The 205224-nt window shown below is 44.2% G+C and overlaps 1 protein-coding gene and 1 long non-coding RNA gene across 2 annotated transcripts; one reads left to right on the top strand and one right to left on the bottom strand.

Moving 5' to 3' along the window:
* Positions 1–56315: 56315 nt before the first annotated feature.
* On the bottom strand, positions 56316–175765 carry LOC143808511 (saxiphilin-like). Its single transcript, XM_077291260.1, has 20 exons — positions 175583–175765; positions 169467–169630; positions 166375–166480; positions 164383–164598; positions 160419–160625; positions 154763–154978; positions 151102–151293; positions 140235–140370; positions 136618–136673; positions 135637–135800; positions 128626–128773; positions 127991–128139; positions 127793–127889; positions 109844–109885; positions 100506–100670; positions 91325–91475; positions 88460–88524; positions 61303–61487; positions 56854–57055; positions 56316–56469 (listed from the first exon to the last, which is right to left on the bottom strand). Exons 1-20 carry the CDS (start codon positions 175623–175625, stop codon positions 56438–56440), a joined length of 2736 nt encoding a protein of 911 aa, XP_077147375.1. The 5' UTR covers positions 175626–175765; the 3' UTR covers positions 56316–56437.
* An 8357-nt stretch (positions 175766–184122) lies between these two features.
* LOC143810123 (uncharacterized) lies at positions 184123–185869 on the top strand. Its single transcript, XR_013222661.1, has 2 exons — positions 184123–184485; positions 185152–185869. It is a non-coding gene; the product is annotated as an uncharacterized LOC143810123 (long non-coding RNA).
* Positions 185870–205224: the final 19355 nt, after the last annotated feature.

Raw genomic sequence — 205224 nt, 5'->3', positions numbered from 1 at the left:
TGGTGGTAGAAATGGTGGATCGGAGGGGGGGGATCTCAAAGGTCCTGGACTCCCCCTTGGGTGTATAAAATTGGAATGGAACAAAAAGATCACATGGAGGTGATAACTGGGATCCGTGGGTAATTTTGAAGGAAATTGGCCGGGTGAGTCTATGGGCGTCTCTGAGCTGGAGCGTAGCGGCTAGAGGCAAGACGCGACCTGGAGGCCAAGTTTTACGGATATGGAGGCCAAGTTTTATGGTCTGGAGGCCAAGTTTATTACAGTTTGGGGCTTCGAGGACCGCCCTCCCCGTGGTTAATGTTTAATAAATAAACTGTTTTGTTATGTGTTAATAAAATGGCTGCTGTGGCCAACTTATCCAAATAACAATGTGGTAAGTCTTTATTTCAGATAAGGTAGTTGGGCCGATAGGATGAATGAGATAAAGAGGATTCGATAAAAGGTTGGTAGAGAAATTCATGGGGATTCACGTATACCCAACTGTCATGTAAATCTGAATTGCAAATGCTTCCTCCTATCATACTTCCCTGTAGAAGTAAATACAAACCTCCCAAACCCCTTTTTGGGGATTAAGCTCTTCACTAAGGGACACCAAAAAAATGATCCAGAAACTCCCACCATCAATGAGAATTTGCATGAGCACTACCCAATATGAGTCCAACAAAAAATTGGACATCTGAGAGGATATGTGTATATAGTAGCCAAAATGATCCCTGGGGTTTTTATTTAGTTTGGTAACATTTACTAAAGACAGTGGGCTTAACACCTAGTACCATATGTTACACTGGGATTTAGTTATACTAGTCTGTTTGAGACCCTGAACATTATCAATAGGGAGTTATGGGAAGATCTGCAGATCATCACTGAGTTATATAATAACGAAAGGCCTGTTAATGTCACGTTGTGAAGATCTTCGGTAAGTGAGAGGGGCCTAACTATCTGTGTCTTGGGGGTACTCTTGAGGGTAAAGAGGCCCGAGTCTCCATCCTTGCTATGCTCCTGTTAAACCCTAATCTGTCCCCTCCCCCACCTCATTAGGCATGGGACAGAAATGTAAGGTAAACAAGACACAAAAACAAAACAGGGATAGCAGAAAACCTCTATAATACAAAAGCACTAACCAACAATAGGGAGAAGGATAGGGACAGGGAGGAATAAACTAAATGGGTGTAGGGACCAGGAGATAAACACACAAGTATTACAGCAAATAACAGATAACTACTACAACCACTCCACTCCAAGCACTTAGCTTTAGCACTCAGCACAGGAAGACAAATCTTTCCCTGGCAGGGACTAAATGTCCACAGCCAGTATATATAGATGGAGAAAATGATAAGAAGTTACAGCTGAGAACAACCAGGCTGCATGTCTCAGCCAGCATGGAAAGAGTCTTTAACACTCTAAGCACCAATGAAAAGGCATCCATTTAAAATAAGACACGAATCACACAATTTTTTAAAGAAGAGTACGATTCATCATTACCCAATGTGACAGTCTAACTCCAGGTCTCCCAGGGGGATGTGACACCCTTGTGACAGTTACACAGGGTGATTACAGTCGCTCCTACACTTATATATCTGCGTAATATACAGCAGATAGGAGCTGCCCCATAGAGAATCATTGGGCCATGTGCAATGCGTATTTTCTGGACGTATTTTCTGAGCTCATACGTCCGTAAAACTCGCTAGTGTGACACCGGCCTTATAGTTTTCCTCTAATTGTTCCACTCCTGGTTTTGGCGTACAAATACTGATGTAAAATACTGACCCAATACTGCTAGTGTGAAGGCAGCCTTACACCTCAATGATTAAAAGACAGAACAGAGAGGCTGGTATCTGACACCTCAATGACAGAAGGACAGAACAGAGAGGCTAACATCTTACACCTCAATGATTGAAAGACAGAACAGAGAGGCTGACATCTGACACCTCACTGACTAAAGGACAGTACAGAAAGACTGAAACTTGACACCTCCGTTACTTAAAGACACCAGAGAGAGGTTGACATCTGACAGCGGCTCCATTCTTTATTATCTGCACCATTCTGTGTGTTCTTTATAACATTATGACTAGGGTTGAGCGAAACGGGTTGACCATTTTCAGAAGTCGCCGACTTTTGGCAAAGTCGGGTTTCATGAAACCCGACCCGACCCCTGTGTGGGGTAGGCCATGAGGTCGGCGATCTTCTGAATCTGGTATCGGAATTCCGATACCGAGTTCCGATATGTTTGCGATATCGGAACTTGGTATCGGAATCCACATTTAAGTGTAAAATAAAGAATTAAAATAAAAAATATTGATATACTCACCTCTCCGACGCAGCCTGGACATCGCCGCTGGTAACCGGCATCTTCCGTTCCTAAGAATGCCGCTTGAAAGACCTTTCGATGATGTCACGGCTTGTGATTGGTCGCGGCGGCCCACGTGACCGCTCAGCGACCAATCACAAGCCGTGACGTAATTCTCTCAGGTCCTAAATTCCTCATTCTAGGAATTTAGGCCATGAGAATTACGTCACGGCTTGTGATTGGTCGCTGAGCGGTCACGTGGGCCGCCGCGACCAATCACAAGCCGTGACGTCATCGAAAGGTCCTTCACGCGCTCATTCTTAAGAAGGAAGGCTGCCGGAAAGAAGCCGAGGGTGAGTATATTCCTATTAGGTATATACTCACCCTCGGGCGCGCTCTGCTTCTTTCCGGCAGCCTTCCTTCTTAAGAATGAGCGCGTGAAGGACCTTTCGATGACGTCACGGCTTGTGATTGGTCGCGGCGGCCCACGTGACCGCTCAGCGACCAATCACAAGCCGTGACGTAATTTGTTATGATCCTAGTGGTAGAGGATCTCTGGTACTCCGGCAAGGTAAACCAAATAATAAGAACTGCTCTAGGGAGGTGGAAACTGGGCTGACCGCATACCTGATCCTAACACACAACTAGAAGTAGCCGGTGAACGTACCTACGTTGGTTCTAGACGTCTCGAGCCAGCCGGAGAACTGACTACCCCTAGAGGGAAAAACAAGACCTCACTTGCCTCCAGAGAAATTGAACCCCAAAGATATAGAATGCCCCCAACAAATAATAACGGTGAGGCAAGAGGAAAACACAAACGTAGAAATGAACTAGATTCAGCAAAGCGAGGCCCACTTGTCTAGATAGGCAGAAAATAGATAGAGAACTATGCGGTCAGCAGAAAACCCTGCAAAAACATCCACGCTGAATATTCAAGAACCCCCACACCGACTGACGGTGTGGAGGGAGAATATCAGCACCCTAGAGCTTCCAGCGAGCCAGAAAATCACATATTAGACAAGCTGGACAAAAACACTGAAAATGCAAATGATCCAAAAAATGCAAAACGGACTTAGCTTTTCTTGCATGAGACAGACGGAAAGGAATCAGGAGGAGACCATATAGGACTGAATACAACGATGCCAGGCAAGAGACTAAGTCCAAAGGAGACCTAAATAGGGAACACCCGCTGCATAATGAAAACAGCTGAAGCCCAGGCCTGCAGAAAGACATGACTCACACAATACCGTTAGTGTCCACCAGAGGGAGCCCAGAAACACAGTTCACAACAGTACCCCCTTTTGAGGAGGGGTCACCGAACCCTCACCAAGACCCCCAGGGCGATCAGGATGAGCAGCGTGAAAGGCATGAACCAAATCAGCCGCATGAACATCAGAGGCGACAACCCAGGAATTATCCTCCTGACCATAGCCCTTCCACTTAACTAAGTACTGAAGTCTCCGTCTAGAGATACGAGAATCCAAGATCTTCACCACGTACTCCAACTCGCCCTCAACCAAAACCGGGGAAGGAGGCTCAACAGCAGGAACCACAGGCACCACGTACCGCCGCAACAAGGACCTATGGAACACATTATGAATAGCAAATGACGCTGGAAGGTCCAAGCGAAAAGACACCGGGTTAAGAATTTCCAAAATCTTATACGGACCGATAAAGCGAGGCTTGAACTTAGGAGAGGAGACCTTCAAAGGAACGTGCCGAGAAGACAACCAAACCAAATCCCCAACACGAAGTCGGGGACCCACACCGCGGCGGCGGTTGGCAAAACGCTGGGCCTTCTCTTGTGACAATTTCAAATTGTCCACCACATGGTTCCAAATCCGCTGCAACCTATCCACCACAGAGTCAACCCCAGGACAGTCAGAAGGTTCAACCTGGCCCGAGGAGAAACGAGGATGAAAACCAGAATTGCAGAAAAAGGGCGAAACCAACGTGGCAGAACTAGCCCGATTATTAAGGGCAAACTCGGCCAGTGGCAAAAAGGTAACCCAATCGTCCTGATCAGCAGAAACAAAACATCTTAAATAAGTCTCCAACGTCTGATTAGTTCGTTCGGTTTGGCCATTAGTCTGAGGATGAAAAGCCGACGGAAAAGACAAATCAATACCCATCTTAGCACAAAAGGATCGCCAGAATCTGGACACAAACTGGGATCCTCTGTCAGACACAATATTCTCAGGGATGCCATGCAAACGAACCACATTCTGAAAGAACATAGGAACCAAATCAGAGGAGGAAGGCAACTTAGGCAAGGGCACCAAATGGACCATTTTAGAAAAATGATCGCACACCACCCAGATGACAGACATCTTCCGAGATACCAGGAGATCCGAAATGAAATCCATGGAAATGTGCGTCCAAGGCCTCTTCGGGATAGGCAAGGGCAAAAGCAACCCGCTGGCACGAGAACAGCAAGGCTTAGCCCGAGCACAAATCCCACAGGACTGCACAAAAGAACGCACATCCCGCGACAAAGAAGGCCACCAAAAGGACCTAGCCACCAAATCTCTGGTACCGAAAATCCCAGGATGCCCCGCCAACACCGAAGAATGAACCTCAGAAATAACTCTGCTGGTCCATCTGTCAGGGACAAACAGTCTCTCTGGTGGGCAATGATCAGGCCTATCAGTCTGAAATTTCTGCAGCACACGTCGCAAATCTGGGGAAATGGCAGACAAAATCACTCCCTCTCTGAGAATACCAGCCGGCTCCGAGACTCCCGGAGAGTCAGGCACAAAACTCCTAGAAAGTGCATCAGCCTTCAAGTTCTTCGAACCAGGCAGGTACGAGACCACAAAGTCAAAACGGGAGAAAAACAACGACCAACGAGCCTGTCTAGGATTCAGGCGCTTGGCAGACTCGAGATAAATCAGATTTTTATGATCAGTCAAGACCACCACACGATGTTTAGCTCCCTCGAGCCAATGTCGCCACTCCTCAAATGCCCACTTCATAGCCAACAACTCCCGATTACCAACATCATAGTTCTGCTCAGCAGGCGAAAATTTTCTTGAAAAGAAGGCGCATGGCTTCATCACGGAGCCATCAGAGCTTCTTTGCGACAAAACGGCCCCCGCACCAATCTCAGAAGCATCAACTTCAACCTGGAAGGGAAGAGAGACATCCGGCTGGCACAAGACTGGCGCCGAAGTAAACCGACGCTTCAGCTCCCGAAAGGCCTCCACGGCTGCAGGAGACCAATCAGCAACATCAGAACCCTTCTTGGCCATATCCGTCAAAGGTTTAACCACGCTAGAAAAATTAGCGATAAAACGACGGTAAAAATTAGCAAAGCCCAAGAACTTCTGCAGGCTCTTAACAGACGTGGGCTGAGTCCAGTCATGAATGGCACGGACCTTGACTGGGTCCATCTCCACAGTAGAAGGGGAAAAAATGAAACCCAAAAAAGAAACCTTCTGTACTCCAAAGAGACATTTTGAGCCCTTCACAAATAAAGCATTATCACGCAGAACCTGAAACACCATCCTGACCTGGTTCACATGGGACTCCCAATCATCAGAAAAAACCAAAATATCATCCAGATAAATAATCATAAATTTATCCAGATATTTCCGGAAGATGTCAAGCATGAAGGACTGAAACACAGAAGGAGCATTAGAGAGTCCAAAAGGCATCACCAAGTACTCAAAATGACCCTCGGGCGTATTAAATGCTGTTTTCCATTCATCTCCCTGCTTTATGCACACAAGGTTATACGCACCACGAAGATCTATCTTGGTGAACCAACTGGCACCCTTAATCCGAGCAAACAAATCAGACAACAATGGCAAAGGATACTGAAATGTAACCGTGATCTTATTCAGAAGACGATAATCTATACAAGGTCTCAAAGACCCGTCCTTCTTGGCCACAAAAAAGAATCCTGTGCCAAGAGGGGAAGAGGATGGGCGAATATGTCCCTTCTCCAAAGACTCCTTTATATAACTCCGCATCGCGGCATGCTCTGGCACAGATAAATTAAAGAGTCGTCCCTTAGGAAATTTACTACCAGGAATCAAATCTATAGCACAATCACAGTCCCTATGAGGAGGAAGGGCACTGGACCTGGGTTCATTAAATACATCCTGATAGTCTGACAAAAACTCAGGGATCTCAGAAGGAGTAGAAGAAGCAATAGACACCAATGGAGAATCGCCATGAATCCCCTGACAACCCCAACTTGACACAGTCATAGCTTTCCAATCTAAAACTGGATTATGGGCCTGTAACCATGGCAGACCCAAAACAACAACATCATGCATTTTATGCAGCACAAGAAAACGAATCACCTCCTGATGTACAGGAGTCATGCACATGGTCACTTGCGTCCAATACTGAGGTTTATTCTCTGCCAATGGCTTAGCATCAATTCCTCTAAGAGGAATAGGAATTTCCAAAGGCTCCAGGACAAAACCACAGCGCTTGGCAAACGACAAATCCATCAGACTCAGAGCAGCACCAGAATCCACAAAAGCCATAACTGAGTAAGAAGATAATGAACAAATTAAGGTCACAGACAAAATAAACTTAGGCTGAAAAGTACTAATGGCGACAGGATTAACAATTTTTTTTAAGCGTTTAGAGCATGCTGAGATAACATGTGTTGAGTCACCACAGTAAAAACACAACCCATTTTGACGTCTATGATTTTGCCGCTCGGCTCTGGTCAGAATTCTGTCACATTGCATAGAATCAGGTGACGATTCAGACAGCACCGCCAAAGGATTAGCAGATTTGCGCTCCCGCAAACGCCGATCAATTTGAATGGCCAGAGCCATAGAATCATTCAGACCTGTAGAGATAGGAAACCCCACCATCACATTCTTAATGGCTTCGGAAAGACCATTTCTGATATTTGCGGCCAGGGCACACTCATTCCATTGAGTAAGCACGGACCATTTCCGAAATTTCTGACAATACACCTCAGCTTCATCCTGACCTTGAGAGATAGCCAGCAATGTCTTTTCAGCCTGATTTTCAAGATTAGGCTCCTCATAAAGGAAACCAAACGCATCAACATTCACCAATGCAGGATCTCCTGGCGCCAGAGAGAAAGCCCAATCTTAAGGGTCGCCGCGCAAGAATGAGATAACAATTTTAACTTGCTGAGCGGAATCACCAGAGGAACGAGGTTTCAGAGACAGAAACAATTTGCAATTATTCCTAAAATTCAGGAACTTAAATCTATCACCAAAAAACGGCTCAGGAATAGGTATTTTTGGTTCAGACATAGGGCTATGGATAACAAAATCCTGAATGCCTTGCACCCTAGCAGCAAGCTGATCCACACTAGCAGTCAGAGTCTGAACATTCATATCTGCAGCAGAGCTCCAGCCACTCAGAGTAAAAGGGGATGGAAGAAGCTAGACAAACTGCAGAAAAAAAAAAAAAAAAAACTCACTTGCCTCCAGAGAAATTGAACCCCAAAGATATAGAAAGCCCCCAACAAATAATAACGGTGAGGCAAGAGGAAAACACAAATGTAGAAATGAACTAGATTCAGCAAAGCGAGGCCCACTTGTCTAGATAGGCAGAAAATAGATAGAGAACTATGCGGTCAGCAGAAAACCCTGCAAAAACATCCACGCTGAATATTCTAGAACCCCCACACCGACTGACGGTGTGGAGGGAGAATATCAGCACCCTAGAGCTTCCAGCGAGCCAGAAAATCACATATTAGACAAGCTGGACAAAAACACTGAAAATGCAAATGATCCAAAAAATGCAAAACGGACTTAGCTTTTCTTGCATGAGACAGACGGAAAGGAATCAGGAGGAGACCATATAGGACTGAATACAACGATGCCAGGCAAGAGACTAAGTCCAAAGGAGACCTAAATAGGGAACACCCGCTGCTTAATGAAAACAGCTGAAGCCCAGGCCTGCAGAAAGACATGACTCACACAATACCGTTAGTGTCCACCAGAGGGAGCCCAGAAACACAGTTCACAACAGTAATTCTCATGGCCTAAATTCCTAGAATGAGGAATTTAGGACCTGAGAGAATTACGTCACGGCTTGTGATTGGTCGCTGAGCGGTCACGTGGGCCGCCACGACCAATCACAAGCCGTGACGTCATCGAAAGGTCTTTCAAGCGCCATTCTTAGGAACGGAAGATGCCGATTACTACCAGGGCGCGTCAGAGGGTGAGTATATCAATATTTTTTATTTTAATTCTTTATTTTACACTTAAATATGGATCCCAGGGCCTGAAGGAGAGTTTCCTCTCCTTCAGACCCTGGGAACCATAGTATCCCATTGCACTGCATTGGGTTTCGCGTTTCGGCCGACCCCGACCCCGACTTTTTTATAGGATCGGACGATTTTACTCGACCCGACTTTTGAGAAAGTCGGGTTTCGTGAAACCCGACCCGATCCTATAAAAATAAAAGTCGCTCAACCCTAATTATGACATCAATGTTTCTGCTCTATCTGATTTTAAGACCTAATAATTAGAGATGAGCGAGCACTAAAATACTCGTATGCTCGTTACTCGAACCGAGCAATTCCTAATAGATTGAGGTCTGGGGGAACAGTGAAAATGTTGAAATGGAATGAAAAAATGCTGAATGGAAGGAGAGCATCATGGGGAAGACCCCTGGAAGCATCTCTGACTCCCAGATGTCTGCTGAGGGCAATGGTGTCACATTGTTACTCCACTTTAATGAATAACAATAAAGCATTCAAAATCGCTGAGAAAATGGACTTTACAGAAAAATAATGTTAATATACATCATTTCCTGTATAATGACTTCTATATAAAGCAAAATTTAAAAAGGATTAAAAATATGATAATAATTTAAGTACCGTATATACTCGAGTAGCCAAGATTTTCAGCCCATTTTTTTAAGCTAAAAGTGTCCCTCTCGGCTTATATTCAAGTCATTGTTCCAGGGGGTCGGCGGGGGAGGGGGAGTGGCAGGAGTGGCAGCTGTCACATCATACTCACCTGCTCCCGGCACGGTCTCTGCACATCCCTGCTTCTCAGATGGTCTCTGGCGCCTACAGCTCTTCCTGTGTTCAGCGGTCAGGTGGTACCGCTCAGTAAAGTAATGAATATGGACGCGACTCCACTCCCATAGGCGTGGAGCGCATATTCATTACTTTAATGGGCGGTACCATGTGACCCATGAACACAGGAACAAGCTGCCGGTGCCAGAGACCATCGGAGAAGCAGGTTCTGGGATGGGGTGAGTAGGACTGGGGGAGGGTGAACCATGCCATATTCACCTGTCCATATTCCACCACCGGGCTCTGTCTTTCGCATCCTCTGGCTGTGGCGTTCAGGTCAGAGGGCGCAATGACGTGGTTAGTGAGTGCCCTCTGCCTGAACAGTCACTGCAGAGACCTGGAAGATACAGCAGCGCATGGCGGTGAAACGGGGATAGGTGAATGTCGCAAGTGCCGGTGTCCTGAGCCAGCGGCGACTCCGGCACCTGGCCCACATAGCACGCCGGTGTCTCCGCTTGCTCAGGACACCGGCACCAGACCCCCAGTGACGATTTTTTTTTTTAATCGCAACATCAGCATGTAGGGCATATTATTCTATGGAGCATCTTATGGGGCCATCAACCTTTGTGCAGCATTATATGGGGCATAATATTCTATGGAGCATCTTATGGGGCCTCATTAACCTTTTTTGCAGCATTATATGGGGCATATTTTAATATGGAGCATCTTATGGGGCCATCAACCTTTGTGCAGCATTATATGGGGCATAATATTCTATGGAACATCTTATGGGGCCATCATTAACCTTTTATGTAGCATTATATGGGGCATATTTTAATATTGAGCACCTTATGGGTCCATCATGAACTTTATGGAGCATTACATGGGGCATATTTTGTATGGAGCATCTTATTGAGCCCATCATGAACTGTATGGAGCATTATATGGGGCTCCTCATTCAATATGGATATTCAAAAACACTAAACCTACTGATGTCTCAATCAATTTTACTTTTATTGGTATCTATTTTTATTTTTTAAATTTAACAGTAGCTGCTGCATTTCCCACCCTAGGCTTATACTCGAGTCAATAAGTTTTCCCAGTTTTTTGTGGCAAAATTAGGGGTCTCGGCTTATATCCGGGTTGGCTTATACTCGAATATATACAGTAAACCAAAATTGCCATTAAAAGATATCAACCACTGAGGACTCTCAATTCTAAACATTTTGTTAAAACATTGGAAATTTTAGTGTGATTTATGAAGGAAGCAAGAACTGCCAAAATATGATGGAAGAGGGACTCAGATACGCCCTGTATAAGAGATAAAGGAGGGCCTCATATACTTTCAGTTCAAATTGTCATGTAGTGGTACTCCTAGACACATAAAGGCTATGCACTAAGGGTACCGTCACACTCCGCAACTTTCCAACGATCACGACCAGCGATACGACCTTGCCGTGATCATTGGAAAGGCGTTGTGTGGTCGCTGGAGAGCTGTCACACAGACAGCTCTCCAGTGACCAACGATGCCGAAAGCCCCGGGTAACCAGGGTAAACATCGGGTTACTAAGCGCAGGGCCACGCTTAGTAACCCGATGTTTACCCTGGTTACCAGCGTAAAAGTAAAAAAAAAAACCAGTATATACTCACATTCCGGTGTCCGTCAGGTCCCTCGCAGTCTGCTTCCCGCTCTGACTGAGTGCCGCCATAAAGTGAAAGCAGAGCACAGCGGTGACGTCACCGCTGTGCTCTGCCTTCACTTTACGGCCGGCAGTCAGTCAGTGCGGGAAGCAGACGGCAAGGGACCTGACGGACACCGGAATGTGAGTATGTACTGTTTTTTTTTTTTACTTTTACGATGGTAACCAGGGTAAACATCGGGTTACTAAGCGTGGCCCTGCGCTTAGTAACCCGATGTTTACCCTGGGTACAAGCGAACGCATCGCTGGATCGCTGTCACACACACCGATCCAGCGATGACAGCGGGAGATCCAGCGACGAAATAAAGTTTCAAACGATCTGCTATGACGTACGATTCTCAGCAGGGTCCCTGATCGCTGCTGCGTGTCAGACACAGCGATATCGTATGGATATCGCTGGAACGTCACGGATCGTGCCCTCGTAGCGATCAAAGTGCCACTGTGAGACGGTACCCTAAGTGCTAAAAATCACAATCAGGGTCATCTATACACCTTTGAAGGCACCAACTGGAGTGCCTCATAAAAAACTAAAAAAGTGTAGTTGTGGAATTTCCACACTCATAGAGGCTTTGCACACTGTGCAAAGTCAGAAAAAAAATTATAAGGAGGTGTGAAAAAGTGGTGTGAAAAAGTTGGGGATAATCCAAGCTTCTTTAATAAGAATGAGCCTTTCAGCACTTTCTGTTGACAGGTGAAAACACCTGTCTGTTTAGACCCTCCAGCTGGCACTAAAAACTCGCTCAGACAAGACGCTAGCGGCAGGGCAGCACAATACCTCCAAGGAATAGGGGGACAGCTTGTTCCAGGTGTTTAGCTTTGAGATCCAATAGCTGAAAGTCACAGCAGAATTAGGGAGTATGCTGGTTTTGTCGGCCAGGTATTTCTTGTCTATCTTTAAAAACTTTCTCCTCCTTGTCAAAAATACCCGGTCATCAGGGCATGGAAGCTGGGAGAGTGTTATGAAATTGGCCCAGGCCTTTGACAGCGCACCTTGACTCTGCTGTACCTGGTGTGTGTCTCATTCACCTCTCCTCCTTGGTTGGGCAAAGAAGCTTGCCCACTGCCACTGGCATTGTCAGATGGGAACTTTTTCAACATATTTTCCACAATGGCCTTCTGCTATAGCACTATTTTAGTAGACCTCTATACCTCAGGAAGGAGAGATGCAAGGTTCTCCGTGCATCGTAGGTCTAGTAGGGTGAACAACCAGTACTATTTTTGACCAAAGGTGAATGTAATGTGTGGGTCACGGGAAAAGCAGCTGTACATAAAGTCTGCCTTGTGTGCCAAAGTCCCTACAGTCAACACTTCCCTGTCTCTACCGTGATGACTATTCTTTATCTCCTCCATCTCTTGCTCCTCATTCCCCTAATCAGCCAATCCACGTGGAAGAGATGGGACAAAGCTTGTGTGCGTACTAGCCACTGTTGCGTTATCAGCCAGCTCCTGTTCCATTTCCTCCTCCTCAGCCTCCACCTCCTCATTGTTACGCTATCTGCGGTGAGCAGATGAGATGAGGCTTGGCTGGGTAGTATCTCCCTGTCTTATGTCTTCAACCATCTCCATCTAGTCCACATACAAAGCTTCATGTTTAATTCTCAGCAGCAACTGTTTAAGTAGGCACAGAAGTAGGATCGAGTAGCAGATTATGGCGTCATCGCCGCTCACCATCTTTGTGCAGTCCTCAAAGTCTTGGAGAACTGCACAAATGTTAGACATCATTGCTCACTCTTCAGTTATGTGCATAGGCTGACCAGAATACCGAAGGGTGTATTGGAGCCTTGCCAATATTCGCAGTGTGGATTCCAACGCGTTGTGATGTTGCACAACAGTCGGTAAGCTGGCAATTGCATTAGCAGCTGGAGCACTGCAAGAGTGGCGGCATTTGCTATCCAACCGACCATCTGTTCGCACTGCTCTGGCTTCAGAGGTGGTGTACCGTGCCTCTCTGCAAAGTAGGACAGGAAACTATGTATAGAGGTTTGACATGTTTCTTGTTCTCCAGAAACAATCATAATCGCACCTACCCTGCGAGTGCACCATCATCAGCACTTCCACTTCCCTTTCTGCACGCCTTACACATTTTGGAATTGCTATGTCTCTTGAAACCAAATTTATTTTAAATAAAAAAAATTGGTTACCTGCAGCAGTCAAAGCATTTTTCTGAGTTTAATACCATTGGTATGTACCACAAATCATGTCATACTCTATGGCTGACTAATTGAATCCAGAAAATGTTTTCAATGCTAATTTGGAGTGTTATATATCACACAAACTTACCACAAGGCATGTAATACTCTATGGGTGGGTAGTTGAATCCAGAAGCATTTTTCAATGCTTTTTTGTGTGTCATATACCACCGAAATGCACCACAGAACATGTAATACTCTATGGTTGAGTAATTCAATCCAGAAAAAAATTCTGTGCTTTTTTTGGAGAGCTACATACCACCAAAATGTACCAAAAAGCACATAATACTGTATAGATGAGTAATTGAATCCAGAATTATTTTTCAATGTTTTTTTGAGTGTTTTATATCACAGAAGTAAACCACAAAGCACGTAATACTCTATTAGTGAGCAACTGAATCCAGAATTTTTTTCGACGCTTTTTTGGATTGTTATATAGCAACTAAATGTACCATAAATAACGTAATACTGTGTGGATGAGTATTTGAATCCAGACGCATTTTTAAATACTTTTTTGGAGTATTATATATCACAAAGCACGTAATACTCTATGGATGACAATATAGTCAATTTTTTTTCACCAAAAAAAGCCCTAAGCCCTGCCTAGAGACTTTATTTTGCCACTCTCTCTGCTCCTGCAACTGTCCCTCTTTATGCTAAATGCAGAATGTATCGGATGCAAAGAGCAAAGCAGAGATTTAGCACTCAAAAGGGCTGTTAGTATGATGGTTTAGAATCAGCACCAGTATCAACGCTAGAGCTCTCTGATGCATTCAACTGTGCACACACAGCCCTGGACAAGCACTCTATCCCTCCAATAAGAATTGTCATTGAGCTATGCATAGGCGTTAGTGTGCCAAGCGTGGTGGTACCTTTCTTTTTATAACCCCTGATGATCTCATATAGCCAGCCAATCACAGTAATGCCACTACTAAGATGGCTATGGCATTACAGTGACTCATAGGTAATCCCTGCATGCTAATTGGCTGTGTAAAAGGCACCAAACATGCAGAGTGGGGATTCGAGTTTCAGTCAAGTCAAGTCAAGCACCGACTAATGCTCTCTGAGTGCCAAGCACATTTGAGCACCCAGATACGCGAGTCATATCCGAGTACCACTGAGCACATTCGCACATCTCTAATAATAGTGTAGAGAGCCTGCTAGGGCAGTGGGGTACTCGGGCCGGGTCCAGCAGTACTTAAAGGGGTAGTCACAGTGGCAGTGACCTGGTCCGTGTCCCTGGGTGTACAGTAAAAGGAGATGAGTGGAAGTAGAGAATTAGTCTATAAAGGATAATTTGTGATGCCACCTGAGGTATTCTGCCAGGGGTGGCCAATGCTGCTTAAAGAGGTCCTCTGGGGCTGATGGTTCTGAAGCTTAGTTGGTATAGCTCCCCACAGGTAGAGCTTGGTCCCCAGGGCTCCCGGTGTAGCTAGTAAGAGTGATGGTTGAAGGTGGGGTGCAGGACTGAGGGTGCAGGAAATAATTGCAGGACACAGGGATAACAGTTTCCTTTACCTTCTACTGGTAGAATTCAGGTACAGTCCAGGGTGCAGGTAACAGGTGATGGTGGGGTCTGGGCAGCCTGGAAACAGCTTGGGATCCACTTAGCCAGGTGGGTTCAGAGGCCTTCCCTCTGCGCCGTATATCTGACACTTGCTGCCTGAAGTTCTGCACAAGTCCTCTCAGTGTCTGTATTCTCAACCTCTATGGCTGACAGCTTGAACCTTTCATGGGCACTGTCCTTTCTCTGGCAGCCCCAGGCTCCTCACTTGCTTTGATACCTGCAGGTGTTGGATGGGACAGGTGACTTGCAATCCCCTGCCCTCTGGGTTCAGTGGCTGGGTCTGCAACTCCCACACCATCACGGACCCCGGTGTCCAGTCTCTTGGCATTTTCCTCTGGGGTGAGCCTACTCGTAGCTCCAGACCACAGGCTCCTCTCCATTTGCCTCCTCTCCTCTCACTGTCCCTAGTAGACTCTCTCCTAACTCCTCCTCCAGCCAGAATATATAGGGAACCTACCCTGAAGCCGGGTTTAGAGCTCCCCTTTCTGGCCTTGAGTCAGAACGGTGTTGCATGTCAGTATTACCTGATTAAGGGATCCCTCCTTGTTTCCAGGCATGATATCACCTCCCCAGTGAGGAAGGCAAAACCTTTGTAGTATCCGAATGACTGGGGTGCCACAAGTTTATAACAAAGATCATCAGAAGAAGGAGAATACTGAGGTGGAAATATGTTATGTTCTTATATTACTTACATGTTTCTTATCCATTTCCTGAACCAGCCTTTCGGTCTTCTAGTTCAGAAAGAAGAAAACAAGATATTGTATGATTAGACCCCAATAATTGTAACTAGTCCATTATATTATAATGCCCTATGTACGTATGTGAGGTCTCTGCTGCATGTCTGATGTTTCCTCATGCTCCTCCTTTTGGTATATTCACACTTAATTTTTCTTTCCCATTTTTTGAAAGGAGTCTGTCAACTCCAAAATTAAAATTAAGCTTCTTAAACATTTATATAGAGGAGCTAGTCCTTAAAAATAAAGTAAAAATCATATCAGTAATATACATTTCACTAAGGTAGTTGCAGAAAAATTCACATTTAAACCATATGCAATTAAGGGCTCTCTGGCGCACCCCTGGCTCACTGCACGTACCAGCACAGTCCTTGAGCTTGGTCTACAATGCTCGTATTCTCTCGCATTCTCACAGAGAGCACGTCCTAAACGGAGATCCCTGTTCATGTGCATGAGCACTGATACTGGAGGAGCCCAGCGTTGCGCTCACATGATGGAGCGCTCTTGCTTTCTGTGTTCTTGCGGACGCTCTCTGATTTCCGGTTCCTTTTGGAAGCTGGTCACTCACTACAATTACATCTAGTCCCCTACATAATATTTTTAACTAGCGGAATTTGCACTTTCGGGGTGACAGACTTTCTTTAGCAGAGCAGCACACTGGACATAGCGACACACAGCCGCCACTTCCCATATCATTCTCTATGATCAGCAATGGAGAAGAAGACAGGAGAAGCAATCATTGATCATTTCTCCTGTCCGGTAGAAACGAGAAATGATTTCATCCCTTCTATCAGGACAGATGTAACATCCTTGGACCATGCTGCGAGGTCAGGACTATATCACTGACTCCAGTACACATGTAAGTCATTAAGTTGGGGGTCTTTCCACTTACACAATCGCTTTCTTGCTCGTTTCTCCTCATTTCCTCCCTTTTCTTGCTGTTCTTCATTTTCCTCTCTATTAGAAATATAACATCATATAATAAATACATCAATGTGTCTCCTGACAGTAAATTCCTCGACCATCAGATCTTCTGTGGTAATTAAAGTGAGGATACTATGGACATAATATTATTCATTAGAAACAAAGCATATGGCAGAGTGATATGTAATGGTGTCACAGAGTCATAATTTCGTAGGCTGGTTAAATTCATGATCTGTCTATAGACTAAGATATCTGGACCGGCCTAGGGTCCCCTGATCTAAACTCAAAAGCCTTATAAGCATATATGATGCTCTTAAGTTTGGGCGAGGGGACCCGTGTCTGGCCAGGGCCTTGTGGTCCAAATACCGTCCGAGAAACACAGACGTCTGAATTCAAAATTATAGGGGAAATTATTGGCTCTATGTAACAGAGAAGGTTATCTCTATATATTGCGGTCACATTACACCACCGTTATGCTCTGATAACTAATAAAAAAAATGCCCCCTCATATCCATAAGCCCACATACTCCTTTAGAAATTATGTACAGTTCAGTATGCATCATGACCAAATATATGTGAGGCCATGTTGTATATCCCTCATTTAATATATAATGTCAATACATTATCCATACATCTCCACTTATATAACATTTCCATCCTCCTCCTCAACCTTTTCTTAATCTTCTCCACTAATAGAGATAACAGACATATAAACATTTAACTTGGCATATATAGAATTATTTAGAAATTTCTCCTGTCAATGAATTTATCCACAATCAGATCTTTATTGTGATCACTACTGGAGATGTCACATGTAAAACTGTTATTAATAACCTCATTGTGATTAATGTTGTCACCTGCGGCCTGTAATGGCGGAATCCTATCTATACACTCAGAACTATTGTTTTCCTTTCAGGACTCTATTACCCATTAGGCTCTGTCCTGTAGGCAGTGTGGTGGAAGAAGTTGCTCCTCAGAGGACAGGACAGGACACATATTATTTATCATATTATATTACATTCTTTCTGGTTTAACTTCCATCTCCTGTTCAATCGGGACACTGTGGAACAAACCAGGAAAAGCAGAGTTTCAGGATGGAGTGCACGGTCAGGTGACTTTGATGACACAATTCCCTGGTATAAGAGGCCAGCACATCAAGACAAGAGGAGATTTGGCGCCAACAAGGGGGATGAGCTAGACGTGTGCCGAGGCAGACAGAAAGTTTGAGCTAGCGGGTTGTGGCACATCTAGACCCAGAGTCTAGATGATGCCAGTCAAAGTTCAGGAACCAGGTCAATACAGAGCAATATCTGGGAAACAGACCTGTGCCAGGCAAGTTCCAAAATCCAGACACACTGGTCAAGGCCAAAGATCAGACCTGTGTTGGTCAAGATCCGGAGCCCAGATAACACCAGTCAAAAGCTGAGGCTCAGCCTTCATCCCACTAGGTACGACTGACACACATCGCCGATTAAGCACCAAAGGTTTGTTGGGAATCTTTGCTCGGGGAGGGATGTCTGCAAGGGTGAACAAGAGGCACGAGTGAGCCGGGCCATTGCTTCTAGCACTGACGTACAGTACAGGGGTTCATCTGTCATCTGGGGTAGTGCAGCATACTGGATGGGATCGGTTGATGTGAGAGAGGCCCAGTGGGCTCTGTCAGCCTTTGTCAGGAGGACTTGTGGCTTATTGGGAAGAACCGGAGACCCCCGTTAGAGCCTGTGCCAGAGGAAGAGACAGTACAGTGACTCTCTTAGTACCGAGACTACTACCCCTGTTTGGCAGTTGTAAAGTTATATAACGACAGAGTACCATAAAAGTTACAGTTAACCTGAGAATTCATTGTGTATTTGATATTGTATATTTCATGCTGTAAATATCAGGCTTTACATCATTCACAGTGGCCAGTTACCCCTTTTTCCCGCCATTCTCAAGAAATAAATAGTTTAGTTGGTTACCTTGTCCATGTCTGCATGTTGCATCTGATCACCTGCTTTATATTTGGCATGGTCCACAGGATGCAACCTCCTGAAGTTTACAGGAAGTAATTTATTGTAGTGGGACTGGGTGGAACGACTGAGGAGCCTGCTACACCTGTATCCCATGACCCCCGTCACACAGGTGTAATTGGCTCTATTTGTCTAGACAAAGAGGCATGATAGACGGTCCTGTACTGACAGCCAAAAGACTGTGACATCGTAGATAAAGTAATCAGAATTTTAGAGGACATGCACAGTGACAGCACAGACCTAGGCAACTTACACATATGCATATTCTGCTGGGTCCAAGGGGAGAGTGAGACTGTGACCCAGTATATAAATGCTCTGCAAGAAGTGATGGTTCACATCACCAAGAAGACCCAGGATAGATACAGAGGGCTAGGCCACTAGATGAGGTGCTGCTGGATCAACTGGTTGTTGGCCTGAGAGACCCCTATGCAGACTCGGACTGGGGCACCGGGACACCGGAGAATCCTCCGGTGGGCCCCCAGCCCCTGCCTCCTTCATTTGTCCCTGCCCTGCATGCGGTGCACAGTTTATTTATTCTATAGCCGGCGGCTGGGCCCCGGCGCACAAGCTGTACGGAAGAATGTGAAGTGCTGCTGTGCAAGCAGCCGCGCGGCAGCTGCTCGCTCCTTCACATGATGATCATCTCGCACTGCTGCCGACGGCGACGCCCAATCTGTGCTCTTGATAAGAGCGGCCCGTGCGCAGCGTGGTGCAAGTGCCGACCTCACTGACTTCAGCCAGCACACAGCACAGTCCGAGGAAACAGCTGACTGACTGTGTGAGTCAGAGAGGAGAAGACAGGGACGCACACACGCACTGCACTGAGTCTGCAGCACGGGTTATCACCGACCTGTTTCTTGTTACTTTGCCCGCCCTCGACTCCACCTCTTCATCATTAAAACTCTGTTGTCTGACTCTGCCACTCTGGAGTCTGGACTAAGAGTGTTCTAATGCTGATTGGCTGACAGATGCAGGCAGGAGCAGCCAATCAGCATTAGTTTTCTTTGTGTGACCTCACAGTCACACAGGTCACAGCACACCTCAATGAGCTGTGCTGTGATTCGTCGTCTGTCCTCCTGCCCAAGCAGCACAGGCACACAGGCGCGCACTGTCTGCACTACTATGATTGGAGGCTGAGGAGCTGAGGGACGTCACATTTTTGTTGATGATTGCAGCCAGTCAGTAAGGACCTTACTGCCCCAATGGGGCAGATTGCTGGACACACTGGGGCAGATTGCTGGACACACTGGGGGCAGATTGCTGGACACACTGGGGCAATGCTGGACACACTGGGGGCAGATTGCTGGACACACTGGGGCAGTGCTGGACATACTGGGGCAGATTGCTGGACACACTGGGGCAATGCTGGACACACTGGGGCAGATTGCTGGACACACTGGGGGCAGATTGCTGGACACACTGGGGGCAGTGCTGGACATACTGGGGCAGATTGCTGGACACACTGGGGCAATGCTGGAGACCCTGGGGCAGATTGCTGGACACACTGGGGCACTGCTGGACACTGGGGCAGATTGCTGGACACACTGGGGGCAATATGCTGGACACACTGGGGCAATGCTGGACATACTGTGGGAGATTGCTGGACACACTGGGGCAGATTGCTGGACACACTGGGGCAATGCTGAACATACTGGGGCAGATTGCTGGACACACTGAGGCAGATTGCTGGACACACTGGGGCAATGCTGGACATACTGGGGCAGATTGCTGGACACACTGGGGCAGATTGCTGGACACACTGGGTCAATATGCTGGACATACTGGGGCAGATTGCTGGACACACTGGGGCAATGCTGGACACTGGGGCAGATTGCTGGACACACTGGGGCAATGCTACACACTGGGGGCAATGCTGGACATACTGGGGCAGATTGCTGGACACACTGTCTGGGGGCAATGCTGGACTTACTGGGGCAGATTGCTGGACACACTGGGGGCAATATGCTTGACATACTGGGGAAAATTGCTGGACACACTGTCTGGGGACAATGCTGGACATACTGGGGCAGATTGCTGGACACACTGGGGGTAACATGCTGGACACACTGGGGCAGATTGCTGGACACACTGGGGGCAATGCTGGACACACTGGGGCAATATGCTGGACATACTGGGGCAGATTGCTGGACACACTGTCTGGGGGAAATGCTGGACACACTGGGGCAATATGCTTGACATACTGGGGAAGATTGCTGGACACACTGTTTGGGGGCAATGCTGGACATACTGGGGCAGATTGCTGGACACACTGGGGGTAATATGCTGGACACACTGGGGGTAATATGCTGGACACACTGGGGGCAGGACTGGAGGCATGGGCAGAATGTAGATACAGGGCATGATTGGAGACACGGGGCAGAATGAAAGACATGGGGCAGGATTGGATCATGGGGCAAGAGGATACGATGGAGACAGATGGGGCAGGATGGGGAGATCATATGGGGTAGAATGGATACTCATGAGGGCAGGATGCGAGAACATATGGCTGGAGCCAGGAATGAGATAAACGGGGCCAGGATGGGGGATATTATTACCATAGGAGCTAATTAAGGGATATTATTACTGCAGTGTTTTAAATGCGGGGGCGGTCCTGTTACTGTGCAGAGTGACACTATATCACCTTTTTTTCTCCATGTGGTGTAATGTAGAAGTTGTGAAAAATTAAGTTATGTGTTCTGCAAGCGGAGCTCGAGATAACTGTGTTATTTCCTGCAGAGATGAGTCCTGGCTGGAAGAAGTGATGGCGGTCTGTGCTGGATGAAAGTTGAAGGACTTCACCTAGAGACGTCACTGGTGTGTCAGTGTTGCCTATACACTGACACTATACACTGTATGCTATATACAGAGGTCCTGTGTACAATGTCACCAGTGATCACTGTATTACCTATACATTATATACAGAGCTCCTGTGTATAATACCACCAGTGATCTCTGTATTACCTCTACACAGACACTGCATACTAAGTACAGATCTCCTGTGAATACTGGCACTTATGGTGATAGTATTGTGGGGGGTTTTTTATTACTGATCAGTAGCGTTGAGCGAAACGGATCGTTCATTTTCATAAGTCGCCGACTTTTGGCTAAGTCGGCGTCTCATGAAACCTGATCCGATCCCTGTGTGGGGTCGGCCATGCGGTACGCGACTTTCGCACCAAAGTCGCGTTTCAATGACGCTAAAAGCGCCATTTCTCAGCCAATGAAGGTGGACGCAGAGTGTGGGCAGCGTGATGACATAGATCTCAGTACCTCACCATCTTAGAGAAGGGCATTGCAGTGATTGGCTTGCTATCTGCGGCGTCACAGGGGCTATAAAGGGGCGTTCCCGCCGACCGCCATCTTACTGCTGCTGATCTGAGCGTAGGGAGAGGTTGCTGCCGCTTCTTCAGAAGCAGGGATAGTGATAGGCAGGGTACATAAAGCTACAAACCGCTTGTGCTGTAGCGATTTCCACAGTCCAACACCACCTTTTGTTTGCAGGGACAGTGAAAGCTACATTTTTTTTTCCTCAGCGCTGTCGCTCATTGGGCTGCCCTAGAAGGCTCCCTGATCCTGATAGCTGCGTTGCTGTGTGTGTACGACGCTGTGCAAACCAACTGCTTTTTTCAAAGCACAAATCCTGTTTTTCCTTCCTTTATGCACAGCTATCTTGTGTGTTTGTCCACACTTTTGTGTGCAGCAGTCCTTTTTATAGCTGCCTGCCATACTTTTCTGAGATTACTGCAGGGAGATAAATATTGGCAAGTCTGCCTCTGTGCCATTGCTGTGGGTGGCATCTCTCTCTCATTGTGTGGCACCGAAAACCACTGTGTGATACTTAGCCATTTTTTTTTTTTGGCTAAATTCTCCCTTTTCAGAAAAAAAAATTAGTGGGAGATAAATATTGGCAAGTCTGCCTCCGTGCCATTGCTGTGGGTGGCATCTCTGTCTCATTGTGTGCCACCGAAAACCACTGTGTGATACTTGGCCATTTTTTTTTTTTGGCTAAATTCTCCCTTTTAAAAAAAAAAAAAATTAGTGGGAGATAAATATTGGCAAGTCTGCCTCCGTGCCAGTCCTGTGTGTGGCATCTGTCTCTCATTGTGTGCCACCGAAAACCACTGTGTGATACTTGGCCATTTTTTTTGGGGGGGGTACATTCTCCCTTTTACAAAAAAAAAATTATTAGTGGGAGATAAATATTGGCAAGTCTGCCTCCGTGCCAGTCCTGTGTGTGGCATCTGTCTCTCATTGTGTGCCACCGAAAACCACTGTGTAATACTTGGCCTTTTTTTTTTTTAATAAATTCTCCCTTTTAAAAAAAAAATAATTAGTGAGAGATAAATATTGGCAAGTCTGCCTCCGTGCCAGTCCTGTGTGAGGCATCTCTCTCTCATTGTGTGCCACCGAAAACCAGTGTGTGATACTTGGCCATTTTTTTTTGGGGGGGTACATTCTCCCTTTTCAAAAAAAAATAATTAGTGGGAGATAAATATTGGCAAGTCTGCCTCCGTGCCAGTCCTGTGTGTGGCATCTGTCTCTCATTGTGTGCCACCGAAAACCACTGTGTGATACTTGGCCATTTTTTTGGGGGGGTACATTCTCCCTTTTCAAAAAAAAATAATTAGTGGGAGATAAATATTGGCAAGTCTGCCTCCGTGCCAGTCCTGTGTGTGGCATCTCTCTCTCATTGTGTGCCACCGAAAACCAGTGTGTGATACTTGGCCATTTTTTTGGGGGGGGTACATTCTCCCTTTTCAAAAAAAAATAATTAGTGGGAGATAAATATTGGCAAGTCTGCCTCCGTGCCAGTCCTGTGTGTGGCATCTGTCTCATTGTGTGCCACCGAAAACCAGTGTGTGATGCTTGGCCATTTTTTTTTTTTCATAAATTCTCCCTTTTCTAAAAAAAATAATTAGTGGGAGATAAATATTGGCAAGTCTGCCTCCGTGCCAGTCCTGTGTGTGGCATCTGTCTCTCATTGTGTGCCACCGAAAACCAGTGTGTGATACTTGGCCTTTTTTTTTTTTTGGGGTACATTCTCCCTTTTCAAAAAAAAAAAATTAGTGGGAGATAAATATTGGCAAGTCTGCCTCCGTGCCAGTCCTGTGTGTGGCATCTGTCTCTCATTGTGTGCCACCGAAAACCACTGTGTGATACTTGGCCATTTTTTTTTTTTCATAAATTCTCCCTTTTCTAAAAAAAATAATTAGTGGGAGATAAATATTGGCAAGTCTGCCTCCGTGCCAGTCCTGTGTGTGGCATCTGTCTCTCATTCTGTGCCACCGAAAACCAGTGTGTGATACTTGGCCTTTTTTTTGGGGGGGGGGTACATTCTCCCTTTTCAAAAAAAAAAAAATTAGTGGGAGATAAATATTGGCAAGTCTGCCTCCGTGCCAGTCCTGTGTGTGACATCTGTCTCTCATTGTGTGCCACCGAAAACCACTGTGTGATACTTGTCCTTTTTTTTGTTTTTGGGTACATTCTCTGTTGTGAACTCTGTTTTCAGGCTCCCTCTTGTGGTCACAGGTGGTATGGTGTGACCACAAGATATGTATGGTGCTTTGGGCTCCCCCTGGTGGCCTTATTTGTTATCCTGCTGGTCAGCTGTCTCATTATCCTCTGGGAGGTGCCTATATAGCTCTGTTTTACTTTCACTTGTTGCCGACTGTCAATGTAATCAGTGCTACTCAGATTCCTTCTGACTACCTTGCTCCCAGTCCATCCAAGTCAAGCTAAGTTTTGTTTGCTCATTTTTTGATCAGCAGTGTTTATCATGTTTTCTTGTCCAGCTTGCTAAAATGTGATTTCCTCGCTTGCGGGTTGCTCTAGTGGACTGAGTTTCTCCCCACACACCGTTAGTTGGTGCGTGGGTTCTTGAAATCTCAGGATGGATATTTTGTAAGGGTTTTTTATTGATCGCACAGACCCCTGCTCTATTTTCTGCTTTCTAGTACTAGTGGGCCTCTTTTGCTGAATCTGATTTCATCCCTATGTGTGTGCCTTCCTCTTACTTCACCGTTAATATTTGTTGGGGGCTTCTATATCTTTGGGGATTATTTCTCTGGAGGCAAGCAAGGTCTTTCTTTCTCTTTAGGGGTAGCTAGTTCCTCAGGCTGGCTCGAGACGTCTAGGAATTTTTTAGGCACGTTCACCGGCTACCTCTAGTTGTGTTGGATTGGTTCAGGTTTGCGATCAGTCCAGTTACCATCTCCCTAGAGCTTGTCCTAAGTTTAATCACTTGCTGGTCTATTTGTGATCCTCTGCCACTAAAGGATCATAGCAGTACAGCCGGCCAACAAAGTGTTAATTGCATGGCAGAAGCAGGAGAAAAGAAGCCTTGAGAAATATTTTTTTTTTTTTTTTTTGCCGTGTGTCTAGCTGCTGTGGCTAGCTTCTCTCCTCCTCTTAATCTTGGTGTGGCTCTGAGTTCAGCTGTTGGCATGGATGTCCAGAGCTTGGCTTCCAGTCTGGATCATCTTGCTGCTAGGGTTCAAAGTATTCAGGATTTTGTTGTTCACAGTCCTATGTCTGAGCCTAGAATACCTATTCCGGAGTTGTTTTCTGGAGATAGATCTAGGTTCCTGAATTTTAAGAACAATTGTAAATTGTTTCTTTCTTTGAAACCTCGTTCCTCTGGTGATTCCGTTCAGCAAGTTAAAATTATCATTTCTTTTTTGCGTGGTGACCCTCAAGATTGGGCCTTCGCATTGGCGCCAGGGGATCCTGCTTTGCTTAGTGTGGATGCGTTTTTTCTGGCCCTTGGATTGCTCTATTGGGAACCTAATCTTGAGAACCAGGCTGAAAAAGCATTATTGGCCCTCTCGCAGGGGCAAGATGAAGCAGAGGTGTACTGCCAGAAATTTCGGAAATGGTCGGTGCTTACTCAGTGGAATGAGTGTGCCCTGGCTGCAAACTTCAGAGAAGGTCTTTCTGAAGCCATTAAGAATGTCATGGTGGGGTTCCCTACGCTTGCAGGTCTGAATGAGTCAATGACTCTGGCCATTCAGATTGATCGGCGTTTGCGGGAGCCCAAACCTGTGCACCATTTGGCGGTGTCTTCTGAACAGACACCTGAATCTATGCAATGTGATAGAATTCTGACCAGAAGTGAACGGCAAGATTATAGACGGCAAAATGGGTTGTGCTTTTACTGTGGTGACTCAGCTCATGTTATCTCAGCATGCTCTAAGCGTAAAAAAAAGGTTGATAAATCTGTCACCATCGGTACTTTACAGCCTAAGTTCATTTTGTCTGTTACCCTGATTTGTTCCCTGTCATCTTACCCGGTTAATGTATTTGTAGATTCAGGTGCTGCCCTGAGTCTGATGGATTGGTCATTTGCCAGGCGCTGTGGTTTTGATTTGGAGCCTTTAAAATTCCCTATTCCACTGAGGGGAATTGATGCTACACCATTGGCTACGAATAAACCTCAGTACTGGACACAGGTGACCATGTGCATGACTCCTGTTCATCAGGAGGTGATTCGCTTTCTTGTACTGCATAATTTGCATGATGTTGTCGTGTTGGGTTTACCATGGTTGCAGACTCATAATCCAGTCCTGGATTGGAAAGCAATGTCTGTGTCAAGTTGGGGTTGTCAGGGAATTCATGGTGACGCTCCTGTGGTGTCAATTGCTTCGTCCACTCCTTCTGAAGTCCCTACGTTTTTGTCAGACTACCAGGATGTATTTGAGGAGCCCAAACTCAATTCTCTACCTCCTCATAGGGATTGTGATTGTGCTATAAATTTGATTCCTGGTAGTAAGTTTCCTAAGGGACGACTTTTCAATTTATCTGTGCCGGAGCATGCTGCCATGCGGAGTTATATAAAGGAGTCTTTGGAGAAGGGACATATTCGCCCGTCCTCATCCCCTCTTGGTGCAGGATTCTTTTTTGTGGCTAAGAAGGATGGTTCCCTGAGACCTTGTATTGATTATCGCCTTTTGAATAAAATCACGGTCAAATTCCAGTATCCTTTGCCATTGTTAACTGATTTGTTTGCTCGCATTAGGGGGTCTAGTTGGTTCACCAGGATAGATCTTCATGGTGCGTATAACCTGGTGCGTATAAAACAGGGTGATGAATGGAAAACTGCATTTAATACGCCTGAAGGCCATTTTGAGTACTTGGTGATGCCTTTTGGACTTTCTAATGCTCCTTCAGTCTTTCAGTCCTTTATGCATGACATCTTCCGTGAATATCTGGATAAGTTTATGGTTGTGTATCTGGATGATATTCTGGTTTCTTCGGATAATTGGGAAGCAGGTCAGGATGGTATTTCAGATCCTTCGTGCTAATGCACTGTTTGTGAAGGGGTCTAAGTGCCTTTTTGGAGTTCAGAAGGTTTCTTTTTTGGGTTTCATTTTTTCGCACTCGGCTATTGAATCCATTTCCTGTTAAGGTCCAGGCCTGTTAAGGTCCATTTCCTGTTAAGGTCCAGGCCATTCATGATTGGACTCAACCCACATCTGTGAAGAGCCTTCAGAAATTTTTGGGCTTTGCTAATTTTTATCGCCGCTTTAGTGCTAATTTTTCTTCTGTGGTTAAACCTCTGACCGATTTGACAAAGAAAGGTGCTAATGTGGTGAATTGGTCCTCTGCGGCTGTGGAGGCCTTTCAGGAGCTTAAGCGTCGTTTTACTTCTGCCCCTGTGTTGCGTCAGCCAGATGTTTCTCTCCCTTTTCAGGTTGAGGTTGACGCTTCTGAGATTGGGGCAGGAGCCGTTTTGTCTCAGAGAAGTTCTGATGGCTCTTTGATGAAACCGTGTGCTTTCTTCTCCAGGAAGTTTTCGCCTGCTGAGCGTAATTATGATGTCGGCAATCGGGAGTTGTTGGCTATGAAGTGGGCATTTGAGGAGTGGCGACATTGGCTTGAGGGAGCTAAGCATCGCGTTGTGGTCTTGACCGATCATAAGAATCTGATTTACCTCGAGTCTGCCAAGCGGTTGAATCCTAGACTGGCTCGATGGTCTTTGTTTTTCTCCCGTTTTGATTTTGTGGTCTCGTATCTTCCAGGATCTAAGAATGTGAAGGCGGATGCCCTTTCTAGGAGTTTTTTGCCTGATTCTCCATGAGTCCTTGAGCCAGCTGGTATTCTCAAGGAGGGGGTGATTCTTTCTGCCATCCCCCCTGATTTGCGGCAGGTGCTTCAGGAATTTCAGGCTGATAGACCTGATCGCTGTCCTGTGGGGAAACTGTTTGTTCCTGATAGAAGGACTAGTAAGGTAATTTCTGAGGTTCATTGTTCTGTATTGGCTGGTCATCCTGGGATTTTTGGTACCAGAGATTTGGTTGCCAGGTCCTTTTGGTGGCCTTCCTTGTCACGGGATGTGCGTTCTTTTGTGCAGTCCTGTGGGACCTGTGCCCGGGCCAAGCCCTGCTGTTCCCGTGCTAGTGGGTTGCTTTTGCCTTTGCCGGTCCCTGGGAGGCCCTGGACGCATATTTCCATGGATTTTATTTCTGATCTTCCTGTCTCTCAGAAGATGTCTGTCATCTGGGTGGTTTGTGACCGGTTTTCTAAGATGATCCATTTGGTACCTTTGCCTAAGTTGCCTTCCTCCTCTGATTTGGTTCCATTATTTTTTCAGCATGTGGTTCGTTTGCATGGCATTCCGGAGAATATTGTGTCTGACAGAGGTTCCCAGTTTGTTTCTAGGTTTTGGCAGTCCTTTTGTGCTAGAATGGGCATTGATTTCTCTTTTTCTTCAGCATTTCATCCTCAGACAAATGGCCAAACGGAGCGAACCAATCAGACCATGGAAACCTATTTGAGATGCTTTGTGTCTGCTGATCAGGATGATTGGGTGGCCTTCTTGCCGTTGGCCGAGTTTGCCCTTAATAATCGGGCTAGTTCGGCTACCTTGGTTTCGCCTTTGTTTTGTAACTTCGGTTTTCATCCTCGTTTTTCTTCGGGGCAGGTTTAGCCTTCGGACTGTCCTCGTGTGGATTCTGTGGTGGACAGGTTGCAGCGGATTTGGACTCAAGTGGTGGACAATTTAACGTTGTCTCAGGAAAGGGCTCAACGTTTTGCTAACCGCCGTCGGTGCGTTCGTCCCCGGCTTCGTGTTGGGGATTTGGTCTGGTTATCTTCTCGTCATGTTCCTATGAACGTTTTTTCCCCTAAGTTCAAGCCTCGCTTTATTGGTCCTTATAAGATTTCTGAAATTATTAATCCGGTGTCTTTTCGTTTGGCCCTTCCAGCTTCTTTTTCCATTCATAATGTGTTCCATAGATCTTTGTTGCGGAGATATGTGGTGCCCATGGTCCCCTCCGTTGACCCTCCTGCTCCGGTGTTGGTTGACGGGGAGTTGGAATATGTGGTGGAGAAGATTTTGGATTCTCATCTTTCGAGGCAGAAACTTCAGTATCTGGTCAAGTGGAAGGGTTATGGCCAGGAGGATAATTCTTGGGTTTTTGCCTGCGATGTCCATGCTGCCGATTTGGTTCGTGCTTTTCATCTGGCTCATCCTGATCGGCCTGGGGGCTCTGGTGAGGGTTCGGTGACCCCTCCTCAAGGGGGGGGTACTGTTGTGAATTCCGTTCTTGGGCTCCCTCCTGTGGTTATGAATGCTACTTTTGGGAGTTCTGCCCTTGGGCTCCCTCTGGTGGTTTCGAGTGGAACTGCTCCTTGAGTTTGGCCATGGCAGCTGCTTTCACTAATCGGCTCCCCTGGCCTTGCTATTTAACTGGGCTCTGGTCTGTAATTCATGCCAGCTGTCAATGTTTTCTGGGTTAGACTCAGTCCTCTCCTTGGATTTCTCTGATGGCCTGTCCATTTCAGCATAAGATAAGTTCTTGCTAGTTCTTGTACTTACTGTTTAGTTTAAAGTTATGTCTCTTTTTGTCCAGCTTGTCATTATGAAATATTCAGGCTAGCTGGAAGCTCTAGGGAAGCAGATTTGCCCCTCCACACCGTGAGTCGGTGTGGAGACTATTTTTTGTAAACTCTGCGTGGATTTTTAGTTTTTAATACTGACCGCACAGTATCCTTTTCTATTTCTGTCTATTTAGTTTAGAATTGGCCTCCTTTGATAAAATCTGTTTTCATTTCTGTGTGTGTCATTTTCCTCTCCACTCACAGTCAATATTTGTGGGGGGCTATCTTTCCTTTTGTGAATTTCTTTGAGGCGAGATAGTTTTCTATTTCCATCTTTAGGGGTAGTTAGTTCTTAGGCTGTAACGAGGCGTCTAGGGAGTGACAGGAATGTCCCATGGCTATTTCTAGTGTTGGTGTTAGGATTAGGAATTGCGGTCAGTGAAGCTACCACCTCCTCAGAGCTTGTCCCATGATTTATTTTACCCACCAGGTCATATCAGTGCTGCTCCGTTACCACCAGGTCATAACACCTATCTATCCAATTAAATGAAGGCATCAACCTAGGAAAGGATTCACATTAGGATAGGTTCCCAGAAAAGAGAATCATCTTATCGATTCTACTGGGTATACACAATTTGGCCAATTTATGCACTAAGAATTCTTAATTTTTCCTATTTTCTAGAGCACTAGTGCAGCGCCCCAGAGTCCTGGTCGTTGCAGTACTGTCGCTCCGCCACTAAGGGGAGTGATGGTACATCTGATGGCACTAAAGGAGTTCACCTGACCAGGTATCACAGACACACATGACACTTCACACTCCGGCTACCAGGGGGAGTGGTTCTATTTATTAGGCCACTCCTCACACTCTGGTAAAACTGGGGGTTGGATAGGAAGTTAGAAAGAAAGCAGCTCGGGAGAGTACGGGAGATGACCTGTCAGGGGTGGGATCCTGACAGCGGCCTAGGAAAAAGGACAGATCGTTATGGAGCCGTGCCTGTGCCTTATAGCGGCAGACTCCAAAGAAAGGACACGAAGCGAAGTATATTGTGGAGAAGTGAGAAACGGGATCACAGCACAAAAGCGATAGAACCAGAGGGAGTCATGCCCCAAGATCAGCAACATCCTTCTGAGGCGCGTAGCCGGTGGCCGGAGCACCGAGAAAGTAACAGACTCTACGCATTACTTGAATTACGGCAGGTCAGTTATCTTTAGGTGGGCTGTCTCACCTTTTACACCTAACGAAGACAACGGAGGCAATTGTGGGAGAGGGGCGTCTCTAGGGTCCCAGAATAACTCCAGGCCTACCCCGTCATACGGGTGCGTCCTATCCATATCATCTGGGGGACGGAGAGAAAGAACAGAAACACACGACAGTTGTGAGGACTATCCCGTGGTGCTCAGCAGGGAAGTACTACAACACCCAGGTGCTAGTAGGTAAGCACTGATTTCCACCTGCAAAGGGAACTCTGGATGTGCCTTCGGACCGGCCGGTCTCAGCCAGCCCTGTTAGCAGTGCTCTGGATTGCGGATGCCGAAGCCTTCAGTAAAGAGGTAAAGAGACTGCAACCGTGTCCTCGTTATCTACTGTGACCTACACCTTTTATTGGGCGCCCCTTAGCAGGACCACGGACCGGGTCAGGCCACCGTGACATCCTCAGAACCGATAGACCCGGTACCGAGTATCCCCGCCGTCCTGCGTTTGGGGGCCATTCCAACTTGGCATCACGAACAGGATCTACTTAAGCCTGAAGAATCAGGTCATGTGTGCCTTGGAATTGTGACTGAATTGTGCTTGAACAGTGATTTATTGCAAAGACTGTACATTGCTATTTGCCGCCAAAAATCCGCCATCGACGCGCCGTGTGGAGCACGAGGGGAGGAGCCATAGCTTCGTGGGCGGAGCCAGCCAAAAAGAGCGCGGAGCGAGAAGACGCGGTGAGGTGCCGATTCCGGAAGAGGAACCCCGACTTCCACCAGGTTAGCAGGGGGGAGGAACGGCCATGTCTGGTCCAGTAGGAGCGGAGGCGGCGGTCGCAGCCGCAGACTCAGGGGCACCTCCGGGCCCCGCAGTAGACACAGCCACGGGCCTTGTAACACCACCGGGTGCCTCAGAGCTTGCCGCCCCCATCAGCCAGCCGGATACGGCCGTGGCTACAGCAGCCATAATGCCCTTCTCCATGCAGTACCGGCCTGGAGCAGCTTGGCTCCCACAATATTCTGGAGAATCACATACATTAACTGACTTTAAAGAGGGGATCTGCAGCCTGCTTGAGTTTTATCCCTTGACAGAGCCTCAGAAAGTTCATATGATAACGGGCCAACTCTTTGGAGTGGCTTTGAGGGAAGTGAAGTCCTGGCCCGCTGCAGATAAGAGAACTGCGCAGCAGGTTTTTGCAAAGCTTAAAGCTACCTTTGACACCCGCACCACTACAGAAATTAAATTGACATTCTATGGGTGCAAGCAGAGGCCGCAGGATAGCTTACGGGACTATGCCCTGAATCTCCAGGAGGCACTGTGGGCCATCAAGCAGAGTGACCCAAACAGCATGCAAGATGATGATAAACTCCTCAAAGAGCAGTTCATCGAGGGGCTCCTGTGCAGTCATCAAAGGGCCCAACTACACTTCCTGGCCATGCAGAATCCAGACATGACTTTTGCGCAATTCAAAGATAAAGCCATCCAGGTGCTACAGGAGCTACAGTCCAGCTGTGCAGTACATCCCAGGCATCAAGCTCTCACGTACCACCAGGAGGTGGCGCCAGATGCACCCGTTTCCGCTGAGGCCGATGCCCAGATCCTGGAAGACGACTCCCCTGCAGGACTGCGCCTCCAGATGCAGGAGCTGACCAAGAGCGTTGCTGCCCTAGCTCGGACCGTCCAGTCTCTACAGGAGGCCCCCAAGGAGAAGATCCAGCTGGCTTCCAGACCGGAAGATGTTCCCTGGCAGCGACCGAGGAGGGTTCCGTCGACCAGAGGCAGAGACGACGATCGCTTTCATCGGGACGGACGACCTATCTACCGCCGCTGCCACCAGGTGGGCCATCTTGCAAGGTACTGTCATTTAAACAAGCAACCCCTGGGGCAGAGGGCCCTCAAAATTGGAGAGCCAAATACATCGGAGGGCGACCAGTTCTCCCCATCGTGATCGACTGTATCCCCATGAACGCTTTGCTGGACACTGGTTCCCAGGTGTCGACTATGCCTTACATCCTTTATAAACGTTATTGGGAGGACACTGACATTACCCGTGGCCCCGATGATGATTTCACCATAATAGCCAGTAATGGTCGGCCGTTGCCACAAGTGGGGTATAAAGAGGTCACCATTAAGGTGGGGTGGGTAGAATTGGAGGCCCAAGGAATTGTCATTGTTGATATTGACCGACGTGAATGTAACCCCATGATGACCATTGGTACTCATGTCATAGAAAATTGTCTTGCAGAGGTTATTGTCTTGTTGCAGCAGGTAGCAGAAACAGTTGGTTACAGTGAACAACGTGCCTTGCAGAAAGAAATCAGAGCTCTGATGCAGAGACAGCAGGTGGAGCTGACTGGTGGTGAAATTGGCCGTGTCACAGTGAGTGATTCAAACCCCATTGCAATACCCCCCAGGAGTGAAATGTTAATATAGTGTCGGGCAGCCATAGGCCTCAGGGGTATAGACTACCAGGCCCTGGTAGAACCTGTATATTCAGATAATAGACCTACCCTCCTGACAGCCAGAGGGGTGGTTGACGTCCGCAAGGGGAGGGTGCCAGTGCGTGTCCTTAACTGTGGGGAGGAAGAAGTCCACCTAACCAAATATGCCACACTTGCGAAACTGTTGACTGTTAATAATAGTGTGATACAGGCACCCGGGCCCTTGGTCCCGTCCAAATCGGCGGAGAACAACGGCTCTGCAGGGCAACCAAAAGATTGGTGTCGGGAATTACATGTGGGCACTGACTCTACCCTATCTCACCAGAAACAGGGGGCCTACAAGATGGTTCATGAGTATGAGCGAGTATTCAGCAAGCACCCCCTAGTTTTCAGGCAGGTGAAAGGGATTAAACATCATATCCCCACAGGAGATCATCCATCCACCCATAAAAAAGAGATACCGTCCTGTACCCCCAGCTCATTATCAGTGTGCCAAAGACATGTTGCGAGAGATGAAGGAGGCTGGGGTAGTGAGAGACAGTTGTAGCCCCTGGGCAGCTCCATTAGTCCTCATTAGGAAGAAAGATGGCACCATGAGGATGTGTGTTGATTATAGGCAACTAAATCGCATTACACATAAGGATGCATACCCACTGCCCAGGATAGAGGAGTCCTTGGCTGCTTTAAAATCTGCTAACTACTTCTCTACCTTGGATCTCACCAGTGGGTACTGGCAGGTTCCTGTGGCAGAGGCGGACAAGGAAAAGACGGCCTTCACGACACCAATGGGTCTCTGCGAGTTCAACTACATGTCCTTCGGATTGTGTAACGCCCCGGGAACGTTCCAGAGGATGATGGAGTGTTGTCTGGGACACAAGAACTTTGAAACCGTGCGGCTATATCTGGACGATGTCATTGTCTTTTCTAAGACCTATGAAGACCATTTGAAGCACCTGGCCGAGGTGTTTGAAGCCCTGTCCAACTTTGGCTTAAAGGTGAAACTGTCCAAATGCCATCTGCTGAAACCCAAAGTGCAGTACCTGGGCCATGTGGTGAGTGCTGAAGAAGTGGCCCCAGACCCCGACAAGGTCAAGGTGATCAAGGACTGGCCGGGCCGAAGCCCGGTAACCTCCATGAAGTCTGGCAGTTCCTCGGGTTGGTAGGCTACTACAGGAGGTTTATCAAGGACTTCACCAAAAAGGCCACGCCATTGCAAGACCTGTTGGTGGGCCAATCCAAGAAAACCAAAGGCAAGAGTACCCCATTTGATTGGAACGATGGACTGGAAGGATCGTTCACTTGCTTAAAGTTGGCGCTGACGGGAGAAGAGGTACTGGCCTACCCTGAATATGACCAACCGTTTGTGCTGTATACGGATGCCAGCAACGTGGGACTGGGAGCTGTGCTGTCCCAGGTCCAGAAAGGCAAGGAGAGAGTAATTGCTTACGCCAGCCGGAAACTTCGTCCCACTGAAAGGAACCCTGACAACTACAGTTCCTTTAAGCTGGAATTCCTCACCATCGTCTGGGCAGTGACGGAGAGGTTCAAGCACTACCTGGACTCAGCAAAATTCACCGTCTTCACGGACAATAATCCACTAATGCACTTGGACACAGCAAAACTCGGTGCCTTGGAGCAGCAGTGGATGGCCCGGTTGTCTAATTACGACTTTACCGTCAAGTACCGGGCAGGGCACAAGAATGCGAATGCCGATGCATTGTCCCGGATGCCCAACTTGCCAGAAATGGGGGAAGACCCGGAGGCACTTGAGGAGGTAGAGCTGCCCGCTTTCCATCACCCCAAGGTCACCCAGTGTTCCCATCAGGTGGAGAACAGGCGCAAGAATAACCAGGGTGCCACGCTGAATCCCCTGCCCCATAACGGGTGGGCAGAGACCCAGGATGGTGATCCTGAAACTAAAGAGAAAGGGTGCACTCCAGCTGTAAACTCGTCATGAGTAGGGGTGCAGAGCCAAGTCCAATAATATATGTATAACCAAAGCAAGAAGAAAAAAGGATTGGACTGAAGACAGGCCCGCACAACCATATAAAGTGCAAAATTGTAACACGTTTATTAGAACACCACAACAAATGACATAAAACCAATTAAAAATGTACATATGAGTACATGACACCCCAGTAGAAATAAATATACACAATCAGAATATATATGCAAAATACATCAGTGTATAGCAGCTGAAACAGTGTATACATACCAGCATGATAATCAAACCCCAAAAGGAGATAACCCAATAATGGGAAAGGTTACAACAATATATATGGTAAATCTCTATGCTCCATAATCCCGAGGGGAAGGGGAAAAAAAGCAGTGTGTCAAATGGACAGAATAACACTGCTGAGTGTGTAGAGAAAAGGCACCCTGCCGTATGTACTCTACCTGACACAAGGATGAGTCAGAGCCCCAAAAGTATAAGGCTCAAGGAATCACCTAGAGCCCACATGCCGGGACGGGTCAGCTGAAAACAAGACTGGGGTGTGGAGAGACTGGCCCCACGCGTATCGCCGCCGCAGCGGCTTCGTCAGGGGAAGTAAGTTTGAGCGGTGAACCATCCACGTTATATACTGAGGCATAATTACCCCAAATGCCAGCCACTGGGTTACCGAGGAAAGGGAGGGCATGGTACACGCAGCAGACGCCGACCGGAAGTGCAAGGAGGGACTGGGCGGAAGTCAAGGGAATCTCCATGGAGAGGGATTTGCGCATGCGCACCCACGGCTCAGGTACTGAGCCCTGTTGCGCAAGTGCCGGGCAGAAGCGACACAACAAAGGAAAAAGTATGTACAATAGTGACCGCAGAGGGTGACGCCGCAAAGGATGACGCCGCAGAGTGGAAAATAAAAAATGGAAAGGCAAAAGGGCACCTATTGAGCACAAGGGTGGAATGCATGGTTAGTACAATGGTATAAGCAAACATACATGCAGATCAATTAGCAATATATAAACAAATAAAAGAAAAACACAAACGTAGAAGAGATAATATGAAAAGCATGTAGTCCATCATATGATTACATTATTTCCCCCTTTAATTTCAAGTGTCAAGCTCCAAGGAGAGGGGGATAAGTCCTACTGATGATAAGATGTCCCAATGAATCCAGAGGCTGTACATAACCATATCCTTAGGGACAAAGTCCACAGATCCATTGTTCCCAGAGTAAATAAATGTCTCCAGTCTTGACTCCGTGGTTTGTATCAGAGGGGTGATCCAAAAAAAAAGGGGGACGTAGCCCCAAATTATATCCTTCCAGATATCCATTCATGAAATAGCGAAAAATCCCAAATCGCTGTAAATAATCAGAGAACCATAGTATCCATGGGTCATGTACAGGAGAGCATGTGATCGTCAGAGGATAGAAACGTAGATCCAGGTGGGCAAATATATACATAGAGGAAGCTGATGAAAAAGAAAACGGGAGAGAAAGGTATAAGGCATTGATATAAACCAATAAAACAATAAATGTTATCTTGGAGATTCAGTTGCCCAAAAACCCAGTGAAGAGAAGTTCTTCATTGAGGCCCAAGGGGGCCACTGAACGTAACTCAAAAATCCATCTGGATTCCATTTGTAGGAGGAGTTTACGGCTGTCCCCTCCCCTCTCATTGGGGGAAAGTTTTTGTAGGCCCACCATCCTAAGGTTGGTGGAGGAACTCTGATGTAAATTTAAAAAATGTTCAGCCACCGGGGTGAGTGTTCTGCCCTTCCTAAGATCTGAGGTAGCTAGATGTATCGTGGAAATATGTTTCTGTGTACGTTTCCTCAGTTCCTGTGAGGTTTGCCCCACGTACACCATTTTACACGAGCATATAAGAGCATAGATTACATCCTTAGATCTACAGTTGATATAAGTTTTCAGGGGATGTCTACTTAAAATTGTAGGGTGGACAAAAACATCACGAGTAGGAGCCATATGAGGACAAACATTGCATCCTCCACAAGGGAAGGAGCCTCTCAAAATAATGCCTCTATTCAGCCTCACCGTAGTTCTTTTAAAGTGGCTTCTTGTTAATATATCCCTCAAATTTGGCGCCCGTCTTGCTGTCATAAAAGGTCTTTCGCTTGTGACTTCCATTGTTTGAAGATCAGCTCGCAAGATCGGCCAATGTCTGCATAGAATGTCACTAACCTGCTTCCAACTATTGTTGAAATCCGTAATGAACCTGGTCTGCGTGTCCTGGCGTCGTTTTCCAGATGATAAGAGGGACTTCTGGTCCTGTCCTCTCACTCTTTGGTAGGCTGTAGAAATAATGCGTCCAGGGTAACCCCTTTGTTTAAAACGGGAGGACACGTCTCGTGCCTGGGTTGAAAAATCAGTATCCCGGGTACAATTGCATCTTACACGCAAAAACTGACCAGTAGGTACACCCACCTTGGTGTGCCAGGGATGGAAGCTAGAAAATTCCAGAAGTGCATTGGTCGCTGTAGGCTTGCGAAACAAGTCTGTCGCCAGGTGATTTTCATGTGGAAAGATCTTCAGATCCAAAAAGGTAATTTCTCTAGCGGAGATAGAATGGGTAAGGAAGATATTGTAGGGGTTAGAATTTAAAACCTGAAAAAACTCTGTACATTCCCCCTCCGTACCTCTCCAGAGGATAAAGATATCGTCAATAAAGCGAAACCAGGCGTGTACGTGGGCTGCGAAGGAGGGGAGGGGGTAAACAACCTCCTCCTCCCACCAGCCCAAAAAGGTGTTGGCATAGGCTGGTGCACACTTCGCGCCCATCGCCACGCCTGATCGCTGCAGATAGTAAGTTCGATCAAAAAGGAAAAAATTATGGTGGAGGACAAATGTCAAAAGATCAAGTAAAAATGAGTCGTGTCCCCTATCTGTGGAGCTGTTCTTGTCTAAGAAATAGGCTACCGCCTCCGTGCCCTCTTTGTGGCCAATATTCGAGTACAAAGACTCCACATCACATGTTATCAATAGAAAGTCCTCAGGGAGTTCAATCCGATCACATAGTTCAATAAAGTGTGAGGAATCCCGAACATGTGAGGGGAGAGAAGAGGCAATGGGCTGGAGAAAAAAAATCCAAATACTCACCCGCCCTTTCACACATGCTGCCGACACTAGAGACGATTGGTCTACCAGGGGGTCTTGTTCTGTCTTTGTGGATCTTGGGTAGCATGTAGAAAGTCTTTGTGGATCTTGGGTAGCATGTAGAATGTCTTTGTGGATCTTGGGTAGCATGTAGAAAGGATGGTGATCCTGCGGTCCGTCGGATGAAAGAGCTTCTGACGCAGGCAGGTTTGCATCCCGGCCCGGATGATCCACAAGAAACACAACAGCAGTGGAAGGGGAGAGGCAAACTGTTTATTCACGATGGTGAGCTGTGCCAGAGAAGTATCGACCCGCGCACTCATGAATTGGTATGGCAGATTGTGGTCCCCAGACAAGATGTGCCAATGGTTCTGGGAGTGTACCACGATGGGGCAGGACACTTCGGATGGAGGAAGCTGAAGAGGCTACTCCGCGGGAGGTTCTACTGGATTGGCATGAAGAAAGCCATCGAGAAGTGGTGTTGAGAGTGTGGCCCATGTAGTCTACGCAGGAAGGACCGTGACAGCCAACGGGCTCCCTTGCAGCCCATCATCACCAAACTGCCGCTTGAACTGGTCGTGCTAGATCACGTGAAGCTAACACCTAGCTGGTCAGGCTATATCTACGCTCTCACCATCGTGGATCACTACTCCAGATTCCTGGTAGTTGTGCCTGTTAAAGATCTAATGGCCAGGACGGCCGCCAAAACCTTCCAGCAGTACTTCTGTAGACCCTATGGGTACCCGGAGAAGGTACTGACCGATCAGGGGCCAGCATTTGAAGCGGAAGTGTTCCTGAAGTTCTGCAACCTTTACAGGTGTAAGAAGATCAGAACCACACCGTACCATCCACAAACCAACGGGATGTGTGAAAAGATGAACCAGGTGGTGATTGACTTACTGAAGACCTTACCTGTGGAGGAACGGAACTTGTGGCCCACAAAGTTGCCGGACTTGGTAGATATGTACAACCACATCCCAGTGAATTCCACCAACTGCACTCCAGCGTACCTGATGCGAGGAATATCTAGCAAGTTACCTGTTGATCTGGACATGGGGGTCCTGACCCCCAAAGATACCTCGCCAGATGCGGATTGGGATACAGAAAGGCAGCAAAGGTACCGCAAAATACAGGAATGCGTGGAAAGAAGTCTCGCCCAAGCCAGACAAAAACAAGAAAGGGACTACAACCAGCATGCTCCCGCGATTCCCTTGTCACCCGGTGAGCAAGTACTCAAATGGAAGAGGAGACTACACAAGCTTGACGACCAATGGGAAGCGGAACCGTATACCATCCTGCCATCCGATTTCGACAATACGAAGGTCTGTCTCATCAGAAAAGATGGAGGGGAAACCTCAACGGCTATATCCAGAGACCACCTTAAAATATGCCCTGATAAGTTGAGAGAAAGGGGAACAGATCCAGGGACCTCTCCACCTGTAGAAGAGGAGAAGATGATACACACTGTTCTTGGCGATTTTCCCCAGTCTTGGACACGAATAAATCAGGCCATCGTGGTACCTGTCTTAACGTTTCGTCAAATGGAACCGCCAGAACTAGATGTGGTGCCAGATCATCCGGACCTGCAATCACAGCCGGCCCCGCCAGAGGATGCCATGCCAACAGTTGAACCGGCAAGTCCTCCCTCTGCTACCGGTGAATCTGCCATACCCACCATTAGTAGCAGCAGCCCTGAGAGCTCCAGCCTGCCAGTGCTACCCAGACTCACTAAAAGTCTAGCTAGAAGACCGTGCACTACACAAGTGATAGCGAGCGCAGTGGTCCCTGTTAGGCCAATAGCGACCCCTGCACTGCGAAGTTCTACACGTAACACCAAGAATCAAACTCCACTTCGCTACAAAACTTGGAGATATTAACGATATTTGCTATTTGGTTGAAAATGTTTGGGTAAATATCTTTGTTACAGGTTTAAAAATGGACAATGGAAAAATGGACAGTGAATTGCTCCAAAACTTTCAAAAGGGACCCCTTTGTTTACCCGGGGTCCCTGCTGTTCCAAGGTTGCACCCACTGAACTGGGAGTCATGCACTGTGCATGACCAAAACTTTCGCAATGTTCAAGTGTCCTCACCTCCCATAAAGGGAAGCACTGTTATATTTACTTGTTCATAAGTGTTTACTTGTTTATTGCATTTCGAAATTTTGTATGTCTTTTGCTAACATGTATTGTTGTTCTTCTTTCCCAGTCCGGGAGTACTGGATTTAACCGGGGGGAGTGCAGCGCCCCAGAGTCCTGGTGGTTGCAGTACTGTCACTCCGCCACTAAGGGGAGTGATGGTACGTCTGATGGCACTAAAGGAGTTCACCTGACCAGGTATCACAGACACACATGACACTTCACACTCCGGCCACAAGGGGGAGTGGTTCTATTTATTAGGCCACTCCTCACACTCTGGTAAAACTGGGGGTTAGATAGGAAGTTAGGAAGAAAGCAGCTCGGGAGAGTATGGGAGAGGACCTGTCAGGGGTGGGATCCTGACAGCGGCCTAGGAAAAAGGACAGATCATTACGGAACTGTGCCTGTGCCTTATAGCGGCAGACTCCAAAGAAAGGACATGAAGCAAAGTATATTGTGGAGAAGTGAGAAACGGGATCACAGCACAAAAGTGATAGAACTAGAAGGAGTCGTGCCCCAAGATCAGCAACATCCTTCTGAGGCGCGTAGCCGGTGGCCGGAGCACCGAGAAAGTAACAGACTCTACGCATTATTTGAACTACGGCAGTGCAGTTAACTTTAGGTTGGCTGTCTCACCTTTTACACCTAACGAAGACAACGGAGGCAATTGTGGGAGAGGGGCATCTCTAGGGTCCCAGAATAACTCCAGGCCTACCCCGTCATACGGGTGCGTCCTATCCATATCATCTGGGGGACGGAGAGAAAGAACAGAAACACACACGACAGTTGTGAGGACTATCCCGTGGTGCTCAGCAGGGAAGTACTACAACACCCAGGCGCTAGTAGGTAGGCACTGATTTCCACCTGCAAAGGGAACTCTGGATGTGCCTTCGGACCGGCCGGTCTCAGCCAGCCCTGTTAGCAGTGCTCTGGATTGCGGATGCCGAAGCCTTCAGTAAAGAGGTAAAGAGATTGCAACCCTGTGTCCTCGATATTTACTGCGACCTACACCAGCTCCTACACCTTTTATTGGGCGCCCCTTAGCAGGACAACGGACTGGGTCAGGCCACCGTGACATCCTCAGAACCGATAGACCCGGTACCGAGTATCCCCGCCGTCCTGCGTTTGGGGGGGGCTCCACTAATACAATTCAGATTTCCTATTGTTTCATGTTTTCATGCTAAAGCGCCACAAAGTACAACTTTATTTGTTAGGTATACAAGAAATGGCTTGCTCGGAGCAACAAATATGGTGACTGACTGGACCCAGGGGCTACGCCAAGAGATCTGGGATATCAGAGGCAAATTGCACAGTATTAAGGTAACTCCCCTGCTAACATCACCGTGCCTAGACCTGCGGTCAGATATGAAGAGAGGTCGGAGAGGAAATGCAACCTCCCTTGTACCCCACCGCCTCGCTCCCATCAGCCATTTGTAGAACATGTAGTGGCATGCTGGAGTTGCAGCAGAAGCAGACACATCTTACAGTACTGTCCAAACCAGAAAAGAAGGAGAAGAGGGAATTGTTAAACTAATATGCTCCACAGTAGAGGAGCACACCAGAGGGTTCTGCACCCCAGAGGGTGAGGATGAAGACTCTGAGGATATTATTTCCAAGAGACCCAATACCTTGATTGAGTTTAATGGATAATGCATCTGTTGTTTGATGGATACGAAGTCCCAGTTGACCACTATGCCTGAAAAGTACTTCTGAACTCACTTCCCAATTGTTGTCTCTTCCAAAAAGGAACCAACCATTTTACTGGTGGCTGCCACCCAGTTGCCAAACCCGTTGCCTGAAGCAGGATGCATGTTTGTCCGAGTATGCAGTAAAAAGCTGAGTAGGAAATGGATAGTGTTGATAAAAGGCCCGGAGGATGAATGTCTTGAAAGAAGTAGGACAATTCCTCTCCGATGGACAGCGAAGGAACAATTGTACCCGAGCAGTTCACTTGTCATGATCCAGACCAGGTTTTGTGTCCTGTGTTCCCTTTTCCCAGTCTGATCATGTCAGGGGTTAACTTTTCTCAGCCCCAGTCTGGTCTCAGGTTGCTATTTATCTCCGTTGCATCCTGCAGGCGGTGTCAGTCACAGCTTCTGTTTACAGAGTGAGTAGCTGACTCTGGTTATATCCTGATTTGTTCTGCTGCAATTCCTGACTGTTCCCATGTCTGTTCATTCCCCTTCCCTATTTCGACTGTGTTTTCTCTTTGTGTTTGGACTCTCTGGTACTTGACACGGCTTTGTCTCCGCTCCTGGTACTTCTGCTTTTGTCTGGTATTGACCCTCTGGAGCGTTTCTGACTCTGAGTTGATTTTCCCCTTTGTACTACGTTACTCTCCTGGTTTTCATGCAGCTTATTTGACTACCCTGTTGACACCTGGTGGTGGCCTTGCCGCAGCGCTGCAGGTCTGCTCTGGCAAGTATTGCAGTCTTCCCTCCACTCTACTGCCATCTAGTGGAGCATGCATCTACCTGCATAGCTGCAGCATGATATCACTATGATGCAAGTAAAAGAGGATTCAAGCAGCTCATATGGGTCAGTCAGATTCAGAAGTTACCGGTCGCCTCCCAGCACCTCGGCAAGATGGTGGTACTCCTAGAGGCTACAGTGACCTTACCAGCAGGGCAGACCATACTCACTATGCCAGTGCGGGCCCATGTGGCATTAGAAGGAGTAGATGTTCAGATTGAACCAACAGAAGGGGACAAAACAACCCCAGGACTGTTGGTTGCCTGCACTCTAGCCACTGTACGTCAAGGATGTGCTGTATAAATTTAAGTGGGGTAAGTATTCTGTTAACTCTGCGAAAGGCAATAGCTCAAGTATAGTTAATGCTGCAAGACTTCACGAGGTGGACTGATGCGATAGAATTGATGCTTGTGAAGGGGGACCTGATGACTTTGTCAATGTCCCTTAACGCAAAGGAAAATAGGGGTGAGGTCCAAGGCAGCATTTGCCTAGAGCAAATGTAAGCAAATCTAAAGGAGTTCTTCCTGGGACAAATGTGGCAGATTTATCCCTCAGTCTGTTCAGTAGCTACTGGCAGGTTCCCGTGGCTGCAATGGATAGGCCGAAGACTGCTCTCATTCTCCCTGTGGGGCTATTTCAATTTTACAGGATGCCTTTCGGGTTGACAAATGCACCACGCAAAAAATAAGCCCTCACCTGACCCCCAGATCATGAAAATTGGAGATGCTACGGGTATTGGAAAATGGCACAATTTATTTTTTTTTAGCAAAGTTTGGAATTTTTTTTCACCACTTAGATAAAAGAGAACCTAGACATGTTTGGTGTCTATGAACTCGTAATGACCTGGAGAATCATAATGGCAGATCAGTTTTAGCATTTAGTGAACCTAGTGAAAAAGCCAATCAAAAAACAATTGTTGGATTGCACTTTTTTGCAATTTCACCGCACTTGGAATTTTTTTTCTGTTTTCTAGTACACGACATGCTAAAACCAATGATTCCAAAGTACAACTTGTTTTGCAAAAAATAAGCCCTCACGTGGCCATATTGACGGAAAAATAAAAAAGTTATGGCTCTGGGAAGAAGGGGAGCAAAAAACGAACACGGAAAAACGGAAAATCCCAAGGTCATGAAGGGGTTAAAACTTGATTGAGGCTGCTTATCCACCATCCAGACTATCCTGCCTTGCAACCTTTCAACATTTTTCCCTGCTGTCCATGTCCAGGAAGATTAGCTACAGTTCCATAGGTTGTAAAATTCTTGATTATGTTCTACACTGTGGACAAAGGAACATAAAGGTTTCTTGAGATGGACTGGTAACCTTGAGATTGTTGATATTCAGCAATTTTGTTTCTCGAGTCCCCAGACAGTCTCGTCTCTTTTCTGTTCTCCATGCTTAGTGTGGCATGCACAGCACACAATGCAAATATTGAGTGAACTTATTTCCTTTTTATCTGGTTTCAGGTGATATGCTTGTGACAACGATTTTTACCAACAATTTTGGAAAGGTGCAAACAATTTTGTTCTGCCCATTTTGGGGGTCCTGTGTGAAATTATGTTCAATTTGCTTCTTTTATTCATTTTTTGTGTTGTTCCAGTGAACACAAAGGAAATAAACATGTGTACAACAAAAGATGTGTAATTGCAATAATCTGCTAGGTGAAATATTTCGTTTTCTGGAACAATTTCAAGTGTGTTTGCCCCCTTCCTGATTTCCTATTATTTTGCATGTTTGTCACACAAGTAAACACAAAATGCAGTGATTAAATGAAGGTCTTTATTATTAAGGGAAAAATAAATCCAAACCTACAGAGTCCTATGTGAAAAAATGAGTGCCCTCTAAACCTAATAACTGGTTGGGCCACCCTTAGCAGCAACAACTACAATCAAGTGTTTGCGACAACTGGCAATTAGTCTTTTACAATGCTCTGAAGGAATTTTGAAACACTCGTCTTTGCAGAATTGTTGTAATTCAGCCACATTGGAGGGTTTTTGAGCATGAATTAAGTTCATGCAACAACACCTCAATCGTATTAAGGTCGGGACTCTGACTAGGCCACTCCAAAGTGTTAATTTTGTTTTTCTTAAGCCATTCAGAGGTAGACTTGCAGGTGTGTTTTGGTTCACTAACCTGCTGCATAACCCAAGTGCGCTTCAGCTTGAGGTCACGAACAGATGGCCGGACATTCTCCTGCAGTATTTTTGATAGACAGCAGAATTCATGGTTCCATTTACAACAGTAAGTTTTCCAGCTCCTGAAGTAACAAAACAGCCCAAGACCATCACGCTACCACCACCATATTTTAATGTTGATATGATGTTCTTTTTAAAAAATGTACTGGGACATACATCTTCCAAAAAGTTCAACTTTTGTCTCGTCAGTCCACAAAGTATTCTCCCAAAAGTTTTGGGGATCATCAAAATGTTTTCTGCAGTACTGATACAGGCCTTTATTTTTTATTGCTCAGCTGTGGTTTTCATCTTGGAACTCTGCCATGCATGCCATTATTGCCCAGTCTATTTCTTATGGTAAATGTTACCACTATACTCACCTCTGTCAGTCCCGGGGCTGTCTCTGCTGGCACCGTGCTCGCTGCTCCTTCTTCCTCCTCAGTCGTTGCTCCCGCGCCGCTTCTTCCTGGTCTGGTTCCCGGCGCATGTCTCTTCGGGCTCGTCGGCGCGCCTCCCCTCTGCAGCCTGTCACGTGCCCTGTCTCGTCCCGTCCTCTCCTTAGAGATCGGGCACACGCACACTCCTCCTTATCCTGCGCTGCGACCTGACCCAGCAGTGTTTTTGGCCAATGGGGGGCCATCTAGTATTTCAGGCCGCCCTCTCCTTGTGGAGGCGCCTGACTGTTGAGTTTAGCTCTCAGTTCCTGCTCTGGTTTTGCTAATCTTTCCAGGCCCATCCTGCTGTCTCTGGTCAGACTTCTGATCGCAGTCTCTTTACCTTTTCCCCAGCTCCTTGTTCCATTCACTCCTTTTCCTCTGCGTCTTCTGGTTTCTCTGTTCACCGCTTCCTTGGTCACCTCTCCCATACATCCTCTACTCCATTCCTTGTCTAGTTCACCTTTCCTGTCCTCGTTCTCTCCTTTCCTGAGCCGATCCCTGGTCCTGGTATCCGTGGTACTTGAGGCCTCCGAGTTTGCTTCCTAACTGTCCCTGTATAGGGGTTGTCTGTACTGGTTCGCTCACTTGGAGGAGGTTCGGTATCACGGTCCAGTGGGTCCACTCTTGTCTACCACCACTTCTGGCATAACAGTCCACCCCTGGTATAACAGTAAAGTCATGAACACTGACCTTAACTGAGGCAACTGAGGCCTGCAATTCTTTGGCTGTTGTTGTGGGGTCTTTTGTGACCTTTTGGATGAGTCGTTGCTGCGCTCTTGGGGTAATTTTTTCTCATTTGTTACAGAATTTTTTGGCTCACGGCATGATGTCTACCTTTTGAGGATCTTTTGGTCTGTTTCACTTTGTCAGGCCGGTTTCACACGTCAGTGTCTCCGGTACGTGTAGTGACAATTTTCTCATGTCCCGGAGACACTGACACACGTAGACCCATTCAAATGAATGGGTCTATGCACATGCCTGTGTGTTTTCACAGACCGTGTGTCCATGTGCAAAACACGGAGACATGTCCATTTTTCTCTGGCAGCACGGTGGAGCCGCATATTCATCACTGTAATGAGCGGTACCACGTGACCGCTCACACAGGACAAACTTCTGGCGCTGAGAGGAGGCATCGCGGGAGCTGGGTGAGTATTTCTCTGCTAGCGGGTGGGTGCGCGGGGGGTGGGACGCGGGAGGTGGCCCCAAACTTTATTTTTAACAAAAAAAACTTGATATTTCATCCCTTCTTTCATCCGCTGCTTTCAGCCGAGCAGCACAGAAGGGATGAATGCCGCCTTCAGCACCACACGCTGGGGACAGCGCTTACTGTAGCACTGTCTCTCCTGCACGGTCCGTGTGGTCCTCAGGCGGCACACGGCTGCCGCACGTGTGCCACACTGCTGTGCCACATGAGCACACGGACACACGGACGCAGATAACTCCGGTACCGTTTTCTCCGGTACCGGAATTATCTGGACGTGTGAGACCGGCCTCAGGCAGGTCTTATTTAAGTGATTTCTTGATTGAGGACAGGTGTGGCAGGAATCAGGACTGCATGTGGAATTTGAACTCAGCATCCCAAAGATGTGGTAGATTAAAGTTAATTGATGTTTTAACCCCTTAGTGACAGAGCCAATTTGGTACTTAATGACCGAGCCAATTTTTACAATTCTGACCACTGTCACTGTATGAGGTTATAACTCTGGAACGCTTTAACGGATCCCACTGATTCTGAGACTGTTTTTTCGTGACATATTGTACTTCATGTTAATGGTAACATTTCTGTGACATTACTTGTGATTATTTATGAAAAAAATAGAAATATGGCAAAAAAAATTAAAATTTTGCAATTTTCAAACTTTGTATTTTTATGCCCTTAAATCAGAGAGATATGTCACACAAAATAGTTAATAAATAACATTTCCCACATATCTACTTTACATCAGCACAATTTTGGAAACAAATTTTTTTTTGTTAGGGAGTTATAAGGGTTAAAAGTTGCAATTTCTCATTTTTACAACACGATTTTTTTTAGAGACCACATCACATTTGAAGTCATTTTGAGGGGTCTATATTGATAGAAAATAACCAAGTGTGACAACATTCTAAAAGCTGCACCCCTCAAGGTGCTCAAAACCACACTCAAGAAGTTTATTAACCCTTTACGTGCTTCACAGGAACTGAAACAATGTGGAAGGAAAAAATGAACATTTAACTTTTTTTGCAAACATTTTAATTCAGAACCATATTTTTTTATTTTCACAAGTGTAAAAACAGAAGTTTAACCATACATTTTGTTGTGCAATTTCTCCTGAATACGCTGATACCCCACATGTGGGGGTAAACCACTGTTTGGGCACACCGCAGAGCTTGGAAGAGAAGGAGCGCCGTTTGACTTTTTCAATGCAGAATTGGCTGGAATTGAGATTGGATGCCATGTCATGTTTAGAGAGCCCCTGATGTGCCTAAACAGTGGAAACCACCCACAAGTGACACCATTTTGGAAACTAGACCACATCAGGAACTTAACTAGATATGTGGTGAACTCTTTAAACCCCAAGGTGCTTCACAGAAGTTTATAACGTAGAGCCGTGAAAATAAAAAATCGCTTTTTTTCTAGAAAAATGATATTTTTGCCCCAAAATTTTTATTTTCACAAGGGTAACAGGAGAAATTAGACCACAAAAGTTGTTGAGCAATTTCTCCTGAGTACGTCGATACCCCATATGTGGGGGTAAACCTCTGTTTGGGTGCACTGCAGAGCTTGGAAGAGAAGGAGTGCAGTTTTACTTTTTCAATGTAGAATTGGCTGGAATTGAGATCGGACGCCATGTCGCGTTTGGAGAGCCCCTGATGTGCCTAAACAGTAGAAACCCCCCACAAGTGACACCATTTTGGAAACTAGACCCCTTAAGGAACTTATCTAGATGTGTTGTGAGCACTTTAAACCCCCAAGTGCTTCACAGAAATTTATAAAGTAGAGCCATGAAAATAAGAAATCCTTTTTTTCCCTCAAAAATATTTTTTTAGCCTGCAATTTTTTATTTTCTCAAGGGTAACAGGAGACATTGGACCCCAAAATCTGTTGTCCAATTTGTCCTGAGTACGCTGATACCCCATATGTGGGGGGGGGCACTGTTTGGGCACCTATCAGGGCTCGGAAGGGAAGGAGCGCCGCTTGGAATGCAGACTTTGATGGGATGGTCTGCGGCTGTCATGTTGCATTTGCAGAGCTCCTGATGTACCTAAACAGTAGAAACCCCCCACAATTGACCCCATTTTGGAAACTAGACCCCCCCAAAGAGCTTATCTAGATGTGTGGTGAGCACTATGAACCCCCAACTGCTTCACAGAAGTTTATAATGTAGAGCCATGAAAGTAAAAAAAATAATATTTTTTCCACAAAAATGATTTTTTCACCCCCAAATTTTTACTTTCACAAGGGTAACAAGAGAAATTGAACCCCAAAAGTTGTTGTACAATTTGTCCTGAGTACACTGATACCCCATGTGTGGGGGGACCATTGTTTGGGCGCATGGCTGAGTTCGGAAAGGAAGGAGTGCCGTTTTGGAATGCAGACTTTGATAGAATGGTCTGCGGGCATTACGTTGCATTTGCAGAGCCCCTGATGTGCCTAAACAGTAGAAACCCCCCACAAGTGACCCCATTTTGGAAACTAGACCCCCCAAGGAACTTATCTAGATGTGTGGTGAGCACTTTGAATGCCCAAGTGCTTCACAGAAGTTTATAATGCAGAGTCGTGAAAATAAAAAAATATATTTTTTCCACAAAAAAGATTATTTTAGCCCCCAAATTTTTATTTTTACAAGGGTAACAAGAGAAATTGAACCCCAAAAGTTGTTGTACAATTTGTCCTGAGTACACTGATACCCCATGTGTGGGGGGACCATTGTTTGGGCGCATGGCTGAGTTCGGAAGGGAAGGAGTGCCGTTTTGGAATGCAGACTTTGATAGAATGGTCTGCGGGCATTACGTTGCATTTGCAGAGCCCCTGATGTACCTAAACAGTAGAAACCCCCCACAAGTGACCCCATTTTGGAAACTAGACCCCCCTAGGAACTTATCTAGATGTGTGGTGAGCACTTTGAATGCCCAAGTGCTTCACAGAAGTTTATAATGCAGAGTCGTGAAAATATTTAAAAAAAAATTTCCACAAAAAATATTTTTTAGCCCCCAAGTTTTTATTTTCTCAAGGGTAACAGGAGAAATTGGACCCCAAAAGTTGTTGTCCAATTTATCCCAAGTACGCTGATGCCCCATATGTGGGGGTAAACCACTGTTTGGGTGCACGGCAGAGCTCAGAAGGGAGGGAGCACCATTTGACTTTTTGAGCGCAAAATTGGCTGTGCGTTTAGAGACCCCCTGATGTACCTAAACAGTGGAAACCCCCAATCATAACTCCAACCCTAACCCCAACACACCCCTAACCCTAATCCCAACCCCATCCATAATCCTAATCACAACCCTAACCCCCAAAACACCCCTAACCCTAATCCCAAAGCTAACCATAACCCTAATCAAAACCCTAAACCCAACACACCCCTAATCCTAATCTCAACCCTAACCTCAAAGCCTAACCCTAATCCCAATACACCCCTATCCCTAATCCCAAACCTAACCCTAATCCCAAATGTAACCCTAATGCCAACCCTAATCCAAACCCTAATCCCAACTCTAACCCTAACTTTAGCCCCAACCCTAGCCCTAACCCTAACTTTAGCCCAAACCCTAACTTTAGCCCTAAACCTAGCCCCAACCCTAACCCTAACTTTAGCCCCAACCCTAACTTTAGCCCCAACCCTAACCCTAGCTCTAACCCTAATCCTAGCTCTAACCCTAACCCTAAGGCTATGTGCAGCTGTGGATCCGCAGCGTTTCCGCAGCTGTGGGTCCGCAGCAGTTTCCCATGAGTTTACAGTACAATGTAAACCTATGGGAAACATAAAACGCTGTGCCCCTAACCCTAACCCTAATTGGAAAATAGAAATTCATACATTTTTTTAATTTTATTATTTTTTCCTTACTAAAGGGGTGATAAAGGGGGGGGTTATTTACTATTTTTTTTATTTTGATCACTGTGATAGGATCTCACAGTGACCAAAATAAAACAAGTGGAAGAATCTTCCTCTGCCGGCCGGCAGATCATGGCGGGCGCACTGCGCATGCGCCCGCCATTTTCTTACTGGAGCAAGAATCCGGGGGCCAGCAAAAGAAGCAGGAGGACCCAGGGACACCGGTAAGTATAACTATATATAATCGCTTTTTTTTTGTTGTTGCGGTAGCCGGTAAACAGTTAATTACCGGCGATCACAAAACAGGGGTCGGTAAAACCCGACCCCGATCATGTTCTTTGGGGTCTCGGCTACCCCCAGCAGCTGAGACCCCAGAGATCTTCCGGGTGCCGGGCGGCGGGCGCACCGCCATTTTTTTCCCGGAAAAAGATGGCGGCGCCCATCGGGAGCCACGAGGAGCACCGGGGGAGATAGGTGAGTATCGGAGGACAGAGAAATGAAATGGCAAATCGCGTTTTTTTTGTTGCGACCGCCAGTAAACGGTTAATTACCGGCGATCGCAACTCAGGGATCAATAAAACCCCCCTGAATCATGTTCTCTGGGGTCTCGGCTACCCCCGGCAACCGAGATCCCAGAGAAAATCTGACTCTGGGGGGCGCTATTAACTTTTTCCACAGCGCTGTTAATTAACGGCGCTGTGGTTTAAGTACCCTTAACTGCCGCCATTAAAAGGCGTATCGGTGGTCGTTAAGGGGTTAAGGGTGGTGGGGGCAATCACTTTTTCACACAGGGCCCTGTAGGTTTTGATTTTTTTCCCTTAATAATAAAGACCTTCATTTAAAAACTGCATTTTGTGTTTAGTTGTGTTATCTTTGTTTAAGATTTAAATCTGTTTGGTGATCTGAAACATTTAAGTGCAACAAACATGCAAACGAATAGAAAATAAGGAAGCAGGAAATCACTTTTTCACACAACTGTGTATATGTATATATATATATATTTACACTGCGTGCGGAAAGTATTCAGACCCCTTTTAAATTTTTCACTCTTTGTTTCGTTGCAGCCATTTAGTAAATTCAAAAAAGTTCATTTTTTCACATTAATGTACACTCTGCACCACATCTTAACTGAAAAAACAGAAATGTAGAAATTTTTGCAAATTTAATGAAAAAGAAAAACTGAAATATCACATGGTGGTCATAAGTGTTCAGACTAGTGATGAGCGAGTATACTCGTTGCTCGGGTTTTCCCGAGCACGCTCGGGTGATCTCTGAGTATTTGTAAGTGCTCAGAGATTTAGTTTTCGTCACCTCAGCTGAATGATTTACAGCTACTACACAGCTTGAATACATGTGGGGATTCCCTAGCAACCAGGCATTCCTCACATGTATTCAACCTGTCTAGCAGCCGTAAATCATGCAGCTGAGGCAACAAAAACTAAATCTCCGAGCACTTACAAATACTTGGAGATCACCCGAGCGTGGTCGGGAAAACCTACAATAGTGATGAGTGAACGTGCTCGCCACTTCTCGGTACTTGCCCGAGTATCACTGTGCTCGGTGTACTCAGCAAGCACCGAGGATTTCCGGGATTATTCGGCGGGAGCTTGGGTCTCCTCCTTTTAATTTTGGTGCTTTTTAGGGTGCCAATCAACATGCAGGGATTGTCTGCCATGCACTGTATTACCACAGCCATCTTTGTTGTGGTATTACAGTGATTGGCTGGCCACACAGAGACATGTCGCCGCCCTGCTCGGCGCATTCTGCTCCGGCTCACTTAGGTAGTGAAAGGAGAGCTGCTGCTGAGATAATGTCAGATTCTTACTTTTATTAGTTAGTGTGGGTCTACTAGTGTTCAATCCACAAATCCTGATAACCAACATTCCTTTTTAGGGCTAATTCGGGGTACATAGATTGCAGCACTAGGTAGGCAGGGGAGTTTATGTATCCGCCCCCAGAAAAAGCTAACTGTGAAACGGCACTCGTCGGGCAAGGGGAAGCATTACCAGCATCCACTGTCTTGTGCACAGCCTCACAGCACTTGCTCCCATTTCAGCATAACCAACTTAACAGGTATTCATATTAGATCTCCTTTCTATTCTCTTGAATTTTTTGCCCTCTCTTTCCCCCTCTTGATGGTTATATTCCTGTGTAAATAGTGAAATTCTCACTGCTCAACACGGTAAGCAAAGCAATTGCCCCAGTTGATTTTGCACCGCACTTTAGCATTTAATATCTCAAACCTTCGTGGTTAAGAAAATTAGGACATTGAAATTCTAGTAGATTGGAGTATAATATGTGCACTTTACTGATTTATTTTATTAACAATAGACTGTTTGATCTATCATTATTGTTACATATGATGCTGGTTATCCTCCCCCCTTTTTTTGCGGTCACATACCCCTGTCTGTTTTATTGTTGAATTTAAAATATTTTATCTTGCATAAATAAAAATGATCTTTTATATTGAATTTTTTTTTTGCTCTACTTCACTTCTTGTCTTTTGTCTTTTGTGGTACTCTATTTCCACAACAGACCATGTTTATTAGGGGAGCCTATGTGCAGCTATGCCAACTGTTTATAAACAATTTTTTGGCAGACAGCCCACTTTATTATTTGGGCCTACTAACTGTGTCTGCCACTCATTACAGTTGTCCTCCACTGAAAAAAGCAATGCCGTCTGTTTAGTCCTGTTACCAGTTTTGAACTGCATTTAGCCCACTTTATTATTTGGGCCTACTAACTGTGTCTGCCACTCATTACAGTTGTCCTCCACTGAACAAAGCAATGCCGCCTGTTTAGTCCTGTTACCAATTTTGAACTGCATTTAGCCTACTTTATTATTTGGGCCTACTAACTGTGTCTGCCACTCATTACAGTTGTCCTCCACTGAACAAAGCAATGCCGCCTGTTTAGTCCTGTTACCAATTTTGAACTGCATTTAGCCTACTTTATTATTTGGGCCTACTAACTGTGTCTGCCACTCATTACAATTGTCCTCCACTGAACAAAGCAATGCCGTAGGTTTAGTCCTGTTACCAATTTTGAACTGCATTTAGCCTACTTTATTATTTGGGCCTACTAACTGTGTCTGCCACTCATTACAGTTGTCCTCCACTGAACAAAGCAATGCCGCCTGTTTAGTCCTGTTACCAATTTTGAACTGCATTTAGGCTACTTTATTATGTGGGCCTACTAACTGTGTCTGCCACTCATTACAGTTGTCCTCCACTGAACAAATCAATGCCGCCTGTTTAGTCCTGTTACCAATTTTGAACTGCATTTAGGCTACTTTATTATTTCGGCCTACTAACGGTGTCAGCCACTCATTACAGTTGTCCTCCACTGAACAAAGCAATGCCGCATGTTTAGTCCTGTTACCAATTTTGAACTGCATTTAGCCTACTTTATTATTTGGGCCTACTAACTGTGTCTGCCACTCATTACAGTTGTCCTCCACTGAACAAAGCAATGCCGCCTGTTTAGTCCTGTTACCAATTTTGAACTGCATTTAGCCTACTTTATTATTTGGACCTACTAACTCTGTCTGCCACTCATTACAGTTGTCCTCCACTGAATAAAGCAATGCCGCCTGTTTAGTCCTGTTACCACATTTGAACTGCATTTAGCCCACTTTATTATTTGGGCCTTTATCTGTGTTTTCTCCTCATCCTGCCCATTGCCCAGCCACTGCCAGATGAGTCTGCTGGTACATTGACCCAGACCACAACATTCCCCTTGTACTCTACACAGCCAGTATCTGACCCTGCTGAAAGTCAGGTTCCCCTTCCCGCATACTATACCACCTTACACGGGGACAAAGAGGAAGGTGCAGATGAAAGTGCAGGTTCCTTCATCAGGTGGGGGGCATACTCGTTGGTGACGTCACTGGCACAGGGCCCCTCATAGTACGCAAAAGTGTCTCTGCCGGTGGGAGGCGCCACCCGCCGTCAAACACACCGCCGTACTATGAGGGGCCCTGTGCCAGTGCCAATGCCAACAAGTGGGCCCCCCTGCTTGCTCAGGATCACAGCACTTGCAAAGTTGAAATAATTACCTCTCCCTGCTCCACCACCGTGACGTATTCCACGTTTCCTGTGCCCACGAAAATCTTGAGCCAGCCCTACCCCCCACAACTTTAGCCAAATGACCCCCAGTTTTCAATGCCTAACTATTATTATAAAGTAAATTAAGATTGACAAGCTTCAGTAATAAGAATTGATGTTTTGGCATTGAAATGGGCACTGTAGGTGTTTTCCTGTCCTCCACTCACTGCCGACTTTGATTCCCCATTGATTTGCATTGGGTTTCGTGTTTCAGTCGGCCCCCGACTTTTCGCAATAATTGGCCGATTTCACCCGGGTTTCGCGAAACCCGACTCGATCCAAAAAAAGTAAAAGTCGCTCAACTCTACTTGTGACTATGCATCTTCCTCTTGATTACATTCCAGAGGCTTTAATTGGGGTTCAGGTCTGGAGATTGTGCTGCCCATGACAGGGTTTTGATGTGGTGGTCTCTTAATTTTTGCCAGAGCTGTATAATATAAAAAATGTGTGTGTGTGCTTTTAGTGCATTTCTGCAGTGGAAATATAACAAAGGTGCATGTAATCCACAAATTCCTTTTTTTATGAAGTTATGTCATAGCTAAATAAAATGATTTATTCAAAACAAAGTAGTTTTATTTAAAGCATGACATACTGTACATGTGGTAACGCTTAGGCAGGCAAAGCAGACTGCCAGTCCGAGGATTGGTATGTGAGAGAGGGCAATGGCCATAGTCGTGGCTGAGAGTATCTGCTTATCCGCACCCTGGCCACATGAAAACAGCATCCCTTTTTAGTGTAACTTCAGCTACATTATCTGCACCGTCAAGGTGAAGTTCTGCTGCTGGCGTTGTTGCACAAATAGAGACTCAGATAACAGATAACTTTACTGGTTTCTTCTCTCAGCACATCCATATCCTTTGCAGCCTCAATATTAGGGTCTACACAGTATATTTCCTTCTCTTTCCCTGTTCTTTTCCCTACGTCTTTCAGGGTGTTCTCAGGATGTCTTGTCCCGCACAGTATCGCAGCATCCTCCCTGCTTGATTACCTTTAGGATTCCCTTGTCCGTTTCACCCCAGACATGAGGGCATCTTCCCAAGTAGTAAGCTGCCACATTTTCGGAGCGACCTGTGCACTGTCCTGCAGTGACTCCTGCGATAGCTCCTGCTCTCACTACCGCTGTCACTGCTACTTTTCACTGCTGCTGTCTCTGCTGCACTTGTGATCCACTGACCCTGGACGGCTGGGCTTCTATCTTGCAATGTTGCAGGGTCCACTATGTTGTCTCAGGCTCTAAGGCCCTACGGGACTGCCTGGGCTCTCTGGTCCTCCTGGCCTGTCTCAGCTCCCAGGCTCTACTGACTAGAAAAACTGGAAATTCCCTTTCTTACCCACAGCAGGCCCCTCCTAGATTAACTATATACTCTACCCTGTATACTAACGTGTCCCCATCTAGTGGACTATTTTAGGTACTGCACTTTCCCTACCTGTACAATAGAAAATATATAAATGTAGCAGCATACTGGAACATGACAATACATACATTACGTTAACTAGAAAAAAGGGGAGGGGTAAAAGACAGTCCTGGTGCACCCCTTACAGCTATGTGAGTAATACAGCAGTCTGACTGCATCCATCAGTGATGCCGGCCGGGGGAAGGGGTGAATATTCATTTCACATTTACATGTGCGACGGCAAGTCAAGCGTATGTAAATGCAAAATATTCACCCCTACACCCACCCATAATATATAAATTGTTATGTACATTGCAGGGCATTAATAAAAACTGTCTTATTCATATACCATTTTTAAAACAAAATAACCCTGGAGGATGCAGTACTACATTTATAAGGATGCACAGGACTCTTAGTTTGGCGTATCTTTACCTGTTTGTACAGCAGAAATTGGAATACCAAGAAACTAACACCAAGAAAACAGCAACAAAGAGGGCATGCTAAAAAACATTCTACTCTTCTTATTGCATGAATGTGGTATAAGGCTCTTGATAAATTCCCCCATCTTTTTTCCAGATAGCAAATGGAATGGATTCAAAATAATTAAATATTGTTTTGCAGCAAAGCCCCTTGGTTTATCTCTCATCCTCTTATGAATAAAATAAAACATGTTTGGTATCTTGAATCTATTTATTAGAAATATTGAAATTAGTCAAATGTAGCAATAGAAACAAATAAATGGAGAAGAATGGTGCAAGATTGATGACCAGGTGTCCATTTTTAAGTCTTCTCATCAGTGATGGAATAAGCAGGCAGTGGCCAATGCTGTCGATAAAAACAAGAGGAAAACTGATTATATGATATAAAACCAGTCATAGTAAAAGTATAAAAGACGACCGCCCCTTATGTTAATTTTCAGGGCTGCTGATTTAAGTATTTTAATAGATCTTACTAATGGTCCTCACCATTGTTCTTGCAGAATCTATTGGATATTCCATAGATATCTGCTTAGTGTGAGTCCAACACTGACCAAAATATATGTAACCAGCCCAGTGAGGTCCTCAGCTGTTTCCATTTTTTACTCACTATGATGGAAAGTGGCTGCTTCTTTACTGGGAAGTGTAAATTCATTATGTCTCATACATGATAGTTAAGACCTTATAATATTTGAATATAAGAGGACGTGAACCAATAAATCAGAAAACGTACCTGATTTGGGTAAGCATTTGTTATCTTGGAATACAATTTTATGAAAGGGTTTGCCGAAAAAATCATCCACAATATCTCTATCCAGCATCCGGTCAAACTCAACCAAGCATTGTGTGCCATCCCTGAAGAGGAGGTTTTTACCGTGACTTGACGAAAACAACTGAAATATGTCCTTCTGGGATCCTGTCCGTCCATAGAGAGACTAAACGGAAGCAAATATTGGGATTAAATTCCAGAATTCTAAGATAAAATAATCAATGTGGGCCCTGCCCAAATAGGATGATTCACACTAAGATCCTGGAATCTGAGATTGGAAAAATCACTGTGAATAAATTAAACAAAAACCCCAGGCCTATAAAAGAAAACCAATAAAGAAGAACTTCCATTGACATTTTTATGGGCTAAACCTGTGTGAATGTACAGCATATGTTGTGTAGTGTAGGTGTATTAATATACTCACTGATTGTCATCTGCCCTGGTTTCCATCGCTGGTTCACTCCTCGTCATTTGCTGGCTATTCTAAATTGTTGGCACACACTGAGGTTTATTTGAGAGCCAGAAATTGCTACCCTACATATAGCTGAAACCAAAAGTTTTCATACACTATATAATTTTTTTTTTTTCAATATCTGACATGAAATCAGAATAACCCTTTCCCAATTTAGGTCTATTAGGATTACCATAAATAATAATATTTGCCAAATGCCAGAAAAATGAGAGAGAGAGAGAGAGAGAGAGAGAGAGAATGTTTTAAGTCAAAAGTTTACATAAATTTCATTAGTATTTCATACCATTCCCCTTAAACAGAATGACTTGGGTCAAATGTTTGGGATATCCTTCCACAAGCTTCTCACAATAGTTAGTTGGAACTTGGGACCATTCCTCCTGACAAAACTGGTGTAAAATGATCCAGGTCTGTAGGTCACCTTGCTTGCACCGGCCTCTTCAGCTTTGTCCATAAATTTTCAATAGGATTGAGATCAAGGCTTTGTGATGGCCACTCCAAAACATTGACTTTATCCTGAATCCACTTTATTACCATTTTGGCAGCATGCTTTGGGTCATTGTCCATTTGGAAGACCAATTTCTGCCCAAGCTTTAACTTCCTGGCTGATGTCTTGAGATGTTGCTTCAGTATTACCACATAATCTTCTTTTCTCGTGATACCATCTATTTTGTGAAGTGCACCTGTCACTCCTGAAGGAAAACAACCTCACAACATGATGCTGCCACCCCCTATGTTTCACAGTTGGAATGGTGTTCTTAGGCTTCCAAGCTTCTCCCTTTTTCATCCAAACAGTAAAATTTTCACATGTCTCCAAAACTTAAGGTCTTTGTTCCTGTGTGCATTAATCTGGCTTTTTTATGTTTCTTTTGGAGTAATGTCTTCTTCCTGGCAGAGTAGTCTTTTAGCCCATGTTGATACAGTACTAATTTCACTGTGGATATTGACACAATCTTTCCAGCTTCCGCCATCATCTTCACAAGGTCTTTTGCCTTTGTTTTTTGGGGTGATATGCACATGTCGGACCAAAGCATGTTCATCTCTGGGACACAGAACCCGTCTCCTTCCTGAGCCGTTTGATGGCTGGACATTCCCATCTTGTTTGTACTTGCGTATAATTGTTTGTACAGATGAACAAAGCACCTTCGGGTATCTTGAAATTGTACCCAAGGATGAGCCAGACTTGTGCAAGTCCACAATTCTCTTTCTGATATTTTGGCTGATTTCTTTAGACTTTTCCATGATGCTACACAAAGAAGCAGTGTGTTTCAGGTGTGCATTAAAATATATCCACAGGTGTGTCTCTAATTTACTCAGATGTTGCAAAAAAATCTATCAGAAGCTTCCAAATACATGACATCATCATATGGACAGTCCAGAATTGTTTAAAGGCATAGGAATCTTAGTATATGTAAACTTTTTACTTTGCAGTATGTAATAAAAATTCCTTAATACATTCTCTCTGTCTCTTATTATTCTGGCATTTGGCAAATATTAATAATTATGGTAATCCTATTTGATCTAAAATGGGAAAGGTTTATTCTGATTTCATGTCAGATATTGAGAAAAACATGCATATGTGTCTTTATATAGTGTATGTAAACTTCTGGTTTCAACTGTATACATTCTTAAAAATGTAAAAAATATAAACATAAGAAAAAGAAAATTATGTGATAATCAAACTAAAAAAAGTAAATTAGAAAACCCAACAAAAGGGAGGTCCTGGTAGTGTGAGTTAATATGACTCCATGGGACAGATCCCAACAGGTATTGAACCATACAAGCGATTTTGTCAAATAGTCATATGTACGAGGAAATTATATCAGAGAAATTTTCATCTTGTCACGCCAAAAATAATCGATTATACAGCTCCACTGAGAAAAAAATTATAAATCTTAGATTAAAATTGTACTGATCCACAGAATAAAGATAGTGCTTTTTGTGTCTAGCTTTGAATAGATAATAAAAAGATTAATCTGAGAACATGAGGAATCGGAGTAAATTTTAATTTATTCAAAAAAGCAACCAGTCATACAGGATATCTGTATGTGTACAGGATACACAAATTGATACAGATATTCATAGACATATCAATAATGTACACTGGTTGTATTGTATACAGAAAACATCCAACCCAAACAATATTAATCATAAAGAGGATGTGAACATAGAATAAGGATGTCACCTATAGGCATGGGAAACAAAAACAACAAACATCACAATCATAATCCAGTATATAACCTGCTGGAAACGGGGTGCCAAAACAGTAAACAGAACAATAGACACTGAATCCACCAGTGTACATTATTGATATGTCTATGAATATCTGTATCAATTTGTGTTATATCATATTATTTTTCTAGATAGTTGCCTTGATAAAGGCCTGTGGCCGAAACGTTGGCAGATATCCTGTATGACTGGTTGCTTTTTTGAATAAATTAAAATTTACTCCGATTCCTCATGTTCTCAGATGAATCTTTTTATTACCTCGCTTTTTTCTGAGGACAGTATTAGACTTGGACTGAGATGCCCTTGATCACTAGCTTTGAATAGAGTCAAATTTAAAAAACAATAGAATTGCTGATTTTTTTATTTTTCCTGATAAAAATTTAATAAAAATTAAGATTTGTTTGCTACATACCCCAAAATGGTGCCACCAACAAGTAACTAAGTTCCTTAAAAAATAAGCCTAGCTCAGATGCTGTTGTTAGTAGTGTACCTACCTAGCATATCTTATTTGTCATTTTTAGGAAGGGTGTTGAGTTTAGTTGAGTTAGTTTTGCACACCAATTTTAGTACTTCAATTTGACAACCTTACATGCCATACCTACACTGTGACCTGCTGCAAAAGTTTACTTTCTGTAACTACCTATCTAGCATTTCTTAATTCATCTTTTTTTGGAAGGATTGATTATTTGAGGTTGTACGTTTTGTCAAAAGTTAGATACAGTGTTGCACAAAATGTATGGTAAAAGAAAAAGGGACAATGGCAATAGATGCTATAGTGTTAAAAAAATCCTTACAACAGCTAAGAATGTAGTAGCCACTAGCAGCAGCCGAAACAGCAACATCACAACTGGCACCAGATGTTAGGGTGGTAGTACAAGCAAACAAAGGCCACAATCAGAATTTTTTGCCTCCGACAAGAGTATTAGTGGGAAGGTAGCGGAGAGCATTATAACATATATGCCACATCATTCATCTCAGTCACTGCACCATGATGTTACCTCTAACAGCGACACTGACAGTTTGAGACTATATTCTGCACAGAACAGTCTGCGTGTTCACACATAACTAAGAAGGATACATTTTGGACCTTTTTTAATTTTATAAAACATGGAATATCTGTCAGCGAACTGTGTTAATAAATATGCTTTTGGTTTTTACTGGGTTACTATTTCTATGGTGAGGTCACTTTGACATTATTAAGGCTGTGTTTGGATTAAAGATGAAAGTTTTTTGGAAAAAATTGCCAAGTCTGGCAAATTTAAATTGAAAAGATTCTAACATCCCTAATTATACAATGCGTGTTATTATCTTTATTATATAAACTCTTTCATGTGGAGAACAAAACACAAAATACATAACTTTTTACTATGATTATTTTCATTTCTGCCTTATGCTCCTTTCACATTGCTTTGTTGCCGACATTCAGTGGTCCCATCGGGGCTTGTATCGAATCCCTCCTGAAAACAGGATTTGGGCGTATGTGCCAATGGGGCCGTAGACTATAATGGTGCCGACAGAGTCAAAGTGTGCTATGCTATAACGTGCATCATTTTCATGGCTTATATGCCTACTGGAGGCAGATACTTAGATGTAGTAGACTGTGCCTGAGTGTCTTCCTCCAGTAGCTCGATGGCACCACTGAACGTGGGCAAAAAGGCAATGTGAAAGCATCCTTACTGGGTCAGAAACTTTTAAAGTCATATTTAGACACTTACTTGCTGATTAAGTGAAATTCTTACAACATCACTGACACTCTCTGGTCTGGAAACCATAATCTGTTTGTAGTCTGCAAAAAGTTTACATTTTCTGTAGTCGCTGACAGGGGCACGAGATCCGTCAAGACATAATAACTCAAAATCTGTGGATTTTAAATCCTTTGCCCAAGGTGCCGGATTTTTTCCTGAAGGACAAATAACACAAATTGTATACATTATCCAGAAATAATCAGTGAGAATCACACGCTTTAGTAAGACTCTGATTTGCACATAAGCTTGTCAAATGTACCGCGCATCCTTTGAGCACTCCATTGATGTAAGTGTGCTTTCTCTAACATTCTTTTCCAATGTGAATTACCCTATGCACTTTAGCTATTAATGTGTTACTTCAGGGGACCAGTATGAAAAAATTGAGGTTCCTTTACTGTTTTTATTTTCATGAAAACTGTTGTATGATGGATGTCGCATTTTGTAAATACAATGGCATGTAAAAGTTTGCGCACCCCTTATTAAAATTACTGTTATTGTGAACAATTAAGCAATTTTTAGATGAAATGATTTCTAAAAGGCCTAAAGCTAAAGGAGACACATTTGCTTTGTATTTTAGGCAAAAACAATTGTCACTTTTTTACATTTGATCAAAGTTTCAGACCTTTATTAGCCTATTAATCCCTTCAAGGGTGGTTTGCATGTTAAAGTGGTTTGCCTTGCGCTGGCGTGTACTCCGGAGGACAGAGAATGAACTTCAATTCAATATTGCGGCCAGCATGCAGCCAGCGGGTAAGGAAAGGGTGAATCAAACACCCAAAAACTCCACCCATATGACCCAAAACCGGTCCCGCTAAATTCAGGTGACAGGTTCCCTTTAATGACCAGGCCAATTTTTTACAATTCTGACCACTGTCCCTTTATGAGGTTATAACTCTGGAAAGCTTCAATGGATCCCAGAGATTCTGACATTATTTTTTCATGACATATTGTGCTTCATTATAGTGGTAAAATTTCTTTGATATGACTTGCATTTATTTGTGAAAAAACTGAAATTTGAAGAAAATTTTGAAAATTTCGCAATTTTCCAACTTTGAATTTTCATGCCCTTAAATCACACTGATATGTCGCACAAAATACTTAATAAGTAACATTTCCCACATGTCTACTTTACATTAGAACAATTTTGGAACCAAGATTTTTTTTTTTTCTGTTAGGGAGTTATAAGGGTTAAAAGTTGACCAGCGATTTCTCATTTTTACAACACCATATTTTTAGGGACCACATCATACCACAAGTCATTTTGAAGGGTCTATATGATAGAAAATACCAAAAAGTGACACCATTCTAAAAACTGCACCGCTCAAGGTGCACAAAACCACATTTAAGAAGTTTATTAACCCTTCTGGTGCTTCACAGGAATTTTTGGAATATTAAAAAATAAAATGAACATTTAACTTTTTTTCACAAAGAAATTACTTCAGATCCAAATTTTCTTATTTTCCCAGGGATAACAGGAGAAATTAGACCACAAAAGATATTGTGCAATTTTTCCTGAGTACGCTGATACCCCATGTGTGGGGGAGAACTATTGTTTGGGTGCACGGCAGAGCTTGGAAGGGAAGGAGCACCGTTTGACTTTTTCAACCAAAATTGGCTGGAATTGTGATTGGATGCCATGTCGCATTCAGAGAGCCCCTGATGTGCCTAAAGAGTGGAAATCCCCCACAAATGACACCATTTTGGAAACTAGACCCCCCAAGGAACTTATCTAGATGTGTGCTGAGAATTCTGAACCCCCAAGGGCTTCACAGAAGTTTATAACGTAGAGCCGTAAAATTAAAAAATCATATTTTTCCACAAAAATGATCTTTTCACCCCCAACTTTAATTTTTCTAAGGGCAACAGGACTCCAAAAGATATTGTGCAATTTGTCTTGAGTACGCTGATTCCCCACGTGTGGGGGAGAACCATTGTTTGGGCGCATGGCAGAGCTTGGAAGGGAAGTAGCGTCGTTTGACTTTTTCAAAGCAAAATTGGCTGGAATTGAGATCAGATGCCATGCCGCGTTTGGAGAGCTCCTGATCTGCCTAAATAGTGGAAACTCCCCACAAATGACACCATTCTGGAAACTAGACCCCCAAGGAACCTATCTAGATGTGTGGTGAGAACTTTGAACCCCCAGGTGTTTCACTAAAGTTTATAGTGCCCGGGCGTGAAAATAAGAAAATCTTATTTATGCCACAAACATGATCTTTTAGTCCCCGATTTTTTTCAAGGGTAACAGGCGAAATTGAACCCCAAAAGTTGTTGTCCAATTTGTCCCGAGTACGCTGATACCCCATATGTGGGAGAAAACTACTGTATGGGCACAGGTCGGGGCTCGGAAGGGAAGTTGTGACGTTTTGGAATGTAGACTTTGATGGAATGGTCTGCGGGCATCATGTCGCGTTTGGAGAGCCCCTGATGTGTCTAAACAGTGGAAAGTGACCAGTGACCCCATTTTTGAAACTAAACCCCCCAGGGATCTTATCTAGATGAGTGGTGAGAACTTTGAACCCACAGGTGTTTTACTAAAGTTTATAGCGCCCAGGTGTGAAAATAAAAAAATTATATTCTTTCCACAAACATGATCTTTTAGTCCCCAATGTTTTTTATTTTCCCACGGGTAACCGGATAAATTGGACACCAAAACTTGTTGTGCAATTTGTCCTGAGTACGCTGATACTGCATATGTGAGGGTAAACCACTGTTTGGGCGCATGGCAGAGCTCGGAAACGAAGGAGCGCCATTTGACTCTTTCAATGCAGAATTGGCGGGAAATGAGATCAGACGCCATGTCGCATTTTGAGAGCCCCTGATGTGCCTAAACAGTGGAAACCCCCAATTCTAACTCCAACCCTAACCCCAACATACCCCTAACCCAAACCGCAAACCACAAACCAAAGCCTAACACACCCCTAACCCTAATCTCAACCCTAACCCTAAGCCCAACTGTAACCATAATCCTAACTTTAGCCCCAACCCAAACCTGAATGGGAAAATTGAAATAAATACATCTTTTTTATTTTATTATTTTTCCCTAACTATTGGGCTGATAAAGGGGGTTTGGATTTACTATTTATAGTGGATTTTTATGTTTGGCAGCTGTTATACACTAAAAGATGCCTTTTATTGCAAAAAATTGTTTTTGCATCACCACATTTTGAGAGCTATAATTTTTACATATTTTGGCCCACAGAGTCATGTGAGATCTTGTTTTTTGTGGGACAAGTTGGCGTTTTTATTGGTATCATTATTGGGCACATGACATTTTTTGATCGCTTTTTATTCTGATTTTTGTGAGGCAGAATGAACAAAAAACAGCAATTCATGAATTTCTTTTGAGTGGGGGGGGGTGTTTATAGCGTTCCTCACGTGGCAAAATTGATAAAGCAGTTTTGTTCTTCGGCTCAATACGATTACAGCGATACCTCATTTATATCATTTTTCCTGTTTTGGCGCTTTTATACAATAAAAACTATTTTATATAAAACAATAATTATTTTTGCATCGCTTTATTCTGAGCGCTATAACTTTTTAATTTTTCCGGTGATGGAGCTATATGGCAGCTTTTTTTTGCAGGACAAGAGGACGTTTTCAGCGGTACCACGTTTATTTATATCCGTCTTTTTGATCGCGTGTTATTCCACTTTTTGTTCGGAGGTATGATGATAGAGGTTTTTTTGGCCTTTTTTTAATGGTGTTCACTAAAGGGATTAACTAGTGTAACTGGTTTATGGGTCAGGTCGTTATGGACGCGGCGTTACCAAATATGTGTACTTTTATTATTTAGTTTTCTTTTTTATTCAAATATTTATTTATTGATGGAATAAATATTCATTTATTATTATTATTATTTTTTAATATTTTTACAATTATTTTAATCTTTTTTTAATTCATTCTTATTTTTACACTGTGTCCCACTATGGGACACTCATTTTTTGCAGGCTGATTGCTTCTATAGCATGCAGATCTGCATGCTACAGAAGCTGTCAGCGCAGCAGCTTCTGTGCACTAACCTTAGAGACTTCCTGGTCATCACTGCACATGACAGGAAGTATCTCAGGTATGGAGACCCGGATGTCATCATGACGACATCGAGTCTCCATGCCAGCGATCAGGACCCCGTGTCATGTGGCGGTGTCTCTGATCCAAGGGCAGAGGGGCTGTCATGTTTGATCGCAGTGTTCTAGGATCACCACCGTGATCGTGGCCGATCGCTTAGACGTACTGTTCCGTCCATGGGAATTAGGGCCAAGGTCACATGGACGGAATAGTACATCTGATGGCAGAAAGGGGTTAAGGTTATGAAATGGCAGTTAACAGGAACAGTTGAGATCAAGATAAGTTCTGGAAGACCAAGCAAAATTTTAATGAGAGCTGCTCGTAGGATTGCTAAAGAGGCAAATCAGAACCCCCGCTCAACTGCAAAAAGCCTCCAGAAAGATTTAGCAGACTCTGGAGTTGTGATATATTGCTCTACTGTTCAGAGACACTTGGACAAATATAGCCTTCTTGGAAAAGTCATCAGAAAAAACCTCTCCGGCGTCCTCACTATAAAGTTCAGAGTCAGAAGTATGTATGCGAAAGCACATTGAAACAAGCCTGATGCATTTTGAAAACAAGTCCTGTGGACCCATAAGGTTAAAATAAAACTCTTTGGACACAATGATTAAAAGTATGTGTGGAGAAAGGGCACAGAATTTCAGGAAATGAACATCTTGCCAACCATTAAGCATGGGGGTGGATCAAACATGCTTTGGGGTTGTGTTGCAACCAATGAGATGGGGAACATTTTACTGGTAAAGGGAAGAATGGATTCAATGAAATTTCAACAAATTCCTGATGCAAACATAACACCATCTGTAAAAATAGTAGGTTGAAAAGAGGAGGCTTCTACAAATGGATAATGATCCTAAACATGTCAAAATCCACAATAGACTAACTCAAAAGCCGCAAACTGAAGGTTTTACAATGGCGAATGTCCCCTGATCTAAACATCATTGAAAATCTGTGGCTAGACTTCGTCGCCATATCTTGTTATTCTTGGGAATACAACCTGCTATTTCACATTGTATTAAACAACATTTCTGAATCCATAACTTCAGTGTTTCTTCCTCCAATATCATCAAAACTCTTAGAAAGATGTTTATTTAGGCCTATTCTTACATTGTATTTCTGTCATTTCAGGTATATTTTCCTTAGAAGATATGAAGTGTGTACATGAGGCTTAACACTATCTATGCTCATTATTTGGCATATATCCTGCATTTTTCACTAGTTTTTTCATCAGCTGATGATCTCTAGTTTTCAGTTCTCTCTGATGCTGTTTATGGAGCAAGCTGCTAAACTGTCTCCCTTTAGAAAAGTACACAGACACAGAGGTATTCCTTCTCTTCTTTTTCTGTTTAGCACATGTTCCTTAGAAGAAGCAGTATGGAGAAGATTATACAGCAGTACTGAGCTGTGTGGCTATGAATCCATCTCTAGGATAAGCTAAATCACTAATTTCAGCACAATCTTTCAGTGTTTTCATCTGCTTGTTTTTTTCCCTCTGTGGTCCTCAACTCTCCTCCAACCACCAAACTTCTTAGAAGAAAATAGGAGATGTGACCTATCTGAGCTAGCAATCAGTCTTGACAAACAAGAATGTGAGCTGCTTTTTTAAAGGGGTAGTCTGTGGAGATTAAAAAAATATTTCTTCCTATAAGGGTGGAGGAAAATGAAGAGCAGCTCCAGTATCACACGGAATTACAAGTACTCAGAAGGTTACAAAAAGCACTATTCATGTTATCTTTATTGTGTATGAGGGCTGGGTTATTAGAATTTTTTTTATCTCCCCAGAGGACCCCTTTAATGTGGATGGTGAGTTCAGGAAGCAGGGTGGAGGGGAAGAGATTGCTCATAAGTGTAGAAAAATGTCAAATGATAAGATATATTAAAACATTTCTTATTGTTATTTGTACTGTTGTTTTATGCTAAGCTTGTTGACTCCACAGTGGCCATTTAATTCTTACATTAACCACGTAGTCATGAGGCTAAATTCTTTTAAATCTGACCAGTATCAATTTAGGTGGTAATAACTCTAGAATGCTTCAACATATCCCTATGATTTTGAGATTGTTTTTTCGTGACACATTATATTTTATGATAATGATAAATGTAGGTCAATAAGTTTTGAGTTTATTTATAAAAATATCAGAAATTTGACAGAAACTTTTAAAAAATTCAAACGTTGAATGATTATCCCTTTAATCCAGATAGTCAGACCACACAGAAAACATTAATAAAGAACATTTCCCTCATGCCTGTTGCCTGTTTTACATCTGCAGCATCTGCAAAATGTTTTTTGTTTTGTTCGAATTTTAAGTTTAAAAAGGTAGCAGTAATTTTTCTTTTTTTTTTTTTCAAGGAAATGTATCAAATTAATTTTTTTAGGGATCTATTCAGTTTCTAAGTGACTTTGGGGGCAAAAACCCAAGAATTGTCCTCCTGGCCGTAACCCTTCCATTTGACAAGGTACTGAAGTTTCCGTCTCGAAAAACGAGAATCCAAAATCTTCTCCACCACATACTCCAACTCCCCATCAACCAACACAGGAGCCGGAGGATCAACAGAGGGGAGAACGGGCGTCACATATTTCCGCAATAAAGATCTATGGAAAACATTATGGATGGCAAAAGATGCTGGAAGGGCCAAACGAAAAGAAACTGGATTGATAATCTCAGAAATCCTATAAGGACCAATAAACCGAGGCTTAAACTTAGGGGAAGAAACCTTCATAGGAACATGACGGGAAGACAACCAAACCAAATCCCCAACCAGAAGCCGGGAACCAACACACCGACGACGATTAGCAAAACGTTGCGCCTCCTCCTGAGACAACACCAAATTGTCCACCACATGAGCCCAAATCTGCCGCAACCCGTCAACCACAGAATCCACACCAGGACCATCAGAAGGCTCAACCTGCCCTGAAGAAAAACGAGGATGAAAACCAAATTTACAAAAGAAGGGCGAAACCAAGGTAGCCGAACTAGCCCGATTATTAAGGGCAAACTCGGCCAATGGCAAGAAAGCCACCCAATCATGCTGATCAGCAGACACGAAGCATCTCAAATAAGTTTCCAAAGTCTGATTAGTTCGCTCGGTTTGGCCATTTGTCTGAGGATGAAATGCGGAAGAAAAAGACAAATCAATGCCCAGCCTAGTACAAAAGGCACGCCAAAACCTAGAAACAAACTGGGAACCTCTGTCAGACACAATATTCTCCGGAATACCATGCAAGCGAACCACATGCTGAAAAAACAAAGGAACCAAATCAGAAGAGGAAGGCAACTTAGGCAAAGGCACCAAATGAACCATCTTAGAAAACCGGTCACAAACCACCCAGATAACCGACATCTTCTGGGAAACCGGAAGGCCTGAAATGAAATCCATAGAAATATGCGTCCAAGGCCTCTCAGGGACCGGCAAAGGCAAAAGCAACCCACTAGCGCGGGAACAACAAGGCTTAGCCCGTGCACAAGTCCCACAGGACTGCACAAAAGAACGCACATCCCGCGACAAAGAAGGCCACCAAAAAGACCTACCAACCAAATCTCTGGTACCAAAGATACCAGGATGGCCAGCCAACACAGAACAGTGAACCTCCGAAATCACTCTACTAGTCCATTTATCAGGAACGAACAGTTTCCCCACAGGACAGCGGTCAGGTTTGTCAGCCTGAAATTCCTGAAGAACCCGTCGCAAATCAGGGGAGATGGCAGAAAGGATCACCCCTTACTTTAGAATGCTGACCGGTTCAAGAACCTCCGGAGAATCAGAGCAAAAAGCTCCTAGAGAGGGCATCAGCCTTAATATTCTTAGAACCCGGAAGATACGAGACCACAGAATCAAAACGAGAGAAAAACAAAGACCATCGAGCCTGTCTAGGATTCAGCCGCTTGGCAGACTCGAGGTAAATCAGATTTTTATGATCGGTCAAGACCACAATACGGTGCTTAGCTCCCTCAAGCCAATGTCGCCATTCCTCGAACGCCCACTTCATAGCCAACAATTCCCGATTGCCGATATCATAATTACGTTCAGCAGGCGAAAATTTTCGGGAAAAGAAGGCACATGGCCTCATCAAGGAACCATCAGAATTCCTCTGAGACAAAACGGCCCCTGCCCCAATCTCAGAAGCGTCAACCTCAACCTGAAATGGAAGAGAAACATCTGGCTGACACAACACCGGGGCCGAAGTAAATCGGCGTTTAAGCTCCTGAAAGGCAGAGACAGCCGCAGAGGACCAATTCGTCACATCAGCGCCCTTTTTCGTCAAATCGGTCAGGGGTTTAACCACACAGGAGAAGTTAGCAATGAAACGGCGATAAAAATTAGCAAAGCCCAAAAATTTCTGAAGACTCTTCATGGACGTGGGCTGAATCCAATCATGAATGGCCTGAACCTTAACCGGATCCATCTCTATAGATGAGGGAGAAAAAATAAAGCCCAAAAAAGAAACCTTCTGCACCCCAAAGAGACACTTCACAAATAAAGCATTATCACGAAGGATCTGAAACACCATCCTGACCTGTTTCAAACGAGACTCCCAATCATCGGAAAAAATCAAAATATCATCCAAATATACAATCATGAATTTGTCAAGATAATTCCGGAAGATATCATGCATGAAGGACTGAAAAACAGATGGAGCATTAGAAAGCCCGAAAGGCATCACAAGGTATTCAAAATGGCCCTCAGGCGTATTAAACGCAGTTTTCCATTCGTCACCCGACTTAATACGAATAAGATTATATGCCCCTCGAAGGTCAATCTTAGTAAACCAACTAGCCCCCTTAATCCTAGCAAACAAATCGGAAAGCAAAGGCAAAGGGTATTGAAATTTGACCGTAATCTTATTCAAGAGGCGATAATCAATACAGGGTCTCAAGGAGCCATCCTTCTTGGCAACAACAAAAAATCCCGCTCCCAATGGTGAAGAAGATGGCCGAATATGGCCTTTCTCCAAAGACTCCTTAATATAACTCCGCATGGCGGTATGTTCAGGTACAGACAGGTTGAAAAGTCGACCCTTAGGAAACTTACAACCTGGAATCAAGTCAATGGCACAATCACAGTCCCTGTGCGGTGGAAGAGAACTGGACTTGGGTTCATCGAACACATCCTGAAAATCAGACAAGAACTCTGGAATTTCAGAAGAGGGGGGTGAGGAGATTGACATCAAAGGAACGTCACCATGAACTCCCTGACAACCCCAACTAGTCACAGACATAGATTTCCAATCCAATGCTGGATTATGTACCTGCAACCATGGAAAACCCAGCACAATAGCATCATGCCAATTATGCAACACCAGAAAGCGACAATCCTCCCGATGGGCTGGCGCCATACACATGGTCACCTGTGTCCAAAACTGGGGTTTATTGTTAGCCAAAGGTGTAGCATCAATGACCCTTAAAGTAATAGGGTTCTCCAAAGACTGCAAGGGGAAACCACAACGTCTAGCAAATTCAAAGTCCATTAAGTTTGAAGCGGCGCCAGAATCCACAAACGCCATGACAGAAAATGACGACAATGAGCAGATCAATGTCACAGATAACAGAAATTTAGGTTGTACGGTACCAATGGTAACTGAGCTAGCAATCCTCTTAGTAGGCTTAGGGCAGACTGAAATGACATGAGAAGCATCGCCACAATAAAAACACAACCCATTCCGATGTCTGAATCCCCGTTGTTCCGCTCCAGACAGAATCCTATCGCACTGCATAGGCTCAGGTGTCTGCTCTGAGGACAACGCCACAGCGCGCACAACTCTGCGCTCACGCAGGCGCCGATCAATCTGAATGGCCAGAGACATAGAATCGCTCAGACCAATAGGTGTTGTGAATTCCGTCTGGGCTCCCTCTGGTGGCCTTTAGCGATACTGCGGGTCTGTAGCAGGGCTCAGCTGCCTCATTTCCTGCTATGCTGGTCCCTATTTAACTCCACCTGGACCTTCACTTGTTGCCTGCTGTCGTTGTATTCAGTACTGGTTCTGACCTCTCCTGGATTTCCCTTGTGACCTGTCTCCTGCTGGAGAAGCTAAGTCTTGCTAGTTCTTTTGCTCATTGTTTCCTTGAAAATGTTTCTCAGTATATGATGAGTTCAGTCCAGCTTGCTTATATGTGATTTTTCGCTTGCTGGTAGGTCTGGGGTGCAGAGTGCGCCCCTCACATCGTGAGTCGGTGTGGGGGTTCTTGTACTTTCTGCGTGGATAGTTTTTGATAGTTTTTGTACCGACCGCACAGATTCCTTGCTATCTTCTGTCTATCTAGCGTTAGCGGGCCTCATTTGCTTAAACCTGTTTTTCATTCCTACGTTTGTATTTTCCCCTTAACTCACCGTTATTATTTGTGGGGGGCTGTCTAAACTTGGGGGTTATTTCTCTGAGGCAAGTGAGGCTTTGCTTTCTCTCTAGGGGTAGCTAGTTTCTCAGGCTGTGAAGAGGCGTCTAGGTTTTTAGGTAACGCTCCACGGCTGCCTTTAGTGTGTGTGGATAGGATCAGGATTGCGGTCGGTATAGTTTCCACATCCCCGGAGCTTGTCCTAATATTCAGGTTTACCTATCAGGTCAGTTTGGTGATCCTACCACCGGATCATAACAGTACAGCAGGCCCGCAAAGAGTTAATGCATCGCAAAAGAGGGATAAGAGAAATCCTGAGTTCATTTTTTTTTTTTTCCTCTGCAGTGTGTCTAACCTCTCTCCTCCCCTTAATCTCTGGGTGGTTCAGAATTCAGCTGCAGCTATGGACATTCGGAGTCTGACTTCTAGTGTGGATCATCTCACTGCAAGGGTACAAGGCATTCAGGATTATGTAATCAACAGTCCTATGTCAGAGCCTAAGATACCTATTCCAGAGCTGTTCTCCGGAGACAGATCTAGGTTTTTGAACTTTAACCCCTTTCTGACATCGGACGTACTATCCCGTCGAGGTGGGGTGGGCCCGTATGACCACCGACGGGATAGTACGTCTAGCGCGATCGGCGGCGCTCACGGGGGGAGCGCGGCCGATCGCGGCCGGGTGTCAGCTGCCTATCGCAGCTGACATCCGTCACTATGTGCCAGGAGCGGTCACGGACCGCTCCCGGCACATTAACCCCCAGCACACCGCGATCAAACATGATCGCGATGTGCCGGCGGTGCAGGGAAGCATCGCGCAGGGAGGGGGCTCCCTGCGAGCTTCCCTGAGCCCCCCGCAGCAACGCGATGTGATCGCGTTGCTGCGAGGGTCTTACCTCCCTCCCTGCCTGCTCCAGACCTGGATCCAAGATGGCCGCGGATCCGGGTCCTGCAGGGAGGGTGGTGGCTTCACAGAAGCCTGCTCAGAGCAGGCACTGTGAAGCAGCCTGCACTTCTCTCAGATCGGTGATCTGTCAGAGTGCTATGCAAACTGGCAGATCACCGATCTGTATTGTCCCCCCCTGGGGCAAAGTAAAAAAGTAAAAAAAAAAATTTCCAAATGTGTAAAAAAAAAATAAAAAAAAATATTCCAAAATAATGAAAAAAAAAAAATATTATTCCCATAAATACATTTCTTTATCTAAATAAAAAAACCAAAACAATAAAAGTACACATATTTAGTATCGCCGCGTCCGTAACGACCCGACCTATAAAACTGGCCCACTAGTTAACCCCTTCAGTAAACACCGTAAGAAAAAAAAAAAAAAACGAGGCAAAAAACAACGCTTTATTATCATACCGCCGAACAAAAAGTGGAATAACACGCGATCAAAAAGACAGATATAAATAACCATGGTACCGCTGAAAGCGACATCTTGTCCCGCAAATATCGAGCCGCCATACAGCATGATCAGCAAAAAAATAAAAAAGTTATAGTCCTGAGAATAAAGCGATGCAAAAATAATTATTTTTTCCATAAAATAGTTTTTATCGTATAAAAGCGCCAAAACATAAAAAAATAATATAAATGAGGTATCGCTGTAATCGTACTGACCCGAAGAATAAAAGTGCTTTATCAATTTTACCAAACGCGGAACAGTATAAACGCCTCTCCCAAAAGAAATTCATGAATAGCTGGTTTTTGGTCATTCTGCCTCACAAAAATCGGAATAAAAAGCGATCAAAAAATGTGACGTGCCCAAAAAGTTACCAATAAAAACGTCAACTCGTCCCGCAAAAAACAAGACCTCACATGACTCTGTGGACCAAAATATGGAAAATTTATAGCTCTCAAAATGTGGTAACGCAAAAAATATTTTTTGCAATAAAAAGCGTCTTTCAGTGTGTGACGGCTGCCAATCATAAAAATCCGCTAAAAAACTCGCTATAAAAGTAAATCAAACCCCCCTTCATCACCCCCTTAGTTAGGGAAAAATAAAAAAAATGTATTTATTTCCATTTTCCCATTAGGGTTAGGGTTAGGGCTAGGGTTGGGGCTAGGGTTAAGGCTACAGTTAGGGTTGGGGCTAAAGTTAGGGTTAGGGTTGGGGCTAAAGTTACGGTTAGGGTTTAGATTACATTTACGGTTGGGAATAGGGTTGGGATTAGGGTTAGGGGTGTGTCAGGGTTAGAGGTGTGGTTAGGGTTACTGTTGGGATTAGGGTTAGGGGTGTGTTTGGATTAGGGTTTCAGTTATAATTGGGGGGTTTCCACTGTTTCGGCACATCAGGGGCTCTCCAAACGCGACATGGCGTCCGATCTCAATTCCAGCCAATTCTGCGTTGAAAAAGTAAAACAGTGCTCCTTCCCTTCCGAGCTCTCCCGTGTGCCCAAACAGGAGTTTACCCCAACATATGGGGTATCAGCGTACTCAGGACAAATAGGACAACAACCTTTGGGGTCCAATTTCTCCTGTTACCCCTGGGAAAATACAAAACTGGGGGCTAAAAAATAATATTTGTGGGAAAAAAAAGGATTTTTTATTTTCACGGCTCTGCGTTATAAACTGTACTGAAACACTTGGGGGTTCAAAGTTCTTACAACACATCTAGATAAGTTCCTTGGGGGGTCTAGTTTCCAAAATGGGGTCACTTGTGCGGGGCTTCTACTGTTTAGGTACATTAGGGGCTCTGCAAACGCAATGTGACGCCTGCAGACCATTCCATCTAAGTCTGCATTCCAAATGGCGCTCCTTCACTTCCGAGCCCTTCCATGCGTCCAAACGGTGGTTCCCCCCCACATATGGGGTATCAGCGCACTCAGGACAAATTGGACAACAAATTTTCAGGTCCAATTTCTCCTGCTACCCTCGGGAAAATACAAAACTGGGGGCTAAAAAAATAATTTTTGTGGGAAAAAATTTTTGTTTTATTTTTACGGCTCTGCATTATTAACTTCTGTGAAGCCCTTGGTGGGTCAAAGCGCTCAAAACACATCTAGATAAGTTCCTTAGGGGGTCTACTTTCCAAAATGGTGTCACTTGTGGGGGGTTTCAATGTTTAGGCACATCAGTGGCTCTCCAAACGCAACATGGCGTCCCATCTCAATTCCTGTCAATTTTGCATTGAAAAGTCAAACGGTGCTACTTCCCTTCCGAGCTCTCCCATGCGCCCAAACAGTGGTTTACCCCCACATATGGGGTATCAGCGTACTCAGGACAAATTGTACAACAACTTTTGGGGTCCAATTTCTTCTCTTACCCTTGGGAAAATATAAAATTGGGGGTGAAAAGATAATTTTTGTGAAAAAATATGATTTTTTATTTTTACGGTTCTGCATTATAAACTTCTGTGAAGCACTTGGTGGGTCAAAGTGCTCACCACACCTCTAGATAAGTTCCTTAGGGGGTCTACTTTCCAAAATGGTGTCACTTGTGGGGGGTTTCAATGTTTAGGCACATCAGGGGCTCCCCAAACGCAACATGGCGTCCCATCTCAATTCCAGTCAATTTTGCATTGAAAAGTCAAATGGCGCTCCTTCGCTTCCGAGCTCTGTCATGCGCCCAAACAGTGGTTTACCCTTACATATGGGGTATCGGCGTACTCAGGACAAATTGTACAACAACTTTTGGGGTCCATTTTCTCCTGTTACCCTTGGTAAAATAAAACAAATTGGAGCTGAAGTAAATTTTTTGTGAAAAAAAGTTAAATGTTCATTTTTATTTAAACATTCCAAAAATTCCTGTGAAGCACCAGAAGGGTTAATAAACTTCTTGAATATGGTTTTGAGCACCTTGAGGGGTGCAGTTTTTAGAATGGTGTCACACTTGGGTATTTTCTATCATATAGACCCCTCAAAATGACTTCAAATGAAATGTGGTCCCTAAAAAAAAATGGTGTTGTAAAAATGAGAAATTGCTGGTCAACTTTTAACCCTTATAACTCCCTAACAAAAAAAAATTTTGGTTCCAAAATTGTGCTGATGTAAAGTAGACATGTGGGAAATGTTACTTATTAAGTATTTTGTGTGACATATCTCTGTGATTTAAGGGCATAAAAATTCAAAGTTGGAAAATTGCAAAATTTTCAAAATTTTCGCCAAATTTCCATTTTTTTTGCAAATAAACGCAGGAAATGGAAGAAATTTTATCACTATCATGAAGTACAATATGTCACGAGAAAACAGTGTCAGAATCGCCAAGATCCGTTGAAGCGTTCCAGAGTTATAACCTCATAAAGGGACAGTGGTCAGAATTGTAAAAATTGGCCCGGTCATTAACGTGCAAACCACCCTTGGGGGTGAAGGGTTAAAAATAATTGCAAATTATTCCTTTCTCTGAGACCTCGTTCCTCTGGTGATCCTGTCCAGCAAGTTAAAATTATTATTTCTTTGTTGCGTGGTGACCCTCAAGATTGGGCATTCTCTCTGGCGCCAGGAGATCCTGCATTGCTAAATGTGGATGCGTTTTTTCTGGCGCTTGGAGTGCTTTATGAGGAACCAAATCAGGTAGACCAAGCAGAAAAGGTTTTGCTGGCTCTCTCCCAGGGTCAGGATGAAGCAGAGGTTTACTGTCAGAAGTTTAGGAAATGCTCAGTGCTCACTCAATGGAATGAGTGTGCCCTGGCAGCGATTTTCAGAAAGGGTCTTTCTGAAGCCCTTAAGGATGTTATGGTGGGGTTCCCCACGCCTGCGGGTCTGAATGAGTCAATGTCTTTGGCCATTCAGATTGATCGGCGTTTGCGGGAGCGCAACCTGTGCACCATCTGGCGGTATTTTCTGAGCAGAAGCCTGAGTCTATGCAATGTGACAGGATTCTGACCAGAATTGAATGGCAAAATCACAGACGTCGGAATGGGTTGTGCTTTTACTGTGGTGATTCTGCTCATGTTATCTCAGATTGTTCTAAGCGCACAAAAAACTTTGCTAAGTCTGTCGCCATTGGTACTGTACAGCCTAAATTCATTTTGTCTGTTACTTTGATTTGCTCTCTGTCATCACACTCAGTTATGGCTTTTGTGGATTCAGGTGCTGCCCTGAATTTGATGGATTTGTCCTTTGCCAGGCGCTGTGGTTTTATCTTGGAGCCTTTGCAATTCCCTATTCCACTAAAGGGAATTGATGCCACGCCATTGGCCAAGAATAAACCGCAGTACTGGGCTCAAGTGACCATGTGCATGACTCCTGCACATCAGGAGGTGATTCGCTTTCTAGTGTTACATAATTTGCATGATGTTGTCGTGTTGGGTCTGCCATGGCTGCAGGCTCATAATCCAGTCCTGGATTGGAAAGCAATGTCTGTGTCAAGTTGGGGTTGCCAGGGGATTCATGGCGATGCTCCTTTGGTGTCAATTGCTTCTTCTACTCCTTCTGAAGTCCCTGAATTTTTGTCGGACTACCAGGATGTATTTGATGAGCCCAAATACAGTGCCCTACCTCCTCATAGGGATTGTGATTGTGCTATAAATTTGATTCCTGGTAGTAAGTTCTCTAAGGGACGACTTTTTAATTTATCTGTACCAGAACATGCCGCTATGCGGAGTTATGTTAAGGAGTCTCTGGAGAAGGGGCATATTTGCCCGTCCTTGTCCCCTTTGGGTGCGGGGTTCTTTTTTGTGGCCAAGAAGGATGGTTCTCTGAGACCCTGTATAGATTATCGCCTTCTAAATAACATCACGGTCAAATTTCAGTATCCTTTGCCCCTGTTGTCCGATCTGTTTGCTCGGATTAGGGGGGCCAGTTGGTTCACCAAGATAGATCTTCGTGGAGCGTATAATCTTGTGCGTATAAAGCAGGGCGATGAATGGAAAACAGCATTTAATACGCCCGAAGGCCATTTTGAGTACTTGGTGATGCCTTTTGGGCTTTCTAATGCCCCTTCTGTGTTCCAGTCCTTCATGCACGACATCTTCCGAGAGTATCTGGATAGATTTATGATTGTGTACCTGGATGATATTTTGGTCTTTTCTGATGATTGGGAATCTCATGTGAAGCAGGTCAGGATGGTATTTCAGGTCCTGCGAGCCAATGCCTTGTTTGTGAAGGGCTCTAAATGTCTCTTCGGAGTCCAGAGGGTTTCCTGTTGTGAATTTGCTTTTTGCTCCCTCTAGTGGTTACTAGTTTTTTTACTCTGGTTTTTCTGTCTTTCCTTTTATCCGCACCTGGGTCGTTAGTTAGGGGTGTTGCTATATAAGCTCCCTGGACCTTCAGTTCAATGCCTGGCAACGTAGTTATCAGAGCTAGTCTGCTGTGCTCTTGTCTACTGATCCTGGTTCCAGTTATATCAGCTAAGTCTGCCTTTTGCTTTTTGCTATTTGTTTTGGTTTTGTATTTTTGTCCAGCTTGTTCCAAATCTATATCCTGACCTTTGCTGGAAGCTCTAGGGGGCTGGTGTTCTCCCCCCGGACCGTTAGACGGTTCGGGGGTTCTTGAATTTCCAGTGTGGATTTTGATAGGGTTTTTGTTGACCATATAAGTTACCTTTCTTTATTCTGCTATCAGTAAGCGGGCCTCTCTGTGCTAACCTGGTTCATTTCTGTGTTTGTCATTTCCTCTTACCTCACCGTCATTATTTGTGGGGGGCTTCTATCCAGCTTTGGGGTCCCCTTCTCTGGAGGCAAGAAAGGTCTTTGTTTTCCTCTACTAGGGGTAGCTAGATTCTCCGGCTGGAGCGTGTCATCTAGAATCAACGTAGGAATGATCCCCGGCTACTTCTAGTGTTGGCGTTAGGAGTAGATATATGGTCAACCCAGTTACCACTGCCCTATGAGCTGGATTTTTGTATTCTGCAGACTTCCACGTTCCTCTGAGACCCTCGCCATTGGGGTCATAACAGTTTGCCAGGCCAGTATTAAATGTTTAATGCATTGCAGAAGAGGGATTATAAGAAAGAAGATTCTGAGTTTTTTTTTTCTCCTTCCCCTTTACCTCAGAGTGGCTATGCTTGCTGCAGACATGAATGTCCAGACCTTGATTACAAGTGTGGACCAGCTGGCTACTCGTGTGCAGGGCATACAAGACTATGTTATCAGAAATCCTAGGTCAGAACCTAAAATACCGATTCCTGAACTGTTTTCCGGAGACAGGTTTAAGTTTAGGAATTTCGTGAATAATTGTAAATTGTTTTTGTCCCTGAGACCCTGTTCATCAGGAGATTCTGCTCAGCAAGTAAAGATTGTTATTTCGTTCTTACGGGGCGACCCTCAGGATTGGGCTTTTTCGCTGGCGCCAGGAGATCCGGCATTGGCTGATCTTGATGCGTTTTTTCTGGCGCTCGGTTTACTTTATGAGGAACCCAATCTTGAGATTCAGGCAGAAAAGGCCTTGCTGTCTATGTCTCAGGGGCAGGACGAGGCTGAAGTGTATTGCCAAAAATTTCGGAAATGGTCCGTGCTGACACATTGGAACGAGTGTGCACTGGCCGCTAATTTTAGAAATGGCCTTTCTGAAGCCATTAAGAATGTTATGGTGGGTTTTCCCATTCCCACAGGTCTGAATGATACTATGGCACTGGCTATTCAAATTGACCGGCGGTTGCGGGAGCGCAAAACCGCAAATTCCCTCATGGTGTTGTCTGAACAGACACCTAATTCGGTGCAATGTGATAGAAAAACCGCAAATTCCCTCATGGTGTTGTCTGAACAGACACCTGATTTAATGCAATGTGATAGAATCCTGACTAGAAATGAGCGGAAAATTCATAGACGCCGGAATGGCTTGTGCTACTACTGTGGTGATTCTACACATGTTATCTCAGCATGCTCTAAACGTATAGCTAAGGTTGTTAGTCCTGTCACCGTTGGTAATTTGCAACCTAAATTTATTCTGTCTGTAACTTTGATTTGCTCACTGTCATCTTATCCTGTCATGGCGTTTGTAGATTCAGGTGCTGCCCTGAGTCTTATGGATCTCTCATTTGCTAAGCGCTGTGGATTTACTCTTGAACCATTAGAAAATCCTATTCCTCTTAGGGGTATTGATGCTACACCATTGGCAGCAAATAAACCGCAGTATTGGACACAGGTTACCATGTGCATGACTCCTGAACACCGCGAGGTGATACGTTTCCTGGTTTTACATAAAATGCATGATTTGGTCGTTTTAGGGCTGCCATGGTTACAGACCCATAATCCAGTCCTGGACTGGAAGGCTATGTCAGTCTCAAGTTGGGGCTGTCGTGGTATTCATGAGGATTCCCTGCCTGTGTCTATTGCTTCTTCTACGCCTTCGGAAGTTCCGGAGTATTTGTCTGATTATCAGGATGTCTTCAGTGAGTCTGAGTCCAGTGCACTGCCTCCTCATAGGGACTGTGACTGTGCTATAGATTTGATCCCAGGCAGTAAATTTCCTAAGGGAAGACTGTTTAATCTGTCGGTACCTGAACATACCGCTATGCGTTCATATATCAAGGACTCTCTGGAAAAAGGACATATTCGTCCGTCTTCTTCCCCTCTTGGTGCGGGATTCTTTTTTGTGGCAAAAAAGGACGGATCTTTGAGACCTTGTATTGATTATCGGCTTTTAAATAAGATCACTGTCAAATTTCAGTATCCTTTACCGCTGTTGTCTGACTTGTTTGCCCGGATTAAGGGTGCCAAGTGGTTCACCAAGATAGACCTTCGTGGTGCGTACAACCTTGTGCGCATTAAGCAAGGTGATGAATGGAAAACCGCATTCAATACGCCCGAAGGTCATTTTGAGTACTTGGTGATGCCTTTTGGGCTCTCCAATGCGCCTTCAGTTTTTCAGTCCTTTATGCATGACATTTTCCGGAAGTATCTGGATAAATTTTTGATTGTTTATCTGGATGATATTTTGGTTTTTTCTGATAATTGGGATTCGCATGTGGAGCAGGTCAGGTTGGTCTTTAAAATTTTGCGTGAAAATTCTTTGTTTGTCAAGGGCTCAAAGTGTCTCTTTGGTGTACAGAAGGTTCCCTTTTTGGGGTTCATTTTTTCCCCTTCTGCTGTGGAGATGGACCCAGTCAAGGTCCGAGCTATTCTTGATTGGACTCAGCCCTCGTCAGTTAAGAGTCTTCAGAAGTTCTTGGGCTTCGCTAACTTCTACCGTCGTTTTATCGCTAATTTTTCTAGCATTGTGAAACCTTTGACGGATATGACCAAGAAGGGCTCCGATGTAGCTAACTGGGCTCCTGCTGCCGTGGAGGCTTTCCAGGAGTTGAAACGCCGGTTTACTTCGGCGCCTGTTTTGTGCCAGCCTGACGTCTCACTTCCCTTTCAGGTTGAGGTGGATGCTTCGGAGATTGGGGCAGGGGCCGTTTTGTCGCAGAGAGGCCCTGGTTGCTCTGTTATGAAACCTTGTGCCTTTTTCTCTAGGAAGTTTTCGCCTGCCGAGCGAAATTATGATGTGGGCAATCGGGAGTTGTTGGCCATGAAATGGGCATTTGAGGAGTGGCGTCATTGGCTCGAGGGTGCTAAGCATCGTGTGGTGGTCTTGACTGATCACAAAAATCTGATGTATCTCGAGTCTGCTAAACGCCTTAATCCGAGACAGGCCCGCTGGTCATTGTTTTTCTCCCGCTTTGATTTTGTTGTCTCGTATTTACCAGGTTCAAAGAATGTGAAGGCCGATGCTCTTTCTAGGAGCTTTGTGCCTGATGCTCCTGGAGTCGCTGATCCTGTTGGTATTCTTAAAGATGGAGTTATCTTGTCAGCTATTTCTCCGGATCTGCGACGTGTGTTGCAGAGATTTCAGGCTGATAGGCCTGAGTCTTGTCCACCTGACAGACTGTTTGTCCCGGATAAGTGGACCAGCAGAGTCATTTCCGAGGTTCATTCCTCGGTGTTGGCAGGTCACCCGGGAATTTTTGGCACCAGAGATCTGGTGGCCAGGTCCTTTCGGTGGCCTTCCTTGTCAAGAGATGTGCGGTCATTTGTGCAGTCCTGTGGGACTTGTGCTCGAGCTAAGCCTTGCTGTTCTCGTGCCAGCGGTTTGCTCTTGCCCTTGCCTGTCCCGAAGAGACCTTGGACACATATCTCCATGGATTTCATTTCTGATCTTCCGCTATCTCAGGGCATGTCCGTTATCTGGGTGATATGTGATCGCTTCTCCAAGATGGTCCATTTGGTTCCTTTGCCTAAGCTGCCTTCCTCTTCCGATCTGGTTCCTGTGTTTTTCCAGAACGTGGTTCGTTTGCACGGCATCCCTGAGAATATTGTGTCAGACAGAGGATCCCAGTTCGTTTCCAGGTTCTGGCGATCCTTTTGTAGTAGGATGGGCATTGATTTGTCGTTTTCGTCTGCTTTCCATCCTCAGACTAATGGACAGACGGAGCGAACAAATCAGACTTTGGAGGCTTATTTGAGGTGTTTTGTCTCTGCTGATCAGGACGATTGGGTGACATTCTTGCCGTTGGCTGAGTTTGCCCTTAATAATCGGGCTAGTTCCGCCACCTTGGTTTCGCCTTTTTTCTGCAACTCTGGTTTCCATCCTCGCTTTTCTTCGGGTCATGTGGAGCCTTCTGACTGTCCTGGGGTGGATTCTGTGGTGGATAGGTTGCAGCAGATCTGGAATCATGTGGTGGACAACTTGAAGTTGTCACAGGAGAAGGCTCAGCGCTTTGCCAACCGCCGCCGCGGTGTGGGTCCCCGACTACGCGTTGGGGATTTGGTGTGGCTTTCTTCCCGCTTTGTTCCTATGAAGGTCTCCTCTCCCAAATTTAAACCTCGTTTTATTGGGCCTTACAAGATATTGGAAATCCTTAATCCTGTATCTTTTCGTCTGGATCTTCCTGTGTCGTTTGCTATTCACAATGTATTTCATAGGTCCTTGTTGCGGCGGTACATTGTGCCTGTAGTTCCTTCTGCTGAGCCTCCTGCTCCGGTGTTGGTTGAGGGCGAGTTGGAGTACGTGGTGGAGAAGATCTTGGATTCTCGCCTCTCCAGGCGGAGGCTTCAGTACCTGGTCAAGTGGAAGGGCTATGGTCAGGAGGATAATTCCTGGGTGGTCGCCTCTGATGTTCATGCGGCCGATTTAGTTCGTGCCTTTCATGCCGCTCATCCTGATCGCCCTGGTGGTCGTGGTGAGGGTTCGGTGACCCCTCACTAAGGGGGGGGTACTGTTGTGAATTTGCTTTTTGCTCCCTCTAGTGGTTACTAGTTTTTTTACTCTGGTTTTTCTGTCTTTCCTTTTATCCGCACCTGGGTCGTTAGTTAGGGGTGTTGCTATATAAGCTCCCTGGACCTTCAGTTCAATGCCTGGCAACGTAGTTATCAGAGCTAGTCTGCTGTGCTCTTGTCTACTGATCCTGGTTCCAGTTATATCAGCTAAGTCTGCCTTTTGCTTTTTGCTATTTGTTTTGGTTTTGTATTTTTGTCCAGCTTGTTCCAAATCTATATCCTGACCTTTGCTGGAAGCTCTAGGGGGCTGGTGTTCTCCCCCCGGACCGTTAGACGGTTCGGGGGTTCTTGAATTTCCAGTGTGGATTTTGATAGGGTTTTTGTTGACCATATAAGTTACCTTTCTTTATTCTGCTATCAGTAAGCGGGCCTCTCTGTGCTAACCTGGTTCATTTCTGTGTTTGTCATTTCCTCTTACCTCACCGTCATTATTTGTGGGGGGCTTCTATCCAGCTTTGGGGTCCCCTTCTCTGGAGGCAAGAAAGGTCTTTGTTTTCCTCTACTAGGGGTAGCTAGATTCTCCGGCTGGAGCGTGTCATCTAGAATCAACGTAGGAATGATCCCCGGCTACTTCTAGTGTTGGCGTTAGGAGTAGATATATGGTCAACCCAGTTACCACTGCCCTATGAGCTGGATTTTTGTATTCTGCAGACTTCCACGTTCCTCTGAGACCCTCGCCATTGGGGTCATAACAGTTTCCTTTTTGGGCTTTATTTTTTCTCCTTCTACCATTGAGATGGATCCTGCCAAGGTCCAGGCTATTTATGACTGGACTCAGCCTACATCGGTAAAGAGTCTTCAGAAGTTCTTGGGTTTTGCTAACTTTTACCGTCGCTTCATCACTAATTTTTCCAGTGTGGTTAAGCCTTTGACGGATTTGACCAAGAAGGGTTCTGATGTGACTAATTGGTCTCCTGCGGCCGTGGAGGCCTTTCAGGAGCTGAAACGTCGGTTTTCTTCGGCTCCTGTCTTGCGTCAGCCAGATGTCTCTCTGCCCTTCCAGGTCGAGGTTGATGCTTCTCAGATTGGAGCAGGGGCTGTCTTGTCACAGAGAAGCTCTGATGGCTCTGTGATGAGGCCATGTGCTTTCTTTTCAAGAAAGTTTTCGCCTGCAGAGCGGAATTATGATGTTGGTAATCGGGAGTTGTTGGCAATGAAGTGGGCATTTGAGGAGTGGCGACATTGGCTTGAGGGAGCCAAGCATCGTGTGGTGGTCTTGACAGATCACAAGAATTTGACTTATCTCGAGTCTGCTAAACGGATAAATCCTAGACAGGCTCGATGGTCGCTGTTTTTCTCCCATTTCGATTTCGTGGTTTCATACCTTCCGGGGTCGAAAAACGTGAAGGCTGATGCCCTTTCTAGGAGCTTTGTGCCTGACTCTCCGGGAGTTTCTGAACCGGCTGGTATCCTCAGAGAGGGGGTGATTTTGTCTGCCATCTCCCCTGATTTGCGACGAGTGCTGCAGGAATTTCAGGCCAATAGACCTGACCGCTGTCCACTGGAGAGACTGTTTGTCCCGGATAGATGGACCAGTAGAGTCATTTCCGAGGTTCATTCTTCGGTGTTGGCGGGTCATCCTGGGATTTTTGGTACCAGGGATTTGGTGGCTAGGTCCTTCTGGTGGCCTTCCTTGTCGCGGGATGTGCGTTCCTTTGTGCAGTCCTGTGGGATTTGTGCTCGGGCTAAGCCTTGCTGTTCTCGTGCCAGTGGATTGCTTTTGCCTTTGCCTGTCCCGAAGAGGCCCTGGACGCATATTTCCATGGATTTTATTTCGGACCTTCCAGTCTCTCAGAGGATGTCTGTTATCTGGGTGGTTTGTGATCGTTTTTCTAAAATGGTCCATTTGGTGCACTTGCCTAAGCTGCCTTCCTCCTCCGATTTGGTTCCACTGTTTTTTCAGAATGTGGTTCGTTTGCATGGCATTCCTGAGAACATTGTGTCTGACAGAGGATCCCAGTTTGTGTCCAGATTTTGGCGGTCCTTTTGTGCTAAGATGGGCATTGAACTATCTTTTTCATCGGCCTTCCATCCTCAGACGAATGGCCAAACCGAACGAACTAATCAGACCTTGGAGACTTATCTGAGATGTTTTGTTTCTGCTGATCAGGATGATTGGGTGACTTTTTTGCCATTGGCTGAGTTCGCCCTCAATAATCGGGCTAGTTCTGCTACTTTGGTTTCGCCTTTTTTTTGCAATTCTGGTTTTCATCCTCGTTTCTCCTCAGGTCAGGTTGAGCCTTCTGACTGTCCTGGGGTGAATTCTGTGGTGGATAGGTTGCAGCAGATTTGGAACCACGTGGTGGACAATTTGACGTTTTCACAAGAGAAGGCTCAGCGCTTTGCTAACTGCCGTCGCTGTGTGGGTCCCCAACTTCGTGTAGGGGATCTGGTATGGTTGTCTTCTCGGTATGTTCCGATGAAGGTTTCCTCTCCTAAGTTCAAACCTCGTTTCATTGGTCCTTATAAGATTTTGGAAATCCTCAACCCTGTGTCATTTCGTTTGGACCTCCCAGCATCGTTTGCCATTCACAATGTCTTCCATAGGTCATTGTTGCGGAGATATGTGGTGCCTGTGGTTCCTTCTGTTGATCCTCCTGCTCCGGTCTTGGTCGAGGGAGAATTGGAGTATGTGGTGGAGAAGATCTTGGATTCTCGTATTTCGAGACGGAAGCTTCAGTACTTGGTTAAGTGGAAGGGCTATGGTCAGGAGGATAATTCCTGGGTTGTCGCCTCTGATGTCCATGCGGCCGATTTGGTTCGTGCCTTTCATTCGGCTCGTCCTGATCGGCCTGGGGGCTCTGGTGAGGGTTCGGTGACCCCTCCTCAAGGGGGGGGTTACTGTTGTGAATTCCGTCTGGGCTCCCTCTGGTGGCCTTTAGCGATACTGCGGGTCTGTAGCAGGGCTCAACTGCCTCATTTCCTGCTATGCTTGTCCCTATTTAACTCCACCTGGACCTTCACTTGTTGCCTGCTGTCGTTGTATTCAGTACTGGTTCTGACCTCTCCTGGATTTCCCTTGTGACCTGTCTCCTGCTGGAGAAGCTAAGTCTTGCTAGTTCTTTTGCTCATTGTTTCCTTGAAAATGTTTCTCAGTATATGATGAGTTCAGTCCAGCTTGCTTATATGTGATTTTTCGCTTGCTGGTAGCTCTGGGGTGCAGAGTGCACCCCTCACATCGTGAGTCGGTGTGGGGGTTCTTGTACTTTCTGCGTGGATAGTTTTTGATAGTTTTTGTACCGACCGCACAGATTCCTTGCTATCTTCTGTCTATCTAGCGTTAGCGGGCCTCATTTGCTTAAACCTGTTTTTCATTCCTACGTTTGTATTTTCCCCTTAACTCACCGTTATTATTTGTGGGGGGCTGTCTAAACTTGGGGGTTATTTCTCTGAGGCAAGTGAGGCTTTGCTTTCTCTCTAGGGGTAGCTAGTTTCTCAGGCTGTGAAGAGGCATCTAGGTTTTTAGGTAACGCTCCACGGCTGCCTTTAGTGTGTGTGGATAGGATCAGGATTACGGTCGGTATAGTTTCCACATCCCCGGAGCTTGTCCTAATATTCAGGTTTACCTATCAGGTCAGTTTGGTGATCCTACCACCGGATCATAACAAATAGGTGTGGGAAACCCCACCATAACATCTTTAACAGATTCAGAAAGATCCTTTCTGAAAATTGCCTCCAAAGCATCCTCATTCCACTTAGTCAGCACAGACCATTTTCTAAATTTCTGACAATACGATTCTGCCACTTCTTGACCCTGAAACAGGGCCAACAAGGTCTTCTCAGCAAGATACACAGAATTTGGTTCATCACACAATAACCCTAGAGCCTGAAAGAAAGCTTCTACATTAAGCAAGGCAGGATTCCCAGATTCCAGGGAAAATGCCCAATCCTGAGGATCGCCACGCAGCAGAGAGATGACAATTTTTGCCTGCTGTATGGGATCACCAGAAGAACGAGGTTTCAGAGCAAAAAACAGTTTACAGTTATTTTTAAAACTCAAAAATTTTGACCTGTCCCCAAAAAATAAATCAGGAGTTGGAATCCTAGGCTCTAAAACCAGAGTCTGAACAATATAATCGGAAATACCCTGTACCCTAACAGCCAGCTGGTCCACACGAGAAGCCAATCCTTGAACATCCATGCCAATACGCAGCTCCTCAGTCACCCAGAGGTAAAGAGGGAAGGAAAGACAAAACAGACTACAGAAAAAAAATGGCTCAGCACTTTTCTCCCCTTCTTCTGAGATGCATTTAACTCATTGTTGGCCAGTTGTACTGTTATGATCCGGTGACCCTGGAGCCGCATGTGACTATCTCTGGAGTTGGGATGTACATCGTGGGATGTACCTAACGTGGCCTAGACACCTCGACACAGCCGGAGGACTAAATACCCCTAAAGATGGAAATGGGAAATACTTTCTTGCCTCAGAGCAGAGCCCCCAAAGGATAGGCAGCCCCCCACAAATATTGACTGTGAATTTAAGAGGAAATACGTACACAGGCAGAAAAGACAGAGTTTAGCAAAAGAGGCACTACTAGCTAAAATAGAAAAGGATAGGACAGAATACTAAGTGGTCAGTATTAAAACTCTAGAAAAATCCACAGCAGAATCTACTGTCTACTACATCTTACTAAAGACATAGGATGTATATCTGCATCTCCAAAGAATCCAGCAAGACAGAAAAATCCAAACAAGTCGAGCTGGACAAAAACACATTAGATGCACTGCACATAAAAGCACACTGCATGCCTGCTACAGAAAACAAAACCAAACACTTATCTTTAGCAGAAATGACTGCAGGGCAAGTGGAGCCAGATAGAGATGCAATCCCTCCCAGATACAATGGACAACTGGCAAGGATTGAAGGATCCTACAAACCTAAATACCTAATAGAACTGCAATAAGCAGAAACACCTGCCCAGATTACAATCCAGAGACCACTGCACTACCACTAGCAACCACCGGAGGGAGCCCAAGAGCAGAATTCACAACAGGGTCCTATATATTGGGAAACCTCCAAAACTGATACCATTTTAAAAATCGCACCCCTCGACTTATTCAAAACTGCTGTCAGGTAGTTTATTAACCCTTCAGGTTTATTTTATTAATTGTTACTAAGTGGCATGACATGAAAGAAAAAAATTATTTTTACCACCTAAATGTTGCTAACTTCTGAACAGGTCACTATAGTCGGCAGACTCTAAAGCGGTTATTTGGCAGTGAATTGCCGTGGCAAACATCAGGACCACACGATCAAGATCTCAGAGTGCCAACGGGGATAAAGAGGAAGCCCCCACACTCTGTTAACCATTTATATGATGTAGTCACTATTAAAAGCAGCATCTAAGGGGTTAAACAGATATGATCGTGTCTGATACAGCAGGTTGTCAGCTATAGTGTACAGCGGACAGCTGCTGGATTGTCTCCTGTATGGGGATGCTCTTCCCTTATGTCTCCGGTCAATAAAAAGATGTATTGGTGATCACTATGGGGTTAAAAAAAGATAAACTATCCAAAAATGAAAAAAAAAAACATCGAAAGACCTAAAAGACTCATTAATGCAGATCTATAATGTTACCATGATTCAGATACTTGCTCTCTTACCATCTGTATTTTCAAATATAGCAGCACTCATTACAAACGCCACATCTCCCTTCTCCACCAGACACCTAAAATCAAAGGAATAACTGTAACTGAGCAGAAGTTAAATAGTTAACCCATTATCTACCAATGTCCTTTTTTTTTACGCCTAATCTTTAGCTTCTAGCAGCTATGATTTTATCATTTTTATAATTAGGTCCAATTTTTTGTGTTGTGTTTGTAAAATGAATGTTTTCAAAATAGGATATCATGTCATTGTCATTTTTAATTGAATATCAGGATGCCCTTTTCTGAAAAATCCGTACTTGTAAAAATTTTGCAAATTATGATTCTGATTCATTAGGACCCAAATTATTAAAAATCTGTCATTGAAAAAAAAAAGAAAATTGCTAATTTGGCAAGTAATGGGTTAAATAGATGTAAGTTACATGGTGGTCTGTGAACAATAGAACACTTTCCCTTCTGTGGTTTGCACAGTAAAGTGGATAATCACAGAATGAAGCACTTACCCATTTCAGGAGTTTCTGACAGCAGTTATACAGTGTTGGGCTAAATTCTAAATTTGTTGTTTTAGTTTGGGGGCGGTCTGTGGATTCCCTTTTTGTAAACCAAATAAACCATATAAAGTACGCCTGCGCAGCAGCCAGGACAGGAAGCAAGGAAGAGGACATCAACGGATGAAGATGGGAGGTGCCGGACGCGGACCGCGACACCCATCAGACTGGACCGCACCGGACAGTCCCCCCAGGTGAGTATAATCTAACTTGTTTTTCTTATCTTTCAGGATACATCGGGGGCTTATCTACAGCATTACAGAATGCTGTAGATAAGCCCCTAATGGTGGTGGCCGCAGCTTTTATACGAAAAAGTAGGTGACAGATTCCCTTTAAGGGTGCAAATTAAATAATAAATAAGGTGGAAATCTAAAAAAGATATTATTAGAACCATTTTTACTCAAAAAAAGTGGCAAAGGCTATAAAAAAATCGAGACCAAAAAGTTTTTACAAAACTTATCATGCTCAAATAACTCTCTATCTTTCGGTGTATTTGTATTCAATATCTGGAGTGACCCCAAAATAGAGTATACAGCCAATTGTAAGATTATGTAACTTGCATTAAAAGTCTCTTACATCACATTGGGCCAGATTTATCATTTCCAATTTTTTTTTAATGTGTTTTAACGTGTGTTCCACTCCATCATGCCTTCCTTATATTGAGGGAGAATTAAAATGACGCCTTCAGTGTGGTGTGCATCCCACCGAAAATGCCATGTCGTTTCTTTATTGGGGACCCCATTTTAATAGCCAGTAAAGGCTAAGTATACAGTAGTGAGCTGATATTAATTGTCTGGGAAGCGCCATAGGTATTACCCCCTTTCCAGGTAATAAACATCAGCCCTCAGCAATCAGCTTTCCCTCTGCTGGTTAAGAAAATTACGAGGGAGCCCAAGTCATTTTTTTTCAGAAAAAAAAACCTTTTATTAATTAAATACATGTACAGTTAGATGCACACACACTGCACTAATTGTATATGTCACTGACATCTGTATTTCTATTTATTCTATATGTATATACTGTATGTTATCCATCTATTCTATGCTGTTGGCTCCTGCTTTACACTACACGGCTGCTGAATTGCCGGATTTTCTTCAATCTATCTATGTAATATATATATATACATATATATATATATATATATATATATATATATATATATGTATATATATATATATATATATATATATATATATATATATATATGTGTGTGTGTGTGTGTGTGTGTGTGTGTCACTGTCATCTACATATCTATGTATTCTATGTGTATACAGATCTGGCAAAAATTAAGAGAACACCACATCAAAACCCTGTCATGGGCAGCCCAATCTCCAGACCTGAACCCCATTGAAAGCCTCTGGAATGTAATCAAGAGGATGATGGTCACAAGCCATTAAACAAAGAAGAACTGCTTACATTTTTGCACCAAAAGCAGTGTGAAAGACTGGTGGAAAGCATGCCAAAACGCATGAAAGCTGTGATTAAAAATCATGGTTATTCCACAAAATATTGATTTCTGAACTCTTCCTAAGTTAAAACATTAGTATTGTTGTTTCTAAATGATTATGAACTTGTTTTCTTTGCATTATTAGAGGTCTGAAAGCACTGGTTATTTTTTTTAATTTTGACCATTTCTCCTTTTCTGGAAAAAAAAATACAAAATTTATTGCTTGGAAATTCGGAGACATGTTGTCAGACGTTTATAGAATAAAAGAACAATTTACAGTTTATTCAAAAATATACCTATAAAAAGAAAAATCAGACAAACTAAAAAATTTTGCAGTGGTCTCTTAATTTTTGCCGGAGTTGTATATCTATTCTAACCTGTCAGTGTGATTTTGCTGTATGCAGCAGATGAATTGCCACCTTTTCATATGACATTGGTGCATAAAAATCAGACAGCACTTGCATGGCCCGAGTGCTGTGCGATTTTTTTTCACGCACCCATAGGCTTGCATTGGTGAGTCTCAGCCGAGTCTTGGTGCCAATTTACACGCAAGTCGAATATGTGTGAGAAAAGACACGCTGATGTGAGCTGCCCCATAGATTAACACTGGGCCGAGTGCTATGTGATGTTTTCTCACATAGCACTCGGCCGTATTCAACAGTAGTGTGACTCCAGCCTTATAGTGTGAGTCAAACGTTTTGGAAGATGTACTAATGAATTGTGCAAACAGAATATAGAAATTAATAATTTCGAAAAAAAAAAATAATAATGATACCACCATCTGACGCAAACCCAACTATCAGACTTCAGGAGACGTAAAACGACAAGAGCAGGATGGCTAGGAATTATCTTACTAGACTATTTTACCTGATGGCTCCTTCATGGCCATAATACGCCTCTTTGTCGCTTAGAGAACATGTTGTATTTGCCTCAGGGTTTTGTGGATCACCAATACACAGTTTGCAGAGATTGGAATCAATGGGGGATCCCGGAGCGCAGCTCTGACTGAAGTAGGACCCTATTGGGGACAGAGACATATCAGCATGGTCATTTATTTACTCAGCAGGATCAGCTGCTTAATTAAGTATGTCAGTGTAGAGGGATCATCCTGATTCTCATTTGCACATGGAAACACGAGAACCAATGGAATGAAACTGAAAGGGAGAAGATACAGATTAGATATTGGAAAAAACTTTTTGACAGTGAGGGTGACTGAAATTGTGAGTGTACCCTCAAGCTATATATATTTTTCAATCTTTTGCACTAGACCCAATTCCCATCTATTATAATAAAAGCTATTACAGAATTTTTGGTGCCATAGGTCGTATTGTCAGATATCATAGACATTTCAGAAGTTGTGATTCAGGGGCCTCAAGCCATCTATGAATTCATTCTATGAAGGAAAACCAAGCAGAACCCATCAGAAACAAATGGGCTGGGAGCTTCTACCCTTCGGTTTATCATCTGATGGGAATCTCAACTATTATATCCCATCGATTAAAACTTCTAATATATAAATATGACATATTAAAAACTGTTTAAAATAAAAGGTAGACTTTAACCCTCCTGCCTCCAGGCCTTCCCTGCACCAATAGTGATGCTCTAATGGTCAAAAATGAACATTTTTACCCTCTAAGAGCAATATTACCTGACCGCTGCAAACAATCACTTGCCTCATGGGTAAGGCCAGTTTAATGCAAGAAGTTCAGTATCTGCAGGACATGACATCTTTATTGGAGCCCTGACATGTAAAACATACCGTGACTCACCCTGCTCAGAAGGCACAAAGTGCATGTTTTGAAGATGCTGGTGAACTTATTGGTTATTAATAATGATAATTGACCTAGACCACAAACTGGACAGTATGAGCGCTGCATGTGAACGCAAGAAGTTTCCACTCACTGTCTTAACCTTTTGATTTTTCATTACGGTAGCGACCAATGATTTAACAGTTGAGAACTGTTTTTCTTTTAAATACCATCACACTTGCGATTGCCAGTAGAGATGAGCGAACTTATTTGGAAAATGTTCAACAATCTCAAATTCGGCATGAGCGTAGTACATTCGGATTCGTGTATTTTTACCTCCTAGTTGGCAAAAATTAGTCACCATCGGTAAATTATCGCATTTCCCCTAATGCTTTTGCTATGACTTTGGCTAGGATGGTGGTTGTGTATGGTGAGCGGGGAGGATGTGTTTTATGAGTGGAGGGAGTGTGTATAGGTCGGACAAGCAGCGGAGTGTAAATTTTTTTGTAATAACTTAATGTGTGTACGTTCCGGAAGCCAGTCAGGGAGGAGAAACAATCCACAACGTCATGACACAAGGGCTTCTGTCATTGACCACCAAAGTCACATGTCCCTCTCCAAATAAAAAGCAGACATGCTGTTTTGCTGGCACCATTTTCTCAGTGTAACAGTGCAGAGAGGCTGCTCCTGCTGCTGCAAGTTATATAGTTAGATAGGATCCTGTCCTGCTTGAAATCGACCTTCCAGTATCTAACTTGTTTATACTAATAGTGTTGTGCAGGTAAGAGTCTATATTTCCTGCTCGTTTGGGCTAAAACTGTGTAGCAGTCAGAACTCAAGAGTCCCCATTTCTAACTGAAATCGTTAGGCCTAATAATGGGGTTTAGCCAGGAGGCCCCATTTGCTAATCAAAATCGTTAGGGCTAATAGTGTTGTGCAGGCCGGAGTCCACATTTCCTACTCAAAATCGTTTGAACTAGTACTGTGTTGCAGTCAGGACTCAAGAGGCCCACATTTGCTAATCAAATTCATTAGTGTTGTGAAATCCGTAGACCACATTTCTTACTCAAAATCGTTTGGGCTAATACTGTGTTGCAGACAGGACTCCCCATTTGCTAATTAAAATTGTTACGACTAATATTGGGGTTCAGCAGGAGTCCCCATTTGCTAACCAAAATCGTTAGGGCTAATAATATTGTGCAGACCAGAGTCTAAATTTCCTACTCAAAATCATTTGAGCTAGTGCTGTGTTGCAGTCAGGACTCTGGAGGCTCCATTTGCTAATCAAAATCGTTAGGGCTAATATTGTTGTTCAGGAATACTATCTCAGAAAATAAATACTGAGTGTTCATTTAGCAACAGGTGACTGACAGGTCTGGGCTTAAGCTTGCGAAAGAGCTGGTTAAAAGAGGGGAAGGCTACATACAACATGAGTGGGAAAAAGCGAGGTCATGGTGGAAGTGGGAATGGGTTTTGTGTTCGACGTGTACGTGGGTTAGGTGTTAATATTAATGAAAGCTCAACTGAACAAACACCGTCTCATCCTATCTAAAAACAGCTGACAACATATGTTACTGGACGGACTATTTGACTCTCTTTCTTTGGCAGAGGTCCAGCGGTACACCTTGTAGATGAAGGGCAGAAAGAGCATGTGCACTAATGGATGGCAAGCGCTGTATCAAGTGGCCTCTCCTTTTCTTTCACCTAAACATCACACACAGTACTACACTCAGAGGTGGCACCCCAATCATCCTTGTTTTCCCCACATCACAACTTTCCAACTGCCTAAATGAATGTGGGGAACCACAGATGAGCCAGTCTGCAGAGCTGTTCACACATTCTATTCTATGAGCATCAGAGGTCTGCTCCAAAGATTCACAGAATCCAGAGGAGGAAAGCATCTGCAACGATGCCCAAGATTTTTTCCTTTTGGATCCGGGGTTGGATGAAGTAGGGTCTGAGCAGAATCCAGACCCTCGTCACCTGACATTAACCACCAAGGGTGGAGTTAATACTAATAAGTCTCAGATAAGACTCAGATTCCTGAGCCGCACGCTGTCAGGGCAGGAAGAGGAGGAGGGTGGCTCTCAGGGCGAGAAGTGGGATAACAAAGAGGATGATGATGAGGTTGTAGATCTTACTTGGTGTGAATTGAGACAGCAAAGGATGACCCAACTCATGTCACCTGCCAACTTTGCAAAAAATTACTCGGTAAAGGCAATAATTTGACTGCTACATACATAAACCGGCATATCCGTGTTCATTATACTGTTTTTACTTTGTGGAAATTGATGCCACTTTGTTGGTGTGTGGCAATAATTTTTTGAAATGTTTGCACTCTAAGTTGGGTCTCCTTCATGTGTATTGCCTGTAGCAGTAGGGCTCCCTGACTGGCAGGCCTGCCCTTACTTTCACTCAGTACCTGTATTACTATCCTTACTGTTTTCTAACATTAGTGCTTTACCAAGCTGATATTTGTGCCACCTGAGTGTGGCTGGAAAAAAAGACAGTTTGAGCTGTTGCATGAGGTATCAGGACACCCAGGATAGAAGGCTTATCCTGCTCCCTCACCCACCTCATCTTAATTGAAACATCAATTCCAAGCTGTAAATGCTGGCCCAGACCCTGATACCTCATGCATGGCCCATGGCTGACTGCTGCTGTGCCATTATAAAATGATCTACTGAGGGTCAATTGATTCCACTTTTCCTGGTGTCTGTCCCTAATTTTTGAAATGTTTGTACTCTAAGTAGACCTCTCAGAGCATCAGGCCTACACCTGTCACTCATCTACCTGTTACTGATCAATGTTTGAGCTGGTCCAAGTCCTGTCCCATGTATCCATGCTGTGCACTTATACTATTTGTACTCTGTGTCAATTGAAGCCATTTTTCCTGGTGTCACCTCTTAAGGTGTTGTCTATCTTTGGTTGTGCCTCTCATTGAATTCAATAGGGTTTGGGTATGTTTGACAAACTGTTTAGGGAACATGTTCGGCGAACAGTGGGAAGTTCCTTGACTTGTTCGCTCATCTCTAATTGCCAGTTTTATTTATTTTTTCCCTTTATATTATCCCTTTAATGATTGTTATTCAGATATCAGATCTTTTTTACTGGACCAGTAGTGATTTATCCAAAAAACTAAAGGTGATTATAAACAATGTTTGCATATTTTTAGAAAGTTGGAAAAATATAAAACATTATATTTTTTTCCTTTTTTATGGTAATGTTCGCCTTAAATATTGATGGAATTCTAGAACACATTTATTCTGTACATATGAAGATGTCCTTCAACTACAAGAGCAAATCAGGTTCCTTTGGATAAAACATTTGCCTTATTTCATAGCCATTGAATTGTTATGAAGATTCTGCAAGTATACAGGGTACACAGCCGATACAGATATACAGATATACAGTATGTACAGCTGATACAGATGTACAGTGCAGACCAAAAGTTTGGAAACACCTTCCCATTTAAAAATGTTTCTGTATTTTCATGACTATGAAAATTGTAAATTCACACTGAAGGCATCAAAACTATGAATTAACACATGTGGAATTATATACTTAACAAAAAAGTGTGAAACAACTGAAGTTATGTCTTATATTCTAGGTTCTTCAAAGTAGCCACCTTTTGCTTTGATGACTGCTTTGCACACTCTTGGCATTCTCTTGATGGGCTTCAAGAGGTAGTCACCGGGAATGGTTTTCACTTCACAGGTGTGCCCTGTCAGGTTTAATAAGTGGGATTTCTTGCCTTATAAATGAGGTTGGGACCATCAGTTGTGTTGTGCAGAAGTCTGGTGGATACTCAGCTGATAGTCCTACTGAACAGACTGTTAGAATTTGTATTATGGCAAGAAAAAAGCAGCTAAGTAAAGAAAAACGAGTGGCCATCATTACTTCAAGAAGTAAAGGTCAGTGATTCCGAAAAATTGGGAAACTTTGAAAGTGTCCCCAAGTGCAGTTGCAAAAACCATCAAGCGCTACAAAGAAACTGGCTCACATGAGGACCGCCCCAGGAAAGGAAGACCAAGAGTCACCTCTGCTTCTGTGGATAAGTTTATCCGAGTCACCAGCCTCAGAAATCGCAGGTTAACAGCAGCTCAGATTAGAGACCAGGTCAATGCCACACAGAGTTCTAGCAGCAGACACAGCTCTACAACAACTGTTAAGAGGAGACTTTGTGCAGCAGGCCTTCATGGTAAAATAGCTGCTAGGAAACCACTGCTATGGACAGGCAACAAGCAGAAGAGACTTGTTTGGGCTAAATAACACAAGGAATGGACATTGGACCAGTGGAAATCTGTGCTTTGGTCTGATGAGTCCAAATCTGAGATCTTTGGTTCCAACCACTGTGTCTTTGTGTGACGCAGAAAAGGTCAACGGATGGACTCTACATGCCTGGTTCCCACCGTGAAGCATGGAGGAGATGGTGTGATGGTGTGGGGGTGCTTTGCTGGTGACACTGTTGGGGATTTATTCAAAATTGAAGGCATACAAAACCAGCATGGCTACCACAGCATCTTGCAGAGGCATGCTATTCCATCTGGTTTGCATTTAGTTGGACTAATTTTTCAACAGGACAATGACCCCAAACACACCTCCAGGCTGTGTAAGGGCTATTTGACCAAGAAAGAGAGTGATGGGGTGCTACGCCAGATGACCTGGCCTCACAGTCACCAGACCTGAACCCAATCGAGATGGTTTGGGGTGAGCTGGACCGCAGAGTGAAGGCAAAATGGCCAACAAGTGCTAAGCATCTCTGGGAACTCCTTCAAGATTGTTGGAAGACCATTTCCGGTGACTACTTCTTGAAGCTCATCAAGAGAATGCCAAGAGTGTGCAAAGCAGTCATCAAAGCAAAAGGTGGCTACTTTGAAGAACCTAGAACATAAGACATATTTTCAGTTGTTTCACACTTTTTTGTTAAGTATATAATTCCACATTTGTTAATTCATAGTTTTGATGCCTTCAGTGTGAATGTACAATTTTCATAGTCATGAAAATACAGAAAAATCTTTAAATGAGAAGGTGTGTCCAAACTTTTGGTCTGTACTGTACACTATATACAGCTGATACAGATGTACTACATTTACAGATGGACAGTATATACAGATGTATGGTATATACAGCTGATACAGATGTACAGTATATACAGCTGATACAAATGTACAGAACCACCATCAGGGTACTGGCGTATGGGGCCCTCTGTCTTCTGCTCATCAGGCCCCAGAGGCAGGATCCTGCTGCTTCAGTAACTGATTGTGCGCTCTCTTCACATCATTGTCATACGCAGCAACAGTGGTGGGTGCCTCAGCTGAATCGAGCAGAGGGCACCGCTGGACCTCGGCCAGGAAAGGAGAACCTGTAAGGCTGCACTGTGGGGCTCCAATGTACTGTTTTGGGGTGCATTATTCTACTATGGGGTTGCATTATACTGCCATGGGGCTGCATTATACTGCCATAGGGCTGCATTGTACTGGTATGGGGCTGCATTATACTGCTGTAAATGACTATGGGGTGCATTATACTATTATGGATGACTATGGGGGCAATATAGAGAGACATGAGGCAGAATGGGAGGACACGTGGGCTCCAGAGTGTGGGATATTATTACTGAAGGGTCTAATTACACTGTGTTCCAAATTATTATGCAAATTGGATTTAAGTGTCATAAAGATTTAATTGTTTTGTTTTTCAAATAAACTTGTTGATGGTATTGTGTCTCAGGGCTCAATGGATCACTGAAATCAATCTTAAACACATGTGATAATTGGTTTTCCAGGTGATTCTAATTAAAGGAAAACTACTTAAAAATGATGTTCCACATTATTAGGAAGGTCACAGTTTTCAAGTAACATGGGAAAGAAAAAGGATCTCTCTGCTGCTGAAAAGCATCAAATAGTGCAATGCCTTGGTGAAGGGATGAAAACATTAGAAATTTTCCAAAAACATAAGCGTGATCATCGTACTGTTAAGAGATTTGTGGCTGTATCTGAGCACAAATGTGTTTGTGCTGATAAAGGCATAATGAGGAAGATTTCTGCCAGGCAAGTTCATCGGATTAAGAGAGCAGCTGCTAAAAAGCCATTACAAAGCAGCAAACAGATATTTGAAGCTGCTGGTGCCTCTGGAGTCCCTCGAACCTCAAGGTGTAGGCTCCTTCAAAGGCTTGCTGTGGTGCATAAACCTACTATTCGGCCACCCTTAAACAGTGTTCACAAGCAGAAATGGTTGTATTGGGCCCACACATACATAAAGACTAATTTCCAAACAGTCTTGTTTACTGATAAGTGTTGAGCAACCCTGGATGGTCCAGATGGATGGAGTAGTGGATGGTTGGTGGATGGCCACCATGTCCCAACAAGGCTGCAACGTCAGCGAGGAGGTGGAGGAGTCATGTTTTGGGCCAGAATCATGGGAAACAGCTGGTAAGGCCCTTTAAGGTTCCTGAAGGTGTGAAAATGACCTCTGCAAAGTATATAGAGTTTCTGACTGACAACTTTCTTCTATGGTCTAAAAAGAAGAAATGTGCCTTCAGGAGCAAAATCATCTTCATGCTGACAATTCACCATCTCATGCTGCAAAGAATACCTCTGAGTCATTGGCTGCTATGGGCATAAAAGGAGATAAACTCATGGTGTGGCCACCATCTTCCCCTGACCTCAACCCTATAGAGAACCTTTGGAGGATCATCAAGCAAAAGATCTATGAGGGTGGGAGGCAGTTCACATCCAAACAGCAGCTCTGGGAGGCTATTCCAACTTCATGCAAAGAAATACAAGCAGAAACTCTCCAAAAACTCACAAGTTCAATGGATGCAAGAATTGTGAAGGTGACATCAAAGAAGGGTCCTATGTTAACATGTAACTTGGGCTGTTGGGATGTTTTAGCTTTAAATAGCTTTTTTGTTCAGTGAATGTGACCTCCTAATGCTGCAAATTCCACAAATGAGCATTTTCAGTTCTTTAAAACATATCAAATGTTTAGAAATTCTACTGTGCATAATAATTTGGAACAGTGCATTTTGAGTTTTTATTCATCTTGGAGATTATACTGTTATCATTGGGAGGTTTCTACAATAAAATTCGATGTATAATCTAATGGGTGATGACTTTTATTAGACTGACTGTCATTTGCACCGACCATTTAGGAAAATCTGATAAAAATGTAATTTGCATAATAATTTGGAACATAGTGTAAAGGATATTATTTTTGAGGATACTGTCACTGTGAAGGGTGACATGGTCACTTTTTTTCTTCATCTGGCATAGTATAGATGTTGGGGAATGTGCTCTCGATAACTGTATTATTTTCTGCAGAGATCACTGCATTATCTGTGCAGTGACACTATATACAGAGCTCCTGTGTATAATGGCACTGGTAATCCCTGTATTACCTGTACACCAACACTATATACAGAGCTCCTCTGAATAATGTCACAAGTGATCACCGTATAACCTGTACACTGACATTATATAAAGAGCTCCTGTGTATAATGTCACTGGTGATCACTGTATTACCTGTACACTGACACTATATACAGAGCTCATTTCTATAATGTCTCCGGTGATCATTGTCTTACCTGTACACTGACACTATATACAGAGCTCCTGTGTATAATGGCACTTATGGTAAGATTAGTATTTTTTTTTTATTAATGATCAGCATTGCAGTATTCGGGCACTATGTGTTCCGGCCATGGTGTATATGGTTTATTCAGTCACTAAGATGTGGTAATATGTGGTCTGGTCACTGTGTGACAGTATTTGTCCCTTGTATGAGGTATTATTGATCATTTTAAAAATTGTATGTGACACATTCCCTTAAAGAAACATTAAGAAAAATATACCTAAAAAGAGTATTGAATATTTTAACAAATATTTAATAGGTTAGAGTAGAGCAGGGCCCTGGCAAAAGAGTCTACCTAGTCGTGGTGGCATTTTAAAAATAATCTTTTAGCCTAAACAAAAGCTGCTGGTTATGTATGTGATCTGGTGTTAGATGGGAACTGATAATGTGTGATTGGTGATGATGTGGTGCACATGTGGAGTTTTTCTATGAGTGGGAGGTAGGGCTGTGGAAGGTTCGAGGGTTTGTAGGCGGAGCTGAGGTGAAGCCTGAGCGGAGTCTCAAGGGGGCCCGAAAATATAGCCAGTATGGGGCCCCAAAATTCCTGGTGGCAGCCCTGCAGATGTACAGCATATACAGCTGATGCATATATACAGTTGATACAGAAGTACACTATTTACAGCTGATATAGATATAAACTATTTACAGTATATACAGCTGATACTCACCAATGTCACAATTTTTGGATTCCTTATAAATTAAGGCGTGTGGTATTTTCCATCCAGCGTTGTCAGTAACACTGGGGTGACAGGACTTTTTGCCTTGAAGATTGTTCCATGTGATATCTTTATCCGTCTTCTTTACTAAGGCTACAATTCTGTTTGAGCCAAACTCTGCATTACAAATATATTGTGAAGTAAATATAGGGAATTTGTAAAGTACCTCAATCATCTGTATTATTTCATATGGAGTGAATATAGTGGCAAATAGGCAGCATAATCCATACAGTATGTATGCAAATATTATTGCAGATTTCCCTTATGCAATGTAAAAAATGACATTTTTGGCTTGGAATATTTCAACATGTTCTCTACTGCATTCAATGGTTGGACAAATTGGACTTGAAGAGATGTGCCGGAGTGAGATGATTTTGGCCCCCTGGACATAATAAGGTGATGTTACATTTGCATAAAATAATTTCTCCGCAAATCAAATTTCCCCAGAAAAAAAAGCGTGAACAGCTAAATTCAAATTTTGCCTATTCCACTCATCTCTAGTTACTGGGGTATGATAGCAGCTGATAGGACCCTCAGCGAATGTCGGACCTGCTGTTGATGATCTATCCAAAGTATAAGCAGGGCTAGCATTAGGGGCAGGCAGACTAGGCAGCTGCCTAGGGCCCCCGCTTCCCCAGGGGCTACCAGCCAGTGGTGTGTGGCGAATAGCGGCACACCACACGGCCGCTATGGGGCCTGTGATTCAAGGGGCCTCATAATGATACAGTTGAAAGCGATTTGGAGGAGAGAGCATCAGATGATGCTCCCTCCCAATCATTTGCCTGAGTCTCGGACACTGCGAGCGCGCGATGATGTCACTTCATTGTGCACTATGCTGTGTGCTGGGCAATGGAGCTGCTGAGATGCTCTGCAGACCCTGGAGCAGCGGGGGAACAAGGAGGAGAGGTGAGTATTCTATATATTTTTCTTATATATCAGTGAGCATGTAGTGGCCATAGCACTGTAGGACGCATTGGATTCTATGAGGGGGCGTACATTATATTCTATGAAGTGGGCTGCATTATATTCTATGGGGGTTGCATTATACTTTATGGGGGTCTGCATTATACTCTATGAGGGGGCTGCATTATACCCTATGAGGGGGCTGCATTATACCCTATGGGGGCTGCATTATATTCTATGGGGGGCTGCATTATACCCTATGAGGGGGCTGCATTGTATTCTATGGGGGGCTTCATTATACTATATGGGGGCCACATATTCTTTAGGGGTGCTGAATTATGCTCTATGGGGGTGTATTATACTCTGAGGAGGTGGTTGCATTATACTCTATGGTGGGCTGCATTATACTCTATGACGGGGCTACATTATATTCTATGATGGCATCTGCATTATATTCTATGGGGGAGCTGCATTATATTCTATGGGGGGCTGCATTATACTATTTTTTTATATCAGTATTCATTATGCAAAGTAGGGGGCAGGTCACTGAGGGAGCAGTGACCTGTCAGCAGTGTGCATTATGAATATATAATCAGAGCACCACATACACCAACCCCGCCTTAGGACACGAGCAAATCATTAACACAAAACTAAAAATAAAGATTAGGTAGGTTACTATACACAATCTTGCTGACAGGTTCCCTTTAACAATACTGATATAAAATATTGACCACATACTGAATGTGTGAATGTGGTCATCACAGGTGTACACAGAGAGGAACCAGAAGACAACACTGTCTGATTTCTCCTACTCCTGCACTTATTAGAATTACTTCACCCTCATATTAAACAGTGCAGGTTTCTTTTAGCACTGCAGGGGTTAATCTGTTTCAGTTGAGAGCTCCTGGAAGCTTTCTTGGCTGATGCTCTTAGCTGTTCAATATTGGCCACTCCCCTCTCCTATTTAAAGGGAACATGTCGCCAAATTTGGTCGATATGAGATACGGGCACCACCTTTCAGGCCTGATATAAATCATTCTATAATGCTGTATATAAGCACCCAATGCGACCAGTAAGAGAAGAAAAATAATTTTTTATATACTCACTAGTGATGAGCGAGTATACTCATTGCTCAGGTTGTCCCCGAGCATGCTCGGGTGGTCTCTGAACATTTGTTAGTGCTCAGAGATTTAGTTTTTGTCAATGCAGCTGCATGATTTACAACTGCAAGACAGCTTGAATACATTTGGGGATTCCCTAGCAACCAGGCAACTGTTATGGTTCTCAATGGCAAGAGAACATAGCCCAGCATACATAAGAACTAGCTCTTGGAAGGATGGAAACTTAAACTGACCATGAACTAAACCTGCCGCACAACTAACAGTAGCCGGGTAGCGTGCCTGCGTTTTATCCCTAGACGCTCAGCGCCAGCCGGAGGACTAACTAATCCTGGCAGAGGAAAATACAGTCCTGGCTCACCTCTAGAGAAATTTCCCCGAAAGGCAGACAGAGGCCCCCACATATATTGGCGGTGATTTTAGATGAAAATGACAAACGTAGTATGAAAATAGGTTTAGCAAAATCGAGGTCCGCTTACTAGATAGCAGGAAGACAGAAAGGGTACTTTCATGGTCAGCTGAAAACCCTATCAAAACACCATCCTGAAATTACTTTAAGACTCTAGTATTAACTCATAACATCAGAGTGGCAATTTCAGATCACAAGAGCTTTCCAGACACAGAAACGAAACTGCAGCTGTGAACTGGAACAAAATGCAAAAAAACAAACAAGGACAAAAGTCCGACTTAGCTGGAAGTTGTCTGGAAGCAGGAACATGCACAGAAAGGCTTCTGATTACAATGTTGACCGGCATGGAAGTGACAGAGGAGCAAGGTTAAATAGCGACTCCCACATCCTGATGGGAACAGGTGAACAGAGGGGATGATGCACACAAGTTCAATTCCACCAGTGGCCACCGGGGGAGCCCAAAATCCAATTTCACAACAGTACCCCCCCCTCAAGGAGGGGGCACCGAACCCTCACCAGAACCACCAGGGCGATCAGGATGAGCCCTATGAAAGGCACGGACCAGATCGGAGGCATGAACATCAGAGGCAGTCACCCAAGAATTATCCTCCTGACCGTATCCCTTCCATTTGACCAGATACTGGAGTTTCCGTCTGGAAACACGGGAGTCCAAGATTTTTTCCACAACGTACTCCAACTCGCCCTCAACCAACACCGGAGCAGGAGGCTCAACGGAAGGCACAACCGGTACCTCATACCTGCGCAACAATGACCGATGAAAAACATTATGAATAGAAAAAGATGCAGGGAGGTCCAAACGGAAGGACACAGGGTTAAGAATCTCCAATATCTTGTACGGGCCGATGAACCGAGGCTTAAACTTAGGAGAAGAAACCCTCATAGGGACAAAACGAGAAGACAACCACACCAAGTCCCCGACACAAAGCCGAGGACCAACCCGACGCCGGCGGTTGGCAAAAAGCTGAGTCTTCTCCTGGGACAACTTCAAATTGTCCACCACCTGCCCCCAAATCTGATGCAACCTCTCCACCACAGCATCCACTCCAGGACAATCCGAAGATTCCACCTGACCGGAGGAAAATCGAGGATGAAACCCCGAATTACAGAAAAAAGGAGACACCAAGGTGGCAGAGCTGGCCCGATTATTGAGGGCAAACTCCGCTAAAGGCAAAAAAGCAACCCAATCATCCTGATCTGCAGACACAAAACACCTCAAATATGTCTCCAAAGTCTGATTCGTCCGCTCGGTCTGGCCATTAGTCTGAGGATGGAAAGCAGACGAGAAAGACAAATCTATGCCCATCCTAGCACAGAATGCCCGCCAAAATCTAGACACGAATTGGGTTCCTCTGTCAGAAACGATATTCTCCGGAATACCATGCAAACGAACCACATTTTGAAAAAACAGAGGAACCAACTCGGAAGAAGAAGGCAACTTAGGCAGGGGAACCAAATGGACCATCTTAGAGAAACGGTCACACACCACCCAGATGACAGACATCTTCTGAGAAACAGGAAGATCCGAAATAAAATCCATCGAGATGTGCGTCCAAGGCCTCTTCGGGATAGGCAAGGGCAACAACAATCCCCTAGCCCGAGAACAACAAGGCTTGGCCCGAGCACAAACGTCACAAGACTGCACAAAGCCTCGTACATCTCGTGACAGGGAAGGCCACCAGAAGGACCTTGCCACCAAATCCCTGGTACCAAAGATTCCAGGATGACCTGCCAACGCAGAAGAATGAACCTCAGAAATGACTTTACTGGTCCAATCATCAGGAACAAACAGTCTACCAGGTGGGCAACGATCAGGTCTATCCGCCTGAAACTCCTGCAAGGCCCGCCGCAGGTCTGGAGAAACGGCAGACAATATCACTCCATCCTTAAGGATACCTGTAGGTTCAGAATTACCAGGGGAGTCAGGCTCAAAACTCCTAGAAAGGGCATCCGCCTTAACATTCTTAGAACCCGGTAGGTATGACACCACAAAATTAAACCGAGAGAAAAACAACGACCAGCGCGCCTGTCTAGGATTCAGGCGTCTGGCGGACTCAAGATAAATTAAATTTTTGTGGTCGGTCAATACCACCACCTGATGTCTAGCCCCCTCAAGCCAATGACGCCACTCCTCAAAAGCCCACTTCATGGCCAAAAGCTCCCGATTCCCAATATCATAATTCCGCTCGGCGGGCGAAAATTTACGAGAAAAAAAAGCACAAGGTTTCATCACGGAGCAGTCGGAACTTCTTTGCGACAAAACCGCCCCAGCTCCGATTTCAGAAGCGTCGACCTCAACCTGAAAAGGAAGAGCAACATCAGGCTGACGCAACACAGGGGCGGAAGAAAAGCGGCGCTTAAGCTCCCGAAAGGCCTCCACAGCAGCAGGGGACCAATCAGCAACATCAGCACCCTTCTTAGTCAAATCAGTCAATGGTTTAACAACATCAGAAAAACCAGCAATAAATCGACGATAAAAGTTAGCAAAGCCCAAAAATTTCTGAAGACTCTTAAGAGAAGAGGGTTGCGTCCAATCACAAATAGCCTGAACCTTGACAGGATCCATCTCGATGGAAGAGGGGGAAAAAATGTATCCCAAAAAGGAAATCTTTTGAACCCCAAAAACGCACTTAGAACCCTTCACACACAAGGAATTAGACCGCAAAACCTGAAAAACCCTCCTGACCTGCTGGACATGAGAGTCCCAGTCATCCGAAAAAATCAGAATATCATCCAGATACACGATCATAAATTTATCCAAATAATCACGGAAAATGTCATGCATAAAGGACTGAAAGACTGAAGGGGCATTTGAAAGGCCAAAAGGCATCACCAAATACTCAAAGTGGCCCTCGGGCGTATTAAATGCGGTTTTCCACTCATCCCCCTGCTTAATTCGCACCAAATTATACGCCCCACGGAGATCTATCTTAGAGAACCACTTGGCCCCCTTTATGCGAGCAAACAAATCAGTCAGCAGTGGCAACGGATATTGATATTTAACCGTGATTTTATTCAAAAGCCGATAATCAATACACGGCCTCAAAGAGCCATCTTTCTTAGACACAAAGAAAAAACCGGCTCCTAAGGGAGATGACGAAGGACGAATATGTCCCTTTTCCAAGGACTCCTTTATATATTCTCGCATAGCAGCATGTTCAGGCACAGACAGATTAAATAAACGACCCTTAGGGTATTTACTACCCGGAATCAAATCTATGGCACAATCGCACTCCCGGTGCGGAGGTAATGAACCAAGCTTAGGTTCTTCAAAAACGTCACGATAGTCAGACAAGAATTCAGGAATCTCAGAGGGAATAGATGACGAAATGGAAACCAAAGGTACGTCCCCATGCATCCCCTTACATCCCCAGCTTAACACAGACATAGCTTTCCAGTCGAGGACTGGGTTATGAGATTGCAGCCATGGCAATCCAAGCACCAACACATCATGTAGATTATACAGCACAAGAAAGCGAATAATCTCCTGATGATCCGGATTAATTCGCATAATTACTTGTGTCCAGTATTGTGGTTTATTACTAGCCAATGGGGTGGAGTCAATCCCCTTCAGAGGTATAGGAGTTTCAAGAGGCTCTAAATCATACCCACAGCGTTTGGCAAAGGACCAATCCATAAGACTCAAAGCGGCGCCAGAGTCGACATAGGCATCCGCGGTAATAGATGATAAAGAACAAATCAGGGTCACAGATAGAATAAACTTAGACTGAAAAGTGCCAATTGAAACTGACTTATCAAGCTTCTTAGTACGCTTAGAGCACGCTGATATAACATGAGTTGAATCACCACAATAAAAGCACAACCCATTTTTTCGTCTAAAATTCTGCCGTTCGCTTCTGGACAGAATTCTATCACATTGCATATTCTCTGGCGTCTTCTCAGTAGACACCGCCAAATGGTGCACAGGTTTGCGCTCCCGCAGACGTCTATCGATCTGGATAGCCATTGTCATGGACTCATTCAGACCCGCAGGCACAGGGAACCCCACCATAACATCCTTAATGGCATCAGAGAGACCCTCTCTGAAATTCGCCGCCAGGGCGCACTCATTCCACTGAGTAAGCACAGACCATTTACGGAATTTTTGGCAGCATATTTCAACTTCATCTTGCCCCTGAGATAGGGACATCAAGGCTTTTTCCGCCTGAAGCTCTAAATGAGGTTTCTCATAAAGCAACCCCAAGGCCAGAAAAAACGCATCCACATTGAGCAACGCAGGATCCCCTGGAGCCAATGCAAAAGCCCAATCTTGAGGGTCGCCCCGGAGCAAGGAAATCACAATCCTGACCTGCTGTGCAGGATCTCCAGCAGAGCGTGATTTCAGGGACAAAAACAACTTGCAGTTATTTTTGAAATTTTGAAAGCAAGATCTATTCCCCGAGAAAAATTCAGGCAAAGGAATTCTAGGTTCAGATATAGGAACATGAACAACAAAATCTTGTAAATTTTGAACTTTCGTGGTGAGATTATTCAAACCTGCAGCTAAACTCTGAATATCCATTTTAAACAGGTGAACACAGAGCCATTCCAGGATTAGAAGGAGAGAGAGAGAGGAAGGCTGCAATATAGGCAGACTTGCAAGTGATTCAATTGAAAGCACACTCAGAACTGAAGGAAAAAAAAAAAAAAAAAATTTTCAGCAGACTTCTTTTTTCTCTCCTTTCTCTGCCAATTAATTTAACCCTTTGTGGGCCGGTCAAACTGTTATGGTTCTCAATGGCAAGAGAACATAGCCCAACATACATAAGAACTAGCTCTTGGAAGGATGGAAACTTAAACTGACCATGAACTAAACCTGCCGCACAACTAACAGTAGCCGGGTAGCGTGCCTGCGTTTTATCCCTAGACGCTCAGCGCCAGCCGGAGGACTAACTAATCCTGGCAGAGGAAAATACAGTCCTGGCTCACCTCTAGAGAAATTTCCCCGAAAGGCAGACAGAGGCCCCCACATATATTGGCGGTGATTTTAGATGAAAATGACAAACGTAGTATGAAAATAGGTTTAGCAAAATCGAGGTCCGCTTACTAGATAGCAGGAAGACAGAAAGGGTACTTTCATGGTCAGCTGAAAACCCTATCAAAACACCATCCTGAAATTACTTTAAGACTCTAGTATTAACTCATAACATCAGAGTGGCAATTTCAGATCACAAGAGCTTTCCAGACACAGAAACGAAACTGCAGCTGTGAACTGGAACAAAATGCAAAAAAACAAACAAGGACAAAAGTCCGACTTAGCTGGAAGTTGTCTGGAAGCAGGAACATGCACAGAAAGGCTTCTGATTACAATGTTGACCGGCATGGAAGTGACAGAGGAGCAAGGTTAAATAGCGACTCCCACATCCTGATGGGAACAGGTGAACAGAGGGGATGATGCACACAAGTTCAATTCCACCAGTGGCCACCGGGGGAGCCCAAAATCCAATTTCACAACAGGCAACCCTCACATGTATTCAGGCTGGCTACTAGCTGTAAATCATGCAGCTGCTTAGACAAAAACTAAATCTCCAAGCACTAACAAATACTCGGAGACCACCCGAGTGTGCTCGGGGAAAACCTGTGCAATGAGTATACTCGCTCATCACTAATACTCACATGTACGGCGGTCCGATCCAAGGGGTGTTGCTCTTCTTGGTCCGGCACCTCCAATCTTCTTATGATCGCCGTCCTCCTCCTTGTTTTGTGTGGATCACGTGTCCCTGCGTCATCCACAGAAGTCTCCTTAGTTTTGTGCTGCTGCGCAGGCGTATATCTCTATTCTGTTGAGGGCAGAGCAAAGTACTGCAGTGCCCAGTCAGAGAGTCCCGACGCCGAACCAACAAGAGCGACAGCTCTTGGACCAGACCGCCACACAGGTGAGTATACTATATGCAGCATTATACAATGCGGTATATCAGCCCTGAAAGCTGGTGGCCGTAACTCATATCGGTCAAACCTGGTGACAGGTTCACTTAAACAGGCCTCTGGCAATCAGGAAATGCTAGAGATAGCTTACATGCTGCACCGTTCAGGAGCTTGGAGGAGATTGGTTGAGGAGCAGTTTGGTGGATTTATCTGGTGACTGCTGCTTGGTCTGGTTGTGCACAAATCCATTTCTTCTACTTCTTTGAATTTTCTCTTCCTTCACTCCCCGATGTATCCCTCTGTTCTTTGTGTGAGGTTATTTCTAGGATGGGTATTTTCCTTAATTCCTGTAGGTATTACCTTGTTAGTCTGGTTGATGTATTTCCATACATTACTACTCCCCACTTCCCTGGGTGAAGGAGGAGAACAGACTTATGGTGAACCCCTGGAGCTCAGCCAGGAGCATGGCCCCGGCGTCTTCACCATTAGAAGTAATCCATGGAGCAGTGATAGATAGGGTGCCCTTTAGTGCTAAGGACAGATAGGTGCCCCTGGTGCTGGGATACCTGACAACAGAGTTGTGACAGTGACCTGTATCCTTTATAATCATAATGTGTTATTATGGTTTTCCACTGTGTCCTTAAAAAATATGATTTTTTTGATAAGCTGTCCAGAAAAAATAAAAAGTCAGGTTGGCCACTCTGGAACTATTAGATATTTTTTCATCAGATGCGGTCTGTCTAGTTCATTTTTTTAAATTCTCTTTTTTAGTGGGCGATACAATACAGACATAACTAACAACCTTATATAACTCTGTAATTCAGAACAACTGTGATGTGTTCAGCGCAGACTGTTAAATCTGGGAGTGATGTTCTGGTGTAAAGTGTAAGGTTTTATGTCAGTGATATCAGCAGATCTATAACTACAGTATTCACTAGAGCCGGTACTGTACCTATATTATGTACACTGCATGTTACCTGTATATTCTGCCCCAGGTATCTGGCACGGGATCAAGTCATCTACCGAAAAAAAGAAAAAACAGAGGTAATTTTTATAAATATCTATATAAAAACTAGCTGTATAGTATGTTTTAACATGTACAAAGATTTGTAGGCATACTCCCCAAAACATAAATAAAACATAATAAAAATACATTTATGGTATTTATCAAAATATAAAATTAATTAACCTGACCAGTAAATGTACACACTATAAAGAGAATAAAGTTGAAACCCCAGAATTGTGGTTTTTAGGACTATACAACTGCACAAAAATGTAATAAGGAACCATCAAAACTTCGTATCTAAGATTAACAATAAAGTAGTTATGTGGGAATTTGGATTTTAGTTTGCCTTATGATTAAATTGAAATTAATCTTCTATATTAACCCTCCACACACTGGGCCACTTTATTGGTATTCACTGCACAGATAAATAGCGTTGGAGAGAGTGACAGAGTATGAGTGACCAGGAGCTTATTAAAGGGACTTGCACATTGCCATGCACATGTATAACAGCCAGGTAAAAGGATAAAATGTTTTACAGTTTATTATTTCATTACAATTGGTTGTTAACGACCAAAGCAGTAAGGATCTCCAGGGATATAGGATACTATCGCATATCCATCATGAATAATATATATATATATATATATATATATATATATATATATATATATATATATATATATATATATATATATATATACTTGCTTCTTCTTCATCTTCTAATGTACATTGTGCAGTCAGGTCCGATGGGCGTCGCGGGTCGGGGTCTGGTGTCTGCTCTCTTTCTGCGATGCCATCCTCCTTCTTCTTTGTGTTGATGATGCATCATACGTCGTCCACCCAGTCTTCCCCGGCATCATGCTCCTGGGCAGGCGTACTTTTGTGCACTGACCAATGTACTGCAGTGCGCATGTGCCGAAAAAGGTCATAGAGCCCTGGCACATGCGCACTGCAGTACTTTATTCTGCCCTGGTCAGAGCAGAGAAGTACGCCTGTGCAGAAGTGCGATTCCGGGGACACTGTTCGGATGACTAGGAAACCAGAAGGAGGACGGCATCGGTTCTGTGTGAATTTATGTCCAATTTTACTTTTTTTTCTTTTTGTTTTGCGTTTTTCCAATATACACAATAGAAATAAACGTGGATAAAAAACAAGTGTAATTGCAGTAATGTTCTGGGAGAAAAACATCATGTTCTGGAACAATTTCAAGGGTGCCAACATTTTCAGTCACGATTGTATTTGTATGTAAAGTAAGCTGCGGAGACACCATCACGTGTTTCTCAACGCAAGCAATGAATAGCCAGGCCTTTCTCCGGGAAGGAACAACCACGGGAAGGGCAGCATCCAATAAAGGAGAATATCCAATAAAGGAAGACCACCTATGCCAAGCATGGTATCCATCCACAAACAACTGTTTCGGGGTTTTTGCCCCTCATCAGTGTGGAGTAGGAAACTGGCTATTAGGAGCAGTGCCTAGTGAAAGGCTATGAAGGAACAGATGAATGACCTCGGGGAGACCAAAACATCCAACACTGCGGAGACACCATCACGTGTTTCTCAACGCAGTGATCCAGAACACTGCCCCCATCCCTTATGGGAAATATGCAAACGCATGTAAAGTAAGCTGCGGAGACACCATCACGTGTTTCTCAACGCAAGCAATGAATAGCCAGGCCTTTTTCCGGGAAGGAACGACCACGGGAAGGGCAGCATCCAATAAAGGAGAATATCCAATAAAGGAAGACCACCTATGCCAAGCATGGTATTCATCCACAAACAGCTGTTTCAGGGTTTTTGCCCCTCATCAGTGTGGAGTAGGAAACTGGCTATTAGGAGCAGTGCCTGGTGAAAGGCTATGAAGGAACAGATGAATGACCTCGGGGATACGATTGTATTTGTGTCTGGAATTGGCTAATGAAAGATTGGAGGAATTAGACATACCACCAAAAGAAGAACTAGGGTGCAAGGGAATTTATCCACAAATCTCTAGCGTTCTCTGCACACTGACTTTAGATACAACAATTTCAGTACAACAATTACAGTCAAATTATTTTTCGTAAAGGTGATAAATCCTGTAATTCTAGATACTGAACAGTATATAAAGAAATATGCTTGAGTAATCTCAAGGATGTGAGCTTGTTACAGTAAGTGTTTTGCCCTCTGAATATAGGGCAATATGTTTGTATTTATGTGCTGGTCAGTTGGTTATAGCACCATCTAGTGGTAAGAAAGTCCTCTCCAGAAGAAGACAAACCTCAGGATCTTAGCAAACACTGCCCCCTACACAAGAAACCACATCCTCTGCTAAAATGCTGAGCCTTCAGGCAGAAGTCTCTAGAAGACCACAAAGGTTTCCTCAAAGAAAACAAGATATGTTTCAGATGCTGTGCAATGACCTCGCACTTCGCCGAGAACTGTGAAACCAGTGTGAAATGCGAAGAATGTGGTAGCGTGGAGCACAACACAGCTTTACACCCTGGACCACCTTCAGGGGTATCGTCGCAACTAGAAGAGTGTGGTGAAAGGCCAATGGCCTCAATGTAGACACCCCAGTAGTCACTTCTCAGTGTACAGAGATCTGCAAGGAACTTGTAGCAGGAAGATCCTGCTCGAAGATCTGCTTTGTCAGAGTCTACCCAGCGAGCCACCGGGATAAAGCAATCAAGGTATATGCAATCTTGGATGATCAGAGCAAAAGGTTTTTAGCCAAGTCCTTTCTCTTCGACACCTTCAACATTGCTGGCCTCGGTTCTCCTTACCCCCTTGAAGACATGTGTGGGTACTGTCGAGATGGCGGGGAGAAAAGCAACTGGATTAAAGGTAGAGTCTATAGATGGTCAAACCTGCACAGCCTTGCCATTAATACAGGAGCGCAACCAGACTCCTGACAATAGGTCCGAGATACCTACACCAGAGGTAGCAGCTCACCATTCCCATCTGAAGCGTATAGCCCATCTGATACCGGAAGAAGCTCCGATTGTCTTACTCCTCAGAAGAGACATACTACGAGTCCATAAAGCTAGAGGACAGATTAACGGCCTAGAGAACGCCCCACATGCACAGATACTTGACCTGGGATGGGTGATTGTAAGAGACGTCTGTTTAGGTAGAGCACACAAGCTGACCTCAGTCAGCAGTATGCTCACCAATACTCTTGAAAATGGACATCCGTTTCTCTTCCAGCTATGTGAGAGTAGCTTCCTGATAAAAGAGTTGCTACACAATGCTCCTCAACCTTGTCTGCTAGCTGATCCTTCCTAGGAAGACCACGCATGTGATGGTGAGCAAGATCATATAGGGCGCACAGTTTTCCACAGAACAAGAGAAGACAACAAGGTAGCAATGTCCACAGAAGACAGACTGTTTTTGGACATCATGGATAGAGAGATAGTAAGAGATGAGTCAAAGAGTTGGATAGATCCTCTACCATTTAAACCCCAGAGGCAACGCTTACCCAACAACAGTGAACTTGTATACGGTCGATTTGTCTCCCTCAAATGCAAACTGCAGAAGGCACCAGAAATGAGAGAGCACTTCTTTGCCTTCATGGAGAGAATATTTTAGAATGGCCATGCAGAAATTGCACCTGCGCTTCAAGATCCGAGGAATGTTGGTATTTACCCATTTTTGGTGTGTATCATCCTAATAAACCTGGTCAGATAAGAGTAGTATTTGACTCAAGCACCAGATATGAAGATGTCTCACTAATCGATGTCTTTCTGTCTTGCCCTGACCTCAATAACAGACTTCTAGGAGTACTTCTTCACTTCCGCAGAGAAGCAGTGGCATTTATGGATGACATACAAGAGATGTTTCACTGCTTCCTTGTCAAAAAATATCATAGAAACTATTTGAGATTCTTCTGGTACCGTGATAATGACCCCTACAAAGATATCATGGAGTATCGGATGAAAGTGCACATCTTTTGGAATGGCCCTTCTCCTGCTGTCGCCATCTATGGCCTTAGACATTCAGCCAGAGAGGACAAAGAAAAGTACGGGTCGGATATTAGAGCGTTTGTGGAGAAGGATTTCTACATGGATGACTGCTTGAAATCCATACACAAGGATGAATTGGCAGTTAGTCTCCTAAAAAGGGCACAAGAAATGCTCACTTTGTCCAATTTGAGGCTGCAAAAAAATCGCTTCCAACAGTTGAAAAATGATGGCAGCTTTTCCCTCTCAAGATTACTCAACTGATCTAAAAGTCTTGGATTTAAACACAGACTCCCTTCCCATGCAACGGAGCCTTTGTTTGCTCTGGGATTTGAAGAGAGATGCAATTACCTTTCGAATCAATGAAGGAGAGAAACCATTCATGCGTAGAGGCATTCTGTCTGTGATAAACAGCTTGTACGGTCCTCTAGGATTTGTAACCCTTATAACTATCCAAGGTAAAATGATGTTGAGAGACTTCACCCAAGAGATGCCTGAATGGAATGATCCGCTTCCCATGGATAAGAGAGATTTGTGGGCAAGATGGAAGAAATCCTTAGAAGTCTTGTCAAATCTTTACGTGGCACGTCCATATGCTTCTGTACCATCAACAGAAGTCAGGACGCAAAGGCTCTGTATCTTCTGCGATGCCTCAACCAAAGCGATTGCAGCAGTAGCATATCTGAAAACTACTGACATTAAAGAACAATGTCATGTAAGGCTTGTTATGAGCTGGACAAAACTGGTCCCAGTCCAAGAGCACACAGTAGAGTTAGCTGAACTTATCTCAACAAAAATTGATCTGGAAATCAAGGATGTTGAGTTCTACTCAGACAGCAAAGTAGTTTATGGGTACATTTTCAATGAAACTCGAAGCCTTTATGTTTATGTCAGCAATCGGGTGCTAAGGATCAGGAGATCCACTTGCCCTAAACAGTGTCGCTATGTGTCCACACACCACAATCCTGTGGACCACGCAACTAGATCTATTGAATCAAGACACCTTAAGGACATAACCTGGTTTACGGGCCCTGCATTCTTATACCGTTCGACGCCTTACAGTGATGAGTCAGACACCTTTGAACTGGTAGATCCAGATGCAGATGAGGAAATCCGCCCTCAGGTATCCGTTCTACATACAATGACTTCAGACAATTACCTCAAATCCCACCATTTCAGCAGGTTCTCCACCTGGAACTCACTTGTTCATGCCATCACTTGTTTAATTCATGTGGCTCAGTCTTACAAGTCAAAATCACCTGCCAGTCAGAAGCATTGCAAAGGCTGGCACCACTGCAAGCATGCCTTTACCATTCCAAACCTAGAAAATGCCAGACCCTTGACTGCACTTTCTAGTGATGCTGAAGATCCAACCATTCTCACTCCCGCCATGTTACTCACTCAGAAAACCAATACTCTCAGCGCTCCACTGGGAGAATTCAGCAACAAGGACCTTTACATACGTCAATTGAGACAAGTTCAAAGTCTCTCCAATATCTTCTGGGATAGATAGAGAAAGCAGTATCTCTCCACCTTACAGCCTAGGAAGAAGTGGCAGATCAACAAGCCGAACATCAAACTCTGTGATGTTGTACTTATGAAAGACAGCCAGTCACACGGAAATGAGTCGCCACTGGGAATCATCACCAAAGTATTCCCAAGCAAGGACATGAAGGTGCGCAAGGTCAAGGTCAAAGTGTGGAAGGCTGGGGAGAGTAAACTATTCCTCAGACCAGTTGCAGAACTAGTTTTATTGTTTTTGCCAAAAGAGCCAGTAAGTGGCATCAGTTCATGCCAAGCAGGGAGTGTTCTGCCCTCTGAATATAGGGCAATATGTTTGTATTTATGTGCTGGTTAGTTGGTTATAGCACCATCTAGTGGTGGCTAAATGTGTAGCCTGTGTCCTGCTCCAACTTCAGTTTGCTATCCTGAGTAAAGCATATCTGGTAAGATTAGTATATCTGTTCTTGCAATGCAGTATTGTACAGAAATATGATTAACTGTATAACAGTCAGTATATAGGAGATGTGATTATACAGCTATGTATTTCCATGTTAAAGTTTGCATCATACTGTGTACTTTCCTGTTAATTGTAAGTGTTAGCTGTGTGATTGTAAGGAGGTGAAGCACAAGAAGAGTCCGGGGGTGGTTACCTTCTCGGCTCCATGCCTGGAACCATTGAGCTGTGCTACAGGTTCTCCAGGGGGCAGACTTAGAGACTGGAACAGGAAGGAAGCTGGGCAGAAAGCAGGAAAGGTATGCGCGCAAGGGTCATAGCAGCGTGAGCAGCGGTCAGAGCAGGGCACAGCTGCGCTCTGGGAGAGAGCGAGAGCTCCCTGTCAGAGGACAAATACAGGGAGATTGCCCAGAAAGACTGCATCTTGTGAGTACATGAAAGCGGACTCTGCTGTGACTGGAGAGGGGTGCCTTGAGACCCGTGCAGAGACATTGGCCCATGCAGAGACTGTGACCCCCTGGTACCCACGGTATCAGTGCAGAGACTGTGACCCCTGGTACCCACGGTATCAGTGCAGAGCCCTTGATTCCCTTAACCCCTTCCCGACCTTTGACGCCACGTAGGCGTCATGAAAGTCGGTGCCAATCCGACCTGTGACGCCTATGTGGCGTCATGGAAAGATCGCGTCCCTGCAGATCGGGTGAAAGGGTTAACTCCATTTTCACCCGATCTGCAGAGACAGGGGGAGTGGTACTTCAGCCCAGGGGGGGTGGCTTCACCCCCCCGTGGCTACGATCGCTCTGATTGGCTGTTGAAAGTGAAACAGCCAATCAGAGTGATTTGTAATATTTCACCTATGAAAATGGTGAAATATTACAATCCAGCCATGGCCGATGCTGCAATAGCATCTGCCATGGCTGGAGACCCCGATCTGCCCCCCCCACCACCACCGATCGCCCCCCCAGTCGTCCTTTCTGCCCCGATCTCCTGTCCGCTCCCCTCCTCCCTCCTGTCCGCTCCCCCGGTCCTCTTGTCCGCTCCCCCGGTCCTCCGATCCCCCCCGTGTTCCGATCCCACCCCCCCCATACTTACCTAGCTTCGATGTCCCTCCCGGTGTCCGGCCGTCTTCTCCATGGGCGCCGCCATCTTGTAAAATGGGGGGCGCATGCGCAGTGCGCCCGCCGAATCTGCTAGCCGGCAGATTCATTACAAGTACATTTTGATCGCTGTGGTAGGTTCTATCGCAGCGATCAAAATATAAAAATTATAAATAAACCCTCCCTCTTTATCACCCCCATAGGTAGGGACAATAATAAAATAAAGAAAATATTTTTTTTTCTTTTTCCACTAGGGTTAGGGTTAGAACTAGGGGTAGGGTTAGGGTTAGGGGTAGGGTTAGGGTTACGGGTAGGGTTAGGGGTAGGGTTATGGCATGTGCACACAGTGCGGATTGGCCGCTGATCCGCAGCGGATTGGCCGCGGATCCGCAGCGGATTGGCAGCGGATCCGCAGCGGATTGGCCGCGGATCCGCAGCGGATTGGCTGCGGATCCGCAGCGGATTGGCAGCGGATCCGCAGCGGATTGGCCGCGGATCCGCAGCGGATTGGCCGCGGATCCGCAGCGGATTGGTCGCGGATCCTCAGCGGATTGGCCGCGGATCCGCAGCGGATTGGCTGCGGATCCGCAGCGGATTGGCCGCGGATCCGCAGCGGATTGGCCGCGGATCCGCAGCGGATGGGCCGCGGATCCGCAGCGGATCGGCCGCGGATCCGCAGCGGATCGGCCGCGGATCCGCAGCGGATTGGCCGCTGCGAATTCGAAGCAGTTTTCCATCAGGTTTACAGTACCATGTACACCTATGGAAAACCAAATCCGCTGTGCCCATGGTGCGGAAAATTCCGTGCAGAAACGCTGCGTTGTATTTTCCGCAGCATGTCAATTCTTTGTGTGGATTCCGCAGCGTTTTACACCTGTTCCTCAATAGGAATCCGCAGGTGAAATCCGCACAAAAAAACACTGGAAATCTGCTGTAAATCCGCAGGTAAAACGCAGTGCCTTTTACCCGCAGATTTTTCAAAAATCGTGCGGAAAAATCTCACACGAATCCGCAACGTGGGCATATAGCCTTAGGGTTAGGGTTGGAATTAGGGCTAGGGTTTGAAATAGGGTTAAGATTAGGCTTGTGGTTAGGGTTACGGATAGGGTTAGGGGTGTGTTGGGGTTACAGTTGTGGTTAGGGTTGGGATTAGGGTTACGGTTGGGATTAGGGTTAGGATTAGGGTTAGGGTTGGAATTAGGGTTACGGGTGTGTTGCGGTTAGGGTTGTGGTTAGGGGTGTGTTGGGGTTAGGGTTGTGATTAGGGTTATGGCTACAGTTGGGATTAGGATTAGGGGTGTGTTGGGGTTAGTGTTGAAGTTAGAATTGAGGGGTTTCCACTGTTTAGGCACATCAGGGGTCTCCAAACGCAACATGGCGCCACCATTGATTCCAGCCAATCTTGCGTTCAAAAAGTCAAATGGTGCTCCCTCCCTTCCAAGCCCCGACGTGCGCCCAAACAGTGGTTTACCCCCACATTTGGGGTACCAGCGTACTCAGGACAAACTGGGCAACAACTGTTGGGGTCCAATTTCTCCTGTTACCCTTGCAAAAATAAAAAATTACTTGCTAAAACATAATTTTTGAGGAAAGAACAATTATTTTTTATTTTCACGGCTCTGCGTTAAAAACTTCTGTGAAGCACTTGGGGGTTGAAAGTGCTCACCACACATCTAGATAAGTTCCTTCGGGGGTCTAGTTTCCAAAGTAGGGTCACTTGTGGGGTGTTTCTACTGTTTAGGCACATCAGGGGCTCTGCAAATGCAATGTGACGCCCGCAGACCATTCCATCAAAGTCTGCATTTCAAATGTCACTACTTCCCTTCCGAGCCCTGACGTGTGCCCAAACAGTGGTTTACCCCCACATATGGGGTATCAGCGTACTCACAACAAACTGGGCAACAAATATTGGGGTCCAATTTCTCCTGTTACCCTTGTGAAAATAAAAAATTGCTTGCTAAAACATCTTTTTTGAGGAAAGAAAAATGATTTTTTATTTTCACGGCTCTGCGTTGTAAACTTCTGTGAAGCACTTGGGGGTTGAACGTGCTCACCACACATCTAGATAAGTTCCTTGGGGGGTCTAGTTTCCAAAATGGGGTCACTTGTGGGGGGTTTCTACTGTTTAGGCATATCAGGGGCTCTGCAAACGTAACATGATGCCCGCAGACCATTCCATCAAAGTCTGCATTCCAAAACGTCACTACTTCCCTTCCGAGCCCCGGCATGTGCCCAAACAGTGGTTTACCCCCACATATGGGGTATCAGCGTACTCAGGAGAAACTGGAAAACAACTTTTGGGGTCCAATTTCTCCTGTTACTCTTGCAAAAATAAAAAATTCTGGGCTAAAAAAATATTTTTGAGGAAAGGAAACACATTTATTATTTTCACGGCTCTGCGTTATAAACTTCTGTGAAGCACTTGGGGGTTCAAAGTGCTCACCACACATCTAGATAAGTTCCCTTGGGGGTCTAGTTTCCAAAATGGAGTCACTTGTGGGGAGTTCCTACTGTTTAGGCACATCAGGGGCTCTGCAAACGCAACCTGACGCACGCAGAGCATTCCATCAATGTCTGCATTTCAAAACGTCACTACTTCCCTTCCGAACCCCGACGTGTGCCAAAACAGTGGTTTACCCCCACATATGGGGTATCAGCGTACTCAGGACAAACTGGACAACAACATTTGGGGTCCAATTTCTCCTATTACCCTTGGGAAAATAAAAAATTCTGGGCTAAAAATCATTTTTGAGGAAAGAAAAATTATTTTTTATTTTCAGGGCTCTGCGTTATAAACTTCTGTGAAGCACCTGGGGGTTATAAGTGCTCACTATGCATCTAGATAAGTTCCTTGGGGGGTCTAGTTTCCAAAATGGGGTCACTTGTAGGGGAGCTCCAATGTTTAGGCACACAGGGGCTCTCCAAACGCGACATGGTGTCCGCTAACGATTGGAGCTAATTTTCCATTCAAAAAGTCAAATGGCATGCCTCCCCTTCCGAGCCTTGCCGTGCACCCAAACAGTGGTTTACCCCCACATATGAGGTATCGGCGTACTCAGGAGAAATTGCCCAACAAATTTTAGGATCCATTTTATCCTGTTGCCCATGTGAAAATGAAAGAATTGAGGCTAAAAGAAATTTTGTGTGAAAAAAAAGTACTTTTTCATTTTTGCGGATCAATTTGTGAAGCACCTGGGGGTTTAAAGTGCTCACTATGCCTCTAGATGAGTTCCTTGGGGGGTCTAGTTTCCAAAATGGGGTCACTTGTGGAGGAGCTCCAATGTTTAGGCACACAGGGGCTTTCCAAACGCGACATGGTGTCCGCTAACGATGGAGATAATTTTTCATTCAAAAAGTCAAATGGCGCTCCTTCCCTTCCAAGCCTTACCATGTGCCCAAACAGTGGTTTACCCCCACATGTGAGGTATTGGTGTACTCAGGAGAAATTGCCCAACAAAATTTAGGATCCATTTTATCCTGTTGCCCATGTGAAAATGAAAAAATTGAGGCTAAAATAATTTTTTTGTGAAAAAAAAGTACTTTTTCATTTTTACGGATCAATTTGTGAAGCACCTGGGGGTTTAAAGTGCTCACTATGCTTCTAGATAAGTTCCTTGGGGGGGTCTAGTTTCCAAAATGGGGTCACTTGTGGGGGAGCTCCAATGTTTAGGCACACGGGGGCTCTCCAAACGCGACATGGTGTCCGCTAAAGATTGGAGCCAATTTTTCATTCAAAAAGTCAAATGGCGCTCCTTCCCTTCCGAGCCCTGCCGTGCGCCCAAACAGTGGTTTACCCCCACATATGAGGTATCAGCGTACTCAGGACAAATTGTACAACAACGTCCGTGGTCCAGTTTCTCCTTTTACCCTTGGGAAAATAAAAAAATTGTTGCTAAAAGATCATTTTTGTGACTAAAAAGTTAAATGTTCATTTTTTACTTCCATGTTGCTTCTGCTGCTGTGAAACACCTGAAGGGTTAATAAACTTCTTCAATGTGGTTTTGAGCACCTTGAGGGGTGCAGTTTTTAGAATGGTGTCACTTTTGGGTATTTTCAGCCATATAGAACCCTCAAAATGACTTCAAATGTGAGGTGGTCCCTAAAAAAAATGGTTTTGTAAATTTTGTTGTAAAAATGAGAAATCACTGGTCAAATTTTAACCCTTATAACTTCCTAGCAAAAAAAAAAATTGTTTCCAAAATTGTGCTGATGTAAAGTAGACATGTGGGAAACGTTATTTATTAACTATTTTGTGTCACATAACTCTCTGGTTTAACAGAATAAAAATTAAAAATGTGAAAATTGCGAAATTTTCAAAATTTTTGCCAAATTTCCGTTTTTTTCACAAATAAACTCAGAAATTATCGACCTAAATTTACCACTAACATGAAGCCCAATATGTCACGAAAAAACAATCTCAGAATCGCTAGGATCCGTTGAAGCGTTCCTGAGTTATTACCTCATAAAGGGACACTGGTCAGAATTGCAAAAAACGGCAAGGTCATTAAGGCCAAAATAGGCTGGGTCATGAAGGGGTTAATAATAGACTGACCATCATTTTCCCTGGATAGGCCGTGCTGTAAAAGCTAAAGACTCAGAGCTTGTGCATCTCACATTAACTCCCGAAACCCCAGGCAGCGGGCTCCTATAGACTACTCAGCCCATGGACAACAGAGGGACGACAAGTGCCACTGTTTCTCGGCACCTACGTTGGAGAAGACGACCCTTCAAGCAAGTCCTCATCAGACTGATAAGTGTTCTTTTCTCAAGAAATCCTGCTTTCTTCTGTTACACTGTTTGACTCCCATATTTTTGCGCTGTTTTATTGTTAGTTATATTCTACTGCTTCCTCCCTGCAAGGAGAACCTGATTCCTGTTAATAAACCCCTCAACTGTTGGTCTGTCTGTTCCGTGGTGACACGCTCAGTACCTGCATACTATTACATGATGATTTGCCCAATACTTACCTATGTTGTTTGTATGCTTATAGTTTTACCGCATATTCTATACCTGTTCACCAATAAACAAGTTAGACTACAGAGAACAGTCTTCTTATTTGTAAGACAGAAAGTGGTTTATGCTGTATGTCAGATTGCACACCGTGTCAACGTTTATAAAGGCAGAACAGTAAGGAAGCGGTTAATATCTCCAGGCCTGCCAAATTTCGCAGGGTGTGATAGTCCTCATGAGAACTCACTGAAAAAATAAAGATTTGTTGAGGGCTGTGACTAAGCTGGGTGGATGCAGTGAGTAGCATAACTTTTTATGCAGTAATTGGTATTCAACCTGGATGGTGTCAAGATTCGACCATTAGAGATGAGCGAATATATTAATATTCGGCTCAGATTACGATCGCCATATTTGCAATATTCACCGAACGCCATTGGAGTCAGTGGGAGTACAGATGATATATTCAGAAACGATCGTTGAACATAAAATAGGCACAAATATGGCACGAATATGGCCAATTCGGATTTGGTGATCGTTTTCCTAACATATTTGATCATCTCTAGCGACCATCCAGGCTTAAAACCCCGGTAGAATGAGCTGCTGTGAGTGCAGGGTCAGTGACTAGCTGTGATGGCAGGTCACTGAGGCAGTCTTCCCAGCTCACTTTAGTGTCAGTTGGGCTGATGAACTGCAGTGACCTCAGTGAGAAATCGTGAGAAAAAGTACCTCTTTGCAGCGCTGAGCTCGCTGAGTCCACCGCAGTTTAGCATGAAAAATTTCTCACCCCTTCTGAATGGGGTGCAGGTTACCCAAACTGAACCTTTTTTAAATGTTCAGCCGAACTCGCTGTACCCGAACATCCAGGGATTCACTTATCACTATTCCCTATCAGTATGTCTTTGGACTTTGGGGAAAGCTAGAAAACCCAGAGGAAACCCACGCAAACATGGGGAGGACAAACAAACTCCTTGCCGATGTACTTGGTGGGATATGAACACAGGACCACATTGCTGAAAAGCAATGGTGCTAATCACTGGGCCTACATGCTGCCATCTATCTAAAGAACAGAGTCCTGTGACGTCACTGAGGAGGTGGATGGAATTCCCATAGAAATTAATAGGAATTCCGACCACATCTATGCTGAAAAAGGCTCATATCGCAGCTGCTATTAGGGCAGCCCTATTGTTGTAGAGTGAAGCAGATCCTATTTCTAGGACCACACTTACCATACATTTATGCTCTATCCTGTGGATACGCCAAATATGTATAAAATGGGAATGCCCCTTTAGGCTTCCTGATTAGGACATGCTATGGATGAGAATATGCAAAATACAAAACTTCTAATAAGAATAACACTTCAGAGTTGACTCTAATATTAAATATAATACTGTTTACTAAGAGGTTGCATCTAAATCTAGCTTGCATGATACTGCCTGCTGATTTGTTGTAGCTAAGTCTATCGTGTGTGTGTACTGCCTGCTGAAACCCTGGATGAAAGCATATATGCTCTACGCTATGTGTAACATGCATTATTGATTATAATGCCCATAACAGTTACCACCCGCATTCTACATACAATGAACGTGAAATAATTCTAGACTACCTACATTGGGATCACCATCCTGTAAGCCCGTCCTCTCCCCTCTGTATCAGTCTGTAATTGTTAGTTGGTTTCCGTAAGTGATATCTGTAATTTGTATGTAACCCCTTCTCGTGTACATCATGTACAGCACCATGGAATCAATGGTGCTATATAAATAAATAATAATAATAATTGGGATCAGTTCACACGTCTGTTATACACATAGGGTACGAACTCATTGCATTCTTTGGGGCTGTTCACACAGGAGCAGACTAGTGATGAGCGAGTATACTCGTTGCTCAGGTTTTCCCAAGCACGCTCGGGTGAGCTCCGAGTATTTGTGACTGCTCGGAGATTTAGTTTTCCTTGCCGCAGCTGCATGATTTGCAACTGTTATACAGCTTGATTACATGTGGGGATTCCCTAGCAACCAGGCAACCCCCACATGCACTCAGCCCGTCTAGCAGCCATAAATCATGCAGCTGCATCAACAAAAACTAAATCTCTCAGCAGTCACAAATACTCGGAGACCACCCGAGCGTGCTCGGGAAAATCTGCTCATTACTAGAGCAGACATATCATTTGTGCAACCTTTGCAGCCACACAGGAGCCCAAGGGATAAACGGACCCATTTCTACCTCCAAAACAAATGGAATTATGCATTATGACGAGTTCCTGAGCTGCAAAGGGCCCATGTATTATTTTTGCACAGGGGCCCCTCTTCTGCCATTGTCCACCAGTGTGTTCACATATCCATTTTTTCATCCAATTTGCGAAACAAGCTTACTGGGTCATTTTAAAAACGGATAACCCACGGAAATCATCCATGTGCCATCCTAGTACAGCATGTTTGGTTTTTTTGTTGTCTAATGGGTTGGAGAAGCTTGGGAATGCATATATTGTTTATTTCTAATGAGAAAAAAAGAATGCAGCAGCTGATAAGACAACGGCCATTTTTTTCTCATATGTACCAAAAAAGTAGACTTCTAAATAAGGCCTTAGCTATCTAATATTTATGGGAGGTTTAAAAGGGTTTTCTGTTTTCAGGAAAGTCCCAGGTGCAGTTTGTTGTAACAAAAACAAAATGTGCCTTTGGGATCATTCACACATCAGTTTGTTTTCTTGAACAATAGATTTTATTAAAGAATTATCCAATTAATAAACATGTACATTGTAATGATAAAACAATAAAACAAACATTTTGTTGGGTGGAGTTCAAGGGGAGAGGCTAACGTAACTGACGGGAAGGAGCAAAGGGTAAAAGGAAAGGAAAAAGGAGCCCGAGGGGGGGGGTTAGCGGAGTCTAAATTCAATATAAATAATTAGGACAAATCTGAGAAGTCAGGACCATGTAGACGAAGTGAAGGTGTGGCGAAGGGAGAGTAGTTGGCGTATTTGGAGCGGCCCCCAGACACAGGACGACGGGGTACTCGGATCCGGGTCTCTTGGTTCTGAGGATGTCACGGTGGCCTGACCCGGTCCGTGGTCCTGCTAAGGGGCGCCCAATAAAAGGTGTAGGTGGTGGTGTAGGTCGCAGTAAATAACGAGGACACAGGGTTGCAGTCTCTTTACCTCTTTACTGAAGGCTTCGGCATCCGCAATCCAGAGCACTGTTAACTGGGCTGGCTGAGACCGGCCGGTCCGAAGGCACATCCAGAGTTCCCTTTGCAGGTGGAAATCAGTGCCTACCTACTAGCGCCTGGGTGTTGTAGTACTTCCCTGCTGAGCACCACGGGATAGTCCTCACAACTGTCGTGTATGTTTCTGTTCTCTCTCTCTCCGTCCCCCAGATGGTTTGGATAGGACGCACCCGTATGACGGGGTAGGCCTGGAGTTATTTTATAGGGACCCTAGAGACGCCCCTCTCCCACAATTGCCTCCGTTGTCTTCATTAGGTGGTTAAGGTGAGGCAGCCAACCTAAAATTAACTGCCCTGCCGTTGGTTTGAAGTAATGCGTAGAGCCCAATACTTCCTCGGCATTCCGGCCACCGGATACGGGCCTCAGTAGGATGTTGCCGATCTCGGGGCACGACTCCTACTGGTTCTTTCGCCTTTGTGCTGTGATCTCGTTTCTCACTTCCCCACAATAAACCTCGCTTCTTGTCCTTTCTTAAGATACCGCCGCAATGAAGTGCAGGCACGGCTCCGTAACGATCTGTCCTTTCGCTAGGCCTCTGTCAGGATCCCACCCCTGACAGGGACCCCCCTGAATCTTTCCAAGTAACGCTCTTCTCTCACTAGATGTTACCTGGGCAAAACCCAATCAGCTTCTCTCTAACTTCCTATCCAGCCCCCAGTTTTACCAGAGTGTGAGGAGTGACCTAATACATAGAACCCTTTGCTCTCCCTGGTGGCCGGAGTGTGAAGCGTAATGTGTGACTGTGATACCTGGTTAGGTGAACTTCTTTAGTGCCATCAGACGTACCATCACTCCCCTTAGTAGCGGAGCGACAGTACTGCAACGACCAGGACTCTGGGGCGCTGCATATTCCACCCAGGGAAGCCAACATTTTCTCAACTCTACGGACTTTATCCATACGTATGGGAGATAATTTTTCATTGATCATATACCAAGTAAGGGGTCTCTTGACTTCTGATAAATCTAAATCTGATATTTTCCAGGCCAATGCTATAGTTTGCTTGGTCGCTAGGAATATAAATGAGTTGAGAATTTGTGTTTAGGAATAATATGGATACGTTTGTTAAGTAAATCTTCCCAAGGTTTTTTTTTAAGGTTAGTGTTTGTCACTGAAAGAATGAGGTGATATACTCTAGTCTAAAATCTGCGCACCACGTCCACCAAGTATGGTACATATCCCCCGTCAGAATCACAACCTCCAAAACACTTGGGCGATTAGCCTGGAACTGCCTTTGCAACTCTAGCTGGGGTTAAGTACCATCTAGTTAACACGTCATAGTTTGTCTCTAGCATTAAGGTGTTTAGAATTCCGCGTATGAGTGCTATCTGTGTTTTTCATGAATAGCACTTGTACCTATGACTGTCTGCAGACAACCAGAGTTCTGAAGCCGAACTCTATGGTTGTCATAGCCAGATTGCTATGAGCGCCGCCTGGTAATTGGCGCTCATAGCAAGTGAGTATTTCAGAGGCAATCAAAGTATTGCAATTTCTAGTCTCCCATGGACAATATTGAAACATGCAAAAAGTAAAAAAAAAGTTTTAAAAAATATTAAAAAAATAAAAGGTCAAATCACCCCCAATCACCCCACACAGCGGGGCAGTACTTCTATATGGTGCTGTATAACTGTAAGGGGGTACAGGAGAGTATTATTACTATGAGGAGCTACAGAGGGTAGATAATTACTGTATAGGGGCACAGAGGGGGCTCTGTTATTGCGTGGGGCACAAAAGGTGGATATTATTATAGAAGGGGAATTATTACTGTCTAGGGCACTGTTAATAGCACTATATGGTTTGTGTAGAGAGAGTTGAAGATGAGAAGGGGCTGGAAAAGAAGTAAGCCAAATATGTCTCTGTGTTACATTTTGCAAGGATAAGTTATGGAAGGAAGAAGAGGTCATGGCAGTATGGGCCAAATGAAAAATAAAAGGGAAATTGAATGAAAACAATCAACAAGAACGTCACTGGTGAGAACCTGCACAGCATAGACATATACAGCCTGTAGAGCACTGGCTAAGGACTGATATTACCATTATATGGTCCCGGGACAGAGGTTTTAGTTCAAGAAGCACTCTCATCTATATATATATTTTTTTATTAAATATGTGTATGGTGTGTAGGGAGTGTACAGTATTAATATATTAATGTACTCATCTACCGCCACTTTCTCTGGCATCCAGCTCGTTTCTGCTTCCGCTTCGCAGTTACGCTACCTCAGTTCTGACTAGCCGGGTCTCCAGAAGTGGCTTTAACAATGCAAGCCAATGGAGTGCCACTTACAGGTCATGCATAGAGTGAGCTAATCGGAAGTGCGGTAACGTCACTGAGAAGCCGAGCAGAATAGTGATGGATCCCAGAGAAGGTGACAGTATTCGTGTATATTAATACAGTCACACTATACTACATACATAGATATGCACATTTAATAAAAAAAACATAGATGGGAGTGCGCCTTTAATAGCCAGCATGAGGCTTAATCACTATTTTATAGGCTATTATTTGTCTGTTGTATTGGAATATTATTAAATCTTATATAGCAGTGTTATTGGAAATATAGGTAGGATTCCATGCAAGGCGGGTAATTAAAGTAATAGAGACCCCAAGTTGGGGAAGAGAATTGAGTTGGCATGGCCCTGTTTACTTTTAAATGCCAGGGCTGAATTTTAGTCCCTGCCTGTCCCTGGTCCTAAAGCACCCTTTTCCCCAGGAGCTAAACTACTGAATTAACCTTAATAACGAATTGGGTCTAACTGATTACCCTCATTATGGTATTCTTCAATTGGTATGGTCAGTCCACATTTCAGTGCCGTGTATGCACTTTCCATATCGAGGTTTACTATTTCAGCTTCACCTTTCTGCAAATTGCAAAGGAAAGTCATGTCACTGATGTCCATAGTCCTCACCTCCTCTGTTCGCCATCTCATGGTGCTTCTTTCTGCTAGTAAAGATCACTTACCAGAATCTTTTCGACGCACTCCAGTGCAGACGATGGCTCTGTGCATTTAATGGCTCCACCACTAACTGAGGACCAGTCATCACATTTTTTCTTATGATTCTTAGTCAGTGGACACCAGCGGATTTCCTTGCTGGATGGAGGACGAGCTCCTAATAAAAAGTGAAATTGTTACTACAAGGGCTCGCTCACACATGTAACATAGCTGAGTGCTTTCCGATGTTTTCGGCACCTGGTCTAATGTTATACTATGGGGCAGTGCAGATCAGCAATTTTTTTATTTTTTTCTCATACCGATTCAGCATGAGAAAACAATTACACCATGCTGAGAATGCATCCAATGATTATCGGATCGCACTCACCCATTCAAGTCTATGGGTATGTGTGAAACATGAATGAGCACAGGGTCAATAGAGAAAATGGAGATATTCATTTCTTTGTCTGCTCCATGCTAGTGCTGAGATTGTCTCATGATTTTTTGACGGAATTTGATCTGAGTGACATTAGCCTAACCGGCCTGATTCTCCAGCATGACAAAAACTACGCCAGTGTGAGCGCACCCTAAGAATAATTCAACAAATACCTTAGAGCTTGTTAAACTTATACAATACCAGAACTACACCTCATATGTCTAGTACCATCAAGTCTTTTCATGTCATCAAACAATTCTCGTCCCAAAAAGAGAAACGTGTCCATTGCTGACGGAAGAACAATCAGACTAGTGGTGGTGTCTTCAAACAGCAAATTCTTCCCATGAGTGGAGCTGAATAGTTTGCATTCTTTTTTCTGAAAATGAATAAAAGTGACAACAAAAACACAAAGTATAATGAGCTACAATTCATACAGTAACTACAAAACGCTATAAGAAAGTAGACGCACACAAAAGCCTTGTCTTGCAACTATTACCACTGTCAATGTCAATCTCTGACAGCAGTATTTAGGGAGTGCAGTTCCAAGGGTGCACTCTTCTAGATGCCATGCTCCTCCCCACAATGCATCCACATGGTTGGGGTGCTGATGTCTTGCAATGACAGGGGCCTGCGGAAGACTTCATAGGAGTTTACTTGTTTTGCAAAAAAAGCTATTAAAATTCTGAATTCCATTCAAGAGCACATTGTTTACTGAATGGTAACTTGGTAAGGGCTATTTACAAGGGACAGAGGGTACAAAGTCTTATTGACGTTTCCTTTGGAGTATAAAGCATTTTAACTACACAGTATCCTTTCTCTGTAGTCTACTCAAGGGCTTGTGAAGCACACTGTTTCGCCCTACTTCATCACAACCCAGCTTTAATGCCACAGCCATGCTCAGCAAGTCTCTCTACTTACTGAGAGGTTCTACATCCTATTTCTTCCACTACTGGTGCTCTGGATCTACTGCTCAAGGCTCCCACTAGTCCCACAAACTCAGTTCTGTTTTTTCCCATTACCTTCACCTTTTGCAAGCTCAAGGTTTCTCGTGACTCGTCATCCTATTCAAGGACCCTTTTCTGAAAGGCCACTCTGTCTCATCTGTTACTTCAGGATCTCGCTATCCTTCTCCACAAGTCTCTTTTCCTTTCATGGATCACCTCAACAGCAGCACTGCTCTCTTCATTTTCCAAACACTATCTAACTACAGGAAACAGTCTCTCTCCCAGCGTCCTACCAATCAGACCATAAGTCTGAAAAAAGCGAGAATCCATCAGATTGACCCCAGCTCCACTATCCACAAGAACCAGTACCGTCTCAGTCTCCCCACCAACCACCACTTCAGCAGAAATGGAAAACTGAGACATGAAGGTGGAGGAAATGTACACACCCTGGTCATCTCCCTCCATATGACCAGGGGAAAGCAGCTTTGGTGATGAAGTACCAACTTTGTTGTGCGATGGGCAGACATTAATGTAATGATCCATAAGACCACAGTAGACACGTGCCCCCATCCCACGGTGAACCACAGGCAACCCAGTTTGAGAAGAGACTCCTCCCAGCTACATGGGTTCGTCCGTCTGCACCAGTGTGTCCTCCTCCCTATAAAGAACAATAGGGGGTAGATTCAATGTATGTCTCTCCCTGAGGCATCTATCCACCTGGATAGCAAGGGCCATGGTGGCCTCCAACAACCCAGGAGTAGCATAGTGCACCAGAGTATCCTGCAGCCTAGCTGATAGACAGTGACAAAAATGGCTCCTAAGAGCAGGGTCATTCCATTGAGTGTCAGTGGCCCATCTCTGAAACTATGAGCAGTACTCCTCAGCTTGCCGGCCCCCCTGCTTGATACTTGATATTATGGAGTCGAGACTCAGCCAGGGAAACGCCATCAGGATCCCCATACACCAACATCAATGCCGCAAAAAACTCATCCACCGACCTCAAAGATGGTGAATCGGTCAGCAGGGAGAAGGCACAGGATTGGGGATCACCCTTGAGAAGGGAGATAATAATTCCCACACTCTGTTCCTAACTCCCTGAAGAACGAGGGCGAAGCCTGAAATAAATTTATTTTATTTAAAAAAGCCTGTAAATTCTATCTCTCCCTCCAGAGAACCTGTCAGGGAGAGATATTTTGAGTTCCAGTTGAGCAAGGACATGAGCTGAGACCAAGAACCCAGACACCTGCTGAAACTGCTGCACCACCTGAGACTGCAGCTCCGTCAACTCATCCGTGAGGGTCTGGATCAGGCAAACAATAGCCTCCGCTTGCACCATAGATACACAGGAAGAATAGTATGGTTGGTGATAATGTCCTGACCCAACAGGGGTCAGTCCAATGGACGGCACAACACACACATATCGGAATGGAAAAAGGGAGAGGAAGGCCCTAACAATAGGGAGCGAGGTATGGGGCAACTCCTAACACAGCCTGTGCCTATCTCTAAGCTTCCCTAATACCCTATGAGGGTCCTTCCCCCTGCACCCGTCAAGTGCCTAGTCCCTAGCTGTCACCTCGCTATACCCTGGCTAGTGCACTGCTCAGTAAGGATGCTAGTCTCACCACTGCAGATAGTGTAAAAACAGGGGGTAGTGACAGACAAGGAGAGAAATAACAAAAACTTAGCTTGAGCTGCGGCTGGAAGCACCACACAGGAGAGGATACAGAACCAGGACCTCAAGCAGCTGATACCCTTCTGGCACCAGAGAGCTCCTTACTCCAAGGCTGGTCATTAAAGACAAACTCTATCACCAACAGTCAGTTGATGCGCCAGGTGACTATTTAAAGGATGGCAGGAATGGTCACCATCCACATCAGCTGACCAGCAGACAAGCAGCTGCCAGCTAGGAAACTGACATTAACCCTTGCTGGCCCAAAAGGAAAACCCACATTTAAAATAAAGCAGAACCAGAGCTGTCACAACTTCCACAAAATGAGTCATGACACATATTTGCTATCACTTTCGTTCGGAGGCTCTGAAGCTTACTGCTCGCTCTAAGGAAAGAAACTATCCTCAGAGGAGTGTATCATTGGCATTTCAGAGGGCTAGTGCCCATACGCAGGAGTCCTTACTGAGTACTCAGCACAAGATTGGGGATTCTGGCCCTAAATTTATAACTAGCTATAATACCCACTTGTCTCAGATGAGAAATATTCTGCAAAAACATTGGGGCATCCTCACTATGGATCTAAACACGTCAAAAATTGTTGGTGAACGTCCCCTTCTTGTGGCCAGGAGAGCTCCTAATTTGAGGGACCTCCTGGTTGATAGCCATTATAGAAGACAGACATTTAGGCTCACTCGGGGTATGGTGTTTAAAGGATCATTTGCCTGTGGGGACTGCAATATTTGCCCCCACATGTGCCCAACCAGGGATTTCTTTGATAATCCCATTGATGGCAGATGACATAGATTGAAGGGGTATATCAATTGTAAGACTAAATGTGTAATTTATGCCCTAATCTGTCCATGCCAGATGGTTTATGTGGGTCAGACGTCCCAGGAATTGAGACACAGGGTTCAGAAGCACTTCTCAACAATAAATCTAGCATCTAGTGATCTTCAAAAGGGGAGACCCTTGACTCCAGTGGCGACACACTTTCTTACATACCACTCGGGTAGTGTTTCGAACACACGGGTGGTTGGGTTGGAAAGGATTTTGACTTCGGACAGGGGTGGTTCCCCCAAAAAACGTTTGCTGCAGCATGAGTCACGATGGATTTTTAATTTGGGATGTGTTGCTCCTGCAGGACTAAACGAGGAGTGGCTCTTTACTGGGTTCTTGGCCTGAGTCCGGACTGCTTTTAGGATTTGGAATGACAAACTGGAATTGGCATACTCCATCTATGGATGTCACTTATATTGGCCTAAGCACACCAGCAATTGGTCTTGGAGCTTTATTACTACGAAGAATCTTTGTCCTCTTAGATATGGAAACATGGAACCAGATTACTTCTGAGGGTTTATTTGATGATCGGGGTTTATATGGGGAGTTTTTGTATTGCTACTGTGGCTTACCTTCAGGGTCCTTGTTTTGGCTCATGGGGTTAGGTTCTTGGTGGGGTGGCTAGGTTACTGGCTCATGGGGTTGGTGTTATGGATCTGGGTCCATGTACTTTGGACGGGTGGACCATTTATGTGATGTGGGCCAGTTTTGTCTGTCACTAAACAAGTGGCATAACTTTGCATGGGTAAATTATTTATCGACATACTCCAGGTTTCTTTTGGCCGGTTTGGTCTGTTATTTAATGTTGCTCTTTGACCTTGGAGTTTTATATATTTTAGGAACCCGTGGTTTCCATGTTTGGAGACTTAAGGACCTAGGCTACATCTGGGTCTGGAATTTATATATGGAGGAAAAGGGTTGCCCTTTCATATGTCAAGGGTTCTTTTATCTCATTCCTTTCATTGACTCACAATAAAGCTGCTACAATAAGGATTATTATTATTATTACTAGATGGTGGCCGGATTCTAACGCATCAGGTACTCTAGAATATGTATGTCCACGTAGTATACAGCACAGAGCCACGTAGTATATTGCCCAGCCACGTAGTATATTGCCCAGCCACGTAGTATATTGCCCAGCCACGTAGTATATTGCCCAGCCACGTAGTATATTGCCCAGCCACGTAGTATATTGCCCAGCCACGTAGTATATTGCCCAGCGACGTAGTATATTGCCCAGCGATGTAGTATATTGCCCAGTGACGTAGTATATTGCCCAGTGACGTAGTATATTTCCCAGTGACGTAGTATATTGCCCAGCTACGTAGTATATTGCCCAGTGACGTAGTATGTTGCCAAGTGACGTAGTATACAGCACAGAGCCACGTAGTATATTGCACAGTGACGTAGTATACAGCACAGAGTCACGTAGTATATTGCCCAGTGATGTAGTATATTGCCCAGCCACGTATGTCACAGGTTAAAAAAATTAAAAATAAGCATATACTCACCTTCCGCAGGCGCGTTGTAGTCCTGTCGCCTGTGTGGGGTGCAGGCGGCAGCTTCGTGTCCCAGGGTGGGTTGACGTCGCGGTCACGTGACCGTGACGTCATGGCAGGTCCTTCTAGCGCAGGCACGCAGGACCTGTGATGACATCGCGGTCACATGACCGTGTCGCAGTCACATGACGGTGACATCACGGCAGGTCCTTCTCGCGCAGGACTTGTGATGACGTCGCGGTCACATGACCGTGACGTCATGGCAGGTCCTTCTCCCAGACCATCCTTGCCACCGGAACATGCCGCTTGCATGGACCGGCCGGAGCCGCGGCGGAAAGTGAGTATATAATGATTTTTTATTTTTTTTATTATTTTTAACGTTAGATGTTTTTACTATTGACGCTGCATAGGCTGCGTCAATAGTAAAAACTTGGTCACACAGGGTTAATAGCGGCGGTAACGGAGTGCGTTACCAGCGGCATAACGCGGTCCGTTACGCCGGCATTAACCCTGTGTGAGCGGTGACCGGAGGGGTGTATGCGGGCGCTGGGCACTGAGTGCGGGGAGTAAGGAGCAGCCATTTTCTTCTGAACTGTGCGCGTCGTTGATTGGTCGTGGGCGTTTTGCCATAACCAATCAGCGACTTGGATTCCATGACAGACAGAGGCCGCGACCAATGAATATCTGTGACAGACAGAAGGACAGACAGACAGAAAAACGGAAGTGACCCTTAGACAATTATATAGTAGATTCGTGATTCTATATGTTATTTATTGATGTTGGAGTGGGATGGTCTGTTTGGGTATGTGTGGTCCCCGGAGATAGTGTGCAGGTATGGGTGTGCTGTATGAGTGTGATTGGTATGGGTTACATTTCCCCTAATCCATATGTACATTTTGGCGATGCCCCAATTCATGCTCGTGTTCTATTGTTCCCCTTTTTTCCTCCTTTTTTCTTTAATGTGCGGAGTCTTTTGTGCTTATACTGGTTTTGATAGTATCTCCCTTTATGTTGTATGATACACAATTTGGGAGTAACGCTTTACCAGGATCTTTGTATTTACTGTATATCCGCTGTGTTTAATTTTCCCTGCCATCTATTCTGTGCCACAAATGACAATGTATTTTCCTCCTCTTTTTTACTGCGCTTGCGCGGTTGTGGTCTATATCGTGCATGCGTGGGTACCAAGCTTGCGGCTCAGCCGGCAGCTGCGCACCCTTTCTCGTTGCGTTCCATTGTGCGCATTGTTCGCAGCAACATTACAAGGGCGGCGGTTACTACTTCCGCCTTGAGATGGATCACAGCGTTGGTGGCTTGTGCTACTTCCGCCTTGGATGGAGCACGGCGTCCACACCAGTAGGCCATTAGGCATTATAATCTGGTATATATATCCATGTTTGGATGGTTTTCCTTCACTTCCCCTGACGAAGCCTCATCTTTCATTTTGTTTTTATTTCAAGTTTTGTCTGTTTAGTGGCCAGTGTGAACATGCACCTACACGCTGCATGCATGCCAACTTAAATTACAGTTCATTTTTTTCGTTTTTTTATTTAGTTTTTTTGCACTCTGTGCAAAAAAGAGTGGGGTCTCCCTTTTCTTTGAGCTGGATATTGCATTGGCTGGGTGTCCAATAGTGGGGGCCTTAGTCCTGCTCGGCCCTTATTCACATTTACATCATTTGACATAAGGTAAGTTTTTAATACTAGAGGTTAGGACCATCCTGAGTAGGGTCACCTTGACGTGGTGGGATGGCTTTTATGGTTTTTTTATCAAAACAAAATGAACTAAGCACCCTATGTTATTTGAATGCACCTTTGATATTTATTTATTTACTTACTGCAGGGTATTTGCTTATTTTGCTTTTATGTCAGGTTTTGTATGCTAGTATCTGCATAAGCTTGCTGACATCATACTGTCAGGTCAATTTTACCATATAGTGAATATGGTAAATAAAAAAAAACAATTGTCGAATTGCACTTTTTTGCAATTTCAATGCAGTTGGAATTTTTTCCCGCTTTATGGTTATTTTTGGGTTAATTCAGTAAATAATGCTTAGGCTATTAAAGAACATAGGAGATCAGCAGTGCTGTCTAGAGTAACATTATTACCATAGTGAAAAAAACAGTAATAAGTATCTACATTATGCTGAAATTTTGGAGAACTTGAATTTTTGATATTTAACATTATTTCTGTACTTGACACTGTAGTTCTTCGGAGAAGTATGTATGCAACTTGACCACCTGCCTATCCATTAAACATAGTTAATTTCAGATGATGCCTATAATTTTACCTGAGCTTCAAGAAGATACTCAGTGATATCCTTCATCTTGTCTCCGGTGCTTCTGGTCACCACAGCATTTCTGGGGATTCTTCCAAAGTTACATATTTTGTATTGGCTTAGTGGTCTTCTAGTATTGTCTGGACACAACAGCTCAAAATTGTCCGAGTATTGCCCTGAAGAACAATACATGGAATTTAGATGGGAAGAAGATATACAGTATATTAAATCTGTAACTGAAATGTGATATATCGTGAAATAAATGTGCAAGTGTTTGATCATATCAGAGCTGCCATCTTTATAGAAGCCTGAGATGTTAAGCAAATGACATATGATCCATAATAAGAGTGTACATACAATGTACAGTAAGTGTAAAAAAGAACTATTAAAAATATATATAATCTAATGTAATGTTTTAAGGGTTTCTCCAAAAAACATTTATCACTTATCCACAGAATGTATGGGACACAGCACTTAGCCAGCTTTTTCAATCCCATAGTCATTATTGAGGACCTGACGCCTCTTGATTTATTTCTATTTTAGTAACTTTCCTACGTAATGCCAATTCTGATTACTGATGCATCCTTGTTATTACTACTACTAATTCATGAGTCATTGACATTAGGTGTTGCCTCCTGGGGGCATGTCCATAAATTGTCTGGTCACTGTCCAAACATGGGTGACAGTATTAAATTGTTGGACCACACCCCTTGGACAAGGAATATGTTAACATCTGATTGTCAATATATTCATTAATAGTTAAAATAGAGTTACTCGCACAATGCTAGCGCTATCATAAAATATGACACGTCAGAATTGATCCCAGGACCACTTTAAGTACCATGGTTGTTCACTGCTCCATCTAAATTGCTGCTTAAAGGTGTCTCCAATGGTGGTGACCCCCAGCCATCATACATTTATCATCTCTGGATAGTTTGTTTTGGATAGTCTAGCTTAATGGGATGAATAGTTTAGATCTCTTAAAATTGTTACCTGATAATACTGTGTTTTCCACAAAAGCCACATCACCTTTATCATCTCTCAAACATCTGATCAAGGAAAAAAAAATGTAGTCATTATTGCCATTAGTCTATATAGTAGCATTACAAAGGTTCAATAAAAGTTTCCATAAAAAATGCATGAAATCGCGAATGCTCTCGCCAGATTCGCCCTGAGACACACCATACTAGGTACTTAAGTGCCTTAAGGCGGGTCCAGTAGAAGTGCATTTGCTAATGGAAGAATTTTCGTAAATTGAACATAGTAATTTAGTTGAAGAATTCAAGATAACTCAATTTATAATACAGTGGTCATCAAACTTTACATATGTAGTTCAAGTAAGGGTTCATTCACACAGCGGAGTGGTACCTGATGTTTTATCGTATAACACTCGGACCAATGTTATACTATGGGGCAGTGCAGATCGGCTTTTTTCACAGCTTGATGTGAGTGGATGCACTAATCAGATGACACACAATCATACAAGTCTATGGATGTGGGTAAAACATTGGACTGCATTCCAATTTACGGACACAGACAATGAAGAAGATGGAGAAATTAAGTTCTCCATCTTCTTCGCACCTGTGATACAATTCTCTCATGAGAATCAGATCACACTGAATTGACACTCTGTGCAATCTCTGATCAGAGTTGAAACCGAGTGTCATAAGCACAGTCAATTCAATTCTCTCGCATGAGAGTATCAATGCTTGTGTGAGCCCGGCCTAAACATAAGAAACTTTGTAATATATCATGTACTATGTCAGAGAAATATTTCTTTCTCCACTTACTGTGGGGGGAAAAAGTATTTAGTCAGCCACCAATTGTGGAAGTTCTCCCACCTAAAAAGATGAGAGAGGCCTGTAATTGACATCATAGGTAGACCACAAATATGAGAGTCAAAATGAGAAAACAAATCCAGAAAATCACCTTCTCTGATTTGGCAAGATTTATTTTGCAAATTATGGTGACAAATAAGTATTTGGTCATTAACAAAAGTTCATCTCAATATTTTGTTATATATCCTTTGTTGGCAATGACAGAGGTCAAATGTTGACTCTGCGCAACATCTACTTTCAATTCCCTCCAAGGTTTTCTATGGAGTTGAGATCCGGAGACTGGCTAGGCCACTCCAGGACCTTCATATGCTTCTTACGAAGCCACTCCTTCGTTGCCCTGGCTGTGTGCTTGGGATCATTATCATGCTGAAAGACCCATCCATGTTTCATCTTCGATGCCCTTGCTGACGGAAGGAGTTTTGCACTCAAAATCTCACGATACATGGCCACATTCATTCCTTCATGTACATGGATCAAACGTCCTGGTCCCTTTGCAGAGAAACAGCCCCAAAGCATGATGTTGCCACTCCCATGCTTCACAGTAGGTATGGTGTTCTTTGGATGCAACTCAGCATTCTGTCTCCTCCAAACACGACGAGTTTTGTTTCTACCAAGCAGTTCTACTTTGGTTTCATCAGACCATATGACATTCTCCCAATACTCTTCTGGATAATCCAAAATGCTCTCTAGCAAACATCAGATGGACCCGGACATTTACTGGCTTAAGCAGGAGGACACGTCTGGCACTGCAGGATATGAGTTCCTAGTGGCATAGTGTACTACTGATGGTAGGCTTTGCTACAGTGGTCCCAACTCTATGCAGGTCATTCACTAGGTCCCCCCATGTGTTTCTGGGATTTTTTCTCACCGTTCTTGTGATCATTTTGACCCCACGGGGTGAGATCTTGCGTGGAGCCCTAGATCGAGGGAGATTATCAGTGGTCGTGTATGTCTTCTATTTTCTTATTATTGGTCCCCCAGTTCATTTCATCACACCAAGCTGCTTTCCTATTGCAGATTCAGGCTTCCCAGCCTGGTGCAGGGCTACAATTTTGTTTCTAGTGTCCTTCGACAGCTCTTTGGTCTTCACCATAGTGGAGTTTGGAGTGTGACTATTTGAGGTTGTGGACAGGTGTCTTTTATACTGATAACAAGTTCAAACAGGTGCCATTACTACACGTAATGAGTGGAGGACAGAGGAGCCTCTTAAAGAAGAAGTTACAGGTCTGTGAGAGCCAGAAATCTTGCATGTTTTTAGGTGACTAAATACTTATTTTCCAACATAATTTGCAAAATAAATCTTGCTGAATCCAACAAGTTGATTTTCTGGATTTGTTTTCTCATTTTGACTCTCATAGTTGTGGTCTACCTGTGATGTCAATTACAGGCCTCTCTCATCTTTTTAAGTGGGAGAACTTGCATAATTGGTCGCTGACTAAATACTTTTTTCCCCCACTGTATGAGATGCTTCTTATTCTCCCCCTGAACTCATAATGAAAAATAGCTAAAATGCTTAAGGCAAAATTGACTGCCAGCTCACTGAGGGATCATGTTACATATGCGATTGTGTTCTGTGTTTATTGCCTGTGCATTCTAATTTACTTTATCATTCCCTGTAAGCTTAGCTAATAGCTATAATTAAGAACCAAGATTCGGTTTGAAATGTGCAAGAAGCTTTTCTATGATTTTTTTAGTTGCCTCAGTAAAGATTTGGTTTTACTAAGACCAAGGTTCTGGATTTTTCGTTTTTGATAAATGTTGTGTATTTGCATATGATCCGGACCATGTAACCTTCTGACTATGCTCCAACTCTACAATTTAGCAGCTCTCTGGGGTGTGCTAGTTATTATGTATCGGCATTATTTTCTATGATTGTAATTGATTGAATGAGGAAATGTGAAAACAAAGCACTAATTAAAATACTTTTTTTTACTATGCAAAAATAATCAAGAAAAAAATAACACCATGTGCACTTTTCTTATTAAAATCAATTAGAATATTACAATTGAGTATTTGTCATTTTTACATGGATTTTGGTGCTGAAATTGCATCAAAATCCTCATAAATATATCCTAAAGCTACGTTATCATAGAATGTATTTACTGTATACATCCAGAGGCTGAAGTCCTGCAGTGATATGGATATCATTGCAAAAAAAGTGCAGGGAAACCACAAAATTCACTTTTCGCACTGCACATGGAGAATTTTGCATCTGTTTATAAGAAATCTCAGGCAAAAGCTACAAAACATGTCTGCAGCATAAGTCAACAAGCGCTGCGGGCTTAAGGTTTGCAGCATGTCGATTTGTGCTGCAGATATTTTTTGAAGCTTGTGGTGGAGATTTCTTAAAATCTCATGAATAGTGTTAGCACAGTAACTAAACTAAAACTGCAGATTTTCCACAAGTGAATAAGAAGCTGAAAGTTCACTTCATTTTAACATTTGGAAGTGCATCCTAACTGGTCTAGTAAGGTCATTCAGGATAAAATAACAAAATAGGAAATTGTATTTAAATAATTCTGGTTGAATTTGTTACTACTACCAATACATTTAGGATATTTGTTTTGGTAGCCTGATATGTTTTAGTTTTATCTTTGTTTCTATTTCACTTTCAATATATTGCAAGGAAAAAACTTTCTCAAAGTCAGATGCAAAACATGTTATCATTTATACATCAGTAGTTTTTTCAATGTCTCTTTTTTTCATTAGCATAAAAGTTTACTAATGAGGCGAGTTCCATCGAAAGACTTAAAAAGTTGTGTTGTAACTCACCTAAAGGCGCCTTCATCCCCATAGTACGGCTCTCCAGGACCACGTGTGCACTTATCTTCCTGGCCTGCACACTGCTCACACAGGTTCGCCTCTTGGGCTCCTGGGGCACAGCTCACTGAGAAGATCTCTGAAGCAACTATGGTGGAAACAGAGTGCAGTCAACTTATTAAAGAGATTATGTCACCAATACAGATCGAAATTGATTAATTAGTTAAAAAATGTTGAAAAATAACGAGAGAATCAGTCTACGAAAATACGTTTTCCATGAGCACATACAAACTGTAAGGTTTAGTTCTCAGGATACACAGTGTCTTACAGGTGCAGAAAATTGGATGAGATTTGTGGAAATCTCATACCCACTGTGGGTTTCTTTATGCAACGTAAACTAACTTAGAGTATAAAAAATGGTGGCCGGCCAAAACCAATAACCACCATTTTAAGCTTGTACAGTATATGGATAGAAGGTCAAAAGGATAGAAAATGGGCTGATCTGATTGTGGTATACCTCTTCCATACATACTGAATTGCATACAATTTGAATTCCATACAATTTGTTGTGCAATTTCGCATGAACACGCCGATACCCTATATGTTAGAGAAAACTATTGTTTGGGTACATAGCAGGGATTGTAAGGGAAGCAGCGCCATTTGACTTTTTTGAATGCAAAATTTGCTGGAATCTTTAGTGGATGCCATGTTGCATTTAGAGAGCCCCTGATGTGCCTTGTAAGGCACCGGTAGCAGTGAAGAGGCAGTGACCCACAAAGTTCAAACAAAAAAGTCGCTTTAATATGTTATCTTCACGCAGAAAAGGTTCCAATCCACATAAATGCACATAACTTTAGTGCATATAACTTCAGTGTTCAATTCACACCAGTTCATAACTGCCTCCTTTAGATTGCAGTCACTACACATGCTAGTCCTCCTCAGACTAGTTCCGTGGGTGTCCTGAACTGCTGTATCACTGTCTCTACTCACAGCTGTACACAGACCTTGACATCCTCCTGTCTGCAGCTGTGACATATGACAGTCCTTCTTTCGGGCACAGGACAGTCTACCTCTGGTTCACCTCCGGGCACAAGACCTGTCCACATCTGTGACCAGTCATCGTGGACAGCAGCAACACTGTGTATGCTGTGGGTTGTCAGGCCTCACTCTGGCCTTGACACAACTGAGACTCCTCAGACTCAACTCTCAAACTTCTCTATACTATACTAAGTCGCAGCGGTTGGCGGAAGAGCAAGACGGGTAACATGTGCCGGGAGTCCGGTGGCATATCCCCACAACGTCCGGTGGTTAAATGAGAGAGAGCTGTGACCTTACCCCTCCAACAAAACAGGGTTGTTATATAGAAGATGAGAGCTGTTTTAACTTGTTACTCTCCAAATAAATTTTGAATTTATTTTAAGTCTGTTTCTTTCTTTGCGTGGGAGGAAGTTTTATGGTACGGGCAGTCAGAGGGATCCCAGATGCCTGGATCGCTCCTGCTGATCAGCTGTCTGGTGCCACAGCTGCATGTATCACGGTTGTGTGACAGTAACAACGCATGCATGGAGAGCCCAACAAACAGGCTCTCCATTCATGTTTTGTGACTGTCACACAGCCGCGACACAGGCAGCTGCAGCACCAGACACCTGACTATCAGGAACGCTACAGGTATCCAGGTTCCCTCTGCAGTTTTATTTGGTAAGCGCTATAGCTTGCTGAATAAGGAGGGAGCTGAACATATTTGTTCATCTCTAATATTGACACCACATCAATATTATGAGTAGATTCTTGTTGAATTATTCTTTTTTGTCCATTATGTGAACCCTGCCGAACAATTCTAGTTGACTGCATATTTTTCCTGGTTTAGTTTGTAACACAAATGAAACAGTACTCATTTTTCAAAAATGTTCGTTAAACAGAAAATGGCTTGGGCAATGGACATGGTATTGTGATAAAATGTAAAAACATATCACGGAAAAATTTGTTGGAGCTGCAAGCAGCAATAGAAGCATCGGCGCTGCTGGCAGTCACTCTTCCAGCAGTAGTAGTACAAAATACAGTTCCAACTTGGCCTCCTTTTCCTTTGTCAAGCATATTAGTCAGGAGGAAGTAGAGGGCATAATGGATATCTGTCAAATCATTCATTACAGCAGTATGATGTAGCCTCAGACAGCAACACCATCAGTCTGCATCATTGCTCTGCTCAGTCCACCTCCTTTCTGCCATAACACTCAATATTGTACAGAGTGGAATTTCCATTCTGCCATACAGCACTCTAACCAACAGCACCCAGGTGCTAACGAGCACCCTGCACAGGACAACTTCTAGTGAGGAAGCTTGTTTTCTGGCTCTGCAAGCCATGGTGGTTGGGAAACTGGCTGTAGTAATAGCACTCTGCACCAGGGTAAATCTTTATGGGAATCAGACAGTGGGTGAGAAGAGGAGGATGGGCAAAAAGCTCAGACTATTTCCCACAAAGAGGCAACTGTCAAAACTGTCAGCTGAATCAGGGATGATGATTGTGTTGTCAACAAGATCTGGGAACTAGAGGGTAGTGCTGAGGAGATTAGGAGGGTGTTGGCCTTGTTGATACACAGAGCGTTGGATATGGGGAAAAAGATTCCCTGCTGTTAGTGGAGGAGGCTCAGCAGTCACTAAAAATTCTGATTGCGGTGGTGGCGAGTAGTAGGTGCGTACAACTTGTATGTAGGAGTTCTGTTGCAAATGGCAATCAGACAATTATTTTTTAAGTCTGCACGCTCTGCAAGAAGAAAATTAGATGTAGATGTCCTGGCTAATAAAAACTAGGAATTCTATCAGCAGATGAAGCAACATCACCTGCTCATTTGGCAAAGTTTAGCCAACCAGCAATTAGAGCAAGCATTAAAATGTCCTCACCATTCACCACACTTATTTTTCTTTTAGGGCAGAAACAGACTGCCGATTTTCTTGTGTGAGAATCACATGGCACTGCACGGACTGGCCTGGCACCTCTTCTGACCTGAGCAAGACAGCGTGATGGATTACTATGCAGCTGTCAAGCTCAGATCTGGAGAGCCGACAGCCAGTAAGAGGTTTACAATGTGATTCTTGCAGGAGAAATATGGCAGTTTGTCTCTGCCCTTAGTCAGGCCATACCCTCAAATAGTACTAGGATGGTGTCACTGCCATTGCAAAACCATGCCAGTTACACATCTGTTGTAAATTCTGCTCTTGGGCTCCCTCCGGTGGTTGTAAGTGGTAGCGCTGCTGTCTCTGAATCGCAGCATTTATCAGGTGTGTTCACTTTTTGCAATTTTGACTGGGCTATTTAGTCTTGCTTCACCCTTTAGTCAGTAACAGTTGTCCATTGTTCCTGGAGGATTCACATCCCTGCCTGGTCTCTTCTGCTTTGCAGTTCATTTCAACGAAGATAAGTTCTGGCCTTGATTTTTGCTGTCCACATGCTGTGGCCTTATTGTTCAGTTCTTTTCCATGTTTTTGTCTTGTCCAGCTTGGTCTGTATAAGGATTTGTTTAGCCAAGCTGGTATCTCTGGAGATGCAGATATACCCCCCATATCTTTAGTTGCTGTGGAGATTTTGTATTTTCTGTGGTGGATATTTTCTAGTGTTTTAATACTGACCGCATAGTACTCTGTCCTATCCTTTCTATTTAGCTAGAAGTGGCCTCCTTTGCTAAATTCTCATTTCAGTCTGTGTATGTTTTTCCCTCTCCTCTCAGAGTCAATATTTGTGGGGGGCTGTCTATCCTTTGGGGATTTTCTCTGAGGCAAGATAGTTTTCCCTTTTCTATCTCTAGGGGTAATTAGTCCTCCGACGGTGTTGAGATGTCTAGGGAGCGCTAGGTACATTCCACGACTACTTCTAGTTGCGGTGTTAAGTTCAGGGTCTGCGGTCAGTACAGGTACCACCTTCTCCAGAGTACGTCTCATGCTTCTCTTAGGCCACCAGATCATAACAGTACAACTGGCCCACAATGAGTTAACCGCATCTCAGAAGAAGGGAAGGAAAGTGCTGAGCCATTTTTTTTCTGTAGTCTGTTGTGTTTTTTTTTTTCTTCCCTCTTTACCTCTGGGTGGCTCAGGAGTTCGGCGCTGGTATGGATGTTCAGGGATTGGCTTCTCGTGTGGATCAAGTTGCTGCTAGAGTACAGGGTATTTCCGATTATATCGTTCAGACTCCGGTTTTAGAGCCTAGAATTCCAACTCCTGATTTGTTTTTTGGGGATAGGTCCAAATTTCTGAGCTTTAAAAATAACTGTAAACTGTTTTTTGCTCTGAAACCCCGTTCCTCTGGTGATCCCATCCAGCAGGTTAAAATTGTTATATCTCTGCTGCGTGGTGACCCCCAGGATTGGGCATTTGCCCTGGAACCTGGGAATCCGGCGTTGCTTAATGTAGACACCTTTTTTCAGGCGCTTGGGTTATTGTATGACGAACCAAATTCAGTGGATCATGCTGAGAATACCTTGTTGGCCCTGTCTCAGGGTCAAGAAGCGGCAGAATCATATTGCCAGAAGTTAAGAAAATGGTCTGTACTGACTAAATGGAATGAGGATGCCTTGGCAGCAATCTTCAGAAAGGGTCTTTCTGAATCCGTTAAAGATGTTATGGTGGGGTTCCCCACGCCTGCTGGTCTGAGTGATTCTATGTCTCTGGCCATTCACATTGATCGACGCTTGCGTGAGCGCAGAGTTGTGCACACTATGGCATTGTCTTCCGAGCGGAGTCCTGAGCCTATGCAGTGTGATAGGATTGTGTCTAGAGCTGAACGACAAGGATTCAGACGTCAGAATAGGTTGTGTTTTTACTGCGGCGATTCTGCTCATGTTATTTCTGATTGCCCTAAGCGTACCAAGAGAATCGCTAGTTCTGTTACCATCAGTACTGTACAACCTAAATTTCTGTTATCTGTGACCCTGATCTGCTCATTATCGTCATTTTCTGTCATGGCATTTGTGGATTCAGGCGCCGCTCTAAACTTAATGGACTTAGAATTTGCCAGACGTTGTGGTTTCCCCTTGCAGCCTTTGCAGAGTCCTATTCCTTTGAGGGGCATTGATGCTACACCGTTGCCTAAAAATAAACCTCAGTTTTGGACACAGCTGACCATGTGCATGGCGCCAGCCCATCAGGAAGATTGTCGTTTTCTGGTGTTGCATAATTTGCATGATGCTATTGTGCTGGGTTTCCCATGGTTACAGGTGCATAATCCGGTATTAGATTGGAAATCTATGTCTGTGACTAGTTGGGGTTGTCAGGGGGTTCATGGTGACGTTCCTTTGATGTCAATTGCCTCCTCCCCCTCTTCTGAAATTCCTGAGTTTTTGTCAGATTTCCAGGATGTATTCAATGAGCCCAAGTCCAGTTCCCTTCCACCGCATAGGGACTGTGATTGTGCTATTGACTTGATTCCAGGCTGTAAGTTTCCCAATGTCCGACTTTTCAACCTGTCTGTGCCAGAACATACCGCCATGCGGAGCTATGTTAAGGAGCCCTTGGAGAAGGGGCATATTCGGCCATCTTCTTCACCATTGGGAGCAGGTTTTTTTTTTTGCCAAAAAAGATGGCTCCTTGAGACTCTGTATTGATTATCGCCTCTTGAATAAGATCACGGTCAAATTCCAATAACGTTTGCCTTTGCTTTCTGATCTGTTTGCTAGGATTAAGGGGGCTAGTTGGTTTACTAAGATTGACCTTCGAGGGGCATATAATCTTGTTCGTATTAAGCAGGGTGACGAATGGAAAACTGTGTTTAATACGCCCGAAGGCCATTTTGAATACCTTGTGATGCCATTCGGACTCTCTAATGCTCCATCTGTGTTTCAGTCCTTCATGCATGATATATTTCGGAATTATCTTGATAAATTCATGATTGTATATTTGGATGATATTTTGATTTTTTCAGATGATTGGGAGTCTCATGTGAAACAAGTCAGGATGGTATTTCAGATCCTTCGTGATAATGCCTTGTTTGTGAAGGGGTCTAAGTGCCTCTTTGGAGTACAGAAGATTTCTTTTTTGGGCTTCATTTTTTCTCCCTCATCTATAGAAATGGATCAAGCCATTCATTCCTAGAAGGGAATTTAGGACCTGAGGGATGACGTCGCGGCTTGTGATTGGTCGCGTGGCGGTCACATGAGCGGCACGCGACCAATCAGAAGCCGTGACGTCATGGAAGGTGCTGAACGCGCTAATTTTAAGCAAAGAAGGCTGCCGGTTACTACCAGGGCGCGTCCGAGGGTGAGTATATCCCTATTTTTTATAAACAAATATTGTCACCGGCGCTCTACACTAATGACTATGGCGTCTAAATGGATGCCTATCGTAATAACCCAGCTGCTGGTAACCTCAGAACATGTGCCAATTCTGTGTAACCCTGATGAAGAAGGGCGTTAACCCTTCGAAACGCGTAGGTTTGTCTTTTTGATCCTAGTGAGGCTCCATAGGCCTGTGACGTCACACGCTGCTTGTCAGCGTCGGCCATCTTTACTTCCTAGTGCAACCAGGAGCGCCTCCGGCCGGGACGTTACCTGGCTCTGCACTCAGTAGCGGCATCCAATCCTAGCCCCGTTTGCCCGTACGCCTGTGGACCCCACTTCTTGGCCACCGCTCCCAAGAATACTTCCTGGTCGTACCCACCGCAGCACTTGCGGAATATCACACATCCCCAGGGATACTTACCAGGAACAGCGGAGAGCGCAAACAGTTACAGCACATGGTAAGGGATTTCGGTCCACTTGTGTTTTTTGGTCGTCGCATGTACCTGTGTTGAATCCACCCGCACACACGGGGTTGGCAGGTGTAGGGTGTGTGATACAATATATCCCTATTTTTTATTTTAATTCTTTATTTTTTACATGGATATGGATCCCAGGGCCTGAAGGAGAGTTTTCTCTCCTTCAGACCCTGGGAACCATACACTGGGAACTTCTGATTCCGATTCCCGATACCACAAAAGTATCGGATCTCGGTATCGGAATTCCGATACAGCAAATATCGGCCGATACCCGATACTTGCGGTATCGGAATGCTCAACACTAATCCTCAGACAAATGGCCAAACCGAGCGAACTAATCAGACTTTGGAAACTTATTTGAGATGCTTTGTGTCTGCTGATCAGGATGACTGGGTGGCTTTCTTGCCATTGGCCGAGTTTGCCCTTAATAATCGGGCTAGTTCTGCTACCTTGGTTTCACCCTTCTTTTGTAACTCTGGTTTTCATCCTCGTTTTTCTTCGGGGCAGGTTGAGCCTTCTGATTGTCCTGGGGTGGACTCTGTGGTTGACAGGTTGCAGCAAATTTGGGCTCATGTTGTTGACAATTTGGTGTTGTCTCAGGAGGGGGCTCAGCGTTTTGCTAACCGTCGTCGGTGTGTTGGTTCCCGGCTTCGGGTTGGGGATTTGGTCTGGTTGTCTTCCCGTCATGTCCCCATGAAGGTTTCTTCCCCTAAGTTTAAGCCTCGGTTTATTGGCCCTTATAGGATTTCTGAGATTATCAATCCAGTGTCTTTTCGTTTGGCCCTTCCAGCCTCTTTTTCCATCCATAATGTTTTTCATAGATCTTTGTTGCGGAAATATGTGGTGCCCGTTGTTCCCTCTGTTGATCCTCCTGTCACGGTGTTGATTGATGGGGAGTTGGAGTATGTGGTTGAGAAGATTTTGGATTCTCGTTTTTCGAGGTGGAAGCTTCAGTATCTTGTCAAATGGAAGGGTTATGGCCAGGAGGATAATTCTTGGGTTGTTGCCTCCGATGTTCATGCTGATGATTTGGTTCGTGCCTTTCATTTGGCTCGTCCGGATCGGCCTGGGGGCTCTGGTGAGGGTTCGGTGACCCTTCCTCAACCAGCAATTAGAGCAAGCATTAAAATGTCCTCACCATTCACCACACTTATTTTTCTTTTAGGGCAGAGACAGACTGCCGATTTTCTTGTGTGAGAATCACATGGCACTGCACGGACTGGCCTGGCACCTCTTCTGACCTGAGCAAGACAGCGTGATGGATTACTATGCAGCTGTCAAGCTCAGATCTGGAGAGCCGACAGCCAGTAAGAGGTTTACAATGTGATTCTTGCAGGAGAAATATGGCAGTATGTCTCTGCCCTTAGTCAGGCCATACCCTCAAATAGTACTAGGATGGTGTCACTGCCATTGCAAAACCATGCCAGTTACACATCTGTTGTAAATTCTGCTCTTGGGCTCCCTCGGGTGGTTGTAAGTGGTAGCGCTGCTGTCTCTGAATCGCAGCATTTATCAGGTGTGTTCACTTTTTGCAATTTTGACTGGGCTTTTTAGTCTTGCTTCACCCTTTAGTCAGTGCCAGTTGTCCATTGTTCCTGGAGGATTCACATCCCTGCCTGGTCTCTTCTGCTTTGCAGTTCATTTCAACGAAGATAAGTTCTGGCCTTGATTTTTGCTGTCCACATGCTGTGGCCTTATTGTTCAGTTCTTTTCCATGTTTTTGTCTTGTCCAGCTTGGTCTGTATAAGGATTTGTTTAGCCAAGCTGGTATCTCTGGAGATGCAGATATACCCTCCATATCTTTAGTTGCTGTGGAGATTTTGTATTTTCTGTGGTGGATATTTTCTAGTGTTTTAATACTGACCGCATAGTACTCTGTCCTATCCTTTCTATTTAGCTAGAAGTGGCTTCCTTTGCTAAATTCTCATTTCAGTCTGTGTATGTTTTTTCCCTCTCCTCTCACAGTCAATATTTGTGGGGGGCTGTCTATCCTTTGGGGATTTTCTCTGAGTAAAGATAGTTTTCCCTTTTCTATCTCTAGGGGTAATTAGTCCTCCGGCTGTGTCGAGATGTCTAGGGAGCGCTAGGTACATTCCACGGCTACTTCTAGTTGCAGTGTTAAGTTCAGGGTCTATGGTCAGTACAGGTACCACCTTCTCCAGAGTACGTCTCATGCTTCTCTTAGGCCACCAGATCATAACACACATCATCACACCTTGCCCAATGTGTTTTATAGTGCCAGAACATGCTGCTGCTGAATCTACACTTCCATACATCTACTTAACTGCAATATCCCAATTCTCTGCTATGCAGTCTATGCTGCAGCCACTGCACATCCACACCATCCCCATATCTCCTGGCTGTCCAGTGTATTTTATTGTGCTAGACAGCGCAGAAACTAGAAAGTATATTCTCTTAAGATTTCACAAACAAGAAACAGCTCCCAACATAAAGCTCATTTTTGAAAAGACTTGGTGGCAAGCAATTGCTTCTTCACTTTGAAAACAGATGGTCTGCTCCTGCTCCCAGAAAAAGGGATAGTGTGGGACAGCTTGTTTAAAAGCCTGTCTAATTGCTAAATCATTTTGTAAATAGCAAACCTGCTGTAGTTCCCAAAAAAGAGAATTTTTTCACTCATAGTTGAGAAAGCATAACTTCTTCACGCTCACAACAGTACACCTGTTTCGTCTCCATATACACTCACCGGCCACATTATTAGGTACACCTGTCCAACTTCTTGTTAACACTTAATTTGTAATCAGCCAATCACATGGCGGCAACTCAGTGCATTTAGGCATGTAGACATGGTCAAGACAATCTCCTGCAGTTCAAACCGAGCATCAGTATGGGGAAGAAAGGTGATTTGAGTGCCTTTGAACGTGGCATGGTTGTTGGTGCCAGAAGGGTTGGTCTGAGTATTTCAGAAACTGCTGATCTACTGGGATTTTCACGCACAACCATCTCTAGGGTTTACAGAGAATGGTCCGAAAAAGAAAAAAAATCCAGTGAGCGGCAGTTCTGTGGGCGGAAATGCCTTGTTGATGCCAGAGGTCAGAGGAGAATGGGCAGACTGGTTCGAGCTGATAGAAAGGCAACAGTGACTCAAATCGCCACCCGTTACAACCAAGGTAGGCCTAAGAGCATCTCTGAACACACAGTGCATCGAACTTTGAGGCAGATGGGCTACAGCAGCAGAAGACCACACCGGGTACCACTCCTTTCAGCTAAGAACAGGAAACTGAGGCTACAATTTGTACAAGCTCATCGAAATTGGACAGTAGAAGATTGGAAAAACGTTGCTTGGTCTGATGAGTCTCGATTTCTGCTGCGACATTCGGATGGTAGGGTCAGAATTTGGCGTAAACAACATGAAAGCATGGATCCATCCTGCCTTGTATGGAGCATCTTTGGGATGTGCAGCCGACAAATCTGCGGCAACTGTGTGATGCCATCATGTCAATATGGACCAAAATCTCTGAGGAATGCTTCCAGCACCTTGTTGAATCTATGCCACGAAGAATTGAGGCAGTTCTGAAGGCAAAAGGGGGTCCAACCCGTTACTAGCATGGTGTACATAATAAAGTGGCCGGTGAGTGTATGTAGGGGAAATTTTTGGAAGGATTGTTAAAAAAACTATCATTACTTCATTTGGCAGAGAACAAAGTTTTGCTATTCCCCGAAATAGACAACATGTTTGAACTCTCCATGTGATAAAGCCACAGCTTCTTCCGTTTACCTGTGTATAAACACCAGCAAGACAGGCACCAGTTCCCAAAAAGTGATAATTTTTGGACCATTTATACAATTTAAAGTATGCTAACAAGTCTGATAATGCAGCGAGTTATTAATTAGCCTTTTACTTAACATTTTTTATCATTAGTTTAAAACCTAGCCAAATAGTTCAAAGCACAGTTAGTAGACCTCAGGTGTTATACACCTATTTTCCAGGACATTAGAGGTTTTTCAGTATTGTGGTTTGTAGCAATTTAATTTTGCAAAAATCAAATTTGGGGGGAAAATTTGGCAATTTTTGAAGTTCAAATAATCAGCTCATCTCTACCTATTAACTTATAAAATAATGACTCAAATTTTGAGGTTAGTGCTTCACTCAATCTCTGTTGTAATTATACTCTCTTGTACCTTTTTCAATAGTTTTTTGTTCAGGTCCTTCCCACAACAGTAATTTCTTCTTAAGGAGTACATTCAAAGGAGCGACCCAACCTGCTGCATCTCCCACCGCAGAATGACAAGATCTCATGCCTTTCAATTGATCAAGTTGGAAAGTACTTGATTTTTTCACCACAGCTACTGCATAGTGCAGAGTCACAGGAGCTGAAATGCATAATTAATGATATAACAATGTGTACAAATGTTATAAACTTCTAATACTAATTTTTACATCTTCATGAAAATTTGAAAAAAAAAGACTACCCTTGGTCGCATAGAAATACCCATTTAAACACTATCCATTTTAAAACAAAAACACAACACAGTCCTATCCATCATACATCATAAAACAGACATCATAGTTGACCAATAGTCCCAAAAGTTTTTAACGAGCTCACTCATGCAGTAATGGGGTGTTTGTAATTATGGCGAAGGAAAAAAGTAGAACTTGGAGAGGTTTGCTTTTCATTTTTGTCAAATGTGAAGGCGCCTCAATGTAGATGTAACTGTTGTCTTAGAAATCTTATATATTTGGCTTCCATCCTCAGTACTTTTTGAGCTGGAGTTTTAGGTATAAATTTGTCCAAGATTAACATCAGAATTGAGTTTTTTCACCTGTGTCTGTATTGGCTTCCTTCTGGATTCTCTGGTTTCCTTCCACATTCCATAAACAATATACTTTTAGGTTATTTGGTTTCCTATGAATCTGGCCTGTATGTAAGAGTATAAGGCCAGTTTCACACATCCGTTCGTCATGGTCCTAATAAGGACAAAAGATGTCTGGACTGATTGTAGGTGTCATGAATCAAATTCACCAGGTTCATACAGTATATGCCAGTTTGGACATCATGGACCATATTCGGATCGTGAATGTCAGATGTGTGAAACTGGGCTGAGATGAAGAAATTAGATTATGAGCATCATTGGAGACAGGGACTGATATGAGTGATAATAAATGTACAGCGCTGTGGAATATGTTGTTGCTCTATTAGTAATGAAAGAGGAAACTATTTAATTAAGGACAAGGCTATGTATAAGAAGAACATACACTATATACTAAGTGACGGCACTATATGTAACAAGAATGTACACTATATACTAAGGGACTGTCCTATACAGTACATATAAGGCTACATGCTGGTATCTCTGTGAAGTGTCGGTCTGCAACCCGATTTCTTTCTTCCTACAAGTCTCTTTACCTTCGCATGTCAGTCATGTCTCTTTCCAAAAGGAGATACATAACCCCTTAGACTCTAGTCAGAGGTCTCTCATACAGCCCAATATTATCTAATGCTATGCACTGAGGAGGGGCAACACCCCGAAATTTGTGTCTGCAAATTGAAATTGTGATGCAGCTTTTATCCTAAAACGTGACATTCTAAGACTCGTTAAAGGGTTGATATTGACTTTTAAGATCCAATAGGTGGCACTAGAGTTTTAGTCCTCTTCCTCTATAAAGAGACAATTTGCATATGTTAGGCGCCGGGATTCTCCTGCTCCAAGGGATAGATCCCAAGCCTTGTCTGTGCAGTGGTCTCCCATTCAGGCTCGGCCGCTGGGATGACTGGTCAGCACAGACTCCGGTCCCAGCGCCTTGCCCAGGCTCATGCTGTATCTGTAGCTACTGCTGGCTCTCCAGCTAAACCTATGGTGACTACCGGTTTACACGTGCAGTATTGTGCTCTGGAGCCTAAGTCCAGATTTCACCCTACTGAGTATGTCCAAGATGTGGCACCTTCTCATTGGTGCTCAGACGTCAGCTGCTCTGGTGATGTGGCAGCTTCAGATTGGTCCCCAGGCAAGGTCCTGTCTGTCTGCACTTGAACTTAAGGTATAAAAGGCTCTCAATGGTGCACGCCTGTGCACTAGTATCAAGTTATGTTCATGTGTGTATGAACTTTGCAACTGTGTGGTCTGTGTCTGCATGTGCTCACGGTCAGCTGTAAGCTGTTAGAATTCCGGCACCTTGGCAGAGGAGTTGTTTTGTGTGCAGTTGCTGACTGTATGATCACTGTATGCTACCTGCTCCGTTAGTGAGCTTCGATCCTCTGTGAGCTTAATAGGGATTGTATCTAGCGACATTATTTGCCATACTCCTGTGACATTTAACAGGGTATAGCACTCATTCCTTTGTTGTACGTTGCCGCTCTGTGGAGTAACTGAGCTTGCTACTTAGTGTTCTGTTCACACAGTGTGATGGATTACACTGTGCGTTTAGGTTGCTATTTCGCCACCTTTAGTTCGCCATTGTTCACATTAGCTGCAGTTTTACATCTGTGCACGGTGGACCCCGGGTGGCAAACATACTTTATTATCATATTTTATTTAGTGTGTTCCGCCAACCCTAACAGCATATTTGTTTGAGTTAGAAACTCACATTCCTCCTGACATTTTTATATTAGTAAATTCTATTATATGTTTATGCAGAAATTGATGTTGTGCCTTTCCTCTATTTTTTCTCTTAAAGTAAATCTGTCACCCTCTGGAATGTATATGACCTATTAATATAGGCATTAGTGATGAGCACGCTCGGGTGTCCTCCGAGTATTTGTAAGTTCTCGGAGATTCAGTTTTTTGCACTGCAGCTGAATGATATACATCTGTTAGCCAGCATAAATACACGTGGGGATTGCCTGGTTGCTAGGCCTGGTCTGGAGGTGGGGTTAGAGAGTTCAGTGTGAGACAGTGAAGGGAGAGGAAGCGTGTGAGGAGAGAGACTGGGAGTAGAGCTGTGACTGAGCTCTTCCCAGGATTAAGAGCAAAGAAAACCGGACAGTGGAGTTGGTGGTTGCACAGGTACTAAAAGACCAACAGCTAGAACCTGAGGGCAGGAGATTGCAGGTATCCTGGCCCATCTAACACCTGGAGGCACCACAGCAAGTCAGGAGCCTGGGGTTGCCAGTGAGAAGACAGTGCTCATGCAAGGCTCATGCTGTCAACCATACGGGTTAGGAAAAACAGACACTAAGAGGAACTTGTGTAAAGCTTCAGGCAGCAAGGGACAGAGAGAACAGCGCAAAAGGAAGGTGGATCCCAAGATGCTCCCAGGCTGCCTGGACCCCATCAACACCTGTAACCTGTGCCCGGACTGCACGTGCAATTTCACCAGTAAAGTGTAAAGGAAACTGCAATACCTGTGTCCTCCAATTATTTTGTGCACCCTCAGTCCTGCACCCCACCATCTATCATCCCTTACCAACTGCACTAGTAGCCCTCGGGACTAAGCGCTACCTGTGGGGAGCTATACCAACTCTGCTACAACACCGTCCACCCCAGTGGTCCCCTTTAAGCAGCATCGGCCATCCCTGGCCGAGTACCAGAGGTGGCGTCATGAACATTTCTCCATGGACTTTATTTGCCACTACACTTCATCGGGTCACCGCTGCTGTGACCTTCCCCTTTAATTATCGCCAGACCTGGCCCGAGTACCCCACAGTCCTAGTGGGTGCTCCACTAACCAGCCTAGGAGCTTCAGCTCTTTGAGATGACACCAGGTCACTCAGCACTGATCATAGCTATCAATGGAGTTAGAAGGAAGAGTGTAAGAATCTGTGGATTGCACAATCCCTAACGTTGCCATGGCAAATGGTGATAATTGCAAAAGCCTTGTGACACATACTCTGTAGTTCCTCACCTGGTACCTCACATGTAGGAGGTGACTGGCCTGGTCTAGTCCTCGTACCCTTTATCTCTTCACCATTTTTGGTAACACACCAACTGTATCCAGTGCTGCCGTGGAACTGCAATGGACTAAAGTAGCCTTTTTCATCACAGTCCGGTACAAAGGCTCCTAGTAAAGGTTCTGTTGCGCTGAGCACTTTATTACGTTCTTTTATGCAGGGCGTTTCACCTGATGAAACAAATATAGAAGAGGTGGTATTATTATATTAGCATATTTATGGCAATATTGTAAGATTAACTTCATCCTGTACTTTCATCAAATATTTCTTGGTCCATGAGAGCTGATGTAGTCCGAGCTTATGCAGCGCCCCAGAGTCCTGGTCGTTGCAGTAGCATGGTTCAGCCACTAAGGGGGGCCATGCTGCGTTCGATGGTACGGAAGGAGTTCTCTGAGCAGGTATCACAGTCACCAATACATTTCACAGCTGGGCCTCCGGGGGGAGCTAAGGGTGCTATTCATTAGGCCACTCCCCACCATAGTGGGTAAACTGGGGGTCAGGCAGGAAGTTAGAAAGAACGCTGACGGGATTGAACGGAGCAACACCTGGTGGCAGAGGGTGTTGTGAAGGGAGAGACTGTAGGGTCTCTGCCAGGGGTGGGATCCTGGCAGAGGCTTGGCATGGAAAGAACGTAAAGAGACCGTGCCTGCTCAGCATAGCGGCGGTGCCCAAGGAAGGACTAAGAAGCGAGATAGATTGTGCTGAGTGAGAAACGAAATCAAGCGAAAGGAGATTCCAGTGAGGGTTGTGCTGAAAGAGGCAGCACCTTACTGAGGCGCACTACCGGTGGCCGGAACGCCGAGGAGGTAAAGAGTTTCAAGCCATACCTCAGACCTACGGCAGGGCAGTTAGCTTGAGGCGGACTGTCTCACGCATCACCCAGGAAGGCAAAGGGGGGTACCAACAGGAGAGGGGCGCAGATAGAGTCCCGGAAGATCTCCGAGCCTCCCCGTCATACGGGTGCGTTCCTACCATAGTATCTGGAGGGACGAGGAAGATCATTGCGAATTAAGTTGTTGTGAGGGAACACGAGAAACAGACACAACAGTTGTGGGGTACTTTCCGTAAGCACAGCAGGGAAGGACTGCAACACATAGCGCTAGAAGGAAGGCACCGATTTCCACCTGCAAGGAGAGCTCTGGAAGTGCCATTGGACCGGCCGGACTTGCGCAGCCTGGTGAGCCGTATTCCGGACTGAGGACCCAGAGAGCTTCAGTAAAGAGGTAAAGAGACTGCAACCTGGTGTCCTCGTTATTTACCGCGACCTGCACCCCACAACTGCACCGCTACAACATCACTTATTGCACCGGACGTCCCCCACTGACAGACAGGGCCACGGACCGGGTCTAGCCACCGTGACAACCCCAGGACTGAGACCTAGAGGCCCGGCTCCGGGTACCCCTCGGCCCTGCGGCGGTGTGGGGGCGCTCGAACTTGGCGTCACGAACAGGATCTACTTAAGCCTGAAGAATCAGGTCATGTGTGCCTAGAGACTGTGATTTACTGTGCTTGGACTGTACTTTATTGTAAGACTGTGCTGCGCCATTAGCCGCCAAAAGTTCCCGCCAAAAGGCGCCGCCATTGCTATACCCAAGGGGAAGGAGGGCGTGTTATGGGCGGAGACTCCCAGTGTGGCGTGAGAAATGGCTACCGCCCCCTGCACTTCTGGCTGCAGAGGAATGACCTGCCCCAAAGCAGAAGAGAAACACCCCTTGATATGCAACGGCGGGAAGCGGGTGACGGAGAAGCCCGACCTCAGAGAAATGGCGGAGTTAGGTGCATGCACTGCCACCGATTATCAGGCAGCGATGATGAACGGCGAGTGCCTGAGCGAGGAAGAAGCAGTTCCGGCCTGCCCTTCTTCACCGGAGATGGACCGGAAGCCTGCGGACCCAACAGCGGAGTTACGTCCACCAATCCCGACCTCGGAGTTAGAGGAGGAGGAACCACAGCCAGAGGAGCCGAATCCGAGCATCCCATTGGAGGAGCCCCGGTCCGGGCTGCAGCAGATTCCAGCGTCTTTGTTAACGGACCGGAGCGGCACCGATGGAACCACATCAGGCGCAGGTATGGGCGGCGCCCCTACTCCCCTGGACGGTTCTGCTCTCCCGACCGATCCTCCCCACAACAGTAACCCCGCGTTTACAATCGACCGAGCGGTTCTCACCCCCGGTGCGTTGGGGAAGTTGTTACCACCATTGCCAACCAGGTGGGGAGAGCCCATAGAAATGGACCCAGGAGGGGTGATGTTCCGATGGGATGTTCCCTGGGTCGAGCAGGATGGGATTCCAATGGAAGGTCTCACTATTGCGATACTTACCTGGGACCAATACAAACAATGCGTACTCCAGCATTGGGGGCAGCGCACTGAAGTTGAAAAACGGGAACTGCAGAGTAAAAAAATGATCTATGATGGGACGGATGCTGTCAGGCGAGGGACGGTGGCGGCATTCCACCCAAAGAAGGGGTGGGGTTCCATTTGGGAATCGGGTCTACCTACTGGCATCTTCGTTGCCGGCTACGATGTGGAGACCCCCTGCTGTGATCGAGAAGGTGAACCACTCCGGGAGGGGGATCAGGTGACATATACCCGCCACTGGAACACACAAGGATGGCGTGCCCGGAAAGTTCAGCGATGCGAGTCTGAGAGAATGGCACCTGCGGCCCCAACTGTGGTCAATCCAGGGCTGCCAGATCTTGTTACTGTTTCTACTGTACGCTTTGTAGCAGCTCCTGAACTGGCCGACAGAGTTAGGCTTCAAATTCAGACAGCAGGCGACCAGGTGGTCCCTGCGGAGCTTGCCGCTGGGGTCCGTGCTACAGTGGCCGGGGTTCAGGAGCCCGAGCCGCCTGAAGAAGAATAAACCTCGATACCATGAAAATGTAAATAGTTACTGTTTGTTCTTTTGTTCCTGTTGCTGCTAAACCCGCCCAGGGTTAATGGATCCCTTTGTTGACCCGGGATCCCTGTGTTTGTTTTGAGTTTTCCTAAAATTTTGCACAAGTTTAAAGAACTGCAGAAATCATGGACTGTGCATGATTCGAACTTCCCTTGTAAATAGTTTGCACTTTCTTAAAGGTGCTCCCTACTGGTTTTAGCCAAAGACACTTTGCGAAGATATTTGCCCTATTTGTTTGAGCCAAAGACACTTTGTGAAGATACCTTTCCTACCGGTTCTAGTTAAAGACACTTTGCGAAGATACCAAACCGGAACCTTTGCATGGACTGGTAGGCTGAGAAGACGAGCTACCTCAGAGAGACCTGGTCCCCTCTTAAAGGGGATGTGAAGAATTGTACTTGAAAGCGATACTGTTACAGAACAGTAATGTGGTAATGATGCCTTAAAAAGAAAATGTAACTGTTTTACATGCCGAGTTATATGTGTTGAATTTGTTAAAATGTGAAATTTGAATAATGTTTTGAAGACAGGAAAGATGCAGAGAGCCCGTAGGGGTAGAAGTAGAGGTCTGCATAGTTGAAAGTAAGAGAAGTAATAATGAGGGTGAGGATAGAAGGTAAACCCTGCGTCCCCATTGAAAGTTACTTTATTGCTAAGGACAGAGAGTGAACCCGTAGGGGTTAGAGAGTGAGTCCTTAAAGGGGCCGAGTAGAGCTGGCTCAGAGTTCTTCAACCGAAAGGAATGTTATGTCTATACTGTGTATAGTAGCGAAAGGCAGTAGGCCCTGGCTGAACAGGGCGGTCCTGTAAAAGAAAGGAGAGGCAGTAGGTCTGGTGCCGTAGGGACAGGCGGTCCTGCAGGTTCACAAGAAGGAGAATGTAAAGTTGAAATGCCTTATAATGTGATTATAGGAAGGCCTTTGATAGACTAAGAGTGTGAGTTTCTTAAAGGCAATGTTAAGTTATTATTTCAAAAATTGCACTAAATAGAATACCCGGTTGGGTAACAGAAGTTATTTATACTCTGTAAATTATAAGGTTAATTATGTTTGTAACGTTACAAGTGTCCTCACCTCCCATAAAGGGAAGCCTACTTAAGTATACTTATTGTTATTTGCACTCAACAAAATTGTATGTCTTTTTGCTAACCTGTATTGTTGTTTTTCTTCCCAGTCCCGGAGTACTGTGTTTAACCAGGGGGGAGTGCAGCGCCCCAGAGTCCTGGTCGTTGCAGTAGCATGGTTCAGCCACTAAGGGGGGCCATGCTGCGTTCGATGGCACGGAAGGAGTTCTCTGAGCAGGTATCACAGTCACCAATACATTTCACAGCTGGGCCTCCGGGGGGAGCTAAGGGTGCTATTCATTAGGCCACTCCCCACCATAGTGGGTAAACTGGGGGTCAGGCAGGAAGTTAGAAAGAACGCTGACGGGATTGAACGGAGCAACACCTGGTGGCAGAGGGTGTTGTGAAGGGAGAGACTGTAGGGTCTCTGCCAGGGGTGGGATCCTGGCAGAGGCTTGGCATGGAAAGAACGTAAAGGGACCGTGCCTGCTCAGCATAGCGGCGGTGCCCAAGGAAGGACTAAGAAGCGAGATAGATTGTGCTGAGTGAGAAACGAAATCAAGCGAAAGGAGATTCCAGTGAGGGTTGTGCTGAAAGAGGCAGCACCTTACTGAGGCGCACTACCGGTGGCCGGAACGCCGAGGAGGTAAAGAGTTTCAAGCCATACCTCAGACCTACGGCAGGGCAGTTAGCTTGAGGCGGACTGTCTCACGCATCACCCAGGAAGGCAAAGGGGGGTACCAACAGGAGAGGGGCGCAGATAGAGTCCCGGAAGATCTCCGAGCCTCCCCGTCATACGGGTGCGTTCCTACCATAGTATCTGGAGGGACGAGGAAGATCATTGCGAATTAAGTTGTTGTGAGGGAACACGAGAAACAGACACAACAGTTGTGGGGTACTTTCCGTAAGCACAGCAGGGAAGGACTGCAACACATAGCGCTAGAAGGAAGGCACCGATTTCCACCTGCAAGGAGAGCTCTGGAAGTGCCATTGGACCGGCCGGACTTGCGCAGCCTGGTGAGCCGTATTCCGGACTGAGGACCCAGAGAGCTTCAGTAAAGAGGTAAAGAGACTGCAACCTGGTGTCCTCGTTATTTACCGCGACCTGCACCCCACAACTGCACCGCTACAACATCACTTATTGCACCGGACGTCCCCCACTGACAGACAGGGCCACGGACCGGGTCTAGCCACCGTGACAACCCCAGGACTGAGACCTAGAGGCCCGGCTCCGGGTACCCCTCGGCCCTGCGGCGGTGTGGGGGCGCTCGACTTAGATCCGTGTTCTCTGTCATTTCAACATATAATAACAAGGAGCTCAACGATGGGTTTTCATGGCATTACACAATTATATTGAGACTATGTATTATTATCAGTGATAAATCATGAGGGCTCATACTCACTTGCGAGCAACTCGGATGAGTCTCCCACGGCAAAACCCGGCACTCAGATCGGAGCGTGCAGCCGCATAGCAATACATGCAGCCGCACGCTCCGCTCCTGAGTGCGGGGTGCACTGCCGGGTATTGCCGTGCGAGACTCATCGGAGTTGCTCACAAGTGAGTATGAGCCCTTATAGTGATGCCGTGTAGTGAGAATCACTATTACAATATAGTGTGGAAGATGGAACAGTAAAGTAGATTGTTACCAGAAGCACCGCATGTTTTTGGCGGTTTTCCAGGGAAAGTTCTGGAAGCAAAAATCTCTTCCCCATATTCATCCACGCACCAACAGTATCCATGGCACTGTAGACGTCGATAGTTGCCCTTTTCATCACATTCCGGAACAAAAATTGTTGGTGAAGGTTTAGCACTGAGCAGTTTCTGACGTTCCTTCAAGCAGGGAGATTTGTTTGCTAAAAATGGATATATGATAAGTAAGATTTGATGAACAGAGAATGATAGAAACATATTACCAATATTGTACATCTTCATATTTATTGATATAAGTCCTACAAAAAACTTGGAGTCCAAAGTCCACCACTAGATAAAATAGACAGCTAAGTTTATTGAAATACATCCAAAGTGGCATAAAACATATGCTGATATTGTTAGAATCAATTTAGTCGATAAACAGGCGGGCTACAGTGTATACACATGGAAACTTAAGAAGCGGCAGCATCAGTAACGTTACCAATGGCACCTGCACTGGTTGCAGGAAATAAAACATGTACAGCTTTCACTAAGCATAGTATAAGGAATGCAATGTGCAGAAAATGTAAATACAATTAATGAACAGGTAGCTTGTCACTGTATGGCAAAGACATGTACAAAATTGATAACCTACCCATTTCTCCCTGGGTAACACCTCAGATCACCAGCTCTGAGGTGGTATCTTGAAAATATTACTTTGGGCAAGGGAGGTCCTGAAGCACTGGACTTTCATATACTATAAATAAGTCAGATGATCCCTTAAATTGTAATTTTAGTTCTGAGGGTAATTTTTTATACAGAAGATACATAATTTGGGCACAGCTCCCCATTATCTTCCTTGTGTCTGGAGATGGTCTCCTTAAGAGCAATATTTTACAGTGCCTTGCGAAAGTATTCGGCCCCCTGGAACTTTTCAACCTTTTCCCACATATCATGCTTCAAACATAAAGATACCAAATGTACATTTTTGGTGAAGAATCAACAACAAGTGGAACAGAATTGGGAAGTTGAACGAAACTTATTGGTTATTTTAAATTTTTGTGGAAATTCAAAAACTGAAAAGTGGGACATGCAATATTATTCGGCCCCTTTAACTTAATACTTTTTTGCGCCACCTTTTGCTGCGATTACAGCTGCAAGTCACTTGGGGCATGTCTCTATCAGTTTTGTACATCGAGAGACTGAAATTCTTGCCCATTCTTCCTTGTCAAACAGCCCGAGCTCAGTGAGGTTTGATGGAGATCATTTGTGAACAGCAGTTTTCAGCTCTTTGTACAGATTCTCGATTGGATTGAGGTCTAGACCTTGGCTTGGCCATTCTAACACCTGGATCTGACCAGAGCACCTTCTTCCACATGTTTGGTTTGTCTCCCAGGTGGCTTGTTGCAAACTTTAAACAACACTTTTTATGGATATCTTTGAGAAATGGCTTTCTTCTTGCCACTCTTCCATAAAGGTCAGATTTGTGCAGTGTACAACTGATTGTTGTCCTATGGACAGACTATCCCACCTCAGCTGTAGATCTCTGAAGTTCATCCAGAGTGATCATGGGCCTCTTGGCTGCATCTCTGATCAGTCTTCTCCTTGTTTGAGATGAAAGTTTAGAGGGACGGCCGGGTCTTGGTAGATTTGCAGTGGTATGATACTTCTTCCATTTCAATATGATCGCTTGCACAGTGCTCCTTGGGATGTTTAAAGTTTTGGAAATCATTTTGTATCCAAATCCGGCTTTAAACTTCTCCAGAACAGTATCATGGACCTGCCTGTTGTGTTCCTTGGTATTCATGATGCTCTCTGTGCTTCAAACAGAACCCTGAGACTATCACAGAGCAGATGCATTTATACGGAGACTGGATTACACACAGGTGGATTATATTTATCATCATTAGGCATTTAGGACAACATTGGATCATTCAGAGATCCACAATGAACTTCAGGAGTGAGTTTGCTGCACTGAAAGTAAAGGGGCCGAATAATATTGCACGCCCCACTTTTCAGTTTTTGAATTTCCACAAAAAATTAAAATAACCAATAAATTTAATTCACTTCACAATTGTGTTCCACTTGTTGATTCTTCACCAAAAATTTACATTTGGTATCTTTATGTTAGAAGCATGATATGTTGGAAAAGGTAGAAAAGTTCCATGGAGCCTTTTTGTAAGGCACTGTATATGGCAATCAACAGAGTATATGTGGAACCATAAAAATGTTCGGTAAGGAGGAGTCCAAATATGAATTTCCTTCACAGCACTTACAGTCAATGATTGATAAAAAAGTATGGACCCCAGATCTTACACTCAAGCAACAGGATTTAGACTCACTTCAATGTGGCAACTTCTTCCCCTTGTGTTGTTGGCTAATCTATGTTCTAACAGCTGATGCACTCTTCGCTCACAGGAATAAGCCTCTTGGCTCCCCAATATGTCCTCACCATCTCTACTTTGCCTGGACAAACAGACTAAAACTTCTCACAACTTCCCAATGTATTCCCCCTAAAGACATGGGGCTGCCCAAATTTTGTAGAAAAGACTACTCACACCCACTTGCTATTTATTATATGGAATGTTTTTTCCCAACCTTATATGTGCGCACATTGCGTATTTGCTTGCAGACATTTCTGCAAGGTTTCTGCATCTCTTGGCAGAAAAACACAGCTGAAAATACGCTAGTTTTTGCCTGCGTTTTTCATGCATTTTTATAAATCCATAGAGCTAAATAAAGATATATTATTAAAAAAAAAAGAAGTGTGATGTCATTTCCTTGTTCAACCTCTTCAGCCAGATACCCTCATTAATGTTAAATATAGATACACACACACTCAGTCACCAGCCTATGTAGGAGCATTGACATAATTAACCTACATATGCTGTAACAAAACAGAAAATGTCAGAAATCTGCGTGAAATGCAATATCTGTTTATTAAAAAAAAAATTAAATTGCATGGGCTCCCGCATAATTTTCATAACCAGCAGAGGGAAAGCCTATGACTGAGGGCTGATGTTAATATTCTGGGAAAGAGCCAATAGCCAAAGGTTCCCAGGCTATTAATATCAGCTCACATCTGTTTGCTTAGCCTTTACTGGCTAGTTTACAGGGGAACCCTAGAAAAAAATTGACATGGGGTCCCCCTATAAAATCAAACCAGCAACATTTATGCAGACAGCGGTGGGCTGATATTATAATAGCCTGGGAAGAGGCCATGAATATTGGCACCCCCCAGGCTAAAAACATCAGCTCTCAGATGCCCCAGAAATGGCGAACCTTACAGATTTACAGTTGATCACAGGCGCCGGATGATGAGACTATTCTCCCATCATCAGCTTTTCCTGTCTCTGTTATATGAGACAAAATACAGAGCCGGATGGGTGTAGTAGTCCCATCAGATGATGCCTAAGTCCAATCACTATAGGCTGTTCGTAGCATGGGTACACACACACACAGCCACCCACAGACACACACACATATTCTCCGCCCACACACTCCTCCTCCTTATGACGTCATTTTCTTCTGACAATATGCAACGTTCTGGCAGCAAATAAGCAGCAATTATGCAATCCTTTTTACACCTGCGTTTTGCTGCAGATTTGACTGACTCAATTGAAGTCAATGAGTCAAAAACGCTGCAGAAATGCAAAAAGAATTGACATGCTGTGGAAAATAAAACTCTGCAAATACAGTTGCCATTTTACTAATCATGTCCACAGCACTTCAGGATTGTCATTGAATTACCTTGCTTTAGTATTCCATTACATATTTGGAGCATTTACGAGCGTAAAAAAAGCCGTAAAAACGCATCAAAAACGCATAGTGTGCACATATCCTTAAATTGACTTGTGTTACTATTTTTTCTGACTTAACTGACTCCTCATTGTAAAGAATAACAACCTATAGAAAATAAGGGCATAACTAACCCATTGTAGACAATGAGGTCAAAACAACACTTATGGAATGGATTAATACCTGTATCTTCACATGTTAGGTGTTTAGTGCCTGGTGAAGTTCTTGTTCCCTCGATCTCTTCACCATTTTCGTTAAGACACCAACAATAACCGGTGCTGCCATGACACTGCTTTGGAGCGTAGTTTCCCTTTTCATCACATTTTGGTACAAATGCCCCTATTTTCATTTTGTTTCCTCCGAGTACATTCTGGCGATGCCTCATACAAGGGGTATGTTCTATCCAAATATAAAACATTGATTAGACAAGAAAGACTATTCACATAGTAGAGTTGATTAAGTTGTTTGTTGGATTGACGTTTCTTTGATATTTCGGATCTACATAATATGTTCTTATGACACTGATGTAAAGAAGTAAATTCCTCCACGGTAATACAGCGCCAGATGGAGGGGCCTGAGTATGTCTATGTCTGTCTTACAGTGAATGGCTCCTTCAAAGGTTCTGTCTGGATCTCGTTTTTCAGGGCTTCAAACAGAAGCCCCAATAGAGACACTGACATGTGGACAGATTGTAATTTGTACATAGCTTTGGGTTGAGAGTACATGCTAGACAGGAAAATTGGGTTGTGTTGAATTTTTAACTTTTGTGTAACTAAAATTAATTGTATTACCCTTTTAAAATGTTTCTTTTCATTATGTACCCACATGCCATCAATACCCCACAACTCAATCATGGGGTGCTGATAGGTAGTCATGATGGCCAGGGGTCTGCTGAAAGCCTCCCTGGCCAGTCATGACATTAATCCTGTGAACATTAACTTGTGGCTGGTGTTCATGAGAAACGGTTATCTATACTATCTACATCAGTCCCGTGGTATTTCTGTATATAATACAAGCAATCTGATGATTGAAGGTTCAAGTCCCCTAAGAGAACTAATAAAATGCAAACAAATGGTTAAAAAAAATGAATCTCCCTCTCTTTTCCCTCCATTTAATATAAAGATCTTATATTGTTTTTAAAAAATACATATATGTGGTAGTGCTGCATTTATAAAAGTTTGATCAATCAAAATCGTAAATTCATTAACCCCATCGGTAGTTGGTGTGTACAGAAAAAGAATTGAAATGTTAGAATTGCAGTATTTTGGTTGACACAACTCCTCAAAGAAATCTATATGAAAAGATGAAAATGTAGGGTTCAGCCCAAAATAATATCAATAAAAATAGCAGGTTGCACTCCAAAAAAGACTCACACAGCTCCATCAAATGCAAAATAAAGGAGTGGTAAGTCTTGAAAAAGGCCACAGAACCAATTATTTTTCTTTTTACGAAATTCTGAATTTTTTTCAACACTTAAAATAGAAAATAAAAAAAACTATACAAGTTTAGTATCGCCGCAATCATACTGTCCTGCAGAATCATATTTCCAGATCATTTTTCCTGTGCTATGGACACCACAAAAAAAACGTGCAAATAACAAATGCCAAATTGTGTTTTTTTTTTTCACCATTACACTCCTCTGGGAATTTTTTTATTTCATTTTCCAGTACATCATTTGTTAACATAAATGGTTCTGTTAAAAAGTACAACCGGACACAAAAAAAAGGCTCTCAGAATGAAGAGGGAGAGGAAAAGATGAAAGCACAAAAATGAAAAATCATCCATTTCCTAAGGGGTAACACATTATATGTTCTCCCACCGATCAGCTGATTTGGGGTCCACTGTGCAAAGGAACTGGCGCAGCTCCGTACATCGTGTTGCCGTCCTGTCTGGTTGTGCACGCTCTTTCGCACTCCATTGAAAGGGAGGGAGCTGCAGTACCATTCACATCTACTATGTAGTCAATGGAGCTGTGATCGGTGGGGTTGGCAGAAGCTGGACCACAAGTGATTGGGTATTTATGACCACTGCTAAATAGTCCTGGAAATCTCCATTAAGGCACTGTTGACTTTTCAGTTTAGTTTTATCACTTATACTGTATATCAATAAAAATAATTTACTATAGTTCTTCTTTCCTGGCAATGATTAGAGGTGACTACTAAGGTTAGCACTCACCGCTCTCAGAATAAGCTTCAGCCATGATGGGCTTCAAATTAAATGGATGTAATGAAGCTTTGTAAACGTCTTTACTATCCAGAGAAATAGCATCAGCTTCGCCATTCTGAAAAAATAATAGGGTCATTACTGATTTCTGAATGATTTGATTTCTTGTATTCACTTTTGCTAAGAGGGTCTCCGACTATAAGGTGACCACAACAATCCGCAGCAATCCGGTGAATCTATGGGTGAATGAAGCAAAAAAGGCTTGATTTTCTGCAGCGCCCCAAGAGGATGGATAAAATATTAGGCTAAATTCACATTTGTGCATATGTGCGCAGCGTATCATCTGCATAAGCAAACGCATGTCAAAACGCATGCAAACGCATGTTTGCGCAGCGCTTTTTATCCGCATCAGCTTACGCATGACGGCAAAAAAAGCACTGCGTGTGCATGCGTTTTTTGCCTGTGTTTGCTTTTTTTATGCGCATGCGTTTGATATTTCCAGGAGGGCGTGTCTCAATGGGCGTATCTCAATCAGTTTCTGGACATGCGCAGTCCGAAGTACGTAAGCGCATCAAACTCATGCGTACGCAAGGACATGCATACTGTATGCATGTGTTCCCATAGACAGTAATGCGTTTTTAACGCACTCCTCCACATGCACATGCCTGCACATATTTGACAGATTTTTGACACTTCAAAAAATGCAACATGTTGCGTTCTCCGCACCCAGCCGCACACCGCGAAAAGATGCATGCGTACGCAAATGCATGCAAACGCATACAAATGCATGTCCATGCGTACACCATGTTAAATATATGTACGCATGAAGCATGCGGATATATGCGGATCAAACGATTCGTGCACAGACGCAAATGTGAAACCAACCTTACAAAGTCATTAAAGAAATGCCATTCTTTATAGCTATTCTGTGCCTTGGCTGACATATTGCAGAACAGAGGATCCGCTCTATTGAACTACCTAGATAGGTTATTTGGAAATAGCGTTCTTACACCAGAAAATCTCTTTTATTTGTTGGCCATCATTAACTAGACAGTGAACACACCAGATACATCAGAGCTTCACTTTTTGAGCATTTAAGGATTTATCTATATATATAAAAACAAGTGTATGTGTGTATGTATGTATGTGTATTGACGATGATATAATGGTTGCCATGGCGACAATGATGTCATAAAGGTTGCCATGGCGAACATCATGTCTCAATGGTTGCCATGGCGATGATGATGTCATAATAGGTTGCAATGGTGACGGTTATGTCATAATGGTTGCCATGGTGATGATGATGTCATAATAGGTTGCAATGGTGATGATGATGTCAGAATGGTTGCCATGGCGAAGATGATGTCATAATGGGTATATGGGCACGGAACTATGGGATGGAGGATGTGTGATGGGTATATGAGCATGGGACTATGGGTTGGAGGATATGTATGATGGGTATATGGGCACGGGACTATCGGATGGAGGATGTGTAAGATGGGTACATGGGCACGGGACTATGGGATGGAGGATGTGTATGATGGGTATATGATTTTAAAAAAACTGACCGTCACATCCAAACATAGACTAAGTGTGAACAGGTGCTGAACCTAGAGTCACCAACTCGTATACAGTCAAATAAATAAGGCAGCACACTGTAGCACCAAAACCTGCAAACATGAAACATAAAAATTGAATTGCATTACTGCACTAGAAATATGAAAAATTTAGAAAGTTTAGCGCATAAATTGGCCAATTTATGTGTACCTTGTAGCCACAATAAGGCATTTCTCATCTACAAGGGCCTAGCAATGCCTTTCCTCACTGAGAATAAAGTCTTCATCTGAATGGGAACCCAATGTGAGTCCTCTCTGACTAAAATCTCTCTCTCTCTCTTTGGAGGGGTAGTGGTCCCGCTGTGATTAAAAACACCTGTGGCTAAAAGGAGGAGTGCTGGTGACTCTAGGTTCAGCACCTGTTCGCACTTAGTCTATGTTTGGATGTGATGGTCAGTTTTTTGAAATTTGTATTCATTAGCCTTCTGACTGAGCACTCCTCCTTTTAGCCACAGGTGTTTTTAATCACAGCAGGACCACTAGCCCTCCACAGAGAGAGAGAGATTTTAGTCAAAGAGAGGACTCACATTGGGTTCCCATTCAGATGAAGACTTTATTCTCAGAGAGGAAAGGCATTGCTAGGCCCTTGTAAACGAGAGATGCCTTATCGTGGCTACAAGGTACACATAAATTGGCCAATTTATGCGCTACACTTTCTCAATTTTTCATATTTCTAATGCAGTAATGCAATTCAATTTTCATATTTCATGTTTGCAGGTTTTGGCGTTACAGTGTGCTGCCTTATTTATTTGACTATGATGGGTATATGAGCACCAGACTATAAGATGGAGGATATGTATGATGCGTATATGGGCACGGGACTATGGGATGGAGGATAATCATTATAATTTGTTATAACTAACCACAGTTAGTTATTATGCCTGGGCAACGCTGGGCTCTTCAGCTAGTTTCTAATAACTAAGAAATCACAATTTCCGCAAGGAAACAAAATAACTGACTAGTTAAGGTATTCATCTACTAAAGAAAAGGCAAAGGGTAGTATCATGTAGTTACCTTCTCTCTAAATGATGACCTACCAATTGTCACCTGTCTGACATCTCAAATTGTTATTGCCAGGGAGGTCTCCACTCAATTTCACATTACAGAAGAAAGGTTTAAAAGGATTAGGCCTGGGGCTGAGAGATTTGCCAATTCTCCTGGGAAATTCCTGAGTATTTTTTTCCATGAACTTACCAGATGTTCTAGGAGAGTTGAAAAGAATCATTTAGACAACTCATTTTTATATACCCAATCTATCTTTGGCCAGAATGGAGAGAAGCTATAAAAATGGCCTTTTGCACTGGAGGAATTGTCCTTTCCTGCATCACACAGATAGAGCATTCATTTTAATGGACTCATTTCCCCACAGATTACACCCAAAAGCCAAGAGCCCGAACAGTCAAGACACTTTGTGGTCAACTTATTGTTAATGGAACCTTCTAGCAAGTAGACATTGTCTAAAGTAGATTTCCATGATGATGTACTCACACTGATGGCTCTCACACAGTCCTCAGTGCTGGATTTTTTCACACATGTGAGTAGAATCTCATCCACATGACAAGATGTCACCAGATCATTGCACTTTTGTTCTTCAGTATCTGACGTGACACACCAACGTACATTTCTTCCACTGGGGGCTGCAGAGCTCAGAGCTGGAAAATTGCAGAATAAGGGTTAATCAGCTAAATAAAATATTGTTCATAAAAATGAAGTGCTTTAATGAATCCAAGCCTGATTTATAGTATCAGAAGTCCTGATTTTCCTGAAACTGCATTGACCTGATGTCACGGGTATATCAGAAGTGCAGACAGTTACACTGTATCTAGGTACAGAAGGTCTCTGCGTTTGGCATTGCAAACCCCTTCTTAACCCTTCTGAGTCTTTGACCCAGTGGCAACCTTTCTCCAGCTCTAATTGACACACCTGGACTTGGGTGTTTATCGACTCCCAGCCTGCTGCTGGGAATTTGCAGTGATATTTCTATTTTCCCCTGTTGAGGCTTGGAGCTATAGCAGTCAGCTATCTTCCTCTTTGGTGTTGCTGGAGGATGTCTGTGTTACATCTCTGATTATACTCAAGATAAGTGGTCCCCTTATTCATCTATTGCAGCTGTCTTAATTGGTAGTGGGGATAGACTAGTGCTTACCGCGTCCTTCCCTAAGCAGGGCTTAGTGCCAGGGTCAGGCAGGGATTAGGTTCCTGCTCAGTGATAGGTGCCTAGGGGTCGCCACTCCCCACTTCCCAAGTGTTGGGCTCCCTTCCCCTCATCCCTTTGTGTTGCACTTGTGAGTCTTTCCTACACTGTGCATGACACCTGAAGGGTTATTCCCAAAATTATATTGTAGTAAGGTCATGTGCGCCAATAAGACCTATTTTTAAATCTGCACTAATTTGAATCTATAATCCCTGTATGATCATTCTCCACAGCTACATGAACCCTATCAGTTCATCCTCCAATAGTGCTGTCAGTCAATCATACTCAGATGGCCCTAATGACCCTGTCTAATAAAATATCTAACATCCGTGTGTAAGATTGCCAGAGCGGTAGTCATGGCAACTGGCTGTTCTGTTCCCACACCCTGGCGCCCCACAGATAAAATACACTGTCCCTTCAGCTGCATGTGCAGTGTGCGCAGCAACACACTTACATTCACAGTCAGAGTCCTTTCAAGTTCTATCATCCCAGCTCCGCATTCCTCAGCTCCACAAAACATCCCAGAGACACAGTTCTTTTCCAACAGTTGAACTTTATTATTCAGTAGGGCATTCATCACATTTTCAGCACAAACTTTACAAAGGGACATTTCCTTATCTCTCCCTGCCTTCCGGGCAGTCTCTATCTTTCCTGTTAGCTCTTTCTCACTTCTTTTGGAAATCCTGGCCTCATTTCTAGACAATCTTTGTCTTGTCCAGATTTCCAGTGTCACCAGCTTTCTGCCATCCCCTCGTGCCGTTTCAACAGGGAGAGGTGTCAGAAACGCCATCTCAGCTACTCTTGCCCCTGTCATAGACCCCAAGTCCTTCCTGGGATGATCCTTGTTAACCTGGTGCCCATCGGCAGGATCCTCAGCCTGTGGCCCCTTCCTGCCATAGCAGCTCTATCTCCACTGCCAACTGACTGTCTGCTGTCACTGCTGCATGCACCCTGCCCTGGGCAAGGCTGCCCAGGCTCTGCTGCTTTTACAGGAATTGCCTCTTCTATATCCCTATGGCTCTGCCCTGCTCTAACTCCCCCCTACTGACAACCCCTATGCTATCTGTACCTAGCCAACACTCCTAATCTATTCAGTTCCCTATCTCTATGATGCGCCCACTATTCTAATCCCCCTATAGTCCTTTCTACCTAAGATTCTATCCTTACCCTAGTTGTATACAGGACACATATTAAAGACATCCACATTACAGTACATAACACATAACAAATACATTTACATTAATAAACTATGAGGTGCCGCACGTCATTCTATGAGCAGCATCCAGGGGAGAGGAGGCATGTGAGGGTCTCCGCCACCTCCTTACACGTGTTGCAAGCAAAGCTCAGCTAATGCTGTGCTGAAGATCCCACTGATACCAGCAACATTTGTACCTAATGACCCTGTCTAATTCATGAAAACCAGATGCACCTATGACCCTTTTCTAAAAAAAAAAAAACATCCCTTTCCTCCTACAGTTGCTCTGACAACCAAGTTGTAGCACAGCTCTGCTATTTTATGCTCGGATCTACTATGTGTGCAACGGAGAGAATAATCATGAGCTACCAATGAAATGTGGAGTCTATAAATAGTATTGAATATTTGTCAAATAATGGATGACAGTCACTACATTGAAAACTATCAATCTTCACCTCATCTGGAGCACCCGCCAGGGCCGTGGGGATACTCAGTACCTGGCCGGTTCATAAGAGGGAAGTGGTCATGGCAACAGTGACCCGGTCCGTGGCCCTGGGTGTCCAATAAAAGATGTGAAAAAGGGAATTAAAGTTTATGGGATAAATGTTCATGACGCCACCTGTGGTATTCGGCAAATAGGAGATGTTAGCTGACGCTGCTTAAAGAGACCGCTGGGGCAGATGGTGATGCAGCAGAGTTGGTACAGCTCTCCACAGGTAGAGCTTTAGTCCCAGGGCACTTAGGTTGTAAAAGATGGTGTTGCTGATGGTAGATGTAGTGCAGGGTGGATGGCGCAGTAAATAAGTCTGAGGACTCAGCGGGGTGCAGTTTCCAATGCTTTACTCACAGTTCTTAGCTGCCCCAGCCGGGATGCTGTGTCCTCCAGGTTTGTAGTCCAGCCAGCTCTCAAGCAATTTAGGTACACTTTCCAGAACCCTCTTTCATATGTCCTTTCCTCGTGGTCTTTCTGTGCTGGCTTCGCCTCTCCTGCCCTGCTCCTGCCACACAGTGTCCCAAACCAGCAGCCACAGATCTTGTCAGGCGGTGTGCACTAAATCCCCCTGGATCCTATGTGGCTACCTTTTCAGTGAATGTGTGCAGATGTGGCTGTGGCACATACAGATATCACAGCCTCCGGTTGTCTAGCTGAGTACTTAGTTTCTCCACTAGAATGGGGCCGGTCCCCTGACTGCAACCTGGTCCCTCCACCTGACTATGGTCAGCGTGAATGGGAGCCCCACAGGTGGACTTCTCACTACCCGTGCCTCTAGGACCCCTTCCTTCTCTTCTTTCTTTAGCTTCACTTTCCTTCAGCTCCCTCTCTTTGGGAACTCCTTTCTGTCTGTTTCAGTCTTTCTGTCTGACAGGAGCTGCAGACTCTCACATCTCCTCAGCTCCACTCCTCTCCTCAACTCCCTAACTTTCTAGATCTTTCCTGACTCTTGCTTACTAAGCTCCTCCCCTACTCTACCTACCCCACCCACTTCTCCAACACCCTTTCCTATCCAGACTGGGATGAAGCCTTCCTCCCTTAGGGTACACCCAGGTGCCCTGACTGAATTGGCTAGTGTTGGATGCAGGTGTAGGGTTCTGTGCAGTGCCCTCTCCTTTCCTGAGAGCGGAATACCACACCTCTGGGTGAGGTGCAGTACTCTGTGGCGACTGGAACCAGGGGCCCCACACATCCATATAAATAAATAGATACATTAAAACTGTCCATGTTGAGATCAGTCTATTGCTATCAAGTGTTTCCCAACTCACTGTCAGGAGAAGGAGTTATTCAGAAGGGGCACTGGGCTCAACAGAAGTAAAGAGGATCATGATCATTTAGGATTGTTGGGCCCTGAAGTGTATTGTTTGAATTTGAACATTATTTCTAAAAGATGTCACATACAAAGACAACACAAATATATATTTCTTAAATTTTAAGACAAATCTTAAGATTCATCAAAATCTGAATTTTTTAGCCATTCGATTCTCGCTAATCCAAGAGAATTGCCACTAGCCATCTGACATTTTTCTGGATTCAAAGAGAAAGTGAAAAAACAAAAAATAAATAAAATTAATACTCATCTGGCTCTCACCTATCTTTGGTCCGATCAAGTGTACGGACGGAAGATGCCAAAGATGCCTGGTGCCAGAAAGTGCAGAAGATCACACCAGATACCAAACCGAAGAGAAAGATATGGCCAGTTCAGGGCTGGACAGCAGGACAGGTGAGGTCTTGGTGAGTGTACTGTTTGTTTGTTTTTTTTACATTTTTCATGGATCGCCCCATCTAGGACAGTGGGGTACTCGGTACCGAACCCTTCGGTTCTCAGGGGGATGTCACAGTGGCTGACCCGGTCCGTGGCCCTAGGGACGTCCATGGAAAAGGGAAAGGTCTTTAAAGGGGAAGTGTTTGTGACGCCACCTGTGGTATTTGGTCAGGGTGACCAACGCTGCTTTGAGGGGTCCGCTGGGGTGATGTTATTGCAGCTAGATGGTATACCTTCCCACAGGTGAAGTGTATCCCCAGGGCTTCCCAGTGTGTAGATGGTGGTATGGTGAAAGGCGCAGTGAAGAATGAGGACACAAGGTTGCAGTCTCTTTACATTTTACTGAAGGCTTCAGCATCCACAGTCCAGAGCACCAGACCACAGGGTAGGCAGAGTCCGTCCGGTTGGGAGGCAAATCCAGAGTCCCCTTATCCAGGTGGAAATCAGTAGCCTTCCTCTAGCGCCGTGGTGTTGTAGTACCTTATAGCTAAGCTTCTCATAAGGTCCTCACAGATGTTGTAGATGTTGTGTCTCTCTCTCTCTGTCCCCCAGATGGATAGGACAAACCCGTATAACCGGTGGCTTGAGGCGTTTTACAGGGACTCTATCATGCCCCAGCCTCTAGTGGGTGCCACCTTGCCTTCTGGGTGTAGGGCGGGCAGGTAACGTGAAATTAGCTGTCCTGCCGGTCTCTGGAGCAAGTCATAAAGGACTGTTGCTCCCTCGGTGGTCCGGCTACTGGGATCCTTCGCCTCAGAAGGAGGCAGCCTGTGTAGGGCAGAACTCCTCCTGGTATCCACTCCTTTGCTATGACTTTTTCACCCTCTCTACAATACAATTCTCTTTCGTTTCCATTCTTAGGAACTGCCGCACTTAGGGCAGGCACAGCTCCGTGTCCTTCTGTCTCGACCTCTGACAGGATCCCACCCCTGTCAGGGACCAACTACCTGAGCGAAGCTCAGCCAGCAACTGCCTAACTTCCTCTCCAGACCACCAGTTTTACCTAAATGTGAAGAGTGACCTAATAAATAGGAGCATAGCTCCCCCTGGTGGACTGGAGTATGAAATGTGTTGCATGTTTGTGAAACCTGGATTCAGTTGTCCTTCTTTGCCTCCAAACGTAACATCACTCCCCCCTAGAGGAGAATGATATTACTGCAACGACCAGGACCCTGGGGCGCTGCACTTACATATATTCACTATGTTCTGTAGACATCAGAGCACGATCATATACTGTATATTTGACTACTGAGTATAATGAATGTAAACCTAATTTTCTAGCCAAATTCAAGCGAAGCCAAATTCAAATACCGTCAGAGTTACTCATCACTAATGCTTATGAATATTTTTGCAGGTTTTAGCTCGCATCATGAGTAATTGCACAGTTACAGCCCCAGCAGTAACAGCGGATAGTGGAGTTATTAGGCTATGTGCACACGCTGCGGATTTACTGTGGATCCGCAGCATTTTTTCCGTGCAAGAAACGCTGCAGAACTGCAAGTGATTTACAGTACAATGTAAATCAATGGGAAAATAAAAATGCTGTGCTAATGTTGCGGTAAATTACACTCTGAATCCGAAACGGATTAAAAAAAGGACCATGTCAATTCTTTGTCCGTTTCTGCAGCGTTTCTGTACCCAATCCATTACAGGAAAACGCAAGGGTAAAATGCATGAAATCTGCACAGTATCCACAGTAAACCCACAGTAAAAATGCATAAAATCCGCATAGAAAGCGCGCAGATTTTGACCTGCGTTTTCTGCCAAGAGATGAAGAATCCACAGGCAAATCCGTAATGTGTGAACATAGCCTTACTGGCGGGATCCAGTGGGTGATGAACCCAACATGAAAATAAGATAACCTGGGTACAAAATCATCTTTCCAGAAATAATATTTTAAATATGCAATTTACAAATTGATTTATTCCATCAAGAGCTTGTATTAACATCTACTTACCCAACAGGCAGAGACATAGCAGCACTCGGAGAGTCATCCTCATTTCTTACTAGGCACCTTACGAAGAGCGTCCCATCCAGCTGCTGTTTGCCTGTTATAACCTCACTTTCTATTGAGGGGGCGGCTGAGTGAGCAGATGAGCTGTCCTTGTGTTATTTACACAAAAGTTTCTCAACAAGACCCGTTCACCTCTGTCTCATTTTGTTAATAAATTCTGTTTTTTATGGCACAAAGATAGTTTTTTTTTCTTTCATGTGACATCAAAATTGTTCTGCCAATTTGAAACTTTATCTTCCAAAATATTGTCTGCGGAGAGAAGGTTGAGTGTTCAGCGCAGGGGTCCAAAATGTTATGGACTGGTAATTTAGGAGCGACATGCGACTAGCTCTGAGCAGGTGGTAACTATACAGACCGCAGTTCCTGATCTTAACACAACACTAGAAGTAGCCGTGGGATGTTCCTGTCACTCCCTGGACACCTCATCACAGCCGGAGAACTAGCTACCCCTAAAGGTAGAAATAGGAAAGCTATCTTGCCTCAGAGAAAATCCCCAAAGGATAGGACAGCCCCCCACAAATAATGACTGTGAGAGGAGAAGGAAATTACATACGTAGTATGAAACAAGATTTAGCAAAGGAGGCCACTTCTAGCTAGATAGATAGTACAGGAAAGAACACTGTGCGGTCAGTAATAAAAACTAGAAAAAGTCCACCGCAGAGATATGCAAAAATCTCCACACCTGTCTAAAGGTGTGGAGGGCAAAATCTGCAGCCCAGAGCTTCCAACTTAGCTGAATAGATCCATACTGATAAGCTGGACAAATGAACAAAACATAGAATGTGCTGAACAATAAGTCCACAACAAGTGGACTGCAAAAGGACAAGCAAGGACTTATCTTTGCTGAACGGGTCAGAGTGTCAGGGAAATCCAAAGAGCCGTGACTCCAGGCAGGAACAATTGACAACTGGCATTGATTGAGGGATAAAGCCAGACTAAAATAGCCGAGCAGAAAGACGATCAGTGGAAGCAGCTGCTGATGCTAAATCCAAGACGCAGCTATACCACTCAAAACCACAGGAGGGAGCCCAAGAGCAGAATTCACAAAAGTGCTACTTACAACCACCGGAGGGAGCCCAAGAGCGGAATTCACAACACCAAACACTCCAGCGTTAGCTCTTAAAGAGAATCATTTTGTCAACAGAATTTCACCCCCTTCCCCTCACAAACTATTTATATGCACATGTAGTTCTTTCAAAGCTTAGTCCAGATATACTTTTACATGGCTAGACCATTCCTCTATGGCCGGGATCACACATACGCCAGATACGGCCGAGTCTCGCAGGTGAAAACCCAGCTCTGGCACCGGCACTCCGAAGCGGAGCGTGCAGCCGCACAGCAATACATAGAGCTGCACGCTCCGCTCCGGAGTGCCGGCGCCAGAGCTGGGTTTTCACCTGCAAGACTCGGCCGTATCTCGCGTATGTGTGATCCCGGCCTATTACTGAAAAATTAGCATTTGAATTGATTTGCAAATGAAGCTAAAGAGCTAGGGTAGATCTGAAGATTCTGTTATGCCAGCTATTTTTCCTGCATATTGCCACTCACTTCCTTCTGCTTGACTGATTGCTCCTTTGCCTGAAGTCTCCCAGCACAGAGGCTGTCAGTCAAGCAGTACTATTTACTGCATTACTAAAAAATTGCTCCTGGTCTCATCTGAAGCTCATTTTCTACGACGACTGCCATGGTACCCTCAAGTGAATAGCGGATGCAAGACACAAAGTTCTTCCATTTGCAGCCAATTTTCGTATTTGCACTTTAGTTTTTTCTTCCCCTTTCTCAATGCACATTGACTTTTACTTTTTCCATCAACATAGCCATATGAGCTTGTTTTTTTGCAGCACAAGTTGTAGTTTTGAATTATGTCATTTTTAAAATATTCACTGTATTAGAAAGCAAGAAAAAATTCTAAATGTGGAGAAATTGTGAAGAAATGCAATTTAGCCATGTTTTGAGGGTTTTGCTTTTATAGAGTAAATTATGTGGTAAAATGACTTTGTGTTATGATACCCCAGATCAGTACGATTACAGTGATACCAAGCTTGTATAGGTTTTTTTTTTTTTTATTTAAAGAGAACCCGAGAAGTTGATACATGCAGCCTATGATTCTGGAAGCATCTATCAGCTGTCAAGGTCACCTTTACGTGATGAAAAAAAAATCTGAATTTTGTAAAAAAAATGTTGATACCTCTTACATATTTAGTTTTCCGCTGATAGAGCTGCTTGAGGACTTTCTTTTTGTGTGATGAGTTGATGATTTAATTGGTTTCAGTTTTGGTATAAATACAGAGTTTTGATCTGTTTTAATAGTATTTTTCTTAGTGAGAAATTGTAGTGACCGAAAAAAGCAAAAAGCTCACATTTTAAATTTTTTCTCTTTTTTACCAATTCATTAGTTTTATATTTGACTTTTATTGGACTTTTATGAGTGTGAGAATACTCTATTAAATAGAAAGAGGGGTGATCTTTATGCATGTGTATATATATGTATATATATATACAGTGGGGCAAAAAAGTATTTAGTCAGTCAGCAATAGTGCAAGTTCCACCACTTAAAAAGATGAGAGGCGTCTGTAATTTACATCATAGGTAGACCTCAACTATGGGAGACAAACTGAGAAAAAAAAATCCAGAAAATCACATTGTCTGTTTTTTTATCATTTTATTTGCATATTATGGTGGAAAATAAGTATTTGGTCAGAAACAAACAATCAAGATTTCTGGCTCTCACAGACCTGTAACTTCTTCTTTAAGAGTCTCCTCTTTCCTCCACTCATTACCTGTAGTAATGGCACCTGTTTAAACTTGTTATCAGTATAAAAAGACACCTGTGCACACCCTCAAACAGTCTGACTCCAAACTCCACTATGGTGAAGACCAAAGAGCTGTCAAAGGACACCAGAAACAAAATTGTAGCCCTGCACCAGGCTGGGAAGACTGAATCTGCAATAGCCAACCAGCTTGGAGTGAAGAAATCAACAGTGGGAGCAATAATTAGAAAATGGAAGACATTCAAGACCACTGATAATCTCCCTCGATCTGGGGCTCCACACAAAATCCCACCCCGTGGGGTCAGAATGATCACAAGAATGGTGAGCAAAAATCCCAGAACCACGCGGGGGGACCTAGTGAATGAACTGCAGAGAGCTGGGACCAATGTAACAAGGCCTACCATAAGTAACACACTACGCCACCATGGACTCAGATCCTGCAGTGCCAGACGTGTCCCACTGCTTAAGCCAGTACATGTCCGGGCCCCTCTGAAGTTTGCTAGAGAGCATTTGGATGATCCAGAGGAGTTTGGGGAGAATGTCCTATGGTCTGATGAAACCAAACTGGAACTGTTTGGTAGAAACACAACTTGTCGTGTTTGGAGGAAAAAGAATACTGAGTTGCATCCATCAAACACCATACCTACTGTAAAGCATGGTGGTGGAAACATCATGCTTTGGGGCTGTTTCTCTGCAAAGGGGCCAGGACGACTGATCCGGGTACATGAAAGAATGAATGGGGCCATGTATCGTGAGATTTTGAGTGCCAACCTCCTTCCATCAGCAAGGGCATTGAAGATGAAACGTGGCTGGGTCTTTCAACATGACAATGATCCAAAGCACACCGCCAGGGCAACGAAGGTGTGGCTTCGTAAGAATCATTTCAAGGTCCTGGAGTGGCCTAGCCAGTCTCCAGATCTCAACCCTATAGAAAACCTTTGGAGGGAGTTGAAAGTCCGTGTTGCCAAGCGAAAAGCCAAAAACATCACTGCTCTAGAGGAGATCTGCATGGAGGAATGAGCCAACATACCAACAACAGTGTGTGGCAACCTTGTGAAGACTTACAGAAAACGTTTGACCTCTGTCATTGCCAACAAAGGATGTATTACAAAGTATTGAGATGAAATTTTGTTTCTGACCAAATACTTATTTTCCACCATAATATGCAAATAAAATGATAATAAAACAGGCAATGTGATTTTCTGGATTTTTTTTTCTCAGTTTGTCTCCCATAGTTGAGGTCTACCTATGATGTAAATTACAGACGCCTCTCATCTTTTTAAGTGGTGGAACTTGCGCTATTGCTGACTGACTAAATACTTTTTTTGCCCCACTGTATATATACAGCTCTGGCAAAAACTAAAAGACCACTGCACAGTTTTATAAAAATCAGCTTCTCTACATGTCTGACAGCCATTCCATTCCAGTGTAAGGGCTGTCCCACACGTCCAGATAATTCCGGTACCGGAAAATTCGGTACCGGAGTTATCCGTGTCCGTGTGCCCGTGAGCTCACGTAGGCCATACGTGCGGCACACGTGTGCCGCCTGTGTGGCGAGTGGGTACCACACAGAGCGTGCAGGAGACAGCGCTAAAGTTTAGCGCTGTCCCCTGCATCGTGCTGAAGCCGCGATTCATATCTTCTGTGCAGCAGCGTTTGCTGCATAGAAGATATGAATAATAGTGTTTAAATGAAAGATCTATGTGTCCGCCGCCCCCCCCCACCCCCTGTGCGCCCCCCCGCTGTTCAGAAAATACTCACCCGCATCCCTCGTTGGCTGTCGCTCCTTCCTGGTCTGGCCGCGGCTTCCACTGTATGCGGTCACGTTGGGCCGCTCATTTACAATCATGAATAGGCGGCTCCACCTCCCATAGGGGCGGAGCCAACTATTCATGATTGTAAATGAGCGGCCCCACGTGACCGCATACAGTAGAAGCCGCGGCCAGACCAGGAAGCAGTGACAGCCAACGTGGGAGCAGGTGAGTATTTTCTGAACAGCGGGGGGGCGCACAGGGGGTGGGAGGGCGGCGGACAGATAGATCTTTCTTTTAAACACTATTATTCATATCTTCTATGCAGCAAACGCTGCTGCAGAGAAGATATGAATGGCGGCTTCAGCACCATGTGGGGGGACAGCACTTACTGTAGCGCTGTCTCCTGCACGCCACAGGGACTGCACACGGAGACCGTCCGTGTGTGGTCTGTGTTTTACACGGACCCATTGACTTTTATGGGTACGTGTAATACGTGCGCTCCCACGAACACTGACATGTCTCCGTGTTTGGCACACGGAGACACGGTCCGCAAAAAATCAATGACATCTGCACAGATGCATTGATTTTTATGGGTCTACATGTGTCAGTGTCTCCGGTACATGAGGAAACTGTCACCTCACGTACTGGAGCCACTGATGTGTGAAACCGGCCTAAGTTGAATTTCAGGCAAAGTACACCTCAATCTACTTAATGTGCTGATTAGGTGATCACCTGAACCAAATCTTATTTAATGAAGGAAAGTATAAAAACACTGCTGCAGTTCACAATCCTCTTGTAATAGGACAAGCTGGATGGCAAAACAAGTGCTAGTAATATCCCAAAAGTAATAGGAATGAAAAAAATAACTTTTAACCATGCCAAAGAAATTGAAAAGAAAAGTCTTGAGTGAGGAAAAGAAGGGCTCAATTCTGGCTTTACTAGCAGAGGGACACAGTGAGCATCATGTTGCCTCCATCCTTAAAATTTCTAAGATGGCAGTCCATTACAACGAAGTCAAGCAGCAGAAATTGGGGACAACGAAGCTACAGACCAGCAGATGGCGAAAACAACTCTCCACTGACCGGACTGACCGTCATCTTATTCGAATGTCACTCAGCAACCGCAGGATGACATCAAGTGACCTACAAAAGGAATGACAAATGGCAGCTGGGGTGAAGTGCATGGCAAGAACAGTTTGTAACAGGCTCCTAGAGGCAGGACGCAAGCCATATAAAGATAGAAAAAAGCCTTTCATCAATGAAAAGCAAAGGAGAGCCAGGCAAAAGTTTGCCAAAGACCATAAGGATTGGACCATAAAGGACTGGAGTGAGGTAATCTTCTCTGATGAGTCTAATTTTCAGCTTTGCACAACAGCTGGTCATCTAATGGTTAGACAGAGACCTGGAGAGGCGTACAAGCCACAGTGTCACGCACCCACTGTGAAATTTGGTGGAGGATCAGTGATGATCTGGGGATGCTTCAGCAAGGCTGGAATTGGGCAGGTTGTTCGTTGCGAAGGACGTATGAATCAAGCTGCATACAAGGTTATCCTGGAAAAACAGTTGATTCCTTCTGCTCAGACCATGTTTGCCAACTCTGAGGACTGTTTTTTCCAGCAGGACAATGTGCCATGCCACACAGCTAGGTCAATCAAGGTGTGGATGAAGGACCATCACTTCAAATCCCTCTCATGGCCAGCCAAGTATCCAGACGTGAACTGCATTGAAAACCTGTGGAATATAATCAAGAGGCAGATGGATAGTCACAAGCCATCAAACAAAGAAGAACTGCTTACATTTTTGCACCAGGAGTGGCATAAGGCCACCCAAAAGCAGTGGGAAAGACTGGTGGAAAGCATGTCAAGACGCTTGAAAGCTGTGATTAAAAATCATGGTTATTCCACAAAATATTGATTTCTGAACTCTTCCTGAGTTTTTAGTATTGTTGTTTCTAAATGATTATGAACTTGTTTTTTTTTTTTTCTTGCATTATTTGAGGTCTGCAAGGAATGCATTTTTTTGTTATTTTGACCATTTCTCATTTTCAGAAAATAAATACAAAGTTTATTGCTTGGAACTTCGGAGACATGTTGACAGTAGTTTATAGAATAAAAGAACAATTTACATTTTACTCAAAAATATACCTATAAAGAGAAAAATCAGACAAACTTAAAATTTTGCAGAGGTCTCTTAATTTTTGCCAGAGCTGGATATGATAAAGTTTTAAAACTTTTTTGTATCTTTTACTTTATTTTTTAGTCCCTGCAGGGCACTTGAATCTGCGATCGTTCAATCACTTACAGTATACTATATACTGCAATTAGTGTTGAGCATTCCGATACCGCAAGTATCGGGTATCGGCCGATACTTGCGGGTATCGGAATTCCGATACCGAGATCCGATACTTTTGTGGTATCGGGTATCGGTATCGAAACAACATTAATGTGTAAAATAAAGAATTAAAATAAAAAATAGGACCTGAAAATTACGTCACGGCTTGCTGTGATTGGTCGCGTCGCGGCCACATGGGCGGCACGCGACCAATCACAAGCCGTGACGTCACGGAAGGCAGTAAACGCGCGCATTTTAAGCAAAGAACGCTGCCGGTTCCCTCGGTGAGGTCCAGGCTGCGTCGGAGAGGTGAGTGTAGCAATATTTTTTATTTTAATTCTTTATTTTACACATTAATATGGATCCCAGGGCCTGAAGGAGAGTTTCCTCTCCTTCAGACCCTGGGAACCATCAGGGATACCGTCCGATACTTGAGTCCCATTGACTTGTATTGGTATCGGGTATCGGTATCGGATTAGATCCGATACTTTGCCGGTATCGGCCGATACTTTCCGATACCGATACTTTCAAGTATCGGACGGTATCGCTCAACACTAATAAAGACAGAAATAACAAAAAAAAATCATACACAAAATTGGTATCGCCTCGTTTGTAACAACAAGAGATCTGAATCTTTTACATTATTTTGTGCTGTAAATACCATAAAAAACTGACAAAAATATAGGTTTTTCATGATATCAACACAGAAAAAAGAGCAAAAAAGAATCAAATATATGTATGTGGAAAGAGTATGGTATCACTGGAAACATCATTGTGTCCCATAAAAAGAAAGCCTCGTACAGCTCTGTTGGAGGAAACATAAAAAGTTATAGACTTTAGAATACAAAGCTGAAAAACAAATTATTTTTTGCAAATTTTTTTTACTTTTAACCCCTTCACGACATGCGCCATACATATACAGCACATGTCATGCCTTAGGCTACTTTCACACTAGCGTCGGGAAAGACCCATCGCTGTGCGTCGGGCCGACGTTCCCGACGCTAGCGTGGTCTCCGCCGCACAACGGGGGCAGCGGATGTATTTTTCCAACGCATCCGCTGCCCCATTGTGAGGTGCGGGGAAGTGCGGGGAAGTGGGGGCGGAGTTCCGGCCGCGCATGCGCGGTCGGAAAAAGCGGACCGTCGTGAGCAAAAAACGTTACATGTAACGTTTTTTTCTCCCGACGTTCCGCTACCACACGCCCAAGCGTCGCAAAACGGACGCGACGTTTGGCAATGCGTCGCAAATGCGTCGCTAATGTTAGTCTATGACGAAAAAACGTATCCAGCAAGAACTTTTGCTGGATGCGTATTTTCGGCAAAACGACGCATTTGCGACGTATTGCAGTTAACGCTAGTGTGAAAGTAGCCTAACCGTTTGATGAGGGCTGCAGTGCTGTGCCCACATTTTTCCTGACACATGTCAGTTGTTTTGAACAGCTGACATGTGCCTCTAACAGCCGCGGGTGGAATCGTGATCCACCCGCTGCTGTTAACATGTTAAATGCTGACAGCGGCATTTAGTGTGATCACGCCAGAAGCGAGTCACTAATCCAGCTCATCAGCGCCCATGTCACATGACCGCGGGCCAGAGTTTTACTTTTGAGAACTTTTCCTTAATCGCCTGGTTCCTCCAGCCTTGATGCTAACCAATGTGATCTGCCATATTATTACTACTTGTTATCAATATTAATTAACACCTGTGGAGATATCACTCATGGTCATATGTGACATCATCAAATACAGGAGGCCATTGTTACCTCACCGCATGATGTCACAATGACTGTCGGTCTATACAAACAGGTGTTCTAGGGGCAAAGGCTCATTTCAGAAGATAAAGATGACGAGAGCGGAGGATCCAGGATCAAGGACACAGATTCTCATTTCAGGAGATGAAGACGAGGAGAGCGGAGGATCCAGGATCAAAAGCAAAGATTCTTATTTCAGGAGATGGACACGAGAAGAGTGGAAGTTCCTGGATTGAGGATACAGGTAAATAAGAAACCATACAGGGATATAATTTAGTGAACTTAGTGCCAACATGGACTCTCCAAGTCTACAGATTGTGGCTGTAAGGTTCTACATTTCTTCAGCCCTTGCTGGTAGAATCTCTATACTTGGGTGATGAAGGTTCTTTGTGAGGTCACACAGCGGAATGTTGGACAGTGAGAGTTCTATGCAGCAAACATGGGGACATCAGAGAGGTCAGCACAAAGATCGCACCTCGGATGGAGACACCACTGTAGATACTATGGTCAGTGACACTTCAAGTGGTATCTGTAGCTAGTACAGATTGTTGGTGGTGGTTCTGTTACCTTAATTTAAGATTATTGGGGCAAAAAATGTACCATTATTCCCCCACATGGGACAGAGGTTGGTGTACATATATTGGGGAAAAATACATTTATTTATTTACTTTTTATTTATTTTATTTTTTTTACCATTTTATTGTACTATTTATTTAACTTACATATAACTGCATTTACAGCATTTTTTTTTAAATCAAATTTATTACACCATTTTTAAGTGTCTATGTCTAAGCTTAAAACTGCAGAGAAAAGGGGGCTTGTTTATCTGGCATAAAGTACAATATATTTATGACGCTTTTATACCGGTTTTATACTGATACTTCCCCTCATATAATTTCTTTCTTACCAGGGAGAGAATCTGGATCCTGGAAGGAAGATTGAAGAATCTAAAGAGAGCCACGCCATTGTTTTTTGTTAATCATTTATTATGTCTGTACATGATATTTGTTGTCTTATGATGTCATTATATGCTGATTATATGGATCTAATCCTAAAATCAGTGCATCATGACATCATATTGTTTAGGTGTCTGCTGTCTTACCCAACTGTATAAGGAGTAGTACATACATATTTACATGCTTTAGCACTACAGAGTGCAACTTTATTTGTTTGCCAACTGTATAATGGTCCTGATATGATGCAACAATCCTATGTCTGTATATTAAGGGGTAGTGTTTGTAGGGAGGTAGTGTTCTGTGTGGGGGGGATAGTGTTCTGTGGGGGGTAGTGTTCTGTTTTTTTACAGGGGAGATGAACATAGTCAAGCTATGAGCTCCAGAGTCCGATCTGAATAGGACAGGTGAGGCTAGTTACCAGGACAAAGAAGATCTGCTATCCAGAAACGAGTCACCATATTGAATATTATTGCTGTATATATGTCAGTTAGTTAGCTGTAGTATGGCCTTGGTCCAGGGTTCTCAAACTGATCGCCTTTTCTCGGGGTCAAGAAGGAATTTTTTCCCTGTAACACAAATTGGCTGAACGTGTCCAGATTTTTTGCCTTCTTCTGGATCATTGGTCTTAGGTAGAGGTAAAGATTGTATTTAATAAAATATGTTTAAAATCAATGAACGGTCTCCTTATGTCTTTATTTTATACAGGACTCATGTAGCTGTATATGTGAGTTCTTATTTTTAGGATCAATGGCTGCCACAATATGAAGGCAAGCAAAAATAAGAGGGCGGTAATTATATGTCTGCTATTGTAATGTCTCTATTTAAAATGTATAAAATAGAGCAATAGGCAAGATATCTGCAAAGGTGAGAATTATTATCCTCATAGAAAATAATTGCAGAGTTAATTTACCATTTTTATATTAAACTTCCATCTAAAGTTAGTTGGACTAAATTGAACAAAATTAATAAAATTAAATAAAACGCAAATCCTTCCTATTACCACTATTAATGGCACATCCCTCCTAATAACACTCCTACTGAAACGTCCCTCCTAATAACACTCCTATTGACACGTCTCCCCTAATAACACTTCTAGTGGCATGCCCCTATGCCCCTCCTAATAGGGTATAAATTGCTGATTGGTGGTGGTCTGACTGCTGAGACCACCAGTGATATCAAGACTGGAGATTTGGAACCCCAATATTGGGGCTCTGCAATCCTGTTCTCAATTGAGAGGAGATTCATTGTCTATGGGACAACCAAATACAGTGCTCGGCTATTTTCAGCAGTCTTATAAACAATGAATGGAGTGAAGACCGAGCATGATCATTGTCACGTACACACTTCTCAACACATGACAATGCGTGCACCTGCAAGGGTTAATTTATCTCCCTTCATTCAATCCAATGCTCAATCTCTGATTTAGGCTAGAAAGTGAGCATAAATCACTATTTTTGTATAGTCGTCCTGAGGTAGGACAGTGGACTCTGAAACACGTAGATAATAAAACTGCAATTTTATCTACAGTATTTATCTACTATAACTCGTGTCATAACTCCAAAGAGCGCAGAAAAACTTCCAATTCGGTTTCTTTTATAAATCACGCCCTACACAGTCCACACACCCCGATTACTTAGCGTGCTGCCACCACTTATCATACACACAGGGTGATAAGTCCCCCAAATATTTTACTGTCTGACAATCACCAGATTGTGGGCCACCGGACCCCCAGGTTTCCCTGGATACTGAGCTTGAAAGGCCCAAACCAACCGATCAGCATGGACAAACACACTGGCACCCACGACTGGTCCTCAGGACTTTACCCCTTCCAATGAACCAAATACTGAAGTGAATAGCAGAGCATACGAGAATTAACAACCCGTTCCATCTCATACTCGGTCTGGCAATCCACCACAACAGGTGGCGGAAGCAAGGAAGAGGCACCTGTGGAAGACACCAAAGGCTTCAACAGAGCCTTATGTGACACATTGAGGATTCGCAGCGAAGGCAAATGCAACCGAAAGGCAACAGGATTAACCACCTCCAAAATTTCATAAGGACCAATAAACTTGGGGCCCAACTTAGCAGAAGGAATCCTCAACCTAATGCTTTTGGTGGATAACCATACCTTATCCCCCACCTGGAATGCCAGCCCCACCGCCCGTCGTCTATCCGCAAAAAATGTATACCTACTCTGAGCCTCCCCAATGTTCTCTGGACCTTCCTCCAGACCTACTCCAACTGCTGAATGGCCAAATCAGCCCCTGGACACCCCAGCCGGGAAAACTCACCAAAGCAAGGGTGAACACCATAATTGAAAAAGAACGGGGAAGTTCCAATGGACTGATTGACACGATTATTGAAAGCGAACTCTGCCATGGGTAGCAGAGAGAACCAATCATCCTGTCTGGCAAGACACTGTAATATCTGCTCCAAAGACTGATTAGTCCTTTCAGTCTGACCGTTGGTGTCCGGGTGAAAGGCTGACGAAAAGGTCAGACTGATACCCAGACTTTTATAAAAAGCTGAAAAAAGGTCTTTTATTTGCGCTGAAGTGCGTCTTCAATTAACAATCTTGAGACAATAATTTGCCCCAATAATCTCCTCGGTCAGTAATAAGAAAAATTCAGGGATAATCCCATAAGCAGTGCTGGTTCCTATATGACAGTGTTCTTACAACCCAGGATAGCGTGTCACCGTGGAATAACAGTTGATTCCTTCTGCTCAGGCCATGTTTGCCAACTCTGAGGACTGTTTTTTCCAGCAGGACAATGTGCCATGCCACACAGCTAGGTCAATCAAGGTGTGGATGAAGGACCATCACTTCAAATCCCTCTCATGGCCAGCCAAGTATCCAGACGTGAACTGCATTGAAAACCTGTGGAATATAATCAAGAGGCAGATGGATAGTCACAAGCCATCAAACAAAGAAGAACTGCTTACATTTTTGTACCAGGAGTGGCATAAGGCCACCCAAAAGCAGTGGGAAAGACTGGTGGAAAGCATGCCAAGACGCATGAAAGCTGTGATTAAAAATCATGGTTATTCCACAAAATATTGATTTCTGAACTCTTCCTGAGTTTTTAGTATTGTTGTTTCTAAATGATTATGAACTTGTTTTTTTTGTTTTTTTTTTGCATTATTTGAGGTCTGCTAGGAATGCATTTTTTTGTTATTTTGACCATTTCTCATTTTCAGAAAATAAATACAAAGTTTATTGCTTGGAACTTCGGAGACATGTTGACAGTAGTTTATAGAATAAAAGAACAATTTACATTTTACTCAAAAATATACCTATAAAGAGAAAAATCAGACAAACTTAAAATTTTGCAGAGGTCTCTTAATTTTTGCCAGAGCTGGATATGATAAAGTTTTAAAACTTTTTTGTATCTTTTACTTTATTTTTTAGTCCCTGCAGGGCACTTGAATCTGCGATCGTTCAATCACTTACAGTATACTATATACTGCAATTAGTGTTGAGCATTTCGATACCGCAAGTATCGGGTATCGGCCGATACTTGCTGGTATCGGAATTCCGATACCGAGATCCGATACTTTTGTGGTATCGGGTATCGGTATCGAAACAACATTAATGTGTAAAATAAAGAATTAAAATAAAAAATAGGACCTGAAAATTACGTCACGGCTTGCTGTGATTGGTCGCGTCGCGGCCACATGGGCGGCACGCGACCAATCACAAGCCGTGACGTCACGGAAGGCAGTAAACGCGCGCATTTTAAGCAAAGAACGCTGCCGGTTCCCTCGGTGAGGTCCAGGCTGCGTCGGAGAGGTGAGTATAGCAATATTTTTTATTTTAATTCTTTATTTTACACATTAATATGGATCCCAGGGCCTGAAGGAGAGTTTCCTCTCCTTCAGACCCTGGGAACCATCAGGGATACCGTCCGATACTTGAGTCCCATTGACTTGTATTGGTATCGGGTATCGGTATCGGATTAGATCCAATACTTTGCCGGTATCGGCCGATACTTTCCGATACCGATACTTTCAAGTATCGGACGGTATCGCTCAACACTAATAAAGACAGAAATAACAAAAAAAAAATCATACACAAAATTGGTATCGCCTCGTTTGTAACAACAAGAGATCTGAATCTTTTACATTATTTTGTGCTGTAAATACCATAAAAAACTGACAAAAATATAGGTTTTTCATGATATCAACACAGAAAAAAGAGCAAAAAAGAATCAAATATATGTATGTGGAAAGAGTATGGTATCACTGGAAACATCATTGTGTCCCATAAAAAGAAAGCCTCGTACAGCTCTGTTGGAGGAAACATAAAAAGTTATAGACTTTAGAATACAAAGCTGAAAAACAAATTATTTTTTGCAAATTTTTTTTACTTTTAACCCCTTCACGACATGCGCCATACATATACAGCACATGTCATGCCTTAGGCTACTTTCACACTAGCGTCGGGAAAGACCCGTCGCTGTGCGTCGGGCCGACGTTCCCGACGCTAGCGTGGTCTCCGCCGCACAACGGGGGCAGCGGATGTATTTTTCCAACGCATCCGCTGCCCCATTGTGAGGTGCGGGGAAGTGCGGGGAGGTGGGGGCGGAGTTCCGGCCGCGCATGCGCGGTCGGAAAAAGCGGACCATCGTGAGCAAAAAACGTTACATGGAACGTTTTTTTCTCCCAACGGTCCGCTACCACACGCCCAAGCGTCGCAAAATGGACGCGACGTTTGGCAATGCGTCGCAAATGCGTCGCTAATGTTAGTCTATGACAAAAAAACGTATCCAGCAAGAACTTTTGCTGGATGCGTATTTTCGGCAAAACGACGCATTTGCGACGTATTGCAGTTAACGCTAGTGTGAAAGTAGCCTAACCCTCTGATGAGGGCTGCAGTGCTGTGCCCACATTTTTCCTGACACATGTCAGTTGTTTTGAACAGCTGACATGTGCCTCTAACAGCCGCGGGTGGAATCGTGATCCACCCGCTGCTGTTAACATGTTAAATGCTGACAGCGGCATTTAGTGTGATCACGCCAGAAGCGAGTCACTAATCCAGCTCATCAGCGCCCATGTCACATGACCGCGGGCCAGAGTTTTACTTTTGAGAACGTTTCCTTAATCGCCTGGTTCCTCCAGCCTTGATGCTAACCAATGTGATCTGCCATATTATTACTACTTGTTATCAATATTAATTAACACCTGTGGAGATATCACTCATGGTCATATGTGACATCATCAAATACAGGAGGCCATTGTTACCTCACCGCATGATGTCACAATGACTGTCGGTCTATACAAACAGGTGTTCTAGGGGCAAAGGCTCATTTCAGAAGATAAAGACGACGAGAGCGGAGGATCCAGGATCAAGGACACAGATTCTCATTTCAGGAGATGAAGACGAGGAGAGCGGAGGATCCAGGATCAAAAGCAAAGATTCTTATTTCAGGAGATGGACACGAGAAGAGTGGAAGTTCCTGGATTGAGGATACAGGTAAATAAGAAACCATACAGGGATAGAATTTAGTGAACTTAGTGCCAACATGAACTCTCCAAGTCTACAGATTGTGGCTGTAAGGTTCTACATTTCTTCAGCCCTTGCTGGTAGAATCTCTAGACTTGGGTGATGAAGGTTCTTTGTGAGGTCACACAGCGGAATGTTGGACAGTGAGAGTTCTATGCAGCAAACATGTTGACATCAGCGAGGTCAGCACAAAGATCGCACCTCGGATGGAGACACCACTGTAGATACTATGGTCAGTGGCACTTCAAGTGGTATCTGTAGCTAGTACAGATTGTTGGTGGTGGTTCTGTTACCTTAATTTAAGATTATTGGGGCAAAAAATGTACCATTATTCCCCCACATGGGACAGAGGTTGGTGTACATATATTGGGGAAAAATACATTTATTTATTTACTTTTTATTTATTTTATTTTTTTTACCATTTTATTGTACTATTTATTTAACTTACATATAACTGCATTTACAGCATTTTTTTTTAAATCAAATTTATTACACCATTTTTAAGTGTCTATGTCTAAGCTTAAAACTGCAGAGAAAAGGGGGCTTGTTTATCTGGCATAAAGTACAATATATTTATGACGCTTTTATACCGGTTTTATACTGATACTTCCCCTCATATAATTTCTTTCTTACCAGGGAGAGAATCTGGATCCTGGAAGGAAGATTGAAGAATCTAAAGAGAGCCACGCCATTGTTTTTTGTTAATCATTTATTATGTCTGTACATGATATTTGTTGTCTTATGATGTCATTATATGCTGATTATATGGATCTAATCCTAAAATCAGTGCATCATGACATCATATTGTTTAGGTGTCTGCTGTCTTACCCAACTGTATAAGGAGTAGTACATACATATTTACATGCTTTAGCACTACAGAGTGCTACTTTATTTGTTTGCCAACTGTATAATGGTCCTGATATGATGCAACAATCCTATGTCTGTATATTAAGGGGTAGTGTTTGTAGGGAGGTAGTGTTCTGTGTGGGGGGGATAGTGTTCTGTGGGGGGTAGTGTTCTGTTTTTTTACAGGGGAGATGAACATAGTCAAGCTATGAGCTCCAGAGTCCGATCTGAATAGGACAGGCGAGGCGAGTTACCAGGACAAAGAAGATCTGCTATCCAGAAACGAGTCACCATATTGAATATTATTGCTGTATATATGTCAGTTAGTTAACTGTAATATGGCCTTGGTCCAGGGTTCTAAAACTGATCGCCTTTTCTCGGGGTCAAGAAGGAATTTTTTCCCTGTAACACACATTGGCTGAACGTGTCCAGGTTTTTTGCCTTCTTCTGGATCATTGGTCTTAGGTAGAGGTAAAGATTGTATTTAATAAAATATGTTTAAAATCAATGATCGGTCTCCTTATGTCTTTATTTTATTCAGGACTCAGGTAGTTGTATATGTGAGTTCTTATTTTTAGGATCCATGGCTGCCACAATATGAAGGCAAACAAAAATAAGAGGGCGGTAATTATATGTCTGCTATTGTAATGTCTCTATTTAAAATGTATAAAATAGAGCAATACGCAAGATATCTGCAAAGGTGAGAATTATTATCCTCATAGAAAATAATTGCAGAGTTAATTTACCATTTTTATATTAAACTTCCATCTAAAGTTAGTTGGACTAAATTGAACAAAATTAATAAAATTAATTAAAACGCAAATCCTTCCTATTACCACTATTAATGGCACATCCCTCCTAATAACACTCCTAGTGAAACGTCCCTCCTAATAACACTCCTATTGACACTTCTCCACTAATAACACTTCTAGTGGCATGCCCCTATGCCCCTCCTAATAGGGTCTAAGTTGCTGATTGGCGGTGGTCTGACTGCTGAGTCCACCAGTGATATCAAGACTGGAGATTTGGAACCCCAATATTGGGGCTCTGCAATCTTCATTGTCTATGGGACAACCAAATACAGTGCTCGGCTATTTTCAGCAGTCTTATAAACAATGAATGGAGTGAAGACCGAGCATGACCTGTTATGATCCTTAGTGGCTTAGGATCACAAATCTGACCAACTAAGTAGGAGAACAGGACGAGCTCTGGGGATGTGGGAACTAGACTGACCGCAAACCTGATCCTAACCGCACACACTATAGGTAGCCGTGGAACGTTCCTGAAATCCTAGACGTCTCTTCACAGCCTGAGAAACTGGCTACCCCTAGAGAGAAATAAAAGCCTCACTTGCCTCAGAGAAATAACCCCAAAGTTTAGAACAGCCCCCCACAAATAATAACGGTGAATTAAGGAGAAAGCACAAACGTAGAAATGAAAACAGGTTCAGCAAAGGAGGCCCGCTAATCACTAAATAGAAAGAGGATTGCAAAGAATCTGTGCGGTCAGTATAAAACCCTATCCAAAAATATCCACGCAGAGAATGCAAGAACCCCCACACCAACTAACGATGTGAGGGGAGCAACTCTGCACCCCAGAGCTACCAGCAAGCAAGAAGATCACATATTAGCAAGCTGGACAGAACTCATCAAATACTGAGAAACATGTTGTACAAAGATGAGCAAAAATGAACTAGCAAAAACTTAGCTTCTCTTGAAGAGACAGATACGAATGAAGTCAGGAGAGCCCAGAACCAGTTCTGAATACAACGACAGCAGGCAACAACTGAAGGTCCAGGTGAGTTAAATAGGAAACCTGACTAGCAGGTGACGAAGCAGCTGATCCCAGCCACAGTCCCGCAGAATAACAAAAGAGCCACCAGAGGGAGCCCAAAGACAGAACTCACACAGTACCACTCATGACCACAGGAGGGAGTCCGAGAACAGAGTTCACAACAGTACCCCCCCTTGAGGAGGGGTCACCGAATCCTCATCAGAGCCCCCAGGGCGATCAGGATGAGCCACATGGAAGGCACGAACCAAATCGGCCGCATGAACATCAGAGGCGACAACCCAGGAATTATCCTCCTGACCATAGCCCTTCCACTTAACCAAATACTGAAGCCTCCGTCTAGAAATACGAGAATCCAAGATCTTCTCCACCACGTACTCCAATTCTCTCTCAACCAGCACCGGAGCAGGAGGATCAACAGAAGGAACCACAGGCACCACATACCTCCGCAACAAAGACCTATGGAACACATTATGAATGGCAAACGATGCTGGGAGGTCCAAACGAAATGACACAGGGTTAAGGATTTCCAAAATTTTATAAGGACCGATGAAACGAGGCTTAAACTTAGGAGAAGAAACCTTCATAGGAACATAACGAGAAGACAACCACACCAAATCCCCCACACGAAGTCGGGGACCCACACAGCGCTGAGCCTTCTCTTGTGATAACGTCAAATTGTCCACAACATGGTTCCAAATCTGCTGCAACCTATCCACTACAGAATCCACCCCCGGACAGTCAGAAGGCTCAACCTGACCCGAGGAAAAACGAGGATGAAAACCAGAGTTACAAAAAAAAGGCGAAACCAAAGTAGCGGAACTAGCCCGATTATTAAGGGCAAACTCGGCCAATGGCAAAAAAGTCACCCAGTCATCCTGATCAGCCGAAATAAAACATCTTAAATAAGTTTCCAAGGTCTGATTAGTTCGCTCGGTTTGGCCATTCGTCTGATGGAAGGCCGACGAAAAAGATAAATCAATGCCCATCTTAGCACAAAAGGACCGCCAAAATCTGGACACAAACTGGGATCCTCTGGCAGACACAATATTTTCAGGGATGCCGTGCAAACGAACCACATTCTGAAAAAACAGCGGAACCAAATCGGAGGAAGAAGGCAACTTAGGCAAGGGCACCAAATGGACCATTTTAGAAAAACAATCACAAACTACCCAGATGACAGACATTCTCTGAGAGACTGGAAGATCTGAAATAAAATCCATGGAAATATGCGTCCAAGGCCTCTTCGGAACAGGCAACGGCAAAAGCAATCCACTGGCACGAGAACAGCAAGGCTTAGCCCGAGCACAAATCCCACAGGACTGCACAAAAGAACGCACATCCCGCGACAAAGAAGGCCACCAGAAGGACCTAGCCACCAAATCTCTGGTACCAAAAATCCCAGGATGACCCGCCAACACCGAAGAATGAACCTGAACCTCGGAAATAACTCTGCTGGTCCATCTATCCGGGACAAACAGTCTCTCTGGTGGACAATGGTCAGGTCTATCCGCCTGAAACTCCTGTAGCACCCGTCGCAAATCTGGGGAAATGGCAGACAAAATCACCCCCTCTCTGAGGATACCAGTCGGTTCTGAAACTCCAGGAGAGTCAGGCACAAAACTCCTAGAAAGAGCATCAGCCGTCACGTTCTTCGAACCAGGAAGGTACGAGACCACAAAATCGAAGCGGGAGAAAAACAGCGACCAACGAGCCTGTCTAGGATTCAACCGTTTGGCAGACTCGAGATAAATCAAATTTTTGTGATCAGTCAAGACCACCACACGATGCTTGGCTCCCTCAAGCCAATGTCGCCACTCTTCAAATGCCCACTTCATTGCCAACAACTCCCGATTACCAACATCATAATTCCGCTCGGCAGGCGAAAATTTCCTTGAAAAGAAGGCACATGGCTTCATCACAGAACCATCAGAGCTTCTCTGCGACAAGACAGCCCCTGCTCCAATCTCAGAAGCATCAACCTCAACCTGGAAGGGAAGAGAGACATCTGGCTGACACAAGACCGGAGCCGAAGAAAACCGGCGCTTAAGCTCCCGAAAGGCCTCCATGGCTACAGGAGACCAATTAGTCACATCAGAACCCTTCTTGGTCAAATCCGTCAAAGGCTTTACCACACCAGAGAAATTAGCGATGAAACGATGGTAAAAATTAGCAAAACCCAAGAACTTCTGAAGACTCTTAACCGATGTAGGTTGAGTCCAGTCATGAATAGCCTGGACCTTGACTGGATCCATCTCAATAGTAGAAGGAGAAAATAAAGCCCAAAAAGGAAACCTTCTGGACTCCAAAGAGACACTTTGAGCCCTTCACAAATAAAGCATTGGCACGCAGGACCTGAAATACCATCCTGACCTGCTTCACATAGGACTCCCAATCATCAGAGAAGACCAAAATATCATCCAGATACACAATCATAAATTTATCCAGATATTCTCGGAAGATGTCGTGCATGAAGGACTGAAACACAGAAGGGGCATTAGAAAGTCCAAAAGGCATCACCAAGTACTCAAAATGGCCTTCGGGCGTATTAAATGCTGTTTTCCATTCATCGCCCTGCTTTATACGCACAAGATTATACGCACCACAAAGATCTATCTTGGTGAACCAACTGGACCCCCTAATCCGAGCAAACAGATCGGATAACAATGGCAAAGGATACTGAAATTTGACCGTGATTTTATTTAGAAGGCGATAATCAATACAGGGTCTCAAAGAACCATCCTTCTTGGCCACAAAAAAGAATCCTGCACCCAGAGGTGACGAGGACGGGCGAATATGCCCCTTCTCCAAAGACTCCTTGATATAACTCCGCATAGCGGCATGTTCTGGTACAGACAAATTAAACAGTTGTCCCTTAGGGAACATACTACCAGGAATCAAATTTATAGCACAGTCACAATCCCTATGAGGAGGTAGGGTGCTGGATTTGGGCTCATCAAATACATCCTGGTAGTCCGACAAAAACTCAGGGACTTCAGAAGGAGTAGAGGAAGCAATTGATACCAAAGGAGCATCGCCATGAATTCCCTGGCAACCCCAACTTAACACAGACATTGCTTTCCAATCCAAGACTGGATTATGAGACTGCAACCATGGCAGACCTAACACGACAACGTCATGCAAATTATATAGTACCAGAAAGCAAATCACCTCCTGATGTGCAGGAGTCATACACGTGGTCACTTGAGTCCAGTACTGAGGTTTATTCTTGGCCAATGGCGTAGCATCAATTCCCTTCAGTGGGATAGGGAACTGCAAACGCTCCAAGACAAAACCACAGCGCCTGGCAAATGACAAATCCATAAGATTCAGGGCAGCACCTGAATCTACAAAAGCCATAACCGAGTAGGATGACAGAGAGCAAATCAAAGTGACAGACAAAATGAATTTAGGCTGTACAGTACCAATGGTGACAGATTTAGCGAACTTTTTTGTGCGCTTAGAACAATCTGAGATGACATGAGCAGAATCACCACAGTAAAAGCACAACCCATTTTGACGTCTATGATTTTGCCGTTCAATTCCGGTCAGAATCCTGTCACATTGCATAGATTCAGGTTTCTGTTCAGCAAATACCGCCAGATGGTGCACAGGTTTGCACTCCCGCAAACGCCGATCAATCTGAATGGCCAAAGCCATTGACTCATTCAGACTCGCAGGCGTGGGGAATCCCACCATAACATTCTTAAGGGCTTCAGAAAGACCTTTTCTGAAAATAGCTGCCAGGGCACACTCATTCCATTGAGTAAGCACCGACCACTTCCTAAATCTCTGACAATAAATCTCTGCTTCATCCTGGCCCTGAGAGAGGGCCAGCAAAGCCTTTTCTGCCTGGTCCACAAGATTAGGTTCCTCATAAAGCAATCCAAGCGCCAGAAAAAATGCATCCACATTCAGCAATGCAGGATCTCCTGGCGCCAGGGAGAATGCCCAATCTTGAGGGTCACCACGTAACAAGGAAATAATAATTTTAACTTGTTGAGCAGGGTCACCTGAGGAACGAGGTCTCAAAGAAAGGAATAACTTGCAATTATTCTTAAAATTCAAAAACCTAGATCTGTCTCCAGAAAACAACTCAGGAATAGGTATTTTAGGTTCTGACATAGGACTGTGAATGACATAATCCTGAATGCTTTGTACCCTTGCAGTAAGATGATCCATACTAGAAGTCAAACTCTGAATATCCATGTCTGCAGCTGAACTCAGAGCCACCCAGAGATTAAGGGGAGGAGAGAAGCTAGACAAACTGCAGCAAAGAAAAAAAAAGCACTTAGGACTTCTCTTATCCCGCTTCTGCGATGCATTTAACACTTTAGGGCCTGCTGTACTGTTATGATCCTTAGTGGCTTAGGATCACAAATCTGACCAACTAAGTAGGAGAACAGGATGAGCTCTGGGGATGTGGGAACTAGACTGACCGCAAACCTGATCCTAACCGCACACACTATAGGTAGCCGTGGAACGTTCCTGAAATCCTAGACGTCTCTTCACAGCCTGAGAAACTGGCTACCCCTAGAGAGAAATAAAAGCCTCACTTGCCTCAGAGAAATAACCCCAAAGTTTAGAACAGCCCCCCACAAATAATAACGGTGAATTAAGGAGAAAGCACAAACGTAGAAATGAAAACAGGTTCAGCAAAGGAGGCCCGCTAATCACTAAATAGAAAGAGGATAGCAAAGAATCTGTGCGGTCAGTATAAAACTCTATCCAAAAATATCCACGCAGAGAATGCAAGAAACCCCACACCAACTAACGATGTGAGGGGAGCAACTCTGCACCCCAGAGCTACCAGCAAGCAAGAAGATCACATATTAGCAAGCTGGACAGAACTCACCAAATACTGAGAAATATGTTGTACAAAGATGAGCAAAAATGAACTAGCAAAAACTTAGCTTCTCTTGAAGAGACAGATACGAATGAAGTCAGGAGAGCCCAGAACCAGTTCTGAATACAACGACAGCAGGCAACAACTGAAGGTCCAGGTGAGTTAAATAGGAAACCTGACTAGCAGGTGATGAAGCAGCTGATCCCAGCCACAGTCCCGCAGAATAACAAAAGAGCCACCAGAAGGATCCCAAAGACAGAACTCACACAGTACCACTCATGACCACAGGAGGGAGTCCGAGAACAGAGTTCACAACAATGACCATTGTCACGTACACACTTCTCAACACATGACAATGCGTGCACCTGCAAGGGTTAATTTATCTCCCTTCATTCAATCCAATGCTCAACCTCTGATTTAGGCTAGAAAGTGAGCATAAATCACTATTTTTGTATAGTTGTCCCGAGGAAGGACAGTGGACTCTGAAACACGTAGACAATAAAACTGCAATTTTATCTACAGTATTTATCTACTATAACTCGTGTCATAACTCCAAAGAGCGCAGAAACACTTCCAATTCGGTTACTTTTATAAATCACTCCCTAAACCAGAGGTGTCAATCTGCATTCCTCGAGGGCCACCAACAGGTCATGTTTTCAGGATTTCCTTAGCATTCCACAAGGTGCTGGAATCATTCTGTGCAGGTGATTAAATTATTGCCTGTGCAATAGAAGGAAATCCTGAAAACATGACCTGCTGGCGGCCCTCGAGGAATGCAGTTTGACACCTCTGCCCTACGCAGTCCACACACCCCGATTACTTAGCGTGCTGCCACCACTTATCAAACACACAGGGTGATAAGTCCCCCAAATATTTTACTGTCTGACAATCACCAGATTGTGGGCCACTGGACCCCCAGGTTTCCCTGGATACTGAGCTTGAAAGGCCCAAACCAACAGATCTGCATGGACGAACACGCTGGCACCCACGACTGGTCCTCAGGACTGTACCCCTTCCATTGAACCAAATACTGAAGTGAATAGCGGAGCATACGAGAATTAACAACCCGTTCTATCTCATACTCGGTCTGGCAATCCACCACAACAGGTGGCAGAAGCAAGGAAGAGGCACCTGTGGAAGACACCAAAGGCTTCAACAGAGCCTTATGTGACACATTGGGGATTCGCAGCGAAGGCAAATGCAACCGAAAGGCAACAGGATTAACCACCTCCAAAATTTCATAAGGACCAATAAACTTTGGGCCCAACTTAGCAGAAGGAATCCTCAACCTAATACTCTTGGTGGATAACCATACCTTATCCCCCACCTGGAATGCCAGCCCCACCGACCGTCATCTATCCGCAAAAAATGTATACCTACTCTGAGCCTCCCCAATGTTCCTCTGGACCTTCCTCCAGACCTACTCCAACTGCTGAATGGCCAAATCAGCCACTGGACACCCAAAAACAGCCGGGAAAACTCACCAAAGCAAGGGTGAACACCATAATTGAAAAATAACGGGGAAGTTCTAATGGACTGATTGACACGATTATTGAAAGTGAACTCTGCCATGGGTAACAGAGAGAACCAATCATCCTGTCTGGCAAGACACTGTAATATCTGCTCCAAAGACTGATTAGTCTTTTCAGTCTGACCGTTGGTGTCCGGGTGAAAGGCTGTCGAAAAGGTCAGACTGATACCCAGACTTTTATAAAAAGCTGAAAAAAAGGTCTTTTATTTGCGCTGAAGTGCGTCTTCAATTAACAATCTTGAGACAATAATTTGCCCCAATAATCTCCTCGGTCAGTAATAAGAAAAATTCAGGGATAATCCCATAAGCAGTGCTGGTTCCTATATGACAGTGTTCTTACAACCCAGGATAGCGTGTCACCGTGGACCTATATTGTGCACCCCTGGCTAAGCATAGGTTAATCTATGTGCTTCAGACAATGAATCAAGGTTTAGATGAATAAATAAATGGAGCCACACAAGCTCTAGGCCAGAGGTCCCCAACCTTTCTGACCTTGAGAGCCACATCCAGCTATGAAAGAGGGTCGTGAGACACATTCAGCTCTGAGAGAGGGTCGCGAGCCACAGCCAGCTCCTACCCTACTCTCAGTAGTGACACTGGGAGCCTCCATTATCGGTATATTGACAACCAAAGCTTCTCCACTGAAATCACACCAAGGCAGTATGCCAAGCTCCACTGTTTCCTATCTCACTCCCATTCAAATCTGCTCTTCTGTGCAGAGCTACACACAAGTCACCATTTTGGGATCTGCTCTTAATAGTTATTTACATCTGTTGATAGTGCACCAAGCTGGCAGGCAGCCGCGAGCCACACATCATGGGCTCGCGAGCCACATGTGGCTCCCGAGCTACAGGTTGGGGACCCCTGCTATAGGCAGTGTTACCTTATACAGGGCAGATGCATCTAGGAGACTGATGTCTGTGGTGTCCACATGAAATCAGAACCTTCCGTGGTGCAGGACCAGTGTTTTCGGTGAGAAGACTGATTGTTCTGGGGCGCTGTCCCGGCCGGTGACAGGTGTCCCTCGGTGTCCTGAGCCCGAGTGTATCGTGACCCGAGTACCGCTTAGATACACTGGAGTACCAGGACCTTTCGTGACGTCACGGTCGCGTAATGAATCATGTGACTGACTATGGAGCGCAAGTTGGACCAATAATCCTACATGTTTCGGAATGCACGGATTCCTTTGTCAGGGATGGTCCAGTAGTGGTCCTGAGTACCTTTATAGTTCCTGATTATCATATGGCAGTCTTTCATATGTTAAAAGCAAACAATTCAATCTCGCTATTGAGGCCCTTGGGTATCAGAGTGTCTGGTTAAAAAATAAATCTGCTTTCTTCACGGAACATTTGCTGGATGTAATTGGCTTTTCTACAGCTTTTTTTCACTATTTTGAGGCCTGTGATGATAGTACCTTTTATTGAACCTCCATGGTGAATCAAAAAGTGATTAGATAGTGGATGGCCAGAAAAATTTCTTATTAACCCCTTCGCGCCATCCGCCGTACTAGTACGGCGCTGCCGACACTGCATTTGTGCCAGCCGCAGTACTAGTACAGCGGACCGATCACCGCGGTCTCACGCTGAGCGCCGCGGTGATCGGGTGCGGGTGTCAGCTGTATATGACAGCTGACACCCCGCAGCAATGCCCACAATCGGCGCTATCGCCAATCGCGGGCATTTAACCCCTCTGATGCCGCTGTCAATAGTGACAGCGGCATAGAGGTGGATCGCGCAGGGACGGGGCTCACTGCGCTCTCCCACCGGAGCAACGCGATGAGATTGCGTTGCTCCGGTGACCTGGAAGGAGTCCCCGGATCCAAGATGGCCGCGGGACTCCTTCCGGGTCATTTTCTGACCTGGCTTGCCGGCGCCTGCTGAGAGCTGCTGAGAGCAGACGCCGGCAAGCCTCTGCAACGTGCTTGTCAGATCGTTGATCTGACAGAGTGCTATGCACACTGTCAGATCAACGATCTGATCTAAAACAGTGATGTCCCACCCTGGGACAATGGTAAAAAGTAAAAAAAAAAAAAAACACAATGTAATAAAAAATAAAATAAAAAAATCCCCAAATAAAGAAAAAAAAAACATTTCCCAGTAATTCCATTTATTTTTGTAAATAAAAAAAAAAACAATAAAAGTACACATATTTGGTATTGCCGCATCCGTAACGACCCGCTCTATAAAACTATCCCACTAGTTAACCCCTTCAGTGAACACCGCAAAAAGAAAAAGGCAAAAGACAACGCTTTATTATCATACAGGCGAACAAAAACTAAAATAACACGTGATCAAAAAGATGGATATAAATAACCAAGGTACGGTTGAAAACGCCATCTTGTCCCACAAAAAAAAAGCCACCATACAGCATCATCAAGAGAAAAATAAAAAAGTTATAGCTCTCAGAATAAAGCGATGCAAAAACAATTATTTTTTTATATAAAATAGTTTTTATTGTGTAAAAGCGCCAAACATAAAAAAATTACATAAATGAGGTATCGCTGTAATCGTACTGACCTGGAGAATAAAGCTGCTTTGTCAATTTTATCACACGTGGAACGGTATAAACGCCCCCCCCCCCCCCTAAAAGAATTTCAGGAATTGCTGGTTTTTGTTCATTCCGCCTCCCAAAAATCGGAATAAAAAGCGATCAAAAAATGTCATGTGCCCGAATATGGTACCAATAAAAACGTCAACTCGTCCCGCAAAAAACAAGATCTCATATGACTCTGTGGGCCAAAATATGGATAAATTATAGCTCTCAAAATGTGGTGATGCAAAAACTATTTTTTTGTAATAAAAAGCGTCTTTTAGTGTGTGATGGCTGCCAACCATAAAAATCAGCCAAAAAAATGCTATAAAAGTAAATCAAACCCCCCCCCTTCATCACCCTCTTAGTTAGGGAAAAATAACAAAATTTTTAAAAATGTATGTATTTCCATTTTCCCATTAGGGTTAGGGCTACGGTTAGGGCTAGAGTTAGGGCTAGGGTTAGGGTTAGGGTTAGCGTTGGGGTTAGGGCTAGGGTTAGGGCTGGGGTTAAGGTTGGGGTTAGGATTTCAGTTAGAATTGGGGGTTTCCACTGTTTAGGCACATCAGGGGCTCTCCAAACGCGACATGGCGTCCGATCTCAATTCCAGCCAATTCTGCTTTGAAAAACTAAAACAGTGCTCCTTCCCTTCCGAGTTCTCCTGTGCGCCCAAACAGTGGTCCCCCCCAACATGTGGGGTATCAGCATTCTCAGGACAAGTTGGACAACAACTTTTGGGGTCCAATTTGTCCTGTTACCCTTTGGAAAATAAAAATGTGGGGGCTAAAATATCATTTTCGTGGAAAAAATTTTTTTATTTTCACAGCTCTGCGTTATAAACTGTAGTGAAACACTTGGGGGTTCAAAGTTCTCACAACACATCTAGATAAATTCCTTGGGGGGTCTAGTTTCCAATTTGGGGTCACTTTTGGGGGGTTTCTACTGTTTAGGTACATCAGGGGCTCTGCAAATGCAACATGATGCCTGCAGATCAATCCATCTAAGTCTGCATTTCAAATGGTGCTCCTTCCCTTCCGAGCTCTGCCGTGCGCCCAAACAGTGGTTCCCCCCATATATGGGGTATCAGCGTACTCAGGACAAATTGCATAACAACTTTTGTGGTCCAATTTCTCCTGTTACCTTTAGGAAAATAAAAACGTGGGGGCTAAAATATCATTTTCGTGGAAAAAAAATTTTTTTTTTATTTTCACGGCTCTGCGTTATAAACTGTAGTGAAACACTTGTTGGTTCAAAGTTCTCACAACACATCTAGATAAGTTCCTTCGGGGGTCTAGTTTCCAATATGGGGTCACTTGTGGGGGGTTTCTACTGTTTAGGTACATCAGGGGCTCTGCAAATGCAACATGACACCTGCAGACCAATCCATCTAAGTCTGCATTTCAAACGGCGCTCCTTCCCTTCCGAGCTCTGCCGTGCGCCCAAACAGTGGTTCCCCCCATGTATGGGATATCAGCATACTCAGGACAAATTGGACAATAACTTTTGTGGTCCAATTTCTCCTGTTACCCTTGGGAAAAAAAATTGCAAGCTGAAACATCATTTTGTGGAAAGAAAAAAATGATTTTTTTAATTTTCACAGCGCTACATTCTAAATTTAGTGAAACAATTGGGGGTTAAAAGTGCTCACCACACATCTAGATAAGTTCCTTAGGGGGTCTTCTTTCCAAAATGGGGTCCATTGTGGGGGGTTTCCACTGTTTAGGCGTGTCAGGGGCTCTCCAAAGGCGACATGGGTTCCGATCTCAATTCCAGCCAATTTTGCACTGAAAAGTCAAACGGCGCTCCTTCCCTTCCGAGTTCTGCCATGCGCTCAAACAGTGGTTTATCCTCATATATGAAGTATCAGCGTACTCAGGACAAATTGCACAACAACTTTTGAGGTCCAATTTATCCTGTTACCCTTGGGAAAATAAAAAATTTGGGGCAAAAAGATCATTTTTTGTGAAAATTAATATGAATTTTTTTTTACGGCTCTACATTATAAACTTCTGTGAAGCACTTGGAGGTTCAAAGTGCTCACCACACATCTAGATTAGTTCCTTAGAGGGTCTACTTTCCAAAATGGTGTCACTTGTGGGGGTTTCCACTGTTTAGGCACGTCAGGGGCTCTCCAATCGAGCCATGGGTTCCGATCTCAATTCCAGCAAATCTTGCATTGAAAAGTCAAATGGTGCTCCTTCCCTTCCGAGCTCTGCCATGTGCCCAATCAATGGTTTACCCCAACATGTGGGGTATCAGCGTACTCAGGACAAATTGTACAACTTTTGTGGTCCAATTTCTGCTGTTACCCTTGGTAAAATAAAACAAATTGGATCTGAAGTAAAAATTTTGTGAAAAAAAAGTTAAATGTTCAATTTTTTTTAAACATTCCAAAAATTTCTGTGAAGCACCTGAGGGGTTAATAAACTTTTTGAATGTGGTTTTGAGTACCTTGAGGGGTGCAGTTTTTATAATGGTGTCACTTTTGGGCATTTTCTGTCATATAGACCCCTCAAAGTCACTTCAAGTGTGAGGTGGTGATGTAAAGACATGTGGGAAATGTTGTTTATTAACTACACTCACTGGCCAGTTTATTAGGTACACCATGCTAGTAACGGGTTGGACCCCCTTTTGCCTTCAGAACTGCCTCAATTCTTCGTGGCATAGATTCAACAAGGTGCTGGAAGCATTCCTCAGAGATTTTGGTCCATATTGACATGATGGCATCACACAGTTGCCGCAGATTTGTCGGCTGCACATCCCTGATGCGAATCTCCCGTTCCACCACATCCCAAAGATTTCATGTTGTTTACGCCAAATTCTGACCCTACCATCCGAATGTCGCAGCAGAAATCGAGACTCATCAGACCAAGCAACGTTTTTCCAATCTTCTACTGTCCAATTTCGATGAGCTTGTGCAAATTGTAGCCTCAGTTTCCTGTTCTTAGCTGAAAGGAGTGGTACCCGGTGTGGTCTTCTGC

Source organism: Ranitomeya variabilis, chromosome 2 (assembly GCF_051348905.1).
Source record: "Ranitomeya variabilis isolate aRanVar5 chromosome 2, aRanVar5.hap1, whole genome shotgun sequence".
NCBI lineage: Eukaryota > Metazoa > Chordata > Amphibia > Anura > Dendrobatidae > Ranitomeya > Ranitomeya variabilis.
This window is presented reverse-complemented; position numbering and strand designations above follow the sequence as displayed.

Excerpts from the sequence above, each read along its gene's own strand:
- LOC143808511 (XM_077291260.1), bottom strand. The coding sequence starts at position 175,625 with ATGAGGATGACTCTCCGAGTGCTGCTATGTCTCTGCCTGTTGG. Across the intron at positions 166,481-169,466 it reads ACTGTGTGAGAGCCATCAGT|AATGGCGAAGCTGATGCTAT; the intron begins GTGAGTACATCA and ends TTATTTTTTCAG. Across the intron at positions 160,626-164,382 it reads CCTAACATGTGAAGATACAG|CAAACAAATCTCCCTGCTTG; the intron begins GTATTAATCCAT and ends ATCCATTTTTAG.